Source organism: Centropristis striata, chromosome 16 (assembly GCF_030273125.1).
Source record: "Centropristis striata isolate RG_2023a ecotype Rhode Island chromosome 16, C.striata_1.0, whole genome shotgun sequence".
Taxonomy (NCBI): Eukaryota; Metazoa; Chordata; class Actinopteri; order Perciformes; family Serranidae; genus Centropristis; species Centropristis striata.
In genome coordinates this window covers 11,183,578-11,451,704 of record NC_081532.1, presented here as the reverse complement: position 1 = coordinate 11,451,704, position 268,127 = coordinate 11,183,578, and the positions used below count along the sequence as shown (strand labels likewise).

The window sequence follows — 268,127 nt, the reverse complement described above, 5'->3', positions numbered from 1 at the left end:
TCACACACAAACCCTATGAAGGCCATTGACTTAGTTGAATTGTTATGCAGCCCATATTAAACACAGTGCTATATTGCTGTACTGCACTCTACATTATGTTATACTGTATCACTACATTGCTTTTTTACTATTATAACCTACTATTCTGTACACTGTTCTAGTTGGTAGTACCATATTATGCTACAGATACTATATTTTGCTGCTTCATAACCACACCACTATGAAACTTTGCTTGAGAGAAACCACAAGTGTGCTTGTACGTACTGTTTGTATACTGCTTGCTTTGTAGTTTTGAGTCTAATTGCTTATTATTAGTTTCTATTTTTATTCTATTTATATATTTTTTGAATATGCTTGTAATTATTAGATTTTTTTTTATTTTTACCTTTCTCTAATATTTATCTGTACTTATTTTTGTCCTCTTGCTGCTGCAACAATGAAATTTCCTCTCTGGGGATCAATAAAGGCTTATCTCATAACTGAGCCTTGAACAAATGTTTAAGTCCCTACTCAAACTCAAAAAGATCTTGCTTTACTTATTGTATATTACACATTTTAAGACATAAAACAATCATTTTATTGGAACAAAACCAAAACCATTAAATTGTCAACAAGCAAAGCTGTCACTGTTTGAGTTGTTTTGATTTAGCTTTATTACTAAAGTGATTTCTCACACCATCAATGTTATCTGTGCCATACATGCACAGTTCATATGAGACATCTGGACCAAAAGTGTTTAGTTTGAGAAAAACAAAGCTATCTCTATTTTTGGTTATTCCGAAAGTTGGATTCTCTGGGGAAAGCTATGTTTTTGAACAGGAAAAACTCAGCACAGATCATGCCAAAGAAATTCACTGGCTGAGGGAAAAGTTATGAACATTTTCAGCAGTGATACCAATTATTTAGTAGTTAGAAAGTGTGCCACTTCTGAATGTATATAATGACACTGAATAGACTCCATTTAGGTCAAATGGTCCCTGCGTTTCAGACTGTTATGCAGTAATTAATTCTGTACTGATGCACTTGACCCAGAATATCACATTTAGGGGTTAGCATTAACGATTAGCATTAATGAAGAGAATCAGCTGGACGCCCCATCTCACATTGTTCTCTTGAACTTGTACATTTTATGTCAATATCAGACTGTCATTAAATCTATTGCAGCCCTGAGCAGTAACGTTACATGTTTGTTGGGAATTTTTCAGCTCCGTGGACAGTTTTTTTCTATTTGTTGTACAGCCACTGTCAATAAAAATTCAGAGATATTGGCAAGCTAACTTCCCTCTCGTCACCATAAACCTACCAACCAGGATGCAAGAAAGCAGATTTCCCTGATCTTTGACCCTTATCCCGGTCCCACAGTTTTTCCTGGTCTTGCAGTCTCTCTTGTTTGCCTCACTTGGCTTCCCTTTAGATGCACTGAACACTTTCATCCATATTTTCTTCCTGTTTTGTTTTTTCTACCCCTCTTCTTTTTTCTTTTCTTTTCTTTTTTTTTTCTTTTTACATAAGCATGCCAAGCCACAAAGCGGGGCCCGGAAAATTGGATTACCACAGTAACAGCATTTTTCAAATTCCCTCTTCATATGGCCGTTTTGGAGCAGAGCAGAGGCACTATCACCTCAAGTTGGCCGGCTCCCTGATAACTGGGATACCAGCAGATATGCCGGCCAGGCATGCTTTGCATTACGGATGGCTGGCCCTATTGATTGAGGCTATCCTATCTATGTTGCTCTGGAAACTATAAACTCAGTCTGCACACAGATAACATGGAATTCCCTGAGCAGAGCCGTATAAAATAGGATGAAGAGTATCGGCTGGCACAGTGGTGGGGCAAGTCATGAAAGGAGACAGTGGGGCCTTTTTGTCTTGAATTGCTGCCCATTCTCTCTTTCTCTCACGCTTACTCGCTCCTCTAGCCTCTCCCTCCCTCCCTCCCTTCGTCCCTCCCTATCTCTCCTTTGAAACCCAACCACTGTACTCATCCCTAGGATCCTTCTGCAAGGATTAATCAGTTTTCCATTCCTGGAGAGATTATTCAAATACTGTTACATCTACAGCCAGCAGCAGCACTCATTCCCTTCTTCCCGGGCAGCAGCACAGCATGGACTTAGGGAAAAGTCCTCTTCTTACTCTCAATTTTTTTCTTTTATCTCATTGCTTTTGTTTTTTCGATTGTCCTGTGTGTCTCCTTTGTGTCATTCTGTCTTTACACTTTACCGCCATTGTTGACCCTTATGTCTGTAATTGTCCACTGAGTGCGTTGATGATATTGCGTGTGAGAGTCTTTGGAGAGCTCCATGCTTTTTGTCATTCACTGTTGCTTGTTTCTGTGTACATGATCACAGAGTGAGTATAAATGGTTCTTGTGTAATTGTCCTCATTAGTGCTGGTAGGAGAACGGCCAGAGATCCTCACGGCATCAGACTATAGTAGCTGTGACAGCTCCAGCAGGGTTCAGATCCTGCTTTCCTACTCCAAAGCCTTTACCCCCTCCCACCCGACTTTTTCTCTTCAGTCCCCACGCCCTTTCACAATCCCCTTCCATGCCTTTCTGTCTGCCATCCACTGCCTTTGGAGTTTTAAGAAAGGAAATGAAAAACTGGCCAAATATTGTTTTATTTCTATTGCTCCTAAAGCCTTTGGACATGTTGTTGTCTTTTGACATGATTTCAATGCTGTCAGTGAGTAAAATTTGTCATAATGACACCTGTCAGGCAGCCTTGTGCTTTATGTAAAAAATTACTCTTCACATCTGGCTTATTATTATTTATTATTTATTATTATTTACTATTTGGTTTGTCCCATTATTGGAACCCATTGACAAGAGATCTGACTACGTTTTTGCCTCTGTGGGTAAGGGATAATATTTCTGGGGTTCCAATTTAGCCAGCAGATATCATCCATACAACGGAACTCCTGTACAAGATTTCTCTTCCTTGCACAGTCTGATTAGCAACTTGAGAGATGAGAATAGAGCTGGAGTTGAGAGAGGCCGTCCACGAGTTGTTTCACAAATTACCAGTTAAGTTTGCTAAGCTAGTAAAAAGCGGCATCATCCTCAGAGGATAGCCGATGGGTTTCAATATTGCATTTCTGCCAACACCTTACCATTGCCGAAATGGTAATGAAATGTGATGTCATTGCCTAGAGGTTTTGCATTTATTCAGATATCTGTTTATAGAGATGAGGTCTATCCTAATGTGCAAGTACCTTCACTAAAACAAATGCAATGTGCAATGTAGACACGAAACATTGCATGTTGCATAAAGAGTGCTAGTCACTTTTCTCAGCGGGAAAACAGAGTACGGCTTTGGCTTTTGCTTTGTACATGTACAAACAGCAACATTTTAGAAGGCACTCTATTTATATTTAGCTGTTTTTGTGTGCTTCACTTGAAAGGATAACACCGGTAACATTAATGCCTACAAAGATCTTAAACTCTGTGAAGTATTGCCAGAGTCAGAAGCTATTACTGTCTCTTCCACTGCAGGTTTGATATACCTCCTTGTGGTCATGAGGTTGCATTGATTTGATTTTTTAATCCATTTAAAAACAACTTTTGAAGGCATACTGTTGCTGTAAGGAACATTGTGCTTATTTTTAATGAGTCTGGAACAAATGCAAACCTGAGGGAAACTGTGCTAATTCAGATTTTACCTACCTCTCAGCGGTTCTCTCTCGCTTACCTCTTACTTTTTTCCATCCTAATTATTTTTCTTCCCTCTGTTCTGTTCCTCCTGCCACTTACCTCAACTTTTCCCCTCCCTAACCTTCTTTTCACCTCTCTTTGTCTGAATTTGCTGCTCCATCTTTGTCTCTCACCTTTCCTCCCTCCTTGCTTGCTCCTATTGGCTAGAGGCCAAACCAAGGGGCTAAACCCACCTCACATGACCCACACTTCAACCTACCCCAGCACTCTGCACCAGGCCAACAGAGCCAGACTTTCCCCCTCACTGCTCATTCTGTCTTCTGCTCCCTCTGGCCCACTTTGCCTGGCCTCCATCCCTATCACTGCTCACCTTCCTGCTAACATCACACACACACAAATGCATGGAGTTACCTAATGCTGGTGGTGGTGGTGCTGCTTATGCAGATTTCATACTCAAACTCCATGTGTGCCATGGGATAATGAACATGTCCTTAACCCATGTCTGACCTACCGGGCTACTTTTACAGGTTAATCCCTAGTTGTCGCTGTTGACACAGACCTCCCTCTACAACTTTAGTGTATTTTAACATTGTACATAAATATAGTGTAAATATCAAGGACTGCACAATAGATTGATCTTGGGTGTATTTCCATCATAGGGATAACTATGAATATCCTTTTTAATAAGGGGGATCTTATGATTATCTTATTTAACATATTTTTTAGAGCTCATTTATGACTTGATCAACAGAAACATAATCACAGATTCTTTTCTGTGTCATATTTAATTAAACTGAGTATCTTTGTCGTTTGGACTGACAAAAAAAAAAAGACCTAAAAAAACCTTTACTTGGACTTTGAGAAACTCAGACGGACATTTTCACTATTTTCTAACATTTTGTAGACCAAACCAATGTTAATGAATAATGAATTAATGAATAACAATTATCATGAATGAATAATACATCAAGAAAATAATTGGCTTATCAATCTGTAATGAAAATAATTGCTAGTGGCAGCCCTAACTGACTTTTTTGTTTCTCACTAAAAAGTGAGAGTTTCAAGTATAATTTGATGATTATATGGACAATATTGTGAATCCCAATCACACTACTATACAGTAAATTCTAAAGCATTTCACTTGGTTAGTTCATAATGATTTCACTGCAGTTGTTTTACTTGTAATTAACACAAGAAATGATTAAGTCTTTATTGTGTTTTTTTTTAAATCATAAATGTTCTCTTTACAAAGCATTTCAAATCAATGGCAAATGTGGATCTATACATAGCTATTGTATCCGTCTAAAAGGAAGCAACAGTATATGGCAGTTAATTAATAAAATAATCTTTCAGTTTTGGACAAAACAAAACATTTGAGGACATCGTCTTGGGCTTTAGGAAACACTGATCGACATTTTGTCAACATTTTTTGACATTTATAGCCCCAACATCTAATCAGTTAATCAAGAAAATAATCAACAGATGAATCAACATTTAAAATAATCATTAGTGAAGCTCTCATAAACAGTACAAACAACTTAGCAACGATGCACTGATGTGGATGTAGGCCTTTTTAAGAGAAGAAAATTTGAACATCTTGTTAGGGGTATTCATATCACATTCCTGCCAATGGTTACTCATGTTGTACACTCACGCTGCAGGTGCATATGCTCGGCTGAGTACAAACATTCATACACATTTATACACAAATACAGTAAACGTACGCTCTCTTTCCCACGCATGAATATATGTGCTTCCACTCCCATTCCTGCTCTCTCCTTATTTGTGTCTCTTAGACTCTGCAGTATGCTAGAGAGAAGGTGTGTGGGTTGTACACTGGCAGTAGCATAAGTGTTAAGTGATTTAGAAGGTGAGTTGAGTAAAGTGCTGTGAGAAGAGGCATACAAACTTTGAGGCATTAATGCATGAACTCTGGACAAAAAGAAACCCTAACCTTTTTTCCAGACTAGTAGTGTTACCTCAGTCTGTTCCGGGGATTAATTCAAAGAGACACTTTCCAAAATGAGATCTCCTGGCAAGAAATGTCCTTTGTTCTGCACATAGTTTGAGCTGGTGGCTCGTGCTCATCCCAAAATTCATCATCATCTATTTAAGAAACTTTCATCGGCAACCCCTTATGTAAAGAAAATCTGTTAGAGAAAACAGACAATAATACATGATTCAAAGAAAAGTGGAACAAGCCACCTGATGAATCTATGTCTAATATTCACTTTTTTTTACCCCTTTTTGGTGTTGCCACTGTCTCAAGGGAATTCCTTTTCTCCTCCTCTCTTCTGTCCTCCAGTGTTTGTTGCTTCAGGTACAGTTACCTGAATAAACTCTATTCCATTGAGGATTTCTTTTTGTCATCTGTAAATCTTAAGGTGGGGGCACTTCTGAGGTAAAAAAACCATGCACCATTGATGACAGCAAACACAACAGACACTGAGCTGAAATGAAACGATTAGATTAGACATTAGATAAATAATGTAAAGAAATAGTTTCATGATGCATTTTGCTGTTGTTTATTACATGTGGTGTTTGTCTGCTTTAGCCCCTCTTGAGCTCTTCCACTCAGAGCTCAGTGGAGGGGATGAGGCAGACAGCGATTGGAGAGTTGAGGACTGCTGCTGCACTTGTTGCGTGTGCATTAAAGCTTTGTGTGTAAAAACACCTTTGTGACAGTTGACAAAGTATTGGATGGGCTCAATATGGCTCAGTAGGCAATACTGATCAGTTAAAAATGCCATGATGGGGTCTGATACCAATTCTTTGAGATCAGATCGGCACATCCCTTAATTTGTTGGATATTTGAAGATATAGGCAACAAATTGATAGATAAAATGTTAATCTTTACAGCCCTAAAACTAACCTCCAACTGGTAGTTATTTGCAGAAAATGTGTGGTTGGCAAACTTGTTCTCCAGCACCAAAACACAGCTGTTTCAAATTGTGGTAAGGCTTTTAGAATTTAGAAAATAGAGAATGACTACCTACCTAAAGGAAAAACCTTCCTAAGTATCATTATCACAAACTTGTTTTCTGAAAGACATGTTAAAAAAACGAGCCCTTACACTGTTTACATTGTACATTACAAGATGTGTTCAAAAACCCTGGCACCAGGGCTGTAGTGCTTGAGTCTTGCAATTGTCTTGGTCTCTGGCTCAACTACTAGTTAAGTTGTTCTTTGCTGTTTATTTGGAATTAATTGATGCATTAGATAACTTTGGTGTTAAAACATAAATACATCATGTTCATAAATACATTATACCTGTCCATTGTGAGTCCTTAAACACTTTATTTGCATTGGAAAGTCACTATTGCCTATTATGGTCTCGAACAGGACTGCTCTGTACTCGACTGAACCTGGCTTTGGACTTGACTTTGACTCAGTTAAGTTGGTCGTGACTACAGCTCTGACTGGAGTTTTGTCTTGTTTGCTGTGACTATATGACAAGTGAATTCAAGAGGACAACGTTTCTTTTTTCGTGTGTGCATGACATATTGGACACAAAATGCTTTCATTTGTTGCACCAAAGACGAGGTGCTCAAGCAGACAAATCTGTTTTCCTACTGCTCCTCCTCTTCACTCTGCAGGCTGGAAGCATGCAGCCTGTCACTGGCACTGCAGTGAGCCCAAACATGATATGACCTAAATAAACCAATGTGGTAGAAGAGAGCGGGAGTGAGGGATGAAGTAATATTTTTTCCCTCTCACCCAGTCGTCTTGTTTTCAAACGCTTCACTCTACTGCAGGCTACAACTTGTGTAGGCGTAGAGTTAAATGCATACACACATTTTTATACACACTGGAGTCAGACTGGGTTCTTCTCTGTCATGACACCTGCAGAGATATTTGGCTCCTATTACAAAACAGGTGCTTTTACACATCTAAGCACCTGTTTTACACCTCGTTAGTCCACATTTCTGCCCCATTTTCAGACGGCTTAGTTTGTTAATTTGCTTTTCTACCGACAGTATGGCTGAAGGGTCATGATTGTCTTTCTAATGAATGATGCCTTGGAGAATGGCCAGTAGGAAAAATGTGTTGGCTGTGCCAGACCATCACCAGAGTTTCTATGACACCACATGGAAAAAGGGAGACAAAAATCCAACAACTTCAGCCAAAATCTGTACTTAAAATTCCCCTTCAAGGTTGGCCATGCTACCACTCACTTGGCAAAGTAATTAGCTGTCATTAAGAAGTTGTACTTGGTTCATAAAATGTGGTTGTCTTGTGAAATAAGTAGCAGGTTTAACTTTGTATCTTTTGTGCACTCAGGCTATTTGAAGTTCAGAAATATGCTGCTGCACATGTCAGATTCAGGCTCCTGAGTCGTTTCCTTAGTGCATGTTCCACTCCAGGTTGCCCATTTAGTGACAGTAGGAAGTTTGATGTGTTTATGTGTGTTTCAGTGGCTTGGTCAGGGCTGAAAGCTTCATTGTGTGCTGCCCGCAGAGCTGAAGCCTGGAATGGACAGATAAGAAAACCTCACCTCAAACACACTTTCTGCCCCCAGCCAGCACTGGCTCACAGGACAGGTTTCATTATGCAAACAGACAGGACAGTCCTGTGAGTGCATGTGTGTGTGGGGTTTAAAAGGTGCATAAGTGTGTGGTCGATGTGTGTGAGTGAACGCTGCTGTGTTGCTGCTTGTTCTTGTGTGTGTGTATATGTGCGGACAGTCAGCTCTCCTGGATTAAAGACCTTTAATCCTGCCCGATCCTCATCAGCTCAGAAGTTAGTGGGTGCAACGAGCAAGGAGTATGCACTGCTCACATGTTAAAAGTCAGCATTGCATGGCTCAATGACTCCTGGTCCCCTGGTTATGAGTTGCTGAGGGAGACATGAGCCAGGCTTTCAATGATGGATGCACCTCTCAGTTCTAGTTTGGATCAACAACTTTTAATTGGGCCTCTGCTTTTTTGTGCCTCCTAATCTCCTCCCAAAGCCAAGAAGACATACAGTACATGCACAGTTTAAAGTTCTGCTTTCAGCCTAATTAATTGTGCTGTTTTTAAGATTTTAAAGAAATTTCAGAGTTTGAATCCATAAGACCTTGACTCAACATTAAGAAAACCTTTTTGAAGAAGACTAAAATGTATTATAAATTGGGTTTTATTTCCGTAGCGGTTCTTTTGGTTATGTTAACATCGTACCTTCCGAAATACTTTCTCTGATCTCAGAATGCAGCAAGATCAATGAAGGAGTTTGGAAGGGCAACTAGTTTAACAACTGGATTTTACCAAGCTGCTGTACAAGTTAACATCATCAACACAACAATAGCAAGTAAATTATCAACAGCCTCATCCTCATGGTGCTGTATTTCTTATATCATCATAATTATTGGTCATTATTATTAGTTATGATTAGATCTGACACCCCCCTACCCACCTGCTTATATCCCCAGCTCTCTGAAGCTCTGTGCCCTGCTGCTGCCTGCAAGGCAGTGCAGAGATCTCTGTGGACCAACAGGAGACAATAATCTTATATTTTTAAGTTCATAAAACACACCTGAACTCAGGAATATGTAAAATATATTGTTACAGACAGTCCTTTAAGCTCACATTGCAATTTCTGCTATATTATCTGCATGTATACTAAATGCGTTGTGTCAGAAGTTATAAACATTGTCATTAAATCTAAATTAAAAATACTTCCATGAAAATAATTTAAACTGATATTGTAGCCCTGGTATAATCTGCAGGTAGAAATTTATCTCAGGAGGAGCAGTAGGCTGTCCTCAGTGTCCTCTGTTCCTTTTTATTTAGGCTGCCTTGACTCCTAACACTACAAAGACTCAGGCTCTTTTGTTCCTCCTTGTGAGTCAGAGAGACAACAGCTTATTGTGTTGTGCACTGATGTCAGTGTTTAAAGCATTCCTATTTAAAGGCACTACACAGGACACATGAAAGTGTTAGACTGGTTGCAATGAGATTCTGCACAAGCTTCTTATCCGTTATCAAACACAGGAAGTTGACTAATTTTTGTGTTGACATACACTGACATACACTTGAATGCATTTGAATTGGTACATTTCCCCAAATTTTATTATTACTTAAAATGTTTTACTCTTTTCTTTAACTTTTGCCTTTTTTTGTTTCTGCTTCCAGCCAGTGCTGCACCTTTTTACTTTGCTGCTGCTGACAGCTCAATTTTCTCCCTGAGATTAATAAAGTGTCTCTCTCCACTTACAGGGAGCTCAGCGATGAATAAGCTACGGCAGAGCTTCCGCCGGAAGAAAGACGTCTACGTGCCGGAGTCGAGTCGGCCGCACCAATGGCAGACAGACGAGGAGGCGGTCCGCAGCGGCAAATGTAGCTTTGCAGTCAAGGTGACTCTCCCTCACACATACCTGCACATCCTGTATAGAAAATCACACACACATACATACAAACTCACACACACACACACACACACACACACACACACAGTGCATTGCTGACATTACTGTGGCACACTCATACCTTTCAGAAACTTTCATTCTGCCAGGCTCCCCAAGGACACCACTTGTGATTAATCATGAGCATTCAGAGACTGTGAGCACAGCTTTTATCTAGGTTGCAAGATTATTCGCTGTAGCCTTTCAAACTTGTGGGATGTGTGTGCACAATTGATATCTGGCTTCCCAAGCGTAATTTGAACGACTTGAATCATCAAGTGAGATATACAAATTAAAGTGTTTCATTTAAGCTTACAAATAACACATTTACAGGCAGTGATATGGGGCAGCACAAGACACATAACTCAGTAGGCAATGCAGTATCTCTCTACATATAGTATGAAGTATCTTCAGTGCTGTGCTGCAGCTGATGGAGTGGAGAGTTTGCTGTGTTTTGGCAACAAAACACTCCACTTTTGCAAACAGAAGTGCAACGGTACGCTTCCTCTCATCACATGGGTCCAAATGCTCACCTCACTCAGAATAAAGGGGAATTGAAAACCTCAGAGTGGAGAAAGCTGTCCTGAAAATATATGAACTTTGTGGCAGGCCAGCGGATATATACATTACAAAAAAGTGTTCAGGTTATGGTATTGATGCCATCTGTTTTTTTCCCTTCTCCTGTTTCCTTTGAGCTAGAAACAGGAATTGAAAATAACTTATGTAGAGCCCAACAGATATATGGTTATTGAGGTCGATACCAATTTTAGAGGGTAACACTGAATTTTTCTGGACATGTGCATGTGCGTGTGAAACGCCCTAGATTCAAGATCTCCTCTAAGCTGTCTTCCAAATATCTTTCCCCCCCACACACATATGCACACAATCACCTTCCCTCCCCCACCTGCTCCCCATAAATTGTGTCCCTTCGCTGTAGTGAAGTCTAGATTTGTTGATTAGAAATTACTCTACTTTTTAGTCATACTTGTTTTAGATTTTTAGATATACTTCATATAATTCACAATTTTCTTCACAATTTTCTTCAAATAGGCACACTTTCTTTGGTCTTTGTCTTTAAAGAGATGAATTGTCTTGTCAAAGTAAAGGGGTTTCTTTAAAGTACTCTAGATTTCATGCTTTTTTAAAAATGCTCTGCCTACATGAAGCAACACAAGACCAAAGACAAACCAGTGCTGTATAAGTGTATCCAGTCGGCAGGCATGCCCTACCAAAACTCAGGTAACTGACCATTGTTGCAGGGGGTTGCTCTCCTCTAAAAATCTTCCCGTAAGCTTTTAAAGTAATGGGAGCAGTAAGTGAATTACAGATTAGCCACTGTGGGCTAAAGGAAAATTAGCTTATCTCTCATTGTCATGCTTTCCTTCTCGTACTTCTGCAGACACACACACACACCAGCATTTTTTTCCCTCTGCACGGGCTTTCATCACTTTTGGTGCAACCTACCATGCTACTCCTCGGTGTCCCTCCTCCCCCTCCTGCTCCCAGTCTCCCGCTCTAGGTGCCTCAGAGGAACCCAGTTGTGTGTGGGTTGGAATAGTTGCAGTGAAATGATCACCGACTGCTGCACTGAAGAGTAACCAGTAGAGGGAAAGAGAGGAGATGCAGAGGAGAAGAAGAAGAAGAAGAAAGGCTGTTTGAAAGTGGTGTGGAGAGAAACAGGAGATCTAGAGTGGTGTTGGAGTTAAGATGGGGTGAAAGTGACCTTTAATGTTGTGGCTTGGGGCTTCCCCTACTACAGGGCACGTTTTAAAAGCAGAGTCAAAGCCTAGTTCTCTACCGATTGCCACATCTGTGTAAATTTATGCTTGTGTCTGTTGTTTTCTAGCTGAGATTGCAGTGACAGACAGTTATTCGTGATTCAAGGTGATTGTCAAAGGCATAAAAATGTAGATTTCCTTTTTGTATGGAAATGTCAGTCTTATGAGACTGCTGAAGGCTGGAGATGGATGCGAGATTAGATTAAATTGCTTGTGTGTTGCTTATGCAACTGAAACTACTAAAACAGAGAAGGAAATTAATTTGTATGTCCTTGGCACGTTTAAACTATGTAGACTCATTCATATGGAGATGAACAGTGTGCAGTTTTGTGTGAGCGCCTTGTCTGCAGCTATTCGCACACTAGAAAGGAGGAGTTTGTAGTGCTGCATACAGTTTAGACTTTATATTGAATATGACAGAAGTTTTCACTGATTAATGGCCAATATTAATTCCTATTAATTAATTCCTAGAATCTATTTGGAAAACATCCAGAGGACTTAAATCAACAAAGCCTGCTCCAGGTTAATTGATATTGATAAATGCCACCTTGTACCAATGCCACTTTCAAAGCTTCAGAGCTAGAGGTGCTGATAGGTGTTTTTGCTGTTTGCTGTTGTTTTTACTTTTGGACAGAGCCAGAAAGTAGCTTAAATGAAGCTAAAGCTGCTGACTCCGGCTACATTTTTACTGTACAAACTTATGAGCAGTTTCAATCTTCTCCACTTTTTCCACACAGAAAATTTAACAGAAATCAACAAGGGAATCTATAAAGAATCGGACGGATAAGCAGAATCATTAATGACATCGGTATCTATAACATTTTGTTACCTCTGCTGGCCCTTTACAGTTAACCCCAGGGGTAGGGAAATTAAAATACAATACCTCAACTTGTGTTTTTTCTTTATCAAACAAACACAAATAGTGCAGTAGCAGTGACAGCACAATAATACAAATATCATGATATATAAACTGAATCTAATCCTATCCCACTGTGGGATTAGTGCCAAATGGAACTAATCCTTGAGTGGGCCCCCAAACAAACCTGGATTTCAGAACAAAATTACCCTTCAAATGTACAACACACTGTTCAGAGGATATGAATTATTATTATTTATTAATATATATATATTGTTAAGTAATACTAACTATATATATTATAATATATATCGGCTTTGGTTGAGTCCATCTGTTAGATGTTGAAGATGTCTGTTGAAAGTTTTAGCCTCCAGATTGTTTCTGCCAGCTAGGACAGTTTAAGGTGCTACAATAAGCATCTGTTGTGACACTTGAAGCCTCCCCTGCCTTTACTCATCTCACCTCAGCCACGTCTCCTGGCTGATCCCCTATTAGCGACAGTGTTGCTTTAAGCGACCTCGCTTCCTCCTGCTGCCTCTGGGCATCAGTATTATCCATTGCAAACATGTGTTTTTGTGCACATCACTGTGACTACATGTGCATGCATGTGTACACATGTGTATTCTAATACGCCGACAGTGTGACTCACAGCTGTGGCGTCACACTCTCAAAATAGCAGGGCCGGAGGGTGGGGGTGACAGAGGCGGGTCAGCGTCACTCTGTGTGTATCTAGAAGGAAAGGGTAAGGACTTCCTCTCCGGCCCTGCACTCACAATGGCTTCTGGGGCGGTCAGGGTTGTGACTCTGGAGTGACACACAGCAGGGTGTGATGCTGCTTCAGGTCCAGGAGGGATGAAGAGAGGTTTGGGCTGGGGCCAGAGGAGGACCCCTTTTCCGTTCATTCAGTTGCAGTTAAACTCCCTCACGTAGGATTACCAAATCCTGATGTGGGTTTTTACATGGTTGGAGAACAGGATTTCCTACCCCGAGCGGAGTCTGACAGATCCTGATGCCTCTCATCTATGAATTAATTTGTAACTAGACGGCTGTCTTAACAGTTATCTCTGTCGTATATGTCATGTGGCATAAGTGGTGATTCTTCTGACATTAGTAGAGGCAGTGCAGTTATTTCTAGCATGGCTTTGCCTGCTTCTGATGTGCATGGAGAAGGGAAAATTGTCTTGATGTCAAAACTCCAGTTACACTTGTATAATAATGGACAACTTTATGGAAGACTAATGCATTTTGGCTTTTAACCGTCAGGATAAGGGTGACCCTGTTGAAGGCCCCAAGCACCCCAGCCCCCTTCTTTTCTTTAGCACTCCTCCTGAGGTCTCTGTCCACCCGCAGCGTCTGAAAACTGCCATAACGCCAAATTCTCACTGTTTCGCAGTTTTTTGGTCTGGTTTCAGAACAGTTATACCCCTAATATGTATATAAAGCTATTTTATTCACAAATTTGTGTAGATTATAGTCCTGTCAATTCCCTACCTTTAATTTTATCATTGTTCTGAGCTGTTATGTCTAATTCTGTGTATGTATTTTGACAGCAATGCAAAAACCACACACATATTTGGCAAATATAGCTGATTCTGACAACTGAAGGAGGCCTTGGAGTACTATATTGCACATCACATCACATTGCATATCACAAACTTGCTCTTAGTCTTATCCACTTGCCATTCCATATATCTCAGCAAAGTGTTTTGCATTTTCTCCATGGACAGAATTAGGGATCAACTAGGGAGCGATTGAACTGCCATTGACCTCAGTATGGTAATTAATTAGGTGTATAAATCACCAGCTCCAGCCTACCAGGGGATATTCGACAGTCTGGATTCATTTAAATACCCGATCTCACTGCAGAATTTATTAATGATGCCTTACTTAAACTTCAGTAGAGATAGCCACAGGAAAGATTTGTCACAGCAATCCTCACTCTCTCTGTCTGTCTGTCTCTCTACCCTGCAGTACTTGGGACATGTGGAGGTGGAGGAATCCCGAGGGATGCACATCTGCGAGGATGCAGTGAAGCGGCTGAAGACGGTAGGTTTCACTAGAAAACCCTTCCATACTTCCAGGAATGAGGCTGCTAAATACCAGGCATCCTACTTCCTTTTCCTTTATTAGTTTCCTTCACAGCGCTACTACCAACATCCTACTGACTCCTCCTAACATTTCCTTTATCTCGTGGCAGCCTTCCTTCCTCTGTCACCAAGAACTTTGTCTTTTTAGTGTGTCAAAGTTGTTTATTCCTGCCTAGTATACGCTGTACATTGAGGCCTGAGTGCGGCTGATTGTTGCCATTTGTCAGTGACGGTCTCCACCCATCGTGACCCTCAGGCAACCTCCAGGGCTATCAGGGGCTGGCCGAATACCTTTTTAACAATTATTTATGTATTTATTGGTACAAAAACAAAAAGTAGTGATTTTACAGGTACAATAGAAACAGGAAAAGGAGAAAAAGATGTAATTTATTGTCTTTCAATGGAATCATATTGTGATAAAATCATGTATGAGAACTTTGTAAACAGTTATGTCATATAAAATGATAAGGTGTTACCTCAGGTGCAGAGGTGTCCATGTGTGTATGTTCTGACTGGTCTTCCTCTCCCTCACTATCCTTGCGCTGTGTCTCAGCCGAAGGAGATAGACCGGCATGTTCTTCCCGCTGCAGGAGATTCCGGCGGTGTTGCGTAAAAAGAACAAATTCCAGTTCGGGGAGCAGGGGAGGGGAAGGGGGGAAACTGTGGAGCAATTGCTTTTCCATGTTGTCAGTTGTTTGCCAAGACCCCACCCAGGTCATAAACTCCTGTGGTAAATGAGCCTGACTCTCTGTAGTCCAGGCCAAACTTCCATTCAGGAGGATCGTCACGCCTGAGTCTTGGGACTGAATTTGGTGCTGACAAAAGTTACAAGACTCTTGCTTTAATTGTCTGCGATAAGCTTTCAGTTTCAGTTTAGAATGACCCAGACTAATTGAGAATTCACACCCTGTTTGTGCTGTTATCAAAACCTATCCTTCGTGATTAATAAAATTGCATTTAGGGCCTTTTAGTCATTTTGCATATTCGACTCAATGAGCTGTTGAAGACTACTTGAGCTATTGAGAGCCATTTGTTAGTTTGATTATAGTGTGGAACATACTTGAGAATATTTTTTGCATTTTATGAGTACAATTTAATGGAGAGTAAAACACAGTAGCTTGTGTGTGTGCGCGAATTTACACACAATTTCACAACCTCACACAGAAACACGACACACACATCCTCTCAAATAGGGCTCACAGGCATATCATTTGTGCTCACAAAAAACACACACAGGAAGAAGTGAACCCAGAGGCACAGCAGACAGACACACTGTATACACACACATATAGTGAATACACAAATCTAGAGCACACACATACAAGCCTAATGAACACACACACACACACACACACAGGAGTACATGCACACTGGTGCTTGATGAGGTCACATGGTGTACACAGAGCCTGAGGCTGTGAGGTCTTATTGAGTTACAGTCATTTTAACAGGGCGGACAAAATGGAGCCAACTCAAAAGTAGAGGCGGGTGCTTCTGCCTTCTGTCCTCCTGCCGGGCTGCGACTATCTGACCCTCCTCAACCTCATGACATTTCCTCCTCTGTCTCCACTCCCTCGCTCTCTCACCACCCAGAGGCCTTATTCCTTAGCCAGCACAGATGCGGCTTTATTGATTCTCGTTTATAAGTAGAGTGGGAAATTAACATTTGCCACATTCGAAATGCGAGTCAGGCTGGCATCATTTCAAAGTCGTCTTATTCATGCTATTTTTCTGGAAAGATTGGCTGCTGCTGTTACATTCCTGTTTAGTTGCCTTCATCCAGTTGAGCAATGGTCTGGATGTGGCAGTTCACCTGTGTGCCTTGGTGGCTCACCTTAGAGGAAATGCCAGAAAACAGTCACTGTTGGTTGCATACTGTGCTTCAGAAAAGTGTCCATTCATTCCAACGAAAGGAGCTTTTGCACTCTGCAGTTTTGTTTTCTCTCCCTTGTTTGTTTTTCTTGTTGTGTGGCCCATTACACATACTTATTGTTGTCTTCTTGCTTGGTCTGCTGGCTTGTCGAAAAAGACTTTACAATGAGATGCCATCACACAGGAACAATAGCATTTCTCGGGTCTGGGAAAGCTTCACAAATACTAAATCTTCACAATTTAAAAATTCATAATACAAGAGTATTAACATTCAGCACCAGAGCTCACAGCAGTGCAGCAGCAAACAGAGACGAGTCGAGCTGACCTTCATTTCCTATTAATTTTGTAGTGATTTTCAGACAAGACTGAGATTGTAAAATGTATCGTCTGCCACGATGTTATCCAGCGTTGTTCTGTCTACAATGATGCAGCTTAAAAAGATGATTTGACTGACAAAATGAGGTTTGACTTTGGGGTTCTCTGCTGAGGATTTGAACCAGGGACTTTAAAGGGTTAGCTCTAATGCCATTTAAGGTCTCTGTTAACAGTTTAACAGACATCTTTATTGTAGTGGCGGTCTATGGGGGTAATAGAGAATGAGGTTGACAGCAAGGCTGACTCTGCTGCCTGAAGCAGAACATAGTGGTGGTATACAGTGGGACTGCCCCTTGTGTCAGTTATCCCTGCCAAAGCTAGATTGTCCAGACTAGACAAGGACCAGCCTTTAAGCAGATATACAATTAGCGAGGCCCAGACAGATCCCACTTCATCCACATTGACTCTTTGATAAGCTAAGTGTTGCCAGGCAACAAATACAATTCCTATCAGCGGAGAGACTGTGAGTTAATATTGCTCAGCAGTAAACTCTATTTCCAGGAGATAATAACTAAATTGGCCAGGAACCAGGTCCACACCTGTAGGAACTTAATATCTGTTTCCTGAAAATCACCCTCCATAACACCAACACAGTCTGGTAGCATCAGTATTTAAAGGGGAGCTGCTGTGCTTTTCCTTATTTTACAGTTTTTTCCACTCTCTGCTTAGCTCCTGATGGATTTCAATTCAAGCTGGAACAATATGCTTTTTTCACAATCTTTGATTACTTTTCAAACATTAGACCATGGGAAAGTATTGAATCATACACTTCCAAAGACTATATATGATTCATATGTCAAAAAACTATGCACATCATGTTCAAGTCAGTTTCTGACTTATTTAGCAGCATCATGTAATATATATATATATTTATATATATAGAAAAGTGTGAGAATAGAATGAATAAAATAGCCAGTGTATGATTTGTTTTTTTGTTTTTTACTTTGAAGCCTGTAAACATGTATGAACCTGAAAATGAGCACAATACGTCCCCTTTAAAGTTTTTGAGCAGGGCAAGATAAATGAAAAAGGAGGGAGAACATATGTGTATGTTTGTCTAAGTTTCTCTGTGCCTGGAGGGCGCATGTTGGTGGTCTGGCTGTCAATCGATGTGTGTTTGTGTGTGTGTGTCTGTGACAGCCACAGCTCTGAGCCGACTCCATTGTTTTCCCAGCAGCCTTTGGGACGGTAATGAGAGTTTTCTCACAGCTCTGCGACCCGTGACTCAGAGGGGAGGATGGAGGTGGGTGGTGGAGGAGGCTGCACTGCGGCACCATCAACCTCAAAGCTGCCCTTATGCGTTGTCATCATGACATCACTTCCTGGGGCTGTTGGCCGACAGCCCAGGTGTTGGAGGTGTATTCTGTGCTGTAGCAGTAGGAATGTTTTTGCTGTTAGTCAGGAGCACATAGTGACCTGGACTGTTCCGCCTGTGTCGACAGGGTGGGGCACCCCACCAGGAGATGCTGACATGCTGAAAGAATTTCACCCTGTAGCCTCGGGGCACATCATTGACAGTGTAGCTAAGTCCATAAGACGGCATGTATATTGGCCGCAACTTTCAATTAAGACGTTGAGTGAGATGTGAAAAGCTGCCTCAAACAAAAAGCTCTCCAATTGTGTCCGAAACTCAATTTAAATAAAAGTTTCAATAAAAAACCCAACAACTTCTTATTTGCACAGGGTTTGTACAAAGTCTTGAAAGTTTAGAAAATGTTATGTTTTCAAGGTACTTGAGTTTTAAGTTACATATTGTTGTACATATTGTTTGTATTTTATGTATGCAATATGTGAAGTGAAATAGTCCCGGCATCACAATTGTTGTTTCCTAGCTTCTCACACCAAACACAGAGATGATTGTAACCCCAAATGAGATAGTAAAAGAACTGAGTGAGTTATCATGGGAACTTAAGTGATCTAATGTAAATATTCTTCTGGGATAATGTGATCATTTTGTCCATTTGATCCTTTTTATTGTCTAGGGAGATACAGATATTGCTGTACTGGCAAACTGTTTTTTTTTTATATTTAAAGGCAGTCTTTTCCTGTGTTCGCTGATTATTAATTAGCTAGACAAGTCCTCTTTTGATCCCTCAATCTGGAAATTGGTAAGCATTAAATAATCATGATAAAACATATAATCCAAGTACACATGAAACTATGCTTGTTATTGGTTTATTGGTAGAAATTAATTCTGTAAACTTTATTTTTTCTAATCACATGTATTTAATCAATTTAAATGTGATAATAAAGGCTTTCAGAGTCTTGCAATGCTTTGTTGAGAAGTGCTTGAACTTTACTTTTAAAAAGCTGTACAGACCGTTAGCACTAGGATGTGTGTTTTATATGCAACTTCCGGTGGTGGTACTGTAACAACTCAGCAATCCACGATGAAGTACACTCTCTTTGTAGTACATGCAGTGTTCTCATATGTGTTGCAAATGTTGTAAGGTGTGAGAGTCGTTGCACAAAGTAGGCCAGTGACGAGTGTTACACAAGATGTGTCATTTGTTGTTGAACATCCTGCTGGTGGTTAGTGATGTTTTTTGCGGGCAGAAATGACTTCAAGTCACCAGCTGGTAGTTCCATTGAAAGATTTTGGCTCTGTGTTGCAAGGTTATCTATTAGAAAAAGAGGTAAAGTATGAACGACACAAATCAGAAATAAGGCTAAAACGTTTCCTTCTGCATTTTTGCCTTGTTGGCTTCACCTTGATCTTTGTAAACTCAGCTATCCTTTCTGCCCAGAGAGCTTTTTCCCATTCTGTAGTTTCATCCCAGTTCACGCATTGAATACCTGAATATTGTATTACCTTTTTTGTTCGTGTTATACTTTTTTTTTTGTCTTTTTAAGCAGGTTTTTATTGTGGTGTTGCAGAGAAATACCTCTAAACCCCCCCCTCCCCCACACTGCCCTCCCATTCTAGTTATCTTAACCCCATAGAGACTTTACTCCCCTTTCCATAGCTTACTAATACTAGCAGTGCAGACTCTACCACCATCTGCATGTCTCTCACAAACACACATACTAACAAACGCTTAGCTCATTCCAAATGAATCTTCCGTGCTGGTTAACACGTTAAATCATGCATTAACATGGTGCTCGGAGTGCCGTCTCCACCATGGATGTGTAACAGGAGCAGAGTGGCACTCCTTTTCACAGCTTATGGGGAGGAGAGGAACTCTCAGGGAGTGGGGGACGAAGGGAGGATTAAAACCAGGCCGGGGCTGGTGGTTGGGGTTTCTTTATGTGGGCAAAGTGGCCTAAACTTGACCCCCGACTCGGGATGACCAATGAAAAGTCACAGGCTTGACTTGGAGGTCAAACTGCCGTCTGTGGGAATCTGTTTCTGTCTGCTGAACAACCATGGACTGACCACGTCTTGGTCTAGGAGTCAGAGGAGAAAGAATCAAATGGGATTTGGGATTATCTCACAGACACACCTGAATGTCTGCCATCTTTATCTCCTCTGTCCGGGCAGCTTGGTATGATGTCTTAGCTGTGGCACTGTTGTATTACTGTAGAGTAGTTATGTTCATTCAAATAATAAAAAAAAGAACCAAGGGGCGTTACTTCCTGCTGTCATGCAAGGAATTTATAAATGAAGAAAGGGTCATTATGTCACTGTTACGGCATTAATATGTTACATTGTTGCCAGACTTTGGTAACATTTCTATTAAATTGAATAAGGCGGGCACAGCAAGTCTACTCTCAATACAACCCATCATATGTGTGTTGTTTCAACTTTAATTTAAAAACAGTTCCGCAGAATACAAAAAACAAAACAAAAAACACATCACGTGATGATGACTTTTACCTTGTTATATGTCTTCCAACATATCAGGCCAGCAGCTACATATAGCTCAAGTCAAGCCCCTTTTTTGGTACAAGATAGCTATATCATGATGCATGCAGCAATGTTTGGTAATGTAACTTTTATAAGTAACTCGTTACATTTACAGTCTTACTATTTACTTACTTTACCAGAAATGAAAAGCCCCTTGTCATTCCTTGCAGGTTATATTGATGGCTAGTATTAGCTAAATAAAGTACAAATGCTAACTTCACTGACAAAGAGTATAAGATCCAGGTTTATGGAGACATATTAAGTTTGGTGATTAGCGCCACCTGCTGACAACAATAGGAAACATTATCCAGAGAGCTGGCAATCAGTAGTCCTCCTAAATGTGTTTGAATATAAGTTTTGATTGAGTGTGATGCTTGGTTGGCAATTCTTCTGGAATAGTTTCAGCTTGGCACCAATGTGCATTCACATGATACACAGTGATGTAATAACCCTTTGTTCTTTGACACTTCCCTTGCCGTCTGGAGGTTTCCCGTTTGGTAGTACTAACAGTTATCATCATAAAGCAATAACAACCACAGTTTCACCCATCAAAACAGCCATAAGTGTGGAATCATGTGGAGCTCCCCGATCCATTGCCTCACTTACTCACTCACTCATAACCCAGCTTCACCTCCAGCAACAAAAAAACAAACAAAAAACCCAAAATGAAATCTCCTCCTGTGGGCTCCAGACAATTTTTAGACTTCCTAGGTAACATTTTCATACCTTGTTCCTCCCCCCGTCTCCTCCACCCCTCTCACCCACCCTCCCTTTTTACCACATCCACTTCCAGGACAGGAAATTCTTCAAAGGATTCTTTGCAAAAGTAAGTTATTGCTTTGTGTGTCTGAGTGTGTCTCTTTATTATGAGCATTATTATTATTATTTTTCCTCCTTTTCACGTAACACTTCACCCTTTGATCACATCTGAAAGCTGGAAGAAACACACACTCATACACGGGGGAAATCTGTCTGGAGAGAGACAAACACAATGATGCATGTGTCTTTGAGCAGGTGGGGAGGTTTAGACTGGGGCGGGGCACTTTTGTATGTGTGTGTGTTTTTGTATTAACAGGCGTGCCTTCTCTCCCTTCAGCCTTCTTCCATGAACCAAAATGGAACAATGAACAGTTTGTGTGAATGAACATTTACTTTTTGTGCACACACAAATATTTTATTGTTGTTATTCTAACCAAGGGGGCCACCATTGTCGACTGCATCAGGGCACCAGATTTCATACCAACCTTCTTGTTTCTTTTATTAAAATTTGGGCACTCAGAAAAACAACTCCCGACTTGTGTCTTCTCTTTTGTCTTTTACCTGGTGCTTTCTCTTTATTTACAGGTGTGCTTTGTGTGTGTGTTGACTAAGTTTATGATTTGGTACCAAGGAATGGTGCAGTGGGAAGTCATTTTATCAGTGCTTGAAGAGACTAAAAAGTTGCTTATTTGTACCTGTCCCTGTTGTGTTCTTTTTACAGACTGGGAAGAAGCCAGTGCGTGCTGTGTTGTGGGTGTCTGCAGATGGTCTTCGTGTTGTAGACGACAAAACAAAGGTAATAAATCTTTTCAATCCTCCATCACAGACTCGGAAACACCTTGATCAAAAAGAAAGAGCTGCCAGAGGAAGTCCACGTGGCTTTAGTAGCTTATAAGGTGGAAGCTGCTGAGCTCCAGCAGCTGATAATATTAGTGAAGCTGCGATACTTCTGGTCTAGTGACCTCCAAGGGGCCCTCTTTGTAAATATGTACTCAGTGCACCTGCAGGAGTAGATATGGGTTGAATAAACAGTAAAGGTTGCAATGACACCTGCTGGAAAGCTCTGGTACTATATCAAACTTGGCTGTAATTTATGCTGTGTTCCAGACAACTTGGAACTCGGAAATTTCCAACCTCCTGCTATTTAAGTACAGTGGAAAGCCACTTAAAGTCAGAATTCCTACTTGTAAACTCAGGACAATGCTCTACATTGGCTTCATGAAAAAGCAGGTATTTTACATCACACAACAATGATAAACCATCAACTAAAAGGCAATGTGAAGTATATTTGCCTGTAAATTAATAAATGGAATATTTGAAAGTATGAATCATTTTAAAGTTCTGTAAAACTCATGCATTTATTCCTCTACAATGTTGTTTATAAATATGGAAGGAGTTCATTGTGTGTGAACATTTTGCAAGCTAATGTTTTTAGCTTTGTTTGGCATCATGCACCTGGAACAGTTTGAAGAAGAAAGTTGAAAAATCTCAGCTAGGAATTGAGAAATTAGATTTTTATTACCAAAGCAATTTTAGATCTCAAGGTGATACACAATCATGAGATACATATTTTGCTGTTTAGTTTGTGAGAAAATACTAGAATATCTCAGTACTGTTTTGATAATGTTGAAATCCAGGATCAAGGATTTTTTAAAACATTTTTAGTATTGACCTAGTCTGTTGGGTTTTTTTTTTATTATTTTAAAATTTACTTTGTTGACTTTATATTCTCTTTAAAGTAATGCAAGTTAAAGTGAAAGAAGAGTTAGAAGAATTATTTCCAGGATTCTTCCCTGAGTGACAGTTTTTCAGTGTCAGGGTTATGGTTTGTCAGAGAACAGACTAGTGCCTCTGGAGTGGTAGTAGTTCAATTTTTCAATCTTATTCAAGCACTCTTGAAGTCAGGCCTGCACACTGAAGTACTGTTCACTACACAGTCATTCAGTCACCCACATTTTGAATTGACTCAATGGAGTGTCACTTAACTCCAATCATAGTATTAAAGCTCATAATAATGAGGTGAAAATGTGTTCTGCAGGACCTGATTCTGGACCAGACAATAGAGAAGGTGTCGTTCTGCGCTCCAGATCGAAACTTCGAGAGGGCGTTCTCTTACATCTGCAGGGACGGCACCACACGACGCTGGATCTGTCATTGTTTTATGGCCATTAAAGACTCAGTAAGAACTCATTCTGTTACTACCGCCACATTTTCTTATCAATATTAAACATTATGCTGGACAAATGTTAGATTGCATGCTCGACGAACACTACAGATTAAAATCTTTTTATAGACAATCTTGGTTGTCCTCCATCTATCCCTGTGTTTGTCTATGATCTCATGCCATTCTCAGTGTATTGTATAATTTAAATTGTGGTTTACTTATGTGTAGAAAGTGTTTATAATATCATTTTTGTACATCACTACCATGTAAGGAGTAGTGCCGACCCGTTATATAATTTTTTTGCATTGTCTCTTTCAGGGAGAGCGTCTCAGCCATGCTGTGGGTTGTGCATTCGCCGCCTGTCTGGAGCGAAAACAGAAACGTGAGAAGGAGTGTGGGGTCACAGCAACCTTTGACGCCAACAGAACCACTTTCACCCGTGAGGGCTCATTTCGAGTTACGACTGCAACAGAGGCAGCAGAGCGGGAGGAAGTCATGAGGCAGCTACAGGATGCTAAAAAAGGTCTGTATATTTAGTCGTGTTGAGAGAGCGTTATATCCTGATCTGGTATCCCGACTGCCAAGTGTAACCTCCGCACTTGTTCAAATTTGTCTTCTTATTTATACTTCAGCTTGCAGCTCCATTTGTTCATTGTTGCTTCACTGTTTCAGCAGAGACAGACGTGAAGGTTGTTGGCAACTCAGCCACCATGACGACAAACTCTTCGGCACACCAGACGGGAGGCTCTCCCTCCCCCTCGTCCTCGCCGCCTCTCTCCATGGCCAACCTGGGACCCCAGGTGATACCACGCAGACACGCACCAGCTGAGGCTCTCGCCAGGCAGGGCTCCTTCAGAGGCTTCCCGGCCCTCAGTCAGAAGACTTCTCCCTTCAAACGACAGATGTCACTGCGCATGAACGAGCTGCCCTCCACCATGCAGCGCAAGTCTGACTTCCCCATGAAGAATACAGGTGAGTTTGGTTTCCCAACCAACTGCCCGTGTCCTCAGCTGCTTTGTTGTTCTATACAACCTACTAATCCCCTTCATGCAAAACTGTGTGTTTTCAAAATCTATCGTAAAGATGAAAATAAAACAGGAAACACTGAAGGTTGTTATTTGAATTTTTTTATTAGTAATATCCATCATAAGAGATGGGAGAAGTTTTCAGATTCTTTATTTAAGTAATACTAACACACCAATATACAAAATACTTAATCCTACTGAAGCAAGAGTACATTAGTTTTGGCAGCAAAATGCAATATATATTTACGGTATCATTAAATGTTGAATACCAAAGCTTCAATGTGTAAGCAGCATGTTAATATAGTTACTGGAGGTGGACAAAGTTTCAACTACATAATATGCAGTGATATAATTTAGTCCTATGGTTGAAAATTAGATGATTTAGATTCAGATTCACAAATCTATTTTATGTTTTTTCAGAATCTTTGATTCTTGTTTATTGTTTGAATATTTATTGAAATGAAACTATGTGAGAAGTTTAGAGGGGGGAAAATCTTTTTTTTTTTTTTTTTTTAGCTGTTAACAAGTTGTAGCCCCCTGAAATGTGACCCTGATTCTTAAAAGCTTGTTTATCAAATATTATGTCAAATCTTAATCTGAAAAGCTGTTAAATAAATGTATTGGAGTATAAAGATACATTCTGTTCTATCTATTTCATATTTGCTTCGACTAACTTTTCTCTGGCTTTCATTTTCTCTCCAGTCCCTGAGGTAGAAGGAGAGAGTGACAGCATTAGCTCGCTGTGCACTCAGATCACCTCAGCGTTCAGCGGACCCCCAGAGGACCCCTTCACATCAGCACCAATGCCCAAACCAGCTTCATCCCCGCAGTCTCCTGTAGCACCAGGTAACACCAGCTAAACCTCTTCTTAATCCCTTAATATCTAACAAGCTGCTAAACTAAGCAGCTCTGATTCAATCTGTGTTGTTATATGATACAGCTACATTATAAATAGACAAATCATGTATTTTTGTGCCCAGAGTTGACGCCATTGGCTAGAAATTACTTATTACGGAGCATTAATTGAAAATGAACGGAATCATGATACCGATCCGAACAATTATAGCAACAGCTTTAAGCTTCTTGTAGCTATAAGGACAAAAGTTTAGAGACATTAGCTTGGAATGACTGCAATGACAGTTTTATACTTGCAAGGCAATACTGCCACAATCAGTTGCGGAATGATAAAACACACTAATATGTTGGTTGTGTGCCTCAGATAACTGCCAAGAGTTATCTGTGGCCAACTTTTCTGGCCAACAGTCGTATTCATTGCCCACATTTTGGCTCAGTCGGCTCTGTAGGAAATGAATAGACTTTTAATGAGCATTTTCTGCCTGCTCACATTTCTCATAACTACATTTGTTGCATTTATTTAAACGTGTGATTAACTCATGTTATGACTGCTAATTAACTGCACGTTCATTTTTTGCGCATGTCTAACAAAAGATCGGTCCATGTCAGCCGACACACATTAGCTTGCTCGTACTAGCTTCTGTCTCTTATCTGCTGTAGTGAATGGCACAGCTCCTGCCTTCTCTGTTGCTGCTGTTGCTGCTACCGCTAACCCCCCAGTTCTGCCCCCCGCTCTGCCTGCTCGAGACACTAACCCCTGGGCTAAGACCCCTGCAGGGGCCCCGGCCTCGGCACAGCCAGGTAAGCAGACAATGTGCATGTCAAAGTGTGCACTTAGAGTTTACTAATGAAAAAAAATGTGATAAAAACAATTGAGTTATTATAAAACTTCCTTATCATATGTATCCTTATGCATCATGTTTTAAAGATGGGGACACAATAACTGGGTGTCAGTAGTTGTTTGTAACACCAAGATACTCCTGAACCTTCACTTTAAAACCTAACACCTACTACACTTGTAGCTGCCACTAGCTCCTTAAAGGATGCATATTTGTTCAAACCACTGCTAGAGTAGACAAAAGTGTATTAATTGAAGCCTGACAACACAACATGGATTCTCGTGTGATCTTGTGATATTGCAAGAATCCAGCTGTGGTGCAAGATAAACAAAATCTGCCTATCAGCAAGAAATGGTTTGTCATAAAACCCCTGCAAAATGGTGAATTATCATTTTTACACGTCAGCTTTTGTAAGAATTAACAGATTAGATATAATGTGTTAATTATTAAGCTTTAGAGGTGCAGTTAGTCTAAATCTATTCAAAATTAATAAAATCAACATAACTGTTTACTCTGATGGTAATCATTGCTAAACTAAGCTTTCCAGTTGCTGCTCATTGTAGTCTAATATTATATATTAATGGACACACATAAGAGTGTTATTATCTTCTCCAGCAGAAAGCAAATAAGCATATTTCCAAAATGGCAAAAGTATTCCTAATGTATCACTGATGTGTGTTCACTCACTTTGTTTTGCCTTTCTGTGCACTTTCTGCCAACAGGAAGTAACTGGTCATCTCCTACTCCAGTGATAGTGGTCCCCCCCACATCCTCCCCATCCATGTCCTCCCACAAACGGACACCATCAGAAGCAGATCGGTGGTTAGAAGAAGTCACCAAGTCTGTCCGAGCCCCGCAGCCTAGTCCAATCATGGCAGCAGCCACGCCTCCCACACAGCCGTTCGCTGCCCCTTTGGCGATGCCTGTGGCGATGCCTGTAGCAATGCCTGTGGCGCCCGTTGCTTCTGTTGCCCCGGTGGCCTTTATACCCTCTCTGCCCTCCGCCGTGCCCATGCTGCCCCCTCGTCAGCCCGCCTTCCATGCTCAGGCCCCGGCCTCCTACCCGATGCCCAACGGGCTGCCGTTCCCTCAGCCCAGCGTGCCTGTGGTCGGCATCACTCCCTCACAGATGGTGGCTAATGTGTTCGGCTCAGCCACGCAACCCCAGCCGTTCCCCCAGCCGGTCTCCACAACACCACAGCACGATCCCCAGGCTGTCGGCAACATCAGCCCGTTCATCAAACCCCCACAATCCAACATTGTGGCCCCGGCTCTCCTGCAGCCATCCAATGGTAGTGTGACCTTTAACGGGGCAGACAGCTGGTCTGCTCCATCCCAACTCGCTCCATCCTCCCCGGCCACCCAGCCGCCCCTGCAGCCGCAGGAAGATGCCTTTGAGGCCCAGTGGGCAGCCTTGGAGAGCCGCTCACGCCAGCGCACCACACCCTCCCCAACAAATCCCTTCTCCACCGAGCTGCACAAGACCTTCGAGATCCAGCTCTGAAGACTGAGATTAAAAAGAACTGGACAATAAGGAGGCCATTTTAGTTGAGGGAGCAGATGGATGATTGACTAAAGAAGAGATGGGGAAATCCTCCTGTAACTCTTCATCTTGGTGTCAGTGGAAAGGTCAGCAGGACCGAAAAAAAGACCTGGGAGACAGTGGAGAGCAACGGGTGAATCAACAGGGAGCAGAACTCTGCACAGCAGTGAGGGGAGAAAAAAAACAAAACAGGTTGCTGTTAACAAGGGGGCAGCTCCCCAGGCATTTCATTAGCATTGTCTGTATTGTTTTGTTTGTGCTGTGCAGCGCAAGGTCGTCATTACCCTGTGGAATATCTGTACCGAGCCGCACCCAGCCCCCCCGTCAGCCCTCTACCCCCCACCAGGTGTGGCCGCTCCCGTCCCCAGCCCGCCTTTGCTCGGTCCAGCTCCCAGCGCTCCCTGTTGACATGACGAGATCTCCCTCACCTGGCAGAGGAACTGCAGCACTGAGAGAACTCAGCTTCCAGATGAGAAGTTCTCATTAATAACTTCCCAATCAGAAGAATAAAGTGAGACAATGCCAAAATCTTTATTTTTATGCATTAAGTATATTTTAAATAGCTTTGGAATCTAACAGAAGAGTTGTAAGTAATCGTGCCAAAGGCACAGGCTAGCTACAATGAGACAGGTTTATGTTCGTGTATACAAGAAATGACCGTATATATTATACATGAATATATATAAATATATATATCTATAAAGAATCTATACTGTACACACAGCTCACAGCAGTGCTAATTTTTAATGTGATGTAAAGAGATTTTGTGAAGGGACAGCTGCTTTACTTTTGTGTTTTTTATTTTTCTGTTTTACTGTTTTATTTTTGAAGAAAAATCTCTTTATTGCCGTCTGTTGCATCCTGTGATTGGATGTGAAGCATCTCACTGTAAATAGGGTATCATTGCAGCAACAATCAATGTGGACCTAGCGATGGTGGTGGTGCCCAACTGGTTGCCTCTCTTACCTGTGCTCAGTTTCTAATAGTTTAGTACACATCAGTACTTAACACTTTACTTCTGTCTTATTGTCATTCTTTTTTTGTGTGTGGTAATTATCTTGTTTTTTTATTTAACACAGTAGGATTTGTCATCTCCTGTTTCTCCACCTCTTATATTATTTTTTTAAGTAGTCGATTGCTAAATTTTTATTTTGCACAAGCACTAAAGTAGATGATTTGACCTCACAGGTGACCTTGATCAACATGGGTTAGTCAGTTGTGGTGCTGCATGCTGACATGCCCTGACCTCCGTTAGCCTGCTGTGACGGTCTGACGGTAGAGCAGCAGATAAACTACAGGGAGATTAAAAAAACGGTTTCATCTCTCACTGTCTGATTTCTCTCTGTCATGTTTTTATTTTTTTAAATCAAACCTGTGAATATGATCTATTATCTGATCTATTTTTCCATTTTGTAATTATTTCATTACTTTATTCCACTTCTTTGGAGAAACATTGAAGCTAAAAGATTGAATAAATTGATGGTGGTAAAGGAAAAAGTGTTCTGTGTTCTTGAGTCACTACTGTCATTTATTGAATACATATAAAGAGTGAAATCCACTAACATTAATAATATCAAAGAGGTACTTGTAATTTAAGAAGAATTTAGAGCTGAAATGATAAGTCAATCAACAACAAAAAATAGTTCTACATTTATCAAAAAAAAATGACAAACCCCAGGATTTGAGATTGTGCTGCCTTTATAATATAGCTAATTTTTATTATTTTTTTAAATGTAAACTTTTTTCTTTCTTTTTTAAACTGACCTTCATTTTGGGATTACATTTCAACAGCAGTCATCTTTAGTTTGAATAATTTTACAGAATTTTCCATCTTTTCAGCTTTAAACAATATAATTATACAATACAATTTTTTTAATTTAAACAAAAGCAGCATGTTTTGGTGAAATATACATTTCCCATTTCTCCCAAATTTCCTCCAAAGGCCTGATGGAGTAGGTGATACTTTCCTTTACAAAGATTTCATAAAATATATTGTACCACTCTTTTATTGATGGGATATCTGCCTTAAGCCATTTCTTTGTGGTTGCTTTTTTTAGTTGCTACACTCAGTATTCCAAATAAGTACTTTTGTTTGGAGTATGTTCCAAATAAAAGTATTTTTTGTCCCAAAAAATAGCTTTTAGTTCTGTGTATATCTAACATCACAGTGTGTGGACAGGCCAAAAATGTGGTAGTGATTGGTTTCTTGAGAGCCACAATTCCTCTGAGCAAGTGTGATAAAATATCTACTATAACTCTTCAGACAAAACAAGTGATTTGAATATGTCACCTTGGACTCTGGGAAACCTTTATCAGTATTTTAAAGTATTTATTGCATTTCATAGACTATGCCTTAATGGAAAAAATAGTTGGTCAAATAATATATATATATATATATATATATATAAGTAATATATTATTATCTGGACTACTGCAACTCTCTCCTCTTTGGCCTCCCTCACAAATCACTCCATAAACTTCAACTGGTCCAGAATTCAGCTGCCCGCATCATTACAAGAACCGCCTCTATCCACCACATCACCCCTGTCCTCCAACAGCTCCACTGGCTCCCGCTTCAGTTCCATATTCAATACAAAGTCCTCCTGGTAACTTTCAAGGCTATTCAAAACCTCGCCCCCCCATACCTGCCCGACCTCCTCCATGTTCCCGCTCCCTCAGATCCTCTTCCTCAATACACCTGTCTGTCCCCTCCGCCCGTCTCACCCCCATGGGGAGCAGAGCATTCAGCCGCTCTGCTCCCCGCCTCTGGAACTCATTACCACCCCAACTCAGGAACATTGACTCACTCCCCCATTTCAAATCACAACTCAAAACACATCTGTTTAAAACTGCCTATTCCCTCTGATGACAATTACCCTGTCCAATCTATTGTATTGTATTGTTCTTAATTCTGTGTATTTTATTGCTGTTTCTTTTCTATCTTTTTTGTACAGTGTTATTATTATCATTATTATTAATATTGTTATTATATAATGTCATATCTATAAATTAATGTTAAGTTGCAGCAAAGTACGTACAAGCACATGCATTGCTTAAATATGGAAAAGACTGGCCAAGAGATGCTACAGCTGATTAGACTTCTTTGCTTTCAAACAATGAACAAAGCATGTAGGATGCATTTATATTGGACGATTTTCAGAAAAATGAGATTATAAAAACAATTCCCAGTGAAACAAATGGTTGCTTGTGATCTGCGGCAGTGGTCTTTTCTGTTGTTATTCCATCCATCCGGCAGGTGGCGCTGACTGCAGAGCGGTTATAAATAGAGCCCGGAAGCCATGGGTCAAACCAGTAAAGATAATCAAGAATACATGTGTGTGAAACCAGCGTCGTATTTGTTAAAAACATAAAGGTAAGACTGAAACTTCATACATTAGAACACAGAAGTCCCGCTCTGCTGTCATTCAGTTATGTATGCAGCTCAGCCCAAGGACGCAGGGCTTAAATATAAATAAATACAAGCTGCAAAGTTAACGAGCTAGCAGGTTAACCGGCTAGCTATAGCGGCTAGCCGGGCTAGTTTAACTTTCACTTAACGAAAAACGCGAACCAGGATAATGATGGAAACAAAATTTCGCCAGTCTTTGCCGTACATACTCACTTCCATGTGAGGTGACAATAATCCCGGGTTCTGTATGTGACGCTGTTTGTACCTCAGCTAACGGTCGACGCTAGCAGAAGTTGTGCTGCTGACGCTAACGGCAGAAACGTTCACTGCGCTGGTTAACGCTTATTGATGTGTGTGTAATGTTATTGAACGATATAACGTCATAATATAGCAGCTAGGTGTTCAGTTTAACTGGTTCTGCTGTAAACATTTCCTTTCAAATGAGCGTTATAGAATATCGTCACACTGTTAAAATAATCTCCTAAAGTCATTTTTTGTCAAAATTGTTTTTTGTTGTTTTGCCTCAATCATCTCCTCATGACGCCGGCCACCTGTGGTAGAATCACCCACATCCTCAGTTGATCAGATCATGTGATTTTACCCCTTTAAGATCATCACTTCTTTGACAATTTGCCACATTCATAGGCATCAGATAAGAACCCAGCAAAGAAGAGCTAGAGGGAGATTGATTGTTGATCAGTTTAGTTTATCAGTGTTTTATTGTTGACACTAATATTGGTAACACTTTACTCTAAGGTGTCTACATAAGAGGGACATGAGCATGTCATAAACATAACATGGTATGTGTCGTGAATATTAATGACACTTTGAAGTAACATGAATGCTCATGATACTTGTCATGTCATGTTTCTGACAGGCTTGTGTGACTCTTATGTAGACACCTTCAAAATAGGTTTTAGGGTTTTAGTTATTATTTCTCTTAAGTTACACACAGTGTTATTACTGTGCCAATAGCCATCCTTTGTTACATCCTATTTGAGTGAAATGATCAATACATGTCATATGTTACACTTTTGGTGAAGTTTTTGTGTTTCCTGCAAAATTTGAAAAAAATAGTTAGGCGATTATTTTAACAGGGTGACAAAATGTTGGAGAAAAAACGTTAAGCAAGCCAGCTAACGTGACCTGGGAACGGTGTTGCACTAAATTTTCTCACCCATTCAATTCTGTGACTTCATTGGGAATGACAGTTTTACAACGGTATACTTTTTATGTCATCATGCTTAAAAAATGCTATACGTTATTGGGTGTCTATCACTTGCTTTACTTAGTTGCCAAACTTGTTGGCTCCATAGTATTTGATAGTCATACATAATGATGGCTTCAGAAACGGACCAAGCGACACGGAAGGGACACAGAATTTAATGGCAAAAACACAGCACTTCTTTCTCCCCCACACCTGTCTCTTTTTTTATGTAATTAATCCTCTGATGTTACAATGTGATTGTGTATGTCAATAAAACTTGGTTTTATTATTGACTTCTTTATGAATGTAGGAGCTGATGTTGTCTTCTTCCTTCCAGAAAGATGCAGAGCCTGTCCAGATCACAAAGACCAAGCCAGGTTGACATGGGATCCCACTGACACAGGAAAGGTAAAACATCACTCACCTTTTTGTTAACAATCCCATCTGTTCTGGCCACTGAGGATCATCTGAGCTTGTGTGTCTTTTGGCTCTAGGTTTGCACTTTTCAGCCAGCTGACGATCACTACACGTCAACATGTCTCATCGGGGGCCTTTAACTGCTGTCCTAACAACAGTACTAGGGGCAACCGTAGGAGGGCTGCTCATATGGCGAGTTTACCGAACAAAGAGGAAGCGGCTGCCTTCCGTTCAGAAGGTGGCTGATCCTGTGGAGGCTCCATGTCCAGTGGAAAAGGACTTTTCAACTGTGGAGCATCAACATACCCAACCGCCACTTGTTTTGCAGAAGGAGTTTAAGGCTGTGGAGTGTCAGACCACACAGCTGCCCCCTCCCGTACAGATACCATCTTCAGAGAAGCTGCTGGAGGTGAAACCAGTGATGGTGAGCTGTGAAGAGGAATGGCAGCAGCTGTGGCCACTAATGCAAAAGGACCTGTCAGTCTTCCCTGTGCTGGGGCTTGACTGTGAATGGGTAAAGACCAAAGCCGTAAGAAATACCTTTTGCATGTTTTTAGATATGAAGAGGAAAAATCCACCCTGAATGATTTAGCGTTGTACCTTATGTTTGGATAATTCTTTTTATTTTAGTATAGTTCACTTATTCCTGTAGGTAACTGACACATATGTTGTATGACAGTTTGAGTCGATACAGTTAGAGTCTGCATTATAAAAATGAAAATTTAAGTTAATAAATATGGATATGGATAAATAAATGGCAAATGTATATGCATTTAAATGTAAAATTAATTTAAAAAAATTAACAAAATAAATTAAATATATATATATTCAAATAATATAAAAACAATAACTAAAGAATTTTGGAAAAAAAAAAGATTATGTTGGTGCATTTTTAATATTTACAAATAAAAATTAATGAGGCCACTGCTACAACTTACTGACATTCCTTTTTTATATGTTAAGCATTTTGGTAAGCTATATCCAGTATGTCCAAGTCAGTTACTCAAAACATACAAATATAAGTGACAGTACACATTGGTGTTTATGTAGATACCTTTTTAAAAGTGCTTGAATTTTACCCTTTTTGAAAGCTGTACTAAGCCTGATAAAGCATGTACATATAAAATGCATTTAACATCTAATCTGCAACTCAACTGTAAGATTATCATGAGGGTGGAACATTCTCCTCCTTTAGCATTTCAGTGTTTCTGGTTTTGTCTGACCTGGCCGCTGCTTCCTGTTGTAGGTGTCTGTGAAAGGACGTACGTCTGCGGTTTCCCTGCTGCAGATGGCCACATATTCAGGTCTTTGTGTTCTGGTGAGGCTGCTGGGGTTTCGCAATGGCCAGCAGCCGTTCCCTCTCAGCTTAATGGAAGTCCTCCGAGACCCACACATTATGAAAGTTGGCGTCGGCTGCTATGAAGACGGCAAGCGTCTGACACGTGACTACGGTCTGTCGATGACCTGCACAGTTGACCTGCGTTACCTTGCTTTAAGACAAAGGTACATTTTGGTGTGGCTGTTTGTTTTCTTCCTTTTTATTCTTAAAGTGTTATAGTCAAAGTAGTTATTTTGGATTGGGTTGCAATGTTTTTCTTTTTATCCTCTGTATTATTATTATTGTATATATTTGTTTGAGTAGTTTCCTTGGATTGGTATATAGGATTGTTTTTTTTTTGTTTTTTTTTCCCTATTCTCTCTTTTCTTTCTTTCCCCTTATTGTATATATTTATGAGGATCTTAAACTCTAAGCTATATTTATATAGGGTTTATTTATTTTTTTTATTTATCTTTTTTTTCTCAGGGTAAATGTATATTGTAATAGTTTGTAATTTTATTCTATTTTGTAGATGTGGTAATTGTATATTGGATTTTTATAGTATTGTGATTTTGTATGTAGTTGTAAAAGCCCAACTAGGGACAGGAGTTGAAAATTAGCTGAAGCTATATCTCTATATGCAGCATATCGGATGCATGTCCTGTATGTATGTTAACTGCATTGTCCCTATCAAATAAAAAATAAAATATAAATGTTAGTCGCATTGTGATATGATCCCTCAATTGATCATCATAAATTCTGTCTCTGTTTTCAGGCAAACTACAGTGAATAATGGCCTCAGTCTGAAGTCTCTGGCAGAAGATCTGTTGAATGTATCTCTGGATAAATCTCTGGAGCTGCGCTGCAGTGACTGGGAGGCAGATCAACTGACGCTACAGCAGGTGATGAATCATCATATTAAAGCAGGCATCATTTTTCAATTTTCTCATTTTTAACATCTTTAGTGAATAATTCTACTAAGTGTAGAGTTGTAAAGTAGGATGAGCTGTTTTTGTGCCCCTGTTTTGTATTTTTTCCACAACTGCAACAGCAAAGGAACACTGAAATGAATTACCTTTGACTGGTCATTTCTTCACATCAACATAAATCTACTGCTCTAGGGTATTGTAGCTGTTACATATCCAGCTATATTTGCCAGATTAACAGAAAAAAACATGATTTCTCACAAACAGTTGAAATAATGACATTTCATTAATCTATACGATCAGGGCGTTATCCAGGAGAGTCCCACATTTCTTGCTGTGTTTCACCCTCTTCACACTGTCATTCTGTTCCTGTTTTTCTAAATATTTCTCATTTGTTTACCCCAGATGACTTATGCAGCCAGAGATGCCCAAGTTTCCATCGTTCTCTTCCTCCATCTCCTCGGCCTCCACGCCGGAGCTGGTCCCGAATCTTCCAGCGGGAGCTCTTACTCAGAGTTGGCCGCCCGCTGCCAGGGCCTAGTGGACGTGCCCTTCAGGGGCCGAGGAGACGGAGACGCAGGGGCCTCTGACGGCGAGAGGAGGCGAAGGACGCGGAAAACGCCTACTTATGAAAGCCCGGAGTCTGGAGATCAACAAGTCCCAGACCCTCGAAAGAATAACAAGAGGAAACCGCTTGGTGTGGGCTATTCTGCCAGGTGAGGATGGACCTATCGAAGCCATCAAACAGTTTGTCACAACTGCTAAAAATGTATCAACATATATAATATATAATATTATAAACTGTCAAATGCAAGATGGTCCTTTTTTAAAATTTAATAGTAAAATTGTTAGGTTAACCATCCTGTTACGTTCATTTCTCAGGAACAATGTGAATGGTGTTCATTGGTCAATTTTGGTCATGTTAAATTATCCAAAAGTGTCAGAAACATAACTCCATTACTAACATCAATCAATATTTAGTGCAGTATTGTTCTTTACCTCTCACAGATCATGGTTCAATGAGGATAATTCACTCATTTTCATGAAAAAATAATGTTAAAACTTTTTTATGTACATTGGAAAAACCAGCATATAAAATGCACTGTTTTACATGGCATTGATCTTTTTAAAATTGTATTTTACATTTTTAAATGTTTTCTTTTTATGAAAAAATACTTTTTACAATTTTTTTTTTTTTTTTAGATTTTTAAACTTTGAAATGGGTCGATTTAACCCGCAACCTATCAGGAGGGTTAAAAGAAAACACAACTCAGCCCCTCTGTCTTTGTTACAGGAAGTCTCCTCTCTATGATAACTGCTTCCTGCATGCTCCTGATGGCCAGCCTCTGTGTACCTGTGACAAGAAGAAAGCCAAATGGTACCTAGATAAAGGAATAGGAGGTACACGGGATAACTCCAATGTGTAAACACTATAACACAGGATATCTTGATAGTTTAAACTACAGCATGAAATATCTCCCTGATTCAGTTAGTTAAAAGACTTTTACTCTACTTTATTTCCTGCATTAATACCTCTGAAGATATAATTTACGTTATCTGTTTCTGACCCCAGTGCTCCAGAGTGAAGAGCCTTTTGTAGTGAGGCTGCTGTTCGAGCCGTCGGGGCGCCCCGACTCCCAACAGGACTATTATCTCACTGCGAAGGAGAACCTCTGCGTGGTCTGCGGCAAAGCAGATTCCTACATCAGGTTTGACTGGTTTTATTTTAGTTTTAATTCTCTTCTAGCTGGAAAAATCTGCAAATTTCTATTTAGACAAGGAATGATATCAACCAATTTTTTAATTGTTTATCTTTTTTTTTTGGGTTCAAATGCAAAGACTTCCAGTTACATAGAGCGGAGAAAAGCAGCAAATCCTCACATTTCTGAAGCTTTTTCTTGATAAATGACTGAAAGTATTTATTGATTGTCAATAAAATATCTGTCACTAGACAATTTCAGGACTACATTAACCCTCTAAACCCCAGACAGTTTTTTTAAGTCCTGTATCTCTATGGGAGCAATTCAATCATAGGTTGAAGTAGTGACAACTTGAAAATCTCTTTTGTGCAGTTTAACAGTTGCGATAAATAATAAGTTGAATTTATTTAATAATTTATATTACAAAAATTGGAATACAAATTGAACTACAGTCATGGAAAAAATATTAGACCACCATTGTTTTCTTCAATTTCTTGTTCATTGTAATGCCTGGTACAACTAAAGGTACATTTGTTTGGACAAAAATAATAACAAAAATGGCTCATAAGAGTTTAATTTAAGAGCTGATCTCTAACCATTTTCTTTTTTTTCTTTTTTTTTTTTATCATAACCAAAATCCATCCATCCATTATCGTTAACCGCTTATCCGCACTTGGGTCGCGGGGGGATAACCAAAATCATTATCAAGAAAACCATGAAAAATGGCTAGATATCAGCTTAAATTAAACTCTTTTGAGATATTTGTTGTTGTATTTGTCCAAACAAATGTACCTTTACTTGTACCAGGCATTAAAATGAACAAGAAATTGAAGAAAGCAAGGGTGGTCTAATCATTTTTATATGACTGTATATCAAGTGTTATCAGTATTTTAAACCAAAGACTTAATTTGCCAACAGCACGAATAAAACACTTAAAATATTATGCAAATAGTTGTGAATTAATCAGATCTGTCATGTAGTTATGTTCAGTTGAATTGTGTAATTAAATATTAATCTTTAAGATAACATATTTGCCTTTGCTCCCACAGGAAAAACATTGTGCCGCATGAGTACAGGCGGCATTTTCCCACCGAGATGAAGGACCACAACTCCCACGACATCCTGCTGCTCTGCACCAGCTGCCACGCCGCCTCCAACGTGCACGACAGTTTCTTGAAGCAGCAGCTGGCTGAAGAGTTCGCCGCCCCTCAGGGCTGCGAGGAGGGAGTTCGCCTGCTGGAGGACTCGGACCGGCGGCGGGTGCGTTCGGCGGCCCGGGCTCTGATCACAGCCGGGGAAGGATTGCCGGAGCAGCGACGAGAAGAGCTGCTGACGCTGATCAAGAGCTTCCTCGACACGAACGAGGAGCAGGAGCTGACGGACGAGGCCCTGCAGCAGGCCGCCGGCTTGGAGACCAGGTGAGCTTCAACTTAGGCTGTAAACAATTGTTATATTATTCGATTGTCATTACATCCTTGCAGTCATTTGGTCCCTACTGAGTTTCCTCAACTCAACTAAATTATCTAATAACAAAGATGGGTGAGGACCACAAATCTGTAGTGCTCTCACACCATGTTGAAGGGCAAAACTAGCACTTTTAGTGGACTTAACGATACATTGATGGTGCACAATTTTAAATAAGAATTACATTGCAGCCCATGTTGTGGCTGCCAGCTGAAAAAAACACAAAACGGGGATAATACAGTTTCCCAAATCAGTAGTTTATTGCGACATTTTGCTATTAGGCTGAAGTTTACATCAGAGAAGGATTAAATTCATAAACTTCTCAAACAAAAGTTGTGTTTCCATTGAGTTCAAAAAAATCTTCTGACTGAAATTTTATTCTCACTACAGCCAAGTCACGTGCAGTGTGTGAAACATGTTCCAGGTTAGGTTACTTGACACCTGCTTAAGAAATACTAATGCATAAGAATTCAGCACCAAATGCAACCATCACATTTAAATGCTCAACCAATACCGGTTTACAGGGAGAGGATTTTAAACTGCTGTTCTATTGAATCTATTGCATTTTTTTTCGCCTTTTCAATTTTTTTCAAATTTTTTTTTTGCAAAGCTTGTCTTAACACTCTAAAATAATAAAGCATCTACATAACTTTTCATCACATGTTTTTTTTCCCTATTTCAAGTAAACCTTTTATATATAAGAAAATGGAAATAAAAAAATACATCAAACAGTCCCAGGGTTAAATAAGAACGGGTGCAAATCTCTATAGTGCTTTATCTTATTAAAAAAATGAATAACAAACACAACAAGCATCAAACAAACACCACAATTAAATTGCTAATAGGCTTTGTAGCAGTACAGTGTGTATGTGCTGCTGCTGCTGCAGGAGGTGTTCACTTAGCGATCTCTGTTTGTTTACAACAAGCACCAGACACTCTGTGCACAATTAGCGATGCCGGTTAATTCACTATCACGATGTTTATGATCAGCGGCTACGCTGTGCATAATTAGCCATGTGATCACGGATCACGGTCGAAACTGTCGCTAAGCAATTAAGCTACAATCGAAAACTGTACGTCACCTCCGGAGTCTAGTAAATCCCTCTGGGTCCCTTTTTTGTAATGGAGACACTCGCAGTGTAAGTGGACATTTAAGAGGGTGTGGCCTGAGACTTTCCCAGCGGCCACTCTTTAACCTAAAGGAAACACGGCTATTGATCTCATAAGTGGTCTCTGTGAACTCCAAATGACGGAAATCCGTCGTAGGGACGGAGATCTTTAATCCATGAGTACTTTTTGGAAAGCGACTGAGTGTTTTGGCTGCGCCCAGTAGTTAGTTCCCCTTGGTCTCTGTTCCCATACAGGTACTTTTAAGTACGGTGAAGTTGGGTGGATCCTCTCTGCCAAGCCACACCCATAGCGACTCATCAGAGGGAAAAGTACTTAATGGAAACGCGCTTTAATATGTTGACGCTACAACTTTGCTATTGGCTTTGTTTTATTAGCTTTATTGAGAAGCCTATCAGATACTGCATTCATTTATTTATGAAAATACCAATATTGATATTTGACACTTTAAATAAATAGCCTATACATCTGGCAATGTTTGTAATTTGTGTGAATGCATAATTTTAAATATTTAGGGCATAAGTTCTTGAAATTGTTGTTAAAGAGGTGTGAACAATGGCTAAAAAATATCTTTTGAGTTGATACCGGATAATGATATCGGCCTCTTAACGTTATATTAATCTGCAGCGTTGTATGTGATCTTTTAAAGAGCCATGTGAGTTTCATTCCCAGCCCTCTGACTGCTCCTCTCTCCTCTTAAGGATTTTCAACGAGGCGTACGTGCCTCACGGTCTCAAGGTGGTGCGAGCCAGCGCCGACCGCGGCCTGCGGGGCCTGATGGACCTGGAGCGCCGCTGGAGGCAGCACTTTCTCACCGCCATGCAGCCTCGCCACCTCCCCCCTCTCTGGGCCGTAGACCACAACCACAGCAAGTACCTCCGCAAATACGGAGAGGACCTGCCCATTAATCTCAACTGACCAACTACTAGCTACTGACCCGGACGGGAACTGAATCTTCTCACTGAAACGGCTGAATTTGAAACTTCCACAGTTGCTTTGTGAACTTTAAACGCCAAAATCGCTTTATTTAATGAGCGGATGACTGAACTAATCCACCAGCCGAGACTGAAATGTTACCAGCATGTTCAACTTCCCACGATGACTTGTGTGTGTTTGTAAATACACTCGATCTGCGATGGACATTGGACGAAGTTTCACTCGAATTTCTGGTGACAAGTGGACCTGAGTGCCAGTGAGCTGCTGCTTTGTTGAATGAACTGAATGAACTTTAAGCAGATACTCCCGAATGGAACTAAATCAGCACTGAATCTGAAAAACACTAACAAGTGATTGCATATGGACACTTTTTTATCATGAAAAATGTATAATTATTTATGAAAAACTTAAAACTATTGAAATTTATGACCTGATTTTTAGAAGAAGCTGCAGCCTGCTCTTAATTTCCCCATTAAATTGATTTAACTCCCCCTGTCCCCCTTGCAGGTTCGCAGCTATCAGAATAATGTTGCTTTGCAGAGAGAGGGTCATTTTAATATGACCTGAAGTTAAACAGCTCTCCACCCGGCTTTTGTTTTCAGTCTGTTGTCTGTTTTAAGTCAATAGATGAAAGTTTCCTAGAAGCATCTTGAAATCAAATCTCATCTTTTGGAGGTTATTAAATAGATGAGTTTTGGTCTGGAGCTGCCTGTGGGGCGTGAATGTGAGTTTGTTTTTTTGCGGTGGGGGAGATAAATGCTAACCACAGTGAAGTTGGCTCGTTTGCTCGATCATTGATGTTGCTGTCCTGCTGCTGATCCTCCTGATGGTTGGGACATCTTCCTGGCTCATGTTTTAATGCGCCTCTTAATCCCCAAACCTGACTGGAGGCTCGTCGCCGCATCAGGACGTGACCTCGTTTCAATTTTACAGCCGTTTCACCATGACGTCGTACAGAATCCAAACTGCACAGTGAAGAAAAGGTGCCAACTCTTATGCGATTTATCAAATTACCTTCAAACTTAATTCCCTTCTCTGCGAGGCAGACTTATCCTTCAAACGTTAATTTACAATGCAGCTGCTTTTGTCTTTAGTTGTATTTTTCTGGATGTAAGCCCTGACTGAAGCTGTTTGTTTCTCTGATTTGTGAATGATACAAAAATAAAGTAATGTTTGTATTAATCTTCTGTTTTGTTCATGAACACACATTTTCACATTTAAAAAAAAAAAAAAAAAAAAAAAGACACTACCACATTCACTTTGTTTTTTTATTTCTTACAAAATCACAGTTTAATAAATAGTCTGTAAAAATGAGTACAAAAGCGGTTTTCTTAACATTTCATATATGAATCACTCGTGACTTTCAGGTCAAAGGAGTCTTTAGTTGGATTTTTTTTTTGTCAGGAATGACTTCTTTTTTTTTTCTTTTTTTTTACAATCTAGTTTTGCTGAATTAAGGCCTCTTGATTTTGGCATCAGAACAATCTGTCAGTCAAATGTTTTGTATCCTAAGTTGAATTAGTGTAGAGTTATGAGCTCCCCTGGTTTCACAGTTCAGTCAGAAAAAATAAAAAAAATACATTTACAAATAAATACAAAATGGCTCAACATGCAGATGTAATCCCTTTGTCCTAAGAATGCTGACAAAACTAAGCAGATCTCTAAAGTTCAGTGTTTGACACTGCGGACATAATGCAACAATAACAATGGCACATGAGGCTGCTTCATTCAAGGGGATTCCATCAACTCCAGAATTTATTTTTCCTTCGTATTTAAGAGAAGTAATCTGGGCAAATGCTGGGAAATACTTTTAAAAAATAAAGTTTGGTGGAATTCCCCTTTTAAGAAGTTTAGCGGTGACGAGGAGTGCAATCCTGTGTTGCGAAAGACACTCTGACATCTTTACTGCATTACAGTGAAACCTCTGAGGGTGGAAACACACCGGAAGATTTATTTTGATTTCTAGATATTTCTTTTTGGACAAATTCAGGTAAAAGGAATAAACAATTTGGGAATTATGCCAATTTATTTTGCTGAACATTAAGACAAAAAATGATACCGCTCTGTTGTCTCTGTAGAACAAGACATATTTTCCCGCCAGTAGCTGCTGGCTAGCTTGGCATAAAGACAGAAAGCCCCGTGTATCGAAAGGTAACAAAATCTGCCAACCAGCTCACTAATTAACACGTTGTATTCCCTATAAAGGGACTCACTAACATGATATCCTTGCGCCCTGCATCACACAGTGCGTTGGTGTTCTTGATGCATGTTCTTGTCTGCTCACATTGGGTTGTTCTGTCACCTGATGCATAAGCTGGCAAAATTGCTACCTAACAAGTTCTCCATTAACTAAATCTTTGCGAAATTAAACCTACAGGAGACCTCTCACCTAATTAAAAGTTAGAAAGATATTTGCTTTGTAGTGCTGCATGGCTGCCACTGCAACCAGACTTCAGACAACGTTTACCTGACTTTCAAATTAACCGTCTTAATGTTATACTGAGAAATATGTAAAGCTAAAATAGTAAGAACACTAAATTATTTCCAACAACTAAAATCTGCTCAGCTTGAGGGTCAGTATTCTGTTATCAATGTAGAATCTTGTATCAATAGATGTCCAATCAGACTTTCCATACTCACTCATGTACATACAGTTGTAGGTGTGAGGCCAAATATACAAATAATGGGAAAAAGTTGGGACGCTGTCTAAAACATAAATAAAACAGAATGCTTACACTTTTTTGACACAATTCAATTTAAAACTAAAAAAAATATATTATGCTGTAATTGATCAACTGTGACACTTCATGCAACAGTATGTATTTTGTAAGGGCGGCAGCAGTATGTACTAAAAGTAAAAATAAAAGGTCTGATTTGAAACACAGCGTCTGGGTCTGGCCAATTTCCTGAAGTCAAAAATTGATACATCGAAATATCGATTATAGCCACTTTAAGGACGTTTTTTGCAACATAATTTGCTGTTTTTTTTAACATTTTACTGAGCTTAAGGGGCGCCGACAGATTTTGTTTCCTTTGGACAGAAGCAGGCTGGCAGTCTCCCCCTGTTTCCAGTCTTTATGCTAAGCTAACTAGCAGCTAGCTTTGTGTTTAGCATGCAGGTGTATTTCCCCAAAATATCAAGCTAAAGTTCTATGAATCTTGTAGTGTGTGTCCACCCGAACTACTGCAGAGGATTTCAACACTAAATTACTGCATATTATAACTCCTTTTGTTCATTCCAACAAAAGATACATATAAAAAATGACAATGCAATTTAAAGAAATGACAAGGCCTGTTTGATTTAGCCCCAAATCTCTGGAAGTTTTTTTTTTCCTTTCTTTTTTGAAGGGACGCATTACTTTCACATTTCAGAACACCAGATGTTACAGTATTTAAAACATCACATTAATTATCTTTTCTTTGCAGATTCCATTTCCTTAAAGGTACACTGAATTAACAATAAGGCATATTCTAAACGTTTTCCAATTCGCAAGTTAAACCTTGACCACTAATAGTATCTTCAAAAGCTATACTTTGAAGCAAATTTTCAATTTATATTACAAAAATTAAAGACATTTTGCAGCTTTGACATTTTGACCTTTAAGGTAAAATCCATCTACAAAGAATATTTTGCACAAGTTTCATGAGGGAGAGTCATACGACCGATACAAATGACCTCAACTCTCTCACGTATTTTCATATGAACAGAATTCACATCTTCACACAGACCAAGAAGATTGTCACATTAACAGAAGATGTTGCAAAAATTATATTGCTCCACAATGGCTGCATGAAAAATAAATCTCAGTAAAACGGGCTTCAAACCAATAAATTAATTAATAAATAAGGTTTTAAATGTGAAGAAATGAAGCAGATGATTCCTCTAGTTTTTTGGTCAAAGGCTGTTTGATGATGCAGAGAGGCTGTACAGTGTCTGTCGTAGAAAACTACTGCAGTTTTGGTGTTTTTCTTTCAAACCGGACATTTGTGTGATTATTTATGCCGTTAAAGGTGCAATGTGTAAGGCGTGGCCAGAATGTTTATTTAAAAATTAAATTGTATGAAAAAAAGAATGTGAAGAAGTGACAGAGTTGATCTGTCACTAAGACTTCTGTGATGAGTTGCAGAGATACCCACTGAAATTAGCATGCTAACCAGCTAGCCCTGGCCCGCCCTGTCTTGTAATATCGCTTGCTACTCAAGAGTCGATAGTAAGTCACCGTAGCGTCCTGGCGGCTCTCAGAGAGGCCAACAAATACAACATGATGAACGTACAGCCCTTAGTTAGATGGCTACCAGCAAGAAACCTGCTTTAGCGGCAAAGAAAAGGAGTTCTATAAAAAGAAGTAACCCCTCAGTCAACTTGGAATTGCCGCAAGTTTTTTTGTAGTTTTCTTTTATCGGATATTTTTATATTCTAGCAGGACGAGGAAAAATATCTAAATTTACCACCTAAACAGCATGTCCCACAGGTGGTTGTATAGACTATCGATAAGAACAGTGTTGACGCTACAAAAAAAGTCAAGACAACAAACATGGGGTTCGTGTGTCAAGACTGGTCGGTTAGGTGGATGAATGTTACAGGCAGACTCCACCCGTTAAAGTGTAAAAATATTTCCTGTTCATTAAAAAAACTGTGGCGGGCTGCATTCGATGAAGTGACTGTGGTCTAAATCATTACTGTCACTCATCGAAGGACTTTTTTTATAATAATAATAATAATAATAATAAAGTCTTATTTAAGTGCATATCTCAACTGATGAGTAACATGTAATGTTGGCTATTTGGCTAAATCACAAAGTGATTTGAAAAACATCGCAGATGGCGTCTGTATGGTTTTGATGTGGCTGTTTTCTTTCTGTAACTGAAGGGCCGATGCCACTTTTGAACAGGTGTTGGCCAGGTGTTACACATTGCACCTTTAAGTGACACTCAAACATGTTTGAAACACAATTTCTAAACTACACGGGCTTCGATGATAAAACAAGCATCTCTCATTCCTGAAAAACAATCTTCCCAGCAAGACAGGCAACGCTCTCCCCCCTCCTCCTCCTCCTCCTCCTCCCCCTCCTCCTCCTCACTGCACCACCACTGCTCCTAACAACCCTAACTCATTATTGCTTGCATGTTAATACATAAATGAGAAACCATTCTCGTCTCTGAAAACTAGAAATATTTCACAGTCAGACTCCAGCACGAATGACGACAAGGGTCCAAACATTTTTAAGAACAAAACAAAAAGCAAGACTCTGCCTAATTTCTTTTTGTGTTCCACATCGGGTTTCTTTCTGCTTCAACAAGGACAGACTCCAGTTTGTGGGAAGAGACACAACATGGACGTTTGCTGGTGTATTCAGGATGTAGCAAGTCACAAATTCTTTGGAGTATCATTCGATAAGCCGAGACGATGGAGCCTGCGGGATTTTTTATGTACTGTCCCGTCGCAGGATGCAATGTTTTCACACACTCTCTTTTAGATTCAAATAAAGACACGCACACTCGTCACACACACGCACACACCTTGCCTTTCTCAATGCAAAACACAATTGGCACAGATTATCAAAATAAATACCCTGGAAGCTTGGCACTATGCAAAAGAAACTTCACATTTTTGAAAGAAATCTTATAAAAAACTATTGAATAATCTCAGTCTACTCCACATTTTTGTTTTCCTCACTATTACTTATATACTATATGCTGATGAAGGTTACACCAGTGTCGTAAACCTCTGAATGACTTAACTACCACTGAAACAATATAGCTCCTATTCAAATAGATTTTTTTTCCACAAACGTACATCAAAATGAAGTATCTAACATCTATCGGACTATAGATAGTGCTGTTGTCTGGTATGCATCTCTTTATAGTGCCTCTTAATTTTTTTCCTTCTTTCAAACAATCAGTTCCTTAAAAGTAACCTCTGAAACCCAGAAACAAAATCCCTTTAAGATCTGGGAACAGATAACAAGTCAAGCTCAGACAGATGTTTCTGCATCTGTGTGGATGTCTGTCGGGGCAGTTTACCTCACAGGTGTCCCTCCAGGATGCTGGTGACAGCCTGGTCCAGTGAAGGGCCGGACATGGCCCTGGTTGGGGCTGCAGAGGGGCCCTGCAGGCGCTGCAGCTCCAGGATGCTGTCGATGGCACTCTGTAGATGTTCACTGAGCATGTTGTCCTCTTGGAGCGGCGGAGGTGGCGGGCTGAACCGCTGCTCCGGCCGAGGTGACGCATCCAACCTGAAGCATTTCAGTTTTGGGGCGCTGACATCTCTGGGAGGCAACTCGAAGCAACCAACCTGTGGCTCTGGCATAGAAAGAGGGTTTGGGGCTTTTATTTTGGAATTGGGAGCTGTCTGTGGGACTTCCTCTGCAGCGTCACAAGGCAGAGCTCCGTTGGAGATCTCCTCGTCATGCTGAGGACGCTGGGGGGCCCCGTTGGGTGCCTGAGAGTGGCGTTCGTTCACAGCTCCACCGCCGTTGGTCAGCTGCCCCATGTGGTCCCTCTTGAGTCCAGGGTCGCAGGCGGAGTTGTGGACCACCTTACGGGAGCCGGACTCCTGCTTGATGGTGAGCCTGAGGGCCCCGCGGGAGCTGGAGCGGTACGTCTTCAGTCCTGGGGGGCGGTCGGACAGTCGGGTCCAGGCTGGTGGGGAGGAGGGGCTGCTGGACGAGCACAGCTGGGAGGAGGAGGAGTGGGCACCATGGGGGGAAGACGCTGATGTAGCCAAGGCCGTCATAAATGACTCTGGAGTACAGAAAAATGAGCAGAAGATCAAACAACACTTGTTTAAAACTGTTACCGAGCTGGTTTTGGCTTAAGTTGCCCTGGTTTTTAGATATCAATCAAAAAATCTCCAAAGATATCAGATATAACAGACCTGATAACATACAACTGACATAGCCCTGATCAATCCAAACGCCATTCAGAAAACAAACATTTTTAGAGTTGTTTGTCTGAGACCTGACAAAGCATTAATTCAGACTTTTTATGAATCAGCATCATCATGTAACTATTTCAGCATCCTTTTGACCAGTTAAATTATAGAAGAATCTGTTTTTTTTAGGCTCGCACACCACAGTACTGGCACTGTTACAGCAGTCAACCAGACCCAGTTCCTGAAGAACGCAACGAAATTTACTGTGTGCAACTGCAGATTATATTAATAATCCAGACAGTCTTTCGTTTTCTGACATATCTGCGAATCCCATAATAACTACAAAGTAGCAGTTGGTTGGTGATTTAAAGAAATGGTGGCATTGCTTACACCGGTGAGTTTCAAGCAAGTGACATGAAAAAAATTTGCGGCCAAACTCGTGCAAGTAATTTAAACTCACCTGTAAGAAAGCATGAATGCTTTTACTCTTATTTATAACTTTAACGTTGTGGTGCACTCACACCTCTGGTGGCCGAAATGACTATTAAAACAACACACTCTTGACACAACTTTTCCCCCACCTCAATCACAGGTGGAAAAAAATTTAAATTTGCAATATTATCCTGCAAAATCCTTATATAATTATAATTCAAAACACAGGAGATGAAACAAATCCAAAACACCAGATTTTTTCTTTATTTTTCCTCTCAGGGCTTTTGTAGAATAGTCTAGTTGTCTAGTCTAGTTGTAGAATAGTTTAGTATAGAAATACTAAAAAAATCTGTTGTTTGTGTTTAATGTTGCCAAATAGTGCGGTCATTTAGCTTTTTCTCTGTCAAAAAAATCTGTTGTGTTTAAGTGCTACATTAGCCTAATTATGTAACATCTGTTGGATTAAAAAGAACCAATGTCTATTAATATGCACTGCAAGTTAAAGAAATAATTGTAGTGCTCTGTTTAAGCCAGTGTTAACTATTACTTGTGATTTGTATAATAATATTGTAATCTTATTCTTGTTTAAGTCCAACAGCAGCTGAGCTTGACATTTAACAGTTTTTAAAGCTTGCTTCCCCTTTTTACAACTTTTTTTAATTAACATAACAACCCTGCTTTAATTTGCCCGTAACCTCTCACATGTAATTTTCTCGTCATCATGCCGAGTCTCGCAGCACGACCCTGCTCCACATTTACACAGCTTAATTACACATTCACACCTGGGAGCTGCTCTGCAGCAAATATGGAGGTTAAGTGCCGCGCTCCGAGGCGCAGATAAATTAGTTTGCAAGAAAAAATAGAGGAGGGGAAGTGTCACTAATTTACTTTTCCCGTCCATATTTTCTGTCTCAGCCCTGGGATCTGAATCCCTCTTGGGCAAAAAAAAAATTAAAAACACATTTGCGTTCACACAAGTGATAAAGTAGGTGGTGATGATGGTCGACACTGACCTGGGTCTCTGCGGACTCTCCGTCTGTCCTCCGCTAAAGCGAATCGCTCAGCCTGGAGGAAGAGACGCTCCAGCATCACCATCTCTGCTGACGGACTCTCCTGCTGTGGAAACCAGTTCATACCATACAGTCTTTGGATTGGGTGCATTTAATTCTATATTTTTATAGAGAGCGGCTTGTATCTGGTCTTACCTGGGCTTCTCTAACCAGTAGCTGCCTGTATTTGTTGACCATGTCCTTGGTGCGTTTCAGCAGGAAACCGGACACGGTGTCAAACTCCTGGTCCACTGTGAGCACAGAGACATCATCACACCAACTGTCCATGAAATGACTTTAGGAGCTGAAGAACTTACAGAGGTCTCAGATGGTGGCGCATCATGTTCATTCATCATTCATTCTAACTAGTTTGATCATCAATTCATATGAATACGAATACTTTATTTTTGGATAGGAACAGTGCACATTAATGAACATCAATAAACATCTTTGTAAATATGCCGGATTATAGCAAGGCTGCTAGTTTGCATCCGGAGTCCCTAAAAAATGTAAAATAAATACAAATAAAAAAGACAGCAAGTACATAGGTAAGGTACAAATAGAGGAGACAACACACACACAACACAACACATACCAGACCCAGACAGGTATCTGGTAGAATTTAAGATTGCACAAATAATGTACAAAGCAAGAAATACATAAAAACTCTCCTGAGAGTAATATTAATCGCAAGCAATTCATATATATATAAGAATATTCCACTGTAAAATGTTGTATTAGAATATATTCAGGGTGCCGACCAGTGTGGTTAGTGCGGCTTGATTACATAATACGTAAAACCCTCAAACTGCATACTGTCTAGGGCAGGGGAGGCAACCTGTGGCTCCAGAGCCACATGTGGCTCTTCAGGCCATCTGCAGTGGCTCGCTGTGGCTGTGACCAAACATTTATACAAAACGAAACATTATTTGTTTACGTTATAATTTTAAGTTGACAAAAGCATCGAAACATTTTTTTTTTTAGCTTTTTTGTTAACTTAAATCATCATAGCTTACGAAAGTCTACGGCACCTTAACCTCTAAATTTTGCCAACTTCAAGTCTAGTTTTAAGTGTCCCTTGTTTCCATTTCGATTCCAAATTTCGTGAGATATTTGTGTCAGTTCCTCATTTGCACTTTGGTTCTCTGACAAAATCAATTTGATAAAAGCTTATATTAGTAAAGCTGGTAGGCTAGTTTAGACTTAGTCAGCTGTTTTGTTGTCATTGTAAGGCTGGAAATATGGTTTTCTGATCCATTCCGACATTTTTTCCCTTTTTTCGGCCAACAGTGGCTCTTTTGCCCATAAAGGTTGCCACCCCCAGTCTAGGGGAACTATTTTACAGTTTTTTATCCTTATATAGAAAATTTGTGTTAAAAAACACCAGGTTTTTGACATATTGTTGTAGGTAAGTTAGTAAGGATTTCTCTGGGTGTTACCCTGTATTCTCAGGTTTATAGAACCTTTTTTTTGTACATATTCCACTTGCAAAAACATCCACATATTAGAAGTGGAAACATTAACTGGCACCAATTTTTAATTAAAAGCTATACTTTGTATTACCGGGTACAATAGTAATTTGTAGCACGTCTTTAATTTATCTCTGTCTTTTAATATCTAAGTTAATATCTAAGTTCTTGCCTGATCAATTTATTAATTCATGAATGATTGGGACGCTCACTAACCTAAATTGAAGTCATCCTGAGTGGGCAGGTGACCGGCGCAGGTGTGGTACGGCAGCAGTCTTCGAACAGCGTCCTTCAGTGTGGGAAAGGCCGGGCCGGTGAAGGGGGTCTGAACCGCTGTGTGGTCCAAACAAATCTGCTGCTGGAACCTGAAGAACAACACGAGAACTCTGTGAGGGTCAACCTGAGTGGCTACAGACCGGTGAGGTAATAAAACATGGCTTTTTCCCCCATTTAATTCATATTTACTCTGTATAACTACGACTGATGTAATCCTCAGGTTTTCTGTGTGTCAGTTATAGGTAACTTAATGTTTATTCTCATGTGGCCCTAAATAAAGGAGTTAGAAATAAATTGTGAGAATCCAGGTGATTGTATTGTGTTAGTGCCAACAAATTTTGAAGTCATCAAATAACCAAAAAACATGAGACACACAGTGAATCTACAGCTTTTGGCAGTAGCGCTGCTGGTATCAGAAGCATAAGAAGTCTTATTGTGATTAATGTGCAGGGAGTAGTTGTGGCTACAGCAGCAGTAGTTGTTGTAAAAGTAGAAACCGTAAAAAGTCCTCGAGGACTCGGATTACAAACATTACTATAGGATCAGACTTAATCCACGTCTGTAAACCAGCCAGCTGTTATTAATTTAATAAACTAACTGGCTGATTATTGCTGAGGGCAGAAAGCTTCTTTACAGTTTATTATATCCGGGAGTACAACAAGAACAATCCTGAATAAGCCATCGAGCTGTTGTAGAGTCATTAGTGGAAGAAGTGTTGAAGGTCAGCTTTGGGCTATTAATCAGCTTTACATTTTGAAATTAAACAATTTTCACACACAAAAAAAAAGCTATTTACCAGATTTCTTTTGACTGCTCTTAAAGGGATCATTCAGAGTTTTTATAATGTGGTTGTATGAGGTGCTTTAGAATATTTTCTAAGCACTTTCTCTGCCGTCAGACAGCGCTTTCTCATGGGGAGTTAAAGCCGTTTTCTATGCTCTTTTCTTTACTTCTTTCATTCTTTATTGGCACATTTCTTAGTGTGGTCACTTAAAGAAGCAGCTTAAGACCCATTTGTTTAGACTTGTTTTGACCGACTTACTTTCTCTGTTGCCTTGCTGTATACAGGTGCATCTCAATACATTAGAATATCATGGAGTTCAAGTCAAATAGCCCCAACCAAGTATTGAGTCATATAGATGGACATACTTTTCAGGGGCCAACATTTCCATTTTTTTTGAGACACTGAATTTTAGGTCTTCATTAAATGTAAGCCATAATCATCATAATTAGAAGAAATTAAATAAATTAAGACAAGAAATGTTTCATTCTGTGTGTAATGGATCTATATAATGTGTTATTTCCACTTTTTGAATTTAATTACTGACATAAATACACTTTTCTATGATATTCTAATTAAGTGAGATGCACCCCTATGCATATTTATTTTTCTTTAATTCCATTGTGAAGCACTTTATGATGCTCTGCTCTTAAAAGATGCTCTATAATTATTCATACAGCAGCAACTGTAACAAATCAATTTCCCCCCGTGAATAAAATAGTATTTCTGAATTTGATTCTGATCTGATTTTCAAAGAAAAGTCATAGAAAAAGTAAATAAAAAATAAAATTCATACGCAGGTGAGGTATATCCCACTCTGGGCTTATCTAAAAAAAAACCTCACCAGCAGTCGAGATAAAAACTTGTTTTTTCTGCGAGGTAAAATGTTTTTGTATGGTGGTTTGAAGACAGCCTCGATAAATATACCGCCTTCAGTTCTCCCCACGTAAACTTAAATAGGGCTGTCTGACGGCAAGCTGAAGCAGTAAAAACATCCTAAATATAGCGTCCACATAAACTGATATGTTTAGTTAGTTTTATGTTTCTACTTCAGCCAATTTTCTACTTGTAAGTCGACACGACATCCATTTCTTCCAATCTTTAAAAAAAAAGTCACTTTCTAAAATGATTGGGTGTGAGTCTGAGACTGATTTTTTCTTACCTGTGCCTGCGCATTGCTGGTGTGAGCCTCTCCTCTCGCTGCTGCTCCAGAGGACCAGCCAGCTGGCAGACAGAAAACATTTTGGATGAGATCAAAGGACGGGGACAGGGGTGCATTTTCAAGTCATTAATAATGAGTTCGCTGCATTTAGCAAATAATCATTTCGCAGCCTGCCGTCTCTGTTTCAAGACCGGAGCCAATTCAGTTTCATCCTGAGGGGAAATTATTTCCACTCATTATGGAAATATGAATATATTTGTTCTCACTGTAAAACAAAACACACAAGTTATATAATATAGTGAGAGCTGATATCAATCAAGATTGTTTTTCGATGATTGTTATTAAATTTACAGGATTTATCTTCTAAAACATGAATATTTGCTGCTTGTCTTAGTTTGTATGATGGTAAATTTAATATTATTATTTGGGTTTTAAGCTGTTGGTTGGACAAAAAACAAAAACCTAAATATGTCAACTTTGGCTTTTTTAAAATATTTTTTATACTTAATAAATTACATACTGTTATTTTGGTACACATTCATTATTTAGGACTTTAAAAAAATGACTTAATTACATTTGACATTATGAGAAAACATTTCTATAACTAACTGCATTTCCCAGATAAAATGAGGTACACTTTAGTGTTTTACAAATACATCTTGTGCATATTACTTGTGCTTAATTAAAAGTATAATAACCAATATAGAAGTAGATGAAATAAATAAATTAACGTTATAAAGTAGCCATGTGGAATACACAGTCTCTTCACAATATGATTCCATCAGACCTTACATCTACACTGTTTAACCAAATTTGGCACCTATGCACAGTCCCATTATGTTTTACAGACATTTGTAGTTAACTAATAAGGTAAAACATTTTGTTTATGCTGCATTTTGCTGAACTTTAACTTCCCTTTGTCCCGTGCGTCAGGCACTTCCCTCAAAACAGCCTAATTAAGCCTCAAAAACAAAAACAAAGTTTATCCAACTTGTTATCACGAGAAAACAATATTTTTTATATTGAGATAATAAGCCGTTATCATGAGATAACAGTGCATAAAAATAAAAAAAATCCATGGCTGTTCTCAGCTTCCGTACAAAAGTGTGCTTTGAATGCTTTAAATATAAGTATTCAGTTGATTTTTATGAGTTTGTGAACCTAAAGCTTGCTTTCGTCACACTTTCATAGTGAACTGAGTTTTCTCTCACCTTGGTGGCGTTCTGCCGGCTCGTCTGGACGGGTGCACTCTCTCTGGGTGCTGGGGGCCGGTGGACCTGGACCCCCTGGGCTGCAGGAGAGGGTGGATGGACATCGAGAATAAACGATTTACTCTCCATGACCAAGGCAGCTGTTGGCTCTGAAACGGGACGCGGTGACAACGATGTTAGAGGTGATGGTGATGATTGTATTGCAGATCATAATGATGACAGTAACGATTACAGTGATGGCGGAGAGTAAAGTGATAATGTTCCGAATGATTCGCTCTGGGTCATATTTTAATTGAACTCACTGTTTTGTGTGTGCTGTTGGACAGCAGAGTCGTCTCCTCCTGTGGAGAGACGAGCAGACGCAGCAGCGGGATCAGGCTGCTGCTGAGGCACCGAGACACGCAGAGGGGAGAGACTGCTGACCAGGGACTGAGGCTGGGAGACAGACGGCTGGACCTGCAGCTGTGGAGCGGAGGCCTGGAGCTGTGGAGCTGAGGCCTGGAGCTGTGGAGCTGAGGCCTGGAGCTGTGGAGCTGAGGCCTGGAGCTGTGGAGCGGAGGCCTGGAGCTGGGGTGGAGGCTGGGACACGGGTGGCTGGATCTGCACCTGGTTCTGGGCAAATAAAGCCTGTGAGACGTGGAGCTGATGAGGGGCCTGGTACTGGACTTGGGGCTCGATGAGAGGCTGGGGAGGCGTGATCTGTTGGACTGAACTCTCAGGTCCAGACAGAGCGATCTGAGGGGAGAAACTCGTCGGAGCTGGTCTCTCTGAGTCCTGAATGGGAGAGGGGGAGCAGATCAGCGGTGCGTCCTCTGGGTCTGAGTGAAGCGGAGAAGCCTCGACACACTGGTCGGACATCACAGTGCGGGCGTCCTGACCGGAGACTGCACGGCTCTGAGGTTGGGTGTCTCTCTCAGGGGCCACCGGGGAGGCGAGTGACTCCAACGGCACCACCGGCAGCGCTCCAACCAGCAGCTCAGACGTGACGGGGGAACTAAGTGCTTGCTGTTGTAGAAAAGATGAAGAGAAAAGATGACCAACTGCTGTTAGACACATTATATACAGGTACATCTCAATAAATTAGAATATCATAGAAAAGTTTATTTATGTCAGTAAATCATTTCAAAAAGTGGAAATAACACATTATATAGACCCGTTACACACAGAATGAAACATTTCATGTCTTCATTTATTTACTTTCTTCAAATTATAATGATTATGGCTTACATTTAATGAAGACCTAAAATTCAGTGTTTAAAAAAAAAAAAAAATTACGAAAGACCAATTTTAAAAAGTATATTTAATATGGAAAAGTTGGCCTTTGAAAAGTATGTCCATCTATATGCACTCAATACTATTTGACTTGAACTACTGGAAATGGACTTTTCCATCATATTCTAATTTATTGAGATGCACCTGTAGATCCTTTTGGAAGCAGTCAGTAATTGTTTAGTGGTGCTGCACGGACATGAAACCAACTTTAGACACTTGAAATCCAAATTAAAAACAGTTTTATGCAACTTTAAATTGATACGTTTTCTCTTCCACATTTATTTTATGTTTTGGAAAATTTACAACATTACTGCGCAGGAACTGACCTGAAACTTTCATTTTAATTTGTTTAAATGCCTAATATATATATTTTTTTGCCATTAGGGGTAATTCAATCAAAACAATAACAAAAGAAGGAGTTTGGTAGCATCACTATAGGTTCTCCCAGTTAGGATTTCTGCATTGCTCATCAGTCAGGAAGTTTTAACCAGGAGCCAAATTATCCGCAAAGGTCTTATTAACTCCAAAACAAATAAAGCAGATGATTAAACGGGTAAAAACACTGATAAAAACAATTTCATGTTAAAAACCAGAGTTTCTCTGATGCAGTTCGGCAGACACAGAACATACTTAAGGTGAAGGTAAACCTGACCTGCTGTCAAAGATGGCTTTGAAAGGTGATATATAAATAAAGTTTGTCAATTAACATAATCGTTATAAAATAAATAGTTTTAATTATTTAAAATTAGATTATAATGTTCAATGGAGTTAATTGTCTTTCACCGTTATGGATCATATTAGAGACAACTTTAAAATAAATAACAGCTATTGGCTTTAACTTTAGCTTCAACGCGAAACTCTGAAGCTGCTGCTGAGTCTGCGGCTGCGGGAGGTTCAGAGCTCCAGAGAGGTGACACTCTGGAACTAAGATAAGATAATCCTTCATTACCCCCAGGGGGAGATTCAGGTGTCTTAGCAGCAGCAGCAGTGAGAATGAAACACAAGAGTACTAAAGGACTCACCAAGATAAATAAGAATAAAAACAACAATAATAATAATAACAGAGAAGATAAATGCACTGAGCTGCTGGCTCTGGATGCCTGCATTCACCAAGTGGTTAAGTGGACGTATGTACAGTCTATCTCATTTATACAGTACTCTGATTTTTTTTATGGCATATCCACAGCACATTACATTTACACTGTATGGACGACTGCAACACGTCTGATCCTGATGACCATATTTTTAAGCCTTTCGATTCCTCTGCAATTGACTCCTGCAATTTTGATGTTGACCCAGATCTACATTTTTTTTGTCATTTGATGCCACTAACCTCTGCAGATTTTATGGGAAACTCAGTTTAATGACTTATGTGTTTCTATGCCTTCTAATATATCCTCCACTTTCCACTTGAATATAAGAAGTCTTCCTTGCAACTATGACAAATGTATTTATTATTCATCTTCACTCAAACATAATTTCTCTGTTATCGCTTTATCTGAAACATGGCTTACAGAAGATTCTAAAGAAATATTTAAATTACCAAATTACAATTCAGTTCACCAAGTAAGAGAGAATAGATCTGGAGGTGGAGTATCTCTGTTTTTTCTTGGTGACTATGAATTTAAAATTAGGGATGATCTTTCCCTGAAGTCACCGAGGGCTGAGGTGGAATCTATCAATACATATAAATGTAAAGTGACTATAATAGTAATTGCATATCTGTTGCCTTTGAAAATATGAATATATAAATGTGTATACTCACTGGCTGGATGTAGTTATGTAGTGTGTCATAGTTTTCATGATGCATCATCCAGCCAGCATGCAAAATGACACAAATCAAACACACCCATGATGATGTGTGACCAACAGGTGCATGCAATTAAGCTGAATGCAGTTTCTGCATTTGGAACTTTGCTTTGGAACTTCTACCAGTGAAGTATGAAAGGACTTTCTGCTGTTTGTGAATATTTCTGTTACAGCTGTGACTGCAGAGCCTCATTCAGCTCCAAATGATTGAAGAGCAGAGTGAGACAGAGAGGCTGAGTGGAGCGGTTATATTCTGCTGTGAGAATGAAGGAGCAGAGAAATTGAACCTGGAGCAGATGGAGGAGGACTTCCTCACAGAATGATGCTCAGACAGGTGAGTACAACAACACTGACTCAACAGGATTTTCAGGAAGTTCTGACCTGTTGCAGATGTTGCATAAAGGCCTCATTCTGATTCATCGACTGGGTCGCCTCCTCCACTGCTTGGGTCATGTCTGCTGGGGGCATCAGAAGTTTAGGGATCTCCACAGGTGGATCGGGGGCCAGTGGTGGTTCAGGGGGAGGCTGCAGGACTGTGACTACAGGAGGAGAGGAGGACTGCAGCCCTGCAGAGGTGGGCTGCACCGAGACATGCTGGAGGACATGTCCATAGGGCTGCAGCAGGAGAGGAAAAAGACAACAACAGAGCTGGTTAAAGCTGAGTTTAACAGTGAAATACCTGCTTAAAACCAATTACAGATTGGAGTGCAACATAATTTATCTTTATGTACCTTACTTTGACAATTTAATATTGAAAAAGAATAATATAGTTCTCTCTAGGTACTCCGGCTTCCTCCCACAGTCCAAAAATATGCACTTAGGTTTAATTGGTGATTCTAAATTGCCCGTAGGAGTGAATGAGAGCGTGATTGTCTGTCTCTATGTGTCAGCCTTGCGATAGTCTGGCGACATGTCCAGGGTGTACCCCGCCTCTCGCCCAATGTCAGCTGGGATCGGCTCCAGCCCCCCGCAACCCGAATGCGGATAAGCGGTTAATGGTAATGAATGAATGAATGAATGAATAATATAGACTTGGATTACACCTTCCAAGCAAGTTTTCAAAATACATTAAAGCTACCAAAACAGCATGATTTGTTATCACCATGTACAATAATTACAGCCTGACCAATATGGGATTTTAGTGGTAAAACAATTCACTGATTCCTAATACAGCGGCAGAATTGGATAGTAGAGCCCGAAAGATAAATCAGTCAAAGCTACTCAGAAGGCTGCTTTGCTAAACAAATTAATTTATTAAATATTACGTAATGGTATTATACATTATACATACAATGTAATGTCAACCAAATCCAAATATGAACTGAGAAAATAAATAAAAAATATTTTAAAAAGCCAACGCCATTTCTAAATCACCCCAAGCATCATTTTATTCATTATACCTTGTGTAAAAAAAATAAAAAGTTTTTATATTGCATATGACAACATCTATGTCAGTACCAATAGATCCTGATATGGCTGTATAGGCCAATATCAGTTGCTAAAATCAGCTGACCAATAAATCAGTCAGGCTGTTCAAATAATGTAAACAGTGGTGGATGATTTAATGTGCAGACTGATTCTGAAGTGGCAGCTCACCTGCTGCAGCTGGTGGAACGTGTCCTCTGCGCTCGTCCTCTCCTCCTGAATGGCTCTTTCTTGCAGCAGCACCACGGAGGCCTGCTGGAGGCTCAGCTGTCCTTCTGTCACTCCTGCCTGCGGAGCCGCGGCCTGGGCAGCGAAAGGCAGCCCCTGAACCACCGAGGGGCCGTTAACGATCGAGATGGAAGTGAGATCAGGGGGAAGCACCCCAGAGCTGTTGATCAAGGTAATGTGGTTTCCCAGAGCGGGACTGTGGACCAAGGTGGTGCGCTGCCCCTGCCCTCCTGGAGTGTAGGTTCCAGCCAGCTGTGCCGGCATCTGGAAGACAGTAGGGGGCGCTGACTGTAGCTGCAAAGGTCCTGAAAGCACAGTGGCCTGGCGGAGCGCTAGCTGCCCTGAATGGGTGAAGACTGGGCTGAAGTTCAGCTGTCTCTGGGGGACAGTTAGGATCTGAGAGCCTTCTACGAGCTGCCCGGTGGAGGGGTTCACGCTGTGGAGCGACGGGCCGTGTTGACTGGGGGTCAGCAGCGGTCGAGCCGCGCTGGCAGACTGGGAGATGGTAACAGGGGACTGGCCTGGAAGAAGGAACTGGTTTTGACCTTGGAAGAGTCCCTGAGGCTGGAGCACAAAGGAGCCGCCCTGGTTGACCAGCTGCAGGCTGACCGGCTTGGGGAGCTGCTGGGTGGGCTGCGGTGGAGCTGCAGGCTTCTGGCCCGGAGGTTGGGAGAGTAAGATATTTGGTGAGGCGGTCCCAGGGACAAATGTAAGACCTGGAGTGTGTTTTTGCCCAGAAGGCTTGGGGCTAATTTGAACCAGTCTGGGCTGGATGCTGATAGGCAGCTTGGGTTGGATGGGGAGAGGGGCGCGCTGCAGGACGATGCCCGGCGCCGCTGCTGCTGTCGCTCTCAGTGTCGGGGTGATGAGAGGACGACTGGTCATACTGGGGACGGCCTTGTGGATGATCATACTGGAAGCCTGGGCAGGACTCAGAGAGAAGGAGGTCTCTGGAGAAGCAGCAGGGAACACGTTTCCAGGCAGGAGCCCCATCAGCTGAGGAGGGGCGGCAGGTTTCAGAGACGGGCAGCCCGGTCCGACAGCCAGGAGGGAGGGCTGGGGAGGCTCCACTGCTGCCTGGGTGTCTCTTGGCAACGCCTGAGTGATGGGCAAGGTCACAGACTTGGGTATGAATGGTACGGTGGGTGGAGAGAGGAGAGGGGCCGGTGAGTACAGCGACAGACTGTCCCCCGGCTGGGCCAGACCTGCCTCCAGAGCCATGGTCTGCTCTGTGATCTCAGCCTCCTGCAGGCTCTGCTGGAGGATATCACAGGCCACCTCTGCCTCCTCCGCCTCCTCCACTTCTCCCTTCTTTGCCTCAAATACGGCCTCAACGGGTGGCCCACCCTGCACCACCTGCGGGTCTTCTCCACCCTCCGGCGATGACAGGAGGGCCTCCTCCAGGAAGGACAGATCCACACACCCAGGCGGAGGCGTGTCTGGGGAATCCCTGCCATCTCCCAGCAGAGAGACGGGGCTCTGCAGGAGGACACAGTGGGAGACAGAAAGAGAGGCGCAGACAACAGGAGAGAGCAGAGAGAGAGTGAAAAGGAGGGGAGAATTGTGTGATTAGCAAGAGTTAACAGGAAGCAGTTTTTGGCACAGAAGGGGAGAAAAAAAATGATTCTCCTGGGGAAAAAGCTGGTTGTTGTGACGCTGCTGGCTGTGGATCCAGACACTCACCGGGGCATCTGCGAAGAGGGAGGGCTCCCCAGAGGAGGAGTTAATGAGCAGGTCTTCAGTCTGCAGCTGGTGGGATGAAATCAGTCGATATTTAGGTTGGGGCTCGCAAAAGCGGTGGTGAGAAATTAACGCAGTATTACATTACGACTCTCTTTCACACTGTAGGCCCTCCTCCACACATCTCACACGACCGGTTGCCAAGAAATATTCCCGACTCAAATTTATCATTTACTCTATTGATTTTTTTATTTGAGTCCCTCTCTATTTAAGACTCTTTTGTTACCTCATTGGTCCCATGAAGGAAGTCGTTCAGGGCTTGGGGGTCACTGCGAAGACAGAGAGAAATCACAATCAAAATCAGTTAAATCTTTGAGTATTTTCTGCAAACCAAGGATTTTACACTCTGTCCAGTGTATTTAATGATACGAATTACTTTCCATCATCTACAGCATATTTATTCCGCTAGGTCCAAGTAAGAGTCAGACTCACCACAAAACATCAAGTAGACAAGTCCCATCTTCATCCTCCATGTCAACTAAAAGGAAGAGGAAAAACTAGATCATTTTGAAATAATTGTGATTAGGCACATTTTTACTGTTATTGTTATTTTTGGAAAATGATGGATGGCTATTTACATTTTCTAAAGCCTTCAATGATGATGCATTGCTTTCTGAATTTAAGATCCTTTTCTTGGTATTAGGGCAGCACAACATTGCCATATTTCTATGTTTAAATCATGATATCAACTTGTGCAATAAATGCATAGCTAAATATTGTGATATTGCTTTTGGAACATCAGCCTATTTGGTCCTTGTCGGACAATTAAATGGCTGTTTATCAGCACTTATCGTCCCATAAATATGGCCGAGTACCAACCTGCTCCACCTTCTATTCGGTGCAGGTTCAGCCCATTCAATGTTTTTTATATATATATGTATATAATTGTTGGTGGCGCCCTCTAGGGACTATAATAATTATGAAAGACATAAATGCGGAAGTCATGGGTGTAATTTTCCATCATAAAAATATCTGTGTAATTGAAAGGTGTGTATATTGCCATTTTATTTTCATTTCTCTTATTAAAAAATCTTGTTGAATTTTTTTATTTGTCTCTTATTTTTTTCTTTATTTGAGTCTTGAGCTGCTGTAACAAGAGAATGTCCCTTGTTTTTTTCACATGCTGCATTTGAAACTATGTATTGGGTCATACCAATGTCTTGATCTGGTATACTAAATCTAAAAATATGGTAGTATACGTAGTGGAACACATCGAATGTATACTTGTAACCCATTATATACAGCTACTGGCCTCAGTGTGGACATGGGGTGTTAGAAGTTTAAAAGAGTAGTGATTTCATTCTCAGATGGTTTCATTTGAAGGATTTTTAGAGGCCAGAAGAGATGAATGTATCCAGTATTTTGCAAACACAAAAGAAGTGAAATATAGATTATTTTGTGTAATAGAAGAATCCGGTAACCCCTCAAAGTTGTGGGTCCCAAACCACAGGGTAGGAACCACTGGATAAAAAAGTTATATTTGATTCTAATCTCTTAAACTAGGGTAACATCTACCTTTGAGCCCTTATAACAGCTGCTGCAGAGAAAAGTTCAACCAAATTGTGTTTCATTTGAAAGTTTTTGCGGGCCAGAAGAGGTGAATGTATTCAGTATTTCACAGAAAAAACATTTTTGTTTAACAGAAGGCAACTACTTTAGACTTGACATTCAGACTTTCTATCCACAGTTCAACTTTATTTTCTCGACATTTAGACTTTATTCTCAACATTTAGACTTAATTCCAGACATTTAGACTTTCTATTGACAGTTCAACTTTATTCTCATCATTTAAACTTATTCTTGACATTTAGACTTTATTCTCAACAGTTAGACTTTCTATTGACAGTTGAACTTTTTTTTCTCAACATTTCAACTTATTCAGCTCAACAGCTCGACTTTATTCTTTCTACATTTCAACTTTATTCTCAAACTGCAAAAAAAAAATCTTCCTCTGAATAATTTTTTCTTATATAAAGTTAGACTTTGACAACATTTCAACTTTAATCTTGTAAAGCATTTTTTTTTATTTAAATAGTATGGATACTCCTTATTACAGCTACTGACCTCAGTGTGTACATGAGATGTTAGAAGTTTAACCAAAGAGTGATTTCTTTCTCAGCTTGTTTCATTGGAAGGGTTTTTAGAGGCCAGAATCTTTAATCTTCCTCCACATATTTTTCCTTCCTGCCTGGCTGAAATACCACCCCACAGGCAGCCCCTAAAACTTGTACGTCCCAGACAACAGGACAGGAATCACTTGATAGAAATGTTATAAATAAAAATAAAGCAGTTTATCATCATCTCCTCTCTCCTCATGAGTCTCATTCATGTTTGCACTTCCCAGAGAGAGACAGACCACAACATGAACCTACTTCATATGTGAGAGGCCCCATACAGAGCGGTCGAGCTGAGTTCTGGTGGTGGCCTCATGGGAAGTCGTGGCCGGGCTTCAGTGTCTGGAGGCGGAGGGATGCCAGGCCGAGGCGGCGGGACGGAGCCGGGTCTTCCCTCTGCTGCTGGGGCATTGCTGCGTCTTCACGGTGGAGAGAGGCTGGAGGTGAGGATGAGGAGGAGGGGAGGCACACAAACACACCACCACATGCTGTCAGGTCACTTGAGGTTACCACCAGCCAAAACACATTCTCATCTCAGCGGTGAGACATAAGATCAATACATGATTCATCAGTTTCTCCTCAGCTGTGGGGCAGCGCCGGGGCGACCAGGCATCTGTGGGGCCCAAATCTTTACCAATAATCGCGTCATATCGTATCGATTATGCCTGACGCTGATGAGGAAAATGGAAGCTATTGTTGTGGCTATCACAGACATGAGATCTGAAGCTGTAAATAGACGGCTCCCCCTGCGCCTTGGATGTGACTTGTCCTCTCCTCATGGCTGCAAAAAAAAAAATGTGGAAATACTCGGCAAGCCAATTATAACATTACTCACTCACTGCCTCGCGCTCAGTTTTCCAGGGGAGGTCCTTTTAAAATAACAAGACAAACCTCCCTCTTAACATCCCGCTGACATATTTTGTTTACAACACGACAACCGCATTAACACCCTCGAGGTACCGCATCGCCCAATGAAATCCAGGCAAACGACCCTCATCTAAACCTGCAGCGGCAAGTGCATGCTATTCTCCGGCAATAACAGGACCAGGATCCAGTGATGCATTTGTAGGTTACGTAAGGTGAATGTGTGTTCATGTGAAATTAATGTCCCAAACGATGCAGGATGCAGAGCCGCTCGTTTGCTCCTTGTGGTATTTTTTCCTGATTTCTTGTTTTTTTAAATTATTTTTTTCTTCCTCCTCCCTGAGTGGGACCACGGCAGCTGACGCCTGCTTGTAAATCATATCGCGGTAACAAAAGATGCCTTGTGTTAAATATCATTTCCACGCTGCCAGCCCCGAGCGATTCTCCTTATCGTTGTGCCATTAGAGTAATTCCGCAATTCAGAAAAAAACAACCAAGAGGAGGAAAAAAAACTCACCCCTTCTTTGTGGTTTATTGTCCTGTCAAGCGGGCCTCTGCGCCATCGATTCTCACTCAGTGGTCTTTTCAGATGCTAAAAGGAGGAGAGGGGGTGGAGGAGGAGGTGGTGGTGGTGGAGGGGGTGGTGGATGGGGTAGGGTAGGGTGGGATGGAGGAGGAGGAGGGGGGTACCGGGGTGGGTGGGTGTGAGAACAGACTGGGAGAGCCGATCACAACACAAAGGTGGAGAAAAAATGCAACTGAGAGGATCCAGCTCCAGCGGCTGCAGGAGAGGAGGCTGGCCGCCTCATGCGCCCCGTCAGGCGGCAGACTCTCCAAATGTCCCCGCTCTCCACTCTGTGTCCGCGTGTATGTGTATGTGTGTGTGTGGAGCTCTTTCATCCCCCGATACAGATGTTTTTCGTCCAGCGTATTGATTTTTCAATCCCCTCAAGTCCAGAGAACTGTAAATACTTTCTCAGGGAGAGTTGTTAAAATCAATATTTAGAGACTCGCTAATGTGCCCAAAAGGAGGAAAGGACCACGTGCAAGACTGCAAAGCACATTATGATCATAAGTAAGTTTCGTAATTAGCCTGCTGTTAAGTCGAGCTCCAATGATTTATCGATCTGTCGATCGACAAAAAAAATCGCCATTTAGTATTTTTCTTCTGAGGCTCATGCTTATTATAATATATATATATATATATATATATATATATATATATATACACACACACACACATTTAAAATCTGCTTATAGCACTATAATTATAGTTGTAATGACTCATTCATAAAGCTTTATAGCAATAATCACAACACATGACAGAGCATTTTATAGTTACCTATAAGTTCAAGTATCACAATACATGCTGGACATTTATAGCCTTTTTTTTGTTTTTGCAAGGATCATAGTGTATAATTGTATAATTGTCATACTTATGTGATTATGGGGTTAGGTTAAGGGGTTTGGCTGACCTTAACTCTGCAATGTATTAGACACATGTTAATAATGTGTTACAGGCATGGACTTGTTAAAACAATATCAGTTAATGATCAAAAAATATAATGTATTATGATAATTGCCTAACCTTTAAGTTATTATAAGATGCTGATAAAAGATATCTTCCAGCACCCTAGCAAAGATCAAGGTGGGTGGAGCAGTAATCATCCAGCAAAAAAAAATCCTGGAAAAAATGTTTTTTTCCATTAAAAAAACATCCTTATTAACAGGTTTCTGTAGTCAGTAATTCACTATCAAAGAGAATAAAGTAAAGATAGAGAGAAAAGATACAAGCAAAACAAAAGAACAAACAAAAAATTCATTTTTAATCTTATTCCCATGCAGACTGTCTGTTGAGTCCAGGAAATTGAACATTCTTCGAAGTAAAAGGAAAAAAAAAAATCAATATTTCAAGAGAAGCTTGTTTGCTGCTGTATTGAGTGAAATCTGAGGAAATGTGCACAACAGCAAAACTAATTTAAATCCTCAGTTGCACTTATCTACAGTCAACAACAAACTGTCCATACAGGGGGAAAAAGGAAAAAAATTAAAGTGAAGTGAACCTCAAATAAAAAATGCTTTTTACTTGCTTAGTGCTTTTTATTTCGTTGCGAGTTGCTGAGCATTTGAGATATCGGCCATAGAGATTTCTTCTTTCTTGTTCTTGGAATAAGATGTCACCAAAAAAGCTTTGTCTTTTGTTCTCTCCTAAGAAATTATAACCAGAGAGTGATTTTAAGCGATGCCAGTCACATTGTCAGCGGGATAAAGATGAGGAAAGAGTAAAATATGGAAAATAAGGGATTTAGAAAAAAACAAAACTGACAAAAAGAGGAAGAGCAAAAGGACATTAAGATAGGAAAGAAATGAAACCAATGGAAGATGGAAAAGTTTATTCTTAAAGGACAGAAATTGCAACATGGAAATATGGGTATGGGGGAAAAAAAGAACTGACAGTATAGATGTAGGATAGAAAGGAAACAGATTTAAAAAGAGGAAAAGAGAAACTTTAGTTATTTAAATGAAATCTTTATTAATAAGGCAAACATTAAAATACAAAATGCACCTCCCCTTCATGAGAAAAAAAAGAAACTTTAAAAAACTTTGTCAAAAACTTCTCAAAACAGGTGACTCAAACAATTTCAACACAAGTTACAGATCAGAAAAATGATGTTGACCCTCCTCGACGCTCCGCCTCCTCAGAGGCTTCACTTTCCAGCCTGCTGGGCCTGACGGCGGAGCAGCACGTAGATCTTCTCTTTGATCCAGTCCTTGTTGTACGGCTGGTACGTCTGTGTGTCGGCACGATACCTGAGGGAGCACGGAAAACTTTTTTCAGTTTCAGATTTCTGTTAGGCTTGGCTGCACTGGAGGGTCAGTTTCTCTGATGCTCAATGAGACAAAAAACAACAACAATCGAAAGAGACCATTTCCATCTCTCTTTCTGTTTGCTCCTCCTCTCAGGGGCCCTTCAGCTGAGTGGTTGTTGTATACACAGGGGCTTGAACCTCCCAACTCAATCACCCAAATTAACAAAAATGCCCTAAATTAACGGGGCTCGAGGCTTAGAGAGGTTTTATCTGCTCTCACAGGATATCTGCAGCAGTGTGCGTTTTTAAACATTTTCTGTCTCACTCAAAAGTTTTATCCTAATACATAGCACATCAAACATTATAATAGGCATTGTTTTATACTATTATTCAGAGATAGAAATATAAATTATGGTTTAGATTTCCTCATTTCTATTACGGTAGTCATTTTGGTGTTAATCTATTGGATGATTTAAATACTTTTTTTCACATCAGTGTTAGTTGACTAAGAATTTAGTTGAGGGCAGCTCCAGTTTCAATCAAATGCATCAGACCATGGAAGCAAACAATCTTCAAAAAGTAAACTATTAATTTCTTAATAAATATGTTGTGTCAAATCAAATTATTATTAAACTGCTAAAAAAAATGTCCTTGAAATGTCGCTTTATGAGAAGTACTATTTTAGGATAGTTTGATTTTTTTTTTTCCAAGCTAAGCAAGTACTACTGTGGAGGCGGGCAGCAGCTAAACGTATAAATGTTGAGTTTCAGATAGTTTTACGAAATATTTTTGGGCAGGAGCGGTTATTAAAGTTACCCACCAGAAGGCAAAATAGTGGCACCAGTATGAATTTTATTAACAGTTTCTGATTACATTTTAGAGAGTATGTCAATGGCAGAAATAATGACTGTAGGTCTTTGTCGGGGCTTTAAACAAAAATCCCAAAACAAAATGCCCAGCCAAAACATACAGCAATTGAAACATATTGACCTTTTTTTAATAATTCAGTCACTACAAAAAAAGGTTTTATAAATGTAATTTCCCTAATACTTTTTCTTATATCTTTGGGTGCCTGGATTGCCTTCCTGTTCCCTTTTTCCAAGAACACCTCGCACATTTTTGATCTTTGATTGAGTACATAAAGCAATTCTTCCTACTTAATATTTGTGTTCAATATTTTGAGATGTAACCGTCTTTTACGACAGCTCCAGAAATACAATCAGAAAACCCCGCTGGGACATTACAATGTGTTTACTATACTCTTGGGGTCCAACCAGTGTGTAAAAATCACATCAAACATTTGTTTCTTTGTCAAACTTACACCAAACAGCTGAGGTCAGCCAGGTCATCGATGAAGTCAAACAGCTGGCTGATGTCGTATGTTATTGAGGGACTGTTGGGGTTCATTCTCTTTAAGTGTTCCTCGTACATCTTACACACACCTGTGCAGGAGACAGGAGAGCCAGCATATTACAATCATTAAAGTAAAACATGTAATCCAAGGCTAACTTCTTTATTTAGAGAAAAAAAGACAAATAAAAAAAAAAAATCCTTCTGGACTGGACACTATTTTGACCCCTGCTGCTGATCAGTGAAGGTGCTAAAACTGTCAACTAAATATCTGAGAAATGTTATTCAAAATCTATGATCTATGAGGATGACAGTGTGTGTAACGCATAATTTAATCTCCCTGGTGTTTCATGTTCTTCCGTCCTCCATGTTACATGTGTTTTACAGGTGCTTACCAACATCTTTCAATATCTATTGGATTGGTAATATTTGTGAAAAATAGCTGTTAGAAAAAAATATATATCACTTTGTCTATTAGCATTGCCAGTGGGTAGTTTTATTTATACTATCTTCCCTGAACAGCACATAACATTTCCATGTGGGAATTCAGAAGCTGCATATGTATAAAATCAAATATAAACGGCTACAACTCGATATGTAAATGTTACTGGATTTGCAATTTTTACAGAAACAATGAATCTAATTAAAACACAAGCCCAATATCTTGTAAAATTGCCATCATATTTACACCAATTACATTTTTAAAAAGGACTACAGTTTGCAATGCAACAGAGAGACTCACATTAAGAATTAAGGATGCAGAACATCTTCATTTAGGCTAAAGAGTAGCAGAAACGTAATTGCATGTAGGAGTATATTTGTCCTTTTAAAGAACAGGGCACATTAGCTCACCTTCCATACACTCGTTGACGGATTCATAATCAGCGTATGTCCTTCCCTCTGGCCTCTTGGTGGGCTGCACCAGCAGGATGGTGTGGGACTGAAAAGCCAGACATATGTTGTTAGTAGGGCTTCAAATTATTTTCATTTAAGTATCCATTCATTGGCCAGATATTTTCTTGATTCATTTTTTTGTCAAAAGAATACCAGAGCCCAAGCTTACGTCTTCAAATGATATGTATGAGAAAAGTATAAGACTATGAGAAAGTAGGAGTATGAGAAAGAAATGCATCAAATTGTCACAATTAAGAAGCAGAAAAACAGCAAATATTTGGCTTTTTTGCTTTGAAAAAGGGAAAAAGAAACAATTAATTATGAAAATATTTCCCATTTAATTTTCTGTCAATGGATTACTTGACTAATTGGTGCAGCTCTAGTTGTTAGACTGTAGTTAAAGGATTCTTTCCTTGTTAGAACAATGTTCCAGAAATATCAATTCCAGGTGTGATAGACAGTTTATCATGCAGTCAAGTAATGAAACACTTTTTGGTTACATATTCACAGCCTGTCTTATTTTTCATCCTTAATATAATGTGATAAAGTCTGTTTTTTAAGACATGCTTTGAGCTCTAGTGGCTAGTTAACTATTTGTCATGACATTTAACATTCAGAGGAGTATAAGCAGTTAATAGTTTGTAGTCATTAACCCATAAGAACCCATGATGACACCCATGTAACAAACACATTAAATCGTCTATAATCTCCCATATTCAGCTTTATGCTTCACCTTAACTCATTAAATCCCTAAGCGACACATACTCAACACCCTGGTGTGGTGGTTATGTGACTTAAACAAGAAGTGACTTCTCCAAAATGTGTGTGTGACTGGACACAGAAATGTGAAAAAGTAAAAGAAAAGTTTAAAAAAGCTTATTTTTTGTTACGAGGCTAAGTTTAAACCCATTTAACAATTCTAATCCGTTAAAAGGGTGTCCTGTATTGTATTTATTTTGTTCTGACCACATTTCCTGAACAAATTAAAGTCACAATTTTGGTATATGGGTGGTTGACGTGAACTCAAATTCAAAGTGAAAAAAAGAATAATTCAAAAATATATGTCAAATGATATATAATTATATTCCCTTATATGTGAATAATTCAAAACTGAATGTGTCCATTTCTAATTCTTCACATATTATTCACTTTTTGGTGTGGTAGTCCTAAAATGTGTCCACCGGTGCAACACAATAAAGAATGTCATTATTTAATTCAGAGAATGTTGGACAGATAAGATAGATAAGCCAAAGGCATATTAGTTTGTCCCAATTATATTTCCACATCAAACATACCCCCCAAAAATTCAGAATTATGTTATTTATATACTATAAGATGTACACAGAGACTTCACCCAAATGCCTGGGTTACGTTCATTATAATTGGTATAAAACCCAAGGAATCTTCATTTCATCCTTATAGCTGCATAGTGATGATAACATTATTGTACTATCCCACACTTTTTACATACATTTTTCATTAAAATACCTTTTCCACTCACAATTCAATTTGTTGCACCACAGGACATTCCGTTGCACCATTGGACAACAGAGTACTAGTATGCCCATGTCGTGTACAAAGTCAAATTAATTATCAAACATTGTCAAATTTACTTTCTGCGTCTCTCTCTCAGGAAGTTCTCTTTCCTCTCAGGATCTTCATTCAGCCTCTCCCTAAACTTCCTAGACCTTTCTTTGGTGGTCATTTCAGCCTCTCACTTTCAACATGGAAATCAAACTAGCTTTAACAAAACAGGGAAGGGAGGTTTGAGTTGTGTTGTCCTCAAATTCTGAGGTTAAGAGAAAATGCAAAAAAGCTACTTAAATTAGTCATTAAAAGTTGCTCTCGTTAAGGTTGAGGAAGTTTGCACCCATCCATGATCTGATGTCAGCCAGACAATCAAGCAATGGCTGGAGTGCAGCCTGCCCATCAACATTAAGAGGCAGATATAGCTGGACATCTTCTGCAAAGCAGTGGAAGGAGATGTTATGTTTGACTAGGATGTCCCCTAGGGGTAAAATATATAATAGGAAGAGGATGGGACCTAGTATAGAGCCCTGAGGGACCCCACAGGTGAGGGGAGCAACAGAGGAGAAGAAATCCCCAAGCAGGACAGAGAAGCTCCCGTCAGCCAGGTAGGACGGGCCATCCAAATGCGGCCGTCCATTAACCTCCATTCATTTTTTAGACTCGGATTATATCTCTTTTGCATATTTAAACTAATTTTTCAATAAAACTTGTAATACAAAAAATGTTTGTTTACATGTTTGCTTTCACTATGTTAATTTTCATTATGATAGGAGTAAAGGAAAAAAATAAGTGAAACTGACTTCATGTTGTACTATAGGACAGTGCGTTTCACCAGTGGACATTTTCGAAATCAATGCTAGTTTGCGGCCTAGCTATATGAGAGGCTTTCTTCATCCTGAGTAACAGTGTTAAGGTTTACATTATTTTCAATTATCAATCAATGTAAATTGATAAAAATATTCAGATCAATACTTAAACTGCGTTGTACCAAAGGACTACCTTAAGACGACCAGTTCCAACACTGCACGGAAATAGTAATATTATGAAAATATTTGAGACAGAACTGATCTTGTGTGCAGTCCACCTGCTCCAGAGATGTCTTCTGTCCTTCCTGATTCTGGAAGGACCCCTCTCAGTAATGGGGTGGTCACATTAATGCCTGTTTTACATCTACATAATGGCGTTGCTCCAGGAGGACACCAGTTTTGCGTACAAAATGTAATGTGTCATAATAACTCTACATAGGGACCTTAACACTTATATCCTCTAGATTCATTAAGTAAACACTCGTATGACAGGCATTCAAGTATTTAAATGTATTTAGATTAATTTTTCATTAAATTACAGTTGTTTTAATATAAGTAATGCTACCTAGTACAGTTGCACCGGTGGACAAATGTCATGTTCAAAACAGAATATTTGCATAGTTGAAGAACGATACTCATTGTTTGCAGATGGATTAGATGTAGAAGAATGAACTGCATATTAAAACATTAATTTTAATGAAATATTATCAAATTTTAGTAATATTTGTCACTGGGAACACAAAAATTGAGCGTCACGTCAACCACCCATATGTTATGGAGATGCAAACCAAAAGGCAAATTGTTATTTGTCTTTATTTATTATTCATTTATTATTATTTTGTTACTTAAAAACAAATCAGAAAAATAATTTGTTGTTAAACAGCACTATTAATGTCACAGTTTGATAAATGTTGTGGAGATGCAAAGAAAAAGGCAAATTTGTGTTTCTGTGAGCAGAAAATGTGTCTAGTTTTTTTTTTTTTTTAAATAAGAAATATCATAAACATAAATACCATGAACGCCCAATGTAACATATATGTCACATCACAGATATTTGACATTTACAGGTATTATTTTTTAAACAACATCAGAAATGTGTTGTATGTGGTCCACTTGGTCTGTGGTATATCCCCCATAATTTTCCTTTGAGGATAACTGGGTCTGGGTTCTTAAGGGTTAAACAAACAGAAAAACAGCATTTTCCCCGGTGTTGTGTCCTTACTGGTTTCCACACTAACTGGTTGCCCTACTCGTATGTGCAGCTGTGTTTTGCCTCAATGAGCAGATTTGTCACATATTTAATAAACATATAACTGGCGATTTCCAGGTCGCATCTCCTATCTACTGTGGATTTTATTGTTGTTATACATCACAGCCACCTATACATAAAAGAAAGCATGAAAATATAATGTTTGCAAGTTCGGTTAGAGTTGGATTCCAATTCAGTACGACACAATTTAATTGTTCATGAACCATCACCTCTACAGTCATGGAAAAATTATTACACCACCCTTGTTTTCTTCCATTTCTTGTTCAGTTTAGTGCCTGGTACAAATAAAGGTACATTTGTTCGGACAAATATAACAATAACAAAAATAGCTCATATAAGTTAAATTGAAGAACTGTTATCTAGACACTTTCAGTGTTTTTATTGATTATAACCAAAATCATTATCAAGAAACATGTTAAATGTCTAGATATCAGCTCTTGAATTAAATTCTTATGAGCTATTTTTGTTATCATTATATTTGTCCAAACAAATGTACCTTTAGTGGTACCAGCCATTAAAATGAACAAGAAAGCAAGGAGAAAACAAGGGTGGTCTAATAATTATTTCCATGACTGTATATGTTCATTAAATATGTGACGAATCTGCTAAATGAGGCAGAAAACAGCTGCACACACCAGTACTGGTACCAGTTAGTGTGGAAACCAGTAAGGACACAACACCGGCAACATTCAAAGTATAGCACAGTAAATCCATCAGTCAGCAAACAGAAGCCCAACTGAGCCTGTAGCTGGTTGTTTATGTAGATTAGCTGTGTTTCCCACCATTGACTTACAGCGTTAAGAAAGTCGTGATATAACCAACAAAGATATATATAGCTCCGGGGGTGGTTAGCAGTGAATCTGTGCTTCACGAGTTTTTCAGTGTCAGTTTGTTTTTTTGCAGCTGCTCCCCCACATTCAAGCTAACGTTAGCATAGAGCTTTTAGCCTTATTAAACACTTGATCTAAAGAAATAAAACCGACACAATGCTTTGACTACTGATTATCTTCATAAAAACGCAAACATATATTCCGTAAATATTGTATCACGACGTACTTACCATGACTTTGATTGTTTTTCAGTCGTTGTGCGACGATTTTCTCTGATCCTTGCTTCTTCTCGGAGGAGTTGACCCGTGACACCGGAAGTACAAACAGCCAACCACAATAAAAGCCCGGCTGTTTTAATTTCTAACGGTTCTGTTTCTGTTGCTGATTTTATTCTGTTGTAAGCTAAAGTTGTTGTTTTTTTTTTTTTTTTTTTTTTACAACGATTTAAGAAAGATGTAGGCTTAAACTGCTCTTTCTGTGAAGGACACCCTGAAGATGTTTTTCATTTATTTTGGTCTTGCCCTGCCTCAATTAAATTATGGGAAGATATTTGTCACCTGATTTATTTTTCGATTGAACCTCATTTGTCCCTGTGCTTTGAACATATACTGTTTGGTTTCACTGACTTTCTTATTACAAAAGAAAAACAATACTATATCTCTCAATCTCATGATACAGTTAACCAAATGGCATATCCATAAATGTTGTTACGTTAATGAAAAACCTCTCTTTCTTGTCTTTAAAAAAGAAAGCAAAGAATATATTAAGTCTATTAAGAAATCTACCAACACGAAAGCTATAAAAACTTTGAATTGATGTACACTTTACAATGTTGCAATGTCTGTATTGTTGAAACCCCCTGACGGCTTTTTGTTGGTGTATTGTCTTGTATTGCACCATGTTGCTTTAATAAAGTTTCAAAAATAAATAAATGAATATTCAGTTGTAAGTTTGAGATAACTTTGAGTCGAAACCATCACACCCATATTTAGCTAGTAAGTAAGTTTTATCTAAACTACCAACATTTAGAAAAACTCTTATTTATAAGAAATTATCTCACTGACACATTGTTCCCTGGCAGACAAAACAAAAATAATATCTTACATAAATTTGATAATCAATCAATTGATAAACTAAGAACAATGTACCAATGTACCCCCCACGGACCATGTCTTCTTCTAATGTGATGTGATACAAACATTCTGGGTCAACATTCACAATTGGATAAACAAAAAATCATATTATTTCCAGCTGCTATCTCTAAAGACGATGTCACTTTCGGTATGCTTTTGCAAAACAAAAACGATGAACTATGTTGCAACGTTATCCTTTGTTTAGCAAAATGTTTCATCCACAAGAATGTCTTCATGAATGAATTCAAACTGTACTGAAAATCTCTAAAAATTCTAACAATAACAAAGGGACAAAAATGATATGATATCTTGAAAAATGTTCCCACTGCAATGAACAGTTAAAACTAATTCGAATCCCTCTTATTGATTGATTAACAGCATTTAAACAGTTTTATATGTATTTTATTTTTGTCTATTTATTTTTATTTTATTTCAACTGCTCTGAATTTACAATTATTATTATTAGTTTTCCTGTTGATTGATGTTCACCTAGCATTCTTTCTACACTTATGGAAGGTGTGTACTGTGAAAAACGTGCCAGAAGTGTTTATTTTTTTAATTTTCAATAAAGCATTGAAAAAAAATAGTCTATGGGTAAACTGTGAAACAGCGGTTTGATCGTGAACGCGCCTCGGTGAGTAAGAGCAGGAAGCAGTGTGCGGCAGCGGCCGGATGTTCGGTGTGAAGACAGGAACAACAAAGAAGGGTTTAAAACCTACCTGAGAACACACTACAACACTAAAACAAGGGAATTGGCTGTTGTTCAAAGTAGGTAAGTGTAAATATTTTTAAACCAGCCGCTATTCAAGAACAACGTTGTGTTTTAGCTGTGACAGTTATGTAGCGTTAGCCAGCCGCGGCGGCCGCTGCCTGCTCTGCCGTTATGGCATTATTGGCTAACTAGCCGTGTTAGCTGTTCGCTAATAATGAAATAACTCTATGATTAATGAACACAGTTAGATAATTAACGTTACCGCGCAGTAGCCTTTAGGTTATTACCAAGTTACGCTAGCAATAAGTCACATTGAAGCGTCAGCACATCACTAGATATTAATTAATTATTATTTCCCGGCGTTTACACCCCTGAAGTCCAGGAGATTTTGGTTCAAATTTGTCAACTTCCTATGCATTAATTTCTGTCTGTGTTTAGCATCTTTCAGTCTGTCCTTACATCGCATGCATGGCTCCTTTCCATCCAAACAAACTTGGCTATCAGTCTGATTTTAGAATAAAGCTGCCAGGAACCCAAAATACAAACAAAAGACACAGGTTTCTATGGAAATGTACCTTCTTTTTTAAAAACTATTTATACAAACAAAAACAGCAGGGAAACTAATAGATAAATAAAACTATAAAACAGTCTATTTGCATGTAAATTGAAAATGGTCATAGTTTTCATTGTAGGAAGAAAATTCACATTTTAAAATGGTCTAGAAACATAAATGGCACTTTATCTGGCTTTCTCAGCAGTTATTACTGTAAATAAAACATGTTCAGTATATTTTCAATGAATAGATGGACTCCAGAAGGTTAAGCAGTAACGTGAACGCTGCATCCCAACTGGAGGTAAATGTTGATGGTCAAAACTTTACTTTTGAGCAGTATTTGCCATTTTAATAACATAATATGATATATTTAACTTATGATATATTTAAGTTGGGGCTGCCTTTTGTTTCAAATGAAGTAATATCAATCTTCGTGCAAGTAGGCTTAACCTCTATTTTATAAGTGTAGTTGGTGGCATTTTTTAGAGGATACGTTCAATTATTCTTAAGTCTATTTTTTGCATAGTTACCGGTCACTGTAATCAAGCCTAATGTTCATAGTTTATTTAATATCCCCGTTAACTACTGTATTGTTACAGTAGCTACTCCTCCTGGGCTCCCAATTTATAATTAAACAATACTTCAGTATAATAAAATACATTAATGGACACCATTACATTCATACTCACAATATGACTGAAAACACAGCACAACCACTAAAACACACAACAACCAACACCAACTCAAAGCCTGTCTAATAAATGTGATGGCTCTATACTTGAGAAAATAAATCACTTTTTGTGGAAAAGACCAAATCACAAAGTGAACCAGAGCCAGACAGATTTAGTTTTCTTGAGGGGAAAAATTCACACGTTACCAATATGGTGGACGATATAGTGAATTTTTATAGTTAAATAGTACTGTATTTTCCATATCAGACACTCACTTGGTGAACATTTAAATACAGAATAAGGAAAAATGTAATAAATTGCTAAATAAACACAAGTTTATCTCAGGTATCTTGCTGACCATTTAAATAAGGAATAAAAAAAAAAGGCTCTGACGCCATTTCTTAATCAACCCAAGCATCACTTTCCGCTTCATATGTATGTAGGTTTTTATATCTGCAAATATTAAAAGCATATATATATATATATATATATATATATATATATATATACATATATACATATACGTATCATTTACTCTGTTCCTTGTGTCAATAAATTCAGTCTTAACTTTTTGTTGAATGCGTTTTAGTACTTTTAGAAAGTGATGAAACAGCTGGTGGACAGCTCAGCAAGGAAACACAGTGTAGTGAAAACATAAAAAAGGATTTTTTTTTCATATTAAGAAAATAACCCCAGGGATACCCACTCTATTCAGCTCACTCAAGAATGTTTGGGCACACATCAGTAGCTTGAATCAGCTCTAACCACCTGATTCCCAGAAGACTTCATCTCTGTTATACTGTTGAAACTTGATAATGTCAGCTTTGGCTGGTCTTTAAATGCAGTGTTTGCGCACAATAAGCACTGCGGATTGTGTAGAGTCACACTGGAAGGTGATCACAGAAAGAATAATAACAGTGACCAATAACTCTTTGAATGTACATGTTATGCAGGTCTTAATATAAGATACTTTTTGGAGTCATTTAAATCTTATATGTTTTAAATATCATTGCATCTCTGATAATTAAGATGTCAGCCTGTCCTTTAACGTGGCTGATGAATAGGGCTGTAAATCACAATACCATATTTGCTAAAATCACAAGGGCAGCGTGCAATATGAAATGATATCATATGCTCATCAGTTATAAACTCACAAAAAGCTACTAAAACAATATTTGACAATTTTATAACTGAGCTCTTCCTGATATTTAAATGGACCCCCCCCACCCAAAATATTTTAATTAAAAGAACAAATATATAGTGGGAGTTGAGAAAATAAGACACACTTTAAAGATGATTATATGCATTGATAATATTGAACCATGGATCACTGAATTGATGTATAGGTACACATCAGTGTTGTACAGTTGGCATTAAGGTAAACAGTCTGATGCAATATTCCTATTAGACCTCTGCTCTTTTTTTGTGTCCACAACCCCAATTTAAAAAAAGATGGGACGTTGTCTGAAACGTAAATAAAACCAAATTAAACAATTGGCTGATCCTTTCTGACATATTCAAATGAAACTATACAAAACAGTACTTTTTATGTTCAAACTTTTTATAAATATACACTACATTTTTACTTTTTTGAATTGTTGTTGTAATATCAGTGTACTTTTTCGTAACACCGCTTTTTAAATCTCCAGAATAAGATGCTTTTTCCATGTGCTTTCTGCTTTTTTGAATCACTGTCAAGTCATTTTAAAATTGCATATTTATCTCACAGAGCTTTACAAGCCTACAACATTTATCCACTCACGTATCTATCTTTTGTGTACTCATTTCATGTGCTTTAAAACTGAATATTGTCTCCTGTATTATTTTTTTCAGGGCAAAAGAATTTGGTGTGCATGTGAGGACAAGTGTCTGCCGAGCCAACCATGGCGAACATCATCATGAACATTGAAAACCGTATGGTCAGTATAAAAGAATGTGTCACACTATATTTGTATGACTGTCCGTGTTGATGTATTGGGTAATGATTACCCAACTGTTGTGAGAAAAACCTGGTTTTTCCGTGTCAAGTCAGAGATGAAAGAGTCGACTGTTTCGCAATTTGTTACGCCACACACTGTGGAGGAGTGTGATAATTCAGGTTTCCTCTTTTGATTATTGATTATTCATTCCTCTGGTAAGGAAACATGTTTATCCTTTGAATAAGAAGGGTAGATGCCAGCGTTCATTATCTGTCTGCAGTCCTGTAAATATAGGTGTGGCTCCTCCAGACTAGTGAAGTAGTCAAAGTCCCCTTTGCTGTCACAGTCAACTCAACAACTATAAGCCTTGTTTACCCCATAACAGTTTTGCATGTACATCACAAGTCTTTGCAGCTACAAAACATATTTTTCACAGCATATTATGGTCATTACGCCAGCAGTGTCATTAATGAGGTCAGAAAGCTGAGACATGCAGTTTAGCTAAAATATAAATTTTTACACAGATTTTGATGGAGTACTACAGTACAACTTTACAAAGTAACTGGAAATTCAGTCTAGCAGTTTGTATCTTTGTGTCCTTGGGAAGTTGGCCTTATTCCCTGGACTGAGAAACAGTGTGGTGTACCACACAGTGAGGTCATTTGACACAGCAGCCCGTTTAAAAGCTGAGGCAGCTTTCACTGTTCAGAGCTGTCTCTGGAGATGCCTCCTGTCTTTATTTCTGTGTACCTGGTGAGATTGCTTCATGTCAGGGCTGCCGCATGTCTTGACTCGCCTGGCAGCCTGACAGATTTAGTTCACTCAGTCTCCTTGATTTGCCTTTTTTTATTGTCCTGACGGGACGGATCCTCGGGGCGAGTGGGAAGGAGTGCAGTGTTGTTATCCTTGGAAGAACTGGTCTAGTGAGTGTGAATGTTCCACTTAGGCTCTGAAATGCAAACATGTGTGGCCTGATAACAGTTTCCTGGAGTGTTTATTCAATTTAGACATTTTTGCCAATAAAAACAAATGAAACGCTTGAGTTAAGAGTGTTTTATCTGATATTCTGATGGTCTTGTTTACACATGTGTTGCTCCAGAAGTTCTACAGAAAGATGGAGAGGTCTGGACTATTTATGGCAGATTTAGAGAAAAGCTCTGCTTTCTCAGGCTCATACAGCCTCTAAACACAGAATTTATTGACTGAAGAAGATTGAAACAGGGTTTAAAGGGCCAACTGTGAACCACATTGTCTCTGTTTTGAGCCTTGCACTCTTTTTTTTTTTTTTTTTTTTTAAAGCGAGTGGCAGCAACATGTTTCACAAATGATTGTTGCTTGCATTGCTTAGGGCTGCACGATTATTGCAATTGTGATATGATTTATGATACTGGAGGAATGCTGATTTTTGCATCATTATTGTCACTTTCTTTGAAAAATACATTAACTTGAGGATCACTACCCAACAAAGATTTTTTCTCAAGTTGGTATAATATGATTTGTTGGCTGGGACATCTCTGCAGTAAATAAATTGACACACATTTTGCTTTATAACAAATTACACGCCTCTGGCAGCTTGGAAATTGCACTGGACTATGCTGCAATTTTAATAAAATTTTGATTAATTGTGCAGCGCTAGTAATGCTTTTGTTTGGAGTGGTGAAACTTTCTTTAATGAGAAAAACGAGAAATGATTTTGTGCTGCAAATCACAGCTTGCAATTAAACACGTAATGAAAGTGGTTCCTAACCAGATTCCTTTTTTATTGCAGGCCATTCCCCGATCTCTCACAGACAGTTTCCTGTCATCTCCATATTACTGACTTTCAAATAAAAGCATTAAATCTCTCTGGTCTAGAGTCTTAGACCACTGGCCCATCAGAAAATGTTGGAACACACCTAAATGTTCTTGTTTACTCTGAGAAACAAGTTGTGTTCAACTTGTGTTGTGTTGCTTCAGCATGTTTCCTTGGATATTAATAATATCTATATGAACCTATTATCATTTATAGAATTGGCTGACAATCTAATACATCATTTGTATAATGTATAATAATGTGTAATGTTACTTAATGAAGTTTTATTTTTGAGAGTAAGTAGCTCTCTGGGGACATTTGCAGAGTGCTGAAAAATTAGTGCACAATCCACATAAAAACATCTATTTTCATTCCAGCTCAAAATAATTATCAATGAATATTCCCCCTCTAAGATCAGTATCGGCATCAGTTTCAAAAATCCCATATTGGTCGTGCTCTATTTATGTTAATCTTATTAGAAAATTTTGCTTCAAACTGTCCCTGCTTAAGTATAATGTAAATTCCTAAAATATTTAGTAAATAAAATGATTCTTGTCCCCTTCAGGAGAACCAACAGGAGACCAACGTGGCCCCTGAACCGGCCCAGCAGCCACAGGATGCTGCGGTGACCAGAGCACGGTCCAGAGGAGGCTCAGGAGGAGGAGATGGAGGTGGAGGTGGAGGTGGGGGTGGAGGAGGTGCAGGTGCAGGTGGTAATGGTAGCGGACCGGAGCAGAACGGACAGCCCCCTGCTGCTCGGCCTCCACGTGTGGTGGAGACGGAGGAGGACGAGGATGAAGAGTTGACCTTGAAATACGGAGCCAAGCACGTCATCATGCTGTTCGTTCCCGTGACCCTCTGCATGGTGGTTGTCGTGGCAACCATCAAGTCAGTCAGCTTCTACACCCAGAACGACGGGCAGAGACTGTGAGTGTTATAACTCTTATCGGACAGATTGTGGTTGACGGGATCCAAAGCTCATTATGTCTGGTGTTTGAATGAAATGTAATATGGCCGCTGTGCCACTAGGTGGAGTAAATGCAATGTACATGATGACTGCATAGCTTGAATACCAAGACAGTACTGTAATTGTATTAGGTCATTGAATCAGAATCTGAAGTGGCTCTTAAACATACATTTTTTTATCTTCAGCTCCTAACCGAAGCAGTTAAAATCCTCTAAAATAGCAGAAAACTTACTCACTAACCCACTAAAATAAGAATCACTGTATTGTCTTGAATGTATTATATTTGCTGTTTGACTGAGATGTGTGTCACCTCCAGGATCTACACCCCGTTCCCTGAAGACACAGACACAGTAGGACAGAGAGCCCTGAACTCCATCCTGAACGCCACCATCATGATCACTGTGATCATCGTCATGACTTTGGTGCTGGTGCTGTTATACAAGTACCGCTGCTACAAGGTACATGCTACAACCTGTCACACAGTCCCATTCACTGCAGTCAGACCTAATATAATAATAATAATGTTTGTTTAGACGCAAAATATGTAATTTCCTGCAGCTAGTGATCTCCTAAAACAAGATGGGAGTTTCAATATGGTCCAGCTGCAACCTGAGGTCAGCCTCGGTTACAGTCCCCTCAGGAGGTTTTTACCAGGAGACAAATTATCTGCAGAGGTTGTGTACTCTCCAATACATCGGAAAGTCTGAAATCACTGTTGCTCCAACACTGTTGCAGGACTTCCTGGCACTTGTTTCTCTGATAAATTGAGATCCAGACGTCTGACAACTCAAATCCTTTATCTGGTTAAAATCATAGTTTAAGATCCAGAAAAAACGTATCATAAAAACGTGCTGTACATTTCTGAAAACTTCTGGCAGACAGCTACAATTATAAAACGCTAAAAGCTCAAATTGAAAATGGTGGCATTTAGAGGGGACCAAATGAAACATACCATTACCTTGATTTTAATAATTCTATTTGTTTGTAAATTGCTGGAAACATTTGGGATTATTTAAGTATACAACTCAACAAAGTATATAAATACATGTATAAAACATAGGTCTTTTTAGACATATTTAATGTGAGAAAGCATATTATAATGCATGCATAATGCATATTATACTTAAATTTAATTCCACTTTAATAATTTTTAGTTATCTCTATTGTATTTCAAAATTGCTTCTCTACAGGACTTTGCATTGACTTTCTGATTGAAAGTTACAAATAAAATCACCTTGCCTTGAGTAACAGTAGCAACTGATCTTCTCAAAGGAATCGTTGCATATTATACCTTTCAACTAGGTTTAAATAGCCTTTTTACTGCAGACATGTTGACTTTTCATTTTAGGGAAAGCACAGGTGTTTTCTCATAACAATAATAATGGTTCAGCTTTATTTAAGTGGGTCATTAAGTCAGTCAAAAGTGCCTGCATGCAACATAATGTGCTGTCTAGTAAATGGGGAGTGATTTCAAAGTCAGCACATTTTTCCCACGTTATTAGACCTCCTAGATGGAGTTATAGTAGATTATTAGACTGGTTTCACAGGGGGGCGTTTTGACTTGCCCATAATGGCTTGATTCCATTTGGGTTTGTCAGTTCCAACCCTCTGTTCTCTCCTGTTCTATCTGCATGTTGGCACACTGTCGTGGCTTACGGGATCACTTCATTGTAACAAAGCCATCCCTAATGTTATTAGTTCCATCTGTGCTTTTCCTGTCATGTAAGAGACAGTCGGCACTGAGCAGAGTCTGCAAGGATGATAGGTGTGTGTGCGTTGTTCTGCACAAATAGTCAGAAAAAAATACAAACCTGTGGGTGCTTTTAAATGATGGCAGTTTGGGTCTGAATATTTCACTTGTTTAACTCCAGGTGGGTGGGGTTGAACACATTGAGATAATGGTTTTTAACTTTTGTCCAAACCCTGTGACGTTCCTTACATTTGGCAACAAGTATTTTCAAGTACTGATCTGCTCAAACATTAAGTCCCATCACGACTCTGATCTGTGCCTTCTCAGGTGATCCAAGGCTGGCTCTTCCTCTCCTCCCTCCTTCTGCTCTTCTTCTTCTCCTACATCTACCTCAAGTAAGCCCCCAACATTTTATCTCATTTCTCAAGGTTCCCACACATTTCTCGTAAATGTCAAGTCGTCTTAGTGTTAACGATGATTGATTGACTCTTTCTGTGCTCCCTCCAACAGAGAGGTTTTCAAGACCTACAATGTGGCCATGGACTACTTCACCCTGGCGATAATAGTTTGGAACTTCGGAGTGGTGGGCATGATGTGTATTCACTGGAAAGGACCGCTGCGGCTCCAGCAGGCCTACCTCATCATGATCAGTGCCCTCATGGCCCTGGTTTTCATCAAGTACCTGCCAGAGTGGACCGCCTGGCTCATATTAGCAGTCATATCTGTCTACGGTAAATCCTCCTCCCACCTCTGCTCTGAGTACTTTTTAAAGAAGAAAGATGAGCTCTTTATCCAACCTTTGAACAATGGTGCACAAAATAATATCTTCAGTCATCTGGTTCTTCTTTAGAGCTTGAGAAAAGATTAAAAATGTGCAATCTAACTTTCTTTAAACATTTGCAAGAATGGAATCCATTTGGAAATCAAATGTTTTGAGACATACATATATAATCATAAACAGTGGTTCTACTTTCTTGGTAGCATTTATTTTTCTTTCCAGCTTTATGTATGAAACCAGTGTTGATAATGTCATTGGTTTGCTAAAAAATTATATGAGAAAAGGAAGTCTGGCCAGCAAAAATAGATTCTTGGTGATGGTCAGAGAGGTGGTTGCTCAAATTTTCAAAATACTGACGACAAAAACTCTAGATTCAGTTTGATTTTTTTTTTGACCCATCAGAAAGGGGTTTAGATAGATAATGCATCAGCTACAAAGACAAGATCATGTTTTTTTCCTGTCAGCTAGTAGTAAATAATAATAGCACCTGCCAAAAAAAAACTTGTCTGTGTCACTATAATAGGAGTTTACATTTAAAAGGGTTCAGGTGCTGCCGTGGTGTGTAAATGCATCACAATGAACAGCTTATTTTATCCAAAGCTTTTCATTTGCTTTGTCTCTTTTGTCAAAGACTGTGTACACAGGTCATCGGGGACAAAGACAGAGAGAGCTTTCCCAACATATTCCAATTATGTTTATTGGTTTATTACCAAGAGTTTCCAGTTTGAGTGGCATTGACATTTTTATGCCTCCATGCTGGCACAAGCTGTGACTGGAAGCATTATGTTTTCGGGTTGTCCGTCTGTCCATCTGTTCTCAGTTTCTTGAAGCAATCTTCTGCTTCGATTCATGGGATAAATTATTAGAACGTCAAGGTCAATATGACTTCGCAAAACTCACTTGTGGCTATAACTCAAGAATTTATATGCTAATTATTATGACAACATTTCTGAAAAAAATGTGAATTTGTGGCATCAATCTTGGGTGCCCACATTGAAACATTAGTGATTCTATAAATCTTCTGTTCTTCCGACTTGGCAACATGTTTGGAGCATCAATATTTTAACAAAACATGCACTCAAGTTCTTTTTGATAAATTCCTTCAGTCTTCACCACATACTGCATATTATATAAGTCTGGACAGACATTAACAGAAACTTGACTGGCATACAAGTATTCCTTGTTGTTTCGGTTGTTTTGTTGCCAGTTAAATATTTCTTCGTGGAAAAGGAACTTTAGTTTAAGTGGAAATAGACTTCAGGTCAGAGTGATTCACAGTGTGATTCATATATTCTTTGAAATTCAGTTCAAGTATTTCATTGTTTGTGGAAGTATACCCTTCATATGAAGAATGGCTTTCTATTTTAACTCTAAGTCTCTGTCTTTTGTTATCCCAGATGTCACGTCAGGATGTTTTTTGGTCTCTGTCTGGTGTCTAACATCACTTGTCTGTCTGGTCTGTGTCTTCTTTCACAGATCTGTTAGCAGTGCTCTGTCCCAAAGGGCCTCTGAGGATCCTGGTGGAGACGGCTCAGGAGAGGAACGAGCCCATCTTTCCAGCTCTCATCTACTCCTGTAAGGCAGACACTGATTACAGACATAACTTTATGAACATTTAACTCTTTTAAAACAGAGGCTGGGCATTAAAACACCTACTTTTAAAGAAGCTGAATTTGCGTTCCTATTAAACTGTCACTTCAACTTCTTTGAGAAACCAATCACTTTCTGTGCTCCCACTTTAACTGACATGCAATCTCTTTCCAGCACTTTCAATTTAACTGACTCTTCCACTCCTTTCTCCATTTTTGCTTCAAGTGACTTAAATCCCTGTCAGCATTATGACACTTCCGTTGCATGTGTAGGTCAACATTTCAATTCAACTCCTGTCAGCAAGTCCACTCAGACATTTAGGCCTTTTTTTAATCAAACTCCCACTTCAACTTCTTTCAGTGCTAAAAAGTGCTTTCACTACCAGACAACTGACGCTTCAGATCCTTTCAGAAACCAACTGCTTTTTGTGCTTCCACTTAAAATGCATCCCTTTCAGCACGTCAACTCCTTTAGCATTTTCATTTCAAGTGATTTTTAAACCCTTTTCAGCACCACATTCACTTAACAACTCATCCTCCTTCAGCGCTTTCACTTCTGACGCCTTTTGTGCTGTCACTTGCAATGACACTTCAACTCCATTCAGTGCTTCCACTTCATCTGATAGTTTTACTGTTTTATGTGGATAGACTTCAAATATCACTTAAGATGCTATAAATGTTAACACTCATTTGAGCTTCCTGTGCTTCCATTAAACTGCCACTTCAATACCTTTTCATTGCTTCTGTTTCAAATACCAGTTAAACTAATTTTAACACTTCAATCAAGGACAAAGTGGAACTGAAGGTAAATACTGTCGAACAAATACACGTCAAATGCGTAAAAGAATCAACATTGTAAGACTTTTAAGCTGTTTCAAATGTTTAACTTCAAAATAAACAAACAATGAAAGAAGTTGAAGTGGCAGAGACATTTCAGTGGAAGCAAGCAAACTTCTTTTCAGAAATCTTTGCTTTTCCTAGTTTTTCTTGCATTCTGCTTGTAACATATATCTTGACACCTTCAATATTTTGATTTCTTCCACAGCTACGATGGTTTGGCTCGTCAACATGGCCGACACTGACAGGCCAAAAAGGAACTCAAGCGAAGCGGCGCCACCTCAACAAGAGGCTCAAGATGGTAAGCAGGGTGTCTTAGTGTTTGGTCAAAGTGATTGAACGTCACCTTTCAAACAGAGTTGTTTAGTTGAACTGTTATCAGTTGTGTTGTCTGCAGCCGTGGCGTCTCCGGCTCCCTCCAGTCTGTCGCAGGACGACGGAGGTTTCACTTCCACTTGGGTCAACCAGCAGGAACACCAGCTGGGTCCGATCCAGTCCACCGAACAGACCAGACGGGAGGTCCAGGAGATGCCCTCCGCCCGCCCTCCTGTGGAAGACGACGATGAGGAGAGTGAGTAACAAATATGTAACATAAAATATTTATGCATAAACTATACTGCTTAAACATGCCTCATGTTATGATGTTATGATGAAGAGGCATCAGATTTCTTTGATTGAACTAGAGCACTTTCAGCTGCATCACGTCTGTCTAGAAAACATTTCAAAAGAGTGATGAATAATGAATTTCAAAAAGACATACTGTCCATTTCGCATGTTGCAGAACAAGACATGTGCCCCCTGTGAGTCTGATTAAGGCCATCTCAACTGTCATGCAAAAAATAAAGCCTATCAAATATGAAGCTTTCCAAAAAAAAGCAATGTCATGCAAAAAATTTCAGCCTATCAAATATGAAGCTTTCCTTCTTTTCTCAATTTTATATCATACTAAAGTGAATATCTTTGGGTTTTGGACTCATAAAACTTTACATTCAAATACATCATGGACTGGGTGGATATTTTTTTTTCAGACATTTCTTAGACAACAATTGATCGATAATGAAAATAATCACTAGTTGCAGCCCTGTTGATTGTTTTGGCCACTTTGGGTGCAACACTGACTTATTTTCACCAACTTATTTAAACATCCAGCAACAACAGAGTAACAGAATATGGATTATAGCAGCTTAAGTGTTTGTAATTTTTTAAAATGTTTTCATTCTCTACATGGAGGCTATTGTGTTTCTTTCCTACACAACTGTTTGTTTGTCCATCCATTATTCTTTATACAATAGAAATCCTGCATTAACATTTGTATCATGTATTGTTTCACCATGAAAGGGTAATAATACTTCATTATGATGCTTTTAGATTTACCTCCCAGCCCTAATACGAAGCCGAGCTCTGTAATTCAAACTTGTGAACTCTCAGTGTGTAATCATCATCTTTCACTTCCCTCTTTTCCGAACACATAAAACATTCTGGGAATGTTTTTATGTGTTCCCGTTTCTGTGAAAGTGCATATGTGAATGCGACCTACATGTTTGGCTGCAGACTGTTTTTAGTCAGAGCAGATTAGGAAGCGATTATTCATGGCAATTGCTAGGTTTCATGTCCGTACTGTTCGGGGGGCCCTGCGCTCTTTCTAAGTTAAAGCTTCGGTAAATATGGGGTCGGATCGCTTGTTCGTACAGTAATTACAGTTGAGAAAAGATTTCTGTAGGGGGGTGGAGGGTGTGGGGCTGAAGCGAATCCTGTGTTTGAATTGACTCCACCCTGAATGCGGTGTCCTCCTGTGTTTTCAGGGGGCGTGAAGCTGGGACTCGGAGACTTCATCTTCTACAGCATGTTGGTGGGAAAGGCCTCGGCCACAGCCAGCGGCGACTGGAACACCACGCTCGCCTGCTTTGTAGCCATCCTCATTGTGAGTGACCACAGCTGCTTATTTTAATGTCAAGCTCGAGTCACCGCAAACCTCATCTCTATCTCTAGGCACAATATCTAACCCCACTTTACGCGGACCACTTGATTATATAACCATTTTCTTTTCCCCCTCAGAGCTGATTTTGTTTGGTACACAATGTGCTATTTCCTCTGTGTTTTATTTTGTCTGCCTTTGCCCCCGCAGGGCCTGTGTCTGACCCTGCTCCTCCTCGCCATCTTCAAGAAAGCACTCCCGGCTCTGCCCATCTCCATTTTTTTCGGCCTGGTTTTCTACTTCGCCACAGACAACTTGGTACAGCCCTTCATGGACAGGCTGGCGCTACACCAGTTCTACATTTAGCAGGACGCTGCCCTGATAACCCTCACCCACATAGCCCTCCGGCCAACAACACGAGCGCGGTCCCTTCACAGCCGGGGGAACAAAGGGCGATGCAAGGGCCCCTCCCGCCCCCACGTCCCCTCCTAAGAACTCATGATGACGGGACACAAGTTGTTTTTTGTTCTGCCTTTCTTTCCGGGCGCCAAGGGAGGGTATTCCCCACGACAGCTGTTCTTAAATATTTTATTTCAGTTTTAAACCAAGAAGTGACATTTCTCGCTCGACTTGGGACCACATCTTCAAATCGTGACCGGTCTCAGGCTCAATCCAAACTAAGAGAAGTTTAGTGGCAGTATTTTATTTATCCAGGGAAGCTTTACAAGAGCTTGTCTGCTTCTTCACACACATTCATACCTGGGAGCTGCCCAGTACAACCACAGCCCTCTACAACTGGGGCTTTACAGTAGGTGCCTTGCTCAGGGACACCTTGGCAGTAGCTGTTTAGCGAAGGGAGACAATTTCATTAAATCTCCCTTCAAAGACTTTGATCGGACATCTCCTTTTTTTACAACGTCTGAGCCACCACCGCCCCCCCAAAACTCAACCCAAGATTAAAAAGCCTTCATCAACCTAACGGACACTCTGATGATATTGATACTAGATTGGTAAATGTGTAATTTGATTGTGTATGAGCTGTCGGTCACCAGACGTGCTTTCCTCACCGCTGTTAAGAATGGTTAAGATGTGTTTTGTTTTCCCACACGAGAATCAAAAAGCTCTGAAGCCGGAGCGGTTCACTCCCCGAAAGATTTACACTGAACATAAAGTTTTGAGCATTTGAATCTTTCTCACGGGGAAAAGTGGAAGAATTTGTTGTCTCTTTAGCGTTAAGAGTATAATTGTGACACTAACTTGTGTTTCCTGCCCTTAATTTTACATTAAATCACATTTGAAGTCACAGCCTGCAGAGAGGAGGAAAGCTCACACACACACACACACTGACGCACACAGACACACACACTGACACACTCACACCTGAGACTTACCTGCCATGTCAGTCACGTACTGTCAGCCGCTGAGCAGTTCTGCTGGAGCAGTTGGAGGTTCAGTGCCTTGCTCAAGGGCATTTCAGTAGTAGATGTTGTCGTTGTTATTGTGGGACAGAAATGTGCTTTTCATTCTCTTCCCTGACTGAGATTTAATTTGTTTTTTAAAACCTGTCCAGGGATTGTAACCTGTGATCATCTGGTCACAAACTCTGAACCTTTAGGCTATAGCTGCCCTCATGACGCTCGCCTGGTGCTGTCTCCAACTATGCTACATCAAACACTAGGATTACTTTGATTATACACAGATACTGTTGTTTTTTCAAGATATGCAGAAGAGAAACTTTGTACTTTTTAGGAACATGACGGTTAATGGTAACGGGGTTCCTACACAGATGAGGAAAATCTGGAAACTTTGTGCACATTTTGAGCCGAAAAAACACTCAGAACTGATGAATGAGGGATTTGTAGATCTAATTTGATTTGATACTTGAATTGGTGGACATTTTTTTTGAAAAACTAATCTCCAGTTATGAAGCATTATTTGCTCAACTGTATATTTTAATCAAGTTAAAAACAAACCAAAAAGTTAAAATCAAAGTATTGAAAAAAAGATCTTGTATGAAATAATGACATGTGTATGAACCCAAACTCTGTGGCTTCTCATGAACCAGATAACGCAGATTGATGGAGGACGAGCTGCACTGAATGCTGTTTTGTTGTTGCACATGAGTTTCATGCTTGCAGAGAAGAAACCAAGAGGGAACAAGATAGTGATATTTGTTCTAAAACTTTTTTTTTTTCTTCTCCCTTTGTTTTTAGGGAATATGTTGGGTGACTGGCTTTTTTTCTGTCCTTCACATGCATATGTGTGTTATGCAAGGTTATTCAATTCAGATTTTGTTTTTTTAATAAATAATGAAACTTTAAATACTTTTTGTTTGTTTGCTTTTAAATTATGCCTGACACAAATTCTCAAGACTGTAATTTGCATTTTTTCGCAGCCAGCAGGCACCACATTATAACACTTAAAGTGGCAATCTGTAAAATCATAGTTTGGCTTTATTTTTAGTGGTGACTGTGACTGCTGGTGCTTTTGTTTTGTTTTTTAAACTGCCAATCAAAATATGGGTGTGTCCAGTACTAGGAGAACATGCTTACAAATGTCACATGTCGGTACAGTGGTGTGCCAGAATTTGGGTAAAGAGTATCTGAGTAACACATTTCTTCAAATTCTAAAGCATTTACTTTATTTTAGGTTTTTTTTTACAGTTTCAAAATGAATGAGCAGTGAGTACTAAGACCCAGTTCCAGGTAATTCACTGAGTCAGGTGAACATAATCCCAAAACTGAACTGTTTCTGTTTCATTCTTAGGTCTCTTGTTGCCTTCTAAAGTGCCCAGCTGCAGCAGCTGTTCTGTTTGGGTTCCTCTTAAACAATTGTCCAAATTGGTTTACTTCCACCAACAAGACAGAAGGCTACAGAAAAACACAATTGACGATGTAAGATAGAATCACACGAGACCTGGTAAGAAAAGCTCAGAGGAATGCACATAATACTGTAAAAGAGCTGCAGAAAAGACAGAAGTAAACACGGGACAATAACACCACATACTTTCAACAACAAACAGCCTTTTCTACAATATCAACCCAAAACCAGCAAAGTGCTCTCAGTAGAGGCTTCAGCCACATGTGTCTTCCTCTCCTCCTAAAGAAGCGTTTAGACTTATTCTATTGTTTCCTCACAGCACTCTTGCGCCACACTGTCCTTGCGTGAGAGCATTGCTGCTTTATATACATTTTTGGGGAGGAAAAAGGCAAAGCATTGAGGTTGTGTGGCAGCTGGAGGCACAAGTAGTTTTTCAGCAGCAATAAGAATTCTCTGTTTTGGGTCTCATCAACAGTTTGTTCTTATTTTTTTTGTTCCCATTGTTTTCTCAGATAATTGGAGAGTTTTTTTTTGTGTGTGTGGTCAAGCACACTCTTACCAAGATAAGAAAAGTTCATAAATATAGTATATTATTGTATTCATATATTAGATCATTATGTTAAAGCTGAGTTGTTGTTTTTCCTGTAACACCAGTACTGACAGTCTTTTGATGGCATCTCTCTAAATTGCACACCAGAACTTGTATAGAGTTTAGGTTCAGGGGCTTGTGTACCTTACCTTTGCTAATAAACAATTATGATCGTCATTCAGCACACCTTGGTTAGAGCATTGTTGCATCTGGAGTTGACCAGACTATTTTTTTCTCTTAACAGGAAATTAAGAGAAAGTATATCAGAAACGTAATGTTGCTGCTTGAGGCCTGTTGTGCGTGTGGAAGAAGGAGTGGACCCAACAAAAATAATAAAAGTTCAGCTTATGTCCGAGGGTCAGTCTAGACATTTAGGTTGAAGTGAGGTTAGATGTTTCAGCGAGGCAATGATCCAAAGGAAACTTCAAAATCAACCGTAAAGTACTTCCGGGAAAGACATATTAAGGTTTTTGGAATGACCACCACGGACCCAGAACTTTTATATCAATAAAAATACGAGTGATCTCAAATATGCTGTGCATGCAGGAGGTCAAATAATTCTTGAGCTGGAGGTTTTCTTCTACAATGGTAGAAAATTACAAAAGCAAGAAATGACAGGAGGCTTATAGGAAGCTTTTACAAATTGCTATTGTTTCCCTGAGGAGTTGGCAGAGTTTCCAAACTTTTGTACAGGCCCTTTGTCCTTTTTTTAAATTATTTTTAAAAGTTAAAAAAGAAAAAAAAAATCCTTTAGAGGTCAGGTGCCTACATTTGTGCACACCACTGTATGAAGGTTATTGGAAATTAGAAGTGATAAAAGGTCAAAATGTTTAAAAGTGAAGAACCAATGGAAACCAAAGTTTCCATTGTGTCCTGTTGTGTGACATCTTCTTTTTAATGCTTGCAAAGTTTGAGTTTCTGCATATTTGTCTGACCAGAAGTAGACTATAGCTGCTTATTATTTTCTTAATTCTGAAATCAGGGCTTAAAAAGTGACAGCAGCTCCATCCCTGATGATCTGTGAGGCTGTTAAATCAAGCATGTTGTGAAAAAGTGAGTACTACTCTGTGTGTTTTGCATCTTGCACAATCGACACTCCAAACAGACGCAGTCCTATGCACGCAAATATGTTAAGTGATTCTGCAGTGAGTTAGTACTTTTAAGGGATCTGAATACTCCTTCCACCACTGCAGGTGTCGAGATAATGTTCTTACCTTAACTTTATCTCACTTTTTAATATAAAGTGTATTATATATCCTGTCTAATTTATATACTATAAAGTATACAGGATCTTAAAGTAATAAAATATACAATACATTAAGTGAAAAACTGCACATGACCTTTTCAACAGGTCTGAAGAACATGTAATTTGTATTTGTGCCGAGGAGAAAAATTCAAAATAGGAGAAAATTGATGAATCAACAAGTTCTCCACAGCCAATTGCACAAGTCACATTAAAACAAATCTGTTTGTACAAGTAGTTCTTGCTTGAGGTTCATTGTGTTCCTACTCCTACTCATTGTGGCTTTAAGTACATACATATTATATACTCATTATACAGCCGAGTGGGGCCCGCCATAGTTTTTATCACCAGTGATGCAAAACTTCTACATGTTGCAATGCATAATATTTCACAATATTTTATAAATTAATTACATGCTTTGTATGGTAATTAAGTAACAGCTGTCAATTACCCGATTAAAGTGCGACTACCTCAAAATTGTACTTGAGTAAATGTTTAAGTTGCCTTCCACTGGTGCTCTGTTGATACAACCAGTGGTGGAAGAAGTATTCAGATCCCCTACTTAAGTAGATATAAACTTTATTACAGGCTCTAGACCCAATAGCAAGACATACAACATACAAAAAACAACAGATACATAAACACATTCAAACATACTCTTATTCATGAGAGTTTTAAAAGGCACCCATACCAATGTTTCCACAGAGATGATTGATATCTGACCGAGCTGCACCTGGGACTTGTAAGCATCATTATAATTAAAAGTTATTATAAGTAAAAGTACTACTACCACACTGCAGAATGACTTCACTACAAGTAAAAGTCCTGCATTCATAACATACTGAAGTAAAAGTACAAAAGTATCAGTATCAAAATGTATAGTACTGGATTAAATGTACTTAGTTACATTCCACCACTGGATGGAACAATAAACCACATAAAAGTGTATGTTTTGAGATTTCACTTTTGCAAAACTGGACTGATCTCTCTTTATATGACCCCCTCCACTCAGAGGTCAGAGGTCACATGCGACACTCCTTTAGCTACTTTTTACGTCAACACGGTTACAAAGTACAATCGTCTCTCCTGCATCATCTGCTTTCTAACGAGCGAAACCTCCAGGCATCGACACAAAGCATCTCTGGAGACGGTGGGAACATTGTGGAAATTCCTCAGCGTGCTGATGCGCTGGTATCCCGCGCTCGCCGTCCCCCGATGCCAACTGGCTTGCAGGGCGCTGTTGGCACGCTGCCGGGCGCACTGGACGCATTAGCTGTCACCATGGGGACCATTTGGCCCGGCTGGCAGGGACACTGGCACAGTATGGCAGTTTACCCAGAATGTTTAGCCTCATACTGTGACTTACCTAACGAGCCCTCAGTGAGGCCTCATTCTGGCATGTGAGTCCTGCCGCTTGTCTGGTGAACAACTACAGAGTTAATTCCATAAAGGCTTCTCCTGCATCGACTCCAGACACCTGCTCTGTGCAGATTAGGTTACGCTATGTACTTGAAGCAGTTTGGGCTCCTTTCCCAGAGAAGATTAACCCTCAATGATGTAGAATCTCTGAGAGAAATCTGATTTGTTTTGTTTTCTTGCAGATGAGGAATATGAATCACAGGCCTTCATGCTTGTTCACTGACAAGCACATAAAACTACACAGTGAACTGAGGTAATCTGTCAATCACTGTCATCCCCTGTATGAAGTGGGCTTAAGCAGGAGACGATGTGGCACACCTATGTGCGTTGGTGGTTTCCCAGGATAGCTCTGCTAAGGAGATTACTGTGCAGGGAGGGACGTCTGCTCCATGTGAGACATGCAACAAATTGAGGATTAGACTTCAATAATCGTTGGCAACAAGCACAGACACTCAGCAACGCAGGAGAAAGGACACAAAGCTCACACACGAAGGACAAAAACCCAGTAAAGGTGGATAATAACACTTCAGAGATGTCTAAGGACAAGCTGGAGAGCCTGGTGAAGCGCATGGAGGAGACGCTCTCAGAGATGGAGCAGCTGAAGATGCACTGCGGGAAGCAGAGCGAGGAGCTGAGCCAGTTGGTGGTGGAGCTCCGGAGAGAGAACCAGGAGCTGGTGGAGAAGTACAACCAGCTCGCTGTGGAGATGAAGGAGGCCAAGGAGATTATAGAACAGCTACAGGACACAAAATATGCCTTTAATGCAAAGGAGAGGCAGGCGCAGAAGCTCAGCCGGCAGCTCTGAAGGCCCACGAGGAGGATGAAACCATGACTATTGGTGGATGTGACCTGGGTGTATGGAGTCCTGGAGAAAAACTGGACATGGCAGATGGAAAAAACAGCTTGTTGCAGAATATTTCTAAATACTGGGTGGGCATGAAGCTAAACTGGGCACCGCTGTTTTCTTTAACATATAGAAAGTGTGTGTTTTTTTCTGTCTGCATATGTGTACATAGTCTGGAGGGGGTGGATGTAAAGCTTCGTAATTTGAATGTTAACTTAAATCCTGTGGCTTAGGGCTCCTTTTAAAGCCATGGCTAGACTTAATGACCAGGAATCAAAACTGGAGGCCTCCCAGAAACGTGAATGTGGAAAATGTGGACTTCAGTTGAAAAAGGGGAGGGGGGGTTCAAAAGTGGGCAAGGATTGTACATAAGGCATTGTGCTCATTACTATAATTAAAATGACTGCATGTCATGAAGCCAGGCTGCACTGCCCCTGTAAAGATTTTATTAGATAATGTTATTTTTAGTGGTCACCTATTTTTAGGTGTTTGTGGAGTCAAAGTGTTAAAAATATCTGATTATCCCTTCCAAGCCTCAACCTTGTGAGACTTCAAGGTGCCTCCCTCCACTCGTGGTCTGGACATAGTGTGTTATTCATGTACCCAAATAAAGTCCTCACCAGATTCCTGACGCTAACTTGTGTTAAAGGCTTTCTGCATCATGTGAAACTGGAAAGGGTACGGTTTGATGTTTATTGAACCAGAATCCATTAAATATGTTCATTACTTCCTACAAGAAGGCTTTGGTTCAGTGTTGGTTTGTTTGTTCGTCAGCAGAAAAAACTACCGGCCTTATTGCCATGAAACTTGGCGGAACAGTGTTGCAGTAGCCCTTAAAACTTTATCTTAACAACATCACAAATTATTGTCCTTATGGAAACAGCTAACATAAGCAGTTGGTTAGCTGAAGATTGGCTAACAAGACAGGTTAAACAGTTAGCAGTTGGTTAGCTTACTTTAGCTTAACAAGGCACGTTAAACAGTTAGCAGTGGATTAGCTTACTTTAGCCTAATGAGACAGGTTAAACAGTTAGCAGTTGTTAGCTTACTTTAGCCTAATGAGACAGGTTAAACAGTTAGCAATTGGTTAGCTTACTTTAGCCCAATGAGACAGGTTAAACAGTTAGCAATTGGTTAGCTTACTTTAGCCTAATGAGACAGGTTAAACAGTTAGCAATTGGTTAGCTTACTTTAGCCTAATGAGACAGGTAAACAGTTAGCAGTTGGTTAGCTTACTTAAGCCTAATGAGACAGGTAAACAGTTAGCAGTTGGTTAGCTTACTTTAGCCTAATGAGACAGGTAAACAGTTAGCAGTTGGTTAGCTTACTTAAGCCTAATGAGACAGGTTAAACAGTTAGCAGTTGGTTAGCTTACTTTAACTGAAAGGATACAGGTAAACAGCTACCCAGGCTCTTTTCAAAGGTAACATACACCACCACTGATAGCTAGTTATTATATTTCTATTATGACATTCCTGTATGCTATGCTTAGCTAAGTTAACCATCTCTTAGTTGCAGGTACTGCTGTTGGTAGCAATTTTCTCATCTAATGTTTACTTTCAGCAAGAAAGCAAATGAGTATATTTCTTTTAAAAAATGCAAAATGATTTTACGAGGTTACCTGAATTATTTTTATATTGCCCTTTGATAATAGAAAAACGTACTTTGTGTTTGTTGGAGTCGCTGTTTTGGTGGTTTCCAGTTGTTTTATGGCTGACTCAATTTCTAAGGTAACATTAGGTTGAGATGTACATTTTTGGTGCTGTAGGGCTGCTGAAAAGAGACAAGTTTACAGGTCACATCCTTTGGAATTTTATGGCAATTAACAGCATCTTATCCTCCACATATAATAGAAATCAGTCCACGTGCTATAGAATCAGGTCTAAAGTTACATTACAATAACAAATACAGTCCATCCACATATGACAAAGCATCTATTAATGATTATGAATCGCTTGTCATGGTACCTTATATCAAAAGATTGGTGTAGGCTACTTCCTCTACCAGTGCTTCATACTGGTAATGAAAGCTTCCTTGCACTGTAAGTGCACTGTACAGAAAACATATTGAGGTATAAATATTGTGCACATGCTACAAACCACTTGGATTATGTTGCACAAGCTGTTTGGAAAAACTGGAAGGACATTATATTCTGTTTGGGAGCTATAGCTGATTTTCTCATATGGGAAGGTAGTGTCTAGGATGTATCTCAATTTGTGTTTGATGGTCCATTGAATTTGAGTGATGTTTTGACTCACATAAGGCACATACATAGACGCCTACTTTGCATTTTGGTCTGGACTTTCTGTCCCTTTAGAAAAGTTATGGTTACCTGTAAAGATTTATACTGACTGAGTCATTCATTCTGGCATGAAAATGATCCCTCAGTGTAACCAGATAAACAAATATGTGGTTTGAATGGGTTTTGGTGGCATTAAAATTGTTTTTCTTCGGTTTATTCACATTGGGAGAAAATCTTGGAGCCACCAAGACTCTCGAGCTGCCTTACACCCCCGTTTCTGAATGAATGAAAGAAACAGTAGAAAGTTACTTCAAGACAAGTACACATTACACCCAAGATGTGTTTTTTTACATGAGCCCACAACGACATAATGCTGCACAATTTCAGGGTGTTTGTTTTTAGAAGCCAGTTGAGATATTTAGAAAAACCTCACCCCCAAAACAGAGAGAAGAGGGGAGGGGTAAAATCTATACTGGCAGATGTTTAAACACAGCTTTCATGGAGGCCACGGTGGTTTCCGCTTTAAAACCCAAAATTATCACTTTTCTATGTTATTCTCATGCGATTTTTACATGTTCAGGGTGATATAGCGATTCAATTGTCAAATTTGTTTGACAGATCAGTCTTTTGAAGTATTCAATGAAAGACCGACTTCTGGGATTGATTCTTTTTTTATACATTTTTTTTTTAACCCAAATGTTCTGGTCTTGGAGAATGTGGACACTCTTTAACAGCTCAGAAAACATACTTAACATTGTTTTGCCACCAAATTCACTTGCTGAGTTCCCCAAAGGGAAAGATCTACTTATGGGACTTTAAAAGGGTATTGATCAGTATTGAGATTATGATGATTTAATACAATTATTCATTGAGTTTGGAAAAATCCTGCATATATTTAAAAAACTGGTCTTGTTAACAGTGGATATTCTTGAACTCACCAGGGTCCCATTTGCCGCCAGTCTGCTGTTGGGCTCGTTTTCTGTAACTGGTGTGGCATTAAAAGCACTATTGGTATTGGCAAGCTAGCCTACTGGCTAGTTAACTATTTTGCTAATTCCACAATCTAGCTGAGTTATCACTCATCTGATGATAGTATTGTGCTTTCTACACTGTGAAAAATGTGATGTTATTGAACATGAGTGAATGGGAATGTCCACATTACTCTCATTCTAATTCTTCCAGGTCAAGTCAGCTACAAGTCTGTGGCCTAGAGGTTAGGAATCGGGCTTGCAACTGGAGAGTTGCCGGTTCAAATCCTGGTACTGACAGGTCTAGGACTGAAGTACCCTTGAGCAAGGCACCTAACCCCCCTGCACAGCTCCCCGGGCGCAGTAATGTGCTGCCCACTGCTCCTTGCATGGTGTGTTCACTTGTGTGTAAAAAAAGGATGGGTTAAATGCAGAGGTTGAATTTCCCCATTGTGGGATTAATAAAGTAATCTTCTTCTTCTTCTTCTACTACCGGTTTAGCGCTTCACTGGAATGTGAATAAAACATTTTTTATAGACTTTCCAAATCTTATCTGACTGAATGGATCAAATTCTGACAGTGAAACAAGTCATGCTGCGCGGGATGTGGCATTCGAAAAGAAATTATCCACTGTTTACAGACTTTTTAGTCTTTTTAGTTAGTTATGTTAGTCCATGGGAAGAAGTTTTTCTCGGCCACATGGCGGCACGTGACATGGAATCACCAGAATGTATTTTCTCACTTACCTCGCAAGACGATACAAAAGTACCTACAAATAAACAGCCTCAAAACTAGACTCTTGTTTGTAAATAAACAGCAGTGGCGATTATGGGATGTGAAGCCTCATGTCAACAAAACCCAGAGGTTTAACCATCATATTGAGTCCTACTAAACATTAAATCCAATGAAGTTGTCTTTTGACAAAGTCAGGAAAAATTTGGGGCCCATTTCAGAAAAAAAAGAAAAGATAACCCTTCCTTTCGCATTAGAACCTAACTTTTGAGAAGAGTTTGGATGGTTACCCTGGTATTACATGTACGGTATGTTCTGTGTGGGAGAACATTATAATGACATATAGCAAAGTGGGAATAAACCCCACGGAGGATATGTGCTCATGGGGACATGTTGATTAACTGTTATTTTTACAGGCTAAAATTACAGACTGCGCGTAAAGGATCCCCATCGGGCTGTAATTGGTGCCGGAGGAGCTGCTGGTTAAAAAGCGCGCTGATGACGCCGCGGAGGAGGTTCAACCGACAGGACTTTCTCCTCTTCTCCTTCTTCTTCTGGTGGGTTTCCTGTTGGACGCAAGACAGAAAGAGAGAGAGAGAGAGATAGAGAGAGAGAGAGAGGGACAAAAGGTTCCAGCCAGATAACCCTCCTCATATATCCAGGACAGTGCAGCTCTTTTTCAGACGCAACTTCAAGTCAAAGCTCCCGGAGAGAAACCAGCTGTCTGTCCTGCTGCGCCCTGCACGGTCCTCTGCGAGGATCCACCGGTGGTTTGGGACTCCAAGAAACCGCGTTTGAAGCCACTGAACCGGGTGAGAAGCAGATTTATTTCAAGAAGATTTCTTCTTGTGTCAGATTAACTTCAAATGCCAGATTTTTGAAAGAAAAATCCAATGTTTTGCACACTGGAAGACGGAAATAGAGGAGATGAAAAATACTTTTTAAACTGGTTGAATGTTAATATGAAAGCTTGTTTTATAGATTTATTGAATCAATTAACTTTTATTTTATGATGATTAACAAGTAATCGTGTAAATATATTGATATTGCGTCATAAGGAACAATATGATATTAAGAAACGAACATGGAATATTCTAGAAATGCCACAGCAGATCAAATATGTACATACAGTTAGAATAAACCATAATGTGGAACCCACAGAGACACTTAAGGGAAAGAAAATCACACAAAACAGTCCATTTATTATTGAATCTTTATAGAAATTATCAATGTAATAGCACGGAAACAAAATAATAGTTATAGTGATGATTGAGGATTACTGATGATCTTCTGAACTGACCAGGTGCCAGAGCACAAGACACTGCTTGCCCTCCCTGCCTGATGAATAACTGTTAACTTGGTTGGATAAAAGCTTGTATAGACTGGAGTGAAAAGGCTTTATGAGCTGATACAATAAAAAGTTAGGGACACATAAATCTCACAAAGGATTTTTTTAATGGTTCCAGTGGCAATGATATCATTTTGATTAAAGGGATAGGTGAGTTTTTATAGGTGATAATACATTTATTTTATTATTAAACAAATGTATTGAGCATATGTCCAGGTGTCTTACGGGCACCTAATTTGACGAGTTTTATTGCAAAAACACTGATCTGTACATGAACTGAATAATGGTCACCTCATGTTTATTACTAATTCAATTAAGGTCAGTATTCAATTAGGCTACAGACCTGTTGATACAATAAATCAGTCAATTAGTTATTTTATTGATGGATACACATTGAACAATTTTGGCTTGCAATTTATACCTTTAAAGTATTTTATCAAGAAAAAATGTCAACAATCACATGTCAGTTTCTCAAATTTAAGGATTTGCAAATGTTCCTTTTCTTTTTGTATTGTTTATTTAATATCTGTTGATTTTGTTTGGAATAAACAAGCAATGTGACAACGTCACCCGGGGGGTCTGAAAGCCTGACATTGCAATTTTCTGTCATTTTATGGACTAAAGGATTCATTGATTAATGTTAACAGATTAATTAGTGATGGAAATAATGATTAGAGCAGCTCCAGTCATTAGCTGTACAGAGTTATTGAGATGTAAATGAATGCTGTTGGCCCAGACAAAAGATTACCACCACCCAGTGCACAATGACACCATTAAGTTGCTCAATTCTGGGCGTTTGTTGCAGCGAGTGTTTGTGTTTGAGGCAGATCAGACGGGCTGACTGCCTGTCTTCTCTCCTCTCTGACATAATAATCTCTCTGACTTCTCGGCGGTCCATGCCTGCAGGGTAACTGTCCACGCTGCCCCTGGGGCATTTGCTCGTCATGGCAGACAGGGTCAAAAGGGGGTTTGGCAGCTCCGACCGAACCCCTTCTCTCTCTCTCTCTCTCTCTCTCTCTCTCTCTCTCTCTCTCTCTCTCTCTCTCTCTCTCTCTCTCTCTCTCTCTCTCTCTCTCTCTCTCTCTGTGTCTCTCAGGGGGGCAAGAAACCCTCCGTTTGCCCTGGAAAAAACAAACAAACAGCCGCTCCACATGCAACAAAGGACACATTTTTAGCTCAGTTAAGCAATTAACAGATGAGACAGCAGAGGGGAATTATGAGGCTGCTGTTTAAAGTGTTAGAGAGAGTACAGAAGTATACAGATCGTACATTTTAGCATGTCGATCAGGGCTGCAACCAAATATTATTTTCATTATCAATTATGTTCTTGATTAATTAATTGGTCCACAAATTGTCAGAAAATAGTGAATCATGTCAATCAAGTTTCTCAAAGTCCAAGAGATGTCTTTGAATGTCTTGTTTTGTCAGTCCAACACCAAAACCGTACCATTTCGGCATCAACAATTACTTTTAATTGATTAATAGAATAGTTGGTGATTATATTACTGTCACTTGACTAATCGATTAGTCAACTAATTGTAACAAATCTAATGTCATCAGGACAAATTCTAAATCCTGTGTTAGCTTTGTAGGAATGTGAAATCCACATAACTTCAGTTTTTTAGTGTACTTGTATGGTTAACTAGCTAACTTATTATTTTCAGTATCAATTAATATGGCTATTATTTCCTCTATTTATCATTTAGTTCATAAAATGTGGGGAAAATAGTGAAAATTTCCCAATAAATCACTTAAAATTAGTGTTTCCAGAAGTTCACGGTGACACAAGACTAAGAAAACCGAAATATTTCAAAATTTAAATCACAGAGGCCACTAGACGTCGGCATTTTTGCTTGAAAAAGTACTGAGAAAGGAAAAACTCTGCCATGTGTGGTTGAATTTCACATCTCTAAATCAAACATTACAAACGAGACGAACAAGATATCTGTTGATTATCTGCTGTGGTTGGTGGCTACAGACCAAACCACAGAACATGTACGTTCAGTTTGAGGATCTACTTAAAGCTCTACTATCAAACCATTACTACTCTCTGATTTTTATGATTTATAAACTTGGCAATATTTGAGGAAGCGCTGCAGGCTAACAAAACACAAACTGTTGGCCAAAACTAAGGTTGATACTGTTTTTATTGTTTTGTGTTTACTGTTTTTGGATCAGATAAGAAGAAGTTTCCTTTCACTTTCTGCCCTCACAGAGATCTCTCACATCACTTACCGTCTCCACTCTTGTTGTTCTGACTTGTTTCCAAAAAAGTTGCTCAATGTGTAAAATCCTCCATTAGTCACAGTGACTAACTGGATGTTTCCTGGGTTTTTTTCTCCTCCAGGGAACCATGAAGATGCTCCTGCCTCTGGTAATCCTTCAGCTGCTGCTGGCTCCAGCCCTCACGGTAAACTCCCAGAAATCAATACACACTACTACGCCTTTTTTAGAATTACTTTTTTGGATGTAGGGACAGTGGAGGAATACACACATGCATGTAAACTCACACATTCGCATATTAACCTCAGTCTGGCTCCTCAGGAGGGCTTTAGGTTAATATTTGCCTGTCTGTCTATTTTGTAGCTGTGTAAAGTAGAGTTTAACTGTGACAACCCTCTGCTTATTGGCTGACACTGATCTATAGTTTGCTAAAGGCTAAAAATTGACATAGAGGTCAATGTCTGTGTTTGTTTTTTTTGGCAATTGTCTGAAAGGAGGTCTCGCAATGGGAGTGGACCATCACAAAAATAATAAAATAGAATAATGATGACTTTCAGATTTACAGACTTGCACATGATTTTATATAAAAAGGTTGGTTCATGAGCCAAAGGACTGCTGATTAACTGTTAATGCCAACTGGCAAATAAGTTATGCACGGCCAAACTCATGAACGCTTTTCATAGACTCTTGTGGGAGGTATTATTGGTCTCAGCAGAGACTTCCAGTTTCGGTGTTGCGAGTTATCGCATTCCGATTACGTTTTTAGGGAAATTAATTTTTTCCCAGATTAGTAAAAGATCATCGTTGCTTTTAAAATAAGAATGTTTGTAACATTAAGAACTCCTCCGTATGCAAATTAGTTTGATTAAAAATGTATTTTATACATCCAGACAACTTCTGGCTCTTAAAATATAATTAATAATGCAGATTAATTATGTGGGAACGTAATTTTTAGGAGAAAGGGCGGTTCAGAGAAGCTTATGCTACCAGAACAAGGTTTGTTTCCTTATTTATGACGATAAGACATATATTTCTTTTGCTCTAGACACTCGTTACAGAAAGTAAATACTAGTATAAAATGTTGACTTGGATGTCAAAACAATCTCATCTTAAGGTGCATGTCGTAGCAGCACTGGAGATTGCATCAAACAATCTTCTTTAACAAATGGTGTTTGCCCTGCAGATGTTCAGATTTAAATTTTCTGACCACATTAATGATTTCTCACCAGTGTTAAAGTTTTAAAGTTTGTTCTTGACCTAAAAAAAAAACATGTTTCTGATTCCAAAAAGTTACATTGAAACTGAATGAGGCACACCAGAAAATCCATTAAAATAAGGTTAATGTTGTTGTTTATTTCACATTTTATTACATATATAAACTGGTGTGTTGTGTTCAGGTGCCCGGCGTGGATCACTGGGACTCGTGGAGTCCTTACGGAGAATGCAGCCGGAGCTGTGGCACCGGAGTGACCATGAGAACCAGACGCTGTATCACACACAGGTACGTCTCCTACCTGCATCTATCTATCTTCACTGCACCATCATACAGAAACATAAACACGCCTGTATAAACACATAAACTCCCAGCTGGCATCTCTTTGACAGACTCAGGTCATTGTGGGGCCCTGAATACACACAGTGGTATTTTTTTTGTGTGAATAAAGCTAATTGTGAGGTTCATGGGCACAGACTGTATCTTGATTGTAGAAAAATGCCTTGAAGTCACGCGGACGTGGGCTTGTCTTACATCCAAAACAGACTGCAGGGAGGGGCCCTTCAAACATTAAAAGGACTTCTCTTTCCTGGGTGTTGGCTGCTCAGGAGGGTCGGATAGAAAAGTGAACATTTCTGTCTGCCCTTTTTTGGCAGACAAGACTTCAAAGGTGCTTTTAAAAATCAACTAACTTTGCTGCACATGTGTTTAGTATTGTTTAAGCATAATTTATTTTAACAGCCGATAGTTTTCTGTCCATTTATAGGTTGCTTCTCTTACTTTCTGTACTGTACACTAAACAGGACAGAGCGAAGAGAGATAGAGTCGTGCTTGCTGTTGTTGCCAGCTTACATTGTAAATTGTCTGTTCATGGCTCGTTTTGCTGGAATCCAGCCGGCATGTTGCCTCATGTAACCCATAAAATGAACTGTATGAGGTGAGAGCTGGTGTGTTCACGTCACTCCAAATCCTGCTAAAGTATGAAGTATTAGAGGCAATGTATCGAAAGTAAATGTACACGTTCTGCAGGAAAAGCCTGATGTGACTGATATATTATTATATATGACATGATTAGATTATGACAGTAGCTGGGGGAGTTGTATGAAGTTTTAACTAAAGTTTGATAGTTTAATCCAGTTGTTTCTCCAGTGGGTCACCAGTTAAATCTTGGAAGTCAAGGGATGATTGATGGGGCAGGAAAGATGAAAAACAAGCTTATTATTTGTGATTTTGTGGTGCCATTTGACCTCTGTTGGCCTGAACTGTTATGTAAATGAAACAATCCGAATGCTCTCTTTTGTGGAGCTGCTAACAAATCATAAACATCTGAAACGTGACTAGAGGCTCCAACAAGACTCAGAATTTAAGAATTTAAGTGTTAAGTGCCACTGGATTAATCTTTAAGAAAGGTGGTATGTTTTTACCTCAAAATGCAATAGTACAAGCTGTGGTATAATGAAACTAAGTATATTTACTAATTTAACTACCTAAAAGTACAGTTTTGACGTACTTGTACATTAATTGAGTATATCAGATTTCATATTCTTGTACTCCACTACATCTCAGAGGGAAATATTGTACTTTTTACTTCACTAGCGTAACTGTATCCCAAATCGGACAACATTTGGCTGAGCTTCTATCAAAATTTCACATTAAATACTAATATAAATGCTCATATTATGCTTCCAATTAATAAAATAGTGTGAAACTAAAGTCTAACTTCTTATCTTTCGAACCGTATATCGTTTAAACCGTGTATGTTCCCGACAAAGGGTCGCTAACGCCGGTGAATTAGCCGTGCGCTAACTGTATCCCATATCGGACATTTGGATCTCCTCGCTGTAAAACAGCGGGGACTGCTGAGGTTTTCGGGGGAAATTGGATGTTTCTGGGTTAGCCAAATGAATATCACCATTATCAACCATTGTTATCAACACACCCGGGCCACAGTTCTGTCCTTCACAATAAAATACAGTACAGTAAAAATACAGATATACTTTTAAGATCGTCGCCTGAGTGTCGCCCAAGTGTTCTTACTGCTTTCTCATCAGATTTAATTTCATATTGTAATTAGACATGTAAATCTTCATGTACATAAATTAAATTTCACACATAGATTGTTATATATGTATAAATCAATTATACCTACACTGGTGGTGGCGATCTTATTCGAAATGGCCGCGAAAACACCGGAAAGCATTGTAGATGTGTCCGATTTGGGATACAGTCTGTCTCTATACATTTATTTGATAAGTTGAATTACTTTTATTTTAGATAAACTAACATTATTAATATGAAATATAACTAATAAATGGTGATCTATAACTTTAGATTAAACTACCCAGCAGCATACTTTACCAACTTCAGTGGTCAATCAGCAACTTTTGACTTCAAATAAACAACATTGTTTCTTTTAGTTTCAAATGGGATACAAACATCAGTCTCCTGGGTCAAAGTCTGGGGTTTGTTTGACACATCCACTTCCACTTCCCCTTCCCCTCCCCCCGACCTGAGTGGAGCTTCTCGCTACTTATATTACATAATTGACTCAAGGTGTATAAAACTGCCACAGATGGGTTTGCATTACAGTCAATGGATCTGCAACAGTCAAAAATCTTCCGCCATCCATCTAATCCGCTGTTTGTTTTCAGCTATTGTGGCCGTAAAGTACTCGACAGAGTGAAGGTGTGTCTACGTTATTGAGCGATGACTCTTCGATAAAAAAAGGACAAGTTTGATTATTTAATACCCAGCAGGCAGAACATGTCTGTGATGAGCTGTCTCTGTAACGTGTCCAAACAGTTTTCTGATTCACCTTGTTTGATATTTTGTTGCCTTCACAGGAAGAAAAAAAAAAGAAAAAATAGTTTTGTTCTGATAGATCCATGTAGGATTGATCATGTTTCAGTGTTTTTTCCGCTGATCTGGTTTCCAACACGTCACTGCATCCATGCCAGTGAGTCAGACCCTCACTCAGTCCGTTTCACCTCTTTAGCTGGATGATTAATACCTGCGAAGAAGTCGTGCCCACTGCTACGTATTCCAGTGAACTCTGTCATATCTTGTCTGCCAGAATCACACCTTTAAGTACTATCATTAGACTGCTGTTGACTCATTGGGTGCTTTACAGGAACTACCCTTTTGCCCAACATACATTTTAAGGGCTATAATCTATTTCAATTTTCTGTGATCAATGACTGTTTTCTTATTTTAAATTAAAAGCACGGCTTTATGGTCCAAATGTTTATTTTCCACTCCCAGGTGAAGAGTTGAAATCTGGTTGTTGTCACTGAGTGTTTGGACATGTTTTAGTTTCAGTTTTGGCGTGCTGACAGGAGCGTGTCTTGTTTTTAAAGCTTAAGGGCAGGTACTTTTCGGAGGTGACTTAATCATGAGTTATCAGCATGGCTGGAAGGGGTGGCGGAACGATCTGCTGTCTCACGGTCCACCGACGGATGTTTGTGCAGGTTTTAGGCTCAACAGTGATGATGCAGAGGCTTCTGCTGTTGCTGAGAGCTCTTTTTTTATTACAGGCAAAGATTAAAGAGGAATGCCACTTAATGTCAGAGCTGAAACTTGTTATTTATGCACTCGCAGACAGTCTGAGCTGTATTTGCATACATACGCTGCAGTCTCACCTAGTCATTAACTGTTTCTGTGTCACAATGATGAACCATAAAGTTTTAATGGAACTTAGAAAAGATGCAAAAGGGGAATTTTTACACCACTGATAAAGCTTATGAAAACATGTATTTGTGGCTGAAGGGGCATTTCACACATGATGTTTTTACAACATGAGGAGTGCTGCTAGGCATGTCAACAGTTGTATTATGTCTTCTGTGGATCTGAAGGAGCTTTAGTCTGAAAAACATCATGATTCTTATGTCATCAGGGTTGTCTCGGCATGGGTTTAAGACTTAAAACTTAGAAGATTTTCTCATTAAAGACACTTTCATTTTCCATTGAAGGAAATGTAGGCTCCAGCATTTGTATAATAGGGAATAAAAGATGTCATATCTTGGCCATCTGCTGATGTCAAAGGCATTTTGTTATCACATTGCCCGTCCATCCGTCTAAGACAGCAACCTCCAAGAATCAAGCCAACACAAGTGCCAAAAACTGCATTTCCTTGAACGCCCACTGGAGGCTCACTCCAAAAACAAGTTAATCTTTAAAGACCCATCTCCATCCATGCTCCACCTCTTTGCCATTTTTTTTTCTAGCTGGTAGTCTTTCTTGTAGGTGCAGTAGGTTGTTATTAGGTCATTCATCAGCCGGTCGCTGAAAACTACGGTTACATTTAGGGATGGGTACCGAATTCGGTACTTTTATAGGTACCGACCGAATTCCGTCGGTACTACCGAGTACCGATTCAAGTAAAATCAAACGGTACCATGTTTCGGTACCTAAACGGCGTTACCTTTGAACTGATCATTGATTTCAACCTGTTTTCATTTGACGTCTTGATTAACAAGCGTGCTGACGATCGCACTATTTTTTTTATTTACCTCCTCGTCTGGTCCTGTCTGCTCACCGCGGCCACTAGCCACTAGCTGCTGCCCTCTTCCACCGCGGCGCAGAGACGAACAGCCCGGTTCTAGGCCTGCTAGACGGCAGCTGCTATCTCTTCAATGTCTCTACCCGGGCTTGGCCTTAGTCTGCCTCCAGATTGGACCTTCCTTACTCCGTTTGCTTTCTCCATTCTTCTGTAGACCAGTCATTAGCAGCTAGCAGCTAGCTGCTGCATCTCTGGCCCTCCGCTAAAACTCCGATCTTCAACTCAGGAATATTACCTGCCACTTTACTCCAAACTGCCTCGCTGAAATTAAATCCCTCGGACTCCTGCGTCATCCTCGATATGTGCACAGAGCAGCCCTACTCAACTTTGTTTATTCCAACCATGCTATGGCCACAATACTGTCTGACCGGTGCTGCGCCGCACAGCTACGACGTCATCACAACAAATCACACGTGCACTTGCAACCTTTTTTTTTTTATTTTTCTCCGTGCACTTGCAACCTGAGAGCGCTCCTCTGCATTCTTTGATAACACTCCAACCTTCATGTTACAAAATGCACGTTCACTCAACAATAAAGCACTGCTCATCCTGGATTTTATATTGTTTTGATATATTTTTTAAAGTTTATATTTTCAAACGCAAAAGTACCGAAAATTGGTACCGTTGAGTACCGATACCGATTCCCAGGTACCAGGTATCGGTACCGTATCGGTTCAAATGTGAACGGTACCCATCCCTAGTTACATTTAGTTAAAAGGCTGCAGTCTTGTTGCAGCACAACTACTTCTCTAAGGTTAGAGCAAAAACTTCCTGGTTAGGCATTTGTAAGTAAAATAAATGCACTTAAATGCTGGAAGCCAGGTTGTTACCAGGACGACATGAATACAGAAAGTATTAGTAAAAACGTGAAGCACAGATGTTAAGTGACGTTACTTCAGAAGACATTGTTGACTTTTGTTTTTTACGTTCCTGTTTTTTTGTCCTGGGTTTTTTTGCTTCAAATTTGGCACAAATGTCTACTTGGACTGGTGGATGAACTAGATTTAATTATGAAACAAAGCTTACAAAGCACATTTTTGGGACGTAACTCAAGAATTCATTTTGACAAGAGACGACAAGTGATGATATCCAAAATGTCAAAGGTCAATTTCACTGTGACATCACAATATTGTACAAAAAAGTAAACTGAGTAGATTATATTATACAAATAAGAATAAAAAAATATACCAATATCATATAAGTGATTTTTGACTCTGCTCTTGTAGCTTCACAAAGATAAATCAGATCAGACATCACAGATTATTTTTCTCTGCAGTCTTTTAAGATGATAACATGGACAATTTTGACTCTCCATAAGGTCACACATCGGGGTTAATGTATAAAGACGTGATCCAACAGAGTCTCATATCGATGCTTTATTTTCTACTTACAGGGCTGATGGAGGACACAACTGCGTCGGACCAGAGAAGTCGTACCGCACCTGCAACATCCAGGTGAACAAATAATCCTGAACCTGAATCCTGTAAGTACTTCTGCTGAATTTTCCTTTGACTTCTCTGGTGTCTCCCGTTTTTCCACACAGGACTGTCCTGAGGGATCCAAGGATTTCCGTGAGGAGCAGTGCTCCAATTTTGATGGCACCGACTTCCAGGGGAAACGCTACAAGTGGCTCCCATATTATGGAGGTCAGGAGCAAAAAAAAGTTTTGGATTTGCAGGAATAATAATAACTGGCATCAAAGCTTCCTTGTAACATAAATTAATTGAGGTCACAAATGTATTTTAAAATGAATCCTGTGTCTCTGACAGCTGAGAACCCCTGTGAGCTGAACTGCATGCCGAGAGGAGAAAACTTTTTCTATCGTCACCGCAGCTCAGTGGTCGATGGTACGCCCTGTCACCCCGGACGGAGAGATGTTTGTGTGGAGGGAGTCTGCAAGGTAGGCTGCACAGGCAATCAAAACACACACACACACACACACACACACACACACACACACACACACACACACACACATATGAGATTAGAAGAATCTGTGAGCTATACGATAAGAGTAGAAGAACTGCACAGTGATGAAAGTCCAGGAAACAGAGAGAAAGGTTTTACGTATGTGCTTCATAAAAGGAATTTACTCATGAAAGCCGTGTTATGCAGGAATTATTGGTTGGTGTTTGTAAGCAGAAGGTTTAAAGTCCTCCGCAGCTCAATGCACGCACCAGAGAGTAGTCGTGGTCGAGCGAGCTAGGGCGTGAATGAAGAGAGGGAGTGGTGTTAGCAGGAACAAAGCAATGAATGTTATTTTCTGATTGTTTATGGCGATTACATTCAAAACTACAAATAAACACGCAAAAATTGGGGGAATGTGCCGTTTTGAATGTTTAGCCACTGTACACAACCCAAAATCAGTGATTTATTTATGAAATTGGCTAATTTGCAAGATATTATTTTTAATTTCATTCTATGCATTCTTACTATAAATCATTAGACCTGTGTAAGAGAAATTTAATTACATGTTACTATGTTCTTCTCTGTGTCTGCCTCTGCCCCTCTGCCCTGTAGGTGGCAGATCAAAATGTATGTAGTGCAACATTTACCAAATACTGATTTGAAGTGAAGCAGTTCATGTTAGATAAATACATGACTGTAGAGATTTGTTTTAAAAAAGAAAAGCAATAAATTGTCTAATCTGTGCTGCAGATTTTTGCTTATGACGTGATTAGTTTGTCTATTATGTCATATATATTTTAAAAAAAAATTAAATGTATGTCTTGGGATGAAAACATCAGATGTTTTGCAGCATCACTTGTTAATCGGAGAGGACAGAGTCAGAGGAGCTGAGCAGCAGGATGAGAGATTAGTTTCACTATGTGGTAATATCAAACACTTGTTCTGCTCTCATTCTGTTCATGTAATTATCGCAGCGACCTTCTCCTCATGAAACACCTCCTCTATTTAACCTCTGACATCATGTCTTCATCGGCTCCTCTGTGGGGAGCAGCAGCCCAAAACCCACACTGTTCTCATACAGGTCTTATTCTGAACCCTTATTGTTCCCTCAAACCGTTGCTTATTTAACCTCCAGCTCCAGTTTTTTGTTGCTTGGTTTTAAGATTGTTGCTTTCACAGAAACATTGTGTTCCCGCTGTTCCTCTATTCTCTCACACCTTGTTAAATCATCTTGTGTTGGTTTGGTTTGGACCCTGGAACCGGCTATTCTGTGACTGCTTGCTTGGTGGTCTCCAACCCTCTCTTAAAAATAGATGTTTTAAATGTGATAACACTGGTAAGGAATTGTGAATTATAGAAATACACTGCATAGACATGTCATTATCTTCATAATACCTACGACGAAGACTTATATCAGCACCAATATGTCATCCTAAACAGACTAAATTTAAAGGTTGATGTTGTAATTCAGTACAGTCATGCACAAAAGCGCTTCTTGTCAGTGTTTCTCTATTTTTCTTACATTGTTAGGATGGACAGAACTTTAAGTCACCACTGCACTCTTAAAGTCTCCAATAATACTTGTTGTTTATGGGTTAGTACAGTTCATTACATTCCTTTTTCACAATATCAGTGTAAAGATTGTGTTTTTTAATCGTGAAATTATTATTTTTTTTTTTTTTGGGGGGGGGGGGGGGGGGGGGGGGGGGGGGGGGTACACAATAAACCTGACATGGAGGAAGTCGATTCAGAGGTTATGGAGGCCTGAGAGGAAAATTATTATCTTTCATCTCAGAGGGTGGTCATAGGGTATAATTTTTTGTTTTTTAATGAAAATTCAGCAAAATGTTTAATGAGTAAACTCATTTGATTAAAGTTCATCAACTTCAAAGGTTTGCTTCTATCTCCATATGGCATGATATAATCAGCCTAAGCAAATACATTTCCATTTTATTTTTGTTATTTTCTGCTAATTCTCAGACATTTCTGTTAGTTTACATGAAAAGTTTCCACTTTGAATATTCCCAAATATAGCAAAACAAAAAACTACCACAAACACTTAAGTAATAGGAGATTTATTGGGCGCAACATTTCAGTACAGAGACCTTTCCCAGGGACTAAATAATCATAGTTAAAGGTTTAGAAAGTTTGGATCATCTGAACTCATCAAACATCTGCAGCAGCCAACATAAATAATGCTGACAAAAAGTCCAATATCAGCCTCATTTCTCTTCTAGACTCTGGCACCAATGACCTTTCCTTGTTTATGAATTATTCCCTACTTCTCCCTCTTCCCTCAGCGTCTGGGCTGTGACAACATGCTGGAGTCTCTTCAGCAGGAGGACCCCTGCCTGCAGTGTGGGGGGAACGGACAGTCCTGCTACCAAGTCAAGAACACTTTCTCTACCCAAAACCTGCCAACTGGTACGATGCACGTTTTTACCTACAAGATGTTTTCAGTCATTACTAGAAAATGAATTGTGTCTTACCAGTTTAATTACGATTTTTCTTCATCGCAGGCTACAACCAGATGTTCATCATCCCTGTTGGAGCCACGACCATCAGCATCAGGGAGACGGTCGCCACACGCAACTACCTGGGTGAGTTTATTAAAGGATCAGAAGAAGCAGGATGTTTGATTGTATTCTGCACATATAATAACCATAATGACCTCTGTGCACGGCCAGCCATCAAGAACCTGCGTGGTGAGTACTACCTCAATGGCCACTGGGTGATTGAGTTCTCCAGGGCGACACCCGTTGCTGGGACGATGCTGTACTACCAGCGAGGAGCCGAGGGCGACAACGTCCCTGAAACCATCATCGGCCGCGGCCCCACCACCGAGCCCCTCGTTGTTGAGGTAAGATTAAACTGAAGGAGTTTGTCTTTTATATTCTATTTATTTACTCAAAATCTCTCTTTAAAGCAGGTTTTTCATCTCTGGTGCAGCTCCAGGTGGCAGCCTGTAGCCGCAGCTCCCGTAGTGTCTTGTAACTTTTGTTTATTTGTTGTTTTTTATTCCTTTTGTTGTTGTTTTTTACTGTACTTTCCCAGCTTCTGTAATTTCCCAGCTTGGGATGAATAAATTCTATCTATCTATCTCTCTCTCTCTCTCTCTCTCTCTCTCTCTCTCTCTATCTCTATCTATCTATCTATCTATCTATCTATCTATCTATCTATCTATCTATCTATCTCTCTCTCTCTCTCTCTCTCTCTCTCTCTATCTCTCTATCTATCTATCTATCTATCTATCTATCTATCTATCTATCTATAATGTATGATTTTATTGTTAAAAAAGAATAAAATTGCGATTTAATGTAAACTGTGGAGCTCTACAGAGCCTTATTCAGGCCACAACCTAACTGTTTTGGTTCACTTTAAGTGTTAAATAGCATAGTTTTTGCTCACAGCAGCCATTTGTTGTCAGCAAAAAAAGTTTAGGAAAAAAAATGCTGTGCTACCTACACAGTAGCTAGCAGAATTCAGACAAAGACAAAGTTGGCCATTAGCTGAAGAACATAGTGGAGCGTTTAGAATTATATTATTTTATTTTATTCATATATATTCAGTTGTAACTGTATTTTTTTAGTCAGTTCCATGTATTTTTCAGCTGTTAGAGGGCTTTGTACCTGCACTGGAGGAAAAAAAAGGCAAATTGAGCAACGTATTGATAACTTTGATTAACTGAGTTTTGTCTTGTTAAGTTTGTTCAGAGGGTGGAACTAGACCAAAGGTTGTTGGTTTTCAGAAGGACTCAGCATTTTTTCCACTATTTTATTGCCATTTATTTATTACATTATTAAATATCCTGTGGACAAGTAGGAGTTTGGGCCCTATTTCAGAAACAGTTGCTTAATATCGGGATTCAGCCTGTAGTGATAATTATATGCAGCATGTTTCAGAGAAAACTGACTGTTAGCCTTGAAGTAATTTGTCGTGGACCACAGTGGTGGTCAAGAAGAATTTTTCACAACAAATAAGGACATTAAAACAAAGTCAGGGAGTCACAAAAACAAATGGATTTGTCCTCCAACAAGCAGGAATCTGTCCTTTGGAGCAAAGTCCAGCAAACCATTTCAGTGAATGATTGAAATCTTTATAAAAAGGAGTTTATTCTTTGTGTCCTCTCAGCTGATCAGCCAGGAGCCAAACCAAGGAGTGGACTATGAGTATTATCTTCCTAATGGACGCTCCAGACAGGGCTACTACTGGAGCTTTGGATCCTGGTCTTCCTGCAGCAGAGAGTGTGGATCAGGTCAGAGTCTCAGACAAACAAAGAATCATTTTAACATGCTTGAATACAGACCAGTGTTTGTTTAATGAAGTCATTCTTCTCATTCATCAGGCTACCAGTCTCGTTTGGTCTTCTGCACCATCGATAACGAGGCCTACCCCGACTATCTCTGTGCATCTCTGCCGAGGCCACAGACCAACAGGACATGCAACCCCCACCCATGCCCACAGACCCGCAGGTAAATTAAACTCTTTAGGCTTTTTTTTTTCAAATTTAAGTGTTTGTTTTTATTTGTGCTCATTAAATTAGAAAATAATAATGTTCAGAGCAGCTTTTTGACTGTTGTCGGTGTGTTATGACTGTCTGAAAGGATGGCGTACCTGTATCCACCACAGTTGTGGAGATCCTCACAAAGACCCAGAGCCTATGTAATCAGGTAACCCAGGGTCTGTGGTCGTAGTGTTGACGTAGAGATTTAGTGACTGCAAACACAGGGGGAGATCTAAATACATAAATTGTTATTTTTCTCAGATTTTCTGAGCATGCAAGTTTATAAGACATCTCTTCATTAGTAGCAGAGATGTTCCAATCCTATATTTTACTTCCTGAGAAAAGCAGAAAAACTCTCAAGAATAGCCATCTGATCCTTGACATTTACCTGGAAAATAAAAAAAGCTTTAGCTGTGCCAAAAAATAAGTAATACAAGCTGCTTAAAATGTCCGTCACACACTCTCCCCCTTCATACGTGTTTGACTTTATAGTGTCTTTGTTTAGCACAAAGCCTGTTCCTCCATGTGGGGTGAGAACGAAGGCAACTGTCCAGCTCAGAGGTCTGTCAACCTTTTAATGACCCTTACTAAGTCTTGAACCCACTTCATACAGTCATGGAAAAAATTATTAGACCACCCTTCTTTTCTTCTGTTCTTCTGTTTTCTTCTTCATTTTAATGCCTGGTACAACTAAAGGTACATTCATTTGAACAAATATGATGATAACAACAAAAATATCTCATAAGAGTTTAATTTAAGAGCTGATATCTTGACATTTTCCATGGTTTTCTTGATAATAACCATTATAAAATCATTTACATTTTTTCCATGACTGTATGTCTTTTATTATCTAAATAGCACAATAACACAAACAGACTAAGTGATTGAGGCAGTGGTAGACCAGCAACTCCTATGTTCTCCGAGGTAAAATTGCTGTTTTTGTCAAACGAGTCTGGTGGTAACGACTTCCTCCTGCGTAAACTCAAAAACATCCGAACTATCCCTTTAACCTTCCAACCTGTGGCCCCTGAACCTGATCCCTGAGCTGGGCCGCTGCCTGATTGCTTTAGCAAACTGTAAAACTCTCTGTCTCTGTGCATTAGTGTAGCTGCTGTGTTGTGAGGTGTTTGTTACAGGTTAGAGGTCCTCATGCGGGGGGTTGTTGGGGATTGTGTACATCTGAATGGACCTAGCAGTGAGTGTGGTAGTAAATAGCCGGGGCTTCAGTCGGTGACTCTCTGGTATTTCCTGCTTCTTTTCTTTGATGCTGCTGAAACCTGAGATGTTTGAAAAGCTCGGGTGACGCTAACTGCAGCCTCATTATCCCTCAATTGAAAGATATGAAGCAGAAACGGTTTATGTTTGGCTCTCTGACGTGTCTGAAGTTGCAGCAGAGATAAAAAAGTGATAAAAAGACCTGCTTTCAAGTCTTTGTCATTAATGTTGCAATAATCAGTGTCAAACTAACCAGGAGGTGAAGAATACTTTCTGTCTTTCAGTGAGGAGCGACTGGTGGCTGGTTTCTGATTCTCTGTAACACTATAATCTCTAAAAGGATGTGTTGTTTTTTAACATAATCTTGTCTCATAGTTTTGATTAGTAGTCGTTTTTTTAGTAGCTTTGTTAAAACAATGCATCCTTTTTTATACTTGCATTTCTTTTGATCTGAGTGTAAATTGTTCATCTGATTCAATGAGGAATCAGACATAGAGAAAGGCATTAAGTCATTATTCTCACTGATGGTTTTTTTTTGCTGACGCAGGTCATGTAGAGACATCAGTATTACATTGAGAGTGTTTCATAACCAGTTAAATACTTCTTGTAGCTGCTATAAATCAGACAATTACAGTTAATAACAGTCATTAACGAGCCAAGAGAATGGGAATAATAACTGGCTAAAATAGAAATAAGCAGGTGTAAAACAAGAGTTAAAGTGCAGTGTAGGGCATAAATGATTATTTGATATAAAAAATAAAATGTCGCATTAAAGGGTAACTTAACACAAGGCTAAGAAACACTGTTTCACTGCCCTGTCTGATGAAAATATGAGTATTACTTCTGGGTGTGGTTGGTTGTTAGCTCTGCTGCACCGGTAAGCACGACAAACAGACACATCAGGAGATCCTGGAGTTCACTTATTCATCACTGCAGCAAGGTGAGACGTTAAACGACTGGATGGCAGCCAAAACCAGATTTTTAGGGTCTGTTTGAAGTTGCTTTTTCAAGCAGCACTTGCCAATCATTTTTATATTAAAGGTCCAAAGGCAGCAATATTGAGAGACCTCTCCTGACTTCTGTTTCCTGTCTTGTCCCAGCTGGAAAACCGGCGAGTGGAACACCTGCTCTGTTACCTGCGGTGGAGGCTCTCAGGTGCGCAGCGTGCAGTGCATCTCCCATGATGCCGCGGGCCCCCGCGTGGTCGAGGATGCCGTTTGTGCCACCTACGCCGAGGCACCACCCTCCATGCAGACCTGCAACATGCAGCAGTGTGCAGAGTATCAAATGTCCAGATGGAGCGCGGTGAGTGAGCCACCTGACTCAAGATGGAACTGGTTCAAATGGAAAGAAGCAAATAATTTAAGATAAATGAGCTTTTTAAAACTCAATACAACATTTATTAGCATTTTTAGCTTAGCATAATCAGCCTGAGAACTGTAGTGAAAAAGCTCCCGTCTGCTCAAGGAACATTTCAAGTAGTGACTTAATTAAAAAGCCAGTTGGGAGAAGGGCTGCAACTAACCTTTAATTTCATTATCGATAATCTCAAGATTGTGTCTCTTGATTAATTTAATGATCGTTTGGTTCATAAAATGTCAGAAAACACTGAAAAATATTCATCCTAGTTTCTAAAAGTCTAAGCTGATGTCTTTAAATGTCTTGTTTTGTCAGTCCGTAAATCAAAGATATTCAGCTTAATATGATATAAAACAGAGACAAGCCTCGAAATCTCCATATTTGAGAGGCTGAAAACACTTTAACAGTTAAGTTGTTTAGTGAACTAATGGGATCTGTGCTGTTGTGTGTGCAGTGCTCTGTGACCTGTGGTAAAGGGGAACAGACCAGGGACGTGTTCTGTGCTGGTTCAGGAGGAATGAGGCTGGAGGAAACAGCCTGCAGCGCTCTGCTCCGCCCGACTGCTGCCCGCCCCTGTGAGATGGCGGCCTGCCTGAGACAGATCAGCTGGCACGTTGGAGAGTGGGGACTGGTGAGCGAAATACACCAACAATACCGAGACACTTTCAGTGCAGCTGGTGTGGCTGAATGTGAAGTAAAGAGTCATCCCTTTTGTCTTCCAATAGTTATAATCTCTCGCTTTTCCTCCAGTGCTCCCAAAGCTGCGGCTCCGGCTCACGAGAGCGCCAGGTGATCTGCTCTGACCAGGAGAGGAACCTGTACCCTGTGAGTCAGTGTAATGCCCACCCCAAACCCTCCACCGTGGAGCGCTGCAACACCCAGTCCTGCTACAGCCCACAGAGTGAGTACACAAGCTCATATATTACGACTCCTGCTCCTGCAACATGCAATTTTTCTTTTGCACTGCATTGCCAGATTGCACAAGTTAAATTTCCACTTGTTCACGGTGCAAATAATTTTGCTCTACCTGTATTTGCGTCTTCATTAATCATGTACTTTACATGACATTTTAATGAGGCTAAATGTTCTTGTGCCCTACACGCCTGCTTCCTGCAGCTCTTTCTTTGGAAAATTCTGAAGTACACAAGGAAATTCAAATTTTATGGTTGTAAATGAATTCTTGAGTAATTAATACATAACGGAACACATCATAGTATCATAATTTCTTTCACTGTCAGCCTGCACCAAGATAAGTCAACCATTCATCTACATTGTATTCTGAGCTTTCATTGTTTTGTGTTTTTTGTACTTCTTCGTGCAGTGGTTCCCAGCGTCCAGGACCCCCGAGGACACGACAACACACAGACTGCTTTCCAGCCCTACGTGCCCGACCACGCAACAGGTTGGATGATCGTTTATATTTGTTCTGTTTCTCTTTATAGGGGCAGCTCACCAAAAAAATCCAAAATACATATCTTTACCCATAGATCTATTTATCAAAGCACCAAAAAAATAAACGTAAAACCCCAGTAGCATTCTTCCTTTCCAAGCCGTGAAGTTTGCTAGAAAGAAAATAATTTCAACACGAACCTTTCTCCAATAAGCTCCATGTATTAGCTTTAGCTTGAGAAACCGTGTCATGATTCCTGAAAAGAGACATTGCGAGTTTTCAAATCTTTTATGCTTTGTAGGGTTTATAGAAATGTTTCATATTAAGCCAAACACCGGACCACACAGTTATACTGGATTTCACCCCTAGGTGTCACACTGAGCTCAGCAGCTGTTTGAAATACAGTGTATCGACTCCAGTCCACTTGGTGGTGGAAAGGCACCTTTAAACGGGTTTACAAAAATGTCCAAAACGTTTCCATATTGGCACGGTTTTAGTTTTCTTTGAGAATTTTATCTTCACTTTGTCACCTCAAAACACGCACTTTTTAGTAAACTGCCTGTCAGATACTAGTGGCTCCATTGGCCTGTTCATAAACAAAGATAATGTTTTGTTATTAACATAGTTATATTGCACCGCGTTCGCATCCTCTAACTTTACTGGAACCATTACCAGAGAAGTCTCTCTCTCTGTAAACTGCATGTGCAGTAGAGTGAGGGGAGATAATCGTTTGGAATTGGTGTCGTTTTCCCAGATAAAAAAGATAAAAATGCTAAAATAGGTCTCCAGATATACTTTGGCGGCTGCAAATATATTTGTTTGCCAGCCCAAGTCCAGTCTGTGTGTGGTAAACACTGCAAATATAAGTGGATTTTATTTAATTAAGTCGACAAAGGTTGCAGATGTTGGCTTCTACTTAACCTGCCATTACATGTCATAATGACAAATGCTGGTTCGGCCAGTTGCCATGGAATCAAACTGGTTTCGGCTTGTACACCGGACCAGCAAAACCAGAAATCAACCCAACTCTAGTGCTCTGAGCAGACTTTACAGATCAGATCTTTACAGTCAACACCTCCAACACTCGACTAATCACGCCTTAACAATGTAGCTTGATTACCAAGCACCACAGGTAAGATGAAACATATGCATTGCCCCTTTAACTCATTAACAACATACCTCTAATGACAGTAATATTACTCACTCTCTAAGCATTACAGACCAAAAGCTATTTAACAAGATATTAGCATATCAAACTTTTATATAAAGTAAACCTTTTCCATAATAGTTTACAGCAAACTAAACAAGCTGTAGGTGTGATTGCAGCCTAATAATTGCTCCCTCTGCGTTCCTCTGCACCTCCTCCTCTCTGCTGATATAACTCCTGTCACTTTGTCCCCATCAGCCCCCCACCTCCTCTCCCCTCCCAGCCTCTGTCCCCACACTAATTATCTAGGCCTGATTGACATGTTTTCAGGGGTCCATGGGCATTGTTGGCCTGATTAAAATATTTCTGAAGCACTGAAGTGTGCAAGTGCTGGCTGTGGTGTTTTTTGGCATGTTCTGGCATTCTGCAGCACCGTCCCAGTGGTCAGGAATTTCAAGTTTGAGGTCTTGTGTGTGTTCATTTCCTGAGAGATTGTTTTATGTGATCGCTGGAACTTATTGCACCGATCATTCTCCATGGTTTCCCACTTTATCTTTCAATAAACATGTGTTTTTGTAGTGCATCTTTTCCTATTTGCGTCCTTTTGTGTTTCAGCTTCCTGTGAGGACTCACTGTGTGGCCTCGAGCACAATAGCTTAGACTCTATTGTGCATTTCTAAAGCGATGTGTGTAGTTTTGTCTACATGAAACACCATGAACTGTGGGGTCTAGTTTGCATATACAATGCATTAATTCGTCCCCCGCTTGGTTTCATCGCAGTCCGCAGACCGGAGACGGATCCGACCCAGACGAACACAGTCCACGACCCTCACGGCTCCTCCCCGGCCCTCCACTGCAGCCAGTCCCATTATGGCTGCTGCCCAGATGGACGCACTTCAGCTGGGGGCCCCCAGGATCTGGGCTGCCCACATGTCCCAGCTCCCCCTCCTGCCCAGCCACACTGCAGCCAGACCAGGTATACAACCTGTCATTTCACTGTGGTTGAGGTTACACACGGAGTCAGTTTAGTGTTTTTGTCTGGGTGTCATAAAACCAGAGATTGTTTGGGATAAACGTGACCACGGCGACGACCACTAAGTGACCAGACAGTGGAGGAGGTTTTCTAGAAATGTCAAACTTGCACTTTTTTGTTATTTTTGGCGCAAACGTTCAGTATATGTTAGTGTTTCATTGTTTGTACCTGCTGCCTTCTTGTTCTACGTATATGTCAGTTACGGTTGCTGCCAGGACGGAGTGACGGCTGCTCAGGGCCTCAACAGAGAGGGCTGCACGGAGTACGTGGCCGTCGCACCCACTGTGAGTAAACATACAGTAAATCCTTGCAGATTTTTTGCTTTTATATATGATATACCATATACGGACCATTACACCTTTCTTCTAATCTTTCATGGGTCCGCAGGTCGCTCCTTCTCTTCCCACTGAAAATGCAGCACAGTGCCGTATCACCACCTACGGGTGCTGTTATGACCGCACCACGCCTGCAGAAGGACCCAACGGAGAGGGCTGCCCCAACCCACCCAACCACAGTAAGATACACAAACATTACTACACATGAATCTGTGTTTTTTTGCCTCTGTGCCAGTGACAGCTGTGGCTGGAGATGTTGTGTTTTTCTGGTTGTCTGTACGATCAATTCTCATGAACGCCTTGAGGGAATTTTTGTTTTTTCGAATTTGGCATAAACATCCATTTGGACTGAAAGATAATCTCATTAAATTTTGGTGGTCAACGATCACTATGACCTTATTGTCTAACAGGATAAAATGATGAACTGAGGACATTTTAGTTACAAAAGGTCAAAGGTCAGTTTCACTGTGCCCATAATATTGTGCAAAAACATTTGGTCAGAAAGTGAATTGGTGACACTTATCTACCTTGAAACAATTAACCCCTTTGAACCCCCGAGCGGGTGTTTTTTTTTTGTTTTTTTTTGCTCCTATCACATTTTCCTCATCGTGTCCTCGTTTTCTGTTGTTTCAATATGAGTCTATGTGGTTGTAGTCTTTTTTGTGCACAGGGCACAGAAAACTTAGCTGGGTACAATCAAAGATGTGGCATTAAAGAGTCACTGTCTGTCTAGAGTCTGTTAGACTTAAATCCAATATTTATTCGTCAAATGACCAATGAGAAAAAATGGATGAAAAACCAGAACTCACCAGCTTTTCAGGAGCTTTAAATGTCAGCTTAGCAAATTATTATGGATTGATGAAGACCATGTGATATAGTTGAAAGCACAGGAAAAGCTAGTAATTAAGTGCAGCCTGGAGACTTCATGTTGGTAATTTCATCTTTTTGGTGTCTTTGCTGTAGTTGAGCGCTCCATCTGCTCTCTGCCTCGCGCCGCCGGCTCCTGCAGCAGCTGGATTTCACGCTACCACTACGACGTCATCACCTCCAAGTGCGTGCACTTCTGGTACGGCAGCTGCCACGGCAACAGCAACAACTTCATGACCCGCGCTGAGTGCCAGAGGGCGTGCCCGCCCGCTACCCAGCAGGGCCCGGGACCGGCTGCTCCCGCCGCAGTGCCGACTCCTAGAAGAGAACCCACCTCTGGAAGACCTGCAGCTGGAGGAGGATCCAGAGCAGGTGGAGCCACATCTGGAGGAGGATCCAGAGCAGGTGGAGCCACATCTGGAGGAGGATCCAGAGCAGGTGGAGCCACATCTGGAGGAGGATCCAGAGCAGGTGGAGCCACATCTGGAGGAGGATCCAGAGCTGGTGGAGCCACATCTGCAGGAGGATCCAGAGCAGGTGGCTCCACCTCTGGAGGGTCCACAGGTGCGGGGTCACGTAACATGGGGAGGATTTTCACAGTCCAGGGAGGCTCGGCTGGCAGCACCAGACAGGCCACGAGTGCCGCCACACACGCCCACAGAGCGAGAGCCTTTTTGCGCACTCGCCAGCCCGCTGCCCCTGCTACTGCAGCACAGCACACCGGACCAGCAGCGAGGTAAGACCCCGGAGACCCAGAGAGCCCCGCCTCCACCGGCCTCATAATGCTGTTTACAGCCTTCCTACCCCTCCTGAAGGAACCCCAATCCACTCAGCTCAGCTCTGAGCGTGAGTCAGGCCACAGAGTGAGCCGAAGGAAACATCAAACCATGTGCATCATTCACTTCCCCCAAAATATGATGATGAAGTTGATGCCAAAGTTGTTATTGCATATCAAATAGTTCCAGCCAACAATTTTATATAAAGCAGGGGTCTGTTCCTTAAAACAAATTTACCAAAAAGTCAGGCTTATTTCAGTTAGTCTGACTCAGTTTCATAAAGCAAAATGAATATAGTTCCCAGTATCAGTTGAAATAATAATTGAGCTTAAACTATGTTGAATTAACTTAATGGAAACACATAAGATGAAAATGAGTCAGACTAATCTAATTAAACCTGGATTTTTGCTGAAATCGCTTTATTGAACAGATCCAGAATATGAACAAATAGTTTCAAAAATAAACATAAAATGTTTATAAATGAAGGATTAGCTCATAAAATTCACAGAATCAGATGTTTTAAATGTCTTCAGTAAAATGTATCAATTATTAATGAAGTATCTGTGAAGTGTAAATGCAAGACAGATAAAAAATGAAGACCAAATATTAAGTCTTGCCTTTTGTAACAAGCTTTCAAAATTAGTAACTTAAAGAAAACTTAACATCCCTGACAGACATTGATGTAGAAGTGTACTTCAGGGTGCGTCAGTACGTCACGACATCACTGTGGGTGTTGTTAAAGGTGCAGAACTTTCAAGGGCAGTGTTAAGTTACTCTTTAAATACATTATATTATATGTATGTACTGTATGTGTGTGCTTACTTTATGCATTGTGCTCTTTCCAGTATGTAGACACACTTTCATGCAACTTTTTTAATGCTAATATAATCTAAACCCTCGCTTTGTAAAGTACAACCACAGCTGCTGCTGCACCTCTAGCTCCACAGACACTCGCTCTCACGCTCGTTTCTTTTCTTTAACCTCGACAACAATGTCTGGAGAAGCCGACGAACCTCACAGCGACCCTTAAAATGGACAGCTCTTCTTCTGTTTAATGTTTCTGGGACTTTTCACTGTCTGTCTGGAGTTTCATGTTAGTCGTCTCGTGCTTATTCGTGCCTGCTACCTCACCGTGTCCCGCCACCTTTGTGCTTTGTGTTGTCACCTCGATAGATCAAACTAATAAAGGTTCTGCTGTGATGCTTCATGTTGTTGGTTTTGTGTTGTCACTAAACTCTGTCTTTCTCCACCGCAAGTCTGTGTAGCCGGGTTTAACAGCCAGAGGTGTGGACTCGAGTCACAAATTTCCTTACTTTAGACTCGAAATTAATAGCAGTAACTCGTGACTTCACTTGGACTTGAGCCCTTTGACTTGAAAATAGTTGACACATTCCCCTAAGACCAAAGAATTCAAAGTATGATGGATACCAGTTCACAAAATGTAGCAAAAGCAAATTTAACATAGTTCCCAGTATCAGTTGAAATAATAAGCTTAAACTGTGTTGAATTAATTTAATGGAAACAAATAAGATAAAAATGATTCAGACTTATCTAGTTAAACCTGGATTTTTGCTGAAATCGCTTGATTGAACAGATCCAGAATATGAACAAATAGTTTCAAAAATAAACATAAAATATTTAAAAATGAAGGATCAGCTCATAAAATTCACAGAATCAGATGTTTTAAATGTCTTCAGTAAAATGTATAAATGATTAACAAAACATCAAGTAAAAACAGTTTAATAAACTCAGTTTAGGTCTTGGTACTTGACTCAGGACTTGAGTGCAAAGACTTGAGACTTTTGACAAATTGTGCAAAATATTGACTTGGTCCACCTCTGACATGAGCTTCATTTTTCTGGGACGTCTACTTCTTGTTGGGAACTTACTTTGGGTTTATTCTGGTGGAGGGAAAATTGTCCTTTGTCTTTGATTTGTAACACACAGTATTAGTTGTTTTGTGGTTGTTTTGTCTCGTCACTTTTCATGTTGCATGGGCCCTCTGAGTGCCAAAACTGTGTTTCCTCTCTGTCTCTTCTCTCTGATGAACTTCTGAAGCCAGGTTGTGGGCGATCTTTATGCTTGCTTTGGTGACTGACTAATAAAAGTACCAACAGTGGAGCATAAAGTGACTCTTTTATTCTCTTCCTCCTGATCCTCCATCCTTCTTTTCCTTCCTTTCTTCCTTCCTTCCTTCCTTTCTTTCTTTCTTTCTTTCTTTCTTTCATTTCTTTTTTTTCTTTTCTTTCTTTTCTTTCTTTCCTTCTTTCTGTCCTTGGATCCTCCTCCTTGTCTCCTTAGTTTGACCCTGGGAGAAGTGACCATTGATAAGACCGACCCTTCCACGGTGGAAGCTGTGGTGGGACAGACAGTTGTGCTGCCCTGCAGAGTCAGCCCGCAGCCGTCCTCCACTGTCATTGTGGAGTGGAGGAGAGACGGCATCCCTCTGTCCACTCGCAGGTCAGTAGGAACACACACACACACACACACACACACACACACACACACACAATCACACACTCTGTGGTTTAATACACTGGTACCCAACCTGGGGGTCCTGGTCTGTTCACAAAAGCTTCATGGGACATTGCAAAATCTTCTTTAACCCTCTATGGTACGGTGTTGCCCTCCTGCAACATACCCATTTTTAGCCTGTCAAATTTCTACAATGCATGTTTTTGAATGATGTGATACTTTGAAAAGGAGTGAAAATGTTTTTGATTATTCTCTGTTCTCTGTATTTACATGTTCTTCAGGCATCACCAGCAGCCCAACGGCTCCCTGTTAGTTGGTCCTCTCACTAAGTCGGACTCTGGTTGGTTCTTGTGCTTGGCTACTCGTGAACAGGAGAGAGACCATCGCTACATTTACCTGTCTGTCTCAGGTAATGCAGTGCATCTGTGTGAAATCATTTAATGCATTTAAATTGAGAGCAAAGTTAAGTCCCTGCAGAGCCTGTCACCAATTGTCATCATTCAGTTTGTTTTTGTAAATCACTGAGGAAAAACACATTTTTATTTCCTAATTTAAATATATATGGATACACACAAAGTGTAGATTGTCCATTAAACTCCACATCTTTCAAGATCGCAGCACTCTGAGAAAAACTCTCATCCGGTATGCAATCGGCTAATTGGGGCCAGATTCGGTCAAAACCCTAATTTGACCGACTTTAACCCCAATTAATCCGTCACACGAAACTCCTGAAGACTGAGGCGAAGCCTGATGTCAGAGATGATGTCAGAGATTGTGTCAGAACATGCTGACCTTCGAAAGTTAGCCCGGTCTTTATGCATGATGTGTTAATGTGACATTATGTAAGTGAGTATGGCAGGAGCCTTCACACAACCGTGTGTGTGTGTGTGTGTGTGTGTGTGTGTGTGTAGAGGGATCATCCCAGCCGGTTCCTACCTTACTGCCCAGAGATGGTCCTTTCCCTCGGTAAGAACAACCTCTCTTTCTCTTTCTCTGTCTGCACAAAACTGCTCTCTTCCATAAAATATCAAGAAGAGAAGACTGAAGATTAATGAAGCAAAACACAAAAAATTGTGAACTTTAATATTCTGGATTAAAGTATTAAAGCTGTAAATGATAAAACAGTCACTGACTTTCTGCTATTTCTCTCAGGTTCAGTATCGAGCGGTCAAGCTCGTCTTTTCTGGAAATGCGAGCCGGACAAACTGCCAGACTGTCCTGCACGATCGTCCCTCCTTCAGCTCTTCAGTCCGTCCTCATCCAGTGGACGAAAGATGGACAGACAGCCACTGACCCCAGGTAATCATCATATCACTCACTGATTTATGAATAGTTTTCTGATTGTAATTCTATAAAATGACTTGCAAAATACATTTTTGAGTGAAACTCTGAAACCTGAAGAGTAGCTTCTTCATGTTTGTAAAATGTTTATTTGATCTAATTATGAGTCAAAATAACAATGAATTGCTGTCATCATACAATCTGTATGTGTTTTTGCAGTAGAGCTTGTAAAAGCCACAATATATTAATATTAGTTAATTTAAGTATCACGCAAATTCATATTTTAATTAATAATTTATAGTCATTATATAAAGATGTACAAAGACACATTTATATGTATATTCTATGTTGATAACTAATGCTTCCTTTAATATATTGAGTGAACATCATGTTGGCCGAAGTGTTGGTGACATTATGAAGTAAACAAAGCTGCATGTAAACACAACAGGTGATATTGATGTCAGCCACAATGATCGTGGTCATATCCATATATCATACAATAAGTCGATATTGTAATTATTGTGACAGGCCTAACAACAGTATATAAAGTATATAAATGCAGCTAACTCACTTCTGTGTTGCAGGTATTCTCATAACTCAGACGGCACTCTGATCATCAGCTCTCTGAAGTCTGCAGACTCTGGAGTTTACACGTGTACAGCCTCCACTCAGCAGCAGCTGGAGCAGAAACAGCTGCAGCTCAAAGTCCAAGGTCAGTTTATTCACGCTTTTATACACATAATATGCAGTTTGTAACGTGATCATTAGCACTGTGTGCTCAGAGGCTTCTATTGATGCTGTAATTTTACTTAAGCACCAGCAGAGGGCAGTGTATCTGAAATAGTTCACAACGGATGACAAGAATAATCAGCTTGGGTTTATGCAGATGTGGAGTTTGTCGATTCATTGATTAGATCAGATATTAATCGACTAATTTTTATGTTGAACAAAACCATCAAAAGGCTTTGTTATTTGATCTTTTTTCTGGTTTTTATTATCCAGCTGACCTGCAGATCACCACAGCTCCCAATAACATCCAGGTGTCTGAAGGCAGCACCGCTGTGCTGCCCTGTGTGGTGTCAGGGGACAACGTCAACATCGGCTGGTCCAGGTAATAACTGCCATTATTAAGTATTTATGCTGTGAGATGTGATGAGTAAGTTATTCTTAAGTTGAGCTGTCTGAACTGCACACACACTGTACAAAGTTTGTTTGCAAAGTAACAAATATAATTCATTCATTCATTATAAAAATGACACAAATACAATTATGTTACTATAAAATGACAGCAGTTCACTTTAAAAGTTTTTTATTTGTAAAATATTCATTTGATGGGACTTTATGTGCCTCGTTCTCGTGAAAGTGATATCTCAGGAACATCTGAAGGGAATTTCTCCAAATTTGGCACAAACGTCAACTTTACCTCATTCATGTGAATGAGGGGGAAAAAAAGAAAGATTTTATATCCAAAAGGTCAAAGGTGAACTTCACTCTGACATCATAATGTTTTGCAAAAACACTTTTCTGGTCATAATTCAGCACCAGAACTCAGTGAAGACAAAAGGTTTCTCACTGGAAATGATTAGCTGGCATCATACAAGTTAATATAGTCATAACTTACATTTCAACAAAACATACATTTAACCCAAACATGGAGTATAATTCTAAATTTAGTATCTAGTATAAACATGGTCACAAAATGCATGTGACCATTTACATGGTCACAAAATGTATAACTCATAAATCCAGTTATAAACACAAACAATAGAAGAAAGTTGAACATGCAAGAAGTTATTTTGTCTTCTGTGGAGTTAAAAAGACCATAATATTTTACTACTCTCCATCACATTCTCTTTTGTTTATTTCTATTCATTTGTTGTTGTTTTTTTAACAAATGTGTAAACAAATGAAAAGTAGAACTAACTTGACTGGAATTTTAACATATAGACATGATTTTTTTTAAGGTAGAATTAGTGTTTTTCTTCAGCTGAGTTGGTAAAAGAAGCAACACGAAGCTGCTGAGCCTCAGCCGTTTCTCCTCTTTTACTCCAGAAACGGTGTCCCGGTGCGTCCAGATGGTCGAAACATCCAGACGTCGTCTGACGGCAGCCTGATCCTGAATAACGTGAAGCCTTCAGACGAGGGCACGTACACCTGTAACGCTTACACAGGGATCTACTCTGTGAGCGCCACGGCTGAAGTCAGAGTCACCAAAGACTCACAACAAGGTGACAATAATATCTATATATACATTTACAGCTTATTACACCTTTTTTTTTAAATCTTTGATTGTCCTTGATGCCATCATATGATCATGATATGATAAATCATTAGAAATACATTGTTTTTGAGCTTTTATATCAATATACAAATTATCTTTAGCTTTTGGTTAATCAGAAAATAGAGAATTCTTATTTCAACATCAGTAGCAATACGCTGTGAAACAAAAATGACTGAATTACATTTTTTATCACTTCATTATTCTATCTTCTACTATTTGAATCATTGAAAAAAATCTGATTCGTGTTCAGCAATTTAGGGATCCAGGGGCCTCATTACAAAAACTTCCAGTCTGAATCCTATGTTATCCCAATGTAGCATAACATTTAATTTAAAATAAGATATGAGGTCTAAGATATTAATTAAAAAAATAGTGAGAAGCAGCTTTATTTGTAATGAGGCCCTTGGAACCAGAAAAATAAGGCTTTTTTTAAAAGTGATGTTTGAACAAAAACATCAAATCTTTTCCAGACAATGAAACACAGAAAAGCCCTGTTGCAGGTGAACAAACAGCACCACACATTGTTCTGTGTACTGAAGTGTTTTTATGGGGCATAATAAAAAGGAAATGTCTGTGCCGCAGGTGTCGATGTGCCTCCAGAATGCGTGGACCAGCCCGAGCTTGCCAACTGCGAGCTGATAGTTTACGCCCGGCTCTGCTCCAACCCGTACTACTCGAGCTTCTGCTGCGCCAGCTGTGCCAGGCACTCACAGAGGAGCTCCAGGGGCAGCCAGTCGGGCCTGAAGCGCAGAGGGTTTTAAAGACTCTGGGGCCGGAGGCTGTTGGAGACACTGAAGCTGTTTTTTGGAAGACTGCATTTTTTAAAAACCTTCCAACACTGAACTCTTGCCAAAAGGACTCAAACCACTCATTTCTGACCAGGAACGTGCAGAATCACAAATCAAGACTGCGATGACAAAAGGGACTGATTACTGTAGTTTAATCTGTGAGTCTGTTTTAACACTGAATACAGAAACATTAAATTAAACACTCCATGTTAAGTCTGTTGAATGTGATGAAGCAAAAGTCTTTTTGATGTTCTTCCTCTGCCACGTTTTTAAAATAAGTTATTTACTCACTGGACCTACCGTACACGTTCTCTGTTTTCTAGAGAATTATTTTACTTTATTAAAAGGATTTGACATGTAAATCCAGTGAAATGATTCCGTCTCTGCTGTATTATTTTGACCACTGCTCTTTTTTTGCCATTTCACTGATAAAGAGTTGTATTTTCTCTTTGTAATGTTTATTTTTATGTAATTATTTGATAATAAAAATAATATTTTGATAAAAGCTGGTGGTTTGAATGACTTTGTGACGTGATGTTCCAGTTTAGACCACAAGAGGGCACTCAACATGACAAATGTCTCAATCAGCAGCTATTCTTTATGCTTTAATATACTTTTATTGCAATAAATTCATGACTCAGTACAAACACAAAATGCCCATTGTATTAACATGTATTGGTATTTATTATGATTATTTTTTGTATTGTGATACAAAGAAAAAATACCGGTAATATGTAGTAATTATAACAAAAATGTAATTCAATTTATCAGGATAAAAAAATTATGAAGTCATGAGATTTTATATCCAAAAGGTCAACTTCACTGTGGCATCAAAATGTTTTTGCAAAAAGAACATAAATAATATAAATAAATTAACTTATGTTGGGATATTTTGCTTCCATCACTTGTCTTTTTCAGACTACCCATTTAGGTTTTTATTTTTCTACACTTTACACTCTATTTGTGTCTGTATATTTCTGCTAATTTAAGCTAAAGTTAGCATTTTCAAGTGCCTCATTTGCATATTTAAACATAAAATGTCAGAAAACTTGTAATACAATGAAAAAAATTGTCTTAATGTACAAAATCAAGTGGGGAAGTGTCATGGTGATGTTTGTTAGTTTAATCATTAATCCCACTCACCTGGAGTGTCGAGGTGATGCTAATTCACACCAGGTGTGCCAGGTGATTTCTCAGCTGCATTAATCAGGCTGCTGATGTCACAGCTGGTTAGTTTCTCTCATGTTATACAGTTTAATATTGTTCAATGTGTCTTCAATGTTTTAGTTAGTTATCCATACAAGATTTATATCTGTTAACCCTCTGGAAGCACCAAAAGCGCCAAATCATGACTTCTTCACCACATCCAGACTAGAAAACAAAGCAACGTGGAGCCCCTACTGTAAATTTACCTCTAAAGTTCTGGCTGTAAACTCCATGAGGCCAGTTTCAGTTTGATGATGATATACCAAATAAAACTGGAGACAAGGTCAAGTATATTTTGTATAAAATGATAGAACTGGATATATCTCTTATATGTTATATTTGCAACCTTTGTTCACATTTGCAACATTTCAGATTCTTTATTGAGCATGATAGTGTTTTGAAATTAAAAAAAGATTCAAAATCACATTTTATGTTGGACTAAAGGACACAAAAGGACACAAAATGACCAAAATTGTTATGTTAAACACACAAGACACAAATAAAATAGAGTCACTAGAATAAAAACCAGAGTTGGATGACAGGATCACACACAATCATAAAATCACATTTATGTTGATTTTTCTTTGTTTCTTTTTGGTTCAAAATATTGATCCAGTAAGTCAGAATAAAAAAATCAATTATTATTAGGTCATATAGCTGAGGTTGTGCTGATAAAAAAAGAATACAAACATGGCATCTAAACATTTTTAAGTGGTGTATACAGGCAGGATGAAAAGGATTCAAAATTGGACAAAATAGCCCAAGACTCCATAGAGTTAATGTAAAATGTAATCTAAAGTAGATTATTGTTCAATATTATATGTAAATGTGAGACTAGAGGTGAAATCCCCAAGTTTCATCCACAAGAGAGAAGAGAGCTATGGAAGAGATTGTGGTGTTGTTGTATATTCTGATGGTTTTAAGGTAAAATTAGAAGCTTTAAGTGTTTGTTTGGACAAACTTTAATATTCCAGCTGTGAATACTTTTGTACTTTTACTGAAGAGTATGAATGCAATATTTTTACTTGCAACAGAGTATTATTGGTATGACTAATCTTACTGAAGTTAAACATCTGACTACTTTTCCACCACGCTGCATTAAAATGCGGCTTTGTCTGGAAACAGAAGCTTCTAGATGAGTCTGTAGATCAGGGTTAACAGATCAGAGGAGATAAAATTATGTAGCTCACAGATGTCACCATGTTTCTGTTGCGGTCTCACACACTCAGTTTCCTGTTTATGTGACTCGAGCACAAACATGTTTTTTAAGGAAACAAAAGGAGAAAATAGAAAGTGTTTGTAGTCATGTTTGTGTAATCCCACTGAGGTTTTAACTGATAAAGAATACATTTATAGTTTGTTAAGAAGTGGGGGATGTAACTGAGTAAATGTACTCAATTACAGTTCTGAGGTACTTTACTTTTCTGCTACTTTCTACTCCACTGCAATCAGTCAAAAAGTTAAATATTTAACTTTTTTTGATAACTTTAGTTACTTTGCAGATTCAGATTAATAAAAATATAATACATATTATAATATATTAACACAAAATGAATTATTATTTATTTTTATTGATTAAAATAAGATAAGGGGGAAAATTCACACTCTAGCACTATATGAAATCATTTAAATTAGCACTACGTTTACCAGCTGCAACAATAAAGTGATGAACATCAACATTATCCTAAATTATTATTGGATTATTAAATAATATCATATACATGATTATGAAATAGGCCATTCTGCATCATGTGCAATTTGTCCTTTAAGCATAATTAAATACTTAAATGCATGAAGAGAATGCATAAATATTCTTAAAAAATAATTCAACTATTTTTATTTTCATTTTTATTTATTCTTTTATTTTGATCAAAACAACTAAATACCAGTTTGAATGATATTCCCTGGCTTGCACATAAACAAAAAATATTTAAGCAAATGAAAAATAGATTTTTATACTTTTATTTCAGATTTTTTTTCCCATTTATTTTTAATATATGAAATCTGTTTGAACATAAGCATTTAGCATAATGACAAATTATGTTTTAAATAATCAGTATAATATCTCTAATAGTATTTCCACATTAAAAATATGACACTTAAGTTAAAAATAAAAATCTTTGAACTGTTGAAAGTTGTCTTAAGTCTACATGATAATGTTTTTAATGTCTCTGACTGCAACTAAAGTGCATTTTTCTGCACCAGATGAGCGTAAACAGCTGCTGTATGACTTATAACACACATTCGTGTTGGTTGTGTAGCTTCAGTTGACACATAAATGGAAGTTTTCCAGCTGTGTGTTCAGAGACGTGCAGCAGAGCGGGGGTGCAGGTGCTCTCTGAGAGCCGGAGGTTGTGGTGAAGCTGAAGGTTTCACCTCCGTCATTTCTCAGCACAGAGAAGGATCTGCAGGCTGCTCTGTGACCACATCCTCTCCTCTGCTGCCGCTCTCTGCTCCTCTGCACAGTTTCAACAGCAACAGCTTTGACCTTCTTCTGTACACAGATGAGAACGTTGATTTCCTGTTGCTATGTGGTCGACTCACACTCGTAACATTTACTTTCCAACTCACCACGTTTAAACTAAAGAAATAACATCTTTATTCATGAAGAGAATGTGAAATGTACAGCGCTTGTGTCATTTGGGCAAAGTGGGAAAACTAGATTAGACTTTTAAATAACTCCACTTAAACAAATTCAAAGTATTTCCTCTAAAGATTGTTAAAATATAATCAATCTGAATATAATTAGTCAAATGTAACTAGAGAAACCTTTGTTTGCTAAGTGGAAAAACTTAATACCCATATGAGAGCTTATGAGAGCTGCAGTTTTTCTGGGCTGATGTATGTAGGTGAAAAATAGTTTCTTTCTTAGAAAATAGATACATGAGCAGCTAAAAATACCTCACACTGTCTGTGGAAAAAGTGATGTTAAATGTGATAAGTGAGATCACAGACAGGGGGGATGGTTACTGTGTGTAGTATGAACTATTGGCAACAATTTAGAGCAACTGAAGAATGTAACTTAAGTTTCAAATTGAAATAAATGATTATAATATGAACAGTGGCTGATGTGAAATTGAATCCATGCAAGTTTCAACGCTATATACTAAGTGTAAATAATGTTTTAGTGTCTGGAGATGTTATAACTTTTTTAACAGAGAATTTAAAACACATGATTGATTTGATCCTCTGAAACACTTTTATTGAGAAGAAAATTAAGCAAACAAGCAATTTATGAACACAAATACAGAATTTCTTTCATACATTTTTATAAAAATGTGAAGCCAAAGTATATGCATGCCAGTTATACCTTTTAACAAAGAATATGCATGGATGTTTGCATCTGTTTTAGCAGAATGAAAATGCACTGCAGCAAATAAAGTTGATATATAACCTCAATGTTTTAAATCTTTATTTACAGAAGCCAGAAAAGTTCTGTCCTCGGCTCTCAGTTCCGCTTTCCAGGTGACTTCTGCAACAGACAGAAAGGACACAACATCATGAGGTGTTTTTTAATACCTGAGGTGAAATAAACATTTACTCAAGTGCTGCGCTTAAGTACAGTTATGAGTTACTTGAATCTTTTCTTTTCATGACACTTTCTGCTTCTACTCCACTATGTACGTCTCGGGAGGAAAATCTTCATTGCAAAATTAAGATTTTCGGACAGAAAACGTGAAAAGTTTGACTATAGGAGCAACTTTTACAGTAATCGTTCATGCATCATGTTTTAATGATTTTATAAATCACTTTTAGGCTCTGGGTAATTGTGGCGGCATGTCTCACTTTTTTTTTGAGAATTTGTGAACATAACGAACCATAACTTAAATCAATCAGTAGTTGAATCCATCATAAAAAAAAGTAATTAGTTGAAGTCCAATATAAGATAAATGAGCCCCACCATCCTGCTTTTACTTGAATGTATGAAAAACAATAATGAAATATTATATCTAATGGTATAATGGTAACAGGGACATTTTTCTGTATTGAGTACCATTTATTTTTTAACAATTTCAGTGCATTTTCCTGAGTATACTTACTTTATACTTGACTTAAATTTTTACAGTTTTTAAAAAAACTTGTAACAGAGTATTTTGTCATGTGAAATTGGTACTTTTACTGACTTACTCCTACTTCCGCCACCACTGTTTATTACTTGTTCATTCACATATTAAAATATACGAAGTGAGGTGCAGTGAATCAAACGGGACGAGCAGCAGAAAAAAGTCACATTGTGTAGAACAAACCTGAAGTCTCCACACCAGAAACACCACAAAGGCTCCGTAGATGCAGCTCTTGACGATTAAAACCCCGTAGGCGAGTTTGGCGGTCTGTGTCTTCCTCAGATATTTCTCTGCAGAAACATCAAACAGTTGCATGAAGAAGAAAGTTGTAGAACTGATGCATTAAGGTGAACAGAAACACAGAATAATATATTTACCTCTCGTCATGACTGTTCCTTTAGCTGACAGGAAAATAAGAAATAGATTAAACAAGGAGGACTGATGATTGTTGCTGCATTTCCAATCACAAACTGATCAAATTTTGGTCATTTCTGAGTTCCAAATGAAACATACCTTCATCCCCATACAATGAGTCTGAATAATCTTTAGTGTCTGCCCCGTTGTAGAAGCTGACAGTGCAGGTGAATTTATTCTCTGGATTGAACCATTCTGTGCCATAGACCTTCAGCCTGCTGGTGATTGTGTAAAACCCATCAACTCCTCGCAGGGCAGCGCTGTCAGTCGCCACACCAGAGGAGATCTCTGTCCCGGCCCCGTCCGTCCACTGAACAGTGACATGGTCTGGGTAGAATCCACTGGCCACACAAACGATGGTCTTCTTTGTTGTGCTGTCTTTACCGCTTCGACACTCCTTAGCTGAAGGTCGAAGCACTTTGACTGTTGGTGCTGTGATGTCTTTTCCTGTTTCTGAAAGGACAAAAAACCAAGTTAAAGCTGCCTGTACAGCAAACAAACTCACAATACTGAATTCTCTATTGAAAACGTGACATCTCAATACAAGGAATTAGACCTGAACAACAAGGTACAAAGAGACTCAGGGGAACATTTTCACACTGAACATTAACACCAAATAAAACATGATCATTACAGGTTACAGAGTTCAAACTGAGAGACATTAAGGTCTGGTTTCTTCAGAAAAATATCTTGCCACAATGATTGTATTGTGGTTGTCTTACCAAGAACTGTAAGTCTGGTTCCTTCTCCAAATTCAGCAGGATAATTGTTTGAGCACACAGCTGACTTGCATGTGAAAAACTGACAAAGATCTACAACGGCTGCATTAACCTCTAACTTTTAGAACTGGCATCTTTTTTTATAAAGTACAATCACTATATACTCAGACTCATTAATTTAATTTAAATTGACTTTTTCTATTCACGTTTTGATGCATGGTAGGAAAAACACATTTTTACCCCCTGATTTTTCTGGTGTCTTGACTAAACACAGCCTTTTAGCCATAAAACGCCATAAAAAGAGATTTATCTCTATTATCTAAAATTTTACATTTTCTTTTGCAGTTTTGACACAAAGTCATATGATGCTGCTGCAACAAGTCACAATCACAACCCCAAAACAACAGTTTTTTTTACAATGCAAAACTTAATAATTCTCAGATTTAGGTTAAGAGAAAAGTCACAAGACAAACATTACTGCTCATGATTTTTATAGTTTTCTTACCGAGCACTGTGAGTCTGGTTCCACTGCCAAAGTAAGCAGGGTCGTAATTGTTCACACTGATACAAGGCTACAGAAAAACTGCTCCAGCTTTCAGCACTGAAAGCTGCAGACTCTCTTTGTGATCTTTTTTTTTAGTAATGAAAAAAACTTTTATGCACACTAATGCAGAAGCGATACATATTCATACCCAGTTAAACGAGTTGCTTTAGTAAATGTCTTACCTAAAACGGTGAGTTTAGTTCCAGCTCCAAAGTAAGCTTCAGACTGTGAACTCACAGTGTTTCACAGAGCTGATAAGAACCCACTGTGAGAGCAATAATCTGGGCATAGAGCCATTTGTTTTATCACTGCAGCACTTTAACTGGAGAACATAGAGTAACATAGCACAAACTTCCAACATAAACTATTTTTGCATTTTTTAAAAAGAGAATTCTTAATTTACTTGCGCTAAACACAAAATCTAAAACTATATTTATAATTCTGCACATTTTTCTTGCTCACATGCTGCAGACAACGTGTAAATTCTGCTCTGTGAGATGTTTGTGTTGCATGTTTTCTTACCTAAAACAGTGAGTTTAGTCCCAGCTCCAAAGTAAGCCTCGTTGAGTGTACACAGAGACTTTCGACTGTTACAAAAACTCTTCCTGCTGCCTTTCTTATCTTATCTGTGCCTCTTTGACTTTATTCCAGCTTTGTCCCTCTTTGACATGTAAACACTTTGACATTTCAAGCATATTTACAGTGTCAGAAACATCTTAATAACATCATACCTGAACAATATATAATGGATTTTTAAATGATTTCTTACCTAAAACTGTTAACTTTGTTCCTCCACCAAAGTAAGCCTCTGCACCAGCACCAGTCACAGTGCAGCTGATCAGTGCCTAAAACTGCCCAGCATGCTGCTTTTACTTTGAAACCGTAGCTTCTACTTTTGTAATAAATGCAACTTTCCTTTAATAAAAACAACTACAGCCTGTTTTCACAGGTTAAATGCAACACAGACATCTTTTACCACCTTGTTAAACTTTGTTAACTTACCAAGAACAGTCAGTTTTGTTCCCTGGCCGAAATAAGCTTCGTACTGACACAGCGTTTAAGCTTAGGAACAAAAACTCTGAGCAGAACTTAATTTTAAACTAGAGTAGCTCACACGATTTTGGTGCTGTGCAGTTCTTAAAGTAGCAATTACTATGCTTTTACATTTGTGTGGTTTCTTACCTATAACAGTTAACTTTGTTCCTCCACCAAAGTAAGCCTCAGCAGTCTGAGTCACAGTGCAGTGATCAGTGCTCAAAACAACCAAAGAGCCTACGTTTACTTTGCTTCTTAACATTTTGGACTTGTAATAAATGCAACTTTACCATTTTTAAAGAAGAAGTTACAGTACATCTCAGTTACCACCTGATGCTTATCCATTTCTAAAAATGATTTAATTTCTTACCTAGAACTGTTAACTTTGTTCCTCCACCGAAGTAAGCTTCACCAGCACCAGAGTCACAGTGCAGCTGATCAGTGCTCAAAACAGCCCAAAGCTTTTACTTTACACCTTGACATTTTAGTTTTGTAATAAATGCAACTTTCTTTTTTTTCTTTCTTTTTTTTAAGTTACAATACAAACATCTCTTTTACCACCCTGTTAAACTTTGTTAACTTACCAAGAACAGTCAGTTTTGTTCCCTGGCCGAAATAAGCTTCGAACTGGCACAGCGTTTAAGCCTGAGAACAAAAACTCTGAGCAGAACTTATATTTTAGCTTGCGTACAGTAAGTTAAAGAATGAAACACCTAAATTAACACGCTATTTATATATTTGGTTTTGTTTCTTACCTATAACAGTTAACTTTGTTCCTCCACCAAAGTAAGCCTCTGTGCCCTGAGTCACAGTGCAGCTGATCAGTGCTCAAAACAGCTGAAGATCCTACATTTACTTTGCTTCTTTACATTTTAGATTTGTAATAGATGCAATTTTACCACCTTTTTAAGAAGTTACAGTACAAACTTCTCAGTTACCACCCAATGTTTCCAAATTATTTAATATCTTACCTAGAACTGTTAATTTTGTTCCTCCACCGAAGAAAGCTTCATAACCACCAGAGTCACAGTGCAGCTGATCAGTGCTCAAAACAGCCCAACATGCTGCTTTTACTTTGGAACTTTAGTTTCTAGTTTCAAAATAAATGCAACTTCACTTTTTTGAAGAAGAAGAAGTTACAAGACAAGCTTCTCGGTTACAACCCAATGCTTAATGGTTTTTTAAAATGATTTAATTTCTTACCCAGAACTGTTAATTTTGTTCCTCCACCGAAGAAAGCTTCATAACTACCAGAGTCACAGTGCTGCTGATCAGTGCTCAAAACAGCCCAACATGCTGCTTTTACTTTGGAACTTTAGTTTCTAGTTTCAAAATAAAAGCAACTTCACAATTTTTTTGAAGAAGTTACAAGACAAGCTTCTCGGTTACAACACAGTGCTTAACTATTTTTAAAAATGATTTAATTTCTTACCTAGAACTGTTAATTTTGTTCCTCCACCAAAGAAAGCTTCATAACCAGAGTCACAGTGCGGCTCATCAGTGCTCAAAACAGCCCAACATGCTGCTTTTACTTTGAAACTTTAGTTTCTAGTTTTAGAATCAATGCCATTTTCCTGGATTTATAAGTGGTGTAACTTACATTACAAACATTTAACATCATGTCTCTCAACTTATTTTAACAGTCAGTTTTGTTTCCTACCTAGAAAAGGCTTCAAACTGACAGAATGTTTAAGCTTAAGCAGAAAAACTTTGAGCTGACCTTAAACTAAACTTGAGCACGGTAACTTTAATACTTTTTTAAAATTTGATTTCTTACCTATAACGGTTAACTTTGTTCCTCCGCCGAAGTAAGCCTCATTAACACCACCAGTCACAGTGCAGCTGATCAGTGCTTAAAACATCCCAACATGCTGCTTTTACTTTGAAACTTTAGCTTCTAGCTTTAGAATAAATTTAACTTTCCAGTTTTACACAACCCTCTCAGCTATCTGTTAGACTTAATGCTAACTCACCAAGAACAGTAAGGTTATTTCCCTGGCTGAAATAAGCTTTAAATTGACACATTTTGTAAACTCTGAGCTAAACTTTACAGAGACTAGAGCACAGTAAAGTTCTTAAAGAAACAATTATTGTTTTTTTCTTCTTTTTCTTTCTTTCTTACCTATAACAGTTAACTTTGTTCCTCCACCGAAGAAAGCTTCTGCACCACTACCAGAGTCACAGTGCAGCTGATCAGTGCTTAAAACATCCCAACATGCAGCTTTTACTTTGAAACTTTAGCTTCTGGTTTTGTAGATGCAGATTGCCAGTTTTTATAGGTTGTATGCAACACAAACACCTCATGCACCCTGTTACCCCCGCCTTACTTTAACTCATCAAGAACAGTTTTGTTCCCTGGCTGAAATAGACTTCAGTCTGACAGTGTTAAAGCTTAAGAACAAAAACTCTGAGCTAAACTTAATTTCCCCATTTGATTTGATTTCTTACCTATAACGGTTAACTTTGTTCCTCCACCGAAGTAAGCCTCAGTATTCTGAGTCACAGTGCAGTTGATCAGTGCTCAAACCTGCCCAGCATGCTACTTCTACTTTGAAACTTTTGCTTTACATTTCTTTGTAGAAATGCAACTTTACTTTTAAACAAGCAACTACAGATTGATTTTCACAAGTTGTACGCAATACAAACCTCACATTTACCACCCTGTTACACTTAATGTTAACTTAGAAAAGTCAGTTTTGTTCCCTGGCTGAAATAAGCTTCGAACTGACTGAACTTTTAAGCATAAGAACATAATCTCAGAGCCAAATTTAAACTAGACTTCAGTGCAGTAAGTTTAAGTCAAAAACACTACAATTACAATATTTGTTTGTTTTAATTTAATATAATTTCTTACCTATAACGGTTAACTTTGTTCCTCCACCGAAGTAAGCTTCATTACCACCAGTGTCACAGTGCAGCTGATCAGTGCTCAAAACATCCAAACATGCTGCTTTTACTTTGAAACTTTACTTTTATTTGCTTTTAAATAGACTTTTTCGGATTAAATGTCACTTTCCTTTAAATATTTAGCCAACATTTGCTGCACTGCTTTCTGTTTTTTCCAAGTTCAATGTAACGCAAACTGTTTGCTTCAACAAGCGGCCTGCTTGTATATATTAAAGTTGTCTTACAGGTGAAATTATTTGAAGGTTTTAATTCAACTTTATCTTAGACACATACTAAGCCCATTATCAGTGTAAAAAACATCTTACTTAGTCAACAGTCAACAAAACAGTCAGTTTTGTTCCCTGGCCGAAGTAAGCTTCGTTATTGGCACAGTGCTTGTGCTTAATATCAAAAAGTACTGAGCTGAACTCAAACTATAAAGAACCAGCTACATTGATTAGTTCTTACTGCACAACTCAAGTAAGAAAGTAGACTACATTTGCTGAGTTTTAACAGTCCTTGACTTACCTAAAACAGTCAGTTTGGTTCCTTTTCCAAAGTAAGCTTCTCTTGCATCGTCACAGTGCAAAAATACTGAGCATGAAACTCTCAAATCTTTCTCTCACAGAATTATCTTAGGAAAGTTTTTACTAATGTTTCTATTTATAACAGGACTCTAAAGCAATGTGACATTTATCAAAATACATATTAAAATTAAATATTTACCTAAAACAGTGAGCTTGGTTCCTTTACCAAAGTAAGCAGGATCAGTGTACGTCACAGTGTTTTCAATTCAGCACAATATGTCAACTTTTTAAAAAAACAGTTTTTTCTACTAGACTTCTACACAAATTATTACTGTTCTATTATAATAAGTTCGTCACTGTGAACTGAAGCAGTGAGAGATCCTACTTACCTAAAACAGTCAGTTTTGTTCCTTTTCCAAAGTAAGCTTCGTTTGCATTGTCACAGTGCAGAAATACTGAGCATGAAACTCTTGACTCTTTCTTTACCAGTATTACTGGTTTTACTAATACCTCAGTTTATACTAAGAGACTAAAGCAATGTGACATTTATCAAAATACATATTAAAATTAAATATTTACCTAAAACAGTCAGTTTGGTTCCTTTTCCAAAGTAAGCAGGTTCCATGTTCGTCACAGTGTTTTCATTTCAGCACAATATGTCAACGTTTTAAATAACAACTAATTTTTCATTAACTTCTATACCAACAGTTCTATTGTATTAAGTTTATCACAGGTAACTGAAGCAGTGAGAGATCCTACTTACCTAAAACAGTCAGTTTGGTTCCTTTTCCAAAGTAAGCTTCTCTATTATCACAGTGCAGAAATACTGAGCATGAAACTCTTGACTCTTTCTCTCCCAGGATTATCTATTGAAAGTTTTTACTAATGTTTCTATTTTTAACAGGACTCTAAAGCAATATAACATTTATCCAAATACAGTGTTAAACAGAAATATTTACCTAAAACGGTGACTTTGGTTCCTTTACCAAAGTAAGCAGGGTCATTGGAGTTCACAGTGTTTTCACTTCAGCACAATATGTCAACTATTTAAAAAACAACTAGTTTTTCATTAAGTTTTATACCAACAGTTATATTGTATTAAGTTTGTTGCAGGTAACGGACGCAGTGAGAGATCCTACTTACCTAAAACAGTCAGTTTTGTTCCTTTTCCAAAGTAAGCTTCGTTTGCATTGTCACAGTGCAGAAATACTGAGCATGAAACTCTTGACTCTTTCTCTACCAGGATTATCTTTGGAAAGTTTTTACTGTTTCTATTTATAACAGGACTCTAAAGCAATGTGACATTTATCAAAATACATATTAAAATTAAATATTTACCTAAAACAGTGAGTTTGGTTCCTTGTCCAAAGTAAGCAGGTTCATTGAAGCTCACAGTGTTCTGTGTTCGGCCTAATATTTAAACTTTTTCATAACATCTGATTTTTCCTTCTCTTTCCTTTTACTTTCCACCTTTTGACTAGTTTAAGTGTGTCTCAGTGAACTGTAACAGTTAGAGATCTTACTTACCTAAAACAGTGAGTTTTGTTCCCTTTCCAAAGTAAGCTTCAGATCCAGTGTCACACTGAATGTCTCCTCTTACAAAAAGTCCCAAAACTTTCCATAATCAGCATGTTGAGAGACAGTGTAATAATCCAGAGGATGAAGGAGGTTTAAACCTGCAGGATGAGCATCATAAAGTCCACATTTGTTCGTTATGTCAGGATAAGGAAAAGGAGCTTTCAAATGCTTCACATATGACCTAAAAATGTGTCTTTAAAACTCTATTTTCGCCAAATTTTCTTAACTAATGTTGACTTCCCAGTGCCAGTTACTCCTGACAGCCTGCACAGCTTCAGATTATGTCTTTTTCTGCTCTCACTAGTGTCCCAGGCAGCTTCTAGCCGTCTTTTCAATGGCTGTTAATGGGAGGAGGTTTTTGTACGGCGGCTCTATGGGATTGTATCACCGTGTCCCCCTGTCCCCACGATGAAAAAGCATCATACAAAAACCTAAAGCTTCTTTGCTTCTCTCCTCTCCCCTTCCCCCACCCAGCTTCTCCATATCTCAGCCTCCATCTCTGTGTGTCTGTGGGAGCAGCTGCACAGGTCGGGCTCAACGGGCTCCAACCTGACTGCTGCTATTTCTGTGACAGCTAAGAAAAGAAGCAAGAACAGAGGGAAGGAAAAGGGAAAGTGGTGTTTGTTTGTGTTTGTTTGTAGCAGTTCAGAGGGAGGGACATCTCTGCTGGTCACACCTCTTTATCCACCCAGTTATCTCTGAGCTCAGGAGACACGTTCACTGACAGATGCGACTCTAAATCGTTCTTTTTTTCTTCAACATAATTCTTTAAAAGGGACAATGTGTTAAATGGGTATAACTAAATGATTCAAAATTGGCATTAATACATATTACATTACATACATTAATACATATTACATTTATAGTACAACATTTTAATTTGAAAAAAAGTCAAGCCCTGTATTCAAAATGTGAAGTCAGCAAAAGTAAATAAGTATTGGCATTAAAATGAGATAAAGTAACCATTATATAATTATATTATTGGATTATTATTACTAATGCATCAATATCACTTTAGTGTTGCAGCAGGTTAATGTGGAGCCACTCTTAACTACTCTATTATCTTAATAATACTAGAATAAAAATAATACTATAACAATGCATAATTTATTTTTTAATATTTATTTTATTATTAAATGTGAATTTGTAAAGTAACTAAAAATGCCAAAAAATTGTGTGGTTAAAAACACAGTATTGGAATAATACCAGTATATATAACATAAAATGGAAATATTCAAATAAATTACCTAAAAGTTGCACTAAAATAAACAAGTAAATGTACTTAATGACATTACACTAGTGCTAATTAATTCCTTATAAGTGCAATGATGTGGGGCATTAGTGAATATTCTACGGTAATATACTGAGTCTGAAAAAAACCCACATTAAACTAAAGATTTTTTTTAACCAAAGCACTTTACTCTGCCTGTTGATGTTTTATGTACATGTTGAGATTAGATTAGATTAGATTAGATTTGACTTTATTAATCCCACAGTGGGTTTATGATGTATTTAACCCAATCACATGGTACAATCATGCTCTATTTAATTTAAACCTTATGTTCTGTTATATCTTCTTGTTTCTGCAACATAACGCTTTCTATTTCTGATCTTGTCTCACAGTTGTTCTGGATAGTTCACATATCTGTAAATTGCAGCTGATTTAAATAATTATCAACTGTAGTTTCATTTTTATCCCATTTATATTTTTTTGACTGTCTTAAATTCTTGACAGCTAAAAAAGCATCATAGATGTTTTTATTTAACTGTAATGCCACATGAGCCCTGTAGAGGTCAGTGTATGGTAATCTCTTAAACTTTATTGTCTCTCATCACACTGCACACAGATTATAGTGTACAAATATTGTAATGTATTACAATATATATTAAAATAAAATAGAGAGACTAAATACTGGAGACACAGATTAGCAGTATAAACTGTAGGACAATAATACAGAATGTGACAAGTAATCTTTACCACGTTAACACCTGCTCACATATCTGAACTGATCGGCTTTGTGGTGTCGCAGGAACATCATGATGCAAGGAGAAGAAGTTGTTATAGCTTTTAATGATTTGATAAAAACATTTTAAACATTAAAACATTGAATACTTTTCATATAATCTCATTTATCCCAAATATCCCCCATGGGGATCAATAAAGGAGTATCTTGTCTTTTATTATCATGCCACATTGATGTTAGTCTGTCATGTCAACAAATTGCTGCTCAGAGTTTGACACAACCCTCCTCATCCATCCATCCCTCCAGCCTGTCTTCTCTTCCTGGTTTGTTCTTGAGGTTGTTGTGTAGCTGCTGAGGCTTTCTGAACCAGTGTGCTCTACACTGCAAAAAAACTGTGTGAACTCAAAATTTCAAACAAACTTCGATAAAATTTTAAGTTGGACAATTAAACTAAATATTTTAAGTTTTGTTTTTGAGTCTGCTCAACTCTGAATTCAGATTTTTGTCAACTCAACTGCAAGTTGTACTAACTTATAATTTTATAAGTTGTAATAACTTTTAATCCTTCTGCTAAGTTCTGCAATGTGCTGAAATGGCACGATTGTAACGCCGCTATGAAATGTCAGCTAATGTTGCGACCACAATTTTGAGTTAGCATTGACACGCTAATGGCTACTCTTGTAGCTGTAACAAGCAGCGCGGCTAGCATCAGTTAGCTGCTAGCTTTTGCTAATGTATTTCACCACTTTCCCGCAGTTCACAACAAAGAAATAAGAGATGGCAGAACTATTGTCTCTTGTTGCGAACCCCAACTTAAAGATATAAACAACAACAACTCACAAACTTGTTTTTGAGCATACAACTGGCTTCCTTTGTTGTGCTAACTTACATTATTGTCCTTAATGTCAATAATTTATATTTCCAAGTTTTACCACCTTAAATCACTGTTTTAGGCCAAAAAATACAAGTTGGCTTTTTTGCAGTGTACTGGGGGCACAGTAATAAACAGCTGAGTCTGCAGCTTCAACAGGGTGTATCAGCAGAGAGGAGCTGAGCAACGCAGGCCGGGACATGCTGTACTTGGATTGGCGGAGAGGAGCTTCAATGCTCCATGCATCTTTACCCAGAGAATATGCTACCAGCTGTTTTCTCCCACTGCTGCTTTGTCTGTACCAGTACATGTAGGAATATTCTTGGTCATCTTGTTCACACTGCAGAGTAACAGATGAGTCTCCTTCACGACTGATTACAAACAGAGGCTGGTCAATCATTATAAGAACCTGGAAAACAAGAAAAATGAAAAGTGATTTTACAACTAAGAATTGAGAGAAAAAACAATAGATTTTCTTTCAACTGATTTTAACTGTTCTTACTGGTGAATATGAAAACATAGCAGCTTAATTTTGGTCAATGATATAGTATAGTAGAATAGTTCAAGTCAAATAGCCCCAACCAAGTATAATAGATGGACATACTTTAATTTTAGGTCTTCATTAAATGTAAGCCATATTCATAGTTAGAAGAAATTAAATAAATGAAGACATGAAATGTTTAATTCTATGATATTCTAATTTATTGAGATCCACCAGTAAATGTATTACAATTAAGCTACTATATATCAGCTTCTGCAAGAAATAGACTGTCAGCAGGATCATTCATTTATGTTTTTGTTGGATTTGTTGACAATAAGACAAATTTACATTTACATTTACATTTAGTCATTTAGCAGACGCTTTCACCCAAAGCGACTTACAGGAAGAATAAAAACAAACAATCAAGGTATAGTCCAATAAGAGCTATTAGTGCATCAATAAGTGCTAGTGACAATTCTTTGAGGAGTAGATTTATCGTGTGGTGCTAGGAGAGAAGATGCTCTCTGAAGACCAGGGTCTTCAGGAGTTTTTTAAAGGGACACCCCTGCTCTGGTTGGAACTGGTAGTGTGTTCCACCAGTGGGGAACAAGAAATGCAAAGAGTTTGGATTGCCTTGGACCAACGGGGAGCAGAGCCAGGGGCCGTTCATTGGAAGAGCGCAACGGCCCTGAGGTAGCATATGTCTGAATCAGGGCGTTCAGGTAGGTAGGAGCAGTACAGGAGACAACTTTGTAGGCCAGCATTAGAGATTTGAATTTGATGCGGGCTGCAACAGGTAGCCAGTGGAGCTCAATGAGCAGCGGTGTGACATGTGACCTTTTTGGCTGGTTGTAGACCAGGCGCGCCGCCGCGTTCTGGATCATCTGAAGCGGTTTTATTGTGCAGGCTGGCAGGCCTGTAAGGAGGGCATTACAGTAGTCAAGTTTTGAGATGACAACAGCTTGTGTCAAGAGTTGAGTGGCATGTTTAGTTAGGTAAGGTCTGATTTTTCTGATGTTGTAAAGTGCAAAGCGGCATGACCGGGTAACTGAGGCGACATGACTCGAAAAGGTGAGTTGGTCATCAATCATCACAAGTCATCATCAAGTTTCGCACCACCTTGGTGGGGGCAAGACACAGGGAGTCAATTTTGATGTTGATGTTGTGGTGTATTGTAGGTTTAGCAGGGAGGACCAGCAGTTCAGTTTTTGAAAGGTTCAGCTGGAGGTGACGTGCCTTCATCCAAGTGGCTATGTCAGAGAGGCAGTCAGAGACCCGTGCAGAGACCGATGGGTCATCAGGAGGAAATGACAGATAGAGCTGAGTGTTATCTGCATAGCAGTGATAGGAAAAGCCATGTGAGCGGATAACCTAACCCAGAGAGGTGGTGTAGATAGCGAATAGCAGGGGTCCCAGCATTGAGCCCTGGAGAACCCCTGTGGTGAGGCAATCCAAAGTAGACAACTGTCCATGCCAGGATACACTGAATGAGCGTCCTTTCAGGTAGGAATCAAACCAGGACAGAGCCAAGCCAGAGATGCCCATTTTAGAGAGAGTAGAGAGGAGGATGTGATGGTTCACTGTGTCAAACGCAGCTGACAAGTCAAGCAGAATGAGAACTGATGACTTTGCTGCTGTTCTTGCTTCTTTTAAGGCTTCTGTCACAGACAACAGGGCAGTTTCAGTTGAGTGACCGCTTTTGAAACCAGATTGATTTGGATCAAGAAGATTGTTGGGTAGGAGGAATTCTGAAAGTTGCTTAGTGACCGCCCGTTCAATAGTTTTGGATAAGAATGGAAGAAGTGAGACAGGACGATAGTTCTCGACTTCAGCAGGGTTGAGAGAGGGTTTCTTGAGTAGAGGTGTTACCCAAGCTGCTTTGAATGCAGTGGGAAAAGTGCCGGAGGACAGTGAGGCATTAATCACATGTGTGACAGCTGGCGTGATGGTTGGGCTAATGGACTGAAGAAGGTTTGTTGGTATAGGGTCCAACGAGCATGTAGTAGGACGGCTACATGTCAACAGTTTGGATACCTCACTCTCAGAGAGGGGTGTAAAGCCAGAAAATGTGGTGCTAGCAACTGATTCAGTGCCGCCCAGCTGAGATACAGAAAGACATGTAATAGGACTTCTACATGTCACAGTATTAGGAGTCGGATGGGGGTCCGAGAATTGGCTGCTAATTGCTGCAACTTTGCCTGTAAAGAAGGATGCAAATGTGTCCGCGGTGAGGCAGGTAGGAGGGTTGAGTTGTGATTTGAAGGTGGAAAAGAGTTTCCGGGTGTCAGTGACACTGTTGACTTTATCGTTGTAAAAAGCAGTCTTTGCATCGGTGATGCTGGCTGAGAAGGAGGACAATAGTGTCTGATAGTTTATGAGATCATCGGCTAGTTTGGATTTGAGCCATTTTCTTTCAGCAGCTCTGAGCTTGGTACGCTGTGATCGAAGGGTATCAGTCAACCATGGGTGGGATTGGTTGGGTCGAGCAGGCCTTGTAGATAACGGACATAGCCTGTTCAGACATGAGTTCAGGGTAGAACAGAGTGAGTCAGTGGCATCATTAGCCTTCAGAGAGGAGAATGTGCTGAGTTGAGGTAGGGCAGAGGCGACAATAGAGGAGAAGTGGGCTGGGGATAAGTTCCGGAGGTTACGGCGGAACGTAACCATTGGTGCAGGAGCAGAGGGTTGCTCTGATAGAGTGACATTAATTGCATTGCATTGCATCGGTGGCACAGTTACGGATGAGAATTAAGTCAAGGTTCTTGCCAACTTAGTGAGTAGGAGGACTTTGGACCAGCTGTAGGTCAAAGGAATGAATTAACGACATGAAGTTATGAGTGTGGACTGCCGAAGTGGATGTTCATGCCACCCAGGACAAGCAACGGACAGTCATGATCAGGTATGGAAGAGAGCAGGGTATCTAGCTCATCTGTAAAGCCACCCAGCTGGCCTGGTGGACGGTAAATGACAACAACGTAGGCTTTAACAGGAGCAGTTACTGTAATGGCATGGTATTCGAAAGAGTCATATCTGATGGAATGTAGCAGAGGGGTGAATTTCCATTTATTGGAACTTAGCAGGCAGAAGCCTCCCAGCCCAGAAGGACGGGGGGTGTGGGAGAGGGTGTAATTATTGGAGAGAGCAGCTGGGGTGGCTGTGTTCTCAGGTTTGATCCAGGTCTCAGTGAGAGCAAGGAGCTGAAGAGAAAGGTGGTTTGTGCCGTAATAAAGTCGCTTTGTTTACTGCGGATTGGCAGTTCCACAGGCACATGGAAAAGGAAGTGACAGTGTGTGAGGACTGTTTGAGAGGCCGAAGGTTAGTTAGGTTTCTGCACCTTTTGGCAAGAGTTCTGCGTGGACCGGAGACAACAACAGGAATGGAGTGGCACATATTGTAAGACTTGGGAGGGAATAGGACTGGTTCCCTTTGCTCGTTTAACTTGCACAGGTAAACTTGTTTGTCTTAGCCTCGTCCGTCTTACCCAAGGACGGCTGCCGCTGCCGCTTCAGCAAACGCCCCTGTTATTATAATGTGATTGGAATTGAACGCAGCTGTTCTCGCATTCAGGCTGATTGTGACAAGCGTAGACCGCCCTCTGCCAGAGCTGTGAATGGTTGGAATTTGCATCCCAAATGTAGCCATCCTTATCATTTAAAATAAATTAAGAATGGTCTAATAGAGACCCCTAGATACTTGAACTCCTTCGCTTGAGGCAGTACCTCTCCCCACCCAGAGGGGGAAGTCCACCGTTTTCTGGCAGAGAACTAAGGCCTCAGACTTGGAGATGCTGACTCTCATCCCAACCGCTTCGCACTCGGCTGCAAACCGCCCCAGTGAGTGCTAGAGGTCCAGGTCTGATGAAGCCAAAAGAACCACATCATCTGCAAAAAGTAGAGATGCAATTCTAAGGTCACCAAACCGGATTCCTTCCCCCCCGGCTGTGCCTTGAGATCCTGTCCATGAAAAACACAAACATTACATTACATTACATTACATGTCATTTAGCAGACGCTTTTGTCCAAAGCGACTTACAATAAGTGCATTCAACCTGATGATACTAGACATAGACCATAGGAATCGAGTAAGTAGATAACTTTAAGAGCTAACTGTCATTGCTAAGGAGTGCTATATGTTAAAGAAGAAAAGAAGAGAAAGAATAAGAATTTTTTAAATTTTTTTTTTTAAATATATATATCTGTTAGGTGACCATGACTTAACCGAGGTATTGTTGGAAGAGATAGGTCTTCAGCCTGCGGCGGAAGATGTACAGGCTGTCTGAGGTCCTGATGTCGGTGGGGAGCTCGTTCCACCATTTGGGAGCCAAGACAGAGAAAAGTCTGGAAGTGGTTTTGAGGCGAGTTGCCAGTCGCCAGCTGTTTGGCTGATGCAGAGCGGAGAGGACGGGCAGGAGTGTAGAGTTTGACAAGGTCCTGGATGTAAGTAGGACCTGAACCGTTAGCAGCAGAGTACGCCAGAGCTAGAGTCTTGAAGCGTATCCGTGCAGCCACTGGTAGCCAGTGGAGGGAGCGGAGGAGGGGTGTTGTGTGTGAAAATTTGGGAAGATTGAAGACCAAACGAGCAGCTGCATTCTGGATGAGTTGTAGAGGTCGGATGGCTTTGGCAGGCAGACCTGCCATGAGGGAGTTGCAGTAGTCCAGGCGTGAGATGACCAGTGCCTGGACCAGGACCTGAGCTGCCTTCTGGGTGAGAAACGGGCGGATTCTCCTGATGTTATGCAGCAAGAATCTGCAAGATCTGGTAGTGGCGATGATGTTTGTTGAGAGGGACAGTTGGTTGTCAAGAGTTACGCCAAGGTTTTTGGCGGTTTCTGTGGAGGCAACCACTGTGTCCTGGACAGTGATGTGGAAGTCAGTGGTGGGAGAGCCCTTCCCTGGGAGGTAAAGTAGCTCAGTCTTTCCCAGGTTGAGTTTGAGGTGGTGCGAGGACATCCACTGGGAGATGTCGGCCAGACATGCAGAGATACGTGCTGCTGCACGTGTTTCAGACTGGGGAAATGAGAAGATTAGCTGGGTGTCGTCGGCATAGCTATGATAGGAGAAGCCATGCGAGTGGATGAGGGAGCCAAGGGAGTTGGTGTAAATCGAGAAGAGGAGCGGACCAAGGACCGAGCCTTGAGGGACCCCGGTGGTGAGTAGACAGGGTTCTGAAACAGAACCCCTCCAAGTTACACGGAAGGTGCGGTCCTTGAGATAGGATTTGAGCAGAGAGAGGGCAGAGCCAGATACTCCAAGGTGGTGAAGGGTGGAGATGAGGATCTGGTGATCCACAGTGTCAAAAGCTGCAGAAAGGTCCAGTAGAACCACAACAGATGAGAGAGAGGCCACCTTCGCCTTGTGAAGCTGTTCAGTCACAGCAAGAAGGGCAGTCTCTGTTGAGTGGCCCTTCTTGAAACCAGACTGGTGAGGGTCAAGGAGGTTGTTCCCATGCAGATAGGAGGACAGCTGATTGAAGATAGCCCGTTCCAGAGTTTTGGAGAGGAACGGCAGGAGAGAGACGGGTCTGTAATTGTCCACTAAGGATAGGTCGAGGGTGGATCTCTTTAGGAGAGGATTCACCCTTGCTTCCTTCAGAGAGTTAGGAAAGCAGCCAGTAGTCAAGGAAGTGTTGACAAGATGGGAGAGGAACGGGAGGAGATCCGGAGCAATAGACTGAAACAGGTGGGAGGGAATAGGATCCAGCTGACAAGTGGTAGGATGGGCAGAGGTTACAAGGCTGAGCACTTGAGGAGGACACAGTGGAGTGAATGCTGAGAGGGAGGGAGACACTGATGGGGAGGGAGGAGAGGCAGGTTGTGAGACTGGATGGGTAAATGACGAGCGTATGTCCTCAATCTTTTTCAGGAAATGGTTGACAAAGTGGGTTGGTAGGAGGGAGGAGGTAGGAGGGGGAGTTGGAGGGACCAGGAGGTTTGTAAAGATGGAGTAGAGCTTCTTGGGGTTGGAGAATGAGGATTGGATTTTGGTCTGATAGAAAGAGCTTTTTTCAGCTGAGATTAAAGATGAGAAGGCAGCAAGAAGAGATTGGTAGTTGTGTAGGTCCTCAGGGTGTTTAGTTTTCTGCCACTTCCGTTCTGCTGCCCGTAGGGGAGCTCTGGTGGCACGCACAGAGTCCGACAGCCAAGGGGCAGGGGAGGACTTGCGCACTTTCCGAGGAGAAAGTGCGCAAGTCCTCAAACAGAATCGGAGACGAGGGGCGACCCTGGCAGAGGCCAACACCCACCGGGAACGTGTTTGACGTTGTGCCTAGTATGGTGCCGCATATTCTCGCAGTACCCCCCACAAGACTCCCCAAGGGACACGGTCATAAGCCTTCTTCAAGTCCACAAAACACATGTAGACTGGATCCTCCTTTCCAGCACCCTGGAGTAGACTTTCCCGGGGAGACTGAGCAGTGTGATTCCACGGTAATTGGAACACAGCCGAGCAGCTTTTTGACTACTTCAGCGACTTCTGCCAGGGATACTGATGAGTCTTCCCCTGAGTCTTCAGACTCAGCCTCCTCCACAGAGGACGTGTTGGCTGGATTACGGAGTTCCTCAAAGTGCTCTTTCCACCGTCTGTTGACATCCCCAGGTCGGGTCTCATCCCCAGGCCCCCCCCCCACGCTAAACACAGATTGGGCCAAGCCCTGCTTACCTTTCCTGAGTTGCCCGACGGTTTTCCAGAACCTCTCGACCGAAAGTCCTCCTCCATGGCCTCCCAACTATCCCAGTTATTGCTTCAGTGACTGCCGCAGCTGCAGCCCTTCTGGCCTTCTGTACCTGTGTGCTGCTTCCGGCGACCCCTCAGCCAGCCAAGACCGAAAAGACTCCTTTTTCAGCTTGTTGGCCTCTTGGGTTGCCGCCACGACAGGCACCCTTCAGGCCACAGCCCCGACCAGCCACATCAACAATTGAGGCTTTGAACATGGCCCATTTGGACTCATGACCCCAGCCTCACTCGGGATGCTGGAAAAATTCTTCCGTAGGTGTGAGTTGAAGATCCTGCAGACAGACGTTCCCAGTTCACCCTAACTATACGTTTGGGTTTGCCAGGTCTGTCCAGCAGCCTCCCTTGCCACCTGATCCAACTCACCAGCAGGTGGTGATCAGTTGACAGCTCTGCTCCTCTCTTCACCTAAGAGTCCAGTGAGAGGTGACCCTCTCGTTTCTCGGGGAGAACTCCAACACAGCGGCGCTCAGCTGGGGGCTTGTGAGTATCCCCACACCTGCCCAGCGCCTCTCACCCTGGGTGACTCCGGAAAAGGAGAGAGTCCAGCCTCTCTCCAGGAGTTTGGTTCCAGAGCCCACGCTATGCGTGGAGGTGAGCCCAACTATTTCTAGCTGCCACTATTTCTACAAGCCACTTGAATCTCCAACCTAATCGACAGAATAGACAGTTTGTCAATACCACCCAAAGCTACACATATGAGCGTTTTGCGGCTCACGGTACAGAGCGGAGCGTTCTAAAGATAGCACACAAATTGTTATACATACACGTAAGGTTCACGGTTGTAAAAAAAAAAAAAAGGTGCAGTTTTGGTGAATTTAGGTTACAAAACCACTGACCTATGTTTAGGGCAAAAAACATCCTGGTTAGGCGTTATAATAGACAGTTTAAACAGTAAATACATTTACGTAAATATGGCAGTGAAGTATTTACATGGGTGACTTGAGCCAGAAGTTGCGTCAAAAATGTAAGTTGCATTAAAAAATGAAAGTTGCGTAAAAAGTAATTTAATATTTGTTTTCAGATGGGAAACAAATCCTGTTCTCCTGGGTGAAAGTCCACCATCAATTGCTACTACTACGTCAGCAAGATGGCAACAGAGGAAGGTCTGCTACTGGGTTTGTTAAAACCATCTCTGCTTTTAAATCAAATAAGTCTTTTTTATTTTTTCATTGTATTTCAATGCTTTAAAAAATATCTTATTACTATTCATTACAGTCTTATGATGTTATGACATAACATTTCATAATAAAATGTCAAGATTAGACAAGACAAGTTTAGAGTAATTTAGCAGAAGCTACATGTTCAATGATTTAATCATATAATTCATTAAAGGTTCCATCAGAGAACAAGACAATACATGAATATGCTCCTATAAACAGCATCATATTTTAGTTCTCAGATGACTAAGCCCCTGATCAGCAGCTGTTAAAAGTCGCAGAGGGTTTTTAGTGAAGCAGTTGTATTAAACCACATCACTGTGTGCTGGCTGCGCAGAAATACACAGCTGAGTCTGATAGTTTGACTGTTTTAATGATCAGAGATCCTTTCACTGTTTCTTCTCCTTTTATCTGGAATCTGGAGTTTTTAAACTGTTCCTCATTTGTTGGTTCACCCGCTAGGAATGTGTACCCGATGAGACTCAGAGACCGGTGGGTCTGTTGGTACCACAGCATAGTTTGGAGGCTGCTGTCATCATGACTGCAGCTAATCTTGAGCTCCTCAGTCCCTTCCTTTACCACCTGAGGAGAGGACTGGTCAAAGTTAACGTTCTCCACTTTTCCTGTGAATAAAATAAATCCATGTCACTGTTGTGGTAAAGTTTAAATCCAAGCAATGTGATTTTTAGGAATGAATCTTGACATAAAAAGTCATGTAACATTAAATTAGACTTACTTGTAAGCACAAGCAATACAAATCCAAATGAGTATAGAGCTGGAAGCATCCTGGAAACTTACATAAAAAAAGTGATAAATAATTTCACAATTGTTTAAAAAAAAAATACAGCAGATAGTCTGACTGAAATCTGGTATCAGAGGTGGAGCTGCATGTTGCTCTGGTCTGACAAACAATCAATGAGAGAAGACTACCTCCTCCATATATCACTCCTCCTCCTCCACACCTTCTTCCTCTGATTGTAGCTGAGTCTGTATTAAAATAAAAGAAATCCCTGCTATTGAGGTTCACTTTTATTTCTAATCACAAAAGAATATGTATATAGGTACAGTATAGTATATTTAAGCTTTATGTAATGCATTTAACTGTAGTCTAATTGTGTGTGTGTGTGTGTGTGTGTGTGTGTGTGTGTGTTACTCCAGCATAAAACCTATATTTATCTACTTTCTTTTTACTTACTATTTAAAACGATTTTGAAAAGATTCTCGTTGATAATTGCCAGATTACCTTTCTTTCATATTTTTAAATGTATTATTGCTTTCTTTACTTTTTTATGTATCATTTATGATGATTTTGTTTAGTTATAGTGTTATGAGTATGTTTTAATTTTGACATAAAGTAAATTTAAATCACCTGTAGATGTGATTAGATGAACACCTGACCTTGGTGGACGGTCTTTTTAAAAACGCTAAGCCCCGCCCACTCATTAAACAGTTTGGAAAAAATTGATTCTTTGCTAATTCCAACTGGTGCAAACAAAAACTGATTTAACATAGTTTATAATGCTAACACCTGAGAATGACTGTCTATTTAAACGTATTGCCAACAGTTGCTTCAGGAATGTGGAGGAATAACATTGTTTTCACCTGGTCCCAGCTGCTATTGGAGTCCATTAGATTGTTTTCTCAAGTCAGCGGTTGACTGCAAATGTGCACTTCAAGTTTGAACCAGAGTTTTGATGTCCTGCTGTCGTCTTGTTGTACTCTTCAACAAGTTTCATAAAGTGTTAAATTATGTTTATATAATTGTGAGAATTATATGTTTTAGTAGTAGATTAATTTAGCAGAAGCTGTTCAATGATTTAATCATATAATTCATCAAAGGTTCCATCAGAGAGCAAGACAATACATGAACATGCTCCTATAAACAGCATCATATTTTAGTTCTCAGATGACTAAGCCCCTGATCAGCAGCTGTTAAAAGTCGCAGAGGGTTTTTAGTGAAGCAGTTGTATTAAACCACATCACTGTGTGCTGGCTGCGCAGAAATACACAGCTGAGTCTGATAGTTTGACTGTTTTAATGATCAGAGATCCTCTCACTGTTTCTTCTCCTTTTATCTGGAATGTGGAGTTTTTAAACTGTTCCTCATATGTTGGGTCACCCGCGTAGCGTGTGTACCCGATGAGACTCAGAGACCGGTGGGTCTGTTGGTACCACAGCATAGTTGTGAGGCTGCTGTCATCATGACTGCAGCTAATCTTGAGCTCCTCAGTCCCTTCCTTTACCACCTGAGGAGAGGACTGGTCAAAGTTAACACTCTCCACTTTTCCTGTGAATAAAATGAATCCATGTCACTGTTGTGGTAAAGTTTGAATCCAAGCAATGTGATTTTTAGGAATGAATCTTGACATAAAAAGTCATGTAACATTAAATTAGACTTACTTGTAAGCACAAGCAGTAAAAATCCAAATGAGTATAGAGCTGGAAGCATCCTGGAAACTTGCATAAAAAAGTGATAAATAATTTCACAATTGTTCAAAAAACAAATACAGCATATAGTCCAACTGAAATCTGGAATCAGAGGTGGAGCTGCATGTTGCTCTGGTCTGACAAACAATCAATGAGAGAAGACTACCTTCTCCATATATCACTCCTCCTCCTCCCCACCTTCTTCCTCTGATTGTAGCTGATTCTGTATTAAAAGAAAAGTAATCCCTGCTATTGAGGTTCACTTTTATTTCTAATCACAAATGAATTTGTATAGGTACAGTATATTTAAGCTTTTTGTAATGCATTTAACTATAGTCTAAGTGTGTGTGTGTGTGTGTGTGTGTGTGTGTGTGTGCTACTCCAGCATAAAACCTATTTTTATCTACTTTCTTTTTACTTACTACTTAAAACCATTTTGAAAAGATTCTCATTAATAATTGCCAGATTACCTTTCTTTCATATTTTTGAATGTATTATTGCTTTTTTAAATGTAGCATTTATGATGATTTTGTTTAGTTATAGTGTTATGAGTGTGTTTTATTGTTGACATAAAGTAAATTTAAATCACCTGTAGATGTGATTAGATGAACACCTGACCTCGGTGCGCCCACTTATTAAACAGTTTGGAAAATGATAGTCTCTGTTGCTAACTCCAACTGGGTCAAACAAAAACTGATTTAACATAGTTTATAATGCTAAAACTTGAGAATGACTGTCTATTTAAACATATTGCCAACAGCTGCTTCAGGAATGTGGAGGAATAACATTGTTTTCACCTGGTCCCAGCTGCTATTGGAGTCCATTAGACTGTTTTCTCAAGTCAGCGGTTGACCTCAAATGCACACTTCAAGTTTGAACCAGAATTTTTATGTCCTGCTGTCGTCTTGTTGTACTCTTCAACAAGTTTCATAAAGTGTTAAATTATGTTTATATAATTGTGGGAATTATTTGTTTTAGTAGTAGATTAATTTAGCAGAAGCTAAATTTTCAATGATTTAATCATATAATTAACTAAAGGTTCCATCAGAGAACAATGCAATACATGAATATGCTCCTATAAACAGCATCATATTTTAGTTCTCAGATGACTAAGCCCCTGATCAGCAGCTGTTAAAAGTCGCAGAGGGTTTTTAGTGAAGCAGTTGTATTAAACCACATCACTGTGTGCTGGCTGCGCAGAAATACACAGCTGAGTCTGATAGTTTGACTGTTTTAATGATCAGAGATCCTTTCACTGTTTCTTCTCCTTTTATCTGGAATCTGGAGTTTTTAAACTGTTCCTCATATGTTGGGCCGCCCCCGTTGACTGTGTACCCGATGAGACTCAGAGACCGGTGGGTCTGTTGGTACCACAGCATAGTTGCGAGGCTGCTGTCATCATGACTGCAGCTAATCTTGAGCTCCTCAGTCCCTTCCTTTACAATCTGAGGAGAGGACTGGTCAAACTTCACGCTCTCCACTTTTCCTGTGAATAAAATAAATCCATGTCACTGTTGTGGTAAAGTTTGAATCCAAGCAATGGGATTTTTAGGAATTAACCTTGAAATGAAAAGTCATGTAACATTAAATTAGACTTACTTGTAAGCACAAGCAGTAAAAATCCAAATGAGTATAAAGCTGGAAGCATCCTGAAAGCTTGCATAAAAAAGTGATAAATAATTTCACAATTGTTTAAAAAAAAGTACAGCATATAGTCTGACTGAAATCTGGTATCAGAGGTGGAGCTGCATGTTGCTCTGGTCTGACAAACAATCAATGAGAGAAGACTACCTCCTCCATATATCACTCCTCCTCCTCCCCACCTTCTTCCTCTGATTGTAGCTGATTCTGTATTAAAAGGAAAGAAATCCCTGCTATTGAGGTTCACTTTTATTTCTAATCACAAAAGAATATGTATTTAGGTACAGTATAGTATATTTAAGCTTTATGTAATAGATAGATAGATAGATAGATAGATAGATAGATAGATAGATAGATAGATAGATAGATAGATGGATAGATAGATGGATAGATAGATAGATAGATAGATAGATAGATAGATAGATAGATAGATAGATAGATAGATAGATAGATAGATAGATAGATAGATAGATAGATAGATAGATAGATAGATATACTTTATTTATCCCAAGCTGGGAAATTACAGTGTAGCAGCAGCATTACACACAGAGACAATAACAACACAATTAAGTAAAAAGAACAACCTAGGCATACTTCAAGCAATAAAATATAAAAATACAATAAAAATACAATAAAATATAAAGTGTCTAAAGAAGGAGTAGAATAGAATTCCAGTGCAGAATAAATATGAATATACAGTATAAAAATGTTGGTGCTATGAAACAAATAAGGTGCAATGAACAGTGTGCATAAAAACACATAAAGTGCATAGACAGTATGTAATGAACCAGGTTATTATTTGTTATTGTACAGTGTGATGGCATGTGGCAGGAAAGATTTTTTATATCTGTCCCTATGACAGCGGAGCTGGAGCAGCCTGTGAGAGAAGGTGCTCCGCTGTCTTTCTACTGTGTGATGGAGAGGGTGCTGATCATTGTCCATGATGGCCAGCAGTTTGTTTAATGTTCTCCTCTCCACCACAGTCTCAAAAGTCTCCAGCCTGAGACCAAGTACAGAGCCAGCCTTCTTGATAATCTTATCAAGTCTGTTGGTGTCGCTGGCTCTGATGCTGCTGCCCCAACACACAGCAGCAAAGAAAATGGCGCTGGCAACAACAGACTGGTAGAAGATCTCCAACATCTTGCTGCACACATTGAAGGATCTCAGCTTCCTCAGGAAATAGAGTCTGCTCAGCCCCTTCTTGTACAGTGTGTGTGTGTGTGTGTGTGTGCTACTCCAGCATAAAACCTATTTTTATCTACTTTCTTTTTACTTACTACTTAAAACAATTTTGAAAAGATTCTCATTGATAATTGCCAGATTACCTTTCTTTCATATTTCTAAATGTATTATTGCTTTCTGAATTTTTTTATGTATCATTTATGATGATTTTGCTTAGTTATAGATGTTTGAGTGTTTTTTTTTTGTTGACATAAAGTAAATTTAAATCACCTGTAGATGTGATTAGATGAACACCTGACCTCGGTGGGCGGTCTTTTTAAAAACACTAAGCCCCGCCCACTCATTAAACAGTTTGGACATTGATAGTCTCTGTTGCTAACTCCAACTGGGTCAAACAAAAACTGATTTAGCATAGTTTATAATGCTAAAACTTGAGAATGACTGTCTATTTAAATGTATTACCAACAGTTGCTTCAGGAATGTGGAGGAATAACATTGTTTTCACCTGGTCCCAGCTGATATTGGAGTCCATTAGACTGTGTTCTCAAGTCAGCGGTTGACCTCAAATGTGCACTTCAAGTTTGAACCAGAGTTTTTATGTCCTGCTGTCGTCTTGTTGTACTCTTCAACAAGTTTCATAAAGAGTTAAATTATGTTTCTATAATTGTGAGAATGATTTGTTTTAGTAGTAGATTAATTTAGCAGAAGCTACATGTTCAATGATTTAATCATATAATTCATTAAAGGTTCCATCAGAGAGCAAGACAATACATGAACATGCTCCTATAAACAGCATCATATTTTAGTTCTCAGATGACTAAGCCCCTGATCAGCAGCTGTTAAAAGTCGCAGAGGGTTTTTAGTGAAGCAGTTGTATTAAACCACATCACTGTGTGCTGGCTGCGCAGAAATACACAGCTGAGTCTGATAGTTTGACTGTTTTAATGATCAGAGATCCTTTCACTGTTTCTTCTCTTTTTATCTGGAATCTGGAGTTTTTAAACTGTTCCTCATATGTTGGTTCACCCGTGAGATATGTGTATCCGATGAGACTCAGAGACCGGTGGGTCTGTTGGTACCACAGCATAGTTGTGAGGTTGCTGTCATCATGACTGCAGCTAATCTTGAGCTCCTCAGTCCCTTCCTTTACAATCTGAGGAGAGGACTGGTCAAACTTCACGCTCTCCACTTTTCCTGTGAATAAAATAAATCCATGTCACTGTTGTGGTAAAGTTTGAATCCAAGCAATGGGATTTTTAGGAATTAACCTTGAAATGAAAAGTCATGTAACATTAAATTAGACTTACTTGTAAGCACAAGCAGTAAAAATCCAAATGAGTATAAAGCTGGAAGCATCCTGAAAGCTTGCATAAAAAAGTGATAAATAATTTCACAATTGTTTAAAAAAAAGTACAGCATATAGTCTGACTGAAATCTGGTATCAGAGGTGGAGCTGCATGTTGCTCTGGTCTGACAAACAATCAATGAGAGAAGACTACCTCCTCCATATATCACTCCTCCTCCTCCCCACCTTCTTCCTCTGATTGTAGCTGATTCTGTATTAAAAGGAAAGAAATCCCTGCTATTGAGGTTCACTTTTATTTCTAATCACAAAAGAATATGTATTTAGGTACAGTATAGTATATTTAAGCTTTATGTAATAGATAGATAGATAGATAGATAGATAGATAGATAGATAGATAGATAGATAGATAGATAGATGGATAGATAGATGGATAGATAGATAGATAGATAGATAGATAGATAGATAGATAGATAGATAGATAGATAGATAGATAGATAGATAGATAGATATACTTTATTTATCCCAAGCTGGGAAATTACAGTGTAGCAGCAGCATTACACACAGAGACAATAACAACACAATTAAGTAAAAAGAACAACCTAGGCATACTTCAAGCAATAAAATATAAAAATACAATAAAAATACAATAAAATATAAAGTGTCTAAAGAAGGAGTAGAATAGAATTCCAGTGCAGAATAAATATGAATATACAGTATAAAAATGTTGGTGCTATGAAACAAATAAGGTGCAATGAACAGTGTGCATAAAAACACATAAAGTGCATAGACAGTATGTAATGAACCAGGTTATTATTTGTTATTGTACAGTGTGATGGCATGTGGCAGGAAAGATTTTTTATATCTGTCCCTATGACAGCGGAGCTGGAGCAGCCTGTGAGAGAAGGTGCTCCGCTGTCTTTCTACTGTGTGATGGAGAGGGTGCTGATCATTGTCCATGATGGCCAGCAGTTTGTTTAATGTTCTCCTCTCCACCACAGTCTCAAAAGTCTCCAGCCTGAGACCAAGTACAGAGCCAGCCTTCTTGATAATCTTATCAAGTCTGTTGGTGTCGCTGGCTCTGATGCTGCTGCCCCAACACACAGCAGCAAAGAAAATGGCGCTGGCAACAACAGACTGGTAGAAGATCTCCAACATCTTGCTGCACACATTGAAGGATCTCAGCTTCCTCAGGAAATAGAGTCTGCTCAGCCCCTTCTTGTACAGTGTGTGTGTGTGTGTGTGTGTGCTACTCCAGCATAAAACCTATTTTTATCTACTTTCTTTTTACTTACTACTTAAAACAATTTTGAAAAGATTCTCATTGATAATTGCCAGATTACCTTTCTTTCATATTTCTAAATGTATTATTGCTTTCTGAATTTTTTTATGTATCATTTATGATGATTTTGCTTAGTTATAGATGTTTGAGTGTTTTTTTTTTGTTGACATAAAGTAAATTTAAATCACCTGTAGATGTGATTAGATGAACACCTGACCTCGGTGGGCGGTCTTTTTAAAAACACTAAGCCCCGCCCACTCATTAAACAGTTTGGACATTGATAGTCTCTGTTGCTAACTCCAACTGGGTCAAACAAAAACTGATTTAGCATAGTTTATAATGCTAAAACTTGAGAATGACTGTCTATTTAAATGTATTACCAACAGTTGCTTCAGGAATGTGGAGGAATAACATTGTTTTCACCTGGTCCCAGCTGATATTGGAGTCCATTAGACTGTGTTCTCAAGTCAGCGGTTGACCTCAAATGTGCACTTCAAGTTTGAACCAGAGTTTTTATGTCCTGCTGTCGTCTTGTTGTACTCTTCAACAAGTTTCATAAAGAGTTAAATTATGTTTCTATAATTGTGAGAATGATTTGTTTTAGTAGTAGATTAATTTAGCAGAAGCTACATGTTCAATGATTTAATCATATAATTCATTAAAGGTTCCATCAGAGAGCAAGACAATACATGAACATGCTCCTATAAACAGCATCATATTTTAGTTCTCAGATGACTAAGCCCCTGATCAGCAGCTGTTAAAAGTCGCAGAGGGTTTTTAGTGAAGCAGTTGTATTAAACCACATCACTGTGTGCTGGCTGCGCAGAAATACACAGCTGAGTCTGATAGTTTGACTGTTTTAATGATCAGAGATCCTTTCACTGTTTCTTCTCTTTTTATCTGGAATCTGGAGTTTTTAAACTGTTCCTCATATGTTGGTTCACCCGTGAGATATGTGTATCCGATGAGACTCAGAGACCGGTGGGTCTGTTGGTACCACAGCATAGTTGTGAGGCTGCTGTCATCATGACTGCAGCTAATCTTGAGCTCCTCAGTCCCTTCCTTTACCACCTGAGGAGAGGACTGGTCAAAGTTAACACTCTCCACTTTTCCTGTGGGTAAAATGAATCCATGTCACTGTTGTGGTAAAGTTTGAATCCAAGCAATGGGATTTTTAGGAATGAATCTTGACAAAAAGAGTCATGGAACATTAAATTAGACTTACTTGTAAGCAAAAGCAGTAAAAATCCAAATGAGTATAAAGCTGGAAGCATCCTGGAAAGCTTGCATAAAAAAGTGATAAATAATTTCACAATTATTTAAAAAGAGTACAGGATAAAGTCTGACTGAAATCTGGAATCAGAGGTGGAGCTGCATGTTGCTCTGGTCTGACAAACAATCAATGAGAGAAGACTACCTTCTCCATATATCACTCCTCCTCCTCCCCACCTTCTTCCTCTGATTGTAGCTGATTCTGTATTAAAAGAAAAGAAATCCCTGCTATTGAGGTTTACTTTTATTTCTAATCACAAAAGAATATGTATTTAGGTACAGTATAGTATATTTAAGCTTTATGTAATGCATTTAACTGTAGTCTAAATCGCTGTGTGGCATGTCAGATTGTTCATCCCCTGTGGCCTGAGGTCTCCTGCAGGGGGAGTGTGTGTGTGTGTGTGTGTGTGTGTGTGTGTGACTGCATATATGTGTGTGTGATGGATATCAACTGCCTGCTTCAAGTTTTGGCAGGCTGCCTGAGCACCAGAGACCCAGTCAACCATATTTCATGCTCACTAAAAAAAAAGCGCCATACATTTTTACCTTTATGTGGTTCGCTAAACTCTGTAGCCCATTACACCACTTCTGTGTGTGTGTGTGTGTGTGTGTGTGTGTGAGTGTGTGTGTGTGTGTGTGTGCTACTCCAGCATAAAACCTGCTTTTATCTGCTTTCTTTTTACTTACTACTTAAAACAATTTTGAAAAGACTCTCATTGATAATTGCCAGATTACCTTTCTTTCATATTTTTAAATGTATTATTGCTTTCTTTACTTTTTTATGTATCATTTATGATGATTTTGTTTAGTTATAGTGTTATGAGTATGTTTTAATTTTGACATAAAGTAAATTTAAATCACCTGTAGATGTGATTAGATGAACACCTGACCTCGGTGGACGGTCTTTTTAAAAACACTAAGCCCCGCCAACTTATTAAACAGTTTGGAAATTGATACTCTCTGTTGCTAACTCCAACTGGGTCAAACAAAAACTGATTTAACATAGTTTATAATGCTAAAACTTGAGAATGACTGTCTATTTAAACATATTGCCAACAGTTGCTTCAGGAATGTGGAGGAATAACATTGTTTTCACCTGGTCCCAGCTGCTATTGGAGTCACTTAGACTGTTTTCTCAAGTCAGCGGTTGACCTCAAATGTGTACTTCAAGTTTGAACCAGAATTTTTATGTCCTGCTGTCGTCTTGTTGTACTCTTCAACAAGTTTCATAAAGTGTTAAATTATGTTTATATAATTGTGAGAATTATATGTTTTCGTAGTAGATTAATTTAGCAGAAGCTAAATTTTCAGTGATTTAATCATATAATTCATTAAAGGTTCCATCATAGAACAAGACAATACATGAACATGCTCCTATAAACAGCATCATATTTTAGTTCTCAGATGACTAAGCCCCTGATCAGCAGCTGTTAAAAGTCGCAGAGGGTTTTTAGTGAAGCAGTTGTATTAAACCACATCACTGTGTGCTGGCTGCGCAGAAATACACAGCTGAGTCTGATAGTTTGACTGTTTTAATGATCAGAGATCCTCTCACTATTTCCTCTCTTTTTATCTGGAATGTGGAGTTTTTAAACTGTTCCTCATATGTTGGGTCACCCGCGACGACTGTGTACCCGATGAGACTCAGAGACCGGTGGGTCTGTTGGTACCACAGCATAGTTTGGAGGCTGCTGTCATCATGACTGCAGCTAATCTTGAGCTCCTCAGTCCCTTCCTTTACAATCTGAGGAGAGGACTGGTCAAAGTTAACGCTCTCAACTTTTCCTGTGAATAAAATAAATCCATGTCACTGTTGTGGTAAAGTTTGAATCCAAGCAATGTGATTTTTAGGAATTAATCTTGACATAAAAAGTCATGTAACATTATATTAGACTTACTTGTAAGCACAAGCAGTAAAAATCCAAATGAGTATAAAGCTGGAAGCATCCTGGAAAGCTTGCATAAAAAAGTGATAAATAATTTCACAGTCGTTTTAAAAAATACAGCATACAGTCTGACTGAAATCTGGAATCAGAGGTGGAGCTGCATGTTGCTCTGGTCTGACAAACATTCAATGAGAGAAGACTACCTCCTCCATATATCACTCCTCCTCCTCCCCACCTTCTTCCTCTGATTGTAGCTGATTCTGTATTAAAAGAGGAAAGAAGAAAAAAAATCCCTGCTATTGTGGTTCACTTTTATTTCTAATGACAAATTGATTTGTATAAAGGTACAGTATATTTAAGCTTTATGTGATGCATTTAACTATAGTCTAATTGTATGTTTGTGTTTGTGTGTGTGTGTGTGTGTGTGTGCTGCTCCAGCATAAAACCTATTTTTTTCTGCTTTCTTTTTACTTACTACTTAAAACAATTTTGAAAAGATTCTCATTGATAATTGCCAGATTACATTTCTTTCATATTTTTAAATGTATTATTGCTTTCTTTACTTTTTTATGTATTATTTATGATGATTTTGTTTAGTTATAGTTTTATGAGTATGTTTTATTGTTGACATAACGTAAATTTAAATCACCTGTACATGTGATTGGATGAACACCTGACCTCGGTGGACGGTCTTTTTAAAAACACTAAGCCCCGCCCACTCATTAAACAGTTTCGAAATTGATGGTCTCTGTTGCTAACTCCAACTGGGTCAAACAAAAACTGATTTAACATAGTTTATAATGCTAAAACTTGAGAATGACTGTCTATTTAAATGTATTACCAACAGTTGCTTCAGGAATGTGGAGGAATAACATTGTTTTCACCTGGTCCCAGCTGCTATTGGAGTCCATTAGACTGTTTTCTCAAGTCAGCGGTTGACCTCAAATGTGCACTTCAAGTTTGAACCAGAGTTTTTATGTCCTGCTGTCGTCTTGTTGTACTCTTCAACAAGTTTCATAAAGTGTTAAATTATGTTTATATAATTGTGAGAATTATATGTTTTCGTAGTAGATTAATTTAGCAGAAGCTAAATTTTCAATGATTTAATCATATAATTAATTAAAGGTTCCATCAGAGAACAATACAATACATGAACATGCTCCTATAAACAGCATCATATTTTAGTTCTCAGATGACTAAGCCCCTGATCAGCAGCTGTTAAAAGTCGCAGAGGGTTTTTAGTGAAGCAGTTGTATTAAACCACATCACTGTGTGCTGGCTGCGCAGAAATACACAGCTGAGTCTGATAGTTTGACTGTTTTAATGATCAGAGATCCTTTCACTGTTTCTTCTCCTTTTATCTGGAATCTGGAGTTTTTAAACTGTTCCTCATATATTGATTCACCCCCGTTGACTGTGTACCCGATGAGACTCAGAGACCGGTGGGTCTGTTGGTACCACAGCATAGTTTGGAGGCTGCTGTCATCATGACTGCAGCTAATCTTGAGCTCCTCAGTCCCTTCCTTTACAATCTGAGGAGAGGACTGGTCAAAGTTAACGCTCTCCACTTTTCCTGTGAATCAAATTAATTCATGTCATTATAAAGTTTGAATCCAAGCAATGGGATTTTAAGGAATTAATCTTGAAATAAAAAGTCATATATCATCAAATTAGACTTACTTGTAAGCACAAGCAGTAAAAATCCAAATGAGTATAAAGCTGGAAGCATCCTGGAAACTTGCATAAAAAAGTGATAAATAATTTCACAATTGTTTAAGAAAAAAAAATACAGCATATAGTCTGACTGAAATCTGGTATCAGAGGTGGAGCTGCATGTTGCTCTGGTCTGACAAACAATCAATGAGAGAAGACTACCTTCTCCATATATCACTCCTCCTCCTCCCCACCTTCTTCCTCTGATTGTAGCTGATTCTGTATTAAAAGAAAAGAAATCCCTGCTATTGCGGTTCACTTTTATTTCTAATCACAAATTAATATTTATATGGTACAGTATATTTAAGCTTTATGTAATGCATTTAACTATAGTCTAATTGTGTGTTTGTGTGTGTGTGTGTATGCTCTTCCAGCATAAAACCTATTTTTGTCTACTTTCTTTTTACTTACTACTTAAAAAATGTTTGAAAAGATTCTCATTGATAATTGCCAGATTACCTTACTTCCATATTTTTAAATGTATTATTGCTTTCTTTATTTTTTTATGTTTCATTTATGATGATTTTGTTTAGTTAAAGTGTTATGATTGTTTTTTGTTGTTGACATAAAGTAAATTTAAATCACCTGTAGATGTAATTGGACGAACACCTGACCTCGGTGGACGTTTTTTTTAAAAACACTAAGCCCCGCCCACTCATTAAACAGTTTGGAAATCGATAGTCTCTGTTGCTAACTCCAACTGGGTCAAACAAAAACTGATTTAACATAGTTTATAATGCTAAAACTTGAGAATGACTGTTTATTTAAACGTATTGCCAACAGTTGCTTCAGGAATGTGGAGGAATAACATTGTTTTCACCTGGTCCCAGCTGCTATTGGAGTCACTTAGACTGTTTTCTCAAGTCAGCGGTTGACCTCAAATGCGCACTTCAAGTTTGAACCGGAGTTTTTATGTCCTGCTGTCGTCTTGTTGTACTCTTCAACAAGTTTCATAAAGTGTTAAATTATGTTTATACAATTGCAAGAATGATTTGTTTTAATAGTAGATTAATTTAGCAGAAGCTACATGTTCAATGATTTAATCATATAATTCATTAAAGGTTCCATCAGAGAGCAAGACAATACATGAATATGCTCCTATAAACAGCATCATATTTTAGTTCTCAGATGACTAAGCCCCTGATCAGCAGCTGTTAAAAGTCGCAGAGGGTTTTTAGTGAAGCACTTGTATTAAACCACATCACTGTGTGCTGGCTGCGCAGAAATACACAGCTGAGTCTGATAGTTTGACTGTTTTAATGATCAGAGATCCTTTCACTGCTTCTTCTCCTTTTATCTGGAAGCTGGAGTTTTTAAACTGTTCCTCATATGTTGGTGAACCCCCGAGGACTGTGTATCCGATGAGACTCAGAGACCGGTGGGTCTGTTGGTACCACAGCATAGTTGCGAGGCTGCTGTCATCATGACTGCAGCTAATCTTGAGCTCCTCAGTCCCTTCCTTTACCACCTGAGGAGACGACTGGTCAAAATTAACGCTCTCCACTTTTCCTGTCAATCAAATAAATTCATGTCATTGTAAAGTTTAAATCCAAGCAATGTGATTTTTAGGAATACATCTTGACATAAAAAGTCATGTAACATTAAATTAGACTTACTTGTAACCACAAGCAGTAAAAATCCAAATGAGTATAGAGGTGGAAGCATCCTGGAAACTTGCATAAAAAGTGATAAATAATTTCACAATTGTTCAAAAAACAAATACAGCATATAGTCTGACTGAAATCTGGTATCAGAGGTGGAGCTGCATGTTGCTCTGGTCTGACAAACAATCAATGAGAGAAGACTACCTTCTCCATATATCACTCCTCCTCCTCCCCACCTTCTTCCTCTGATTGTAGCTGATTCTGTATTAAAAGAAATGAAAGAAGAAGAAAAAAAATCCCTGTTATTGTGGCTCACTTTTATTTCTAATCACAAATGAATACGTACTGTATGGATAGTGTGGTTTAGCTTTATGTAATGCATTTTGACTATTGTCCAATTGTGTAACTTATTTTATTTATTTGTGTGTGTGTGTGTATTTGTGTGTATGCTACTCCAGCATAAAACCTATTTTTAACTACTTTCGTTTTACTTACAACTTAGAACAACTTTTGAAAAGATTCTCATTGATAATTGCCAGATTATGTTTCTTTCATATTTTATTATTGCTTTCATTTTTTCTCTCTAATTTATAATTTATGATGATTTTGTTTAGTTATAGTTTCATGAGTGTGTTTTATTGTTGACATAAAGTAAATTTAAATCACCTGTAGATGTGATTAGATGAACACCTGACCTCGGTGGGCGGTCTTTTTAAAAACACTAAGCCCCGCCCACTCATTAAACATTTTGGACATTGATAGTCTCTGTTGCTAACTCCAACTGGGTCAAACAAAAACTGATTTAACATAGTTTGTAACGCTAAAACTTGAGAATGACTGTCTATTTAAACGTATTGCCAACAGTTGCTTCAGGAATGTGGAGGAATAACATTGTTTTCACCTGGTCCCAGCTGCTATTGGAGTCCATTAGACTGTTTTCTCAAGTCAGCGGTTGACCTCAAATGCACACTTCAAGTTTGAACCAGAGTTTTTATGTCTTGCTTTTGTCTTGTTGTACTCCTCAACAAGTTTCATAAAGCGTTAAATTATGTTTATATAATTGTAAGAATGATTTGTTTTAATAGTAGATTAATTTAGCAGAAGCTGTTCAATGATTTAATCATATAATTCATTAAAGGTTCCATCAGAGAGCAAGACAATACATGAACATGCTCCTATAAACAGCATCATATTTTAGTTCTCAGATGACTAAGCCCCTGATCAGCAGCTGTTAAAAGTCGCAGAGGGTTTTTAGTGAAGCAGTTGTATTAAACCACATCACTGTGTGCTGGCTGCGCAGAAATACACAGCTGAGTCTGATAGTTTGACTGTTTTAATGATCAGAGATCCTTTCACTGTTTCTTCTCCTTTTATCTGGAATCTGGAGTTTTTAAACTGTTCCTCATATGTTGGGTCACGCCCGAAGACTGTGTACCCGATGAGACTCAGAGACCGGTGGGTCTGTTGGTACCACAGCATAGTTTGGAGGTTGCTGTCATCATGACTGCAGCTAATCTTGAGCTCCTCAGTCCCTTCCTTTACCACCTGAGGAGAGGACTGGTCAAAGTTAACGCTCTCCACTTTTCCTGTGAATAAAATAAATCCATGTCACTGTTGTGGTAAATCCAAGCAATGTGATTTTTAGGAATGAATCTTGACATAAAAAGTCATGTAACATTAAATTAGACTTACTTGTTAACACAAGCAGTAAAAATCCAAATGAGTATAAAGCTGGAAGCATCCTGGAAACTTGCATAAAAAGTGATAAATAATTTCACAACTGTTTAAAAAACAAATACAGCATAAAAGCTGACTGAAATATGGTCAGAGGTGGAGCTGCATGTTGCTCTGGTCTGACAAACACTCAATGAGAGAAGACTACCTTCTCCATATATCACTCCTCCTCCTCCTCCTCCCCACCTTCTTCCTCTGATTGTAGCTGATTCTGTATTAAAAGAAAAGTAATCCCTGCTATTGTTGTTCAATTTCATTTCTAATCACAAATTAATATGTATATAGGTACAGTATATTTAAGCTTTATGTGATGCATTTAACTATATTCTAATTGTGTGTGTGTGTGTGTGTGTGTGTGGGTGTGTGTGTGTGTGTGTGTGTGCTACTCCAGCATAAAACCTATTTTTATCTGCTTTCTTTTTACTTACTACTTAAAACAATTTTGAAAAGATTCTTATTGATAATTGCCAGATTACCTTTCTTTCATATTTTTGAATGTATTATTGCTTTTTTAAATGTATCATTTATGATGATTTTGTTTAGTTATAGTTTTATGAGTATGTTTTATTGTTGACATAACGTAAATTTAAATCACCTGTACATGTGATTAGATGAACACCTGACCTCGGTGGACGGTCTTTTTAAAAACACTAAGCCCTGCCCACTCATTAAACAGTTTGGAAATTGATAGTTTCTGTTGCTAACTCCAACTGGGTCAAACAAAAACTGATTTAACATAGTTTATAATGCTAAAACTTGAGAATGACTGTCTATTTAAACATATTGCCAACAGTTGCTTCAGGAATGTGGAGGAATAACATTGTTTTCATCTGGTCCCAGCTGCTATTGGGGTCCATCAGACTGTTTTCTCAAGTCAGCGGTTGACCGCAAATGCACACTTTAGGTTTGAACCAGAGTTTTTATGTCCTGCTGTCGTCTTGTTGTACTCTTCAACAAGTTTCATAAAGTGAGAAATTATGTTTATATAATTGTGAGAATGATTTGTTTTAGTAGTAGATTAATTTAGCAGAAGCTACATGTTCAATGATTTAATCATATAATTCATTAAAGGTTCCATCAGAGAACAAGACAATACATGAACATGCTCCTATAAACAGCATCATATTTTAGTTCTCAGATGACTAAGCCCCTGATCAGCAGCTGTTAGAAGTCGCAGAGGGTTTTTAGTGAAGCACTTGTATTAAACCACATCACTGTGTGCTGGCTGCGCAGAAATACACAGCTGAGTCTGATAGTTTGACTGTTTTAATGATCAGAGATCCTTTCACTGTTTCTTCTCCTTTTATCTGGAATCTGGAGTTTTTAAACTGTTCCTCATATGTTGGTTCACCCGTGAGATATGTGTACCCGATGAGACTCAGAGACCGGTGGGTCTGTTGGTACCACAGCATATATTGGAGGCTGCTGTCATCATGACTGCAGCTAATCTTGAGCTCCTCAGTCCCTTCCTTTACCACCTGAGGAGAGGACTGGTCAAAGTTAACGCTCTCCACTTTTCCTGTGAATAAAATGAATCCATGTCACTGTTGTGGTAAAGTTTGAATCCAAGCAATGTGATTTTTAGGAATTAATCTTGACATAAAAAGTCATGTAACATTAAATTAGACTTACTTGTAAGCACAAGCAGTAAAAATCCAAATGAGTATAAAGCTGGAAGCATCCTGGAAACTTGCATAAAAAAGTGATAAATAATTTCACAATTGTTTAAAAAACAAATACAGCATATAGTCTGACTGAAATCTGGTATCAGAGGTGGAGCTGCATGTTGCTCTGGTCTGACAAACAATCAATGAGAGAAGACTACCTTCTCCATATATCACTCCTCCTCCTCCTCCTCTCCACCTTCTTCCTCTGATTGTAGCTGATTCTGTATTAAAAGAAAAGTAATCCCTGCTATTGTGGTTCACTTTTATTTCTAATCACAAATTAATATGTATATAGGTACAGTGTATTTAAGCTTTATGTGATGCATTTAACTATAGTCTAATTGTGTGTGTGTGTGTGTGTCTGTGTGTGTGTGTCTGTCTGTCTGTCTGTCTGTCTGTCTGTCTGTGTGTGTGTGTGTGTGTGTGTGTGTATGCTACTCCAGCATAAAACATATTTTTATCTACTTTCTTTTTACTTACTACTTAAAACAATTTTGAAAAGATTCTTATTGATAATTGCCATATTACCTTTCTTTCATATTTTTGAATGTATTATTGCTTTTTTAAATTTATAATTTATGATGATTTTGTTTATTCATAGTGTTAAGAGTATGTTTTATTGTTGACATAAAGTAAATTTAAATCACCTGCAGATGTGATTGGATGAACACCTGACCTCGGTGGGCGGTCTTTTTAAAAACACTAAGCCCCGCCCACTCATTAAACAGTTTGGAAATTGATAGTCTCTGTTGCTAACTCCAACTGGGTAAATGTTGAGGGAGCCGGAGTCAGAGGCGAGTAGGAGATCGTTGGTGACTTTAAGTAGAGCGGTTTCGGTGCTGTGGTGGGTACGGAAGCCAGATTGGAATATTTCGTAGAGTTGATTGGAGTGGAGGTAGTGCTGAAGTTGAGCGGCAACAGAACGCTCTAGAATTTTCGAAAGAAATGGGAGGTTTGAAATGGGTCTGAAATTGTCGGGGTTATCAGGGTCCAGGCCGGGCTTCTTGAGGATGGGTGTGATGGCAGCAAGCTTGAAACAGGAGGGAACCGTACCAGAGGTGAGGGAGGAGTTTATTATGTTGGTTATGAGTGGAGTGAGACAGGGGAGGCAAGCTTTGACGAGGATGGAGGGAATGGGGTCCAGGGGGCAGGTGGGGTGTTTAATGCTTGAGAAAATATTGGAGAGGTCAGATGCAGTTATGGATGAGAAGGAAGAAAGACAATGGTCTGTTAGTGAAGGAGGTGAAAGTTGTGGGTTAAGGCTGACGGAGGAGGAGGTGGCAAGCTGGTTGTGTATGTTGTCAACTTTTGAGTGAAAGAATGATAGAAAGTTATTGCATTTTTCCGGGGTGAAGGAGTGTGAGATGTGGTCCATAGGTTTGAGGAGCTTGTTTATTGTAGAAAACAGAGTGCGGGGGTTGGAGGAGCCAGAGTGAATGATGCCGGAGTAGAAGGTGGAACGGGCTTCGTTTAGTGCTCACTTGTATAGGTGGATATGGTCTTTGTAGGCTTGGTAGTGTACAGTGAGTCCAGTTTTCTTGTGTAGGCGTTCCAGTTTTCTGCGCTGTTTCTTTAGTTGGTGAAGTTCAGGAGTGTACCAGGGGGCACAGTGAGTGAATGAGACATTTTTTGTTTTTATGGGAGCAAGCTGGTTGAGGCAAGTGGACAGAGTGTGGTTGTACAGGTTGACGAGGTCTATTGGAGTTGGGTTTTCAGGGAGGGTGGAGTCAGCTATGGTGTTGGATATGCATGTGGAGAGGGTGGTTGGAAAGAGAGACTTGAGGTTGCGAAAGGTTATAATGCGGTTTTGTTTGGGTTGGGGGCTGGGAATGTTGATGTCCATGATGATGGTCAGGTGGTCGGAGATGGTGAGGTCAGTGTGTGAGAGGTTGTCAATATTGAGGCCAGTGGAACAAACCAGGTCCAGAATGTGCCCACGGCGGTGGGTGGGGAAAGGTAAAGGTAAAGGTACAGTATATTTAAGCTTTATGTAATGCATTTAACTATAGTCTAATTGTGTGTGTGTGTGTGTGTGTGTGTGTGTGTGTATTCTGCTCCAGCATAAAACCAATTTTTTTCTGCTTTCTTTTTACTTACTACTTAAAAACAATTTTGAAAAGATTCTCATTGATAATTGCCAGAGTACATTTCTTTCATATTTTTAAATGTGTTATTGCTTTCTTTACTTTTTTATGTATCATTTATTATGATTTTGTTTAGTTAAAGTGTTATGAGTATGTTTTAATTTTGACATAAAGTAAATTTAAATCACCTGTACATGTGATTGGATGAACACCTGACCTCGGTGGGCGGTCTTTTTAAAAACACTAAGCCCCGCCCACTCATTAAACAGTTTGGAAATTGATAGTCTCTGTTGCTAACTCCAACTGGGTCAAACAAAAACTCATTTAACATAGTTTATAATGCTAACACCTGAGAATGACTGTCTATTTAAACGTATTGCCAACAGTTGCTTCAGGAATGTGGAGGAATAACATTTTTTTCACCTGGTCCCAGCTGCTATTGGAGTCCATTAGACTGTTTTCTCAAGTCAGCGGTTGACCTCAAATGCACACTTCAAGTTTGAACCAGAGTTTTTACGTCCTGCTTTCGTCTTGTTGTACTCTTCAACAAGTTTATATAAAGTGTTTAATTATGTTTATATACTTGTGAGAATTATATGTTTTAGTAGTAGATTCATTTAGCAGAAGCTACATGTTCAATGATTTAATCATATAATTCATTAAATGTTCCATCAGAGAGCAAGACAATACATGAACATGCTCCTATAAACAGCATCATATTTTAGTTCTCAGATGACTAAGCCCCTGATCAGCAGCTGTTAAAAGTCGCAGAGGGTTTTTAGTGAAGCACTTGTATTAAACCACATCACTGTGTGCTGGCTGCGCAGAAATACACAGCTGAGTCTGATAGTTTGACTGTTTTAATGATCAGAGATCCTTTCACTGTTTCTTCTCCTTTTATCTGGAATTTGGAGTTTTTAAACTGTTCCTCATATGTTGGTTCACCCGCGACGACCGTGTACCCGATGAGACTCAGAGACCGGTGGGTCTGTTGGTACCACAGCATAGTTGTGAGGCTGCTGTCATCATGACTGCAGCTAATCTTGAGCTCCTCAGTCCCTTCCTTTACCACCTGAGGAGAGGACTGGTCAAAGTTAACGCTCTCCACTTTTCCTGTGAATCAAATTTATTCATGTCATTGTAAAGTTTAAATCCAAGCAATGGGATTATAAGGAATTAATCTTGAAATAAAAAGTCATATATCATCAAATTAGATTTACTTGTAAGCACAAGCAGTAAAAATCCAAATGAGTAAAAAGCTGGAAGCATCCTGGAAACTTGCATAAAAAAGTGATAAATAATTTCACAATTGTTTAAGAAAAAAAAATACAGGATATAGTCTGACTGAAATCTGGTATCAGAGGTGGAGCTGCATGTTGCTCTGGTCTGACAAACAATCAATGAGAGAAGACTACCTTCTCCATATATCACTCCTCCTCCTCCCCACCTTCTTCCTCTGATTGTAGCTGATTCTGTATTAAAAGAAAAGAAATCCCTGCTATTGCGGTTCACTTTTATTTCTAATCACAAATTAATATGTATATGGTACAGTATATTTAAGCTTTATGTAATGCATTTAACTGTAGTCTAATTGTGTGTGTGTGTGTGTGTGTGTGTGTGTGTGTGTGTGTGTGTGTGTGTGTATGCTCCTCCAGCATAAAACCTATTTTTATCTACTTTCTTTTTACTTACTACTTAAAAAATGTTTGAAAAGATTCTCATTGATAATTGCCAGATTACCTTACTTCCATATTTTTAAATGTATTATTGCTTTCTTTATTTTTTTATGTTTCATTTATGATGATTTTGTTTAGTTAAAGTGTTATGATTGTTTTTTGTTGTTGACATAAAGTAAATTTAAATCACCTGTAGATGTGATTGGATGAACACCTGACCTCGGTGGGCGGTCTTTTTAAAAACACTAAGCCCCGCCCACTCATTAAACAGTTTGGAAATTGATAGTCTCTGTTGCTAACTCCAACTGGGTCAAACAAAAACTCATTTAACATAGTTTATAATGCTAAAACTTGAGAATGACTGTCTATTTAAACGTATTGCCAACAGTTGCTTCAGGAATGTGGAGGATTAACATTGTTTTCACCTGGTCCCAGCTGCTATTGGAGTCCATTAGACTGTTTTCTCAAGTCAGCGGTTGACCTCAAATGCGCACTTCAAGTTTGAACCGGAGTTTTTATGTCCTGCTGTCGTCTTGTTGTACTCTTCAACAAGTTTCATAAAGTGTTAAATTATGTTTATATAATTGCAAGAATGATTTGTTTTAATAGTAGATTAATTTAGCAGAAGCTACATGTTCAATGATTTAATCATATAATTCATTAAAGGTTCCATCAGAGAGCAAGACAATACATGAACATGCTCCTATAAACAGCATCATATTTTAGTTCTCAGATGACTAAGCCCCTGATCAGCAGCTGTTAAAAGTCGCAGAGGGTTTTTAGTGAAGCAGTTGTATTAAACCACATCACTGTGTGCTGGCTGCGCAGAAATACACAGCTGAGTCTGATAGTTTGACTGTTTTAATGATCAGAGATCCTTTCACTGTTTCTTCTCCTTTTATCCGGAATGTGGAGTTTTTAAACTGTTCCTCATATGTTGGTTCACCCCCGTAGCGGGTGTATCCGATGAGACTCAGAGACCGGTGGGTCTGTTGGTACCACAGCATAGTTTGGAGGCTGCTGTCATCATGACTGCAGCTTATCTTGAGCTCCTCAGTCCCTTCCTTTACCACCTGAGGAGAGGACTGGTCAAAGTTAACGCTCTCCACTTTTCCTGTCAATCAAATAAATTCATGTCATTGTAAAGTTTAAATCCAAGCAATGTGATTTCTAGCAATACATCTTGACATAAAAAGTCATGTAACATTAAATTAGACTTACTTGTAACCACAAGCAGTAAAAATCCAAATGAGTATAGAGGTGGAAGCATCCTGGAAACTTGCATAAAAAGTGATAAATAATTTCACAATTGTTTAAAAAAAATATATACAGCATATAGTCTGACTGAAATCTGGAATCAGAGGTGGAGCTGCATGTTGCTCTGGTCTGACAAACACTTAATGAGAGAAGACTACCTTCTCCATATATCACTCCTCCTCCTCCCCACCTTCTTCCTCTGATTGTAGCTGATTCCGTATTAAAAGAAAAGAAATCCCTGCTATTGTGGTTCACTTTTATTTCTAATCTCCAATGAATATGTATAAAGGTTCAGTATAGTGTATTTAAGCTTCATGTAATGCATTTAACTATAGTCTAATTGTGTGTGTGTGTGTGTGTGTGTCTGTGTGTCTGTGTGTTTGTGTTTGTGTATGTGTGTGTATGCTGCTCCAGCATAAAACCTATTTTTATCTCATTTCTTTTTACTTACTACTTAGTACTACTACAAATTTGAAAAGCTTCCTATTGACAATTGCCCGATTACCTTTCTTTCATATTTTTGAATGTATTATTGCTTTTTTAAATGTATAATGATGATTTTGTTTAGTTATAGTGTTATGAGTATTGTGTTATTTTATTGTTGACATAAAGTAAATTTAAATCACCTGTACATGTGATTGTATAAACACCTGACCTCGGTGGGCGGTCTTTTTAAAAAACACTACGCCCCGCCCACTCATTAAACAGTTTGGAAATTGATTCTTCGCTAACTCCAGCTGGAGCAAACAAAAACTGATTTAACATAGTTTGTAATGCTAAAACTTGAGAATGTCTCTCTATTTAAACGTATCACCAACAGTTGCTTCAGGAATGTGGAGGAATAACATTGTTTTCACCTGGTCCAAGCTGCTATTGGAGTCACTTACCGTGTGTTCAGACCGGACGCGTAGCGAATTTTCGCGTCGCGTTACTCGCGCGAGTTGATCCGCGCGAGAATTGAATTTAATTCGCGTCACTCGCGCGAGTAACGCGACGCGAATTTTCGCCCAAGAGACTATTTAGCGCCAAATAATTCCCTCCATTTCATTCTGTCATCAACCATGACTGTACCTGTACCCTGTACCTGCTCTGGAAGTCCGAGATACGTCGGAAAACACGCCGTCGTGTCTGGGTGAGTGACATCATCCGGAGGCGCACTCAGCACGGCGAGAGGATCGCAGAGTACTTCCACCTTTTTCCCTCCTGCCGACCCACTCCTCCTTCCTGCCTCTTTTCTCCTCTCTCTCATGTATGTATCTGGTATGTATCTCGGACACTGTCGTCCAGAATCTCAACGCTGATAGGCTGTCCCGACACAGCGTCACGCGAATATTTCGCCAAAGTTGAATTTATTGAACTCACGCGAATTCGCGTTGTTTCATTCGCGCCGCGACATTCGCGTCAATCGCGGCATTCGCGAAACCCGCGATTCGCGCCGCCGGCAAAAATTCGCGTCTATTCGCGTGTTTGCATTGACTTTCTATGTAATCTTGTCGCGCGAAATATTCGCTACGCGTCCGGTCTGAACGCACCGTTAGACGAACGTTACTGTTTTCTGACGTCAACGGTTAGCCGCAAATGCGCACTTCAAGTTTGAACCGGAGATTTCATGTCCTGGTTTCTCTTCTTGATAGTCTCCAACAAGTTTCCTCTCTGTGTCACCAGGAATCAAAGCTTCGCTTCACCAAGGTAAGAATGCGCTACTTGTGCTAATATGTATAATGTGAGTTTATGTTTTGACATTGTCAAGTGTCCTTGGATAAGCTCACCAGCTTTGTGTTATGCTAAGTTAACTAACGGTTATGCTGTTCAACCAGACACAGTCTATGTCAGGGATGGGCAACTTAAATGCTGGAGGGGGCCACAATTTTTCATGGACACTACCACAGGGCCACATATAGGACAGTGCACTTAACCAGATATGATGAAACTGCAATTTTAAGAATTACAGCTTCACCATAATGTGGTGTTTGTGCTTACATGTAGCTGTAGTTACAGTACAGGTTTTGTTCAGTCAGTGGTTGTGTGTCTGGTTAACAGCTGGCTATTTTTGTGTTTATTTAATTATCCACCTATTAAAAGTGTTTGCATTAACTGTGAATGATTCGTTTGGGGTTCCTTTTTGGTTGTTTTATACTTTCATGTTGTAGATTTGGTGAATAGAGGATTACTCATCATGATTGAGTAACTGAGGCTAAATTTGTTTTCCCCTTGGATGTTGTTTTTGGCATGACTTATAAGTATGATGTTTGCTTGTGAGAAATAGTATATCATATTGATACACTTGAGTATTTTATATTATGCTTTGTGATAGATGATCAATAAACCTGTATTGAGTCTTGATAAGTAGGTTGAATGTAAAGATTCATAGTACACCAAAAGTAGTTCTATGGAGTTGAATGTTGCAGTGACTGTGACAAAAGAAAAAGCAGACACCACTATTCTGATTTGAAGACTCAGATTTTATGCATATGGAGGTGACGGTTTTCCAGGAATGAGATTATAAAATTGCAATATATTCCTGCTTATATTATTGCAATAAATTAAATTGTAACCCCTATATATTGGTGTGTATTGATTGCAAGGTTATTACAGTACCAATACACAGCCCTGGTTGGAATATACAAAAATAATATTAGTTTCCTTTTTCTGTCAGCTTTTCTGGGATTTGGAGAACTTGATTTGTATACAATTCTGAAATGTATACAACGCTGAAATTGATTTGTTGTAATCAAATTCGTTTTTAGAATTTCATACAACTTTGCCTGTATATTGCAGCCAGAAATTCAGCCTCATTTCACTGTGTGACTTTAAATACTAGCTTTGTGCACATGAGTTTGTGATTTTAAACACCTGAAAATATTGTGTTTTTTTAGTCAATGTGTTGTTAATGTCAGCGTAGTCATTTAGCTGTTTGAAGCAAAATCTTCCAGCATTTCTTTCAGGCTCTGCGGCATGAAAACAACAGAGAAAAAAGGTGCTGGGTTTTTAGTGAGGGAGAGACATTAAATCACATCACTGTGTACTGGCAGTTTGATACTTTCGCACTTGGAATAATCAGAGCTCCTGTTTTGATGTCTTTTCGTGTCATCTCAAACCGATCTTTGAACTGCTTTTCATAGTCAGGGTCAGTGCCAGATTAGCTGTATCCTATCAAGCGCATCAATTCCTTCTCTGTTTGCTGGTACTAGAGCATTATATACTTGTCGTTGTCATCATGGCTGTATTTAATTTCCTCCCTGGCTGTGCTGTTGCTTATTTTTCGATGAGACAGCTGAAACGTCACACTCTTTTCTTGGTCTGTGGGAAAAACAGATCAATGAAAGTGTTGATACAGAAGCCACAGTGAAAAAAAACATTCATTCACATTAAACAACATGTAAGTGCTGTATGGAATTGACAACACAGTTAAATTGTTGTTTTCGCATTAAATTCCTTTACCTTGAAGCAGGATGACAAGAAACGCTATCAAGACTGAAGACATCCTTCACATTTATGTTGTACCAGGAGAAACACAGCTTCCTCTAATGGTATATTAAAAGAGACACCACCTCTTGTGCAAATACACACATCTTGTATACAGGAACAGGCTGAGGGTTTTTAGTGAGGGAGTGGCATTAAACCACATCACTGTGTACTAGCAGCGCAGAAATATACAGCAGAGTGTGACAGGTTTGTGCTCTGTATAATCAGAGTTCCTTTCACTGGGTCTTCTCTTTTCAGCTCAAATTGTTTCCCAAGCTCACCCTCATAGTTTTGGGTGCTTTTCGCATATCCATACCCAATGAGGGTCATAGACAGACTGTCTATTCTTTGCTGATACCACAGCATTACTGCAAGATTAGTATCATCATGACTGCAGGTTATATTGACCTTAGTGCTTTCTTCCACTATCTTTGCGGGAGACTGTTGAAATGTAACAGCGCTCACCTGACCTGTGGAGAAAGCAGATTTAGAAAGAGTTATTAATGCAAAACAATAACGGGAACATTTTTATTCTGAGCACAATTGTTTAGCATAGTATATTATTAATAATAACATAGTGGCTACTTTTATGCAATTCAGGTAAGATTAGATAGCTTACAATAAAAATAGGTGAAGAGAAATCCAAAGATCTGCAGAGATGAAGACATTGTCAGGCACTGCTGTGAGAAAAGTACTTCCCTGAGAAAAATAAGGCTCAGGGTGCAGCGGTAGGGTGTCGTGTCTCTGTGTGGGTTGATTCATTACCACATCCTCATGATAAAAGCTGCATACTAAGTAATGTGCCTCCACCTATTGGCTGTATTTTGCATTCTTAATTGGAATTAACTGACAATTAACCCCCTCCCTATCTGATAAGAATATTCTTCTTCTATCCTACAAGACATCTCTATTTTCTGCTATGTTTTTTTTTTTTTTACTACCTATCAGGTCCTTTTTCACTCTCTACCAACACTTATATACAGTTATGTCTTGTAGGCTCTTTAACATCCAAGAAGATGAATAATTCCATTAAATGCAGTAAAGTGCGTTCAGACTTTAAAGTTACATTTCACCACATTGATTCCTGTTACTGATGATGCAAGAGAACAGTACCAACACTAGCCAATGAATGAATTACCTGCCAGTCCAAATGCTCTTTCATCATTGTTTTGTTATCAATAACTGTATTTTAAATGGAATAATATTAACATTGTAACCATGTTTTAAACTGAAAATAACTGACACTTGATGAGTGATAAATCGTTTTTTTAATCGTTTACCAGCTTTTCTTTGTAATGTAATTAATTGTATATCTATTGGGTTTCGTTCCATATTTAGACAACTTATTAACGAATTATTAAGCTTGAAACAAATTTATCATGAAATTGTCCCATAAGTACAAGTTCTAACTCACCGAACTTTAAAACATCACTACAAAATGTGTTCTCTCCACTGTTTAAATAGAGTGCAATGTGACCATTTTTATTCATTTTTCCACTTCTATCTCATTTCAGTGCAGTCCTGCTGAGAATATAAGGAACAAAAAAGTATATTGAAGGCAGTTATCATACTGTGTCACGTGGTTTCAGTGGTTTCCTGTTGGTGTGCTGTTATCTGCTGGATCATTATGGAGGTTTTTGTATGAGAGCGTCACTGTCTTTATTACTGTGCATACTTGCTGCACCAAAATATTTTCCGCTGTCTCCAGGGTGCGTCAGGTTCAGGATGTGAAGATAAGCTGTTTTCTCCCCATCTCCACTCACCTTAAAGCGGTTTTCAAACAACGGCTCAACGTTAGGAGATTTATAACGCATGTAAGCAATCAGCTTTAGGGAAGTGTCTCCTGCTGAGCGCTGATACCAGAGGATGGTGTCATAGCTTGGGATTTGATGTGTGAGGCTCAGTTTGACTTCATCATTTGGTTTCCAGAACAGTTCAGTGGGAGTCTGAGATACTTGTTTTTCTTTACTGAGGTAAACTCCTGTAAGAGAATAAGACACTTTGTTAAGTAGTGCTGTAGTGTCTTGCCAACACTGGATGAAAGATTATTGTGTCTGGATTAAGTAACTGTGAAATCAGGAGTAAGAAATAAGCAATCAAAAATTAGTGGACATAACTATTTCTCATCAGTTCTTCCACCTATAAACAATTTTTAGGTCTAAATAAGAAAATGTGGCCGTAATTAGTGTGCAATACCTTTAATCCAGAAGACCGTGATGATGGAAATGATGACATGAGATGGCATCTTGTAGAATGTGAAGAACCAGTTGGAGTCTCTTTGCTTTGTGGATCAGAAGGAGGGACAGGAAGTGATGTAGAGAAATCAGACAATAAGTTGACATGAAGAAACTGTCTTTCATTCAGTTTGCCTTTTTCTTTAAGGCAGTAAACTCTGCTTTTCAGGCCATTCTGTTTTGTGAATTTTGTGGAAAACTTTTAAACCGATGGCCTACTTTGGCCTACAATTTATGTTGATGAAAAATGCAGAACACACTGCACCAAGTTCAAAAATAATTATTACAAAAAAGCTTCTGATGGGCAGGAGAGTTTTACATTTTATTTAGGTGTTGGTGTTGTTATGGAGCCGAGTAACAAATATTTTGTGATACTGTACCAGTGTTTTTGAAACCACTGGCTGAGAAGAATTCAAGCTTTAGCTGTAAGGAATAAAATATGTGTAATTAATAAAAACTGTTTGGGTGATCCCAAGGGTGATAAAATTTGGCAAAGTGAAGTAAAACCACAAATCATCACACGATTAGAGCAAATATAAGGTACTCTCTAACCTCCATTCAGAGTGGAGGGGAAACAGGTTTTTGTCAGGAGCAGATGGATGTTTGATCTAGTGTGCCTCTCTGGCTGCACAGAAGTACGTTGCCGTGTGTTCAAATGCTTTTAGATTGTTTATGAAAAGTGAACCATTTTTTTGGTCTCCACTCAAATCTCCAGTTAAGTTGAAATGTTGTTTAAATGGCTCTTCCACGCTGTCTTTTTTGAACTCAACATATCCATATCCTACAAGTTTCAGAGCCGTGTGTCCTGGTGGCTTCTGGTACCACAGCATCACTCTGTAGTCTGATCTTCCATGTGTGCAGTAAAGCTGTACATCATCACCAGCCTTTCTGATGACAGAAGGAGACTGGTTGACCAGAACCCCCAGTGAAAAACCTACAAAAAGAGACAAGACTTTAGGCTTTATCGGCTTGCACATGAAAATGAATTACAAGCTTTTAGAGAATAGTTAACATTACCTATAAGATGACAAGAAAGTAGAAAACAAATCAGGCTAGATCTTTGTCCCATGATTCAGTTCTCTGTAAGAAGATGACAATGAGGAAGAGTATGAGGCTCTGGTTATAGGACTGGACTAAGTATGAAAAAAAACCTGAGCAGAGACATGAGGGAGTGAGGTAGGAATCACATGAGCAAGAACTTGACTGCAGCTGGCACAAAACCACAGTTGGGAAAGGATGGTGTTTAGTTTTTGTCTAGTTGAAAGGAGATCTACCTCAACGTGCATATCGAGCTGCACAGTAGTACGTTGCACTGTGCTCAGACTCTTTTAGATCCACTATCAACAGAGAACCATTCTTTGCCGTATTTTTACTCAAGTCTCCTGTTAATTTGAAATGCTTTTCATATAATTCCTCATACTTTATTTGACTATATTCTGTATATCCAATGAGTTTCAGAGCTGTGTCTCCAGGTGACTGCTGGTACCACAGCATCACAGTGTAGTCAGGTTTCCCATGGGTACAGATAAGCTGCACATCATCACCAGCCTTTCTGATGGCAGCAGAGGGAGACTGATGGACCTGAACACCCAGAGAAATCCCTGCTGTGAATAGAGGCGGACAGATAATTGATTTAAGATGTGAAAGTAAATACAGTACATCTGGTCTTACTTCACAGTAAATACGTTTTTACCTGTGAGAAAATAGCAAAAAAGAAATTGAATCATCATGTTTGGATCTGACATGGAGCCCTGAGTTACTCTGAAGTCAGGGATGAAATGCAGTATAAGTTAAGTGATGACGGTGTATCAGCTGTCAGCTTTCTAGCTGAACTGACATTTCCTACATTTCAGTAGGAAGCAAACATGATGTAGAAAGAAGGAGTGGCTTCATGTTGCTCATATCTGTATGCTCCTCTTTAAAACTGATTCCCCCACAGAAGATGGTTTGCGTTTGAGAGAATCATTCCATATTAAAAGTTTACTCTAATAGGTTGTGTGTTTTAGTGAGAATAAACCAATAAAATTGAAACACAGCTGCGTTAGTTAATGATGATAATTTGCATCAAAGCAAAAATACAACCACAAGAGCAGGTGTCTGGAGCAGATTATTCCATGTCTTATTATAAACCACTGATGATTAAAGATTGTGCAGAGTTTTTGTAAAGTTCAGAGGGGATATTTGTCAGCGTGCTTCTCGAGCTGCACAATAGTAAACTGCACTGTGCTCTTGTTTTTGAAGTTTGATTATAAGTGAGCCGTTCTTTGCTGTATTTCCCCCCAGATCTCCAGATATATTAAAATCATCTTTATATTGCTCTTCCATTGTGACTTCTTTAAAATACAAAAATCCAATGAGTTTCATAGCTGTGTCTCCTTGTGAACGCTGGTACCAGAGCATCACCCTGTAGTCAGTTTTATCATGGCTGCAGAAAATCTGCACCTCTCCAGGATTTGTGATGACATCAGAGGGAGACTGACGGACATCAAGACCCAGACATACACCTAAAAAAGAGAAAATCAATGAGAAATGCAGAAACTATGGATGAAGTGGTATTCCTGAATGGTAAACACTGATTACCAATGAGCCAAGATAAAAACACTACTGTTAGCATGTTGACCTCCTGTCTGAACGAACACAAAACACTGAATGGCTCTGTTTGCTGTAGGCTCTTTATCAACACCCTCTTATCAAATCTAAACCAGCTACATCATATTCCATACTGCTTTAGGTTTTAAGCTAAAGAGTGTTTCTGGAGCTCCAGCTCCACCTGCTGGAAAGAAATAAAAGCCAGCATTTGGTTTTTAATACACTCACTTATTGACAACCAGTTTTTGTTCAGCAGCTCATACCTTTCACATCACTGTGTTTGCTGACGGCACAAAAATAAACGCCGCTGTCTTCAAGCTGCAAGTCCTTCACAGTAAAAGCCCCACTCTCTACTTTTTCTTTTATGGCTGAATATTTGGTTTCAGAGAACCCCCCAAAGTCTGGCTGTCCACCGAACGTTATGGAGACAATGAGGGTCATGGCCTCCCCTGGACGCTGTCTGAACCAGTACATCTGGTTATGAGTAATATCTTTTTTGTGGGTGCAGTTCATCTCTGCAGATTTGGAAACGTAACTCCAACTGACTTCAGGATATTGTGTCACATCCTGGCAGTGACCTGTGTGGAGAAAATACAAAATTTAATTAAATATAAATTGTATTTCTTGTGAAAAAGTTCTGTTAACAGCGTAACAAATGTAATGTTCAGTAAGATATCATTTCTGTTTCCATTTTTTAAAACAAATTTTCTGGTGTAAGCAAAAACATTTATAACAATTTATAATTTATTTACAATTATAAAAAAAATATATATACAAAAAATAGAAATCTAATGCACTCAATCATCAACATACATTCGACCAATGTCAAAAAATGTATGCAACAAATTGAAAATTAAAATCTAAACATCTGTACGCTTTACATATACATTTTTATCTTTATACCTTGAAGCCACAAAGATGTGACTACAAATGTGATGAGAACTTGAGTCATCATAGGGATCCTGTCAGCACCAGATGCAGCCACAGCAGACATGATGAGTGTCTCAGGTTAAATACTGCATTGCTCCACAGAAGGACCTCCCATTAAAATCTGATCTTTATAGGAGAAAAAAGCCCTCAATGTTGGTTAGAATGATTTAATGCAGGTGCAAGATGATGTCATACAACGATAAAACAAAATGTGTGTTGAGGAGGTTTTTGTACGAAGGATCAGTGATATGTAGCACTGTGTAACTAGCAGCACAGAAGTACACTGCACTGCTGTTCAGCTTGAGTCCTTCAATTATTAATGTGCAGTTTTGGTCTTTATTTGCACTTCCTTCCATCTTCACATCCACTTCCTTCTCGGGTAATGCATTGTCAATATATACATATCCCAGGAGCAATAGCTGTTTTTTTGACTGTTTGTACCAGAAGATTTGGTTGTAGCTTTCAATGGTGTGTGAACATCTGATTTTGGCTGTTTCTCCTGGTTTGTTGTAAATGTCCGCTGGAGTCTGGAAGACTTGGTCACTGAGAGAGGAACCTGTTAAAAAGACATCAACCAAAAATAAAACAGTGTATGAACACTGGTAAATTCAGCAATGTAATATAAAACTTCAAATACATGTTGTCAAAAACTTTGCCATTACCTGAAACTAGTATAGCGTTTAAATGGATGCTAAGGAATAGAATGATCATGTTGTCTTTTGTTATTTTATTTGCAGGTAGTTTTTTATTGTTCATTTGAAAGATATATGAAAGATACCCTCAGTGTATTGGTGGTTATATCCAACCTCCTCTTTAAGTAAACCTTCATTAAGTGGGTGGTGTCATAGTTCATCCTCCTCCTACTCTTAACATTATAGTCATCATGTAAACCACCACTATATGACTCTGTGTGAAGAGGTAAAGAGAAACCGCTAAGGAAGAAGTACAGGTGCATCAGGCTGTGAGCTATAATACAGAGATAAAAGAATGTGCATTGAGGAGGTTTTTGTACAGAGGAGCAGTGATATGTAGCACTGTGTAACTAGCTGCACAGAAGTACACTGCACTGCTGTAAAGGCTGAGTCCTTCGATTGTTAATGTGCAGTTTTGGTCTTTTTCTGCATTTCCTCCCATCGTCACATTCATTTTGTCCTCTGGATAGCCCTCTTTAAAATACACATATCCCAGGAGCTGTAGTTGTCTGTCTGACTGTTTGTACCAGAGGATTTGGTTATAGGTTGGAATTGTGTGTGAACATCTGATTTTGGCTGTTTCTCCTGGTACGTTGTAAATGTCCGCTGGCTCCTGGAAGACTTGGTCACTGAAAGAGGAACCTGTTAAAAAGACATCAACCGAAAACAAGACACAATATATAAGAATAATCACTGGTAAATTCAGCAGTTTAATACATAAAATAAAAATAATAAAATAGAAGCACTGTAAAGTACTTGTTCTAAACAAAACTAGAAACAGATGTTGTTAAAAACTTTAACATTACCTGAAAACAGAATAATGGTGACATACGTGTGTATTAATGGAATGATAATATTGATTTTTCTGGTCATTTTTGTTTGGAATAGTATTATGGAAAGTTGATATAAAAGAAATCCTCAGTGTATCAGCAGTTTTACTGATCACTTCTATCCTCTTAAGGAAACCCTTTTGTCGGCAAACCGTTAAAAAATCATTGTGGGTGGTGTCTTAGTTCATCCTCCTCCCCTTAACGTAATCAGCACATCCAGTACCAGTGTATGCCACTGACTCAGTGTGACGATGTGATTGGAGAGATACAACTACCTTATGAAAGGAAGGAGTACAGGTGCATCAGGCTGTGAGCTGTAATACAGAGATAAAAGAATGTGCAGCGAGGAGGTTTTTGTACAGAGGAGCAGTGATATGTAGCACTGTGTAACTAGCAGCACAGAAGTACACTGCACTGCTGCTCACGTTAAGGCTTTCAATTATTAAATTGCAGTTTTCGTTTTTGCTTCCACTCCCTTCTATCTTCACATTCATTTTGTCCTCTGGATAGCCCTCTTTAAAATACACATATCCCAGGAACTGTAGTTGTCTTCCTGATTGTTTGTACCAGAGGATTTGGTTATAGTTTGGAATTGTGTGTGAACATCTGATTTTGGCTGTTTCTCCTGGTATGTTGTAAATGTCCGCTGGCTCCTGGAAGACTTGGTCACTGAAAGAGGAACCTGTTAAAAAGACATCAACCGAAAACAAGACACAATATATTAGAATAAACACTGGTAAATTCAGCAGTTTAATACATAAAATAAAAATAATAAAATAGAAGCACTGTAAAGTACTTGTTCTAAACAAAACCATAAACAGATGTTGTTAAAAACTTTAACATTACCTGAAAACAGAATAATGGTGACATACGTGTGTATTAATGGAATGATCATATTGATTTTTCTGGTCATTTTTGTTTGGAATAGTATTAAGGAAAGTTGATATAAAAGAAATCCTCAGTGTCTCAGCAGTTTTACTGATCGCTTCTATCCTCTCAAGGAAACCCTTTTGTCTGCAAACCGTTAAAAAATCATTATGTGGGTGGTGTCTTAGTTCATCCTCCTCCCCTAAACATAATCAGCACATCCAGTACCAGTGTATGCCACTGACTCAGTGTGACGATGTGATTGGAGAGATACAACTACCTTATGAAAGGAAGGAGTACAGGTGCATCAGGCTGTGAGCTGTAATACAGAGATAAAAGAATGTGCAGCGAGGAGGTTTTTGTACAGAGGAGCAGTGATATGTAGCACTGTGTAACTAGCAGCACAGAAGTACACTGCACTGCTGCTCAGGTTGAGGCTTTCAATTATTAAAGTGCAGTTTTCGTCTTTGCTTCCACTCCCTTCTATCTTCACATTCATTTTATCCTCTGGATAGCCCTCTTTAAAATTCACATATCCTAGGAACTGTAGTTGTTTGTCTGACTGTTTGTACCAGAGGATTCGGTCATGGCTTGAAAATGTGTGTGAACATCTGATTTTGGCTGTTTCTCCTGGTATGTTGTAAATGTCCGCTGGAGTCTGGAAGACTTGGTCACTGAAAGAGGAACCTGTTAAAAAGAAATCAACAGAAAACAAGACACAATATATAAGAATAATCACTGGTAAATTCAGCAGTGTAATAAATCAAATAAAAATAATTAAGTTCAGCTACAGCTTAAATGGCAGCATTGTATTACTGGTTAGATACAAAAGTATAAACAGATGTTGTAAAAACATTTTTAACATTACCTGAAAACAGAATAATGGTCACATACATGTACATGAATGGAATGATCATATTGACTTTTCTGGTCATTTTTGTTTGGAATAGTGTTATGGTAAGTTGATATAAAAGAAATCCTCAGTGTCTCAGCAGTTTTACAGATTGCTTCTATCCTCTCAAGGAAACCCTTTTATCGGCAGACCGGCAAAAAATCATTAGGTGGGTGGTGTCTTCGTTCATCCTCCTCCCCTTAACGTAATCAGCACATCCAGTACCACTGTATGCCACTGACTCAGTGTGACGATGTGATTAAAGAGATACGATTACCTTATGAAAGGAAGGAGTACAGGTGCATCAGGCTGTGAGCTGTAATACAGAGATAAAAGAATGTGCAGTGAGGAAGTAAGACAGGTGGGAGGAGCTGTTGTACAGAGATAAGAGAGTGTGTGATGAGGAGGTTTTTGTACAGAGGAGCAGTGATATGTAGCACTGTGTAACTAGCAGCACAGAAGTACACTGCACTGCTGCTCACGTTGAGGCTTTCAATTATTAAAGTGCATTTTTCATCCTTGCTTCCACTCCCTTCTATCTTCACATTCAGTCCGTCCTCTGGATATCCCTTGGTATACTCCACATGTCCCAGGAACTGTAGTTGTCTGTCTGACTGTTTGTACCAGAGGATTCGGTTATAGCTTGAAAATGTGTGTGAACATCTGATTTTGGCTGTTTCTCCTGGTATGTTGTAAATGTCCGCTGGCTCCTGGAAGACTTGGTCACTGAAAGAGGAACCTGTTAAAAAGACATCAACCGAAAACAAGACACAATATATAAGAATAAACACTGGTAAATTCAGCAGTTTAATACATGAAATAAAAATAATAAAATACAAGCACTGCAAAATACTTGTTCTAAACAAAACCATAAACAGATGTTGTTAAAAACTTTAACATTACCTGAAAACAGAATAATGGTGACATACGTGTGTATTAATGGAATGATCATATTGATTTTTCTGGTCATTTTTGTTTGGAATAGTATTATGGAAAGTTGATATAAAAGAAATCCTCAGTGTATCAGCAGTTTTACTGATCATTTCCATCCTCTTAAGGAAACCCTTTTGTCGGCAAACCGTTAAAAAATCATTATGTGGGTGGTGTCTTCTTTCATCCTCCTCCCCTTAATGTAATCAGCACATCCAGTACCAGTGTATGCCACTGACTCAGTGTGACGATGTGATTAAAGAGATACGACTACCTTATGAAAGGAAGGAGTACAGGTGCATCAGGCTGTGAGCTGTAATACAGAGATAAAAGAATGTGCAGCGAAGAGGTTTTTGTACAGAGGAGCAGTGATATGTAGCACTGTGTAACTAGCAGCACAGAAGTACACTGCACTGCTGTTCATGTTGAGTCCTTCAATTTTTAAAGTGCAGTTTTTGTCTTTGCTTCCACCCCCTTCTATCTTCACATTCATTTTATCCTCTGGATGGCCCTCATCAAAACTCACATAGCCGAGGAACTGTAGTTGTCTTCCTGACTGCTTGTACCAGAGGATTTGGTCATAGATTAAAAATGTGTGTGAACATCTGATTTTGGCTGTTTCTCCTGGTTTATTGTAAATGTCCGCTGGCTCCTGGAAGACTTGGTCACTGAAAGAGGAACCTGTTAAAAAGACATCAACCGAAAACAAGACACAATATATAAGAATAATCACTGGTAAATTCAGCAGTGTAATAAATCAAATAAAAATAATTAAGTTCAGCTACAACTTAAATAGCAGCACTGTAATACTGGTTGGATACAAAGGTATAAACAGATGTTGCAAAAACATTTTAACATTACCTGAAAACAGAATAATGGTGACATACGTGTGTATTAATGGAATGATCATATTGATTTTTCTGGTCATTTTTGTTTGGAATAGTATTATGGAAAGTTGATATAAAAGAAATCCTCAGTGTCTCAGCAGTTTTACTGATCGCTTCTATCCTCTCAAGGAAACCCTTTTGTCGGCAAACCGTTAAAAAATCATTATGTGGGTGGTGTCTTCGTTCATCCTCCTCCCCTTAACGTAATCAGCACATCCAGTACCACTGTATGCCACTGACTCAGTGTGACGATGTGATTGGAGAGATACGACTAATAAAAGGAAGGAGTACAGGTGCATCAGGCTGTGAGCTGTAATACAGAGATAAAAGAATGTGCAGCGAGGAGGTTTTTGTACAGAGGAGCAGTGATATGTAGCACTGTGTAACTAGCAGCACAGAAGTACACTGCACTGCTGCTCAGGTTGAGTCCTTCAATTTTTAAAGTGCAGTTTTTGTCTTTGCTTCCACTCCCTTCTATCTTCACATTCAGTCCGTCCTCTGGATATCCCTTGGTATAATCCACATATCCCAGGAGCTGTAGTTGTCTGTCTGACTGTTTGTACCAGAGGATTCGGTCATAGCTTGAAAACGTGTGTAAACATCTGATTTTGGCTGTTTCTCCTGGTTTGTTGTAAATGTCCGCTGGCTCCTGGAAGACTTGGTCACTGAAAGAGGAACCTGTTAAAAAGACATCAACCGAAAAAAAAGACACAATATATAAGAATAATCACTGGTAAATTCAGCAGTTTAATACATAAAATAAAAATAATAAAACAGAAGCACGGTAAAATGCTTGTTCTAAACAAAACTATAAACAGATGTTGTTAAAAACTTTAACATTACCTGACAACAGAATAATGGTGACATACGTGTGTATTAATGGAATGATCATAGTGACTTTTCTGGTCATTTTTGTTTGGAATAGTATTAAGGAAAGTTGATATAAAAGAAATACTCAGTGTCTCAGCAGTTTTAGTGATCATTTCCATCCTCTTAAGGAAACCCTTTTGTCGGCAAACCGTTAAAAAATCATTAGGTGGGTGGTGTCTTCGTTCATCCTCCTCCCCTTAACGTAATCATCATGTCAACTACCACTGTATGCCACTGACTCAGTGTGAAGATATGATTAAAGAGATACGATTACCTTATGAAAGGAAGGAGTACAGGTGCATCAGGCTGTGAGCTGTAATACAGAGATAAAAGAATGTGCAGCAAAGAGGTTTTTGTACAGAGGAGCAGTGATATGTAGCACTGTGTAACTAGCAGCACAGAAGTACACTGCAGTGCTGCTCAGACTGAGTCTTTCAATTATTAATGTGCAGGTCTTTGCTTTTTGTGCACTCCCTTCCATCTTCACATCCACCCCATTCTCTGGTAACCCTCTGTCTCCTATCATGTATCCCAGGAACTGTAGCTGTCTGTTCTCTGATTGCTTGTACCAGAGGATCCGATCATAGTTCTGGATATTGTGCGAACAGTTGATTTTGGCTGTTTCTTCAAGTTTGTTGAAAGTGATGGCTGGAGTCTGAAAGACTTGGTCAGCTGGAGAAGAACCTGTGGAAAAGTGAATGACGCAAGTTACTACCATATAATATTTACTAAAAAAATAAAATAAAATGCTATCTTTTAATCTGTCTTTACTGTATATAATTGAACATTGCATATCAGAGCATTTAGTATGAAAATAGTTTAAATGGCAACAGCAAGGAAACAGAGAAAATGTACCAGAAACCAATATAAAATTGAAGGTTAGACAGCAGACAAAGATCATCATCTTGAGATTTCTGACTGAATTCTTGTCAGTCTTATTTCTGGAACTGTTTTCATCACTATACATGCAGGTATGCCGGTAGGTCATTCCCTCCTCCTTTGCTGATTAAGCCCTCCTTCCAGAAAACCAAGGTAGGTGGTGTCATAGTTCATGCTCATCTAAACATTAAAACAATCATGTAGGCTACTGCAACACACCATTGGATCAGTTTAAGGGGTCAAAGACATACTGCCACCTCTTAAAGGGAAGCAGTAAAAGATAGATATTGCACACAAATAATGTTTGGAGAAACAGTGCACCCTAATGGATAAATATTAAGATTCTAGCTGTCTCATGATGAGCCAGCTGTCATTTACAATGTGGTTTATTTGTTGTTCATGTCAGAAAATCAGAAATGTTTTTTTATCATTAGTAAAGATAATATTACCTGCAAAACAGAATGACACAGCTGCTAAATGTACAAGGAGTTGAATCATAATCCTAACTCACAGGAAAACAAAACTGTAATTATGATGACTGGAAACTGAACGGAGATGCCTGGATGTGCAGGAGTTGGTGTTGTGGGTCGTCACGTGTCCTCGTCATTGGATTTGTTTAGTATCCTGCCTTGCTGGTTCACACAGCTATGCTGGTGATATCAGTGGTGATTTCCTGCCACAGGCTGCCGTTTAATGCAGGTGTGCTTCTCAGTGTGAATTTATGCTGATTGTCAGAGAGGGTTTTTGTAGAAGCAAGAGTGAAAGTGAGTCACTGTGTCTACTAGCTGCACAGTAATACACGCCGCTGACGTCTGGCTGTCTCAGTTTTAGTACATGAAGTTGGGATTTTGATGAGCCATCTCCTGTTATATTGAACTGCTTTTCAAATGGATTCTCAAGAGTTGGTTCACTATAATAAATGAATCCAATGAGTTTGAGGTCAGAGTCACCCACTGGCTGCTGATACCACAATATTACATTGTATGAACTGATTGAATGGTTACAGCTGATTGTTGTTGAAACATTACGACTCTCTAATATTGATGGTGGAGCCTGATGGACTTTGCTGCTCTGTGAACGACCTGCAATAAAAGAGAAAAACATTTTAGACAGAATTCGCAACAAAAAACTGTAACTATTACCAAACAGTGACTTGAAACCTACAGGAGAGCCAGAGAAGCAGCAGAGTGATTCTGTTGATGTTTCTGATCATGATGTCTTTATCTTCCTCTGGCTCTGCTTTGACTGACAGACTGAACCAACGTTGTGAGATCAACTTGGAGGGGAGGAGACAGAGATTATGATTATTTTAAGGTACCTTCCTCGTGAAAATGCATTTTAAATGGCATTGATTAATAAGATGGTCAACAGAGAATATCAATCATAAAAAACATTCATTGGTCCCCACTTCAGAAATTAGTGGACTTTCTGCTGTTTTCATCTATCATTTTATATTATTGAAACTTCAATATTTTTAAATACGCAAATCAAAGGTCTCATTTTGTGCTGTGTTGATTTTTATTATTTTCTGACATCTAGGTCACTAAATTATTATCTGTAGGATAAAAAAAATAATAAGTCAATAAAAAATGTTAGTATAAACAGACAAATCTAAACTAGAGTGTAAGTACTTTCTTTGGGGTTGAAATGCTCTTAGAGAAACTCCTCCAACATTTAATATTGTTATGGAACTGTTTTGATGTTAACAGTTGCTCCAACTCTCAATGTGTATTTTATTAAGGCTCTTTCCCTTTATCTGTTACTTGGTGTTTGTTATTTTCATACTCTATGTCGTGCTGTTTTCCACTCTTATCAGTGTGTCTATAATGAACCTGAATACAGTTTCTCAAGCAGCTCATTGTAATTTGTTCAAAGCAGGCAGATTGCCAAAGTCCTGTCTTTGCTTCAGTCTTTATGGCTGAGAATTTGTCCAGGCTAAAAGCTAAAGTCTGGTGGGCTGTACGGTACCATGTGGACAATCTGCTTCATACTCTCCCCTGGCAACTGTTGATACCAGAACATCTGAAAGTGATTTTCACCAAGATCCTTACTGCAGTTCAGCTGAGCAGACTGACCATCTGTATGAGTAACCTTGAGGTCTGGTGGACTCCATGACTCTCAGCACTACCAGAAACCAAACCATTAACCAACAGGTTAATGGGGTCAGCAGCAGCAGGGCAAAAAACTGCAGTTTGTTCAGTAACACAGTACTTTTCTCACAGCGTTACTCGTTCAGACACATGTGACAGATGACTGTGAGGCATTCAACAAAGCAGCTGATGTTAAGGCCCCATCATCCATAGGTTGATAGTATTTAGTTTGGCGTGCACACACACGCAGACGGTGAGACACTGAGCGATCATGTGGGGAGGGGACTGATACAGACAGGTAGGCACAGCAACTCGGTATGTTCAGTGTGTGTGTGTGTGTGTGTGTGTGTGTGTGTGTGTGTGTGTGTGTGTGTGTGTGTGTGTGTGTAAGCGAGTGAATGCGCGCATGTCTCGGAGGCGGACGGAGAAGAGGGTCGAGTTTGATTGGCTGACGGGTGACAGACACTTTGCTGAGGCAACAGCAACACAACGCCAAAATGCAAAACTAACTGGGGCAGTGCGAGTGGGGCATCAAGGCCACCCTGGCCTCAGGGCAGATATTTTTTTCAAGGGCACAAGGCCAAATTGCGAAGGCCACGAGGGTAGAAATCATGAGTGGTGCATTGATATTCATGATCATGTGAAATTTCAGCAGCGGCACACTATGAATAAGATTATCATGTTGTCTTATGGTTATGTTGTTTGGTAGTTATTTTATTGTTGATATGAAAGATATTCTCAATGTATCTCAGCAGTTGTACTGATTATTTAATCTCCTCTTTGAGTAAACCCTCTTAATAAATCGCTATGAGGTCACTGGGTGGGTGGTGTCATAGTATATGCCCCTCCTCTTTACATTAAAACCATCATGTCAACTTCCAATACACTCCCATCAAATCAACGATATACCACCACCTCAAAGGGGCTGTGGGTGGTGAGCTGTAATACAGAAAAAAATGTGATTGGGAGGTTTTTGATATGTAGCACTGTGTAACTAGTAGCACAGAAGTAAACTGCACTGCTGTTCAGGCTGAGTCTTTTAGTTATTAATGTGCAGGTCTTTGCTTTTTGTGCACTCCCTTCCATCTTCACATCCACCCCATTCTCTGGTAACCCTCTGTCTCCTATCATGTATCCCAGGAACTGTAGCTGTCTGTTCTCTGATTGCTTGTACCAGAGGATCCGCTCATTGTTCTGGATATTGTGCGAACAGTTGATTTTGGCTGTTTCTTCAAGTTTGTTGAAAGTGATGGCTGGAGTCTGAAAGACTTGGTCAGCTGGAGAAGAACCTGTGGAAAAGTGAATGATGCAAGTTACTACCATCAAATATTTAATGAAAAATCAAATGCTGTCTTTTAATCTGTCTTTACTGTATATAATTGAACCTTGCATATCAAAGCATGTAGTATGAAAATAGTTTAAATGGCAACAGCAAGCTATTTGCAAACAAACAGAGAAAATGTACCTGAAACCAATATTAAATTGAAGGTTAGACAGCAGACAATGATCATCATCTTGAGATTTCTGACTGAATTCAAAGTCAGTCTTGTTTCTGGAACTGTTTTCATCACTATACATGCAGATATGCCGGTCATTCCCTCCTTCTTTGCTGATTAAGCCCTCCTTCCAGAAAACCAAGGTAGGTGGTGTCATAGTTCATGCTCATCTAAACATTAAAACAATCATGTAGGCTACTGCAACACACCATTGGATCAGTTTAAGGGGTCAAAGACATACTGCCACCTCTTAAAGGGAAGCAGTAAAAGATAGATATTGCACACAAATAATGTTTGGAAAAACAGTGCACCCTAATGGATAAATATTAAGATTCTAGCTGTCTCATGATGAGCCAGCTGTCATTTACAATGTGGTTTATTTGTTGTTCATGTCAGAAAATCAGAAATGTTTTTTTATCATTAGTAAAGATAATATTACCTGCAAAACAGAATGACACAGCTGCTAAATGTACAAGGAGTTGAATCATAATCCTAACTCATAGGAAAACAAAACTGTAATTATGATGACTGGAAACTGAACAGAGATGCCTGGATGTGCAGGAGTTGGTGTTGTGGGTCGTCACGTGTCCTCGTCATTGGATTTGTTTAGTATCCTGCCTTGTTGGTTCACACAGCTATGCTGGTGATATCAGTGGTGATTTCCTGCCACAGGCTGCCGTTTAATGCAGGTGTGCTTCTCAGTGTGAATTTATGCTGATTGTCAGAGAGGGTTTTTGTAGAAGCAAGAGTGAAAGTGAGTCACTGTGTCTACTAGCTGCACAGTAATACACGCCGCTGACGTCTGGCTGTCTCAGTTTTAGTACATGAAGTTGGGATTTTGATGAGCCATTTCCTGTTATATTGAACTGCTTTTCGAATGGCTTCTCAAGAGTTGGTTTACTATAAGAAATGAATCCAATGAGTTTGAGGTCAGAGTCACCCACTGGCTGCTGATACCACAATGTTATATAGTATGAACTGATTGAATGGTTACAGCTGATTGTTGCTGAAACATTAGGACTCTCTAATATTGATGGTGGAGCCTGATGGACTTTGCTGCTCTGTGAACGACCTGTAATAAAAGAGAAAAACATTTTAGACAGAATTCACAACAAAAAACTGCAACTATTACCAAACAGTGACTTGAAACCTACAGGAGAGCCAGAGAAGCAGCAGAGTGATTCTGTTGATGTTTCTGATCATGATGTCTTTATCTTCCTCTGGCTCTGCTTTGACTGACAGACTGAACCGACGTTGTGAGATCAACTTGGAGGGGAGGAGACAGAGATTGTGATTATTTTAAGGTACCTTCCACGTGAAAATGCATTTTAAATGGCATTGATTAATAAGATGGTCAACAGAGAATATCAATCATAAAAAACATTCACTGGTTCCCACTTCAGAAATTAGTGGACTTTCTGCTGTTTTCATCTATCATTTTATAATATTGAAACTTCAATATTTTTAAATACGCAAATCAAAGGTCTCATTTTGTGCTGTGTTGATTTTTATTATTTTCTGTCATCTTGGTAACTAAAATATTATCTGCAGGATAAAAAAAAGAATAAGTCAATAGAAAATGTTGGTATAAACAGACAAATCTAAACTAGAGTGTAAGTACTTTCTTTGGGGTTGAAATGATTAGAGAAACTCCTCCAACATTTAATATTGTTATCGAACTGTTTTGATGTTAACAGTTGCACCAACTCTCAATATGTATTTTATTATGGCTCTTTCCCTTTATCTGTTACTTGGTGTTTGTTATTTTCATACTCTATGTCGTGCTGTTTTCCACTCTTATGTGTCTATAATGAACCTGAATAAACTTTCTCAAGCGGCTCACTGGAATTTGATCAAAGCAGGCAGATTGCCAAAGTCCTGTCTTTGCTTCATTCTTTATGGCTGAGAATTTGTCCAGGCTAAAAGCTAAAGTCTGGTGGGCTGTAAGGTACCATGTGGACAATCTGCTTCATACTCTCCCCTGGCAACTGTTGATACCAGAACATCTGAAAGTGATTTTCACCAAGATCCTTACTGCAGTTCAGCTGAGCAGACTGACCATCTGTATGAGTAACCTTGAGGTCTGGTGGACTCCATGACTCTCAGTACTACCTGAAACCAAACCATTAACCAACAGGTTAATGGGGTCAGCAGCAGCAGGGCAAAAAACTGCACAGTTTGTTCAGTAACACAGTACTTTTCTCACAGCGTTACTCGTTCAGACACATGTGACAGATGACTGTGAGGCATTCAACAAAGCAGCTGATATTAAGGCCCCATCATCCATCCTGTCAGATGATGGTGCTCATTGTAAAAAAGGTGTGTCATAACTGTGAGACAACACAGTCTTTATGCTTGTCAATAAACTGGTAATCTGTCTACATGTGTCTTAGTTTGTACTCAGGAGTGTAATGACATGTTTTGTGCTATGGTACTCCAAGCTTCCAAGTGCATGTCTCCATTTTTGGTGGAAAACACAGAAGTGATGGTGGTTTATAGAAAAAATATTTTTAATTCTAGATCCAGGTAGTCACACAGTACAATAGTCATTGTAACCATGAAACAAGGGTTCAACACAAACATGTAAAAGCTACTTATCACGAATTATACTTAATACTAATCCCCAAATCCTAATGTAGACTATAAATCCAGAGCTCCCCCTATGGATGATTAAAGACACTGATACTTTATTCATTGTGACACTAACAGTTGGGTATTTGTGCAGCTGTCTGAGTCACCTGTATCACTGTGTTGACTCACAGAACAGAAATACACTGCACTGTCCCCAGGCAGCAGCTTCGTCACTGTCAAAGATCCAGTCTGAGCATCACTCTTTGTTGCTGGAAATTTGTCCTTATTGAAGTCGCTTTCATATGTATGTGGTGGAGTTGGAGTTGTGAAAACAATTTGCTTCATTCCTTTGCCTGGTTGCTGTCTGTACCAGTACATCTGGAAATAACTAGCACCCTTAGTGTGACTGCAGTTCATTGTGACAGACTGACCCTCGTCCATCCACACAAGAGGTGTCTGGCTGACATCACTCCCATTACTTAGACCTTGGGGGTAAAAGAAAAAAAGTGTTACAGGACCACCAACAACTTCTCTGTGTAGAGACAGAATGATCAAGAGACAAGTATACATTTCAATGTAAAACTGAAGTAATGCTTCTGTCATTCATTAGCCTCATAATGTCCAGTACCTACAATCCAGAGCAGAGCTGCAGAGAGATTGATCAGACCAGCTGTGATCATTATTGTGCTCTGAGCAAAATTAACTTGGAGACCAGAGTCCCTGTCAGTCTGTGTAATGATGGTGTGACGTGACACAGAGACATGATGAGTAACAGCTGGGAGTGTCTCTGTGTTATGTGATGTTCAGTGATGATACTTGAGGTCCCCCTACAGTACAGCAGATAAAAAGACTCACTAATAGATGTGCTAACAGTTCACTGCAGTTTTTGTTCAGCTATTGAATGTGTCTGTATCACTGTGTTGACTCACAGCACAGTAGTACAAGCCTTTATCTTCTGGCTCCAGATTCTTCACTGTGAATGTCCCACTTTCAGCGTTAGGCTTGGTGGCTAAGAATTTCTCTTTCCCGAACCCTTGCTGAAATTCTGTAGTGGACTCAGTAATGAACACAATTTGTTTCATAGTTTCTCCTGGCAGCTGTCTGTACCAGTACATCTGATAATAGCTAGAACCCTTGGTGTGGCTGCAGTTTATTGTTGCATTGTCTCCCTTGGCTTTCCACAGCATGGGTGGCTGGTTGACATCATCACCCACAGTTAAACCTGTGTAAAACAGTGTAAACAAACAAAGGTGAACACTGTAACTCTCACACTATAGTCCATTTAAAATTATTATTTTTTAAGTTTTGCTTGTTAACCTAACAAAGGTTTTAATGTAGTGAGTAACTCTTACCGTTTATCCTGAGCAGAAGTATTAAAAAGCTCAAGAGACCATGTCTGATAATGTCCATGTTCTGCTATTCAGACACTGCAACAGGTCTAATATAACAGTCAGTGTAGTTAGAGATCTAAAATGTTGCAGGTGGGAGTGTCGTATGTATGATCTTCAGTCACATTAGCTTCCGTATCAAAATCCACATTGTCTAAGTGGGAGAATTTGTGGTCCTTGAGGTCCCCCTACAGTACATGATATCACAGTTATGTTAACAGTGCACTGGGGTTTTTGCTCAGCTATTGACTGTGTATGTATCACTGTGTTTACTCACAGCACAGAAGTACAAGCCTTGATCTCCTGGCTCCAGATTCTTCACTGTGAATGTCCCACTGTCACCGTCAGGCTTGGTGGCTGAATATTTCTCTTTGCTGAATTCTCCAAAGTCATGATCTTCTTTGCCGAGTGTTGTGTACACAATTTGTTTCATAGTTTGTCCTGGCAGCTGTCTGTACCAGTACATCTGGTTATAGCCAGCACCCTTTGTGTGGTTGCATTCTATTGTGGCATCGTCTAGCTGTTTTTTCCACAGTTTGGGAATCTGGTTGACATCACTTCCATCAGTTAGACCTGTGTGTATAACAGTAAAAATTACAACAGTGCAGATTTGATCTCTGGAAGAAATTGAATGATATAACAGTACCTAACCTTGTATCCAGAAAATAAATACCAACAAGCTGAGGAGACCCTGTCTGTTAATGTCCATTGTCTAAAACTGGGAGTCTCATTATGTTTGTCAGTGTAGTTGGCAGCACAGATAGATATGAAGTTGCAGGTGGGTGTGTCTCTGTGGTGTGTGACATTCTCTGGTCCTGTAAGGTGCAGTATAAAAACCTAAATGGTTACTTGAAGTGTCAGTAACACTGACAAGCTGTCAGAACATCTTTGAGTGCGCTTGGTTCCTGGTGCTTGTCACAATCTTTGGCAATATACCCAAAGTAGATGGTGGCTTATACATACGTTTTATTTTCAATTTTTCAGACAGTTGCCCTTGTTCTTGTCAGAGTCTGTCACAGAACTACTATTGCAAGCCACACTTTTTTGTGACGTGAAATCTGAAACACCAGTTGACAAAAAATATCAAAGATTTCAAGACAAATTACCTTTGAAAAAACAAAAAACATTTTAAATAAAAAACAAAAATTCACAGACAAAATTCATGCAATTGAAACTTACAATTAAAAGATAAGTGTAATTAAATTATAATACAATACAAGTAAATTGGAATGAAAAGTCTATCAGGAAATACACTGGCATGTGGAATACTTTAAGTATTTGTGCCATCATTTCACGTTTCTTATTTAAATAACTCATACATGTGGAGAAATACATAAGCATAATAGTCATAATGGAGTATTTTGCAGGAGGAATAATATGTTAAGGAGTTCAATTTTCTTCATCTTTCTCCAAGATAAGTGCAACCATTTGTATGTGGTTCCCTCTACAGGTTGTTACAGAGAAAGCTGTTCCTGTGTTATTCAGTGTGACACCAACAGTTGTGAATTTGTGCAGCTGTCTGAGTCACCTGTATCACTGTGCTGACTCACAGAACAAAAATACACTCCACTGTCCTCAGGCAGCAGCTTCTTCACTGTCAAAGATCCAGTCTTAGCGTTGTTTTTTTTTGCTGGAAATTTGTCCTTGCTGAAGCCGCTTGGATATTCGTGAGCGCTGAATGGAGTTGTGAAAACAATTTGCTTCATTCCCTCCCCTGGTAGCTGTCTGTACCAGTACATCTCTAGATATGAACCATCCTTTGTATGACTGCAGTTCATTGTGGCCGACTGACCCTCGTCCATCCACACAAGAGGTGTCTGGGTGACATCACTCCCATCACTTAGACCTTTGGGGGTGAAAAAGATCTCGTCATGCTTTTTAGTTAATTAAAGTCAGAAAAATCAAATGGTATCATGATGATATACATATGTCATATATAAATTGTCACCACTATACACAATTCTGTTTTAAAACACCTAATAATTCCATGCAAATTGCTATTAAAAAGCATGTTTTATATTTATGATTAGTTTTGCTAACATATAGTAATGGAATTGTTTATCGTATCCATTAAAAAAAGTTGCTGTGATACATTTTAATTTTTTTTTTTCCCAATTTCTTTATTGAGGTGATACATTTTAATTTGAGAAAGGAAATTCTTATTTCTCTAATAAAATGTATTTCAAACTGCAGAGCCCTTGATCTTTACCTTTGTTATGGGGCAGAAATAGTAACAAGCTGAGGAGTCCGTGTTTGATAATGTCCATGTTTTGGAAGGCAAAGTCTTGTATATAATTGTCAGTGTAGTGTGCAGTGTAGACATATGAAGAGTTGCAGGTGGGAGTGTCTCTACAGTGTGTCATGTTCTCTGATCCTGTTTTTTGTTCAGCCATTGAGTAGATCTGTATCACTGTGTTCACTCACAGCACAGAAATACAAGCCTTTATCTTCTGGCTCCAGATTCTTCACTGTGAATGTCCAACTGACAGCATCAGGCTTGGTTGCTGCAAATTTACTTTTGCTAAAATCTCCAAAATCATAATATTTGCTGGTGGTGGATTTGTACACTATTAGTTTCATTGTTTCTCCTGGCAGCTGTCTGTACCAGTACATCTGGAAGTACTGAGTACCCTTGGTGTGATTGCAGTTTATTGTTGCACTGTCACCCTCATCTTTCCACAGCATCTCAGTCTGGGTGACATCAATTCCATTAGTTAAACCTGCGTGTTTAAGAATAAAGATACAGTAACAGCAAAATATGAAAACAAGTTTAACGTTAAGGTGTATTTATAAAGGAGAGTCCACAGTTGATTTTATTGTAAATTACCTGAAGTCCACAGCACAAAGAAGGACCATCGGAGGAGGCCTCTTTTAAAGAAGATTATATCCATGTCTGACAAAATGAGTCCCAGTCTTTTTTCTTGTTCTGAAGGCTTTAGATAGGAGTGTCACTGCACTGTGTGATGTGATCCTGATAGGTGTGTCAGTGTTTTCACCATTGTTTTAAAGCAGTGGTTTGGGACCCCCAAGAGGGTCATAACATGATTTCTAGGGGTCACAGGATAGTTGTGAAGAAAAAAATCAAATATCATATTTTAAGCGGGCAATAGTTTTTATATTATTTTGCGAGTGTGGTAGGTCTGTCACGATAATTACTGTATTTAGTACTTATTGTTTGACATATTAAAATGTACGCAATAGTTTTTGTCTGGACTCAATATATTGTCGTTTACATGCGTGACTTTTTGTGCTTTTTTGTGCTTTTTTGTGTTGTGCTTAAAGTAATGCTGCAAATGTCTGACAGGCAGTACGATTTGCCGAACAAAACCCTTTATTTCCCATGCAGCCATTCCAGTTGTTTATCTGTTTATGCTTATTTCAGTGTAAATTTTTTGTTAACAGAGCCCTAAAGTCTATTTTATTTGTTTTGGTTGTAGTTTATTTATTTATGTTTTATTTATGTAGGATATTTTAATATTTATTTTCCACATTTCAATTCCAATGTTTAATATTCTTGAGATTTAAAAATGCATTGCTGTGGAATAGGATGTAGTTATTATGCTCTAATATTGTTATAAAACGAAAACGACATCGATGCGATGCGATACTATCGTTTATTGTGATAGTTTCTGTGAAAATATATCGTCCTACAAAATATGTTATCGTAACAGGCCTAGAGTTTGGTAACAGTCAGTGCTTAACATGTAAATCAGGAGGTCCTACAACGCAAAGATGGTGTCCACTGTGCTTGTAATTCACTGGACAAGACCAAAGCCATTGCTGTTAAAACTAAATTAAACTGTCATTACAAACAAAGCTTTATGTATTTAGAATTATCAATCAGTAAATTATTTTAAGTTAAATAATATGTCTCAAAATCATCAGTAGGGTGAGGTGCACAGAGACTGTTTCCCACCATCAGTACATAACTGTATTTTAACTTTAATTCTGATTGGTAACACAGAGACAGTACAATCTCAGTTATGATAAAAGTTGTAGACATTTTACAATGATAAAAGATGGTATCTAGCTGGACTGATATAACTAAAAGAAGTGCAGATGATATCTCATTTTGAAATGTTTACGTGGCAGCAATATGTTTTATTCAACCTTGAAAAAGAGCTCAAAGGATCAGATGATAAAACTCTCAATGACTGCATTTTATCAGGTCAGATTCGATCATTCCTTAATTATTTACAATAAAAGATGGTTGTGAATAAATATACTGGAATTTTGATTGTTTAACATTTTGACACAGTGTCTCAAAGAATATGTGTTGTGAGTAATTTTGTCCTGAGAGTGAGTAACATTTGTGAGAATGAAATCTTCAAAGCTGCAGGTGTTCAAGAGCCTGAACATGTTGTATCTCTGCAGACAGATAAAGGAGAGTTTTTGTACTGACGTGAGGGGAATCTGCAGCACTGTGTCGACTGGCAGCACAGAAATACACACCGCTGTCATTTAATGACAGATCAGAGATGGTGAGGCTTGAATGTTTACGGCCATCTCCGTTAAAGCTGATTTTTCCTTTTACGTTCTCCTCGGGATTTTCGTATTGTAAATTCAGATATCCCAGAAGCTTTAGAGCTCTTTCTTGTTTGTACCACAGAATAACTTCATAATTTGTTATGCTGTGTGAACAGTTGATCTCACTGGCAACAGATTCACCAATGTTCTTAATGATGAAAGGAGGTGTTTGGAGGACTCTGTTGGTGTTAGATTCACCTGTTGAGAAAAAAATCATTTTAGATACCGAACTTTTAAGCTCTGCAGAATGTTATTTTGTTTGTTGATATATTTTTCTCACCCTTAATCCATGGCAGATGAAAAAAGCAAAACATAAAGAGCATTAACATCATGTCAAGGACAAACTGACACTCTACTATCAGCTTTTTGTTCAGGTCCTGTCAGCTGCAGACGAGCGCACAGCACATTATAATGAAGGGAGATGACAGTTATCACAGCTGATATAGCACTGTATAACAATGCAAGTTGTCCTTGTTTATTTTGCTGTTGTTGGGATTTGTCTCCCCCTGCTGGTGTAAAGAATACTGATCGTGCATTCAAAAACTGAAATCATTGTAGAGTTAAAGTTGAACAGAATTCACAGAAACGATGGCTGACTTAAACTTAAAATGCATTCTTTGATTTATCATTTCTTTTAGCTCTTTTATTCATCAGGTAAACACCTCCCATGGACAATTTGACTTCTTACCCTCTTAAAATTATCTGCAGATGATCCTATTTATATGTACAACTGCAGACTTTATTTAGGTATAAATTGTGCTTTAGTATGTGTTATCAAATTCCTTTTCTAAAAGCGCCAGCTGGCGGCCAAACGGCTGCCTACTAATTTCAGTCCAGCTGGTTACTTTAATATATTAATTTTTGATCTTGGTTTCAGTGGCAGCAACTTGATTTTTGTGTTGCAAGCATTTATAGGATTTCTGACAAAGAGTTGGATCAGTGAGAAATAGGCCTGTTTTTTTTTTTTTTTTAGCTATTTACAGACTGTGGGCTAAACGCACAAGAGGCCTATAATTCACCGCTGGTAGGCAAACTCTTTAAAATATTCACTTATTATGCCTGAATCCTCTGCTCTTGTCTGACTGTGATTAAAATACATAATACGTGAAATCAAAGTATCCTGGTTAGTGTCTTGATTTTATTACAGCTCTAATTGTCTGCTGTTGCAGGTTCATCCAACAGATGGCGCCCTGACAGCCTGCAGACTCCAGCAGCTCCACATGTTCAGCCTCCACTTAACAGCTGACCCATCAACATCTGCAGCACAAGTCAAAGGTGAGGGTTGGTCATAACAGTAGCATCATTATAAACACATGATTATCTTTAAATACATTACATTAACACAAACAAATATGTCAACATGTCAGCAGTCTTCAGTCTTCAGTTTAGATTAATAAAAAGTGAGGAAGGGCTGAGCTTGACTAACTCACTGTGAGCCCCATTTATGGTAAACATTTTTGGAAAGCTGTCAAAACTTAATGAAACTTTAGAATTTAAATGAATGCCTTTGCAATGCTCAAGTACTCTGTGTGTTACTAAAAAAAATTGTTAGTGAAATAGATAAAAGATCATCTGTATTTCTTTATGATTTAAATAACTGACGACGAGAGAGGTTCAGTTCCTCGTGGAGAAATCCAAAATAATTACACGTAAACTGATGGTGTGATGCTGAAGGGATGTGGAGTAAACTTGTGAAGTCTGTTAAATGCGATGAAGACATTAAACAAACATTTTGTCAAAACTTGTGTTGGCTTGAATGACTGTATGAACCCTCCACATGACTTAAATGTTCAGTTTGCACCACAAGGGGTCATTGAATGAGACAAATCAAATGTCTCATTCAGCAGCTTGAATGAATGTGTTTTTATTTTCCTATCTATTTGCAGAAGGTTAAAAAAGTTACCACTGAATAATAGTCAATTTCCTTGATCTGCTGGTTCTAGAGGCAGTTTGATCAAAGTTTCAATCGACAAACATCATCTGTCCAGTCAAGGAAATTATTTTCCACATTAAACATATGCATATTTAAAACAAAACATACCTAAAACAGCTGTGATAACTTTAAATAATGACAGAGGCATGTCTGTTTTCGGTTTTTCTCCAAACCACAGCTAATAATATATTTACCAGGTGTGCCAGATAAGTATCGGTAAGTCTGATAATAAAAAAAAGTAAAAATATTGTGATATTTGATTTTCAAACAAACTCAGGCAAACATCAAATGATCAAACTCATAATTGTATTTTGTCCAAAACAAGTTTCTTAATCTGTTTACTATCTCTACTCAAAATAAATTGTTTTACTAACATTTTAATGAAGTTTTACTGTTTTCTTGTTTGATGTGCTGTGGAGAAAACTTAATTCACCAGTAGATTGAAACTGAAAACATATCCATTCTATTTATTTTCTCTCTGCATGATGACTGTGAACAGTTTGGATGCTTTTGTAGCAGCAGGTCTGAGCTTTCATCCTGTAGTCTTCTGGCTCAGCTGGGTAGTCTGGTTAAATACAATACAAAATCCCACCATTAAAATGTCTCATTTAGTACGGAGCTGTTACTATATGTGAGACTGCTCATATTCCTCACTGAGTTTACAACTGAAATTAAAGCGAAAGTATACAGGTCAACTCAATACATTAGAATATGATGAAAAGTCAAAAGTAGTTCAAGTCAAAATGTGCCACCCAAGTATTGAGTCATATAGATGGACTTACTTTTCAGAGGCCAACATTTCCATATTAAACGTACTTTTGAAAATTGGTCTTTTGTAATATCAAAAAAAATTTGAGACACTGAATTTTAGGTCCTTATTAAATGAAAGCCATAATCATTATAATTAGAAGCAATTCAATAAATTAAGTCATGAAATCTTTCATTCTTTGTGTAATTGATCTATATAATGTGTTATTTCCACTTGAATTACTGGCATAAATAAACTTTTCTATAATATTTTAATTTATTGAGATGCACATGTATTAACAAGGATCATCGTTTCCACCTTTCATTCACTGACACATTTAATTATGAAGCCATAAGCTGACAGTGTTTATATATACTGGTGCATTTACTTCTTCTTAGACTTTATATATGAAGCAGAGTATGTGGCACTTTTAACATTTATTTTTTTTCTTTAAAAGACAAACCAAGGCCTACATTTCAATGTATGTATTGTGATTATTAGTTTTATTAATTTAGTTTATCATATTTAAATATAAATGTATTATGATGTATAAATAATACTGTATTTATACAGCAGAAGGTTTGCAGTAGGTGTTTAAAATCTTTAGCCTACAGATGTCCCACACACATCATGTTTCTGTTGCAGTCTCAGACTTTGTTTCCTGTTTATGAGACTTGCTTGAAAAAAAACATGTTTTTTTAAAGAAACAAATAGAGGAAATAGAAAGTTTTCTTCCTCCCACTGGGATCTACTGAAAAAAATAGGATGGAGAACAGTTTAGAATAAGCATTCAATAAATATATCTAGATAATAATGAAACACCCTTGTTTTGTTTTTTTATTATTATAGTTTTGTTCATTTCTGGTGATGGATGTCTTTACTCTGTGACTGCAACAAAATGTATTTACATCTCTTATATACTGCAACATAAAAACAAAGTGCATTTTTCTGCACCAGATGAGTGTAAACAGCTGCTGTATGACATATACCACACATTCGTGTTGGTTGTGTAGCTTCAGTTGACACAGAAATGGAAGTTTTCCAGCTGTGTGTTCAGAGACGTGCAGCAGAGCGGGGGTGCAGGTGCTCTCTGAGAGCCGGAGGTTGTGGTGAAGCTGAAGGTTTCACCTCCGTCATTTCTCAGCACAGAGAAGGATCTGCAGGCTGCTCTGTGACCACATCCTCTCCTCTGCCACTCTCTGCTCCTCTGCACAGTTTCAACAGCAACAGCTTTGACCTTCTTCTGTACACAGATGAGAACGTTGATTTCCTGTTGCTATGTGGTCGACTCACACTCCTTACATTTACTTCCCTACTGACAGCGTTCGAACTAAAGAAAAAACATCTTTATTCATGAAGAGAATGTGAAATGTACAGCGATTGTGTCATTTATGCAAAGTGGAAAAAACCCCAGATCCAACTCAATAAACTCATTTTAATAAGTTCAATTTTATGTTTGATGTATTTGTCGATTTAGTTTTGCAAATACATGTGATCACAGAAACTTTAGTCACCTCTCAGGTTGCTTCACGGAAAAACTTGTTATGAACTTGCATGAAGTTTTCCTGAGATGTTTCAAAATGAAAGTGATAAATTAACTGATTTCTCAGAAAACTGGCAGATAGACTGGCAGCTAAAAATACCGCTCTGTCTGTGGAAAAAAGTGATGTTTAGATAAGATGTGAGAGCACTGAGTGGGGTGATGTTCTAACTGCATATCAGCACAATTTGGAACAACTGACTGAGCTTAATCCTGATTATTTCAAACTTAATCCTGAAATAAAGATACATGGATGAATACAAGATACATAAACTTTTCTGGTTTAGATGCATACTGTATGTAAACTTGATCATCCTATTTAGGACGGTCAAAGTAAAAAGAATCGAGTCGTTTAGATCCTCTGATTAACTTTTATTGAGAAGACATTAAGCATTGAATAGTACACAACTACAAATTAAGAAGACTTTAAACTATGCATAGAGTTTAACAGTTTTTCTGTTGTTTTCTACATTAAGAGAAAATGCCTTTAAAATACCCTAAATGACAAATAAAGATCTTAATCTGTAAATGAATATAATGGGAAATTATTGGTTTTCATGGTGGTCTTTACTGTTAAATTACATTGAATTCTATGTAAAACTACAAAAAAACATACTATTTAATGTGAATTGAGGACTAAGACAACTTCTAATTTTGAATGAATGTAAAAAAAAAAAATCTATTATAAAATAAATGTTTGAATATCTGGCAGCAACAGTCATCAAAAACTTACTGTCAAATTACAGTTAAAAAAATGATATTTTACAGATTTGTTTTTGAAAATGCAATAACATGCATGTCATTAACTGTAGACTTTATTATTATCAGCAGAAATTGAGTGGCTTGTTTATTTCTGAATGCAAAGATGTGGGAATATATCCACTATTTACAACACATTAAAGCTTGTTTGTTCCGGCCTCGGCTCTCAGCGCTGCTTTCTAGATGAACTCTGCAACAGACAGAAAAGACACAATGTCGTAATGTCACAAGGTATTTATTCACTTATTGAAATGTATGAAGCATGTTTCATATGTCAAGGATAACAAAGAGTGAGTGTGCATGCTGGATAAAAGGTGAAGGGAACAAACCTGAAGTTTCCACACCAGAAACACCACAAAGACTCCGTAGATGCAGCTCTTGACGATTAAAACTCCGTAGGAGAGTTTGGCAATCTGTGTCCTCTTCAGATATTTTCCTGCAGAAACATCAAACAGTTGCATGAAGAAGAAAGTTGGAGAACTGATGCAGTAAGGTGAACAGAAACACAGAATAATATATTTACCTCTCGTCATGGCGTTTCCTTGAATAAAAAAAAGAAATAGATTAGATGAGGAAGACTGATGATTGTTGCTGCATTTCCAATCACAAACTGATCAAATTTTGGTCATTTCTGAGTTCCAAATGAAACATACCGTCTTCGCCTCTAATTGATTTTGCAAAATCTTCAGTGTGTGTCCCGTTGTAGAAGCTGACGGTGCAGGTGAAGTTACTGCCTGGTTTGAACCATTCTGTGCCAGGGACCCTCAGCCTGCTGGTGATTGTGTAAAACCCGTTGTCTCCTCGCAGGGCAGCGCTGTCAGTCGCCACACCAGAGGTCTTTGGCCCCTTGTTGTCCTTCCACTGAACAGTGACATGGTCTGGGTAGAATCCACTGGCCACACAAACGATGGTCTTCTTCGTTGTATTGTCTTTCTGGTTTCGATACTCGTTACATGAAGGTCGAAGCACTTTGACTGTTGGTGCTGTGATGTTTATTCCTGTTTCTGAAAAGACAAAAAACAGAAATCACCAAATTAAAGCTGCACCTTTTCAAGATCATGGCTATCCTCAGTGAAACATGAACTATTTTACCTCCAATTGCAACAAAAAGCGACATGGTGGTTGAAAGTTTTGCACTCTTATTTAGAGCTATTAACAATGATTGTTTGTTCATAATGACGTTATCTTACCAAGAACTGTTAGTCTGGTTCCCTCTCCAAAATAAGCAGGATAAGTGCCAGAGCACACCACTGACTCGCATGTGACAAACTGACAACAGTGGCTGGTTGGTTTTTACCAACCAGTACACATGCAGTACCATTAAAATAACCTTTTTTTTTTTTTTTTTTTTTTAAAGTTTTCCCTTCACTGCCAAACTTCACATCTCTATTATGATAAATTAACTAGCAGTTAATAACAGTAGATTAAGTATAACAGAGTCTGGTGTCTTGACCAGATGGAGCTTTTTTTCTGTACAACTTGGAGATTTATCTTATTATATAAAGTTCACATTTTCTTTTCCACGTTTCACAACAAACCTACAGAAATCTCTGAGTACAGTATTCAACAGATTATTTACTCAACAATAATTTAGCAGATTTAGGTTGAATAAAGGCCAGCAATACATACATACATACATGCTTATGATTTTCATTGCTTTCTTCTTGTTATTAAAGAAAATATAAAACTTTTAACTGTGCACACAAAACTCTGAAAGAAATGCACTCAATTCACAAAATTAAATGTTGACATTATTAAAATTGACATAGTTTAAAAGTCCATTTAGGAGCATAAGTTTTAGGGAAAAAACTGGTTGCAGTCATGATTTGATATACTTTTTAATCATATATTTTGACATATTTTGTTGTCTTACCTAAAACGGTGAGTTTAGTTCCAGCTCCAAAGTAAGCTTCAGGCTGTGAACTCAGTATTTCACAGAGCTGATAAGAACCCACTGTGAGAGCAATAATCTGGGCATAGAGCCAATTGTTTTATCACTGCAGCACTTTAACTGGAGAACATAGACAACACTTGTCCTTAACTTCTGCATTAACTTCTTTCTCATTTTTAAGTTGGCACACTTTGTTCACTACCATCAAATTAAATAGCAACTAAATATATTCTTAGTTATGACCATATTCTTAACATACAAATAACCTATGAATTCTGCTCTGTGAGATGTTTGTGTTGCAGGTTTTCTTACCTAAAACAGTGAGTTTAGTTCCAGCTCCAAAGTAAGCCTCGTTGTACGAGCACAGAGACTTTCGACTGTTACAAAAACTCTTCCTGCTGCCTCTTATCTTATCTGTGCCTCTTTGACTTTATTCCAACCTTGTCACTCTTTGACATGTAAACACTTTGACTTTAATTGCAAAAGTCGTCTTTAGTTGCAAAAGTAACTCTACTAACCTTCACTTTCAAACCCACAGGCTTTCAATGATTATTTTTATAATTATTTAGACGAGTAACGGTTAAAAACATGGTTTAATCATTTATGTTTAGGAGTCTTTGAGCCTTAAAGCATCTTTACAGTCTTAATAATATCCAACCTGAACAATATGTAATGCATTTTAAATGATTTCTTACCTAAAACTGTTAACTTTGTTCCTCCACCAAAGTAAGCCTCTGCACCAACACCAGTCACAGTGCAGCTGATCAGTGCTCCAACCAACCCAACATGCTGCTTTTACTGTAGTTTCTAGCTTGGAATAAATGCAACTTTCCTGGATTTTTAAGTTTTGTGCAACTTGCATTAGAAACACTCATCATGTCACCCAAATTATTTTAACTCGCCAAAAGTCAGTTTTGTTTCCTGGCTAGAATAGGTTTCAAACTGCCCAAATGTTTAAATTTAACAAGAAAAACTATGAGCTAAACTTAGACTAAACTTGAGCATGGCTGTGTGATTTAAAAAAAAAAATAATAATAATAATAATAATGTGATTTCTTACCTATAACAGTTAACTTTGTTCCTCCACCAAAGTAAGCCTCTGTACCCTGAGTCACAGTGCAGCTGATCACTTCTCAAAACAGCTGAAGATCCTACGTTTACTTTGCTTCTTATTATTTTAGATTTGTAATAGATAATTTTGTTCCTCCACCGAAGAAAGCTTCATAACCACCAGAGTCTTAGTGCAGTGATCAATGCTCAAAACAGCCCAACATGCTGCTTTTACTTTTTACTGTTTCAACAGCCAACCTTTTACTGTTTCAACAGCCAACCTGCTTGTATATATTTTAGTTTTCTTACAGGTGAATTTATCAGAACATCTTACTTACCAAGAACAGTCAGTTTTGTTCCCTGGCCGAAGTAAGCTTCGTAATTGGCACAGCGCTTAGGCTTAATATCAAAAAGTACTGAGCTGAACTGAAACTATAAAGAACCAGCTATAATGATAAGTTCTTACTGCACGACTCAAGTAAGAAAGTAGACTACATTTGCTGAGTTTTTATCGTCCTTGACTTACTTAAAACAGTCAGTTTCATTCCTTTTCCAAAAAGCTTTGTTTGTTTCAGTTTATACTAAGAGCCTAAATTAAAGTCACATTCATCAAAAACAGTAATCAAATTAAATATTTACCTAAAACAGTCAGTTTGGTTCCTTGTCCAAAGTAAGCAGGTTCATTGTAGCTCACAGTGTTCTGTAATATTTCAGTTTTTTCATAACATCTGATTTTTCCTTCTCTTTCCTTTTACGTTCCACATTTTGACTAGTTTAAGTGTGTCTCAGTGAACTGTAACAGTGAAAGATCTTACTTACCTAAAACAGTGAGTTTTGTTCCCTTTCCAAAGTAAGCTTCAGATCCAGTGTCACACTGAATGTCTCCTCTTACAAAAAGTCCCAAAACTTTCCATAATCAGCATGTTGAGAGACAGTGTAATAATCCAGAGGATGAAGGAGGTTTAAACCTGCAGGATGAGCAACATAAAGTCCACATTTGTTCGTTATGTCAAGATAAGGAAAAGGAGCTTTCAAATGCTTCGCATATGACCTCAAACTTAGTATTTAAAACTCTATTTTCGCCAAATTTTCTTAACTAATGTTGACTTCCCAGTGCCAGTTATACCTGACAGCCTGCACAGCTTCAGATTATGTCTTTTTCTGCTCTCACTAGTGTCCCAGGCAGCTTGTAGCCGTCTTTACAATGGCTGTTAATGGGAGGAGGTTTTTGTACGGCGGCTCTATGGGATTGTATCACCGTGCCCCCCTGTCCCCACGATGAAAAAGCATCATACAAAAACCTGAAGCTTCTTTGCTTCTCTCCTCTCCCCTTCCCCCACCCAGCTTCTCCATATCTCAGCCTCCATCTCTGTGTGTCTGTGGGAGCAGCTGCACAGGTCGGGCTCAACGGGCTCCAACCTGACTGCTGCTATTTCTGTGACAGCTAAGAAAAGAAGCAAGAACAGAGGGAAGGAAAAGGGAAAGTGGTGTTTGTTTGTGTTTGTTTGTAGCAGTTCAGAGGGAGGGGCATCTCTGCTGGTCACACCTCTTTATCCACCCAGTTATCTCTGAGCTCAGGAGACACGTTCACTCCTTCACATTGTAATCATGTGTAATGTTAGAGGTTTTAATCATTGAGATTAAATCAAAGATAATTATTACTTGACACTGTGATGCCCCTCACCTTTGTGATGTATTTTAGAACTATGAAGCTGTTTATGTTTTGATTTTATGGTTTTATTTTTTATGAAAAAGACTTGATAAACACAAAAACTGTTCAAACTATTTAATGAACATAGTGGAGCTAAAGAACCAGACATAGTTAAGACCAAAACGGAGCTTAAAGTAAATACATATTAGACAGAAATTCTCCAAATATATGCTAATGTTGCTCTGCAGCTGCTGGACGTGTAGGTAGTCTTTCTGCCCCCCAAGTGGTCAAAACATCTGCCAACATTTAACAACAAATCACATTAAATTTATATAATATTATAATTGGTTTTAGTTATGTTAATATATTTACTAATAATTGCATAACCTAGGAGCGGAAAACCGTCATAATAGTTACTTACAGTATTAAACATTGTCATTTTACATCAGTATTTAAAAATGTGTTGCATTAATTATAAATACATGAAACCTTATGTTTCTACCTATAAACTTATTGCATTTAAATATTAAAAAAAAAGCATTTTCCCACTATTTTAAAGGGATTTTTGTCAATTTGAATGTTCTAGAAACATAAAAATAGGAGGACTTCAGATCCTTATCATTTTCCCCCCCAGTTAATTTCCTTCATCATCACTTCCTCAGGTTGAAGAATAGCTTAGGCCACCTTAATTTTGCTTATGGAATATTGTTTTTGCTTCCTACAATGTATTACAGCAGGTTTTTATTATGATAACTGTTATTTGTTGAGTGTTTAATTTATACTGGCAAAACAAAAAAATAATGTATTATTTTATGGTTAAACGACACAAATGGCAATAGTAATTCATGTCCCTTAATTCCTACCTAATTAAAGTAACTCGCACCACGAGACATAATGAGCAGCTCAGTTAAATAACACAGAAATGAGTTCTCTTCAACATAATATATTTATTTTTTTACTCCAACATCTAGGTGTAATCCCACATGAAGCCTGTTGAGGTCAGTGTATGATAACCTCTTAAACTTGTTATATTTTCATCTTTTCAGGCTGAACACAAATAAATGATATAAGAAAAACTTGAGCACAAAGTAACATAGATGAGAAACTGTACTGTAGAAACCTTCAATGTTAACACCTGCAGACTTATCTGAACTGATCAGCTTTGTGGCGTTGCAGGAACATCACAGAACTGTGCAGAGACAGCTTCTGAGGAGTTTTAAAAAAAAAATCATTTTTAATAAATGGTAAAATATAGAGAAATAGTTTCTTTTCTCCAGTTCTTTTTTTCATGTCACATTGATTTAAGTCAACTCTCATGCTGTTTAGTTCAATGAATTAAACCTCATCCATCCCTCCAGCCTGTCTTCTCTTCCTAGTTTGTTCTTGAGGTTGTTGTGTAGCTGCTGAGGCTTTCTGAACCATTGTGCTCTACTGGAGGCACAGTAATAAACAGCTGAATCTGCAGCTTCAACAGGGTGTATCTGCAGAGAGGAGCTGAGAGGCGCAGGCCGGGACATGCTGTACTTGGATACGTTGAAAGGAGCTTCAATGGTTGACAAGTCTTTACCCAAAGAAGATGCTACCAGCTGTATTCTCCCGCTGCTGCTTTGTCTGTACCAGTACATGTAGTAATATTCTTGATCATCTTGTTCACACTGCAGAGTAACAGTCGAGTCTCCTTCACGACTGATTACAAATGGAGCCTGGTCAATTTTTACACAGAAGGAGAAACCTGGAAAAAAAGGAAACAAATAACATGAGCAGCATGAAAATCCTCAATGAATAAACAGTTTTCTTTAAACTGAAATTATTTATCTTACTGGAGAAAATCAAAACTGCACTAAGGTCATTGTGAAAATGATTATAAAATCATACAGAATTTTTAAAAAGCAAGGTCGTTTTCATAGACAATTATAAGTCTTCTCTGGCTGCAACTGGAAATGTAACTGACTGCACTGCTTCAGTCAACACTTGAAATAGGCTCAGACCCTCCCCCTTCCCTTTGTTTTGTTTTTTAAACCCAGAACTCATTCATATTGTTTCACATGCTCATACAGGTTATTCTGAACAGCCTCAATCTCCTGGTGGACACTGGGCAGCAACAGCAGTCCTCAGAGGTCTTTACAGGAGTTGTTGCTTTTACAACAGATCTGACTTGAACAAACAGTTTGATTGCTGCAACCCATATACAAAAGCTTCTCAGATTAATGCATTTTACCAGATAACTTACTGGTATCAGTACTGCAACTTTATGCTTTTTATGCTCCCTAGTCAGCTGTGACATGAAGCATCATTCTGTTTTGTTGTCCATCTGGCCATCACTCCCATTCTTGTGAACACAATATTTCAGGAACACCTTCAGGGTTTTCTTCAAATTCTTCTTCAAATTTGGAATCAATGTCCATTGCACTCAAGGCTAAACTGATTAGATTATGGGGGTCAAAGGTCACTGTGACCACACAAAAAAATTGGCCAATGACTCAAGATTCATACGCCAATTATGACATAATTTCACATAAAGTCTAATAGGTTAAAATGTTGAAGTGATGACATTTTATATTATTAATAATAATAATAATAATAATAATAATACATTTAATTTAGAGGTGCTTTTCATGTCACCCAAGGTCACCTTATAAAGTATAAAATCTTAAACATCTTCAATCATATTCAAAAGACTAAATTAATTGTGACATAATAGCCATGTTGTTTGAGGTTATATCTGGAAGTAATTTTTTCAGCATAAGCCTGTTCTTTTTTCCAAACTATTCATACACTTTTGGTGGACCTTCAGCAAATGATTTCAGTGCATATTTAAAGATTTTGCAACACTAATATGTTTTTAAAAAGTGTGTTTAAAATGGTGATTGTCACATGTTTGTACCTTGTTTGAAACAGCGATGAAGGACATAACTGAAATGAAGTTTTCGCAAGACATCATATAATACCCCTCATGAGAATGCATTTTAGTTGTATAGTATAAAGTGTTATCTGCCAGCATTAATACATTAGTTGTTAGATGGTGATCTCTATCATAGTGATGGTTGAAGACATGACCAAATGTTATCTTACATGACCAAATAACACCTTATATGACCTAAAAGCTAGAGCCAGACTAATATATATGTATGAGTCATTTCTGTGTGTATTTAGGAGAGGAGCCACAGGTGAACAGGTAGACGGGAAGTGGTGTGGTTTTTGACTGCTCAGGGACAGCCTTTTTGGTTTATATTGTGCTGGAAAAGCTTATCTTGATAAGTCATGTTTTTCTTTTGTTCATTGTGAAATAAATACTGCAAAGTTGACGGATGATCACAAAGCCACAATCCCGAAGGACCGTGATTATAGTTACAAAATAAGTTATGACGTGCCGTTAAAAAAACATTTTTTACACAATATATAAAGCAGAAGATGTTGCTTGGCATGATTTAAAAAAAATGAGTTATTCATTTTTAAATGTCTTTTTTAATAGCAGGCAATTGACTGAAACTGAGCAGTAATTATGTATATTTAGCTATTTATTTTAATTACTATTTATTCTTTATTATATATTATATTCAAAGTTTTATGTTTGGAAAAGTAGCTCTCAGGGTAACTTTACAGAGTGATGGAAAATCTGTGCACAATCTACATAAAAAAAGGTTTATTTTCAACTCAACTCCAACAAAAAAAATAAATAAATAATATTTTCCTCCTAAAATCAGTAAAATCCCATATCTGTCGGGCTCTACTAAAGGTCCAATATTTCCCAGTTTGTCTAACTTTCTAGACTGAATCAGTGATGTTATTTCTTTATTGTTCTACCAATTTAGTGTTGAAATTGGTTGAAAACATTTAACAATTAAATATGTATAGCACTTTGTAAATGGTTAATAGTTGGTTTATAAACCATCTATAAACATTACTTAGTTGGTTATTGTAAAGTGTTACCACTTCTTTTTATTATCATAAACTTCTAAATATTCACAGTAAAAGGAACAAAAGCAATTTTTTCATGTAGCAGTTATAATGAAGGCAGTTTTGATACTGTGTCACGTGGTTTCAGTTGGTGTGCTGTTATCTGCTGGATCATTGGAGGTTTTTGTATGAGAGTGTCACTGTCTTTATTACTGTGCATACTTGCTGCACCAAAATATTTCCCGCTGTCTCCAGGGTGCGTCAGGTTCAGGATGTGAAGATAAGCTGTTTTCTCCCCATCTCCACTCACCTTAAAGCGGTTTTTAAACAACGGCTCAACGTTAGGATTTTTATAATTCATGTAAGCAATCAGCTTTAGGGAAGTGTCTCCTGCTGAGCGCTGATACCAGAGGATGGTGTCATAGTTTGGGATTTGATGTGTGAGGCTCAGTTTGACTTCATCATTTGGTTTCCAGAACAGTTCAGTGGGAGTCTGAGATACTTGTTTTTCTTTACTGAGGTAAACTCCTGTAAGAGAGAGATCAAGACGCCAATAAGTCATTCCGCAGTTGGAGTTGATTACACAGAAGCAACAGTCAAGTATTTGTGACCATTAAGATGTGTCGCCTCGATTCCTCCTTGACCTCGACAAACCTGTTGAGAGTAGGGGTGTGCCATATCGTATCGTTCACAATAATATCAGTATATTTTTTTTATGGTTAAAAAAATGCATATCATGATATTGGCAATGTTCTTACTTCTTGATGTAGAGGTTAAAGTTGTTTTAATCACAAAAAGCTACTTACTACATGCAGCTTTCAAAATAAGAGCACAGTGTGTTAAGAGAATCCACCACAGAATTTACAAGAAGACTGTCAAAATAAGATGCCTTAAATAAAACGTACAAGAACCTTTATTCTCCTTTACAAAATGTCATTAAAATATGCTCCTGGAACCCCGAGTACATTTTTTTGTATTTGGCAACTGTTGAGATTTGCACTTCAAACTACATTTTAGATTTTTAATTATTTAAACAGACTAAAATAAATCATCTTTTTAAGTATTCCCTAATATCGTCAAGAATATCGTTATCGTAAAAATAGCCTGCAATATCGTGATATTCTTTTAGGGCCATATCGCCCAGCCCTAGTTGAGAGTTTACTTTATTTTAAAAAACTTCCTGAATGTGCAGTACCTTTAATCCAGAACATGGTGATGATGGAAATGATCAGATGAGATGGCATCTTGTCGAATGTAAAAAACCAACTGGGTTCTCTGCAGAGGTTTGTGCATCAGGAGGAGGGACAGGAAGTGTAGAGAAATAAAGGAACAAGTCGACACTGAGAAACTTTCTCTGATTCAGTCTGTTTGTAGCAAGAAAACTTGTTAAATTAAAGGAACTATTTGAACTGTTGTTGTTTTTTGACATAGTAAGGTACATTTTTGCTGCACAGAAATATTGCCTGTTGACTTTAAACACAAAATATGAGGATTGGCATTTCTCTTTCATTAGTTTTTAGCTGCATAGTTTTCTGCATGGTATTTTTGTCCTACAAATTTGTCTATAAGAGAGATATTGTTGACTGTATTACCCCTCAAGTTTCCAGACATTTAAAAATTGCACATTGGAGTAAATTAACTTTTTGACCCAGTTTCAGAAAGGAGAGGATAAAGAGGTTTTCGTCTAGAGCAAATTTGTGTTTGATTTCCTGCTGTTTACTAGCAGCACAGAAATATGTTGCTGTGTGTTTAAAGTGGTTTTACATGAACTATGTTTTGGTTTGTCTTTCCCAAAATCTCAGTTAATTTGAAATGTTTTCTAAATAGCTCTTCAACACTGTTGTTTTTGAAGTGTAGATATCCATATGCAACATGTTACAGAGCTGTGTCTCCAGGTGACTACTGGTACCACAGCATCATCCTGTAGTCAGTTATGTGTATACAAACAAACTGCACAACCGCATCAGCCTTTCTTATGTCAGCTGAGGGAGACTGATAGCCTTAAAGCCCCATGACACTTCCATTATGACCTCTTTGTAGTGCTAATATCCAATGAATTTTAGGGTTGTGTCTCAGGTGACTGCTGTTACAAGAGCATCAACCTGTAGTCAGTTTTATCATTGGTGCAGAAAATCTGCACTTCATCTCCTGCTTTTGGGATCGAGGGAGACTGACAGACATCAAGACCCACACATACATCTGGAAGAAACTTTATTGTTTACAAGTATACTGTATACAAGTTACCAAACCTGCTAGGCAACAGAAAAATAGAAAACAGATCATTTTTTACTTCCTCTGTATTAAGATGTTACTCAAAAGTCTGTCCTGTCAATCTGTGTGTCAGTTTTAGGGGTTTGTGTTGCTGATTTTGGCATAAGATAACAGTAGCTCCCATCACATTAGCAATCAAAATATACTGATGCCTCTCCTGAACGGACTGAGGCTACAAAAGGAAGGTGTTTAAATAGCTCTCTTCCTTGATACTGGCAGGCAAACACAATGGCATCAAATAAAGAACAGATGGCTGGAAGGGGCCTGTTCAAATCCTAATTCAAGGCCTTAAATGTTGATAAAGATTAGAGTAGTTTTTCTATGAAGGAGAAAGAAACAACAGTCAGTGCGCTAAGCTAGCTGCACAGTAGCAAATGGCACTGTGCTTGAATCCAGATTTTGCAAGTGTAAGAGAACCATTCTTTGCTGTATTTCCCCCAAATCTCCAGATATATTAAAATCCTCTTTATATTGCTCTTCCATTGTGACTTTTTAAAAATGCAAATATCCAATGAGTTTCATAGCTGTGTGACTGCTGGTACCAGAGCATTAATCTCTAGTCCGTTTTATCATGGCTGCAGAAAATCTGCACTTTGTCTCCAGGATTTGTGATGACATCAGAGTGAGACTGACGGACATCAAGACCAATACATACACCTAGGCAGAGAAAAGAGAGATTTACGTTTTAAATGATAGTAAATTAAATAAATAAAAAATCCACAATCAAAGAAATTCATACGTTTAAGTTATTACCTGACAGGCCGCAGAAAACTAGAAGGCCGATCATTTTGTCAACATATATATTTATTAGTCTATAGATGACATAAAGTTTTGTGTGACAGTTTTAATGATGTCAATTTCTGATCACAAGGACTGTCACTTTGTGCGATGAGAATTAACTACTGGCTCAACTGAGATGACTGACAACCCTCAGCTGCCTTGCTGTATTTAGATAAATTAGTGGTGAAAATGCATCTGTGCGACTCCTGGTGGCAGAAAATGCAGCTTGTTGAATGCTGGATAATAGCCTCTGCTGTGAGTGCTTTCTCAGTTAGTCGATCTAATTATATGTTTATTTCGTAGTTGTATAAATTGTGCTTAAATAAATTGTCCAGTTAAATTAGACTGAGGTAGAAGCAGAGTTATATAAGTTTTTGTTGACAGGATTGCATCAAAACCAAAATACAACCACTAAAGCAGGTGCTTGGCAGCTTGTTTTATTCAAAACCACTGATGATAAATTAGAGTTGGGAGTTTTTGTAAAGTTCAGAGGGGATTTTTCTCAATGTGCTTCGCTAGCTGCACAGAAATAAACTGCACCCTGCTTAAATCCAACAACTTGGATGATTAGAGAGACGTTTTTCGCCGTATTTAAACCCAAATCTCCAGACATATTGAAGTGGTCTTCATATGGCTTTTCCTTTGTGGCAACCTTGTAGTTCAAATATCCAATGAGTTTCATAGCTGTGTCTCCAGGTGACCGCTGGTACCAGAGCATCACCCTGTAGTCAGTTTTATCATGGCTGCAGAAGATCTCCACTTTGTCTCCAGGATTTGTGATGACATCAGAGGGAGACTGATGGACATCAAGACCCAGACAAATACCTAGACAAAGAAAGAAAATATAGACCATATGTACAATGTGATAGATTATACATTTAAAGTGAAGACGTTTTCACATCCATAGGAGCTATCTGTATTTGAAGTTATTACCTGACAGACAAAAGAAAAAGAGAAAATGTATCATTTTGACTCCCTCAGCATTAAGTAGATCCTCAAAAGCCTTTATACAACCTATCAGAGATATCAGGTCTAGGTTGTTGGAATCAGATCAACCTGACTGTCACTGTGAGAGATGAAGGTTCAACTGATAGGGTGTCTCTACTGAAGTCATAAAAGGGAAGTGAGGATGAAACAGCATCACTGTACACTGACTGACAGATACTGAAATCAAGAACAGCTGGTAGGGAGGGGTCTGTTCAGGCTCTCATTCAAAACCATCGATGCTGATAAAAGTTGGTTCAGTTTTTGTATAAAAGAGAGGGGAATTAATGTGCATAGCTAGCTGCACAGTAGTACACTGCACTGTGCTCAGGTGCCTTCAGTTTGTCTATAAACAGAGAGCTGTTCTTTGCTTTGTCTCCACTCGCGTCTCCATCAACAGTAAAATGTTCTGTGAAGGTGTCCTCTTCTTCTATGCTGTTGTAATACACATGTCCAATGTGCTTCAGGGCTCGGTCTCCAGGGGATTTTTGGTACCAATACATGAGTGTGTAGTCAGTCTTTTCATGGCTGCAGGCCAGCTGGACTTTGTCTCCAGGTCTTTTGAGAAGTTCTGAAGGACTTTGGTTGATTTTAACACCCAGACAAACCACTAGAAAGAGAGAAAATGAATTAACTGTGCACAAACTATTCATAAAGCGATTAATCCTGTTTCTGCTTAATGATAATTGATTACCGATGATCCAAGATAAAAAAAATAATGTTGTCATGTTGACCTCTTGTCTGAATGAACACTGAACACTGAGTGGCTCGAGAAACTTCACTCAAACAACAGTTCACTATACACTCTTTTATTAATGCCCTCCTCCTTAAACCAGCTGCTTTAAATGTCATATTGGTGAATGTGATGAACTGAAGAGTATTTCTGGAGCTCCAGCTCCACCTACTGGAAAGATATAAAAGCCTACATTTGATTTAATACTCCCCAAATATATTGGCAAACAGACCTCACCAACAGGACTCGGTATGTCAGGCTGGGCCCACATCACTCACAGCCCCGCACAGTTAACACCGGTGCCCCCCAGGGTTGTGTGCTGTCCACCCTGCTCTTTTCCCTGTACACCAATGACTGCACCTCTGGAGACCCTTCTGTCAAAACCATCTCCAACACTGACGAGTCAGCCTACCGCAGAGAGTTCAGTCTCCTGGAGTCCTGCTGTGCAGTCAGTAACCTGGAGCTTAACATCAATAAAACAATGGAGATGATAGTGGACTTCCGCAAAAAGCCCCCGACTCATCCTTTGTTCAGCTGCTCATACCTTTCACATCACTTTGTTTGCTGACGGCACAATAATGAACAGCGCTGTCTTCAAGCTGCAAGTCCTTCACATTAAAGCCCCACTCTCTACGTTTTCTTTGATGGTTGTGTATTTGGTTTGAGAGAACCCACCCTAGTCTGGCCGTCCACCGAACGTTATGGGGACAATGAGGGTCATGGCCTCCCCTGGACGCTGTCTGAACCAGTACATCTGGTTATGACCACCGTCTTTGTTGTGGCTGCAGTTCATTTCTGCAGATTTCAATGCATATTGCCAATTGGTTTCAGGGTATTGGGTCACATCCTGGCAGTGAGGTGTGTGTCGAAAATACAAAATTTAAAAAAAATTACATATTTTTTTTATTAACAGGGTTTAAAGTTTTAATATTATAACTATTTAGTCAACATTTTCCTGTTATAGATTTTCTTTTTAAAATCGAAAATGAAATAAAAATAATTAGCATCATATAACACAGACAAAAACATTGAACATGTTCAAATATTTTAAATCCACTGTTACTGAAAGGTTGTCAGCCCTGTAATAGTAAGATTTTTGGCTGCATGTATTGGTCTCCATCAGCCTCTTTCCATGTTAGTAAATACATGAGATAATGATAAATCCTACAGTTATCCTTATACCTTGAAGCCAGAGAGATATGACTACAAATGTGAGGAGAACTTGAATTATCATAGTGATCCTGTTAACATGAGATGCAGCCACAGCAGACATGATGAGTGTCTGAGGTTAAAGATATTGCTACACAGAAAGTACCTCCCATTATAGCCTAATCTCTGATCCTAATCTGAAGAAAAACCAACATGGTTAATGGCTTACTCCAGGTGTAAGGGGCTTTGAGCGGTAATACATGACAACATTTGAGTGTGAAGAGGAGGTTTTTGTACAGAAGAGCAGCGATATATAGCACTGTGTAACTAGCAGCACAGAAGTACACTGCACTGCTGTTCAGGTTGAGGCTTTCAATTATTAATGTGCAGTTTTGATCTTTGTTTGCACTCCCTTCTATCTTCACACCCAATTTAGGCTCTGGGCTTCCATTGGCTAGTACCATGTATCCCAGGAACTGCAGTTCTTTATTCTTTAGTTGCTTGTACCAAAGGATTCGGTTGTAGCTGTCAATACTGTGTGAACATGTGATTTTGGCTGTTCCTTCAGGTTTTTCGTACATGTCAGCTGGAGTCTGATGGATTTGGTCACTGAAAGAGGAGCCTGTTGAATACAACAAAATAACAACATGAGCATAAACGCTGATGAATTAAATGAACTGAATAACATAAGATGTTTAAAAAATCCACCAACTCAGCTGAAATGTCAGAAAATCTATTAAAAGAAAAGAAAAGTCAAAATTTGAAATAATATTTAATGACATTACCTGAAACCAGAATTGTGTTAAACGTAATGCTTAGTATTAAGATGATCATCTTGTTTTCTGAGTGTATGGTTAGAAGATCGTAGTCTTGTTGCCAACCTTCTTTTTGTGTTCAGCCTCCTATCAGCAAATCAACATGAAGTCATTATAGGATGGGTGGTGTCATATGGTCACCCTCCTCCTCTAAACATATTCATCATGTCGACTACCCCTACACCCAGATACACTGCCACTTGATGAGAGGAAGTAAGACAGGTGGGAGGAGCTGTTGTACAGAGATAAGAGAGTGTGTGATGAGGAGGTTTTTGTACAGAGGAGCAGTGATATGTAGCACTGTGTACCAAGCGGCACAGAAGTACACTGCACTGCTGTTCAGGCTGAGTCCTTCAATTATTAATGTGCAGTTCTGGTCTTTGTTTGCACTCCCTTTTACTTTTACACCAAGTCCAGGCTCTGGATTATCAGCGGTTGACAACATGTATCCCAGGAACTGCAGTTCTTTATTCTTTAGTTGCTTGTACCACAGAATTCGGTTGTAGCTCTCAATACTGTGTGAACATGTGATTTCCGCTGTTTCTTCAGGTTTTTTGTTAATGTCAGCTGGAGTCTGATGGACTTGGTCACTGAGAGAGGAACCTGTTGAATAAATGAGACAAAATACAACATGAGCATAAACACTGATGAATTAAATGAACTCAATAACAAAAATGTTAATAAAAAATCCACCAACTCAGCTGAAATATCAGAAAATCTATTAAGATAAAAGAAAAGTCAAAATTTTGAAATAATATTTAATGACATTACCTGAAACCAGAATTGTGTTAAAAGTAATGCTTAGGATTAAGATGATCATCTTGTTTTCTCTGAGTGTATGGTGAGAAGATCATAGTCTTGTTGCTATCCTCCTCTTTGTGTTCAGCCTCCTATCAGCAAATCAACATGAAGTCATTATTAGGTGGGTGGTGTCATAGGTCACCCTCCTCCTCTTAACATATTCATCATGTCGACTACCCCTACACCCAGATACACTGCCACTTAATGAGAGGAAGTAAGACAGGTGGGAGGAGCTGTTGTACAGAGATAAGAGAGTGTGTGATGAGGAGGTTTTTGTACAGAGCAGCAGTGATATGTAGCACTGTGCACCAAGCAGCACAGAAGTACACTGCACTGCTGTTCAGGCTGAGTCCTTCAATTATTAATGTGCAGTTCTGGTCTTTGTTTGCACTCCCTTTTACCTTTACACCAAGTCCATTCTCTGGATTATCAGCGTTTGAATACATGTATCCCAGGAACTGCAGTTCTTTATTCTTTAGTTGCTTGTACCAAAGAATTTGGTTGTAGCTTTCAATACTGTGTGAACATGTGATTTCGGCTGTTTCTTCAGGTTTTTTGTTAATGTCAGCTGGAGTCTGATGGACTTGGTCACTGAGAGAGGAACCTGTTGAATAAATGAGACAAAAAACAACATGAGCACACTGATGAATTAGATTAACTGAATAACAAATGTGTTAATAAAAAAAATCCACCAACTCAGCTGAAATATCAGAAAATCTATTAAGATAAAAGAAAAGTCAAAATTTTGAAATAATATTTAATAACATTACCTGAAACCATAATTGTGTTAAACGTAATGCTTAGGATTAAGATGATCATCTTGTTTTCTGAGTGTATGGTTAGAAGATCATAGTCTTGTTGCCAACCTTCTTTTTGTGTTCACTCTCCGACCGGCAAATCAACATGAAGTCATTATTAGGTGGGTGGTGTCATAGGTCACCCTCCTCCTCTAAACATATTCATCATGTCGACTACCCCTACACCCAGATACACTGCCACTTGATGAGAGGAAGTAAGACAGGTGGGAGGAGCTGTTGTACAGAGATAAGAGAGTGTGTGATGAGGAGGTTTTTGTACAGAGGAGCAGTGATATGTAGCACTGTGTACCAAGCAGCACAGAAGTACACTGCACTGCTGTTCAGGCTGAGTCCTTCAATTATTAATGTGCAGTTCTGGTCTTTGTTTGCATTCCCTTTTAACTTTACACCAAGTCCAGGCTCTGGATTATCAGCGGTTGACAACATGTATCCCAGGAACTGCAGTTCTTTATTCTTTAGTTGCTTGTACCAAAGAATTTGGTTGTAGTTTTCAATACTGTGTGAACATGTGATTTCGGCTGTTTCTTCAGGTTTTTTGTTAATGTCAGCTGGAGTCTGATGGACTTGGTCACTGGGGGAGGAACCTGTTGAATAAATGAGACAAAATACAACATGAGCATAAACACTGATGAATTAAATTAACTGAATAACAAAAATGTTAATAAAAAAATCCACGAACTCAGCTGAAATATCAGAAAATCTATTAAGATAAAAGAAAAGTCAAAATTTTGAAATAATATTTAATGACATTACCTGAAACCATAATTGTGTTAAACGTAATGCTTAGGATTAAGATGATCATCTTGTTTTCTCTGAGTGTATGGTTAGAAGATCATAGTCTTGTTGCCAACCTTCTTTTTGTGTTCACCCTCCGACCAGCAAATCAACATGAAGTCATTATAAGATGGGTGGTGTCATAGGTCACCCTCCTCCTCTAAACATATTCATCATGTCGACTACCCCTACACCCAGATACACTGCCAGAGAGTGTGTGAGGAGAAGGGTTTTTGTACCGAGGAGCAATGATATGTAGCACTGTGTAAATTAGCAGTATAGAAGTACACTGCACGGCTGAGTCCTTCAATTATTAATGTGCAGTTATGGCCCTTATTTGCACGTCCTTCTATCTTCACATCTGCTCCATTCGCTCGGTCCCCAAGGGTTGCTAGCATGAATCCTAGGAACTGCAGTTGTCTGTTCGACTTTTTGTACCAAAATATTTGGTTGAAGGTGTCAATACTGTGTGAACAGGTGATTTAAGCTGTTTCTCCTAGTATGTTGTAAAAGTCAGCTAGAGTCTGGAAAACTTGGTCACTGGGGGAGGAACCTGTTGAACTGTCAGACAAAATACATCATGAGCATAAAAGCTGGTAGATTGAAAAAGCAGAATAATACATAATGTGAAATACTTCAAAAACAACTGAAATAGTAAAAGTATATACTGGATGTTCACAACTAAATCTAAAGAGTATGTTAAAAATGTGAATCAAAATATATTTAAATATTTATGAGTACATTACCTGAAACCAGAATATAATTTAAAACAATGCAATGGAATAAGATGATAATTTTGTATTTTGTTGAGTGTTTGGTGATATTGAAGACAATAGTCGTTGCTACGAATGAAGGAGTTATACTGCATAAGTCCAACCTTCTTTTTGTGTAAACCCTCCCACGTTATTTTGTGGGTGGTGTCATTGTGATTATAACTTCTTTGAACTACCTCTAACATACCAATGGCTCAGTATAAAAATCTGAGTTATGATATGCTGAGGAAGGAAGACGGGGGAGGAACTGTTGAACAGGAATAAGAGAGTGTGTGATGAGGAGGTTTTTGTACGGAGAAGCAGTGATATGTAGCACTGTGTGACTAGCAGCACAGAAGTACACTGCACTGCTGTTCAGTCTGAGTCCTTCAATTATTAATGTGCAGTTCTTGTCTTTGTTTGCATTCCCTTCTATCTTCACACCCGTTCCAGACTCTGAGTTCCCATCAGTGGTTGCATACTTGTATCCAAGAAACTGCAGTTGTCCGTCCTTTATTTGTTTGTACCAGAGGATACGATCATAGCCCTGGATACTGTGTAAACAGGTGATTGTGGCCATTTCTCCTTGGTTCTTGTACAGATCAGTTGGAGACTGGAATACTTGGTCACTGGGAGAGGAACCTGTAGAAAATGCAGAACAAGCATTTCGTGTAATTCCTCATAAAAGTAAAAGGAGGAGTTTTAGATAACTTTTTGTCATATTACCTGAAACCAGAATAATGTTAAGGGCTATGCAGAAGACAACAAACATATTGTTGTGTTTAATCGCCAAATTTAAGGTCATCATTGTTATTGGTCCTGTGGTTTGCATTTCAACTGAATATTCAAGTCGATTGCTGTGTTAACAAAAGCTTCTCCTCTCGTTCATCAGCCTCATAATGTGCAGTACCAGAGTCCCTGTCAGTCTGTGTGATGAAGGTGTGATGTAACAACAGAGATATGATTTGTTACAGCTGGGAGTGTCTCTGTGTTATGTGATGTTCAGTGATACTTGAGGTCCCCCTACAGTACAGCAGATAAAAAGACTCACTTACAGATGTACCAACAGTGCACTGGGGTTTTTGTGCAGCTACTGAATGTGTCTGTATCACTGTGTTCACTCACAGCACAGAAATACAAGCCTTGATCTCCTGGCTGCAGATTCTTCACTGTGAATGTCCCACTGTCAGCGTTAGGCTTGTAGGCTGAAAACTTCTCTTTGCTGAAATCTCCAAAATCATGATTCGTGTTTACTGTTGTTGTAAACACTATTTGTTTCATATTTTCTCCTGGCAGCTGTCTGTACCAGTACATCTGGTAGTAGGTGCCACCCTTTGTGTGGCTGCAGCTCATTGTGGCATTGTCACCCTGTTTTTCCCAAAGTATGTCCTTCTGGGTGACATCACTCACACCCATGAGACCTGTGTGTTAAAAAATCAAAGAAATTGTTAAAAAAGTTAAGCCGACCACTTTAAAAGCATTGCCACCACTGGCTGCCATTCATAAATGAATAGATAAACACTGCAAAGCTGTGATTTCACCTTTAATCCAGAAGAGAGATATCAGAAAGCTGACGAGTCCATGTTTGACAATGTCCATGTTCTGGAAGTCAGACTCTCATACATGTTTGTCAGTGTAGTTACAGAGATATGAAGAGTTGCAGGTGGGAGTGTCTCTGCGGTGAGTGAAGTTCTCTGATCCTGATAACTGCTGTATCAAAACCCACATGGTGAAACAAAAAATAACTGGGACTATTTGTGGTCCTTGAGGTCCCCCTGCAGTACATGGCATCATAACGGTTATGATAACAGTGTGCTGGGGTTTTTGTTCAGCTTTCACGTGTGTCTGTATCACTGTGTTTACTCACAGCACAGAAATACATCCCTTCATCTTTTGGCTGCAGATTCTTCACTGTGAATGTCCCAGTCTCAACGTCAGGCTTGGTGGCTGAATATTTCTCTTTGCTGAAATCTCCAAAATCATGATCTGTGATCCCATTTCTTGTGAACACAACTTGTTTCATAGTTTCTCCTGGCAGCTGTCTGTACCAGTACATCTGGGTATAGTCAGCACCCTTTGTGTGGCTGCAGTTCATTGTTGCATGTTCACCATTGTCTTTCCACAGTATGGAGGGCTGGGTGACACCACTTCCATCGATTAGACCTGTGTGTGACATGGTATTCTCTGACAATCACTTCTGAAATAAGTCAGTTCGAATGAGAGCACAATGTTGACATATAAACCTTTTTCTTTAAAAAAAAAAAATCAGGAATCCTATTCCATTTTTATTGTAACTTACCTGTGGTCCACAGCAAAACGACAGACAACCTGAGGAAGCCTCTTTTATTAAATATGATATCCATGTTCTGTTGGACACAAAGTGCCACGGCCTCATATAGTTACAGAGAGACGAGGAGCTTCAGGTGGGAGTGTGTTCATTGACGTCATCATGTGAGCTGCTCTGTATAAATCCACACTTCCATTCAACGTGTAGTATAAATAGTGGTCGACTGTTGTGGGTTTTATAGTTGCTGATGCAGATATTTAGACAGAGGGGTGACTGGCTGATATGAAATGGCGACATGATAATGATGTTGTTCTATAAAAATAATAACAAATAAGACATTGCTGAACTTACATTACATTTATTGTTGCCATTGCCTTTGTCTGCTTAACTAGATCTGCACTTTGTCTGTAGTGCACAGAAATGTATCAACTCAATAAAAATCCACAGATAATAACAAAAAAAACATATCAATAGATTTACACCTAAAAACAACATTTATCAGCAGATAGCTTTATCTCTTTGTAACTGAGAGAGAACAAAACTTTGTAGACTTTGGCGATTATCTCAAAATGGTATTTAACTGCCTGATTAATTGGCTTACCACTACTGAAAGGCACCCCTGCAATACATCACTCTCCTTCAGATTAACTGCACTTTAGCAAGCCAAGGAAGCCAGATTTGTGTAAAATTGCTATTTTGTGATGCACACATTTAAATCATAAGATGGACAATCATCCTGTATTTCATTGCTACTGTAAGACGTGAGGGAAAATTCAGTCAGATCTTGAAATTCTTGACAGGAAATGTGTAAGGCAGACAGTCTCTTCTGTTCACTCATTATTATTGTAGTCATAGACAAAAAAAAATCACAACCATATTAAAGTCTGGTAAGTTTCCAAAACAATCTTTATTTCGTTTGTTATAAAGAGTGTAGTGTCAGATGGGGTTAGAATAGTTTTGAAACAGTTGATAAAATCTTCGAAGGATCTGTTTAGATGGAGGCTGGCTGCAGGTGTTCAAGAGCCTGAACATGTTGTATCTCTGCAGACGGATAAAGGGGAGTTTTTGTACTGACGTGAGGGGAATCTGCAGCACTGTGTCGACTGGCAGCACAGAAATACACACCGCTGTTATTTAATGACAGATCAAATATGTTGAGGTTTGCATGGCTACGGCCATCTCCGACAGTGGCGATTTTTCCTTTGACGTCGTCCTCAAGATTTGCGAATTTTGTATTCAGATATCCCAGAAACGTTAGAGTGTTATGTTCATCCTGTTTGTACCACTGAATAACATCATAATTTGTTATGCTGTGTGAACAGTTGATCTCACTGGCAACAGAATCACCAATGTTCTTAATGATGAAAGGAGGTGTTTGGAGGACTCTGTTGCTGCTGTGAGAGGCACCTGTTTGAAAAGCAGACACAAATTAAAATGTATAAATGTTTAGCTGTGCAGTGTCTTTACTCTTTTTTCAGAATTGTATTCCTCACCAATATTTCCTGGCAGATGAAGAAAACTAAATATAAAGATTATAAATATCATGTTAAATAAATTTAGATTTGAGTGTCAGCTTTCCTTTCCAGTCCTTTCAGCTCAGCACCTGTTGACAAAAAGACATTATAGTTGAATGAACAGGGGGGTGTCAGAGACGGGTCTCCATCACTGCTTTGGCTTCATCCGGAAGGAGGGAGTTGCCTTATTTTGGGTGGTATGCTCATTTCATTTGTTGAGAGTTGTTGCCCCCTGTTGGTATGAAAGATACTGTAGATTACTCAGTGAAGGTTTCGAGAAGTTGTTTTCTGTTTCACAGATATTAAATGGATATACTAATAGTTAATTCCGATTAGCGCTGCAGTTTGTGGAACTGCTACATAGTCTCTTTTCGAATTGCACATTTTCTGCCAGTGTGCCGTGTTTGAAGATTGAGAGGTTAAATATATCCTCATTCAATGCATTATCAGTAGTCTTGCCAATTTTTTCTTAGTGTGACCACCGAAACATAAAATCAGAATCGGCAACATTTCTTTTCCTCACTATATTTTATTATTCTATTATAGAATTCTATATTTTAATATATTTAATACTATTGAGACACTTTCAGAGTTTTTTTAAGTAATAATGGTAAAATAACTTCCTGCACTGTGAACAAACCTCTATCTCTGAAAACACTCTGTTTTTATGATAAAACTGCAAAAATTCAAAATTATATTTAAGATTTAAATATTTAAATATTAAGAAATATTTATTATATTTAAAATAAAATTATTTAATTCATGTGGTTTGAAAGCTTTTCACATAATAAAAGATCATTTTTGTAACTTTTACAGTTGAGACGGAAAAACAAACCTTTAAAATATTTATTTTTTTCTAATTAATTTTTTAATAACTAGTCAGACTGATAAAAAACATACGTTCAAACAAGTCTTATTTTAGATTTAAATGACAAAAAAACTTTTAAAAAAAATGTTAAATACATTTTTGCATCCATTATACGTATATATAGAAAAACAAATATTGACATCATACCAACCACAGTGGACACAAACTGATCCCTAAATCCCTAAAAACTGCACCTCTAATATCAATATTTTCTTGTGTTCCATTAAGATGATTGATGTTGTAAATCCAAGCAGTATTCCTCCTGATTTAGTGTCCCACGTTGGCTTCAGTCTGAGAGCAGAGAAATCATTTCCATAGAGAGGAGGCTTTGCATGGTCAGCTGATCCTCCAGTGAACTGAGAAGGTTTATAGTCCTGTGAGTTCAACACTGCAGGACTCAGATCTGTCAGTCAACACAGCAGAAACCACAACCACCATGACTCTCATCACCATCCTCATCTGGATGCTGGCCTGCTGCTGTTTTACAGGTTCATCCACTCAGCAACATTTCAAACATGATGTGCTGCCTTTTCTCTCATTTATTTCTGCTGATAAATGAAAGATTTGTTTGTGTCTGCAGGATGCAGCGGTCAGGTGACTGTGACTCAGCCTGCAGTAGTGACATCTGCTGATTGTTTTTTTAATTATTAATTCTTCTTTTCGAACCGAAAAATAAACAACAACATAAACTACAACAGCGTAGGCTAGATGCATATACGTATACATACACATACTCACATAGACACCATTATACAGATGTACATAAATATATAAACATTTACACACATACAGTATTTATAGCCCTATACATATAGACACATAAAGTATATATAACCCTATACATATAGACACATAAAGTATATATAACCCTATACAAATACATGCATCTGCCCCGTCTATGTGATAAGATAGATATAAGAACCAGTTAACTTAATATTCACTACCCAGTTCCTTATATCATTTTGGTCCGGAAAAAAAGGGAGTAGGCTGAAGTAAAAAAAAAAACGTATCTAGGCTTATCCCATGGTACTCAACACTTCAAATAAGAGATTTATCTCTCTATATATATACCCCAATTGTGGTGGTGGTTCTTATTGTATATCCTGGTGTCAACAGAAATCTGGACAGACTCCAAACCTTCTAATAAAATTAGTGAGCACATGTGAATCAGGAACAGCAGCTCGGTTTAGTGGCAGTGGAAACAGCTCTGACTTCACTTTGACCATCAGTGGAGTTCAGACTGAAGATGCAGCATTTTATTACTGTCAGAGTGTACACAGCATAAACAGTGTTTGGTCGTCTACACAGTGATTTGTAGTCGTACAAAAACCTCCCTCAGTCAGACTGCAGAGACACTGAGCTGTTACAGCAGGAACTGACTCCAGCTGCTGAAGAGGAAGAGACTCTGACACAGACCACTGAACACAGAGCTGACAGTCACCTCTACAAGCACTAACTAATACAAATTAATATTTCTTAAACAGCCAGATCTGCAACACATCTGGGTATAAGCTTAAATACTCCATCACAAACGTTTACAATTTAATGGGTACCGAAGCACACCATGCTGGATTTCCCTTGGGTTTTAAAACACAAATTGGAACGCATCTGATTATAAAGTTGCTCTTTATTGAGAGATAAAAGCACATGATCATTCTCCGCATCATCCCTTACAAGCAGTGGAATATGAGTAGAAAGTACAAAATTGATCAAAATGTCACTTTATACTTATAATCAAAAATCTTCGTTCATAACATGTAATGTATTCTATTGTAGATGTTACAGTATTTTGTCTTTAATTAGCTTCCCCATGGCCCACTTAATTGCTACCTGTAGCGCAATTACTCACCCTTATTATTAACATTATGACACTGACGGAGGTCATTCTGGTTTTGAGTCAGTAAGTTTCTGAAGTTTTCTTCTATTGGAGTATTCCTACATTGTGGTATTGTTACTTTTACTTAAGTAAATTAACTTTAAAAAAGGCCTTTTCAAGTCTCTATTTTGTGGTTATTTCGTTTAAATTCGCAAGAGGGCAGTGTTGATCAGATTTCAAGCAGGCATTGAGAGTCTCATCGCTGTGTGATCCAGCAGGTGACTGTTGAACTTACACATACAGTCAATTTGAATAATACAAAGCATCACTGTAAATCATGCACAGAATGTCAGTTATTTTGCAGGATCTACTTTTCTTCCGTTGGGTTTCGAAGCCATGCTTATCACAATGCGGATGTCACCTCTACACATTTAGGCTATTAAAAAAAGAAAAAGGTTGTTGTGTTGTGATGTGTTGTGTGTTTCCGCGTTCTTTTGGGGAAGTCGATCTTTGGCCTTCGCGGAAGGGAAGTTTCTCTTGTATTCAGCGCTCTAAAGACATAACAAATCACGTGCCTCCAACCCTCCCCCGCATTATTTGCCAGATTGCATTTTCTTAACACTTACGAGTCGCAGCTCCTAAAGTGTGAAAATGAGCGATCAGACTAGAAAAGCGTTAAAAACAATACTTCAATTGACATGTCAGCTCCTGTGGGTATGTAAAATTTTATCCAGTTTATCCGTCTTTTGAGCATCTTCTATTGCTATTGTTTTCTGCCACTAAATATTGCCAATAATATCACGTATAACTATTAATGAAGGCGCTGTTTAAGATATTAAAACAGCTACAAGAAGAAGCAATAACATCTGTTTGTTTTTTTTTAGAAACCTCAATGTTTTTGATTGAGTCAATTGTCATGTGACAAGAGTGTATACGGACGGACACAAACGCACACACACCTGAAGACACACTTCTTGTTCACTATCTTTAATACACACCTTCATTTCATTGTGTGAACTGTATTGTGTTTTATTCTGAGCTATGTTTCTCCTATTTCTTTAAAAAAAATCTATAAATAATTCTACCGTTTTGACTGTCTTGTCTATTGTACTGCAATAATCTTCTATGGTGAATGTTTGAATTTGTAGAATATTTATTATATTCAGTAGTACATTATTCTGGAGAAAGTCTTTCTGTTAGGAGTCTCCCTATTTTTAAGTTGATATCCTATAATATATATATTAAACCAGTTTAAAGGTCAAGTATGTGTACATATCCAAGGACTTGACGCTGGCTTTTCACTGCTCTCAATTTTTTAAACTACATCATATAAATTACCTGTTTAATCATTGCTCATTCAACTCATTTAATCATTGCTTCTCATGTCTGGTTTCTCTGTTTCCTGTTTGCCAGGTTTATGACTTTTCTTTGTTTCTTTTGTTCTTTCTTTTTTTCGCCTTTTTGCACACTTTCTAACCTTGTTTGGAGAAGATATAGAAATAAAGTTATTGTTATTATTTATAACAGAGGAATAGACAAACTATGCTAAAATAAAAACAACAAAGCTGGACCAGACTCTTTTTTATCATGTAAACAAACACGCAGAATCAGAACTTCCATCCATCCATTCATTTTCATGCAGGCCGGGTCGCGGGGTCAGCAAGCTAAGCAAGGCATTGCGCACAATAAGTTCTCCAACATAAACCTCACAGGAGGACGTGTGTCAGTACCACAAATTACGGCACGTAGGTATGTATCGTGGCTCACATTTCAAGGTACATATATACTATCGTGGTACGCATTCTTAAAACAGAACACATGTATGGTTCGCGGTTGTAAAAAAAAAAAGGCTGCAGTTTCTGATTTATGTTGTAAAACCACTGACCTTAGGTCTCGGGCAAAGAACTCATGGTAAGGCGTTATAAAAGACTGTTTCAACAGTAAATGAATGTACATAAATGCCGGAAGTGAAGTAGTTATAAGGGTCACATGACTGCCGCAAGTTACGTAAAAAAACGTAAGTTAAGTTCATAAACCTGATTCAGGTAACTTAAAAAGAGTTTACTTTTCTTTTCACACGGGACACAAACCCTGCTCTCCTGGGTAAAAGTCCACCATTTTTCTGACCCATCCACCACCCCTGCCTCTGACCAAACATGGCAATCCGACGATTTAAACTTCGCTTGGCTGTCAATCACTGCTACATCAACAAGATGGCGGCGGACGCATTGCAGTGGATGGTGAAATACGGACACATAGCTCATTTTTCGCTGCCTCTACACACGACCTAAATAAACGTTTTTGACGGGAGAACAGGCTGATTCCAGACGTCCCTATCCACAGCCACAACGTCCAGCTCCTCCTAGGGGGACCTCAAAGCTTTCCCAGGCGAGAGATATAATTCCTCCACCGTTTTCTGGGTCTTCCCCGAGGCCTCCTACTAGCTTTAAAAAGTTTGGATTATCAAAAAGGAGCTGATGATGGTCCTTGAGAGCGTACAGGTGTTGATATACCAAAGCATCTGTCTTCATAGATTCTTTTTCTTTCCCAGGTGGTGGGTTTGGTGGTGGGCCTGAGTGGAGTCTACCTGCTGATGAGCTACAGGAACAGGAGTTTATTTCTTTCTCATGACTACATCACCCTGCCAGCTATGCTCGCTATCGCCACCGCTGTCATCCTATTGGCCAGCGGAATTCTTGGCTCCTGGCTGAGCCTCAAGGAATCCAGATTTATGGAGGGACTGGTAAGAGTTGTGTGTGTCTAAATGTGAGTATCTGTGTGTGCATCAGTGATTGGACTGTATATAATGAATTGATTTCTTTTCTAGTTTGTTTATCTGCTAGTTTTGGTCTTCTGCCTGGAAAGTACAGCTTCAGCATTGGCTTATTTCCACTCCACAACGGTAATAAAAGTTACACAAACATTCATGTGCACAAAACAGTTGTTCTTTCATGACCCTGCACTCCCTCTTGGGGGGAAAATGCTTGTGTGTGTGTGTGTGTGTTTATGGGTTTTTTTGTGTCTCTATTGTTTAGCTGGATTCAGAGACAGCTCCTCTCAGTGAGGTGTTTCAGAATTACACGGGCAGGAGCCAGGATCCCAACTCTCGAGCTGTGGATGTAACACAAGAAGAGGTGTGTGTTCAGTCATAACTGATGCATACAAATACCCCGAACATGTTTGTAACTGGTCTGCAAAATGTGTAAAGCAAATATGTGAAACAATATACAAAGCAGCAGCAGCATATGCTTGGTCGCTCATAAAATTTTAATCAAATATTTTTTTAATCTCTTCCCATAAAATGATTGTGACAATGTGGTTTATTCTTGACAGATAAAGTGTATATCCTCTCAAAACTTTATTTATCCCTTCCAAACATATCACAGTAAAAATGAAACCACAATTAACAGAGGATTGTGTCTGAAAACATAATTATTCCAACTTTATGGGCCACCGTTTACCTAAACATAATACCAACATAGCCAATATGTTGCTTTGGCAAAAGACTGTGATGGCAGGGACATAAAAACAAGCAGCATCCTAGAGAGTGCAGTCCTCTGCCACTGGCTCCTCAGGTGGTGCCATTCCCAGAGTTGGGAAGTCCTTTGGTGTGTTCATTAGGTTAAAGTTTGAAAAAACAAGGAATGAAGATTTGTTGTATTTTGCTCCTCAGAGGGTTTAAACAACTGCTTTTTCCAGTGTTTGTGTGACAATGAAGAGCACAGGAAATGGCTCAGGTGAAGAAATATGAAATCAATATTTGATCTGGAAACACATTTTCCGATTACTCTGACACAACGTGAGTGCTGCACAAATGCCCTATTTTGCACCTCAATATTAGGAAAAGTGAAAAATGATTTGTGTATCCGGCCCCTGATTCAGATCCACTCCAAAGTTGAATACGTTTTTCCTTGGTCCATGCCATACTTTTCCACCAAGTTTCATGAAAATCCGGCTGGCAGACAAACAAGCAAACAAATAAATTAGACAAAATCATTATATCCTTGTTGGAGGTATCAACTGTAGCTAAACGTTAAAGCCAGTGTTAGTACCATTAGTTGCGGCCTTAAAAATGGAAATATCCCATTGTCCTATAATGGCAATGTGGAAATGTAGATTTTTCCATTAAGAGGTATTTGTCCTGTTTGACAGCTGTTTGGCCTTCATTGCAAAAATGGTGCAATTACAATACCTCACATTATTTAAAGATTTATTTTGGAAGTGATTGGGAATTTTGTCTTTTGACTACCGTCAGTTGCAGTGTTGTGGTGTCCATGACTACAGGGACTGGCTAGAGACCTCCTGGTTTAACCGCACCGGAGGCCTCTGTGTTCCTCACAGCTGCTGCAACTCTTCTTTCGCCTCCTGCAATGGCACAGTGAGCCAGCCGTGGCAGCTTTACACACAGGTACACATGTGCATCCAGATACACTCACATAAACATAAAAAAGCTCCAGCATGAATGTCTGATTGGACCCATCTGTCTCTCTGCCTTCGTGTGTCTCTTTCAGGGCTGCCAGGTGAAGCTGGAGAAGAGTTTACAGGTTATGCTGAGTTTCATCATCTGGGGCTTCCCGATGGTTTTTGCGGTGGAGGTGCGAAAGACTTCATGACATTTTACGACTTTTTAAACTTGATATAAATTGAAATAATTGAAAAAATGGAACACAGATACAGCGGATTGTTTGCTATCATCAATGGGTTCTCAAAATGCATGAATTAATCCTTTAATTGTATATCTTATCTTATTAAACATTGTGAATTTGTAGTATAGTTGCTGTTTTAAACAAGTGACAATCGAGATTTTAAACAGATCACTAATGTTGTGAGATGGAACTACTTTGTGGGGTTTGTAGTGGTTTTTAATTATTATCCAAATGAAAAAATGTGTTTGTTTAATCTGGCTGTAAACCAGAGTACTAGTCTCCTTTCTGTCTTCTTATCATACAGATTGTTTTGTTTCTGACGATGGCACAGCTGATGATGGACCGATCTCTTGTGGATTATCAAGTACTGGACAAAAACTAAAGACACTGTTGCAGATGGGACAGCACTGCTCTTCAATACGTCTTACTATATTGTGTAAATATGTGAAAATAATAATTCCTGAGCAGCAGGTATCTCACTTGCCCAACTAACACTGATTAATACTCCAGTACACTAAAAAATATGACATAAAAACAGTCAAATATATTTTGTGTATTTCAGTCTTTGTTATTCCTGACACTGAAACGATTACAATGGTTGATTGCTTTAAATATACTGTTGCACCATTCAATAAGTAGACTCAACAATGCTGTATGATCCTGCTGAGTGGATGTAAAAGGTCAAATAATTTTCAATGTATAAAATCTTCCGTACAGGCCTGACTACCTGTACCTGGATATCTTTCATTTGCTGCAGTGTAGCTCTGTTAAACAAATCATAATCATATTCACATCATATGTAATATGATATTTGTGTCTGGATACAGTATGGCATTATTCATGATTGTTGGTGAGTTATTCTTGTTTACATTGCAATTGTGTTACTTTATGTGTAACTGTTCTTATATTTGTCAAGAATTGAGAATTAATTTCTAAAGGGACATTAAACTTTACATCTTCTTTGCACTGTGCCGTTGATTATGCTTGCATTGCAAATTTCATTACCTACTTACAAATTGATTAGTTTAGCCTGATTATATATGTAAAATCAATACAAAATACACATTTTTTCTGACCTCTGACCTTCTGAAAATCCAATATGTAGAGAAGTGTTGAAATAGTAACCTTTCTCTTTGTCACAACTGCTTGCTCATTTTTTAAAAGAAGAAATACAGAAATCACTCAAGCATTCTTATACAACCAAAAATAGTTCATATTTTATATGTTAATTGGACTATGCATTCCTTGCCAAAAATATATTCACGGATAAAGAAAAGTGCAGTAGGCCATGTAGTCATATCTGATGTCATATTCCTTGGGGTCATTCCACAAAAAACAAAGTCCAACACAGCACTCCAGTAAATTAATAAAGTTTATTGCCATACACACAATAAGATGCCCTTCCTCTGGGCTCTTCCGGCAAAAAAATAATTATTCACAGGTGACACTTACCTATGCCTACAGCCTGAATATCTGGGCATCACAAAAAGCAAGATAAAGTTATCGCTTCACTGAGTCCCTTGAATGCATTAAGAAATGTATTGTATGTCATATTTTGTATTTTATGCATTTCTTGTCAAAATATATATACACAGGTAAAGAAAAGTTTAGTCATAGTTTAGTCATATATGGTGCCATATTCCTTTGGATTCAAGCTATAAGCAATTCTCATAGAATTTGGAAAAGTCATGAAGTGTGAAGGTAATTAAACAATGTTAAGTATTGTTTTTGTCTCACAGAGGGCAAACTTACCAAACAGATCATAAGGCTCTTAAAAAGTTTAGTCTCCATGCGATGACAATTCCTTCCAAATAGAAAGAGATTACATGACTACTAAAACCATATTACTTTGGTGCAACTGATTGGCCTCTAAATATATGACAGCAACACATTGTTTAGCTGTATTTCAAATAAAATGCTGACAGTATGATCATCACATATGACATAGCTAAGGCAAAAACATAAACACATGCAAGGTATACATATACAATACCAAAAAAACTATTATATATATATATATATATATATATATATATATATATATATATATATATATATATATATATATATATATATATATATATATGCTCTGTATTCTCTGTCTTTGCATTCATCCAGCCCGATCCATCCATTTCGTCCAAAATAATTGTGAGAAAGGACATGAAAAAATACGTGGACAGCAGAAAGTACGAGGTTGTGACATGAACACGGAGTGTTTTATGTTGATGATTGATGTTGACCCACGCTGCCTTTTCTGCAGAGGCGTGGCTGGACGCGAGTGGGCGTGGCGGCCCTTTGTCACGTAGCTCCTTCCTTTTTCCTGCTCGGTTTCTTCTCTACTGGAGGCTGACTTGGAGGGAAGTGAACGTCGCTCAGAAAGAGGAAAAATAGGAGAAAGGAGGAGAAAAACAACTATCCCACAAAAAGCTGGTAATGCTTAAGTCGTTGCAAATTGTTGTTTGAAGCTGCCCGGCTAAATGTTTTGTAATTTCGATGTTGTAGGTTAGTAAAATACGAATGAGTGCCATGCCGCCCCTGCGGCCCGTGGAGCCGCTGGTTAGCTTGTGGTTGCTAACATTAGCCCGTGTGGCCTGTTAGCAGGCCGTCGGGGTTTCGGCGCGGGGACAGACATGCATCCAACCAGCGCTCTCCAAAACTGGGGCTCGGTGCTTTACGTTAGCTAACAGGCAACAGACCGCCACTTTAGCTATCCCCTTTCACCACGCGATGAGAGTGTGTTCGTTTGTATGTAAGCGTATAAGAGTAATTATTTTCTGTTTTCTGTCGAACCTGGTTGGACACATGTTTCCCATCAGCGGAGGGAGCGAGCATGCAGCTACCTAATGTTAGCTGGCCAGTGCTAGTAACGCTCATCAGGCCTCAGCACGTTTCAGATGGTTTAAGATCAACTTGCGTTTAACCAGTATTACAAACAAAAAAGCAGCATTAAAATTCAGTTTGTGGCTGCAGGAGATAATGGTATGTTGTTTTGATAGTAATGTGAATGTTAGCCTCCATTAATGGCCCGGTCAGTGGCGTTAACATGGAGGCATTGTCGCCCCACCTCTACTGTAAAGTAACATAACGTTGTACAGGCGCGGGAATAAGGCTGCTCAACCAGAGTAAGCAGCTCAAGTTGTGAGACACTAGCGGATATTTTCACTGTACTTTGCAGTTGTTCACTCACATACTGTACGTGCAAATTTGGACCCCATGCATGCCAAAGGACCACTCTGACACGCCTCTTTCCACTGTGTACTAAACAATACTAGCACACGTCGCTAGTTTTTTCACTTGGACTGGTGCTCGTTACTTAAAAATGTAGGAATATATAATACTTGATTATACTGCCTTTATTGCTGTCTGCGATAATTCATTAAGACATTCAAGGCGACTGGATAGAGACTTGCATCTATTATCAATTTATTCGTGTTTACTTTAAATAAGCTCTGGTTTCATCCGATAATCAATGTTTTGTGTCTTTGGTATGTGCCCATCCTGTATGTTTACTATGATCACACTGTGGATATGTCAGCAGCATTTTATACAATTGGTAAATTCTACATAGCAAATAAAAAGGTGGCTGAACCCTGCATTTGCATTGCTGCAGGTGTGAGAGGAAATTGCTGGCCACCTCCTGTGTATGTCCTGTTTGAACCAATTTGACCATCACATGAGTCTGAACTGGCTAAAGCTACTATCCGGAAAAGTCAATACTGCAGATCATGCAAGCCAGCACCAAAGGCCCAGTTACATGCCTGCTAATTTCATGATACACGGTTGGTTACAAAAAATGCAGTAGAAGCTGCCAACAGATGTGACTCATATCTGCAGTGAGATGGTAAATGACAACTTCACAAGCCATATACACTCATGGAAACATGCAGTGGATACTGACAATGATAAAAATTGATCACTAGAGCGTTTTTAATTAGGTAAACTGTCTCTTTTATCACTGTATGTGAAACAACACAGCCTGTAGTGCCATTCACCTGTTTGCCACCTGTTTGTTTGCTGATTTTATGTCCTTTTCATGTAATGTTTTTCTGCCAGCTTGTTTGCTCATTGCCATGTTGACCAAGTTGTTTTCTTTTGTCCTCAGCCTCAGGAGCAGTGAAGTGTCTTCATGGCAGTTCGTCGAGGACACATTAAGTACTTGAAAGTGAGTATAATATCTCACCTCCCATTTCATAGAGCACTGCAGCATGTGACCTTATCAAATGAATGTAAGCAGTCAGTACAATGAGAAATTTTTGGAGTTTAGGTGGTTGACAAATAATTGAATGCTAAAATTCAGTTATATGGTAGTAAAAGTCACTTTATGGTTTCACTTCTTACTGTAAATTTGACAGGTTATTTATGAATTTGTGTAAAGCATGCCCCTATTATATACAGTGATCTGTTATTAGTTTTGCTGGGTGTAATGATTTGATATTTGAAGTGAGATGGCATTAAGAGAAATCAAAATGACTCGCATGCCAGCTCCCACCAGCTATGCCCGTGTTTACTAGTTTAATACAGGACTCTCATTCATCCTCTCAGGCAGTGTGTGTTACCCACCAGAATACACAATCACAACCCTTCTCTTGCATGAATGGACCTCTGTCAGGTTGACCGCCAGACTGGTTCCCTTTGCAGGCCTGATCCCATTTCAGACACCAGCAAATGTGTCCACCATGCTCTGCTGAACAGATAGCGGAAACAACTTTTTTTTTTAAGTGTTTTGAAGCAAGGTTCCATTCTTGTTATGGACACTTTACATTGTTGACTAATTTAACAACCCTTTAGACTGATTATCAGACTAGACTGCATACTGGCATGTGATAGAGGTCATCAGGGGGTAAAGGAGTTGCTTTCCTTCTTTGTAAATGTGAAACGTGTGCATTGTTTATATTTTATGTTGGCACAGTATAAACCACAACATTTCAGCCAATTTGCAGCTTAAACCCAGTCATGTGCTTGTGTAATATGATAAGTAAGTGACCATTATGTGGTCTTTAAAAGCTTTTAACCACATGTCTTTCTTTTTTCAATGGAATCTGCAATTACACTGCAAGGATACTCATTCCCTTTCCAACCAAAGAGTACCAGCAATTATGAAACAGTATTCTTTGCATTTCCACAGTATTTGACCGACCCTGAATTTTAGGCAAATTAGTTGCTAATATTATATTACTATAATATTATATAATGAGATATTTTCTCAGAGGCAGTGGTATGCTTCTACACAATTAACATTTTCTTTCAATTTTTTTGGAAACAAACTACAAGTGTGCACGTCATGCAAGAGTTGCCTCCAACCGGTTGCGTCTCCACCAAATCCGCAGCTTAAGTAGCATTATATGCTATATAACTATTGTTTTTTCAAGTCTGACCAAGAATTAGCAACACACCATTTAGCCAGTGCAAAAATTGATGCGACCCAACAGGTAAACATGGACCACTGCCTCTGATTTGGTCTGATTTCCTTATATGGCGATGGTAGTTGACAAGTCGAATATCAGCCAATGAATCGGCACATTCCTAGTTTTTTGCTTGATAAATTACTGGAACAATCAGTCAACTATTCATTTAAGCATTTTTTCTGCGGACCCTGTGTACTTATCTTCCTTTGTGTTTTTCGGCCCACCTGGCTGACTTGCAGGAGGTGTATGACATGTCGAACGGTTATGAAGAGCACATGGGAGGGGACGAGGGGAAGGACGCCAAGACCAACCTGATAGTGAACTACCTGCCTCAGAGCATGACGCAGGATGAGCTGCGAAGCCTCTTCAGCAGCATTGGGGAGGTGGAGTCTGCCAAGCTGATTCGAGACAAAGTCGCAGGTATGCTACTCTCTGAAGCAATAAGACCTGTGACAGACCAGATGGACACTTAAACACAAGATTTTGTTTTAAATGGCAAATGATTTGTGTTACAACCTCTGAATATATCAGTGGTGGTTCAGCTTTATGACCTAAAGAGTAGCTTAGCCTATCACTCATTTTGGAATTATCTTTAGTGACAGGATATGTACTAAAGGCCTGTTCTTTGGTCCTCTGACGCCTCATTGATTTTTGTAATGTAATTTTTATTTGAAAGAGATCCCAAATTTATTTCCTGTTTCATTTGGGTGGTACTTTGCTCAGTTTTCACCACTATAGACCTGTTTTTGTTTATTCCAATCAGTCCTGCAGACAGTGTTTGTTTGTTTGTTTAGACTAGCATGCAATGTTAAGATTTGTTTTTGTTTTTAAATATTTATTTGTTTGCAGATTTTTTTGATCTATACAACGTTTTTTTGTTTTATTTTATTGTTTTCCTTTTTTTTTCTCTAGGCCACAGTTTAGGGTACGGATTTGTTAACTATCTTAACCCTAGTGATGCAGACAGAGCTATCAGTACACTGAATGGACTAAGGCTACAGTCCAAAACTATCAAGGTAACGTGCAATAAGGTGTTCTACACTTCTCAAAGCAAAGATGTCATGTCATTTAACTCTCCTGTGGCTCCTGTGCTGTCCGCTAACTAGCTAGTACATGTCAGTCCGAGGAAGTGATACTGCTTTTACAGCTCACTTACTGCCCTATCTGACATGTCTGTTGAGTTTGACTATAATTTTACTTATTTTATTTGACACATTCTGTCAAATTGAATGTATTTCACATATTTAATTCCTTAAAAAGTACCTTTTTCGATCAGCATGATTTTATTTTTTTGTTGCTGTAAAGTTCTCTCATGCTTCTCATTTTTGCTTAGACTGAAGTCTTAATACCTTAAACCACATATCAGATTATTTAATTCAGTCTTCTTTTATAGTCCAAAGGTGTTGTTTTTTAATAGACAAAACCATTCAGATGAATATGTTGATGATTATAACTTGCACATCTAAACACATCATATAAATCCCCCCAAATATATATATTTAAGTACTCGTTGTACTTTTAATAGTTTTTTTGTTACTTTGTTTTGTACATTTGTGTCAGTAGAGTTTTAATCAGGCAACCGTTGCCTCCCGTTGCTAGGTTTCATACGCACGCCCCAGCTCTGATACAATAAAGGATGCCAACCTGTACATCAGTGGCCTGCCAAAGGCCATGAGCCAGAAGGACGTGGAGGATATGTTCTCCCGTTATGGACGCATCATTAACTCCCGTGTACTTGTGGACCAGGCCACAGGAACGACAGGTAAATGACTTCCTTACTTTTCAAAAATTCTTCCTAACATATGGTACCTAATCATGCTGCTGGCATCAGGATAGGCGTTCACCAGCTTCTCTCTTGTACCCAGGCTCCTCCCGAGGGGTGGCTTTTATCAGGTTTGACAAGCGGGCCGAGGCAGAGGAGGCTGTGAAAAACCTGAATGGCCAAAAACCACCCGGAGCCTCAGAGCCAATCACAGTGAAATTTGCTGCCAACCCAAACCAGGCGAAGAACACGCAGCTCATCTCTCAGCTCTACCACAACCAGTCCAGGCGCTTCGGAGGGCCCGTTCACCACCAGGCACAACGGTTCAGGTGAGCAAAGTTGTTTACTGTTTGCTTGATCTAGCAACACTGGTTAGAACCAGTGCATTCAGGTGACCATTGATTGTTTGTCTTTTTTTGCTACTTTTGGAACATGATAACCAAATGATTGGTGATGGATTGTCTTATCCCTCATTTATCTACAGAAAGATTTAATCCAAAACATAAAGGAGCCTATCTTGCACTCAAGTCCACTGTGAATATATTGTAGCAGGAGAGACCATGTTGTTTTATTGTGTGCCAAAAGTCTGGCAGAGTTTGGTTAAAGTTTAACTTCCTTTTTGAGTTGAAAATTAAAAACAAGACACATTTATGGAAAGAAACGTGCACCCCATGTTCTTTTTTTCATTGAATTTGGCTTTGTTGTGATCAGAACAATCTTGGGAACAGGATACTCAAAATGATCACAAGCAAGTTTGGAGAATGTTTAATTTTAAAGCATGAAAGTAGAGAATGGTAAACGATCCAGAGACTTTTAGCAACCGTACCAAATCAAATTCAGTCAGCACCGACTGCAGTGCCAGGGTCAGATCCTTGCCTGCCGGATGCTACCACAGGTTAAACTCGGCACTGGTGCAGGCAACCAGCCAGCTGTCTGGCCTGACTGAATTTGATTTGCAACAGCAGCTTAATGCCTGAGCTTCTGTCTGCTCTCTCTCCTTGCAAAGTAGTCTCGTGGCAGAGTGTAATGGAGGGATGACAAGGTGTACTAGTTTGCTATTTCTTGTTTGATAAGTGCTCTGATAATCACAGAGGGGTCAAGAGCGGAGCAAAGAGGAGTGAGTCACTCACAGCTCTACTGTGAAATAAAAATCAATTTTGAATAGTAAAAATAAAAATAGCAAATCAATATGTTGCTGTCTAGTAGAGGTGTGAATCCCCAGATGCCCCATGATACGATTTTATCCCAATACTAACATTTTCCGATATGGTGAGTATTGCAAAACAATTTATTGCAAATTAACTGTTTAACTGCATTTTGTGTCAACAAAATTATGTTTTGTCCAATAAGATAAAATTCTCAGTTTTGAATTGGAAGGCAGCCGTGTATGTAAACTGGAGACTTGTGGGAACCCAGAGAGACAGTTTTCATTGAGAGAGGATGACGTCAGTGGTCACATGACCGTTTTGAAAATCACCATGAAACATGAAAAAATAGCCTAAATTTTAACCATAATTTGGACAACTTCCGACACGATATCCTGACACACATGGTGCCTATAGATTTCTTAGATCTTCTAGTTTCATATGAAATCTCTAGTATATTCATAAAAGTGTGCCCGCCACGGCATCCGGAACCGTGAAAACAGCCAAAATACTGGTGGCCGTGGGAACACTAAATAATGATACTTGGCGGCCATGAATTGATATAATATTGCCATGCAAAATTGCGATACTCTGCTGTTTCAATTTCTCCTCCACCGCTACTGTCTAATTTATATTATGGTACCTGCCACAGATAAATCGGTGTAAGGAAAAGGAAACACTGTAATTAGCCTGATGAACAGTTTGGTGTGTGTGCGTGTGAGAGACCTCTCTATGCAGTTTACATATGTTGCTGAAATAAGTCAGAAAGGCTCAGTGACATGCATTGTTTTTAGATATTGAATATGCCTCAGTCTGTAGAACTTTATCTCATGGTCTTGTGTTTAAAAAGTATAATAAATTGTAATATTTAATATACTTGTTTATTTCCAGGTTCTCCCCCATGGGTGTTGATCACATGGGCGGCATGGGAAGCGTCGGCGTCCCTGGGAACTCCACCTCCGGCTGGTGCATCTTCATCTACAACCTGGGCCAGGACGCCGACGAGAGCATCCTCTGGCAGATGTTCGGCCCCTTCGGCGCCGTCACCAATGTCAAGGTCATCCGAGACTTCAACACCAACAAGTGCAAGGGCTTCGGCTTCGTTACCATGACGAACTACGAGGAGGCGGCCATGGCCATCGCCAGCCTGAATGGCTACCGCCTCGGAGACAAGATACTGCAAGTGTCCTTTAAGACCAGCAAGGGCCACAAGTAGAGAGAGCTGGACAATCAGGTGTAGAGGAGAGGTGGAAACGACCTGCGCCAGGCTTTTATAGCAACGAGCAGAAGTTTGAGTTTTTAAAGTCTGGCACATCTGTTTGGGTTTTAGTGTATTCAGAGTTAAATGAAATGTTCACTCTTCTGCACCTTTGTACTTGTCTAAAAGAGAGGCTAGGCTGATTATTTTTTTCCTTTTTTATTTGTTTTTTCATCTTTAAACTCATGCTTGGAACTTGAGACACTCAGTAGTTTAAATTTTTAGTGAGGGAATGGAGAGGGCAAAATCCCATGATACCCCAAGGTAACTTTTGGAAAATGATCTAAAAAGCTAAAATGCTGTCCGTCTGTGTTGCATGTATAACTGTGGGGACTAGGTAAAGGAGGGACGCAAGCAGTATCTCAGCATTGCGCAGAAAATACATAGCATAAGAAATGCCCTGCAAAGTGTCTAGAGAAGGTGAGGAACAATAATTTGCTCATAGCCAGTGGTCGTTTTGTTTTGAAAAAACAGTGCTCTGTTCTGGATCCTCGTCATAAGTAGAAATAGATGCCTTAAATTATCATCCAGTGGACACAGACCTACAATACCACTCACTGTCTCGAGTCAATCTAAGAGCAAAGCACTTTCAACCAATCTGCTTTAGGTTACTATTAATATCAGTCTTTTCAATGTAAATCTATGACTTTTGCTCACCCTCCTAACAGGTTAACAGTTTTAAACATGACAAGTTTTGGAGGGATATGTTTTTGTTTTGTTATCCCTGTGTGAAAGTGTCTTTTTATTCTAAGTTGTATTTCAGGAGAGTCCTGTTGAATATGAACCCCAGTGAATGAGTAGGGAGTTAAGATGGACCAAAGGCAGGGAGAGATTTGATCCTATTACCGCAGGAGTTTTATGAGCAGATTCAAGGTAAATTTATACCTTTTTGTTTGTATTTTTTGTGAAGAGGTACTACGGTTATATCTGATGCTGACTGAGAGCAACATCGCTTTAGCTCAGTATGTTCTGATTTGTTTTTTTTTCTTTTTAGAGTTAAGTTGCTTTCTTTTTGTTTGGATTCTTATTTTTTTTCTTTCTAAAGGCATAGATTTCTATTTGTTACAATGTAAGTTACAAACTTGTTTTATCGAGTGCTTATCTTAAGTTTGGAGAGAAATTAATGGCCTTTGTTTATGATTTCAGTTTTAGATTTGCTTTCTTTTCTTCATTTCTTTTGTTTTGATTGTTTCACTTTAAACATAAACCATTAAATTTTATTTCTTTTTGCCGAAAGTTTTGTTTGGTTTGTTTTTTCTTTTTTAATTTACCTTTTTTTAATATTTGGTTTTATTTAGGTTTGGTTAAGACTTTTGTTCTCTTATTTTTCTGGTAGTGAATCTGCAGTGTTTTATAAAAGATCCCTGGTCAAGCAAAAAATAGGCTGAAACACAACAAGCAGCGGCAAAGAGCAGCCTGCAGTAAGCTGCCTTGCAAAGTCTGAAAAGCTGTGGCTGTTTGAGTCTGTGGAGAGTTTCACTCGCGGCGGCAATTTGTCCCGCCTGAAATGCATGAACATGCCTCCTGGCCGTAGAAATGATTTGATTTCTGCAGTGAGCCACATTTTGCTGCTGCTTTGTGTGTTTCCAGTGGAGGCTTTTTAAACATCTGAGACAGGTTTAACATTTTTGCAAGATTAACAATATATGGACCAATGTTAGTTGCTAGAGTAAAGATTATTTAACCTGTGCACAGACACTTGAAGCAAAAGGGATATATCTCTAGATTGCCGGATACATTTGAACTTCTGAAAGAAAAACACAGTTGAAGCTGTACATACACTCGCATGGTACGGTTGTTCTTTTCAGCAGTTGTGAGTTGAATGTCAGACTTTTATATTGACTTCTGACTAATTATGTCTCCTTTTTTATACCCAGCTGTTTTGGGAAGGCCATTAACATTCAGATATAGTTTCTCAGCTCGAGTGTAGTTATCCAGACTGAAGCCAGGATTGTTTTGCATCAGCATTGTTTGATATTTCAGCAAGACAAATTAACCTACACTTTTCCCTTTAAGACTTTTAGACCCATAGCCATTGCACTGGTCTTGGGGATTGTTAATTAATGAGGATTACTTTTTTTACTAGTGATTCTTGGGAAACACTTCTTATGTCATCCATTCAGAAAAGACCATTGGCATATAACGACTCATCTTTTAATAGTGATACATTTGGTAGATTGACTTGTTCTCCGAGTGGTTTACAGGTGAACCATAACCATTGGCTCCACAATTCTTCTTAATTTTACCTGACTGCAAATTAGGAATATCTAATTTTGGGAACACTACCTGCTCACACATTTTAGAATTGGCTTTTAGAAACCTTTTTTCCCCCAGCAATAATTTCCCCGACACTTCATTAAATGCCTCTTTCATCTGCATGCCCGCTCCAAAAGGAGAAATTTGATCACAAGTTTCAGATTCGATCTTAAAAGTGCTTTCTGATTTGGTATTGCCATCTTATTTTTGTGTCAGTCCTTAACTTTGTGCAATATTCCGTGACTTGCTTGGAGCAGGTAATAGAAAGTTGTCATCTTTTATATCATTTCTTTTTTTTCTACTGACGTTTATGTTACTGCTTATTTTTTCAGCAGTCTAGTTGGAATTGCATGAATGATGCAAGTGAATTTGTTTTAGGGGCAGTCAGAATAAACTGCATTCCGCCTTAATTTATAAGTGGGAATGATGTATTTTACATCGGAGGAGCCGCGAGTATTTATTTGACAATGTATGTGGTCGTACTTGTTACTTATTGGAGTGTTTTTAATGGATTATTTTGTTTTCTTGGTTTTGAAGGACACTAAGTTAAAGTCCATTAAATGTCTTCTAACATTGAATCATTTCAATAAAAAACATGGTGGCTTTTCAGATTTGAAAGAATTAAATGTCTGTTCAGAAGCTTGTTGTGATTTTATTGACAATTTTATGCACACGCACAGTTAAAAGTTGAATTTGTTGTTTTATATGATACTTAAGTCAGCATTCTTGAAGCATAACTAGATTTTACTCCTCAGCATGGCAAAACGTTAAAACAAAAATGAGGGAACACGTCTTGCTGATCACATGGTACGGGCCCAGTAATTACCTCCTGAGGCCAGAGGGGGGAGACATCTGCATATTTATTGTAACTGACACCACCATAGACAGCACATTTTCTGCAGCACTTTAAGTGGCTGTTAGTTTTCACTTGAGCTATTTACGAATAAGGAAAAAGTACCTCCACCTAAGTGCAAGATACAATCCTGGACATTTTCCCATCGGTATAATTTAAACCAATTCTTTCAGATATTTTGGAAATAAGAGGGAGAATTTCAATGGTTCTGTAGTTCCACCTTCTCTGATCTGAAGTTCATGTAATGAAGCTGTCTATCAGCCCTCCGTCTGTGAAGACAGCATGTTTCTGACTGGAACTTACTCACTGGAATCATACATTATACGTTATTGTTACATTAATGTACTGATGCTTCCATTTTGCCAATCTAAACCTTTTATCAAGTATTAAGTCTTTGCTGATGGCTTTAAACAGCAACATGACTGGCTGGCAAAGAGTTACAGCAACGTGAGGGTAACTAATGTCTTGTAGATTTCGTCAATTTTGTGTTCATATAACATTACAGTATGTGAGTAGCAAAAGTTGGACATTTTTCAAACAATTTATCACCATTTATTAGAGTTGCCGGAAAAAAATCGATTCAGCATATGATTGCAATATTTTGCGTTGCAATATATCGTCGTTTTTTTAGCACTCCAGCGCATCATTACTTTTTCCATTTTTGATTTTTCCCGGAGGGCATATGGGGCTCATTTATAGGAATATACAGGAGATACTGGTATCACATGAAACTAGAAGATCTAAGGAACCTATAGGCAGGATATGGTGTCGGGGAGTTGTCGAAATAACGCTGCAAAGTTAGGCTTTTTTTAATGTTACATTAAAAAAAATTCGGAGCAGTGAAGCTTAATGTTGAGGAAAGTTGGAGAAAATGCCGCAGTTGTTGTCGTCCATACATGTTTGATATCAGATCAGTTTGACAGATTACTTTGTTGGTCAGTCTGTGGGTTTGACTCTCATTGTGGAGAAATAAATAGACTGAAGTGAGATGAATAGACTGAGAATTTTCTCTTATTTGACAAAACGAATCTTGATTGAATTTTATTTTTTTGACACAAATTGCAATTAAACAGTTAAATTGCAATAAATTGTCTTGCAATACTCCCCATATCGCAAAATGCTTAAAATGGCAATAATATCTTATCGTGACTCAAGTATCGGGATAAAATCATGTAAATAGTTGACATTCCCAGTTGTTTCCCCTACTTTAGCAAAGTAGTTGAGTGACTAATATTTCCTGTATGATGAAAGTAGCACCTGAGGTACACAGACTGATGTAAAGCAGTAAAGCAGCATTCACTGATGTAAAGCATAGAAGACCCCAGCAAAGTTCTACATTTCTGCAGAATTAAGTCTAAAATAAAAGCACTCATCGACCAGACTTGAAGTACAACAGGTTTTTTTTTATTAAAAAACATCACAAATTTCAAATATAGGTATAAAAAAAAAAACTGAAATTTTCTTACTAGGGTACTGTAAATATTTTTGATTAAAGTTGCATTACCATCTATCCATAAAGACCCTAACTAACATAAAGGTCCACTTTAACAAAATATATTGTTGTATGTCAAGTCAGTTTTTGTCCGTTTCTTTCAAGTTCTCAGAAGTATCGTCAAAACTGAGGTCATGTTAAGGCAACTCAAAACCTTGATCAAACTTCATCAGTGCAGTCCTCCTGTGAATGTCTAAGTGTCACAGCTGACTGCTAAATGCTATCTAGTGCATGTCATTGCAACACATGTCTGCAGGTGCATTCAGAGTGTCTGATTAAGATTTAGATTACATGTGAAACTTAATACACACAGTATGTCAAGTAATGAAGGTTTTCGGCATGGCACAGGCAAAATCCATTGAAGCCGCTAAACCCTGACACCACAAAATACTCAAACGTCTCATTTAAAAGGGAAACTTAACAGGATTTTAACCAAACTGGAGTATTTCAGGCCTCAGATGACGGTCCCTTTGACCCTGAGAGGTGTTCAATGTGCTGTTGAAGGCAGTATCCCTTGCTGTCCATCCTGTAAAGGTGTCTCAGACGTGGCAGAGGTTGTAGCAGGCCATAGGTCGCTCCGTCACGTTTTCTCCATCCACCTCAAACACATAATCGCAGCGGTGTGTGATCAGAGGAGCATCGGACAACGCCACGCTCTGATTACCGAAGGAGATTACGGTGTCTCTCTGTGGGAAGGAATCACAAACAATGCAGCTTGTTTAGATAAAATTAGAGGAGTTACATGAGTTTATCAAATGGCTGTGAAACTGAATATGATGAGGTGAGAAAAAAGTCTGTTTCTATCACATTGTATTATTCATTTGAAGACGAGTCTCTGTATTTAATACATTTTTCACAGGCCATCAGCAAATCATTTCTATACAAAATACACTAGCTAAAGCAGTGCAACAATTTGCAGTAATGCAGAATCAAATCAATCAAATCAAAATTACTTTATTTATCCCTGAGGGGAAATTGAGTTAGTCTGGTAACTCTGGAAGAATGAGACAGTCTGAATCTAATGCATCAACAAAATCATGCATTTTTAGTAATAGTTTAACAAAATAAAACCTGTAGTGTTGTGTATGTTGTTCTGATTAGCTTAGTTTTTATCTTAACGTTTTATCAATCACTGTCAATTTGCTTTATGACATTCTCATCAGCCTCAGCTGTACTTTGTGTCTAATCAGCCCATGCTCACCTGCAACATTTGAAAATAAGATGGAGAAAATGGTGAACATTAAACATCCTTAGCATTAGCATGTAATGTATGTACTAAGTACAGCCTCACAGAGCAGCTAGCATGGAAGAAGACTCCAAGGCTGAGGTCAAATAACACATTTAAAAATTTTTATTCTAACAACCTATCCAGAGTGTAACCCCGCCTCTCGTTCTATGTCAGCCGGGTTGGCTGCAGCCCTCTGTGACCCGAGTTAGGATTAGCAGTTAAGGATAATGAGTGAATGAACTCTTCCTTCACCTCGAAGGAAAACGTCACGAGGTCAAACAAGGTGTGGAGGAGAATGCATATGGGTTTAGGAAAAGACAACTGTGGTTGTAAGAAAATCTGACTGCAGAGAAATGCAAAAGAGCCTTTTAGATATTTCTCCCTGTGCATCCTTACTGTGTTGTTCAATGCAAAATATTACTTTAATAGAATCATTACCAAGGTTGGAGTTTAAGTTTTTAAAAAAGGAATATACAGTCATGGAAAAAAATATGAGACCATTGTTTTCTTCAATTTCTTGTTCATTTTAACGCCTGGTATTTTTCATGGTTTTCTTGATAATGATTTTATTTATTATCAAGAAAACCATGGAAAATGGCTCTTAAATTAAACTCTTATTATCTGTTTTTGTTGTTATCATTATATTTGTCCAAAGAAATAGTTGGCCCAGGCGTTAAAATGAACAAAAAATTTAAGAAAAAGGATGGTATAATAATTTTTTTCCATGACTGTAGGCTACTAGTCCCAATTTGTCTGATTTTATAAAATAATTGATCCATTTCTGTAAGAATGGCTTTAATTTAAACTTTAAATGTTGCTACCACAGGGAAATGTGGTACTATTGCTTAACATTTAGAGAATTCAACCAGCCTTTGTCATTGCTGCAATTTACATACTTCTGGGTCATTTCACTAAGTTGGTAATATTCCTAAGCAGAAAGACTATCAGACCGCAGCTTAAGTCTCAAAATCAAGCTTCCAGGGGTTTTAAATCCTCACAAAATCTAAACTGAACAAACAGAAATGATCCTCCTTACCCGATTGGAGCTGGCTCCGTTAGTGGAAGTCGGGGTGGCAGCACCGTTAGTGTCAGAGGCGGCTTTCTCAAAGTCCTTCCTACATAAATGTGCCATAATCCCAGCAGCTAAGGCATCGCCAAGAACATTGATCATCGTCCGGAAACGGTCACTAAAAATGAGAGAAGAAGAATCTTTTACCTCAGCAGCCCAGATAAGATTCATTCATGCTCTATTTAGTGAAAGGGTTTTTATGGGACTTACAGAACCCAATCAATGGCCACAATCAGAGAGATGTCAGCAGGTGGTAACCCCACAGAGGTCAGGACGATCACCATGGTAACAAGACCAGCTTGAGGAATCCCAGCTGCCCCGATGCTGGCTGCGGTTGCCGTGATACTGATGAGACAAGAGCCAGGATGTTAGTAAAGTTCACAACAAAAATATTAGGAGGATAATAATCTCAGTGTTTGGTCTCACCTAATTGTAACCAGCTGGCCAAAGTCCAAGTCGTACTCGTTGACCTGAGCGATAAAGATGGCCGCCACTGCTTCGTAAAGGGCTGTGCCATCCATGTTGATAGTAGCTCCCACTGGTAGCACGAAGCGGGCGATCTGCCGGTCCACTCCGCAGTTCTCCAGGAGACACTTCATGGTGATGGGCAGCGTGGCTGAGCTGCAGATGCAGAGAACAAGAGGAAATAGTAAGCTTCAGTCCCAAACATGGCAAACTAGAAGTGATAGTGTCTTCACAGTTCATAGTTTTCAAAATTTAAAAAGAGAAAACCAATATACAAGCCTACATCTACAAAAAAAAACTTTTCTCTTCTTACCTGGATGATGTTGCCAGAGCAATGACCAGAGCCTGCAGCAGCCCCCTGATGTATGTAAAAGGGTTTTTGCGAGTGAAGAAGAAGAAGAAGAGAGGCAGCAGGATGAGGCCGTGCACGAACAACCCAGACAGGACTGTGATGAAGTACATGCCCAGCTTCTCTCCCAGGTGGGCCGGGTCGTGCATATCCAGGATCTTCCCTGCCACGAGGAACACAATGCCAAAGGGGAAGTACCTGTATGGTGGAGAGAAGAGAAGAAAATTCTTCATTATTAACCTTTTCAGCAAAACTTCAACATTTCCAAACTCATAATGTATGAGCATATGACAAGTAAGCCAAATTCAATTTCTGGCAGCATTTTGGTGACGGTGAACCTGTGCTCAAAGCCAGGACCATAAATAAAAAGTTTCCGAGTCTTGTGTGGAAGAACTTGACTGGCCTGACCTCAACCCCATCGGACACCTTTGGGATTAATTGGATCGCTGTCTGTGAGCTGTTTTGAGCCTTACCAACCTGCATCAGTGCCGGTCCTCGCTAATGCTCTTGGGCCTGAATGAAAGGAAATCCCTTGATTCAGAAGCTGTGATGCTGTTATAGCTGCAGATTAATGCCTTTAGGAGGCTGTATAGCTACAGAGAGTAATTTGTAGATAGCCTGTGCAGCTTATAGTGACCCATATTGCATTATGTTGTTAAAGGGCGACCTCTGGTGGCTGTAGTAATTATGACAGGATGGAAGAAAAGCAGGCAGAGAATCAATGCAGTATAAAGACAGAGAAAGGTGGAGTTGCATGGGTCAAACAAACCCTTTGACCTAAGAGAATGGTGTTCATGTCCAGTTTGAAAATAAAAGTCTCTAAGTTGATACTTCCTACTTTTTTACATCACCTGTGTAACATCACCTGTGCCAGTATTTAAGTACAGAAATAGTAATTTTAACCAAAATGTTATTCTTTCTAACCTTAACCAAGTATTTTTTTGCCAAAACTTAAACCAAGTTGGGGGTAATTTTGGTCAAAATTCAACTAAGTAATTTTTGTCCTTAAACATACCCAAGTATAGTTTAATTTCACAATGTTAACAACCAGTTTGAAACAGCCATCATGAGTGTAAAATAGTCAATTTCTTAAGATATCATACCAACATATGAGGATACAATGAAAAATCTGTGTGTAATGTTCAGGCATCCACATACTTTTGGCCCTTCACTGTGTGATGCTATCCCAACTAATTGTATATATGTTAAAGATTATTCAGCTTTAATCTCTTTGCTCCATTAACAAATATTACCCAGGAGTGGAGAAGCAGTAAGGAAACTTGGCTCCTTCCTGAGTTGCTGTGCAGGATTTATTTTTAGTTCTAATCCCCGCTCTTGCCATGTGAACTGTGTGATGTGTGTCCTGACTGTGTACGAACAGTCAGGACTATTTTTGAAGGTGTGTATGTGTGAGAGAGAGTCCAATCTTACCACATAGCAGCGTTAATAATCTTCATGACGCACTCGTTGATGCACTGACACACGTTGACCAGCGGTGCTCCACGTTCTCCCATCTTTCCCAGCAGCAGACCTGAGAAAAGATACATCGCATGTGAGTTTGGACTCATTATGGTCACACATGGTAAAGAGTTTATAATTACTTAATTTATGGTTAAAAGTTATTTATACATCTGCTTTACGATCATTTTTTCCCAGGCCATCAAAAAGTCCCTTTTGCTGATTATCACATCTGCATTTAAACAATGTTAGCAAGTCATTCACAGTGGAAAGTAACAGTACATTAATCCACCACTGTAGTGAAATAGCATAATCTGGAGGTATTTAAATCATTTTTCATCTGCTATATGCTTAATCTCCACAACATTTCAGAAGGTAACACTGCACTTTTTATTACACTTCATTTATCTGAGAGTTGTTTACTTTCCAGATTAAAATGTTACATCAAATAAACAATGAATAAACAAAACACAGAATGTACAAAGAAGTAAAATGGTCAATGTTTCACAAAAAAAGTTAAGTAAAAATATTTTTTTTAGATTTGTGTAGCAGGTTGAGAGCCATCAGACTTCACGACCTAACTGTAGTTTAAACTCCACTTTAACCAGCTGCAACACTGAAATGCTGCATCAGAAATAAACTTACATATATATTGTAAGTTTGTTGCAGATATAAGTTGCAGGCAGTGGCCTGCTTTACTAATTCATTATCTTTTCAGTTATATTCCTGTATTTAAAAGTGTAATTTTAAATAAATAGACCTACAAATAACAACACAACAATGGTGCCACACACCAGCTCATCACATCACCAGCAGTAATATAAAGCTTCTATACTTATATTACTTACATAGCCTTACCTACATAGTACTTATTCTACTATACTATTAATTAAGTGCTCAAAACAAAATTGTTCCTCCAAAAATAACCTACAGGTGCATCTCAATAAATTAGAATATCATAGAAGAGTTTATTTATGTCACTAATTCAATTCAAAAAGTGGAAATAACACATTATATAGATCCATTACACACAGAATGTAACATCATAATCATAATAATTATGGCTTACATTTAATGAAGACCTAAAATTCAGTGTCTGTAATTTGAATATTACAAAAGACCAATTTTAAAAAGTATGTTTAATATGGAAATGTTGGCCTCTGAAAAGTATGTCCATCTATATGCACTCAATACTTGGTTGGGTCTGTTTGACTACTGGAAATGTACTTTTCCATGATATTCTAATGTATTGAGATTCACCTGTACTTAAAGATGAAATTGATGGCTGTCAAAAAATAAAGTCATAGTATAAATTACTACCAAATAGTATTAAAAAGGATAAAGGAGTTAAGGATAAATGGGTCACCTGGGCACTCCCCTGGCAGCAGGAGTCATTTTTCTGCAGATTCAGTATAGGCTACTTGCTTTTTAAACTTTAAGTTTATTTTTCAGATAATACTTTTATCTATAAAATAATCTCATAAGCTCAATTGAAGTCAGTTCATTTTTCTGTGTAATTAAACAGCCTAAAAGACAAAGTTTTGAAATTGACAACTTTTGGGTTGCCTGGTTGGGAAAAATCCCCCTTTCTGGTGTTTATCCAACATTTGTTATAACTTACAATGTAATAATGACTTTTAACTGATATATAGAGCATTTAATGATAAAAATCACCACTAACAGCCGTTAGCTACAACTTTAAACCATTTCATAGAGGCTGACCTATTGGAAAGCAGTACCATGAGGATTAAATAAATTAGTTTTGTGATGTTTTCTGTGTGATTGTCTCACCCATGGTGGCTGAGAAGATGACGATCCCCAGGACGTTCATGCCCTTGCTGGTACTCGGGACGATCTTATACTTGATGTCAGGAGCGGGGGTGATCTCCAGGAAAACTGGGTGACCCAGTTGAGGGTTGTAGTAGTCGGGCATGACATACACATAATTAGCCTGTGAGTCTTTCATATCAGAGTTCTGTACAATAGGCACCAGGTCTGTTCGATACTGGATGAAAGAAAAACAACCACAGAGATTTGTTAGTATTGTAGATGTATTGAAGATTAATCAATGAGCAATATTGTGCAAACCATTGTGAGTTTCTTCCTTTTGTCCACTCACCTGCTGAAAAGTTGCTTCGATTAGATTTGACGGGATCATGTTCCTATAAGAGACAATACACAGACAAAAATATCAGATCATGTCTTAATGGAAATATATAGTTCAGGCTTCGGTATGACAAAAACAGCCAGGCAAATATATACATTTCTTAAACAATTTCACTGCTTTTATTTAGCAGAAGACTTTTGTATATCTTTTTATTATGAGGGTCAAAGTTCATTCTTGCCCTTGGTATAAGCCATTCTTTAGCCAAGTATTGTTTCTATTTTATGCAACTTCAGGTTTAACAATTTACAGCACGCAACCCAGAAGACTCAATGTTTACATTTTCTTAGGCAAAAATTGGCAGTGAGAGGTTGTTACGAAGTTAAATAATTTCATTAAGAGAGTTTTATTTCTGAGTTTTATTTATTTATGATTATATTTTTTGGTTGATTCTGGGGCAGAATGAGCAAAGAGAATAAGAAACGAATTTGCAGAAGCAACAAACAAATTAAAGAGGGACAGTGATGCAGTGTGGGTGAAAACACATCAAGGTTGCAATATTTGAAAGGTTTCCAAAACTGATCCTGCGTTAGCCTCTTCATTCTCGACAGAATTACATTAAGAGATGTGATTTTACATCAATATCAATATCAATATCAATATTTATGTTGGTGGAAAAAACAAAGTTTTCTTACATAGCCATGAATAGATACATAACCTCAACATGACAACACGCCCTAGCCAGATCAAGATATTTATGACATGAGTTCTGCATTTGCAATGTGTAAAATGTGCAAAGTGGAAGTTGTAATAAAGTTACATAAAGTTAAATAAAGTTAAAGTTTAATAAAGTTAATGACCTGAATATTTCCTACACTGCTGGCTCTTGTAATTATGTAGAATTAGTAGTAGTGTTATCTGTTGTTACGTGGATTATTAGCCATTTTACAGGTGACACAAGATTAGCAACAGAGTAAACTCCAAAACCAGAGGACACATGTTCACACAGCAGAGGACAGTAGAGTTCACATGTGGTGAAAGGTGCCCAGGAACACCCTGCATCGTGTTCTGTGACTGTATAAATACAGGACACGTCAATGACACTAAACCCAGGCTGCAAGCTCGTCAAACAAACACGTAAGAGGATTGAAATGTACACCTGACCTTTGGCTCGCACCAACGGATACAAACCTGCCAGAGATCACTAAAATAATCAGGTTCAAGAGGAAGGTATTAGTTGAACTCTGACATGAATGGCCCTGCGGTAAGCCTGAGCGCGCACACACACACACACACACACACACACACACACCAGACTGCGGACTCAGAGTGTAACACTGCAAAAGGTCCTTCTAAGAAAGTGTAGGCTTAACAGATCACAGTTAAGTGTCTCCCTATTCTTAGTCGAGCTGCTGCGCAAGAGTGACACTGCAACTATCGTACAGGCACATTATCCCCTGTCCTTTTTAATTCAATGCTGAAATGCTGACAAAAGACTTTAAGATCCAGAATCAGATTCTAATTCGTTTTTTTATATATTCTAATGTATTTAAATGTGCTGCCACATTTTCAAAGCTTTACTGACTGACATTTCATGATTTCTGACTTTCTGTTGTTTTTTTTACTATGTCCGCTCCCACGATTCAGATCACAAGAGATTTTTAAGAGAACTCCTGAGGAAGCATGGGGATGTAAAAAGGTCAGGACTGGATCTGTTATGGATTTGATTGGTCTGTACTGGTTTTCCTCAAGAGTTAACATAGAAAATCCTAGAATTTCCTGAAACGCCCACACAGCATCAGGAGGATTTTCTTATAGATGCTGAGACCCTGAGTACGTCACGATGTCTCCTTGTTTGTTTCTAATGGGGGAAATCCTCTTAGGAACACGCAACAAATGGTAGAAAAATCTTTTTACCAGGAAATCCTTATTTGGTTGTTTGTCTACTTGTCCTGCAAGCTGCTCTTATGAGATTGTAAAGGAAGAAGGTCTTAGAAAATAAGTGGTCAAAACTTGTTTTATAATCTTTTTAAATGATTTGACCACTAGAATAAAGATTTTTTATTCCTTCCTCGAGGATAGCAACTTTTTTCACTGCTTTGGAGTACCTGAACTGTACTTTGTACTCTTCACTGTTTTCCCAAGAGCATGAGACACCACACTGATCTACGTTCTCATACACGGAGCAACCAGCCACCTCTCTTTCATGGAAATAATTATATTGAACTTGGAGGATGCAGACCTCAGACAAGGCCACATGCTCCTGACACATTTCAAGAGTTGGGAAGTAATTCTTGCAACTTTGATGTGAGCTTTAAGTCCTAATGTGGAAACAACATAGACATTTGAAATGACGATTTCTATTTTATTGCTCAGTGTTTCAACAACACATTGTTAGCTGTTTGCAATATTTGCATGACAATAAAGTGCAAAGCAAATGTGTCTGATGAGCCATTTAATATGATCTGGAACACATTTTTCAGATTATTTTGACACCTTTCAATTGCAGCACAAATGTCTCACAATTTTAGCAAACGTAAAAAGAATTCTGAGCATCCGCCTTGTGATTCAGATCCACTACAGATCCACCTAGACAGCACATAAACTGATACAAAAACACTGGTAGACCTTGTGTGTCAGAGGCCAGTTACAGAGCAGCATGTAGCGACTCAGCATCAAGGACACGTCAGTGAGGTAAATGTATAGTGCGCATCACTATTGTAACCTTACTTGGAAGAAATATGTTTTGGGTTATTTAATCATTTAAGTTATTATTATATACAATCATTATTTCATTGTTATTTATGGAACTTTCACTATAATTTATGTATTCATTTTCATGTATTATATTTAAGTTGATATTACTTGTCCCCTTGCCAAAGTTAATTAGTTCCTACCTGCCCTTGTTTTGGGGGACAAGTATAGGTGAGGGGTAATCAAGCGGATGTGGGAGTTTCGCGGGGTTTCTCTTGTGTTGTGACCCGTGAAGTGGAATGCTGTATGATGTCGTGCCGATGTTGGTTATTAAAGAAGATTCAGATTTAAGTGTGGAGTTATCTTGTAGCCCGCTCATCACCCATCAGCCCGAGAGACTGGAGAACGCTACCCCGACAAGAAATAAGGGTTACACTATGTTCACTTGGTCACAGAGTTAACATAGAGCGTTTACCTGATGAGGTCCAGCAGGGCGTCAGCTGAGGTCATAACAGGCCCTGAACTTGCATGGTGGCTGTCCTTCTCTGAGCCCGTCCCCGGGTGGATGATGAGCACCAGCACGATGCCCACGATGACAGCGATGAAGGTCGTCCACAGGTAGTAGGTGATGGTGAGGACTCCCAGACGACCGCTAGCCCTCGTGTCCATGGCTGACAGGCCCGACATAAGACTGGGTTGAAAAACAGGAGGATTACCTCTATGAAACTTTCAACAATGAATCAAAGAGTGGTATAATTTAATAACAATTTCATTTAAAATTCATTAAAAAGTAATATTAAAAATCATCATCTTGTCTGAATGCAGCATCAACCTCAAAGTGAACCACCAGGAAAACACCAAATTAATATTTTTTTAAATATAATTAGCTACTTCCTGTAACCTTTGTACTTATATTAAAAATAAACTATACACATTTGAGAATGCAGCTTAAGATAAAAAAATGTTCTCATAATTATTGCTTAATCAAGCACCCTCTGTGCATTGAAATAATTGACAGGATGTGTGTAATGAATACAAATATAATGTATTGTGATTGTTGAGTGGTTGATGCTTAATATTACAGCTTTTATAACGAGCTTTTATATGAGAATGTCGATATGTTGGTGTTTCTGAGGAGTTATATATTTTATAGCTCTCATCTGACCAGGGTAAGTTAGAATGTGATATGTTTAATTTAATAATATGAAATTTGGATATTTTAAACAGCATTAAAACACTGCAGATGTTTTTCAACTGAGAGTGAACTGACACAGGTGAGGATTTCTCTTACCTAGAAGTGATGAGTGGCAGAATCAACATCTTTAACATCCTCATCAGCAGTTCTCCAGGGAAGGAGAAGTAGATCTTAGCCTGTGTGAGAGAGAAACACTTGAGCAAATCTTATTTCTGAGACTATAAGGACCAAATTATATTAGCTTATATTGAGATCCGATATATATATATTGGATCCATTTTGTCAAATATGAAATATCTTTTTCATTTGAGTGTTAAATTAACAAGATATTAATACAACATAGGATACAATATATTTAATTGTCTCTGTAGAGAAATGTGTCTCTGTCCCAAAAGCTTGTGTCCCTTTGTTGCAATGTTCTATTTGTGTTTCTTTGCTCAGCACACTTCGTAGCAGATGATGTTCTGAGCTGTTGCCAGATCCCAAGGTTACATTGCTGAGCACACCAGACACTAATCAGTTGATTCAGCCGCTTCTCTAACACCTAAGCTACCTGTTCAAATTAAGACCATCTTACGTCACACTGACATAATGTCAGGAGGACTTGGAGCCTTCAAGCAGACATTTAAACATTTCTACATTATCTGATGAATACTGGAGAAAAGACTTTGATGAGTGAAATTTGCAAGTTTTATCATGCAAAAAACAAATACTGTAGTAACTGATTTTTGGCAATTGGTGGAAATGAGCTGTTAACGCAACACTGTCATCATCTTTAAAGTTGATGTGGTTAACTTTTAACCTTACTGTTGCACATCCAACAGTTACAGAGTAACATTTATTTGCTTGGAGAAATGTTGTAATTGTATGCTGCTGAGAACCACAGATTTGTTGATATGACCCTTTAGCGCTTGTATTAGACGCACCAGGCTTTCAACTGCTCCAATGTAATTTAATTTATGTCAATAACTGTTTTTTTGACCTGCTCTGCTGGAACTATTTCGTCCCAATATGAACCCCCCTTTTATTGTTTCTGCACTGTGAGAATAAGGAACAATCATAATTCTTAAATTGCCGCTCTGAGGGACTTTTTTAGCTCCTGTTTCAGAGAATATTATCTCCCAGCAGAACAGGAACCAAGGATAGCCTAAATGTATCACGATTAGTCAAGAGATGAATGTATGTGTATGTTGATTAGTCGAATACAGCCAATGCAGCACCGGCTACCGCCATTTTGAAAGACCTCTTAGCCGCGTAAACAACAGACAGCTCGAAGCACAATTACAGCTCGTATTAAAAAATGTAAAACTGAGAAAGTTAAGATCATGCTTTACTGAGCAGATATGCAACGGGGGAAATGCGACGTGATTAAGATTCGTCAATCAGCGTTCCTGTTGGCGGCACAAACGCAAACAGTACAAGAGCCGCTGAACAGATTAAGTCCTTGGGGGAAAACCTCAGTGGATAGTTCTTCTCAGGGAGTCTCCAGAACCTTTTTGGTCTTAAAATTGTCAACATTAGACTCACATTGCCCAGCAGGAGGAATTTGGGATGAGTGGGTGAGTCAACCAGCCACTGGACATTCACACAGGAGATGTGGTTTGATTTTTCGTTTAGCAAAGAATCCAGTAAAAAGCACCAGTATGTGATGGGTAGGGATTGGAAATGGGCCGCAGCAGTTCAGCAACTTTGAAATGAAGTGTATGTGTGGTTTGCACAAACATACAATGCTGGCAATTAATTCTGGCAACTGGTTTGTTTCTGGCTAACTGATGAACTTAATTTACTCTCTTTTAGCTCTGTTTTTGGTCTCCACCAACTACTGAACTAGAAGAAAACATTCAAAAACTACCAGCATGCTCCATAGAGCTGAGCTCAAGTGATCCGATGTTTATAAACATATTGATTATAATAGCTTTAACTTTTGCTTCACTTATTCTGACACCTTTGTGCCCCAGTTATACCTGATTCTTCTGCTTCTGTCTGCTTCCACTCTCACTATTACATAAGTAGCTTTCACTACAGGAGTGAACAGACTGGCTGTTACTTCACAGCCTAATTGTTGAGTTGATTTGCACACAGTGTTGAAGTTCCCACCACATTCTATCAAAGTAACAACATAAAATGGATCCAAAGCATGTCACATTGCCTCCTGCTGGGTTTCTATCCATCCATACCTGTGTGGACAGGTTGAGCGACCTGAGGACAAATCCGAGCACACATCCCGTCACTACAGCGAAGACTGAGAGCGTCAGCAGGCCGTTTCTCTTGCAGTAGTCCTTCACGTACTCCCTGGCTTTCAACGGCACCACATTCTTCATCCATTTCATCATGATTCAAGCTCAGTTTGTATCCCAGCAGGCCCCCCCCGTCCCCCCTGAGTGACTTGCAGATATCCGAGTCTCCCGAGTGGGTGAGGTAGATCAGTATGTATCCCACAGGTTCGGAGGTGGAGAGTCAGGGGGATGTGATCAGCTGTAGGTCCTGTCTCACACTGAGGAGCTCATCCAGACTGAGACAGGAAGTGTTGACTAACTGATTTCTGATGGAGCATTGGCTAAAAGGATTATCCCTATCCCATGGTAACAGAGGCTCCTCCACAGCCACAGAGGCTTATTAAAGAGGCTCAGCACTGATTAACTCCTCCATTCATAGCTCATTGTGAGTTATTACTACCTGCCTCCAAATTATCCCATTTATGATACAGTTTCACTTTATCACTTGCAACACTATGTTTTGCTATCATGTACTATATGTTCTAAATGTTTCATCAAATGACACATACTAAAAGATAATAAAAGTGATAGTAAATAAGAGAAATCTAATATTGATAGAGTGCTGCTGATCAATCAACCAATCAATTTCCTTTATTTAACCAGGTGAAAAACTCATTGAGATTAAAAACCTCTTTTCCAAGAGTGACCTGGCCAAGACGGCAGCACAAAAGCAAAATGGTTATGCTAAACACATAAGACACAAATAAAATACAGTCACACTACAAGAAAAACAAGTTGGATGACAGGATTACACAGAGCAATCACAAGATCCAATTGAGCTTATTTCTTTTAAAATTGACTTGAATTCCCAGAGTTATAAGATGTGTCAATTTCAAGTCCTTCTGCAAATCGTTCCAGGTAGACAAGGCAGAAAATGTAAAAGTCTTTACATTGGCTGAGGTTTCTACACATATGTATGTAGGCAGAAGTGATGTACACAATAGCTGCAACCAGTAATAAAATGCAAAGCACAGTGGTATACAGTTTCCAGTTTCTTTAAAAAACTGATCAGGAGCATTCATAAAAAGCAGGTCTCCATAGTCCAATAGTGGTAAGAAAGTTGTTGTAATCAGATGTTTTCTTACTTGCAATGAAAAACATGATTTATTTCTAAAAAAGATGCCCAATTTCAATATCAGTTAAGAAACAAGTGTAGTAAATTTTGTTACTTTAGTCATAAGACTTTTGCTGAAGTTAAAACCCATTCTGACTGAGTGTGTAACCGTCAGCTTCAAGCCAGAGACTCCTTGTAAGGTAATAACTTGTTATGGGGTTTTGGGATTTGTCAGATATTAGAGGCGTTTGCGAGCACAATATAAACAGTATGAGTTGTATCCTTTTAAGGTTAAAAGTAGACCTTGCAACCTGCACCATACATTGAGCTGTAGGCCGGCACAATTCTGGTTTACAGAGAGGTTTAATATACCCTGACAAAGGGAGAGAGTCAGAGAACTATTGGAGATGGGACCCTCGTTTTTCAGCAGCCCTTAAGATTTGACAAGGGTTCTCCCCGCTGTACCTAGGCAGTGTAATTTGATGTCTGATAATAAAGAAAACGAAAAGGAACATCGATGTGCAGTTCAAAGGACAGGTCAATCTCATGTCATGACATGTCTCATCAATTAGAAAGCCTAGGTATATGTAAGAACAGTTGACAATCTAGGAAGGTGAAGGTGATAATACTGTGAATGGTTGCTTTCTAAGGACGTAATAATGGTGATTGTAATGAAGTCATTATGTGAAGGAGCTGCACTGTCCAGGCAGGATTACCTGAGGGCAGAGGTCAAAGGTAAGACACCAGCGTCAGTCCTCTGTGTTTGGACACGCCCTTTGTTGTCCCTTCATCAATCCAATGACGTGAGGTTATGTCGTCTGTTTAGGGATCAGGGCATTTGCAGAGAGGCTTTAACATCAGGACTTGGCATTTTAATTGGCAAATAATCCCTTTTTGGCCCAGACAAGCGGCTCCAAGGGAACTTCAAGACTGCAGGCTGAGGAGGAGAATGTGTTTCCACCCTGTGATGAGACAAATGGTCGCTGCCACATCAGCATGGTGTATATTCTTGCTGTAATTTTAGCAGAATATAATCTCAAATTGGCAAAATTCGATTTTTTTTAATGCATGCCAATAGATCATAGGAACATAATGGGTGTGATATCAGCAACAGGACCAATAGAGCTGTTAACAGAAAGCTTGGCAAGTCATAAGTTGCCCAAGTTGTATCTGTATTCTTGCATGTCGTTTGCATGTTTTGTTAATTCTGTAGTCAGCCTACGTAAGCTGGTGTCACAGCGGCCATGCTGACCTGGGAACAGATCCACACTTGACTCTCTCCTGTCCAACAATGGTCTGCCTACGTCAGCTGTAACCAATCCAATAACACTTAATCCTTGTCTTGAACGATACGCCCAGATCAACAAAATGGTACAAAGGGGACACATGCAGTTGGGAACATGTGTCTCTGTTGCTTGTGAAGTTTTTTCGTAATCCTAATTACGATCGCCATTAACATCAAAATTACCTCTAAATTGTGCAGTTTTAGGGCAACGCACAGACATCCTCACAGACAGAAGCTACAGTCCATTTTCATTTTTATTAAAATGTGTAAAGGTGTTGCTCGTAGTTATGACACTACAGATAATTATCAACCAATATTTTGTTGCAGGAATCATCAATGTTTTTTTTTTTATATAATTTGGTGGTAAATGTAAATGTGGTAAATGTAAATTAACCCAGAATGTATCAAATTCAG

At 38.9% G+C, this 268,127-nt stretch overlaps 10 protein-coding genes and 1 gene segment (V, D, J or C); 6 read left to right on the top strand and 5 right to left on the bottom strand.

Annotated features, from left to right (window-relative positions):
• The window catches only part of numb (NUMB endocytic adaptor protein), a 48,146-nt gene extending 18,618 nt beyond the window's left edge, over nt 1-29,528 (top strand). The window contains exons 2-11 of one of the 6 annotated variants that reach the window (XM_059353012.1): nt 9,850-9,986; nt 14,640-14,714; nt 21,640-21,672; nt 22,327-22,401; nt 23,644-23,784; nt 24,088-24,292; nt 24,445-24,741; nt 25,497-25,640; nt 26,310-26,450; nt 27,211-29,528. In XM_059353012.1, coding sequence (XP_059208995.1) covers nt 9,861-9,986; nt 14,640-14,714; nt 21,640-21,672; nt 22,327-22,401; nt 23,644-23,784; nt 24,088-24,292; nt 24,445-24,741; nt 25,497-25,640; nt 26,310-26,450; nt 27,211-27,992 — 2,019 coding nt within the window. In that variant the 5' untranslated portion in view covers nt 9,850-9,860 and the 3' untranslated portion in view covers nt 27,993-29,528. Of the gene's footprint in view, nt 1-9,849; nt 9,987-14,639; nt 14,715-21,639; nt 21,673-22,326; nt 22,402-23,643; nt 23,785-24,087; nt 24,293-24,441; nt 24,742-25,496; nt 25,641-26,309; nt 26,451-27,210 lie in introns of all 6 variants that reach the window. The other 5 variants (XM_059353011.1, XM_059353014.1, XM_059353013.1 and 2 more) reach the window with 5 other exon arrangements.
• Nucleotides 29,529-31,343: 1,815 nt separating this feature from the next.
• exd2 (exonuclease 3'-5' domain containing 2) lies at nt 31,344-41,718 on the top strand. Of its 2 annotated transcripts, none has more exons than XM_059353774.1 (10): nt 31,344-31,404; nt 32,985-33,055; nt 33,142-33,578; nt 34,311-34,567; nt 35,158-35,284; nt 35,714-36,024; nt 36,603-36,709; nt 36,882-37,017; nt 38,058-38,426; nt 40,302-41,718. In XM_059353774.1, exons 3-10 carry the CDS (start codon nt 33,183-33,185, stop codon nt 40,516-40,518), a joined length of 1,920 nt encoding a protein of 639 aa, XP_059209757.1. In that variant the 5' UTR covers nt 31,344-31,404; nt 32,985-33,055; nt 33,142-33,182; the 3' UTR covers nt 40,519-41,718. The 2 variants fall into 2 exon arrangements, with proteins under 2 accessions (XP_059209757.1, XP_059209756.1); XM_059353773.1 differs by having other exon boundaries at nt 31,345-31,404; nt 33,142-33,593.
• A 68-nt stretch (nt 41,719-41,786) lies between these two features.
• si:ch211-168d23.3 (BRD4-interacting chromatin-remodeling complex-associated protein) lies at nt 41,787-62,743 on the bottom strand. The gene is made up of 13 exons (XM_059353750.1): nt 62,637-62,743; nt 60,697-60,742; nt 60,491-60,533; nt 60,208-60,273; nt 58,468-60,003; nt 57,253-57,486; nt 54,093-54,795; nt 53,791-53,939; nt 52,580-52,641; nt 50,577-50,725; nt 49,048-49,142; nt 48,856-48,958; nt 41,787-47,280 (listed from the first exon to the last, which is right to left on the bottom strand). Exons 2-13 carry the CDS (start codon nt 60,735-60,737, stop codon nt 46,562-46,564), a joined length of 3,900 nt encoding a protein of 1,299 aa, XP_059209733.1. The 5' UTR covers nt 60,738-60,742; nt 62,637-62,743; the 3' UTR covers nt 41,787-46,561.
• Nucleotides 62,744-65,750: 3,007 nt separating this feature from the next.
• Nucleotides 65,751-73,071, bottom strand: LOC131988804 (enhancer of rudimentary homolog). Its single transcript, XM_059354065.1, has 4 exons — nt 72,963-73,071; nt 68,255-68,342; nt 67,374-67,494; nt 65,751-66,053 (listed from the first exon to the last, which is right to left on the bottom strand). The coding sequence occupies exons 1-4, from the start codon at nt 72,963-72,965 to the stop codon at nt 65,951-65,953; spliced, it is 315 nt and encodes a 104-aa protein (XP_059210048.1). The 5' UTR covers nt 72,966-73,071; the 3' UTR covers nt 65,751-65,950.
• A 1,441-nt stretch (nt 73,072-74,512) lies between these two features.
• On the top strand, nt 74,513-90,882 carry psen1 (presenilin 1). 3 transcript variants are annotated; one of them, XM_059353606.1, is made up of 11 exons: nt 74,513-74,633; nt 77,635-77,720; nt 80,078-80,439; nt 80,796-80,937; nt 82,497-82,564; nt 82,680-82,900; nt 84,424-84,522; nt 85,582-85,674; nt 85,756-85,944; nt 87,176-87,294; nt 87,499-90,881. In XM_059353606.1, exons 2-11 carry the CDS (start codon nt 77,685-77,687, stop codon nt 87,652-87,654), a joined length of 1,485 nt encoding a protein of 494 aa, XP_059209589.1. In that variant the 5' UTR covers nt 74,513-74,633; nt 77,635-77,684; the 3' UTR covers nt 87,655-90,881. The 3 variants fall into 3 exon arrangements, with proteins under 3 accessions (XP_059209589.1, XP_059209590.1, XP_059209588.1); XM_059353607.1 differs by having other exon boundaries at nt 74,517-74,637; nt 85,771-85,944; nt 87,499-90,882; XM_059353605.1 differs by having other exon boundaries at nt 74,517-74,637.
• Nucleotides 90,883-98,922: 8,040 nt separating this feature from the next.
• On the top strand, nt 98,923-129,323 carry paplna (papilin a, proteoglycan-like sulfated glycoprotein). The gene is made up of 28 exons (XM_059352568.1): nt 98,923-98,957; nt 101,841-101,903; nt 103,114-103,217; nt 108,881-108,941; nt 109,031-109,133; nt 109,257-109,387; nt 111,696-111,819; nt 111,915-111,995; nt 112,083-112,255; nt 113,527-113,650; nt 113,741-113,867; nt 116,215-116,419; nt 116,928-117,104; nt 117,224-117,374; nt 117,795-117,875; nt 119,791-119,986; nt 120,243-120,327; nt 120,431-120,557; nt 121,342-121,617; nt 121,801-121,981; nt 124,323-124,481; nt 124,778-124,905; nt 125,408-125,462; nt 125,649-125,795; nt 126,362-126,489; nt 126,780-126,888; nt 127,830-128,005; nt 128,641-129,323. Exons 2-28 carry the CDS (start codon nt 101,847-101,849, stop codon nt 128,817-128,819), a joined length of 3,645 nt encoding a protein of 1,214 aa, XP_059208551.1. The 5' UTR covers nt 98,923-98,957; nt 101,841-101,846; the 3' UTR covers nt 128,820-129,323.
• A 3,808-nt stretch (nt 129,324-133,131) lies between these two features.
• LOC131987933 (T cell receptor beta constant 2-like) lies at nt 133,132-185,712 on the bottom strand. The segment is given in 7 exon segments: nt 133,132-133,524; nt 134,300-134,406; nt 134,494-134,517; nt 134,630-134,977; nt 137,584-137,629; nt 185,227-185,525; nt 185,632-185,712. Coding segments are annotated over 7 exon segments (897 nt in total).
• Nucleotides 185,713-205,055: 19,343 nt separating this feature from the next.
• tspan37 (tetraspanin 37) lies at nt 205,056-239,324 on the top strand. 3 transcript variants are annotated; one of them, XM_059353666.1, is made up of 7 exons: nt 205,056-205,163; nt 236,271-236,462; nt 236,547-236,621; nt 236,755-236,853; nt 237,981-238,127; nt 238,231-238,314; nt 238,670-239,324. In XM_059353666.1, exons 2-7 carry the CDS (start codon nt 236,313-236,315, stop codon nt 238,745-238,747), a joined length of 633 nt encoding a protein of 210 aa, XP_059209649.1. In that variant the 5' UTR covers nt 205,056-205,163; nt 236,271-236,312; the 3' UTR covers nt 238,748-239,324. The 3 variants fall into 3 exon arrangements, with proteins under 3 accessions (XP_059209649.1, XP_059209648.1, XP_059209647.1); XM_059353665.1 differs by having other exon boundaries at nt 237,975-238,127; XM_059353664.1 differs by lacking the exon at nt 205,056-205,163 and adding an exon at nt 234,371-234,433 and having other exon boundaries at nt 237,975-238,127.
• On the bottom strand, nt 208,467-228,039 carry LOC131988530 (M1-specific T cell receptor beta chain-like). The gene is made up of 7 exons (XM_059353663.1): nt 227,961-228,039; nt 224,403-224,692; nt 212,629-212,683; nt 209,522-209,872; nt 209,392-209,409; nt 209,198-209,304; nt 208,467-209,058 (listed from the first exon to the last, which is right to left on the bottom strand). Exons 1-7 carry the CDS (start codon nt 228,037-228,039, stop codon nt 209,035-209,037), a joined length of 924 nt encoding a protein of 307 aa, XP_059209646.1. The 3' UTR covers nt 208,467-209,034.
• Nucleotides 239,325-240,684: 1,360 nt separating the features above from the next.
• On the top strand, nt 240,685-249,816 carry elavl1a (ELAV like RNA binding protein 1a). Of its 2 annotated transcripts, XM_059353034.1 has the most exons (7): nt 240,685-240,795; nt 242,468-242,528; nt 243,999-244,190; nt 244,683-244,786; nt 245,370-245,532; nt 245,636-245,861; nt 247,569-249,816. In XM_059353034.1, the coding sequence occupies exons 2-7, from the start codon at nt 242,492-242,494 to the stop codon at nt 247,891-247,893; spliced, it is 1,047 nt and encodes a 348-aa protein (XP_059209017.1). In that variant the 5' UTR covers nt 240,685-240,795; nt 242,468-242,491; the 3' UTR covers nt 247,894-249,816. The 2 variants fall into 2 exon arrangements, with proteins under 2 accessions (XP_059209017.1, XP_059209018.1); XM_059353035.1 differs by lacking the exons at nt 240,685-240,795; nt 242,468-242,528; nt 244,683-244,786 and having other exon boundaries at nt 244,054-244,190.
• Nucleotides 249,817-252,496: 2,680 nt separating this feature from the next.
• slc1a8b (solute carrier family 1 member 8b) lies at nt 252,497-265,431 on the bottom strand. The gene is made up of 11 exons (XM_059353389.1): nt 265,276-265,431; nt 263,195-263,274; nt 262,379-262,594; nt 259,225-259,267; nt 258,897-259,110; nt 257,079-257,178; nt 255,612-255,845; nt 255,260-255,454; nt 255,044-255,178; nt 254,801-254,951; nt 252,497-253,222 (listed from the first exon to the last, which is right to left on the bottom strand). The coding sequence occupies exons 1-11, from the start codon at nt 265,429-265,431 to the stop codon at nt 253,076-253,078; spliced, it is 1,671 nt and encodes a 556-aa protein (XP_059209372.1). The 3' UTR covers nt 252,497-253,075.
• Nucleotides 265,432-268,127: the final 2,696 nt, after the last annotated feature.

Excerpts from the sequence above, each read along its gene's own strand:
- exd2 (XM_059353773.1), top strand. The coding sequence starts at position 33,183 with ATGTCTCATCGGGGGCCTTTAACTGCTGTCCTAACAACAGTACTAGGG. Across the intron at positions 33,594-34,310 it reads AATGGGTAAAGACCAAAGCC|GTGTCTGTGAAAGGACGTAC; the intron begins GTAAGAAATACC and ends TTCCTGTTGTAG. Across the intron at positions 36,025-36,602 it reads GGTGTGGGCTATTCTGCCAG|GAAGTCTCCTCTCTATGATA; the intron begins GTGAGGATGGAC and ends TCTTTGTTACAG.
- si:ch211-168d23.3 (XM_059353750.1), bottom strand. The coding sequence starts at position 60,737 with ATGGAGGATGAAGATGGGACTTGTCTACTTGATGTTTTGTG. Across the intron at positions 53,940-54,092 it reads CCAACAGCACACACAAAACA|AGCCAACAGCTGCCTTGGTC; the intron begins GTGAGTTCAATT and ends GTCCCGTTTCAG. Across the intron at positions 48,959-49,047 it reads TACTGGTTAGAGAAGCCCAG|CAGGAGAGTCCGTCAGCAGA; the intron begins GTAAGACCAGAT and ends TGGTTTCCACAG.
- LOC131988804 (XM_059354065.1), bottom strand. Across the intron at positions 67,495-68,254 it reads CGTCAACGAGTGTATGGAAG|GTGTGTGTAAGATGTACGAG; the intron begins GTGAGCTAATGT and ends TCTCCTGCACAG. Across the intron at positions 66,054-67,373 it reads GCTGACCTCAGCTGTTTGGT|GTATCGTGCCGACACACAGA; the intron begins GTAAGTTTGACA and ends GTGCTCCCTCAG.
- psen1 (XM_059353606.1), top strand. The coding sequence starts at position 77,685 with ATGGCGAACATCATCATGAACATTGAAAACCGTATG. Across the intron at positions 80,938-82,496 it reads ACAAGTACCGCTGCTACAAG|GTGATCCAAGGCTGGCTCTT; the intron begins GTACATGCTACA and ends GTGCCTTCTCAG. Across the intron at positions 82,901-84,423 it reads AGCAGTCATATCTGTCTACG|ATCTGTTAGCAGTGCTCTGT; the intron begins GTAAATCCTCCT and ends CTTCTTTCACAG.
- paplna (XM_059352568.1), top strand. The coding sequence starts at position 101,847 with ATGAAGATGCTCCTGCCTCTGGTAATCCTTCAGCTGCTGCTGGCTCCA. Across the intron at positions 101,904-103,113 it reads TGCTGGCTCCAGCCCTCACG|GTGCCCGGCGTGGATCACTG; the intron begins GTAAACTCCCAG and ends TGTTGTGTTCAG. Across the intron at positions 109,134-109,256 it reads GTGGCTCCCATATTATGGAG|CTGAGAACCCCTGTGAGCTG; the intron begins GTCAGGAGCAAA and ends TGTCTCTGACAG.
- LOC131988530 (XM_059353663.1), bottom strand. The coding sequence starts at position 228,039 with ATGACCTTAAATTTGGCGATTAAACACAACAATATGTTTGTTGTCTTC. Across the intron at positions 212,684-224,402 it reads GTGCAGTGTACTTCTGTGCC|TGTGACACTGGATCTGAAGC; the intron begins GCTTGGTACACA and ends GGAGACATTCAG. Across the intron at positions 209,873-212,628 it reads AACAAAACTCACTGTTTTAG|AAACAGGAATAAACATCACA; the intron begins GTAAGTAAGATC and ends TTGTCTTTTCAG.
- tspan37 (XM_059353664.1), top strand. The coding sequence starts at position 234,371 with ATGAGCGATCAGACTAGAAAAGCGTTAAAAACAATACTTCAATTGACA. Across the intron at positions 234,434-236,270 it reads TGACATGTCAGCTCCTGTGG|GTGGTGGGTTTGGTGGTGGG; the intron begins GTATGTAAAATT and ends TTTCTTTCCCAG. Across the intron at positions 236,622-236,754 it reads CTTATTTCCACTCCACAACG|CTGGATTCAGAGACAGCTCC; the intron begins GTAATAAAAGTT and ends TCTATTGTTTAG.
- elavl1a (XM_059353034.1), top strand. The coding sequence starts at position 242,492 with ATGGCAGTTCGTCGAGGACACATTAAGTACTTGAAAG. Across the intron at positions 242,529-243,998 it reads ACACATTAAGTACTTGAAAG|CTGACTTGCAGGAGGTGTAT; the intron begins TGAGTATAATAT and ends CGGCCCACCTGG. Across the intron at positions 244,787-245,369 it reads TACAGTCCAAAACTATCAAG|GTTTCATACGCACGCCCCAG; the intron begins GTAACGTGCAAT and ends TCCCGTTGCTAG.
- slc1a8b (XM_059353389.1), bottom strand. The coding sequence starts at position 265,431 with ATGATGAAATGGATGAAGAATGTGGTGCCGTTGAAAGCCAGGGAGTAC. Across the intron at positions 259,268-262,378 it reads GCCCTGCTGGACCTCATCAG|GAACATGATCCCGTCAAATC; the intron begins GTAAACGCTCTA and ends TGTCTCTTATAG. Across the intron at positions 259,111-259,224 it reads TCGAAGCAACTTTTCAGCAG|TATCGAACAGACCTGGTGCC; the intron begins GTGAGTGGACAA and ends TCTTTCATCCAG.